Consider the following 288,358-nt stretch of genomic DNA (forward strand, 5'->3'; position numbering starts at 1 on the left):
GAAAGAAATTGTCATGCTTGAGTGATTTAAGAAAGGCCCTAGGCATTACAAATGTTTAGAAAGAAAGTCAAGGTAGAACTTTACGGGACCTAATTACTAGTACTTACTTACTAATTTCTAATTGTTAAAATGAATTAAAATGTTTTCATATTTTTTCAATTAAGGTATGCCAGTTAATGCTTAATTTTTAGTTAATTGGAAACTTACAACCATTGCATCTAGCAAAATAAGTTCAGAGTCCAAACTGTACAGCGCTATTTAACAGATTACCATAACATTTTAGAAGGATCACACAACACTTGAAAAATAAATTTTAAAAAGGCTGTAAAATTAATTCAGCCATAACTAGCCACCATACAAGCAGCTCTAAACCAGTAGCATCTTGGAGGCAGCGTCTGTGGATGTATTTGTAGAATAGCAAATCTAGAGCAATAACAGAAACAGCAAGTGGTCCCTGAGCAGTGATGCAGCTGCAGTAGTCATCAGAATGAACCTTGTGTAGTCCCCATTTAGACTTCTTTGGCCAGTGTAGAAAATTTACTGCTTCTTATGTTAATGTTGGCTCTGATGAACACAGCACAGAAACATCTGTCCCACCACTGACTGAGCTCCTGCAACCTCATGCCATGAAAAATCCTCAAAGAATATAACTGATTAAATGAATTGTCGTATTTAAAGTAGTAAGCACAGACAGCACCACACTGAAACAGCTATTCTACTTCCAGATCCTGAATCATCATCATTACTAGTGTGGGACCTGCACAGGGTTTTGCTGACATGTGTGGTCTTCACTCTTTTGAGATGCCAGCTTTCAGTTTTATTCATGCTTCTCCTCATTCTCTGGTCATTTTGGCCTCCTCTCTGAAGGAGCATGTGTCTTTTCTCTTTGGTGTTACCGTATGCCACTTGGTGACACGAGATCATCCTGGATACTGAGCATACACCATCACTTGACAATGAGAGTGGTCTATTTTTTTTCCCTTTGAGTGTATCTAGTGTCGCTTCTCCGTTTGGCATCAGAGTTTTTCTGCAAACTTTTCAGAGCTCAAGGAGGGGTAATCAAGGATGCTAAACCATTATTGAGATTCCATATAAAGGGCAAGAGGAGTTTTACTGAGCCTGTCCTGTTGAACCATCACCTGATACTTCCACTTCAAACAGCCTTTGGCCCGGTGCTGAGAAGTAGGACCCGGAATTATGATTATACAGACCAGAGAATTACACTACAAGACGGAATTTCTTTTCAGAGTAATTATTAGGCTCACATCCCACACACTAAGGGCAAATAGAAAGCTTTTTATTAACATAGCTGCTCGAGAGACATGGAAATTGTTTTTGCTACAGACGAACACTGTAATATAGCAGGTTGGTTTAGTGATGAGGACAATATTACACAGACAGGAAGCAATTTTTCCTTGCTGTCAAATAATGCAGTAACATATTTTTCTTATGCCAAGGGTCAAACTTCATGTAATCCTTCATTTACCTTTTCACAAAATTTGAAAAGGTATAGAGAAGAATACAGAAATGGGTCCATCTTTGAAGCACATTCCTGAGGGCTAATATTTTTTTTTTTGTTCTACCTCTGGTATAAAAAATGGAAGGGTTTTCTGGTTGGTGTTTTGTTTTGTTTTGTTTTGTTTTGTTTTCCTTCATTTGTCAAAGGCTGTGTGTTAGTTCACAGAGGAGATTGAGAAAAGATGTCATTAGGTACCTTTTATTTTTTTAGATCAGCCCAGTGACAGTGATGTTAGCTGAGTGCTCAGAGAAGCTCAAAACCATGTTTTACATCTGATGCTAAATTCAGGCCTTGTTCTGGACTTTCTCTGAGTGTTCTCACTGATCCAGAAAAAACTGAGGAGCTGCTCATTTGGGCTGCAAAAGCAAAGGTGACTAGATGCAAACACTGTCCCATCCCTCCCTGCTCTCTTTTTTTTGCTCTGCATAGCACCCTGTCTTATCAACATAGCCTGTGAGGAGCTACCCAGGTTCAGCAGGACAGGACTACCTGGTCCTGCTGCAGCAGTGCCTCCTCAGTAAGATCTTGTTCTTTTAAACCAGTATCATGCTAGGAAGGGTCTTCACATTTGTCTTTCTAGATAAACGGCAATACAAATGCCTAAGTCATTTCCCCTTCTCATTCTTAGATGATGGTATATATACAGAGGTCCCATCCAGTACACATTTACTCATGAGTGTCATGCTGCTGGGACACTGAAAGCCACTTACTTTAGTGGGAAGTGCCTGTAGCCACCACTTGAACTGTAGACTACACTTTTAGGGCTTAAGGAGGACTTAGTGGTTTCTTGGCCTTTATCCCGATTCTCCTCTAGTGCATGACTTTGTGGAATTCATGGTTACAAGCACTTCACCCTGCATTGTTTCTAGGCAGTTAGTGTGTGAGTGATGAATAAATTAAACAGATACTTAAGTGATAAGAAAGAAGTAAGCAGTCCTGTTTACAACCCTCATTTCTTCTATAAACTGTCAGGAAGTAAGTTAATCAGTCATTTAAGAAGTTCAAGGCAAAGTTGAAAGTTAACCTGTTAATGGCATTTTCCATTATATCAAAACTTCTTTTTTCTGTTACTGAACAGACAAAAGTTGGGAAACAGCTGGGAGCTTAAGGAGTGTTTAAATACAGAGTTTGAAAAGGCAAAACATTGCTACAGGTCTTTGCTGAACCATATTTCCCAAAACTCCGCAAATATACTAGTTGATCATGTGACGTATTGCTGGCTCTGTTTAATTGAACACTGTGTCAGTAACATGTAATATTTTATTACTACTGATGTTCTCTTTTAAAATCAGTCCAATGCCAGTTTTTAAACACAGCTGATGCCTTTGCAGCAGGGCAAGAATTTTATACATGTAAGTTGCAGCCTCCAGTATGAGATTTCTACTTCAGCCTGTGTTAATTATTGTAATCTACTAGCTGGAAGAATTCCCAAGGCTGATATGTTAGCTGGTACAGATCTGACTGCTGACAATATACATTTCCCTTGTGAAGACATACGCACTTAGCTAAACTGAATTCATTATGAGGAAAGTTATGGTGAAATGATAAAAAAATAACTAAGTGCAAATCAATCCTGATGGCACCTGGATAAGAAAAGGAGAGCTCTGCAAAGGAGGTAGCTAAGGTAGACAATGTGCCAGTAAGGAGGTAGCTAAGGTAGACAATGTGCCAGATAAATAACTAGTAATGCCAAAGATATCCCTCTGCAGAGTGGGTGGACAATGCACATTGATCCTGAGCACTGTGGAGAAAGTTATGAGAGGTCTAAACAACCATGAAGAAGTTGGACGAGCAGTGAAACTAGAAGTTACAGAGACTGAATAAGTGACCTAAGTCTTCTGGAGAAGTTAAAGAAGTAAAAGCATTGTGTAAAGTGGTGAAGAAATCAAAAAGCCTGGATACATCGCTAAACACAGTCAAAAGCTAAGCTGTATGACAGTATGGCTGGGCAAATAACACAAACTCAGAGGGGTTCTTAAGAACTGGCAGTGATGAGATGATGTTGAAAGGAGGAAGGGTGCTGAATCCTGCTCTCTCTTCCAGATCCATGCACTCTAGAAACTGAGTAAACATGGTAGCAGGAAAAGGCTGAAGGGTCACCACCTAGAGATGAATTTCAAGAAGCAATGAAATCACTGGAAATGGGAAAGCTGAGGGAAAAGAGAACTTCACACTTTTCTATAGCAAAAGGAAAACATCAGGTTATAGTGGTATGAAGAAGTTATGGTTTGAGACGTTTGCTGCTCACCTTGTTACTCACAAAGAGCTGGATGACATACACAGTTAGTAAAGATACTGTCAGAGTCTTACGCTCCTTCCAAATGTGTTGCTTTTTATTGAGTGCTGCAGTCACAATACAATAATATAATTATAATATTAATGTCACATATTATATTATAATCCTATTATTAATAGCATAGTTGTTATATTGTGTAGAACAGAAAGAAAAAATTCATATACTGATCACTAGGAGAATTGCTATGAGAATATATGGATAGAGCAGGTAATCCAGTTCAGGATTTACACTAACTTCATACAAGCTAGGTATGTGGCTGTTTATACATATATGTATCTATTTCACATCTATATAGCTATAAGCTATACTTTATTACATTTTTAAGCATTTATGCTAGTCACTTAATGGGCAAACTTCTTATTCATATACATTATTTACATGAGCACTTTTTGATTATTTGTCTAAGAATTGGTGGGATTTTGAACAATTGGTTCAAATCAGTGTTTGGTGGGAGAACAAAAATACACAGGTTAACCTTGTTTTCTTCATCATGTTCCTTTGGACATTAAGGATAAAAGATGGATTTGAAATTGATACTTCTGAGTGATCTAGCATTAGACTCCTTAGTTTATGCTGTTGACACTGGACACTAGCAAACATATTTGGATTAAAGATATTTTTTATCATTAATTATACCATTATTGTAGGCACATTCTGCCTAGACTTGCAATAAGTGGCAGGAAGCCAGAATGGTTATATCTACATAAAGCTACAGAATACACTAAAATGCAGCAAAGTTGAAATAGTAGGACAAGTCATACCTTTGATCAGTGCTGAAAGCCAGGGTGAAATTGAAGGTCATTGTAGTTTGCTGAGAACTTCTGAACAGACACTGATAAAGTGATGGGCTCAATAAAGGCATCATGTTTTTATAGAACAAACTCATCAAACCCAGCCGCTATTACTACGTATACTGATAGCATTACTGGAAGCAGTAATATTAGACATGAACAAGCCCCAGGGTGCCGTAGAGAGAAGAGTTCAATGCTTTGAAATTACTGCAACACAGATGAAGAAGGAATGAGGCTGGGAAACAGGGAAAGAGGGTAGTACCAAATATTGTGATGTAAGTGCTATAGATAAACGCTGAAGAAAAACATCACAATACTGAAAAAAAGCATTAGTCTGCCATCCAAGTGAAGTCAACCTTGAGAAAACCCATGTATGGGCCTTGAGTGTATCCTCCCCTCCTGGAGGTTTGGCTGCGGGGACTTGTGGCCAGCTTACAAACAGTGCAGCTGAGGGCAGCCCCCTTCCTGCTGGAGACATGGGGAGAGGCTCCCAGCCAGCGTGGTGCTGCGGGAGGCTGTGACAGGCGTCCCTCTCTGCCCTGTGGGATTTGCTTTTAAGCTGAAGCTCCAGAGCTTTTCCCTTGCTAGAGCTACAGCGCCCGCTGCCTGGCAGCACGGCTTCCGCCGGGCCATGGGCCACTGATCCGGAGCCGGACCCTGTCCCTCACCTGCCGACTTGACTTCCCAGCTTGACCTTGGACCTGCCTCATCGCCACGGACCTGCCTGGCGATCACTGGGCTGTGTCTGACCCTGGTTGCTGCCACCATGGACTGCCGCTCCCCGGGCTGCCCCACTCCCCGGTTGGGGCAGTGGGACAGGCCCAGGCCGGTGAGGCTCTGCCCTGCCGCCCCCGTGAGGAGCCCCCTCTGCCCCACAGCCACAGCTCGGGTCACCCTGAGCTCTGTGCTGAGCGCCATGAGGCCTGGAATCCTCCCCCCGGCTGAGAGCTTCAGGCGTGCCCCGAGGCTTCTCACAGCAACCACTCTCAACACAGCCCCAAGGCCTCTGCGACCCCTGGCTCAGCCCTGGGTCTGAAACCATCCACCCAGCAGTAAATTCTCCTGGGGCAACCCCAAGTCCCCCCATGCCCCCAGAGCTCTTCAGGGATGGCCTGACTCTCCTGCCCCCCTGACTGCTCTGGGCCCTGCAATGACTCCCCAGCAATATCAGCCCAGGCCCACTGGCCGCTGGGGCTAGATCTATCACCCACCCACCCGGGGCCAGGGACCTGCACGGCCCAGGAAATAGCTCCATGGTGACTCCTGACATGGCTTGGGGTCCATCAGACGTCTCCCAGGCCAGCCCATAGCCAGAGCGTCTCACACTCATAACCCCAGGGCTATGCAAGAGGTGAGGACACCCATTGTTGAGGGGGCGGCCATAGCCAGGGCCCACCCTGTCCCATGGGAGCTGCCTTGAAGCCAAGATGTTGGTGCTGGATCCCTAGCAGAGCCACAGACCCTGCTGAGGTGCTGCCCAGTCTGCCCCTGGCTGTGGACCCCGCTGATCCTGACCCACACTCCCCACAACCATGGGCCAACACCTGAGCCTGGCCTAAGTCCATCCCCATCCCCAGGGAGGTGCCTGATGCCCAGGGCTGGGGCTGCTTCGGTGCCCCTGACTGCCCTGTTCCTGGCTGGGGTGGGATGGGCCCTGCCTGCAAGGTCCTGCCCCAACATCCCCCAGGGAGCCATGCCCTCAGAAGCCATTGTCCAGATGTCTGGGCAGCAGAAACCAAGGCAGAACTGAGGAATCAGAAATCCTGTCTATGCATAGTTCACGCTATCTGGTTGTGTTAGCAGCTTTGAATGAGTATATTTACATGTACATGCAAATAATCCTTCCTGAGTATTGCACCATGTTATTATGGACACAGGGATAAAAAACTTAACATGAAGAATATACCTGAAATAATATTGTAAATTTTGAAGATAATGTCCAACTGTGCCAAAGTAATCAAAATTGCATAGCATATTTTGACATAAAATAATGATGTTATAAAAATTAATAATGAAAATGAGCTACTGCATGACTTTCCTAATACTACGCTTTGCAGATCAGAAAAGGTTTTCATGCCTTCACAATATTCCACATCATAACACACCTCTTTAAAATTGCAACACATAATCAGACTGCAAAACTCTCTCCACACCTCTTTAGCCTGTTTCATTAGGAGTGTGTCAAACACATGTTTTTGCCTCTATCAGTCTTCCATGGTACACCCCTCTAGGATGCTATCGCTTCATGTGGGAATTAGACAAGAATGAAAAAAGTGTTGTTGCCTTCCTGCACCAATTCACCTCCCCAACTCCTTCAAGAAGGTGCCTCCACTCAGCTCACTTCCCATTCTGATGTGGTGGGGAACCAAAATCTCCTCTGAACTGCTACATTTCTTGGGTATCTGCCAGTGTGCAGCTCTAATGACTTTTGCTGTGCTGCTAATCATTCTTTCCCTAAAGGCAGAAGAAACATATCTGCTCATAAGCATGCATATGTACTCGACTTAAATAACTGAGATCCTGAAGATGATATGCAAATTCCTTTGAGTAATGCCAACCTCTCATGCTCACATAGGCCCTTTAGCACCGCCTTGTCTACTGATAAAGACTAGGTGATTGCCCCTAAAGGTGATGCACAAAACACAGAACTATGCCTACACATCCAGGCATCAATTCCTGCAACCTGCTCATAAGATCCTGAAAGCAAAATTTGGTAGAGTTTATTAGTTTTATGTCACTGAGAAATCATCTTCAATAGTCCATTAACACATTTGCTTGTCACCACTGACATACCAAATCCATGACATGCCAGATACACCTCTTCATCACTTCAACCAAGGTCTAATGCCATTATCTGGATAGGTTCTTGCAAATTCTTTGGATTTCTTCTGGGAACTGCCCAAAGTGTTCCATTCTTGCTCCAGCTGTGTTTGCCTCAGATCATTTCCTCTAGACCAGGAAAGGAATTTGGGGTTATATAGTCTAGTTTTCCTTCTTGAACCTTAGCAGTACTGCTTACCCTGCCAGAAAGACCCAAGCTAGTGTTTCATACAACACATATGAATTAGCTTTCAGGTCTGGTTGGTCTCCAGTCTTCCCCTCAAAGGGAAGCTTATTTCAGTGTTCAAAAAATACTCCACATCTTCAGTTTTTAGGTAGAAATGCATTAGACCAAGACATGATTGAGAGTGGCTGACACTGCCCAGAGCCCAAGTTTGTAAAATGAACAAAGCCAATATTGTCCTGATAGCCTTTCTGAATGTCTCAGCGCACTGAGCCAACAGCATCAAGCTTGCCAGGAGCAGTGAGATGACTACATAGATTTGTCTCACACCTCCAAATGGACCAGGTGGAGACCATATGTGAGGACCTAAAGGTGTGGCACAGCTCTTTGTTTGCTCGTTTACCACCTAACTGGATTTAAGCCTAGCAGCTACAGCCCTTTTCTTAAATCCAGCCTTGCTGCTAATTAAAATCATACCCAAGCAGTCCATCACCCATGACTCACACATCTGACTGAAAACTGCTAACCACATTAATGTCTTCCAAAATTGTCAGGAGCCAGTAAAGCATGATCACAGCCCTCCATGGGCTGAGCCCAGTTTCACCTATCTTGTAACAACCAGCAGATGAATGCAGGCACTACTGAGAGTAGTTAGGAAGTTTGGTTCAGTGGGATTTGGGCTCTTCTCAGCTCTCTGTTCATAGCAGGGCAAGCATTGAAGAGGAGGGGAAATGCAATGCTGCAGCTTGCTCATCGCTCATTAGCTGCCTCTGGTACAAATTACTGGTTCTTGATATTGCAGCACCCTAAGGCAAGAGGAACTCTTAAAATCTTTTAATTTTTCTGTATGTCACAACATGGATTAGATTTCAACAATTTCCCCTTTAATGGATGGGCAGTTTGTTCAATATTATAAATGCATCTTCCTCATTCAGTGTCTCTTCTTTTGCTTTATTAAACAGACTTTTAATATTGGCTATTCTGGAAATGGACCAGGTTGGACGAGATTATTTTCTGAGTTCCCTTCCAACCTGGGGTGTTCTATGGCATAATATTATACTGGAGTCAGTGTATAATTGACCCTCAATTATGGCTTTCATAAACTAAACACATTAAGCTCTTTCAGTCTCTTCAATTAAGTCTTTTCCTGAGATTCCAGATACTTTCTGGGGCTTTTTTCTGCATCTTTTCCAATTTTTCAGTGTTCTTGTCAAATTATGGGCACCAAAAAGGAAAGTTATAGTCTGGTATTGCCTGTTTCAGTGCCAACTCTGTTTTTCTATCCAAAATAATCTGATTAATTTTATTTTCTACAGTACTGCATTGAAAACGCATATTCAGTTATGGCTGTTGCGCACTTTCTAAAAGCATTATTTTCCAGAACTGGAAATTGAGTAATCTCCATGTGCTATTTTACAAATGACTCTGTTAAAAGAAAATAGCATCTGATGCCACCTATGTCAAAGAAAGGCTTACTCATTTACTGTCCTAAATGAAAGATAGTAATACAATTATTTAAAATAAATTTTTTTTTAAAAAAAAGTCTTGATAAAAGTAGTAGTCCTTGGAAATTAAGAAGTGAGGCCATGTTAGATGAATAGCTCTTACACACGAACAGCTGCTTTAGCAGAGTAAAAGCAGTCCAGCTGGGAAACAAGTAGTTCAATGACCTTGCAACATTAAAATGTATTCCTCCTAAATATTTTAAACCCTGGGATCATGCTAGAAGTACCTTTTTAAATATACTGACCATACTTTCCCATTCTGTGCTTTGCTTAATTACACATAAGTAGACAAATGTGTTGCACGGTGCTTGGTGCTTGGAAAGCAAATCATCGTCATGTTGTTAAAGTTTATGATGGGAAATACCTGACTGACCTACTTCAATTTTGTGGTGCTATCTATTTTGGCAACCAGAGCAAAATAAATGTTATCTTGTAAACAGTGGTTTTTTTATACCTCTGTATCTGTACTTGATCATGTCCCAGCAATGTTTGCATATTTGCCTGAGAAGTTCTCAGGCAGACTGAAAAGCCAAACTCCAGAATTCAGGACAAGAATTACTTCAACTACTCCTGCAATCTCATGACAGAAGTGGTGATGTCTAAGGAAAATCTTTGTCATTTCTTATAGCAGTGTCTGCAGGCTCAGAGACTAAAGGAATTTCATTAGCAGGATGACAATACTTATACATGATGATGATACATTGTGCTAATGTTTAGAGTTTATTGTTATTATTTCATTTAGCTTGGGAATGAAAGGATGAGGGTAGGAATGGGGACCTATATCACTGGGAGATATTTACTGGAATGTTTGAGAACTGATAGTTATGTTGTTCAGAGGCTGAGCTTTGGCAGGAATGAACACTGTATTCCTGTGTGGAGATGGCTTCTCAGAGATCCAGGAGCAGAGTGCAAGTGAGAAGAGTTGTGCCTTCTCCCATCTGGTCCTTGGCCCTGGGCTGAGGGAATTCTCCTTTTCCTTTCCCTCTCACCACCTTCTCCCTCTTGAAACACAAGTTGATGGCAGGGCAAGAAACAGGGCAGAGGGGAGGGAAAAGAAAAGCAGGTCAGGGAAGGAGAAGGGAAGATAGCGTAGGGGTGGGGAGGACTCTGCAACCAGTCACAGTCGCTGGCTAGTGCTGATGCATTCCTGACTACGTATGTGCATTGGTATGCTCACTAGGACAACATCTAGGGCTGAAGTCCATGCTTCCCATATAGTGGGAATAACGGCTTCTCTGTTCTGTTCCAAAAACCTATTGCCTGCAATGATATTTCCTGGACATCCTGAACCAAACCTTGATCCTCACCCTGGGTGACTGAGCTGATTGGCACTACAATTTTAAGTCTGATGAAGCAGCATCATGAGCAATAGCTTTGAAAACATTCATATTGTCCCAGTCAGTATCATCTCCTTCTCTCAATCACCTTTCATCTTGCATGCATAAATTGTCTTTTTGTCTTTCTTTAATTCAGTTCTTTACTCACAGCCAAGAGATAATTCAGTCTGGAAGCTTTCTTCATTTTTGAGGAAGGACTCTAAAAAAGAAACTGTGTACAGATGTAAGGCAAAATAAGACTGTTGACATGACTTTAATGAGCATAGAACAAACCCCAGTTTTTCATTTGGGATGGCAACCACAATCTTTCTGAAAGTTCTGTTTCTCCTTGGCACTACCAAACTTATAAGCTATCATTTACTTTTCAGAATTGGTCAAATTCCAAAAATCAAACGGTTCTGAGAGATTTGGAAGGGACTGAGTGGAAACACCTTCTGCGGCAGGTATTTTACAGCTCTCTGAGTGATGCCATGCCAAAGCCTCTATCATGTTACACACGCATTCCAAATGTTCCACTGTTTCTCCCTGTGCCTTTCAACGGATTTGCAGTGGACTCAGAAAGTAGAGGACGTAGGTTTAGACAACTGTAATCAGATGTCTGTATGATCTCGTTTCCTATCAAACGCATGCACATTTCAGTAGTGGTGAAAAACAGGCTTTTTGCAAAAAAAAAAATATTGCTTGATTTACCATTCTTTCCTGGTATACATTATTGTTCCAATGCAATACAATTAATCATGCTAATTCTTACCAAGTATATACAAGTATATACCCATTGTCTGATTCCTGGTTAATGATTTATAATCTTCTTAAATCACTGATCTATTTGGGATTTGATGAAAGCAAGAGTTATATGTTTACTGAGAAGGGCAATCGTGAGAGAAGAGTATCTACCGAATTACCACCTCCTCAGCTCTGGAAACTTACAAAATCTTATTCAGACAAAAGAGGCAAAACACATTTTAAAGTGTAGAATTCTTTGTCTACCCACCACTCTTAGCTGCATTACACACATACTTCACAGATCTCCATCCAAAGTACAGCTCCAAGAGCAGAGCCTCATTTGTCCATAGCTCCAATGAGATTAGTGGAACTGCTCTTGATGTTGACACCTTACACAAAGCTGACATTACTCACCTGTTTTATTTTTCTTTCATATTTTCTACCCACTTCAGGTGATTGAATACTAACACTGCTTCTTGAACATAAGTGGACAGATAATGTTTTGAAAGTCGTGCTTACAAAATATATCTTTTATCTTATTTAAATGGAAGCATAGGATTTGAATCTTTGCCATTGAGTATTTCCCTCTGATAAAACTAATATAGGGATGTGACTACACATACAAACAATGAAATAGAAATTAAGAGTGAAATACTCATTTGAGGGGATATATACCGCTCTAGAAAAAGAAAATATGAATGCAGTCCATATCACTAATGTGATACGCACTTCACTAATGTGGTAAGATTGCAGAAAAATAGGGAAGGAAAATGAGGCTAGACAAGAAAACATCTAGGTCAAAGTTCCTTAAAAGGTGACAAGCTTGGGTAACACTGGTGAAGACCACCTAATCCAATTTTGCAGAGGAACACAAACATTGGCAATTGTATCTAAAAGACAAGTAGCTCTGATAATTTGGAATCACTGTGGTGGAATGTAACTTTTGGGAATCCAAAGGGGACGTGATGCTTTGGCAACAAATTCCTCTGTGGTTTCTGTCTGTTCTTGACTAGCTTCTTTTGCTCCATATCTCTGTTCTTCGTTGATCCTCTTGTGCCAGCTCTCTCTGTTCCTTGACCAGTCCTATACTACATGTTCATTCTGTAATGTGAAACCTTGGCAGACATAAAGGGATGGAATCTCAAAATGTTAGCTACCTGAGCTGCTTTACTCCTCTTTGTGCTCACAAACTTTCTAGATATACATTCCTAGACATGTATTTCTATTACATTTCTAGATATGCATTTCTTGTTTCCTTTGTAGCAGTGGAGCATATTATTTCTGACTGTGAGAGACAACTGGTTCTTCTCCAAAGAGTAATTTAAACATGAGGAATTGATGTAATTTTAAACTTGGTTTTGAAATATGTGCTTTATGGAAGATCTGGCTCTGGGGTAATGAGGTGTGATCACTTAATCAATTCAATCAATTTAACCAATTCCAGATAAAGGGAGAAATTAAGGTAGTTTTGCAACTAAGCTCCCTGATTTTGAAACCAGAAGTGGTGATGAATTCATAGGACTTATCAGTAAAATCAGCTGCCTTAAGTTTAGGGACCTGAATGTAAAGGAAGTCTGTAACCTGCAGCTATACAAAAGGGAAAAAACAGCTTCAAACCTACTGAATGAATAGGAAAAAGTGACTACCAGAGACCATTTTAGCCTGCCAAGCTACTTATCTGTAATTCAGATAACATTAGGAATGCCAAAAATCAAACTGACTCAAAGCTCACAGAGAACTTCAAAGTAAACAACAAAAGGTTTTGAGATGTACAAAGTAAGAGAGGACAAAGAAAGAAAATGTGGATCAACTGTATGGAAAGAAGGAGATAAATATTAATGCTATGCTGATATGAACCCCAAATGAAGCGATCCTATAAGGATGTGGGCTGTGTGATAGCACCCAGCCAGGAGTGTCCGTGCAGGAGCCCATGCAGTTGTTTGTTATGCACTGACTGAGGAGAGGTCACTACAAATGGGATTTGTAGCACCAGAAGGCTGTAGCATTAAGACATATGTGAGACTTAATAGAGAGTACCAAAGAGTGGTCTAAAATGCTGCCTGTCTCCTGGATTTAAGTGTCCTATTAAGAGCTACAGGAAGTGCCTCAGTGAGTCCTGGATCAGTTCTGTGCTTAGTACATACATCATACATTGGGATATAGATGACTGGCTCCTGGCTGCCTTAGCAAAGATGGGGAAGAGGAATAAATTGGAAAAGAATCAGTTCTGAAGAGTAATATACTAATTAAAGCAGTTGTCAAAGAAGTGGAAGTCCCATTTTTTTGACTTGTTTAAATCCAAACCTCCATCTCCTAGGTAAATCCTGCAGACTATGTGACCAGTGGATTTGGAGCAAGTGAGATGAAGACACACTTCAGCCTCTGCCCTAGGCAGCCACATGTCTGCCAGTACAAGATTCATGATTTCAGAAAAGACATCAGACCTGACCCTGCGTCCTAGCAAGTAAGGAACATAGTCAGATAGGAAGACACTTATCATCTCATCTTTCAGTTCTTGTGTATTTTACGTTATCCAGTGTAACAGGATAAAAAAGCTGAAATAATTTTGATGTGAGAAACCATCTAAACACAGGCTGATGTAGAGTCTAGGCTTGTGTTATCTTTATCCCTTCAAAATCAGGGAAGCAGAAAAGCTTCCATCTGGTTTGTTCTTCCCTCATAATTGACATCAGCACTTAGCAGGACACAAACTCCTTCTGCAGTGTACAAAACTTTTTGAGATTCTTCAGGGTGATACTAAAGCAAAAATGACACATCTTTATAATTTCCACATGAGTGAAGAAATCAATACCTCCTGCCATACAGTGCAGAAGCAATCTGTGCAGGGTTCACTTTCTGGATGCAGATTTGTGTTCTTTCTCCTGTGGCAATGCTTCACTGCCTCTGTATCCTTCAGCTTCCAAAAGGTGCCTGCAGCATGACCATGCTGCTGGAACTGCTTCTTTCTACCAAGGTCTTGAGGGAGTCATTGTCACTGGGCCAGTTTTACAAATTAAAAATTCTTGCATCTCTAATGACTGGATCATCTGTGGAATCTTTTAATCTAATTTCCAAATGTTTCAAAGTAACAGAAGTGCCATTCTTTGCTGCAAAAAAAGGAACAGCAGGTCTACCAGTTCCCCTGTTTCTTGAATAGTTTGAACAGGAGCACAGCTTTTACCTTCCTCACGAGACAGTCTTAAATCTTTTGATTACCTCAGGGTTCAGATGGAGCAATGCCAACACATTTGCTAAGATGTTTGACCTGACCTGTATTTGGAAACTCATGCTTGGGGTTCATGCAGAGGATGTCTACTTTAAAATACCCCTCTCATGCTTTCCATGCAGTTTCAAATGGTTGGAGTGCTTTAAATTGATAGGCAGTAGCACTACTCTTTATTTAAAATGCAAACAAAACAATGCCCAGTTCTTCTTTAAAACTCTGTTATGGTGATTTTGTTGAAAAATCTCTAATGGACTCAATTCAGCTGTGCTACAAATGTACCACAGACTGAGCCTGTGGGGGATAACATAATAGTATTTAGGAAGCATAAGGAAGTCGAGTGTCCTGTCGTCATTCACGAGGATATGTACTAAGATCCTAATCCTGCAAGAACAAATTGATTCTTTTTTTCAATTGTTTTGCAGTGATATCAAGTGGATTGCCTTAATGTGCAAGTGCCATCAATCATCATTGCTCATGTTTGCAAAGCCCACAGACTTAGTCATACAGATACTTAACATTACATCATCTAAGTTAATGTAGGGCCCAGGCACCTGCATACCCCTGCCAATCTCAAATCCAGGGGCTGCTGTCCTATCACAGCACTCCTGGGAACACCTGCAAGGCCAAGGTCCTGTACAATCAAATGTAATAGGAAGAGTTAAGCTTATTATGAATATATTGATGTCACAAGCAATATCAGATAAAATAGAAAACAAAATTATCTAGCTCATGAAACAGAGCTAGGCAATGATCTCATGCAGCTCACCACCTAGTTGTGTGTGTTAGCTGCTGCTCTTGGGCTGATGCCACTTTTAACTCAACAACTACATCACATTCTCAGGACTTGTGTCTGCCTGGACATGGTCCCTCATCTCTTATTTCTTCAGCCAGTAGCAAGTGGCTTGTTGTAGGCACCATAGTAGGCAACAGAACTGTCCAAAACTGGTACATAGAATCAGATGAGAGAAAAGTCAAACGTTCCCCATACTTTACAGTCTTTGCTTTCTCTTCCCATCCACTTCTAACCAGCCTGCATTTCAGAGACCTCAAAGCTTGGGTCTGCCCTCCTGTCCTCCAAAAACTGCAGCAATAACACACTTCAGAAAGACAAGATGGCATAAGATGGGGTCATGTGCCACTCACTCAGTGTCTTACTCCTACCTAGTTTCTGGCTAGACTGGATGCACTAGAAGGAAACACCATTCAGTGTACTTTGCATCACCTAGATAGCCTAAAATTGTGTCCTAATAAACTGCTTAGATTACCGGTACAGAAGTGGTGTTGCTTTGTCAAAGGCATCCCCAGCATAACAGCATTAGCAAACAAGGCTTTCAGTGTCGGCTGGACATCCTGCCATTCCTCTGCAGAGATGCAGCCACCCCCTCAATCTAGCCCACTTGCTCTGGAGGAGGGAAAAATACTTTCCAGGACTCTTAGAAATGCATGCAGCCTGCCAGGGCTGGTGATGTGGAAAGGCACCATCTCTAACAGAAAACAAACTTTGGTCTGCCATGTCTGAGGAAAAAATCTTCATGGGTTTGTCCTGGAAGAATACCAGAGCCTGGTTTTGGCAGGGGGCTCTGCCTTTGACAGACTGCGAGCTCCTTCTGCTTTGAGGGTGAAAACCAGGAACAGGCCTTGAGGTGCTGAAGGGAGCTTAGATATCTCATTTTATCCTTGGGGCTTTTTCATTAGACAGTTGTGTGTTGTTCTAACCACATTAGCTGGCTGAGTTGTCTGGGCTGAGTTGTCTGTAGCTAAAAGTTACAGGCAAAATGAACATTTAATTCATGAATCTTCTGTGAAAGGTGTAGCCAGGAAAGTTTCATCTGATGTTGTGGACACTTCCAGACCCCTGGCAGTCAAGGCCCACAATGCCAAATTTCTCAGTTTTCTGTGGTGGTCTGAGAGTGAGGGTCCCCATGTTACACTGCCTCAAGAGGCCCGCAGGGAGCACAGGATTACTATTCTTTGGGTGCCAGTTGTAAGCATCCACATTTACCCATGGCCTTTGTGAGCGGAATGAAAATGATCTATCCTGGATATCAGCAAAGGTAACAGGCTTTCGTTGGCTTGCAAACATGTTGTGTTGCAAATGGGCCTTACCGCCTGAAGTACTTCCTTCTCCTGGCTTCACCTATGTGCTGATGTCACATAGGATCCACCCTCTGACCTCCTGTAGCCTGAGGTCTTCTGAATCCGGAGCACTCAAAAAAGGGGGGCATCCAGGCCTCCTGCCACAAGCCAGAGATAGAGGGAAGCAAACGGCTCACTATGGGACAGGGTGGGCAGGCAGAAAGGTCCTGCTCCACACCAGCATTTGGGCAGGCTGGTCCTGCAGGAAAGGGTTCAGAGCAGTGACCCCAGCAGGGCTGCCAGGTATACCCTAGGAAAACCCTTGGACAATATGGAAAGCTGTTAGCCTGGAGGGCTGGTTCTTGATTTTTACCTCCTATTTTGCTATTAGATTCGGATGGCATGAGGCAGCTGTGTGACATGGTCAGTGGGTGTATATGGAGCACAAGGGGAGTGTGTGGTACAGGCACTGTGTGGGAAAGGTGGGGACCACGGTACAGGTATGATGCTCCACCTTTGGGCTCCACCACTGTGAGAGCTCTGCAGCATACACCATGCTCTCATAGGGAAAAATGCCTAATTGAGTAGCACTTCCTTTTTTAAAATAGTTGTTGGAGATGTTACTGCTGCTGTTCATCTTTCATACTATGGTCAGAGCACTTGTGCATGAAGTGTACATTTAATGTTCAAGACGGTATAGCAAGGGAGAAACTGTTATTTTAAAGCATGTCTCCACAGATGTTGTGGTACCCATTAAAATCGGGCAGTTGGTAATAACGTTCTACATGTGGGCATAGCTGGGATAAGTGGTTTCTTATTTCTTTGTAATTTTCAAAAAAATACATTCACATTTAAATATTTAAGATTTTTTTTTTTTTTCTGTCTTCTGTGATCTTTCATATCTGTGATCTGTTTCTGGGCAGGAGAGGAGACCAACTGGATAGAGACAGTTGTGTGTAGCTGTTTAGGGAAGCGGCTGTGTCTATGTCTGTGTAAGAATATGTGCACTGCATTCTTTCGATCTTGATTGCATCCTCTGACTAATATAGAAGTGCGTCTATGTAATCATAAAAATCTGCTTATAGTAAAAATGAAAAGGTTAATTATTTCAGTGCCTGTGCAGATGTTATTGATAATGCATTTTATATGAAAGAACATGAACAAAGCAGACCTCTGACTTTCAAAGAGAACAAAGAAATAAAAAATCCCAATACTGTGCCAAATTTTAAAAAGAGAACCCCTTAAGGGAAAGAAAAATAGAAAGTTTGAGAGTCCAGAGTATTAAAAACTGAGAAAAATCTTACCATGACCACATTCATTAGAAAAATTCTATTCTGAGTTACCCTTTGTAAAAATATCAAAGATTTATATCCCAGCAAAAAATAAGAAACATAAATGAAAACAGGAGGGTTGAGTTACATTATATATTGCTTCAGTTAAGTCTTCAGTTACTTGCATCCTCAGCCGATAAATGCACTGATTCTAAGAAGATAAAAATTCTCTGTTACAGGATTAGAAGAGTAGAAACTTTTAAACCAGATACTGCCTAAATCCAGTAATAACACACTTGGTTTGAAAAGCCATCATCCTGTTCAACATTTTACCTTCTGTTTTCTCCATGGTTGCTCAGAGTCTGTCTGTTTTGCTTGTGGTTCTACTCAGGGCAGCAATTCACAGAAGGTTTCATGCGAGAAGAGGCATGAGCCTGGTGAGAGCTAGCGGACCCTGGAGCTGGGGAGCAGGATCGCTGTGTTGAAGACCCATCAGGGTAAGTTAGGGATGTTTGCCACGTGCCGTTCAATTTAAATCAGAAAAAAAGCACGTGCCCCATGTACCACAAGTTTTAGAGATACTGGTTTGGAGTCAGTTTAAAAAGAACACATGAATCTGTAGTCCTAGAGGAGCCGAGAAACGATGTCTGCTAGTCATGGAAAGGGGATGTTGGTAAAAAGACAGCTGGTGATAAATTTAAATATGGTCCCAGAGAAATAAAATGCGGTGAGAGATTGCTTCAGGCCTAATAACATCTAAATTTAAAGTTTTGGGTCTAACAAATTCTAAACTTACCTTTTTAGAGGGGCTAGGTAGAAGAGCACTATCTCTATTGCTGAGTCAGCATGAAAAGAAAGACAGGGAAGGGGATATGCAGGGATTAAGATGTGCCAAATAGAAAATTGAAAAAATAAAATAAAATTTAAAAAATTCTGAAGTTTCCTCAGATCATAGTTTTCTCGAAATACGTTGCAAAATATTCAGTAGTCTTTTATGGAAAAAAAGTAATTCTGGCTAGACAATTTGTTCTGGATTCACATAATTGTGTCAAAAAAACCCAAATTGAGAATAACAGCAAAAATTAAGAGAAATATTTTTGATGTTAAATAAAATGTTTTCATTCTTCTATTTGAAATTACTTGTTCAGTCTGGAATTTCTTTTGAGTTTATAAATGTAAAGTGGTCAGATTCACAGGCTGAATAAAAAACTTTTCTACCCTATATTAAGCTTTTCTGTGAAATTATCATTAAATATTTTTTTAAAAGTATCATTCACATAGGTGCATCCATCCATCTAACCATCAAAAGAGCATCCTTTTTCCACTTCCCTTACTGCTTTAACTCTCTATCTTCTGTCATTTATTATTACTTAATCGTGCTGCCATCCATCCAAGCCAGGGCTGAACTGTGCGAGCTGCTGCATGATTACATTTCAAAATCTTTAAATTAACTGTTTCACTAAAGAAACCTTTTAGATTAGAGACATAAATAAAAAGGGTTTAATTGAATATTTGTCCAGTGCAGCCAATCAGAAAAAGAATGGTTGCCATGGCATCTAAAATTTCCCTGTACGAGTGTTGGTAGCTGTGATAGTTCACTGGTCAAGCCACAAACTTGGGAGCCCTTGCTACTACAGATTTCTTCTTCAGCTGTAGGAATGTAGCATAGGTCTCTGCTTTCTTCTCTACTTGTTCAGCGCCGCTAAATATAGGTGTATTTTTTATAAAGTTGCAATATGCTAAAGAACATTTACTTTCTGTCCTCTGTATTGGTCCCTTGTTGTCATTCATACAAATTATGTCACCCTAAACACACTTTGCAAATGATGCTTTTAGCATCAAGTCCCATTAGGAAGATGAGGATGTGCCTAGCCTAAGCATTTTGCTTTAGGACCTGTAATAGTTCTCAGCTTGAAGTAAAACTCTAAACTTTTTTACTGGCTACTGTAAGGCAGCACAAACTGAAATGCAGGCTTATATTAGCTAGGCGTTTATGGAATTAGGCCATACTATATCACCACTGTGTTGATGTATGATTTTTTCCCTTTGTGGCAAAGACAATGAGAACTGTATCTCCATATTTCTTCTGTAATGTTGTCACACCTTTAGAGAAAAGTGTGTTATCTGAAATGTCATTTAGTTCACATAGCAGTGACAACAAGTGGCACTTTGTTCTGGACTCACAGCAGCTTAAATCTTTCTGAATAAGTAAGAGCTGCAGGGATGCTTAGTGATGTATTTCCTATTTGGACTTACCTGAGGGGTTGCACAAAGAATAGGAGTAGGCTGTAGCTTTGGAGCCTCCTGGGAGCTCAATAGGATGCTAGTTTTGTTTTAATTTCCAAAAGTGCTGTTTATTCCTATTTACCTATTTGGGTGCTCTCACTCTAATTTATGTGCAGATATGTCCAACAAAACAGCTGGGTGTACTGAGTCACTCCTGCTGTACAGAAACTCTGCAGGAGGAAGCGGAAAGCATTTACCAGTTCACCTACTCACAAATGTTCCAATGCAGAAATTACTAATGCCATGTCTTATTCTGGGCGGGCCTTCTTCCTTCAAAGAATGACCTTCCTATAAGGAAATATCATTCTTACAAAATTACTAAAGGGAAATATTTTTAAAAACTTTGCAGGTTAAATGAGTCATTCAAAGGGTCATTATTTAATGTGTAGAACAAAAGTTGGCAAGATTATTCTTATTATTTTTCTGTGATAAAGTAGCTCCTGGGAATCCTGCTCCCGAAGTAGAAGCACTATGCCAGTACTGGACAATTAAAGAATGAAAAGGATAGTCAATCCCCAAAGGAGCTCAACATCAAAGTATGAAGACAATGATTTATGCAATCCTCTTGAACACTCTGTGTTATAAAGGTTACCTGGTAGGAAAATTATTGTTAAGAGTTCACTAAGGTGTTTTACTCTCTGTTTTCCTCTGTCAAGAATAGCAGGAAGGAAGAGCCATCAGCACAGGTGCCATGTTAGAGGAGGGATTCAAAAAGATCATCTACATTGTTAGCAGCATGGCAGGTTTGTGGAAAAATCATTCCATCAGAGACTCCTGTCGGGAAAGGATAACCATGGTGCTTCCTGCACTTAGAAGGTGGGAAGCTTTTGTGTCTCCTTTTAGTTACTGCCAGAGAGTGGCATGCTACTTTCGTGCAACCCTCTGATGGCTGGTCATCTCCTTTGAAGATGATCTGGAGAAGAAAGGAGCACACATGGTGGCACTGACTTTCTCTGTCAGGAGGGATGATAGTATAACAGTTTGCTGCTGTGAAGTGTATTTTGAAGGGTATAAAATGCATTTAGTTACAGAAACAGAACTACAGCTATGATTACTGATATAGCCTAAAGCTATCCCATGCAGAGATAGGAGCCTATATATACACACACAAATTTATCCCACCTATTCCTGCCTGTTCCTGGTCACTGAGGGGGCTTGTAAAAGAGTTTTCTCTCTCTCAGCCTGGTCTTGAATTTCAGTTGTTGTCAGGACCTGATGCATACACGGCAGCTACTCCACACTTCACCATCTGCTGGTCATCTTAGTACCTGACACAACCATCCTCCTCTCTCACTTTCATGGTTAACCTCACCTCTCTTTTATTTTTATCGAGCTCGGTCTTCTACCTCATTTTCCTTGCTTCTGTCTCTGCCACCACATCCACACCCATGCCTTGCTCCCAGCCCTCCTTCTGTTCTTATTCTCTGTGGCTCACCTAGCAGTTCTTACTGCCACAGATGTTCTTATGCTGACATTTCTAACTTTATGGTTCCTTCTCCTCCTTTTGCTGTGCCTGGAACTATCACTCCTCCTCTGAAAACATCCACAGCCTTTTTATATCTTTCTATATAGGTATAAAGGTTAAAAGGCAGAAGACTTGATCACAGAAGTAAGAATCATTAGGAAAGGACGAGGAGACTAACAAAAAAAAAGTTTAAAATGTAATGAATGCAAACATGGCCACAGGATTCCCAGGAAAGCTCTGCAGCTTACAAGCACGAGCAAAAGTTGCATATGTGTAAGTTTACATCTGGCCAGTTCAAGTCACGGCATGGGAACACTCCCAGGTTTCTCACCAACACTAGTCTTTTGCATATTAGCAAACACAAGTACCTCTTTCTCTTATCTCCCATAGAATAGGAGACTGTGACTTAGTTTGCTGCCATTCATCTGAAGCCATGGCATTCTTCTATCTTTTTTACATTTACATACCTGTCTGTTCCCTCTGGACTACGCCCGCTTTGTGCACTTGAACATGAAACCCTCAGCCCATAGGAAATACCACAAAGTGCAGAATACAAAGTGCACATCCCCAGGGTAACACAGAGTACTATAAACACATATCTGAGGCCTGTTCTCTGATTTGTCTTCCATAAACTATTGTTAAATGCAAGATCTCAGTTCTTGCACTCCAAATGCACTGTTGCTTGTTCTCAGCGGTCTAAATAAATGCCTAAACGACCAAGGTTAACATCTTCCCACCACAGCAGAAGTAGAACGTCCCTCTGTAAGAGCAAGCCTCCCTGTGTAGGTGACAAAACTTTCCATCTTGGTTTGTCTGAGGCTGAGAAACAAACAGTCATGGCATGGGAGCACTAAGGAAGATCTTACTGCCTTCTGCTCTACCAGCAATAAGTATTGCTTCAACCTTTTTTCTCTAACCTAAACACAGCTGTGGGTGTATTAGCCTGAAGCTGCACTAAATCAAAACAGATAGAAAGCAAGAATAAACAACACTTGAGGTGCGTTAGTCATGGTAGTTAACATGCTGCTATAAGTTACCCAGGTGCAACAGCGATTAAGATGTTGTAAGAATCTATCCACAGAAAAACACTGGGTATGCAAATATCCTTGGTGCCTGTGAGTCAGTATTTATAAGCAATTGAATCATAGAATCATTTAGATTGGAAAAGGCCCTTAAGATCGAGTCCAACCGTAAGGCTAACACTGCCAAGTCCACCACTAAACCATGTCCCTAAGTGCCACATCTATACATCTTTTAAATCCCTCCAGGGATGGTGACTCAACCACTCCCCTGGGCAGCCTGTTCTAATGCTTGATAACCCTTTCAGTGAAGACATTTTTCCTGATATCCAGTCTAAACCTCCCCTGGTGCAACTTGAGGCCATTTCCTCTTGTCCTACCACTTGTTACTTGGAAAAAGAGACCGACACCCACCTCCTTTCAGGTAGTTGTAGAGAGAGATAAGGTCTCCCCTCAGCCTCCTTTTCTCCAGGCTAAACAATCTGTAATATTTTGACTTAAATTTACCATTTTAAAGTAAACCAAATAAAGAATTTAACACAAATATAGTACAAGACTTACATTACAAACCTTATAAAATTCTGACTCACAAAATGCATATGGTTCAGAAAAAACTTGGTATATAGTCCACCCTTACTGGCAATACCCCAGATGGGTGTCAGGCTCCAAGAAAGAAATAAGGAAGAAGAATCTTGCCCAGTGGTTAGGTGAGGAGGATATGGAGACCAAGGATATGTGGACAAAAAAAATTGCCTTTTGGGAGCTCTGTGTTGGCAGGTAATTGGTGCCCTGCTGAGAGCTGTGCCCAGAAGTGTCAGAGAAACTTCTGCTTCTTCTCAAACTGTGGGTGCCCCAGAAAAGGTAGAAATTCTGTGTGACTCAGCCAAAAAGTCAGTCCATGGACCTACATGTACTAGACCCTGGTGAAGCAGCCAAGAGCTAAGGAAGGCCAAGTGATAACAGTGTTGACTGTGTTGGCCAAGGCTGAGAGTAACTATGCAGTCATTTGACACTGTGTTGTGATTTGACTGTCTATACTTGAAGGTGAGTGCCTCATATCCAGGTCAGATGCGACATATTTTGAAAATGGCTCTGCTGGCCTTAGCTTATTTCTGTTAGGACTGAATTGCCTTTTCCCTCTTTCCATTTGTCACTAGCTTTCTATTAAAGTATTGAAAACCAAGTAAACCATCCTCTCTCAGAAGAAAAATGAAGAATAATTGTACATTTCTTTTATTTATTTTTTTTTTTTAAATTTTCCTGACCTTAGCATCTTGCTAGAATACCTGGTCACCTTTCATGCCTTCTGTTATCTAAAGCTATATACACACACAGTTATATTTGACTTTGCATTGTGAGATTCTTGTTCCAGTTCTCCGTGTGCAGTGTGAGTGTGTTTCATTTGTTATTAAAAATTATGTGAGTGCTAAACTTTGCGACCTCTAAATATCATTGAACCTAGCAGTATTCTAGTTTTTTTCTGTCTTCATCCAGGATGCTGGATGACATTAGGCTTTTGCTTAGTCCATTGATGGCAGCAAATACTATCAAGGCATCTCAGAAGAAGTGAAAAAAACATTTTTTTTTTAGGTTAATTGCTATTTGAAGAAAGTGTATAGACTGAAGATCTCTGCTGGCACCATCTGCAGCTTCTACTTTGAGGTCAGAAGTACAAACAAGACAAGACAGAAGTACAAAACAAGATAAATTCTTTTAATTATGGCCAATGTCCCATCATAGTTGGTAACCCCCAGCAGGGCAAAAGACACACTGTGCCACTTAATTTAAGCAAGCTTTTCTGTGGCTTTATGTCACAGAAGGAAAAACTCAGATCTATGTAGCAACTTAAGAATTTGTCTGTGTTGTCTTCTGTCCTCTTGCTATTGCCAAAAATAACTTTCTTAAGCTGAAGTTTGGCAATGCCAAATGAAATACGATCAGGATCCAAGGATCTTGATGGTGACATTTCATTCTGAAAAGTGACTTATGTGCCTTTTCTTCTGGACCTTGTTGATTATTTGTGTTACTACTAGAGGGAAAGAAATTCTTCTGGGAAGAAAGGCAGGTCTGTTTGATCATCTATGTCTATTTCTCTGATTTTAGCATGGAAGCAGAGTTACTTCAAGAACAACCAGAAATGCCTGGGCCATAATGGCTGATTGATTTGCTGTGTGCCTTATGAATGCATGAGTACTCAACATCTGCTTTTTCCTTCCTTCTTTACTCCTTAGGCAAGGGAGAACTTACATGCTTCCACTTTTGATGTCTCTCCTCTCGCTTCTGACTGTTTAGGCTGACACCAAATGAAAGAGATCATGCAATGGAAACCATGTTCATGTAAATAAATGTGGAAAATGAAAGAGAATGCTGTAATCAAGAAAAGTTTTGAAAGAAGAACAGGCTTTACTAACTCAAGTGAAAGAATATTGTTTGTTAGTCATTTGTTACATGTCTTCTTAGTCACTTTTGAAAACAGAGCTTTCTCAGCAAAGCCACTTGAATTCTGAGTTTTTCAGTGTTGTGTGTCCTAAATGTTGCTTTAGAAAATCAAGACAAAAATCTTATGCCTAAAATCCTCATCTGTACAGCAAGAGCAGAGTATCACTGGAATCGGACCTACATGAACTGAAGTAGAGATCTGTCATTCACCTCCAGGCTCTGAGAAGAGATTTTAAAAAATAATTTTCCCCTTTGTTGTGCGGAAGTCATGACAACACCCTGGCAATCTTGCCTAGTCAAACAAGTCCCTGGACACTGTCACTCACAGAAAATGTGGATGTCAGGAGGTCAGCTAATCCACTTCCTACCTTGGACTAGGTTGCCTTTGTTGAGCAAACATCATGACAGAGATGAATCTAATCTGTTTTTTAAATGTCAGGGGTGGGAAGTCTTTATTTCCCTAGGCCATCAGTCACAGTCTGCACAACACAAAAGTTTGTTTTCTGTTTGCTGACTCACTCTTGCCATGAAACTGGTTCAAATTAATTTTTCTGTTACTGTAATTCACCGTTGCTTGGAGAGTATTTTGGGCTGTGCGGGCTAGTATTAAGCTAGAAAAGCAAGAGATCAGGATAGGAAGAAGGCAAATGTGCAAGATTTTCCACAACATGTTGATAGAGAATGTACAGAAAGGCTTTGCTCTTCAGAAGCCTTATTATCAATATTGGAAATGTGGATTAAAAAATGGAAGACTTGAAACTGTAATGATAGAAGCAGGAAGTTTAATGTCTACTACCCAGTAAGATAGAAGAGTGAAGTTAGCTCTTAGCTGCTTAGGAATGGAGAAGAGAGGGCTACGTAGCTCAGGACAGCACTATTGTAAATACATGTGAACCAGTGTTTTAACTAATAGTACAGGGAGCTGCTGCTGAAGGCCTGCTGCAAGCTCATCCAAATCATCCCACAGAAATATCAGTCCCTAAGTATCTGTGCATGAAGTACAGAGATGAAAATGTTAGGGGCAACTGAACAGGTAGTAGGTGAGTAAATTTTGAGTTTTAGTACAATCTTTTCTGATACTTTTCTATGGCATCAAATATTTAATTTAACAGAAAGTAACCAGTTTGAATCTTACATTAGCAGGTAATCAATACAAACTATCCACTATGGATAAATGATTTTAACGTAGTTTTGCGTAAAGCAAATGAGTGGACATCCAAACATTAAAAGAACAGAACTACGCAAGTTAACAGAAATATTGTGTGTGCATGTATGCATGTGTGGGACATTTAGATAGAAAAATGAGAATGGAAATTAAAAGTCTTGAGGAAGAATCATATCGGCCAAAATAACCTTAACATGATAGTTGAAGATGGAGATGACTCTTGCTTAAAACCCAGACTGATTCAGTAGTGAAGATGGTAAGGGTGAGATTCAATTGTTTAAACATAGGTGCCTACTGTCATTTATAAGGCACCAAAGACATCAGCATAAGACGGGAAAATATGACAAAATTAATGGAAGACCTGAAATCTTCTGGAGTGGTAACTTGCGGCCAAGTGGAATACCCTAGCATGTCTAAAATGGAAGGAGGCACCTATTGTAGGCAACTGAATTGCACTGTAATTTAAGAAGAATGGGTAAGTCACTTAGTATAAATATGGATATTATAGTATATTTATTAGTATAAATATACTTATTATTAGTATAAATATTGATATGGGGAAAACAGAGATGGCTAGCGGGGTAACAAGAAGAAATAAGAGCATCTGAGGAAGACTGTTGGTATTACATACCGATGACCAGATCAAAATAGCAAAATTCCTTACAGTTTGGTTCTGCAGCATTGATATTTCTGTTCTGCAGCTGAACAAGAACAGGCTGATGCAGAAGGATGAGCAACTATTCTCCAGTGGTACGTCAGCAAGATGATGAGTCAGGCCACCGGATAGTGACAAGCTGGGCTCACAGCCAGCAGGACAGCTTGCTTTCTTGCCTGTGGCACTGCGGGAAACAAGGCTGCCTGTTTGGTTTGTCAGGCCCGCATACAATCTGCCTTTCTGCCTGGCTTCTATCAAAAACATTAAACTCAAACAAGGTATTGTTGTAAAGCCTTCACGTTCTGCTATCATAGCTTGTCTTTGGGAAACTACTCCCTCTGATGTGTGTCAAGCAGCTTTGAATCTGATTCTGTCCCTAGTACTGTCTCAGAGATACCACACAGTGCTCAGCAAATCTTTTATCTAGACTCCTCAGATACATTCATGCACGTCTTCTTGGTTTTCTAGGTATTCATCTCAAGGCCCTGGGGTATGATATGGAGAAACCGTTCAGCCCTGAAGTCAATGCCTGAAGGGGTAAGGTTATAGTGCTACATCCTCTGAAAGACTAAGTGTCAGGTTCCTATTGCATAATTGGGATCGGTGGCTGTATTTCACCTCAAGATCCACATGCTTTTATTCACCATTTGGAAATCAGTTGAAACTGCCCAATTATCTTCTAAGTGTTTTGAAAAAAGCAGATGTTTGTGAACTTCTCGCACTCTACTGATAAGTGCCATGGAAAATGCACATGAAGAAACTTGCCAGTCTGACTGTATTCAGAATGAGAGGAAAGTAGAGCAAAGAAGGCTTAAGACCACACATCATACTGATGCTTATTTAGTGACTATTTTCCTTCTTGTGCACTGGGAATCTTGTGTGTTTGCATGTTTGTGACATCCTCTGTGATCATCGAATTGATTTCCCTAGCACAACATATATGCATAACAGGTTTAATTAAGATGCCACTGGCTTAATTTGGCCATTACCCTATTTGAGTCGTTGCCTTTGCTAGACTGCTATCCACGTTACAGATTTACTAAGCTGCACTTTGATTAGATTGTTACATATCCTGCTCTTTCCATGTTGTGACTATACCATTGCCATAGCAAAACATTCAACGGATAAATTGGCAGTTGCTTTTATTTTCTCCTAAAACAGTAAGAAGTTTATTAATTTCATTACTGTGCTACTTTCCCTTCCTCTCCATGTGCTGTCTCAGATTCTCCTGAGCATCTCTGTTGCTAATAGCTTCACACTTCTCTATTACTGCATCAGTTTCTAATGGTTACTTGGACACTTGACAGAGTTACAGGTTAATTTGGCTTGCAGGATATTTTTTTTTTGGTTGAATTTTATTTTGCCCTTCCCTTTTAGTTTTCCCTTCTCCAAAACTTTGTAGAGTGTTTTGTTTTGGACTTAGAAGTAAACACTAGTTTGGTTTGGTTTTTTTTTTTTTTAAATAAGTAGTGTCAACATTTGTCACTGATAATGATGCAAAGGGAAAATATACTTAAGATTTGTTCTTTGTCCTTTTCCTACCATTACAATAATACTGGAAAAAAAAAAATTACTTTAATACTTTTAACTGTATTTTAAAAATAAATTACTTGTTCGTGACCAGTATTCTATTCCCTTGTCCAAACTAAGAAATATTTGTATAATCTGTCATTGCATATCTACTTCACAAAGGTAATGCTTTATGAATAGAAGTCAATTTTAAAGTTTATGTCTTCGTTTCTCCCACTGCTAGACCCAAACTTTATTGACATTTTGGGACTTGCATTGTATCATCATACCTTTTAATTCTGAGTATCTAGTTAGACAAATTTACTTCACAGAAATCTAAACCTGCCAGATTTTGCTGATGAGCAGAGCTTTTCTTCATATGTTTTGGGAGATGATTTAAATTAATTATTCAGGTTCTGGAATGCATAAGCACTATTTGTTAAAGCCTGTCCTTTCAAACCACTGCACCATTTCCATAAATTTATTTCCTTGTTTTAATCTGGAAAGATCTACAGACAGTTGTTGACATGTGTACTGCTTATTGCTTGCAAAATTCTGTGGCACATTGTCTACACTCACACAGTGCATGCTGTTGCCAGCCCTGTCATTGTTCACTGACAGCAAGCTTAAGCTTGATTTGTCTGACTTATGGTTATTATGACATACTTGCAAGCTCAAACTGATGCTGTTCCTCCAGTAATACAGTGTAGCCCAGACCCTACTCCTCTTTTAGCTCAACAACATGGCAACTCTGATGCCTCTAATGAAGGCCGAGTGCCAGTCCTGTTAATTGTTTCACCGGTAAAGCATTTTAGTGGGAAGAGATAGAGCTGTTTGCTACTGGGGGCCTGAGATGAATGAACAGAATGCAAGAATGGTGCCTGTCTTGCAGCTGGCTCAGCTGGAGTGGGAAGGAGTCTAGATCAGGGTCATGATTAGTTGTAGGAGGTCAGTAACTAGCAGTGTACATCAGGGGTTGACACTGGGTTCAAAACTATCCAATATCTTCATAAATCATCTGGATAATGGGGCAGAGGGCACCCTCAGCAAGCTCCTCGATGATACAGAACTGGAAGGAGAGGCTGATACACCAGAGAGTTGTGCTGTCATCCAGAGGGACCTCAGTGGGGTGGAGAAATGGGCTGACAGTAACCTCATGAAGTCTGAAAAAGAGAAGCTCAAAGTCCTGCACCTGAAACAACCCCAAGCACCAGTACAGGCTGGGGGCTGCCCAACCAGTTTTCAGCTGGAGGTCCTGCTGGACACCACGTAACATGGGCCAGTGATGTGTCCCTGTGGCAAAGAAGCTAATGGTATCCTGGACTGCATTAGGAGTGTTGCCAGCAGGTTGAGGGAGGTTATCCTTCCCCTCAGCACTGTGAGGCCACATGTGGAGTCCTGTGTCCAGTTCTGGGCTCCCTGGTACAAGAGAGACATGGAGAGTCCAGTGAAGAGCCATGAAAATAATGAAGGGACTGGAGCATCTCTCCTAGGAGGAAAGGCTGAGAGAGCTGAGTCTGTTCAGCCTGGAGAAGATAAGGCTCAGGGGAAGCTCATCAGTGTGTATGGTGGGTGCAAAGAGGACACAGCCAGGCTCTGCTCAGTGGTGCCCAGTGACAGGACCAGAGGCAACAGGCACAAACTGAGACACAGGAGGTGCCCTCTGAACATCAGGAAACACATTTATATTGTGAAGGTGATTGAGCACTGGCACAGGTTGCCCAGAGAGGCTGTGGAGACCTTGGAGAACTTCCAAGATCTTCCTTGGAGATCTTTTCGGAGAACTGCCTCTAGGTTGTCCTGCTTCAGAAGGGGTGTTGGACCAGCTGACCTCTAGAGGATCCTTCCAACCTCAAACCATCCTGTAATTCTGAGACTGCTGAGAAGTATCAGCATGGCAGGGTCTCATTCTGCCAACTATTTTTTTCATGGAGATTAATTGTTCTTTGCTTACTTCAGATACAAGTCCTGCATTCCTATTTGCTTTGGTCTTTTGCAGTTTCCTCTACTCCCTTGGGTCACACTCCCTGTGGCAGGCCACGGTGAAAGTGGTGGGGTGGAGCATGGTGATTAACTTTCAGAGAATTGCTTAAAGGATTTCTGCGATACACCACCTTCTGGAATTAGATAGCTACTTTACTTTGTACCACCAAACGCTCCTAAACATTGTGAAACGACGAGTCGTCTTTTTTTTTTTTTTTTTTTTTTTTTTTTTAAATTTTCTTTTTAATAGAAGCATCTGCAACATCGGGGAAGGAGAGGTCACAGCAAGCGTTTCTGGTGGGAGTTTCGTCCCCTTCAGCTGGACTCGCCCCTGACTCGCGACGTGTTTTTCTGTCCAAAAAGGCGCGGGGCCGCCTCGCCTGGCGCTGCGCGCACCGAGGAAACGCTTTTCCTCAGCAAGGGGCACACGCCGCCGAGAATCCAGGGAGAGGAGAGCAGAGCCCCCCGCGGCGGCGCCAGCCCGGCCCGGCCAGGCCCGCGCCGAGGTGACCAAGGGCCGCCCGTGCCCCCTCACAGCGGGGCGGCCCCGCTTCCCTCCCGCGGGGAACTCGGCAGCGCCGCGGGGCGGCCCCTGCTCCTCCCGGGGGGGAGGCGCGGCCTCCGGGGCCGCCCGGCGCCTCTGCCTCCGCCTCAGTCTCCGCGCCGGGACGGGCAACGCGGGGGAGCCGGGCCGGCAGGAGGCGTCCTGCGGCGGGAGGGAGGAGAAGGAGGAGGAGGCGGCGGCGGCGGCGGCGGCGGCGGCGGGGGGCGCCGGCGATCCCGGAAACAGCGCCAGCCGGCGGCGGCAAAGCAGCGGCAAAGCGGTGGGAAGTCGCCTCTGGTCCTGCGCCCTCGCCGCCGCCGGGCGGGCTGGTTGGCGCGGCGGGCGGCATGGAAGCGGTGCCCCGCGAGGAGAAGCCCAACCCGCTGCGGGATGCCAACCTCTGCTCCCGGCTCTTCTTCTGGTGAGCGCCCGGCCGAGGGCAGGGGGGGAGGCGCCACGCCGGGGCTTAGCGCCGCTCGCCTCGCCTGGCCGGTGGGCTGCGGGGCCCAGCCGGCGGAGGGGGGATGCTGAGTCCCGGCGAAGGACTTCACGCGGCTCCCCGGGAGGGGCCGGGTGCCGCGGCGGCCGGGGGGGGGTGGGAGGCGGCGGCCGGCGCTGCCGGCGCTCCCTCGTGGGCTGCGGGCAGCGACTCCGCGGCTCGGCCCCGACCTGCCGCCCGCTCCCGCGGGCCCGGCGGGGCAGCCCCGCCGCCACCTGCGGAGCGGGGTGAGGCGAGGCGAGGCGAGGTCTCCCGGGGTGAAGCCGGCAGCCCGCGCCGGGCGGCGAGCTCGGGCCGCGGTCTGGGGACAGCCCGGGCGCGGGGGGGCTGCCCGCCTCGAGCAGGGCACCCCTCGGGCGGTGCCGAGCACGGCCCCGTCCCCCCTTCGAGCACACGGTTGATTCCCTGGGTGGCCGCGGGGAGGGTGGGAGCGTTCTCTGCCTCCTGGGCCCGGGCCCGGGTCCCGGGCTGCTCCCTGCCATTGTGCTGCTTCCCCGCTTGCCTAACGGATCGCGGCCAGGTAGTGCTTAGCTCGGCAGGGTTTGCTGATCTCGCTTTCGGCGTGGGGCTTTCCCCCTCCGTGAAGGAGGTGGTCTCTGAACTGCGTAGCTGCGTGGGAGTTTGCCGGTGTGAGCGGCTGCTCCCATCCACGCAGTCGGCTGCCTGGGCTCTAGGGGGGCTCAGGGTGTCACAGAGCGAAGGCGGGGGCTGTTACCCTGTCACCACAAACCTTTATGGGACCAGATGACTACTAGTCCGAAGTTAGTGCTTGTTCTCTTATTAATGGGGACCTTGGCATGGGTATATATATAATTACTCAAAACTATATATATATATACCCACGCAGCAAGGGATTACAGCTCAACTTTGAAGTATAAGCTTTGAAATATATGGCCAGCTGAGGTTCATCCCATTCTGTCTGGATTTCCTAGCAAAGCTGTTTCCAACATGGGCACCCTTGCTTTGAAATACAATAGGAAAAGACGTGCAAAGTGAAATGGGAGCACATCAAGCCTGTCTGTTATAGCAGATCCCCTTTGGAAGAGAGCAGTTACAGAGGTAGCGCGTATTCTTCACCAGCTGTAGCCTTAGATGGGACACACAGGCTGTGTCATGATGTTATGTGGTGGAGGAGGGGGAATGGAGAGAGGGCATGGCACGTAAGGCTCGTTTTTTTTGAAAGTTTCTGAAACATAAATAAAAAACTCTGCGGTCCTATAAGCAACTGAGCAGGAGCAGAAATCCCTTTTGGAAGGTAGGGGGATTTTAAAAGCCCCAACAAAGTTTAGCTAAACAAGTTTTCAGTCAAGGGTATGTCCTCAGAGGCACTCTGTGCAAAAAAAAAAAAAGGAAGTTTTATGCCTGCGCAGAGCTCCCTGTGTTCAGTATTTTGACTTGTAATTTCTTTTTTGACACCAGGGGTGCCTATGTTGGAAACGGCTTTGGTAGGAAATCCAGACAGAATGGGATGAACCTCGGCTGGCCACGTAGCATTCCAGGGCTGCTTCTGGTTTGTTCCCTTTCCCTTGCTGGGATCTTGTGGTGTTACCGGTAGTTCTGCCAACAACAACCCATCTAGAAGTGAAAAAGGAAGTGTACAGCGCTCGTAGCTAGTTTTCTGACTGCTCCTATCATCCTTTTTCTAGGCCTTTTATATCAATCATATATTGTAGTGAAGCGTTCAACAGCAGCAATGAAGTACCTTAAATTTTCCAAGTTTTAGGCAAGCACCCAAAAGGTTCTTTTTACCTCAAACTTGTTTGTAGGCTCTCATTGTGCAGAGGGTAGAATCTGTGGAAGTCTGTGCTTGTGGGATGACAGACCAGTTGAAAGTCCAGAGATTGATTGGGACTTCATGCTTTGCAGTCAGATGGTAGTGTACAGCTGTAGGGTTTGTGCTTGAAAAAGGGTTTAATGTGGTATGAAAAGCTTTAGAAGTTGCCCTATGTACTATTTCAGGCTTTTGTAGCAGTATAATTCACAGCAGTGGAAATACCCTTTTAAAGTATTCTTCTCTCACCTGTGCTGCATGTGATCATGAAAAATACCGGTACATCCTCATTATTTCTAATCAGAAAGCATTAGAGTTTTCTTAGGGAAAATTTCAGCTGAAATCATGGCTACAGTGGCTTACCTTGAATAAGCAGCAACTGTCACTTTTCTGCAAGTTAATACTGTTTTACATAAAATCGAGGAAGTATTAAAACACCCTTCATTAGCTGTGAAGCTAATTTTAAGGGTAGCTAAGAGTTGTTCTTCCTTTCTACAAAGTGTATAGCATTTGACAGACAGCTGTGCGAGTAGTGCTTCAGCACTGCTTCATTTTAACTGCTGTTTCACACAGGATATTCTGAGATGGGTTCAGCTGGTGAACTGGAAAAACAGTGCTTGAGGAGGGCTGTCCTGGGAGTAGTGGCAACCACCAGTGTGTGGTGCTCCAGTGCGCTTGCTCTGCTCTCCAAATTCCAGGTGTTGGCTGCTTGCTGTCAATGAAGGTAGAAAGTAGGGCATTTCAGGTAGCTGGGCAAGGGTCCTTCTTAATTTTATTTTATTTATATTTTGCTTCAAAAGTGAAATTTCCCCATTGTAAGGAAACACCTTCTCATTTGTTGCCAGTGGTGTAAAAGAAAAGCTAAAATTACTGCCTGGCGGATGCAGGATCAAACTCCCAGGAGAAAAGAAGTCATGTTTTCATTGAATTATAAAACTAAGGTAATGAGTGTGTAGGCTGAAGACACATTCTTCTCCTGTTGTTCAAAGCTTGTCTTCTTGCTTTTGGGTTGTGACTTTGACAAGTATGAGCTTGATGAACATTAAACACTCTAGTCGTACATTCATGGGAAAGAGGAGCATCTGGATTATGCGTGATTATTATTATTTTTATAATGCATCCCTTGTGTAATGGTAGTCTGGATGTTACAAGAATAAAAAACTATTTATGTCTGAGGTATGAAGATCAGAGCAGTTGCAAAATATTCTTGTTTTCTGTATTTCTCACTGGATTAGGTATATTAATACAGGATTATCAAAGCCTACGTTGTTGTTTTGGATGTTGCAGATATTACTGTAACTGCTGATCTTCAGAGTCACAAGTTCCCATGCTCACCAAACTTCTTTAAGCTCTGGCTGGTAGTTCAGTTACAGAGTTAGCAGTCCTCAGGTATACTTCTGATGTATTTCATATATGGTGTTTGGGTTTTTTTAATTGCTTGCTGGTAAGAATGGGGGCTTTGAAGGATGGAGGATTTGCTTTCTTTTTTAGGTCTGTCCAAGAGAGAATTTAGTCCAGTGTTTTTCATGTTTAAACAGCTATTCTGTTGTAGAAAGTGTTTTGAGTTTAAAAAGCCTTATTCTCCAAACTTGATGCAGCTGAGACTAGCACTTTTCACATCTTTTTTCATGCTGGGGTGGGATTTTTAACTGTACATGGTAAGAATTTTTCTAACAATCTATTTTTGAGCTTGCATGTTCATTAAAAAGCAGGTGTATTTTTATTTGCTTAGAGCCTCTGCTCCATTTATCAAAGATGTTCTAGCTATACAGCAGTTGAATTTTTATGCGCTCTGTTGTTCAGGCATCAAACCCACTTTGGTGGCAAGTTACAAAACATGAGCTATGATTAAATTTTTAAAAGACTGTGTAACTTTTGGCCCATTAATAACATGAGAAGGAGGGCAAGCTGAAACACTCTGGAAAGGGTATACAGTGTTTTTGTTCAGAGAAGTAAGAGAAATTAAAGTATTTCTAAATTTCATATATTCATAATTTAGTTTTAGTAATAATAGTAATTACTCATCTGTCACAGACTTGCTGTGCCTGTGACAAGTTCCTGGCTCCTTTGGAGCATTGGACGCTGTCAGCATCCTAAGGCAGGATGCCTTTTTACGTCATCACTTGACATGTGGCAATTGCCATTACAATAACAGTGTTAAAACATGAACTGAAAACTTGCCCCAAGGCATCTGCATGGTTATGATTCCAAGGAATATGATTGGTTTATCATTACCTGTTGGCACCTGACACATTGTTCTTGGCTTACTAAGCATGTGCTTTAGGGAAAAGGACAAAACCACTAAGTCTTCTTCATGGTTTTGACTTGGAGTGTAGTTGGGAGGAGAGTAAAAAGGATCTTCACCTTTAGATTTAAGCATGAACTGAATGGGGTAAGCACAAACATGTAAGTCCCAAGATTTTCAGTGATGACTGCACAGCATGTAACTGTTTGTCTGATCAAATGCAGTCATGTCACACACCTCTCTTGTAGCAGTGTAAATAACTACACGCTTTCCTTAACTACTTCTTCCTCTCTCACCCTGTAGCTTAGAATTGGAAGTGCCACTGCCTGATTTATTTGACTTCTGAGTAAGGCTAAGTATCACCTGCATTTTAGTCCTGTAACTTACTCTCTTCAAAAGCGTATCTTGGCTTGCACTGGAAGAAGTTAGAGACATAATTCCTTTCCTTTCTTGGAAGTTCCAGCTGGAGTCCAGCAGTGCCACCATTTTAAAACTGATCCATGTTCCTTACTGTGTCAGTGAATAGATTTGCCTGTGAGGATTTTACGTTTACTTCAGGTAATGAATGAAAATACTAAGCTGCATCAGGCTTTGCAATTTGCCTGTGATCTTGCTTTGGTACCTAGTGAATTCCCACTGGCAATGCCTGAAATTGATGATGATTCCTAACAGATGCCACTTTATAAAGATCTTTGAGGTAGCTAATTTTTTAGTTAATTTATTGATTTATCAGTGCAGAATGATTGTGGTACTGTAAGAAACTGTAAAGAAATATGTGAGCATCTTCAGTATAGATAAACAGAAAACACATTTTCGATACCCAGAGAATGAAATCACACTTGCTTCTTTTTTTCTCCTGATTTGAAAGAAGACTGACCACCATACATAGAGCTTTTTTAAAGATAATGCCTTGTTTGCTTATTTATCAGATATTTAATATCCTGTAGTCAAATTTGAATCATTCAGTCTCTTGAACTACTGCATTCATTTGTAAGTTTTGCTTGTTTGTTGCATTGTATTATGCAGAAGAAATTATTGTTTGAAAATCATCGTTTATGAGCTAATGAAGTTAAAATATGTGGGTAAAGAGTGCTAAATAGATTATATGGACTACGGCGAGTGTGTATAAACTATTGGAATGTTAGCTTTTGCTATCTGCACTAAATATATGTGCTTGGGTATGCAATTAGATGAACTGTTTGAGTATAATGAAACACTGAGGCTATTTGTCTTTGGAATGCCCTATGTAAAGCACACTGTATGAGAGAAAGTGTCTCTTTTATAGTGCCTGCAAAACTTCAGATTAGGCATATGTTGTGCTGTTGTTTTTTTCTTTTTTTCCGAAAATAATTTTTTTCCCTCGCTTCTAGAAAATTCATCAAGACAGTAAGTAGAGTGCGGGAGGGAGATAACACCATTAGATTTTGGGAGTGGAAGGTTAAAAAGACCAATTTTTTTTTATCCCTGGCACCCAACCACGTGTAATACCAGTGTGAACTCACAGGTGGCTTTAACTCTTCCTATTTCCATTACTTCTCAGAAAGGAAATTAATATAGAAATTGCTACCATTAGGTTTCAACATTTGCATTTTCTTTCTAAAATTGAAATCAGAGACCATTATGCTCAACTAGACTTTCTGCATAACTTTGGTTTCAGGGTTTGAGCCTTTTTTTGTTGCTGTTGGTTGCCTTTTTTCCCATTAAACATGTATGTAAGCTGTAACACAGGTTTTAGATGCGTTTTTTCAAATGATGATGAAACTACCCGCTCCAACGAAGTTGTTTTCATAGTAACTAACCTGAGATTAGATACTTGTTTGGATAATCACTTCTTTTCTGTGAAATTGAGGAACTCTTTTCATTTTGCTCCATGTAACTACTTAGGCCTTATTTCAATAAATGGCTTGTACTAAAACTTACTGTTATGTGGCATAATCTTAAGACCCCTGTGTCAGATCTTTGGTATTTTGGATATTATTCTTGGCATGTGGATGCTGGGTTTGGAAACAATATTTTAATGATAGTCTTTGGAATGCCGCAGGTGCAGGTGTGCAGGTGATGCTGTTCATCCATGCCCTGCTTCCAGGCCTTGCAGAAAATGTTAGCAACGGTATGTTGTGGGGTTTTGTTTTGTTTTTTTTTTTCTCTCCCCCCCCCGTCCTCACCCTGTTTGTCCTTCTTGTCATCTGGAATATCAGGAAGTATGTTAGTGTAATCAGGTATTTCATACCTGGCTGATGCAGTGTAGATAAAGAGCATGGAAATAGCTTGCAATAAATGCAATCAAATACCAGTTGAGTTACCGTCAGCATCAGAAAGTGGATGTTCAGCAATTTAGCTGCTTACACTGTGCTGTGAAAAAGCAACAGCTTGGAAGATGAGATGAAAAGGTTAATATGGTCTGGCACTGGAAACCTGAAGGGTGTTTTTGAGTAAATATGGCTTTGAAGTAATTTCATTGTATTTCTGTTTTTTCCTACAGTAAGCAGTGAGAAAATGTACTGTTTAAGCCACAGTAAGCTGGGGAGGGAAGCTGCAACCAAAACACCAGTTGAAAAGAATCTGAAGAAACACCAGAACTTTGTTTACTTTATTAATTGTAGGTGACTGCCTTGGTTAAGGGGAACTGGGAAAAGGCAGCTTACTGAAGAGAGTGGGTGAACCTGGGAAATAGAGATAGGTTTAAAAAAACAGTAATTACATAATGACTGCAGACTGTTGCAGTGATATTTATGAATTCTTGCAAAATAACACTGGAAACTGTCAGTGTGTTGTCCTTCTGTCGGTACATCCCATGCATACATCCCATCTCTCTGGACTGAGAGCAAGCACACAGCAGTGTTGGATTTGTACTGCCGGTGTAGAACTTAAAGTCATGAAAGTGGGTAATGCACAGTACAACCAAGTAGGTAGACACCTGAGGTAAGCCATGGAGGATAAGCAACATGGGTTTATAATCAAAAGGTCCTGTGAGGAAACCCCATTTATTTTACAAAAAACCCAGCTCCAAAGTAGGTGGTTAAAGAGAAAGAAATATGTGTTATTTTGCAGCTTAGTAGCTGAAGTAGTGCTTCCAAGGAGATGAAATCCTGGTGTTATGGAGAAATTTGAGTAAACAAAGACTTTCCTGTGCAACTGTTGAAAAATAACTGAACATTGAGTGTAAACAAATGATGCTTGCAATGTAATGCACAAATAGGCTTAAGAGGAATGGGGAAAATGCCATTCGTAAACCACCTCCTTAAGGAATTAGTCGGTGAGAGTATACAGAATGTGGCTTTGACTGGGTGCTGTAAATTTACCCAGAAGTTAAACTTCTGTCTATAATTACAAATAAAGAAGGACAAAAAGAAAAGATTTTTCTACTTAGAAAAGTAGTCCATGTAGTCTGATTTTCTGGCTCAGGCAGCAATGAAGCAAGGGCTTTTGTGAAACTGGTGAGAGCAAATTTTGCACTTATGCAGAGAAAGGTACATTGTTAGTGGGCGACTGTGGTGTAACTGTTGTGGGACTGGTCAGGGCAACTAAAGCTTATGGGTGCGTCCAGGGCCCTGACAGGCACGTCCTTTGACCTTGGGACGTTTTTTATTTGCGTCAGCTTTGTAATATAATTGCAAACACTACTTGACTGTGTTTTTTAAACTTTCGCAGTTCATGAAGAATCTAAAATATATGCATGGGTTTCTGGAAGGCTCTTCAAGCCTGCTCAGCAGTGTGAGAATGGTACTTTTTTGAGCATTTGCAAGCAGGACACTGTATAAATCCAGACGTACAGCAGGTCCCATTCCTGGGTTAATGAACCAGTTGATCTGGACACTGCTGTTAGCTTAATGTACCGATCTGTAATGTGTTTCTTCCTTGGCTGAGAGGAAATTCTTCTGGAATGCTAGCAAAATTTAAAAGCTTTCTCATTTAGGAAATTTTATTTCATGTATGAAACAGAGTAGCATGACTATTCTAGTGTGTAATGACCCTGCCTTTCGGATAGCAGGGCCTGATTCTCTTACATGCTGTCTCTATGAAGAAGGGGATGGCTTGAGAACTCCCCTTGAGGTCTCACTTCTCTTACGAGGGTAAGAAAACACTGTCTGTCATAGCATTTTCTGCAGACCGACCTTAGAGGCTTTCCAGAATCTTGGTGGAGTTGCTCTGGTTACTTAAAACTGGTGAAAATTGCACTTTCCTGAACAACCAAGTAAATTGTGGCTGGTTGACTGTGTTGTAATGTTACAGGGTGTGTAATGTCAGGGCCCAGGAGTAAGGAAATGCAGGAAGTGAATGTTTATATTATGGTCTTTGTGTATCTGCTGGTCCAGAAATGAATGACTTTCTTTTTTTATCAGTGCCCAAGGTACTGCTGTAGAGGTGGAAGGTTTTTTGGGGTCAGAGCCGTGAGTTACAGTTTTGCAGTTGTCTAGCTCTTGGGTTTGCACCACCAGGTTGCAGAGTGTTTTTGTTTTTTTTTTTTAAATGTATTTTTTAACTTTTGTTCCTGGTGACATCAGTATTCTGGCAGTAACAGGGACTAATTCTGGGCTTCCTTCCAGACTGATGTCTTTGATCGGCTAATCGCCTTGATAGAACAGAAGCATTCTCAGCAGAACAGAAGGTACTCGGGTTTCTTCCAGATACTTGCATTTTTACATGTAGTTCATGCTACCAGAAATTTGGGCTAAGCTCTTTGAAAGACATCGTGTGAACCCTGTGTTGTGAAAGAGTGACTAAAATTAGGTGATGAGTAATTGGTTTTTACACAAAATTCTTTACCTGGGGAAGGTACCTGTAAGAATTTTTGAAGGTACCTGGGGAAAGAGAAGGCAAAGACTAAGTGGTCCTATTTTTATTTAAGTTGAACAGCTTCTTCAGAAGGAAATATAGAAATGTGGGACTGAGGTGCAAGTCTTTCCTCCCCACCCCACTGTTTCTTTCTTCAGGCAATAGATGGGTAGTGAGTCCATTTTATGTCCATCATAAGAGGATAAGAGGAGTAATTTGCATCTCTGTCTATATATTACCTCCATTTCTCTATGTCATCTTTTATTTTCTTTGCTATTTTAGCTGTTTTATTAAAGAATAATGAAGCTTGCACAGTTTCTGTGTTCATAACAAATTCCACTTTTCTGTGAGCTTTTTTTTAATCCCCCCTTGAAGAGCTCAGTGTTAGCTGATCTCTGGACAAAAGACATACCACTGTAGTGAGTAGTCTTCTCTTAAGGATAAGTTGAGGTTTCAGGGGTGTTCTTTATGTAGGCCACTGCCTTATTTGCCAGCTTCCTTTAAGAGCCCTCTTACAGCACTCTTTAATTTAACTGAGCCTTCAGGAAAGAGAAGGGCTTGGTTCGTTTGCTTGTTACAAGTGTGACTTGAGTAACAGAAGGCAGTGTGATACAGGTTGGTCTCATTTCTGCTTTAAGTTCGGAGAATTCCACAGGGTGTAACCTGCATGTTGGCATCCTGGTAGAAATTTTTACTTTAATGACTGAATGTGAACATCTGCTGAGTCTTCTGTCTGATAGTAGACCTTCCAGAGTGAAATTCAGGACACATCAGTGAAATGGTGAAACTTGAACTGTTCTTGCTGTACTGAGATTTGCAGTGGACAAATGGAAGACCTCACTCTTGGGCTAAAAGCTCTTCAATTACTAAGTGTAATTTAAAAATTTTAAACCTTCTTCTGAAGATTTTCAAGCGTAATCTACTGTAACACAACATACTGTTAACAGCTTTTGTGTACTCTTAAGACCTCCAGAGCAATGACTCTTGAAGACCAGTATTTTGGGGGAGAGTACTCAGAAAGCTCAACAATTGCTGTTTTTTAAATGTTTCAATGTTTGTTTCTCTTTTTGCCTTTTTTTTTCCCCCTAACCCTACAGAACTATGTGGACTTGTGCTGAGTCTTTGTCATGTTGTCCATTATAATAAATGAGTCACAGAATGAATTACCACAGTTTTCTGCATACTCTGGGTTTGTTTTCTTTGCCTTCTTTAATGTTAATGTAGAGGTTGTAGTGTAGTGTAATACTGTTTTCAAAATTCCGTTAGTTTTAACTAATGGAAAAATGTGAGAAGCCCTGAATTTGCACTAGGTCTCGCTGGAACTCATAGGCTGAAAACCTTGAGATTTCTGGCAGTTTTTACCCTGCACTATTATCTCCATCTACCTAATTTGGAAATTCAGTCTCATACTATCTACAGTACTTGATTAGTGTGGGGATGGCAGGACAGAAGGGATTTTCTACAAACCATAAGAACTCAGTGGAGGTAGGTGTATCATCAGTAAGGGGTTTTCTTGAGTGTTTAAGGCTAAAGGATAAGCTACATGACTGTAGCAATCTTGCAGACTTGAGACTGTTAATTTTCATCTGGTTACTTTGCAAGTGGATTACACTATAGCTGTGGTCAACAGTTCCTGCTGCTGTTGGCCGTAGTGCTGAATCAGACATCAGGATAGAGGAGTCGCCCTCAACAGAAGCATTGTTCTTCCTGTGGCCTGGTTGTGGTTTTTAGCTATGTTTTGAAAGGTACGAGTGAAGAAATGGGTGTTCTGCAGAGTAACATTAAAAGCATTGTTTTGTTTTTTAAAAGTGTATATTTAAGTATATTTTTAAAATGTCTTTTTATTTTCCTCTGTGCATTCTGCTATGTGCCAGTAATGGACAGCCCTATTCAACACTGGTGAGACCACACCTGTAGTCCTGAGTCCAGTTCTGGGCTCTCCAGTACAAGAGAGAGGTGGACATACTGGAGACAGTCCAGCAGTGGGCCACAAGGATGATGGACTGGAGCATCTCTCCTGTGAGGAAAGGCTGAGAAAGCTGTGACTGTTCAGCCTGGAAAAGAGAAGGCTCAGGGATATCTCATCAATATATGTATATATATGTGAAGTAAGGATGCAAGGAGGACAGACCAAGGCTCTTTTCAGTGGTGCCCAGTGACAGGACCAGAGGCAGTTGGCACAACCTGAAACACAGGAGGTTCCCTCTGAACATCAGGAAACACATTTTCACTGTGAGAGTGACTGAGTACTGGCACAGGTTTCCCAGAGAGGTTTTGAAGACCTTGGGAGATCTTCAGAAGCTGTCTGGACATGGTCCTGGGCAGCTGGCTGTAGTTGTCCTGCCTGAGCAGGAGTTTAGACCACATGACCTCCAGAGGTCCCTTCTAACCAACTTCAGTCATTCTGTGATTCTGTAATAAATATCCTATTTATGTTCCTTGTTAAAGGGTAGAATGAGTTTTGTTTTCACCACCTTGGCAGCAAGTAGCTATTGGAATTTCCTAACCATTTCCATAGATGTGAGAAGGATTTATCCCCATATTTTCCTGAAAGAGCTGCCTCGTCCTGCTTCTCATGCTAAAGGGGTTCGGAAGATAACTTGTTCTCTATCCTTCTCTGTCAGAAAGGAGACCTGTGACTTGTTTATGGAGTATGCTGTAGGCTAATACTGATGTTGCAAGTGGAGAGACACTTGGTATCGGCTGCATGAGTCAACTGAAGACTGCAGATCTTTCCCGTAACTGTCTGTCCTGGAGCAGATAGAGTCTCTCTCATCCAGCAGGCAGAAATTGTTTGAATGGCCTTAAGGTTATTTGCTGCGTGTCTGCTTTTTACCTGTGGTTGGCAGCAAGAACTGAATCTGAAAAAGAAGTGTTTCGATGGAGCAGATTCATTGTGTCAAACCAGGCAGAAGCTCTTCTGCTGGTTGGAGCAATTGATCTTTGGGACTTTTTTGTGAGGAGCTGTAGGGAACTTGTGGCAGTGATTGGGGCCCTGATGCTGTTTGACTATGCAGTTTAAGCAAAAGACTTGTCTGAGAAGTACTTTGTTTCTAATTGTACCTTTAACATACATTGAGGACTTATCAGCTCACATATACAGATCTTCAGTACTCACTCCAAGAGTTTAAAGAGGGCTGTTAAGCATCAAAGATGCTACTGTAAGGATAGAGACTTAGTCTTTGAGTGAGTCATACAAACACTGTGCTAACACACTAAGTAGTAAAGGAAGAGCACTATTAATCCAATTTGTTACATGCAGTTTGCCACTGAGCCTGTGAAGAAGGTTTTTGCAACGCTTCTATCTTTGAAGAAATTATCTGAGCCCCCCCGTTCTAGGTTCAACCTGCCCCTACACCCTCTCTAAAACTAATCAAGAAATTTTTTATAAGCCTGTGTATACAAAATATAATTGGAACATGCCTGAGCAAGAAATGCAAAGTTAGTTTATGAGTATTCATGATGATTGTTGTGGTTGTGAATGAATAAATAAATATCTTCATTATAAACCATCCCAGTTTTGGATTCTCACATGTAGGCCTTCCAGAAAATAATATGCTTCACCCAGTGCACCAGGTGATATTTTAAAGACTGTGTTGGTGAAGTCAGGGAATAATTAAGCATCAGAAACTAAACAGCAGTTAAGAACTTTCACAGGCAATTGACATCAAACACCTTGCCGTGAAAAGTATTTTTTCCGAAATGGGTCCATCCCTGACCTCTTGGTTCTGATTGTGTTGACCAACTGAGAAAGTACTATGGGAAACAAGCCTGAGAGCCAAAATCCACATTTCTCCTGGAAACCGAGTATCATGGATTCAGTAGAGAGACAAACTAAACAGCAAATTGCAAGTTTCCTAACTCCCTTGTCCCCACTAAGCCATGCCTGGTTCAGAGGTATCATTCTCTTGTGCTCCATCTCATGAACAACTTGGTCAGTTTTGTGCTTTCTGCCATGCATCTGTCTTCTCAGTGGAGCACAACTGAAACTGTTTGGTCCTCCTTTACCTGTATTTCAGGCTTGAAGAAAGGATCTAAGTCATAAAATCTAGCCTTACTGTTCCCTGACAGTGTAATTTGATGTGACGAAATAGTCCGTTTTCCAACAGACCTACAGCAGTGCTATTACAACTTATTTTTAGAGCACTCTCATAAAATACTGCTTTTTAAAAAATCTGTCCTCTAAGGAAACTGAACTGTTAAACAATATTTTCCTTTTTTGATCCTACACACTGTGACTTTGTTTATATTTTTTATATTGTGGTGCATTTTGCTCATATTTCCAAATATGCGTAGGATCAGTTCTAGTAATAATCCATTATTTACCCATTTTTACATTTGAGTGGTTGTCTTTAAATTACTGACCTTTAATATTTGTCAGGATGGCAGTTGAACGGCAGTTAGTTTTTTCCTCATTTAAACTAGTAGCCATACTAGTTACAAAAAATGTCTTTTGATATGTATTACAATTTTGTTTACAATTCAGTCAATATTTTAATAGTTGGATTAAGTGTAGGTTTTTTGGTTTTTTTTCCTAAATGTTTAAAGAATGCTAATTTTCCTTAAATATAAGGAAATACTGTAAGAAAACAATTGCCCTAAGGCCAAGAAGAGTTGTACTAGCTGTCTGGATGCCTGAGAGTAAGGTGCTATGGGGCATAAACAGCTTTAGGAAATGCTTTCTCATTTGTAAAATAGAGGTGACAGTTCTTAGGTAGCAGAAAAGTGCAGTAAAATGTGTGGATGTTGTGACACAGGAGAAGAGGAGGGAAGAAAGGGGTAAAGCAATTAAATTAATATGTAGAGAAATTACTCTTTTGGTCTGCTGATCAGTATTAATAATTTGTATTTAACTAGGTGGTTGAATCCCTTATTTATTATTGGCCATAAACGGAAGCTTGAAGAAGATGATATGTATAAAGTGCTGCCAGAAGATTCCTCAGAGAAGCTTGGAGAGGAATTGCAGTGGTAAGGAGAAAATAATTGTTCTCTTTCATTGTATTTCTGCTGTCAAAGGTGAAAGTCTTATTTCTGTTCTAAAGCTAAGAAAGGTTGTTGTAAAGTTTAACAAGGCCTACTGTTAAAAATGCTGAAAAATTAAGAGTAATATTTAGAACTTATTTACCATGGAAGCATTTTAATATTTTTAAGTTATACATAATGAATATACATTAGGGTATTTCTATTATGTTATTTATAATTCATTTGACACTTTGCAGAATGTTTGGAAAAGAAGGCTTTTCATCAACTGTTACTGCAGTATTCCTTAATAAATCAATGTGAGTCTTCTGGCCTGAGGTAGAATAGCTATGGAAACTTTAATTTTTCTGTGTAGAAGTAGAGAAGTTGTTTCAGGGTTTTTTTGTTGTTTTTGGTGTTGAGCACAAACTGAAATAAGTGACAGCTGTGTACCCTTTATATATGTGTGTATAGAAATATATGTATGTTGGAAATATGCTAAACTTTGATAAAGTGGATAAAATGCCATGGATATCTTGAAGCTTGCATTTAAGAGGTGTTTTTATTTTGTCATAAATCGTGTTCATGTACTGTGTACCAATTCATGTTGTCATGGACACAGGTGGATCTACCTTTTTCTTTTAATAGTGAAATATCTTCAAAGAATAACAGCTTATGGAAATTGTCTTGAACCTTAAACCCAGGGCAGGTTTTTGTTTTCAAATAATCTTTTGTTAAATATAATTGGAGCAAGAGGTGTTTCCTAGTCAGAGGTGCCCTCTATATTAAGTAAGTGTGGCCTAGCTGTTTCTTGCCTTCATGGTAAAGGTAGACCAGATCAACTTTCATAATAGTTTGGTTGGGATGAGAGATGACTCAAGAAATAAGAAGAATCCAGAAACAAAAGATTGTGACCAGGTCTTACATCATCCTGCTCCTGATGAGTTAACTGAAGAAAGAGTATCAGTGATGAACTCATAGGAGTGCTGCTTTTAACATCTTTGTAGCTGGAGAGCTTTGCCAAATTCCGTGGTTGAGTCTTGAAGCAGTTCAGGGAGTTTGCTGTGAAAGAAGATGGACTCACTCCAGTAATTCTTACAATAAAAGCACGCACTTTTCACAAGTTGGGAAATGGTAGAAGATACAGCCTGTGAAGAGTGGTTTTTAATTCTTTAGTGTACTTGGTCAAAAAGCAGAGAATAAAATTCATAAATAGCAACCTAAGGAAGTAGCCTTTTCTCTTGGGCCAACAAACCCCACAGAATCTACAGTTTCAATTTTGATGCCAAAGCATTTAGACAATAACTCTATAATCCTTGTAACAACAACAAAAAAGGGGTAAAAATATAAAACCAGTTTTCTTTTCCATACTGTGTGCTTCAAACTTGTGTGCTTTGTTGCAGAATAATTTGGCTTTTGTGCCTTAGACTCATTTCAGCCCTCAAACTAGCAAGGTCAGTGGGTCTGGCAGAACATTTTTAGCCTCCAGAAGTAAGGGGTAGTATCCTGTCTGACAACAGCGTGCCTTAAGAAGCCTGGTTAAGTTCTGATACTTTCCTGTTAAAATCATGCTTGCTATTACTGTCTTTGGTTCTGATGTGAACAGATTGTGTCCTACTTGTGGTCAGACATGTGGTAATGCAGAGGTCTTTGCCACTCTGCTGCTGTAATCCTTGCCTTTGGAGAGACATGTGGAGTGTTGAGTGACAGAACTGCTGCACACAGTTCCCTCTGCTTTTGTGCCATATCTGCTCATCCTCACTGAAGCATGTGGTGAAAAAAAAAAAAAAAAAGGGTCAGACCTGAGAAAGGGTTGTGCATCACATCCTTTCTGGGGAAGTGCAGAATTTATAGGAAGATAAAGACACTGTGCTGCTTCAGTTTAGTCCATAGTCAGGAGATCGTGATAATAGGCTCTTAACTAAGGTGAGTGGTTGTCTGAGCTGAGAGAAGAAAGAAAGAACAGATTCCTTGTTGGCAAATATGCCAAAGGATAGTAGTCAACAGTGGTGAATTGTTGTGATTATACAAGAGCAAATAGGCCTATAGTACTAAGTACTATGTGTTTATGTGAATGAGAAAACATGACTGTTAAATTCTTTTATATTTTTTTGTTTTGTTGTATAAAAGTGATCAAGGCAATCCTGCTCTAAGTCTGAAAGTGTTTTATTTCAGGTAACTGCTTTGTGATTTTACTTCTGTCCTACAGCATGTTTGTGTTTTGTTTGTCAGGTACTGGGATAAAGAGGTGCAAAAAGCAAAAAAGAGAGGAACAACGCCACATTTAACAAAAGCCATTATTCTTTGTTACTGGAAATCCTATTTAGTTTTTGGAATTTTCACAATGATTGAGGTAAGTGGTGTAAAATGTCATACAATTCTTGGCTAACAGCAAAGTGAAACTTAGCCTCTTAGATTGTATGATACATACTGGTAAGTTTACACTGGGCTGTTCAGAGAACCTGTAACATTCATGTACTCTCTCAGAAGCTATCTCCCCATCGGGACTGAAAACTTGAGTCATAATTGTGGGATTATGGATGTGGAACAGATAGCTGATTTCAGTGCAGTGTTTTTGAGATTTTACAAGCTAATGACTTGCTTTGTAAGGCTTAGCTGTATTTTATGTATCTGAGTGGAGGGCTCAATAGAAAAAGGGATTTTTTGCTGTATGTGAATTGCTGTAAAGGACACACATCTTTAAAAAATGGAAGTGTAATACATGTGCATGCAATTTTTATAAGTTTTTATTGGTAATTGAGAGTTCTTTTTAAAGATTCAGCTAAATTTTAATGTGGATCATACTTCTTTTGGATTATATGTTGATAAAAATTGGCTTGACGTTTTAGAGCACAATAAAGACAAAATAATATGGGATGACTTGCAGCTGTACTTGGCTCTTGTTTGCCCCGTTACAAACTTGAGTAACATGGCATGATATGAAATTGTTAATACTGTCTTTCCATCTTTTTCTTTCAGGAAACCCTCAAAATAGTTCAGCCAATAATTTTGGGAAAAATTATTAAATATTTTGAACACTGTGAAAACTGTGATTTGAATGTTGCATATGGCTACGCAGCTGCTCTGTCTGTGTGCACGCTTATTCTAGCCATAATGCACCACTTATACTTCTATCATGTACAGCGGGCTGGCATGAAGCTGAGGGTAGCTATGTGTCATATGATTTATCGGAAGGTAAGCAAACCTGTTCACAGGTATATTTGGCATTTGACAGCTATTTCATTAGGGGAGTTTGAAAATACAGTTACTTGTTATGTTCATGCTTGCAATTTCATTGAAGGTACTCACTTGTAGAAAAGTAATGCATGCTAATATGTATCAGACCTTACATCTATACCCGTGCTTTTGCTTTCTTTTTTGGTAATACGGTGTCTGAATGACAGCTTTAGTCCTCCTAATGAAGGTGGTAAACTAAATAGCCCTAAAGCCTAGGGAGAGCCACTGATTTTTCACCTGCTCATGCTGTCGGAGAGGAACTCCCCCATTGGTGGTGGAAGGGTTGTGTGCTGGAGTGGTAAGAGGCCTCAGCGTACAGCAGGAGGGGGCACAGCTCCCAGGGGATGCTGGCAGTTACTCAGCCCTGCAGTTTCATCCCAGGGGAGGACATTATTCTTGGCTGTCAACATCTGCTTCAGCGCTCTCAGTTGCCTGGGAATTGCTCCACTGTGTTCTACCCTGCCCTGTCCCTGTTGTGGTTAATGATGGGTTTTATTTATATTTTATTCCAGCAGTGCTGTAGAACTAGTGTGTTGCCTCCTTTGTGGGCCAGAGAGGCTCCCTCCTCTCTCTGGGGCATCCATCAGGTTAGTTCAGGGAGAGGCAGCCATATTGTGGTACTGCTGCTGCCTGCTCCAGGCTGGGGAGGATGCTTGGCATCTTCACAGGAAGGTAGGTCCCTTTACTATCCCTCTTACTTGGGGGGCAAGAAAGAGAGGAGTGAACAGAGGAGACAAGGTTCAGAATCAAGCTGAATCCTAAAGGTAGGGTAGAGCTGGTTTTTAGTATCAATTACTGGTTTTACTGGGGGAGCACTGGAGTCCCTCATTAAAGCCAACAAAGTGTGAGAAGGGATATACGTTCAGCAAGCTGTGTCTGTGTGTCCTGATCAAGAAATATCTGTCCTCGACTACAGATGGAGCCAAGGCTGCTGTCACATGGACAGTGGAACAAGAGGAGTTATGGGTATTACCTACAGGAAGGAGTTGAGCGACATCCAGGATGAAATGCTGGCCTTGGTGTGCTCTGGGGAGCATGTAACCCAACTGTAAATGTCTGCTTCCCTGTTTGTAAGCTGTTGGCAATACCCAAACCACTGAGCTCATCTCTGCTTTGAAGCAGGAAGTCCATGCTGGAGATGCTGGAAGGGAAAATGCCCTGTCTTTCTAGCTTTAGTGCTGCTAGAATAGTGAGTGACCTGCCAGTTCTCACCTCAGCAAAGAAGTTTACAGTCCTGATTCTTCAATTAAAGTTTCTTTTGAATATAAAGAAATTCATGTTATTTTAATCATTAAACATAGGTACCACCCACTTAAGGCAAACACTTGTACTACTGGTATAGGTCATGTGAAGGTTTTGGACAGAGCAGTAAAGTGAAGAGTAAAAATGTCCCTACTGTAAGTAGTGAGTGCTTTTCATGCACATATTTATTCTCCTCCCTCTTCTGATACCTTGGAAATTATCCTCTGGGAAGTGAGCTCTAACATGGCACACTGTTCTTGTACATAAACATCTCTCTAAGGTATTAATTTACTAAACTGATTATCATAACACAGCTTGAAATTCATGAAATATGTATATAGTGATGTTGTTTGTTGCTGTGTTGATATTAGCTTAGAAGCTTGGAAAAGAAATGTTCATAATGTGCACCCTTTTTTCTAGAGATGTGATTAAGTGGAAAATTAATCTCCCCTCATCTCATAAATGTTTACTCCTGAGGGTGAAGGCTGAGGTCACAGCAGAACATTGATAAACCTTTCTAATCATTTGTCTTCATTATCTGAGGCTTATACATAGGTCATACTTTCTCTTTATCCTTATACAGGCTTTTGAAAGAATCTCTATGCTAATTTGCAAGTGCTTTTACGGTGTTCATTAATTGCTGTAGTAAGTAAAAACTTGGATATGCAAGGATGAATGGGTTGGATGAGAGAACATCCTTAATGGAGAACTTCAGATGCTCAAGTTTTAGACCATTTTTCGTTTACCGGAAAGTTAAAATATCATTAGCAGAAACCATGTATTCAAACTCCTAAGAATTTTTGTGATCAGTAAGAAGTATTAGTGATGCACGCAGGAAGCTTATAACAAAAATGAAAATGGAATCTGTCTTATGACTCACAATCTCATGTTTTAAAGCCAAACACTACTTATGGGAGGCTGATTAGTTGTGGCAGTATTTTTTTGAAGACTTAACTTTTAGAAGTTCTTTGAGGTTCAGAATAAACACTAAAGCAGTTTAAGCTGTGGAGTAGTTGGTTGGGACATAAAGCAGCCAGAAAAGTGTCAAGTTATTTTACTGGACAGTTGTATTATTCCTTTCTATGGTCAGTTCTCCCTTTTTAATGTGCTTTTGAATTGGGGCAGGAAGATATTAAGACAGTAAGATGGGAGTATGGAAGGCAGAGAATGGTTAAAGAATTGAAACTGGGCCTGCACAGTTACATCTGGGGAGAAAAAAAGTTTAACTTAAGACATCAAGTACACAAACTGCTTTCATTAGTTCATATAATTAAGACCTATTTTCCTTGAGAAAGGGTGCTTGCTGGTAAATACATCTGTATGGAAAAATTATAGATGGAAAATCAAGCAGATCTTTGTGCTGAAAACGAATAATTGGTAAATGTAAAATAAAATGTAAATTTAAACTACAGTTGCTTTTTAAAAAGGTGTGTGGCCCTAGATAATATTCAGTAGTATTTCTTACTGTTGGAGAGAATTTATAAATACTATTGTCAGAGCAGTATTTAAAGCCACAGTGCACTGACTTTGGTTGGGATAGAGTTAATTTACTTCATAGCAGCTTATATGATGCTGTGTTTTGGATGTAGTAGAAAGGGCAATTACCAAAATTACAAATCTGAGTCATTTTTTTCCCTTGTCTGAGTGGGAGTGGGACATGACACCAGTGCAGTGTTCTCCCAGCTGGCTTAGGTGGATCTCAAATAGCAGATGTGTCTGTATCATAAAGGAGTGTCAGTAGCAGTAGGTGCTGTAAACACACCCTGGTGGGCAACTTCTTCAAACACACATCACTTGACTTCCTATTATTATGGCCTATGGATATCTAACAGCTTTTCTAGGAACTTGCCAACCTTGATCTGTCATGTAGAGTAAACATGTTAAAAATGTGGATGCACTGTGACCACATTACCTGCAGGCAGCTTTGTGGGGGATTTCAGATGTATGCGACAAATGGTTTAAGACAGGCAATGAAGCAATGATTTTTCTCAAATAATTAAATCTTGTTTCTCATATACCCAGTATCCTAGATTTATTAATGGAATGTCAGAGGAATTTCTTAGTGGAGTCTTAAATGTTTCTGCCTGCTGGTATAAATGAAGTTGGGTTGGGATTCTTTCTGTGATTACTATCTTTGTAACCCAACAGTGAGGTGCAAGAAATGTAAGGCACTTCAATTGAAATGGTGCGTTGAATAGTACTTTAATGTCTGATGTTGTACCTGATTTTAAATACTGGCACAACATTTTGAAACAACACTTCTCAGGTTAGGTTATTGATCAAAAAGGAATCCTAATAATAACTGTTTAGAGGAAGAAGTAGCTGTGCACCACTTAAAAATGAGAAGTGTTTTTGAGGAGTGAACTATTGCTGCTACAGGAAAAAGCGTAACGTGTTTTGTATATCATTTTACTTGTGCTGCAAAACTTTTCTTTCTAGTGGGTATAGAAGGAAGCAGGGCCTGTTACCTGCGTCTTTGAACAATTTCAGTTTGGATCTTTGCAGTAATGTTCAGACTGCATATTTCCAGATATGATTTTTTTAGGGGGTATTTTACAATTGCATAGTGTTTTCTGCTGATTAACTTATTAACCTGTGAAAATACTTGATATTTACTCTTGCTGCTTTTCATATCATGTGTTTAAACTTAATATAATTCAGAAATCTTATAATTTTGCAAGACTTATTAAGAAGGGAAATATTAATTTTAAAAGGGATATTAACTCTGATTTACAAAGACAGAAAGCACAGTTTGCAGCATTAGAAAGAACTGGTAGTGTAAAATAAATAACTTGGTTCTTTTGTCTTCTGTCAGGAATCTCATTCAAAACAGTATTCTTTCAATTGGCCAAACATTGTCCTTATTTTAATTTGGTCTTCAGGTGGAGTTTTCTGTTCCTGTTTTGAACAGATGCTCATAATGTGGGGGAGAGCAATGCAAATGAAAAGTTATAGGCTCTTTAGTTTTAATAACTTGCTATATTGTATTTTCCCATTTTTGATCACTTCAGACATGAAGATAGTTATGGCACGCTTGTTCTCACAGTTGTTCCTTTTATACTTTTTTTAAACTCTCTTCAGGACTTTCTTCAGAACATTTAACCTAACCCACATTATCTAAGATTCTTGAACCACTCACAGATATTCTCAGGCAAAAGCTGAGATGTACATTTAGCTTTTGTCTCAGTATTGTATTTGTCTATTGAGACTTTTGTGTATAGGTGTACTGTAGTCTGTAAGCTGTGAAAATTTAAGATTGTTCTGACTTTTTTAGGCTCTTCGTCTCAGTAACGTAGCAATGGCAAAAACTACCACTGGTCAAATAGTAAATCTTCTGTCAAATGATGTGAACAAATTTGATCAGGTAAGAAGTATTAGAGATCTTTCCAAGGGGCTGAAGAAACTGTGGGGTTTGGGTTAAGAAGTTTTTGTGTACAGCTAGTCACAGAATCACAGAATCATCTAGGTTGGAAAAGACCTTGAAGATCATCGAGTCCAACCATTAACCTAACAATGACGGTTCCCAACTACACCATAACCCTCAGCGCCAAGTTGACCCGACTCTTCAGCACCTGCAGGGATGGGGACTCCACCACCTCCCTGGGCAGCCTGTTCCAACACCTAACAACCCATTCTGTAAAGAAATGCTTCCTAATATCCAGTCTAAATGCTCCCTGGCACAACTTGAGGCCATTCCCTCTTGTCCTATCTCTTGTTACTTGGTTAAAGAGGCTCATCCCCATCTCTCTGCACCCTCCTTTCAGGGAGCTGTAGAGGGCGATGAGGTCTCCTCTCAGCCTCCTCTTCTCCAGACTAAACACCCCCAGTTCCCTCAGCCACTCCTCATATGACCTGTGCTTCAGACCCTTCACCAGCTTCGTTGCCCTTCTCTGGACACGCTCGAGTCATTCAATGTCCTTTTTGTAGTGAGGGGCCCAAAACTGAACTCAGGAATCGAGGTGCGGCCTCACCAGTGCCGAGGACAGGGGTAAGATCCCTTCCCTGTCCCTGCTGGCCACGCTATTGCTGACACAAGCCAGGATGCCATTGGCCTTCTTGGTCATCCGGGGAATTAGTGATTATGTGTTTCTTAACATTTCTTCTAGTTGTCTCTCAAACATCATAGGAAGAGAAATACCTTAAAATATGGAAGGAAAACATACTTCCCCCCCAATATTTTCCTACTGATTTCCTAAGCTCAGAGAAATGCTGGTGCATGAAGATAAAACAAAATCAGTGTGGTAATTTGCTTACTTTCTGGAGGTCAGGCACCTCTGTGTACATTTAGGTCTCTGAATCTGGTGCAGAGTTCTCACTGGATGCCTTGGTACCTGCCACAGGCAAAGGTGCTTCCATAACTTTGTGTTATTAGAGTTTAATTTTTTATCTCAGACCAAAAGCTAATTTTTGTTTCTTAACTGTTTGCCTAGGTAACGATTTTCTTGCATTTCTTGTGGGCTGGACCAATTCAAGCTGTAGCAGTAACAGTACTTCTCTGGATGGAGATAGGCCCGCCATGTCTTGCAGGAATGGCAGTTCTGATTATTCTTCTTCCTGTCCAGACCTGCATTGGGAGGCTTTTTTCTTCCCTAAGGTAAGATTGCACGTCTTAGGTTGTAGGTTTTTTTCTCTCCTGGGTTTTAAAATGTGCACGCTGGATGGAGGTGGAGTACTGCTCTGAGATCAGCATCTGTCTGGTGATGCTTAGGGAATGGTTACTACAAAGACAATACTGTCAGTCCTGACATAAGTTTGGCTTGCTGGGGTGATACAGGAGTTGCAGCAGAAAGCTATGAAGGTTTCATGTTCAAAGATCTTACTTTCTCTCCTCCAATACAGAGATGCAGAAAGGAAAAAGAGGAAGGAACTGAGAGAGAAAGGAAAAAAAAAGGGTGGTGGTTTTGATGCCAGCTATGAGGTTTCTAACTGTAAGGTTTTAGGCTGTGGACATATTATAAAATGAGTTTGCAGTAATTTTCCATTATCAGACTTTCTATCAGTTTTTCTGTGACTTCCTCCTAAAAAACTACTTGCCTCAAGTGGGAATATTGAATTATCTTCTGTGTTTTTGCTTCATAACTTTCTTGTGTAATTAAACATATACCACTTACATCATGAGTTTATAAATGGCTTTTGAATCTAAATGGGAGTATTTTTGTGTTCCTTTACTGCGTATACATATGCTTACTAGTGTTATGCATCTCTGTTGCATTTGTATTCAGGGTGAATGGGTTCCTTCTAGCTCTTTGGGTAAGTAAAACTTTTTAGTGAGTTAGTGTTGTTTTCAAGTTGTATTTTAAGACAAGTTTTCCAGAGAATTAGACTGGTATTGCCATTGCATGGCTAGGTATGCAGAGAGAGCTGAGAATTACAAAATGAGACCAACTTGTAGACTTCCTTCTATTTGTAACCACTTAATAGTCTTCAGTTATGCTAACATGCTGTTTCTCAAATAATGAGCCATTCAGTGTTCTCTGTCAAATTCTTAGGGGTTTTTTTATGATAAAATCCGTGTATAGAACACTTCCAATATATTCTTATATGTGCATTTTCACCGCATGTGTGATATGCATGCGTAAGTATCAAGCTACTTTACTGTTGGGTTTTTTGAGTTTCAGGTTTTTGAGGTTTTGAGCTTTGACTCAGCAGTTAAAATACTTAGCACTTAATTAGTGCTTTATCCATGGTGATAAGCATTATTATCCCCATTTTACAGTTGGGAAACTGAGGCACAAAGAGATTAAGGGACTTGTCCAGGGTCAGACAACAAGGTGACAAAAATGTCTTTTTGAAGGTATGTATTTTAGAAGTTAATCAGTGGCAGCATAATGTTGTTTGGGTTTTTTCCCCATTCATTAACAGCCACTTGTTTGGATGGAGAGCAAGGGAAATAATTTGTTAACCAGAAAAACTTTTGTTTGTCTAGGTGTGCACAGATCTTTGTAAATAGAAATGTGCAGTGAACAGACGGAGTTCTGGTTAATAGAAAAACTGAAATGCATTCCAGCTCCATAACGATGAATGTGTTCAGATGGCAATTGCTGGGAATCTGCATGCATTTAAGGAAATCAGCCTATGAAGAAGTAATTTAAGGATTAAAGCTTTTGCTAAAAACTAGGCACGCTTGGTGTGGCAGCTAATTTGTGCTATTATTTGGCATTGTACTTGTGACCCAATCTTGTAAACACATATATGTGCATCAGTGTATGATGCTGGCATTTGCTTCAGTGCTGTAGGAGTTTGTTGAAACAGACTCAGTATCCTATGGAATGGTATATGCTGTATTACGCGGTACTGCTTTTTCCTGCATGAGTACTAGAAGTTTTACAAAATACACATGACTTAATACATTATTTGAGAAATAGTTCAGTTATGGGACTGAAGACCATTTTATATATATTTATTTGCAAGAGCTCAACCTTTTCACTGCTTAGCCATGCAACTGTAATATTTTCATTTAAAGCCCTTTTAATTTTTTTTGAGAGAAAAGCTATGTGGAACTGTTATGTCAGACATGATTAAAAGCCACCAAATATGCCTCATGAAAGCAAAATGGAATTCTGCAGCTTGCTTAATTTAGAATGGTTATTAGTATCATAGAGGGGACTTCTCAGACACTTGGAAGATTTTTCAGTTCCTTTCTTATTGCACTCTTAAGCATGCTATGTGTGTTTCCCAGTCATCCTGACCTGCATGTACTCAGAACGTAATATTTTTAAAACTGGGAACACGTCTTTCTCTGGTGTAAATTGCCATCACTGCTCTGGAAGTCTGTGTACTTTAAACCATTCTATAATATCTGTAGACTGTGGCTTCTGGTATGTATATACAAAATACGCTTTTTGCAATGTAGAGTGTAGCTTAAAAAACCAAGAACGAACCCCAAAAAACCCCAAACCAAAGAAAGATACCCCCTCAACCTCTTGAACATTGAGGATGATACTATGATAACATTTCAGTGGAAAAAGTGAAAAATTAGTTTATAAGAACTACAGCCTCTTTGATTCACACCATTTAAAAAAGAAACCTCCATTAACTTCATTATTTTTGAATAATTTTCAACCTTCTGTTATCTGGAGCCACGCGTGGAAGTTAGGCCTGAAAGGTGACTGTTTCAGAAGATTGCACGTGAGAATTGTTGTTCGTTGCTGAACATGAACATACATATGAATGAACATATGTATGTTCATGTACATACATATGAATAACACATGCTAAATTTTGACTTTTGCAGTGGTGTTGTGAGTAGGAGGAAGAAGGGGTGAGCTCTCTCACATTCTTCGAGGAATTGTTTTTGTTTTACTGGTTTGGGGTTTTTTGAGAAAGGAAAAGAGGATTTAGCTTAGCCTAAACCAACCATACTGACATGGAACAAGATTATCTTTGCTATCTTCCTCAGTCTTACTAAGAAGCCTTGACTGTATTAGGGCCAAGTTCCTACATTTCTTTCATCAGTTTTCTTTTATAAATATTTCTTAATAACCTGCTTCAGCAGGAATGTTGATGCTGAGCAGTTTTTTTAAAATGATGAGCAGACACCTGAAATTCTTTCTACTCAAGTTCTTTAAACATGGCGATTTCTTCCAGAGCATCAGAGAAATCTTACAGGGGACAGATTAAGATGACAAAACATAGCTACACCTTCTAAAGAGCGCTTTTTTTTTTTTTTAAATTAAAAAAAAAAATTATCTCTGAATCGTTAGTTTCATTAAAATATGCAAAAATAAGTAATTTGGCAAGAAAAGGTATGTTTTATCAGAATATGGCCTACGATAGCTCACTATGTGCAATATATGTTTGTCTACATGAATTAATTCAGAATTGTAATAGGCTTTAGTAGCATGGTTTATGCATTCATTACATGGCTTCTAACTTTCAATGCTTTTTTCCTAATTAAAATTGTGACTTTATTATTTAATTACATATATTTTCCAGTTTGTTCATCAGTGCAAATAATGTGGGACTAAAATAGATATATTTAGTTTTAATTACAATTAATGCTTAAAGAATATTTATTAAACCAACCCATATCTAGATTAGCTCTCCTAAATTATAGCTTGTGTAACATTACTAAGTACTCTGTGCTTCAACTAGAGCTAATCTTCAAAAGACACAGAGGCCTATTACCTTAACAACATCAAAAGAGTCTTACATCTCATAGGAGCTGTTATTTTGCCATTGCAAAACCATTTTTAAAAATAATTTTCTGATTTTTGTTTAGTTCGAAATTTAATATTTGTAAATTTCTTTATTGGAGGTTGTTTATACATAATATGTTGTTTAAGAAATACTATGTATTTGTGGAAGCTGACATATTCTGAACATTGATTCAACTCTCAGTTCCCTCAGAATAGGGAATACCAGGAATACAGATGTACCAAATCTGTCTGCTGTGTCAGCTTTGGGATACTATTTTAGGAAGACTCTTTAATGCAATTACAAGTATATGTGTTCCCCTTACAGGTAAAAGAAAAAACTTAATATGAGTATGTTACACGATCAAAAATAGTCTCTCGTAAGAATCAGAGAATTTTTACTTCTTTTTACAGAAGCAAGACAGCTGCCTTAACAGATGTCAGGATTAGGACCATGAATGAAGTTATAAGTGGTATGAAGATAATAAAGATGTATGCTTGGGAAAAGTCATTTGCAGAACTTGTGAATGGTTTAAGAAGGTAATCCTGGAAAGATACAGCTTGGTATATGACCTGTACTTGTTTCTGTGTATTCACATGTCAATAAGTGCAGTTTACTTCTTTGTCTTTTTGTTTTTTAAAAACTTTCTGTAGCAAGGGTGAAGGAATGAAAATATATCATAAAGGTTCTAAGAAAAGAACCTTTAATCTTTATGAATTCTGGGGGGTTTTTATGCTTCCTTTTATGGTTGTGTTTAAAAACAGCAACTATTATGCTGTAGTAATTATAATTGAACAGTTTCATCCTCACAGTTCTGTAAACTGATAGCAAGGAATCAATAAGCAGACATTGCCCTTCTCATAAACATATGGAATCTGACTTTCTGTGCTAAATGATAGTATCCTCAGGTAGTACTTTTGCTTCCTTTTCCCTCAAGCTATTTGGGAAGGGTGGAGGGGAGAAAGGTAGCAGCTCAGAAATTCCCTAGTTGATGAGAGTGAGTTTTATTCCTCAAGGCCATCTGAGTTTGGTATGCCAAGACATTTAATTTTGGAGGTCTGTTAGCATGTGATTAAAACTTCCTCATAAATTTGATTTTCAATCAATATTTGCAGTTTTACTTGACAGTATAAGAGCATTCAGTGCTAAAAGACAACTGTAGGAGTTCAGGTGCATATTTCTCATCATTTAATTTTCATGTTATGTCTCTTTCCAGCACATGAGTAGAAGGTGATTATCCTGCTTTAGATTCTCTGATTTTTATTTTTTAAAAAAATTTGTTTTATTTGGTATTCCTATTTTTTAAAGGATTTTTTTTCCTTTACATCCATGTGTAGGCTTGCAAACTTGCTAATGTTCCAGAGACATTTCTTCCCATGCACATAATCCTTTCCTCCATCAGATTATAGGATCCTGTGTTGATTGAACATCCTTGATTGAGAGTTTTGCTCTCTTGCGTGGAGCCAGAGAGGATGGTTCTTTATTGAAAGCTTCCTCAATGGGTGTATTCACATCACTAAATTATAGATTTCCAAGTTCAACACCTCATTAGGGTTAGAGGCTTCCTTTTTAATGGTGGGGAGAAATAAGCTCTTCCAAAACACAACTTGAGCCCTCTTTCTTTTCTTTAACTGCTGTGGAAAACTGTAGTTAAAAGTTTTAAATTCACCCAGGTGATTTATTGCCCAGTATTTCCACAGTGACCCTTGGCAATTGCTAAAATGACATCTGAGCCCCTCCATTGCTCTCTTTTCCTGTGGTTGTCTGTATTAGTTTCCTTTTATATAACTCTGTGCCTTAAGACAGTGTAGTGTATTATATGCAGCCTGTGGGTAGGCTGTAATTTCTGATATTTATGGAGAGTAGCACAAAGATCTTGTTGATTATCCACAGATAGTAAGAGGATTATTAAGGATTATTAGAGGGTGGGAAAAGAGCTTCAATCAAGATTGTAGAAGTAATTGAATTAGACCCAATTGAAATAGTTTACATACAAATGTTCTTTCACTGTACTCTGGAGGAGATCAGAGATTGTGAGCTCTTAAGCTGAAAAAATAAGTCTTTGAAACTCTTTGAAAGTCTGTCAATTCAGCCAATTTGGCAAGTACAGTGGGAAAGTTGCTTAACTAGTTTTCCAGTAGCGCATCCTTCTGTCTGTTAAGTGAGGATTTAATTTACTTCAAATTGTATAATTGTAACTTGAGTCTCTAATCTTAGTATATAGTTCCAAGTGGAAGGTAATCAAAATGATTAAGATTTTCCCAGAGAATTGCCAGAATATTTGAGAAATCAGGAATTGTTCCATGATTTTATATTCTATATTTTTTCAAGCAGGTTAAATTAGAATATAAGGGGAGGGAGTAAGTTGTTATGACTCACTTGATAAAGAAAAACTATTATTTTAGTAAGAAGTTAAACCTGATGGCATCCACATTGTAGACAGTGCAGTAACATTTTAAGGGTTGGATTTGATGAGTCATTTAGAAGTAGAAACTGAATTAACTGAAGTGGAAATTGGGAACATACGCAGCAGCGTTTCAGTTGCTGGAGGGAGACTTATTTGTCTGTACTGTACTTCAGTCACGATTTAGTTTGGGTAATGGCTGGCAGAATTGGCCTCACAGATTAGTATTTCCTGAATTATGAACCAGAATTCCTAGAGCAAAAGAAGCCAGGGTCCGAATCAGGAAGAATTAGACAGAGATCAAAGAGAATACCGCACATCTTGCGATCCAGTTTGAGGAGCAGCAGCTGAATAATGTCAGATACTTGGGCAGTGGGTGAATTCTTGGAGTTTTGGAAGTTGCCCTCTTTTTTCAGCTGCAGAGTATGGTCGGTCTTATCAGGAGTTTTGTGACTGAACTCTACTGGATTTTGATATTGGAAGGATAAGGAGTTTGTGGGTGTTTGGCCTTTCTACAGAGGGTTTTTTCCTCTTTGCTCTGGTATGCAACCCAGAAAGATTGGAAGCAGATTAGAATCTGAATTGAAATACTAGTTTGATCAAAGCAGAAAAGAAAAATTATTTTGGTTTTCTGTTGCTGAAAAGTAATAATTTTCTGTAGCTACTAAGATATTAAATAGAATAATTTTCTCCACTCAACTTCTAAGCCTTTAAAATTCTCTTTTGTTATTTACCGTATAACATACTTTCTTCACAGTTCTTTACATAAGAGTTGGGGTGGTGCAGGGGGAGAATGTAAAAGTGAAGTCCTAAGAGTGGGCTTCCCTCACCCTATTTTTGAAGACAACTGTAATGAGAGAGATTGATGTGATTGTTTATATTTTGCATTTTTAGGAAGGAGATTGCCATGGTTATGAAAAGCTCCTACCTTCGAGGACTGAACTTAGCCTCTTTCTTTGTGGCAAGCAAAATAACAGTGTTCATGACTTTCATGGCATATGTACTCCTTGGCAATGTTATCTCTGCAAGTCGGGTGTTTGTTGCAGTGTCCCTGTATGGTGCAGTAAGACTGACAGTAACTCTGTTCTTCCCTGCGGCTGTTGAGAGAGTATCCGAAGCAGTGGTTAGCATACGACGAATCAAGGTATGGTTATTGATTTGAATGGTATGTGGATTTCTTCTGTTATTCTGACACTGGTTTAATGTCACTGACAAAAGCAGCCTTGTTTTAATTTTGCAGTTTAGGATTTTTAGTGAAATAACCTGTTTTGAAAACTGAACATGTTGCTGTCTATGCGCGTGCAAACACGTGATGTACACTGGTAGGGCAGGCTGAAATGTAGGAGAAAAGTGTACGTGCAAAGAGGTGTTGTATGCCTTTTTGGAGAAGAACATGTGGACAAATATGCAGATATGTTGGGATTGGGAGTTGGAGGACAAAGCAGGCAAATAGGATCTGTAGGATTCATACTCATATTCCATGTATGAGCCCTAGCTGGTGTCTTGTGCACACCTTCAATACTGGAATGAAGACTCAAATTCAGTAAGGATGAACATAAGTAATGCTGCTGGTTTTGGCAGATGGACTTTATTTTGTTTGGTTTGCTGCGATTAGTATGTGTTGAGAAAAAAATAGTCAAGTTTGCTGCATGTACTTTAGCATAAACTGCAAGAGCAAAAGACTTAAATGCAAAATGCATTTAGAATTTAAAACATAAAAAATCACAAATTGTCAGGTTATTGAAATACAGAATTAAAGCATGCCATCCACTTTAGAACTTAATTTTGCAAAAAAACCCACAGGTTAGTCTAGAATAGGGGAAACAAACACTCTAGATGTCATCATATGGCTTTGCGTAGTGTCACTATGCCATGTGTTGATGAAAGTAGCTAAAAATCTCCCATTTTGTTTTCTTCATGTGCTTGAATACTATGAATCAGGTTTTTTGTTGTTAAATTTTCTAGCTGTATTAAGCCTTCACAAAAAATATATATTAAAGAGGTAATCTTTGCACTTCAAAGCAGCATTTTGTAAACGTTGATGCAAATGGAGTTAGAAAAGGTTAATGTGTGAAAATCATGACCACAGCAATATTGTAGGCATTAACATTTATTATTACTGTTTAAACTAAACTGTGGGAGGGGAGAAAAGTGCTTGGGATACTGGATGTTGCACACTGTCTTTTCTGTACTCTCATATACCTGTGTTCAGCTGCAGAGCAGTGTTCTTTCAAGGGGTCTTTCAAGCTGCACAGGTTGAGAGACGTGAGTGGCCAAAAGAGATGTTTTAGGAATGGCAGAATAGCACTTGAGCAAAGGCAGTGACAATCTGTTCCTTTTATTCTTCCCTTCTTTGTTTCTGAAGTATCCTAGTGGTCACATGATTTTGCTTCTCACAGCTGGCTCCAGTTCCCTTGCATTTACAGTTCCTTAAGGATGGTTCTTGGACACCAAATCCAGAATCAAGGTTCATTGGAAAAGAATTATCCTAATAAATCTGTAGCATCCTTGTTACTGTCACCAACTTTTTAGCTTTAATTTCCCAAACTATTTCAGGGTTGGACATTTTGCTACTGAATGACAAGATGCAGCCTGACCAAAGATGTGTTACTGAAATGTAAATAAATGGAAAGGAATTAAAAGAAGAGAGTGAAAAGTACAGAAAAAAAATTATGAATATGTTGGCTAGGTATATTTGGGCAAAACTGAAAATGCATTTTTTTTTTAAGAAGGTGCTGCTTCCTCTTAGGTTTTGTAGAACAAGTGAGGTTTCTGAACTGGTCATAAAGTACACACAGATGGAGAAAACGAAGCAAGAGATACTATGCTTCAGGTGGCAATGAAGAACTATAGTCAAATGGGAAGTAGTAGCCTTTACTCTAAATGCATTTATAGATGCATAAGCACTGTGTGGCAAGCAGAATAGTGGTCTCCTTACTGTATGTGTCACCTGAGCTCTTTTCCCCTCACCCTAGCTACACATCTGAGAGCTGGTCTGCATCTCTTGAAGCTTATTCATTCTTTTGTGATGGTGCAGTAGGCTCAAGGTCCCCTCATGAAACAAAGTGAGAGTGACTGTTTTCCAGAGGGTTATTTTGGCAGTCATGCGGAAAAGACACTAAGTTTCAGCTTCAAAAAAATCACAAATTGTCAAAAAGATAGAGGTTTCTCTTTTAAGGACACAGTCACATATCAAGTAATATTTGCTCCTCAGCATCCTGTGGATGGTAGCAACTTTATTTTTATCTGTGTGAAAGATTATTAACTAGAAAAAGAATGGAAGAATGTTTTAAGAGAACTTAGAGTCTCTAAGGCTTAAGTTACTTACTGCATTGGAGAGTTTTATTCCTAGTGTTGATTTTTTTTCTCCCAGTGTTTAAAATTCATCATGTTAACTGTACTACTATTTCTTCATTTGTAGTAGTTTTATTTGACATCTGCCATATGTGATAGTATAACATTTTTGATTTAAATGGGTAACTACCAATTATACCTGGGATGAATGCTACTGCTAGAAGATAAATTCCTGGTAAATGCAGAACCGATGAGAGACAGATTTCTTGCTCATAAGTGCTTTGGTATTTCAGCCATCATCTAAATCCAAATCACACTCCTGAGGCCTCTTCTCAAGTCACACACCCCAGTACTGATTTAGGCTGTGTCTGGAGTTTCTTTCTCTGCCTACCACTCTCTTATCCCAAGTTCTCTCTTACACACCCATTTGGGCCTTCCTGTCTAAAACAGCCCTCAGCGATACTCATTTGGCCAGAGAGCTCAGGCACGTGTGGCTTGGCTTTTTTGCCTTTTGATGGAGATAAATGTTTATGTGCATTGAATCCGCAGACTGCTGCGTAAAAATACTTGATTTCTCACTGCGATCTGAAACGATACCTGCCAGCTGAAGTTTGAGCAGTACCTCTATGCCTGTTAACACTTAGCAGTGCTCTTCCTGCCCTCCCATGACTCTTGGGATTCTCCTTCTGCTTGCCCTTAGTTACTGACTTCTGTTGGGCTTCAGCAGCTATCTCACATCTGCAAACTGTTAGCTCAGTACTTGTTAACTAGTTCTGACTTCTAAGATCGAGACCTTCCTTCTTTTCTCAATGTATCGTCTGCTAGAGCCTATTTAAGGTCTTTATACTCTGATTCAAAGCATGATAATTTTTTGTGGTTTTGTCTTAAAATTGTGGTAGCTGTTATCCTTGAAAGTTTTCTCTAGAATTTGCCCCTTGCCTTTCTAAATGTATTTGAGCTATTTATAACCTAGCGTCAGGCAAGGTGTGCTAGAAGTGTGGCTGTGGTACAAAAGTGCATGTTTATGCAACTTGAGGGAAAGGTTCTCTGACTGGGATATAATGTAGAAGTACAGTAGTGAAAGTGCAATGGACCAGTTAGGCAGGCGCAAGCAATTTATTTTGTTAATGCTGTGGACTTTGAAAGGAGGAGAGGTTCAGATAGTGTTCTCCAACCTTTTTGTCACTTGAAGAATGCTTAATAGGAACAGTGGACAGCTTCTTACTGCATCGTCATCATTCTTCCAAGTGAAACAACATAAGCCTTTACCAGCAAAGCAGTGGAATGATAAGGGTGAGGATTTTACCTCTTCTGCATGAGAGGAGGGAGTCAAACAATTACAAGACATGTCAGTGTTTCAGGAAAAAGACAGCGTGGGTTCTTAAGGTCCATTTGCTTCAGGAATTCTGTTTATTGAGCAGGTGGCATCCTCTAGTACTTTTATGCTATTAAATCTGCAATTTGGGTTTTTTTTTGGGGGGAGGGGGGAGTTAGTTTCTTAGAGGTACACTGTTGGAGTTGAGCATTTCTTTGGAAATGTAATTCCTTAATCAGTTTGTGGTTGTTTATCCCCCTTCCCCCCATAATTATTGTTCTATATGCTGCTTCCAAAAACAAGTGCTTGGGTTCCTTTCCCATTCTCAGTCTCACATTAGGCAATATCCTGTGCTTTTCTTTTATTGCAGAACTTTCTGATACTTGATGAGGTCTCACACTTCAAGCCACAACTGCATGGTAATAGTGAGAATGTCATTCTTCATGTTCAAGATTTGACTTGCTATTGGGATAAGGTAAATTTGCTTCTACTAAATGTAATGTGTATTGGTGCTGCAGGCATTTTTAAGTCTAGAAAGCAGCATGGCTATGTATAGTGTGGTGATGTTTTATATTCCATCTTTTGTGTATGAGAATCCTTTTAGTATGTTAAGCTAACTCTGTAGAACAGTACTGAAAACACTTATCAACTGTATCTTAAAAGTAGCTATTCCTGAATATTACACTCAATGAAAATATGTGCGTTTCTATGTGAAAATATCTCTTGTTAAACAGCACTGTATTGTAGCCGAGATACTTAAATCGGAATTAAGGACAGACAGCACAGTAAAGTGGCGTTAGCGTGTGGGTTGGGTTTATTTTGAACTGAATGCTGATCAGTCCATTAGTCTAGAAACAGTACAATATTACACTTATCATAACAGATTTGAAAGCTTTAGAGACTAGTCTGCATGTATGTATTACTCTGTGTATTTTAATTGAGACTGTTCAGCTACGAATTGTTCTCTGCTTAAAATGCACCCAACCCATGAAAACGACTAGAAAATGGGACAATACATGGGTGATAAATCTATTATGCATCCTTTTCTGTAAGTAAGACAAAGATTGATTGTTGTTTCGGCTTTAAAACTGCAATTACTATGGTAAGCAGCAATTTGTGATTAATTGTTTGGGCTATTACGAGCTGCCGGTATCCTTGCACAAGGGAAGCCTCAGTCTCCACAAGAAATGCTGGAAGCTCTAAAAATGAATTTTGCATATAAATATAATGCAACTAAAACATGTCACACATTTTCCTTTATATACCCTCTTCCCCTACATGTGCTGTGTCCTAAGGAAGTTAAATTGTGAAAACATATGTGAAGATCTACCTACTACTACTACTCAGCTACAAAAGAAAATTGCTGTTATTGTACTTGACTTTCTCAGAATTGTCTCTGTGACATAAATCTTTGAGACAATGAACAAATTTTTTAAAATTAATTGATATGAAAAACTTGATGGTGAATGCATTATAAATGCAAAATGGAATGTAGTTCTTAATCTTTGTTTTCTTCCCAAACCAACATTGGTATCGGTTAACAATTTATAGGAAATGGTTGCGTAATATGCCCATAAAATGGCTTTTGTGTTTTTCATTAGTTGTTTATATTGCATAAAGCAGGACAGCATGACTGGAATTACTGGTTTCCTTTTGATTTTAAAAAACCCAAACCAAGAAACTACCCACCAAACTCTTAATGTAACTTTCATTTTGATACTTAATTGCAGTGTGCATGGGAGAAGAATAGTTCTCCCAGAACTACTAAGAGCTGCTCAGAACATTTCTGTTATATACTCTTAAAATGATGCAAAATAATTCTGTAGAGTTGCTCACTGAAAAGGTGATGAGTTCTGAGAGAGGAGTTATGAAAGGAATAATGAAAATATGCTATCCTTTGTCAAGTAACTGACTTAGCTTGCTAACCTCTCTAGGTTTCTCAAGACTCTTTGGATCTCTATACAGACGCTGTACAGCTGGATGATAATTTTTTTATTTCTAAAGATCATGAGCCAAAAGAGATACTAAAAAAACCCAGCAACCCACAAATCCAAAATCACTGAAAGTAAAAAAGAGATTACTAGCTAGACTTTTGGGAAAACAACATAGTGTATTGTATTACAGTTTATCAATTATAAAGATAAAACCAATTAATTTATGGTCACACTCTTGTTTTGCTAAGGCAAGTATTATCTTGAGTACCGCACGCTAGTCCGATAACCCACATGGAAGTAGGGTTTCACTGGAGGTTTTTAATGATGCGCCTTGAGTTTACAGAACAGTCTGTCTGCTCAACTGAACAACTTCAGATTTGAAATTCAAGCATTTGAACAGAGGCCAAATTTGTCCCTTGTAATCTTAGTCACTTAAATGAGGAGCATAACTAGTATAGTACTTCCGTGCAATATATGATCTCTGCATCCCTCAGATGGGATGAATTGCTTCTTTTAACTGTAGGGTGTGTAAGGTCTGCTCAAGCATACCTAAGGAGTTGCTGTCCCTGGAGGATCATTCTTCTTATGTCCTCCTGTCCTCGCACTCTGTGTCTCTGTTCCCTCCCTTGTGGTGTCAATGCTTGTATGTATGACCCTGTGATGAACCAGTTCAGAGGGATAAAACAATAGAAAATGAATCACTGCTAATGTGATTTGTTTTCTCATAGCTGAGTCCCATGACCATACTGTTTGCAAGGTTAAGCAAGAGCAAGTGGCAGAAGAAGGGAAATGAAACACATGGATAGTTGACAGGGCACAGAAGAGCTGGGACATTTGTGGTAATGAGCTGTCAGATGAACTTAACTGTAATATTAGTCTGTGCTCTGATTTAAGTGGCTCAGTTTAGTGCCTAAAAATAAGTGTGATGAGTTCAGGACAAATTGTATTTAATGAATGCTGTTTCGCTAAAATGCCATGTCCCTTAGGTGTTTGTGGCCATGCTGTTTGTTTGCATTACTACTTTGTATCTATTCTTACAATACTGCTTTAATATACAATACTTGGGAAATAGTTTAAAAACTTTTTAAAAATTTTCTATAATGTTTTTAGGCTCTTATGATATACTTTTTTAAATACCTGAGTGTGGGAGGAAATATCTTTGCACATTTGTGAATACAGAAGCACAGCCTCAGTAAGTCTAAAGAAGGGCCTGCGTGTCTGAAAGCTTATTTACTTTTTCTATATAGATTAATTGATTTAATAAAAGATACAAACTTTGCATTAAAAAAAATCCAACCTTGGCTGCCATACCATAAGTTGGTAGAGTTCTGCTGACCTTAGCACTAGCTGAACACCTGAACTGTGTACTCTGGACGGAGAAATTAAATTCATGCTAAAATGCTGATTGAGAGCAGAGGGTGGAGAAAAAAAAAGCCGCATTGATGCCACCTTGTGGAAATTAATAATAGCAACAAAAGTAGTTTTGTGGAGTTGCACAATATAAACAAGTTTGGGTTCTCACAGTGTGACTCTGATACTGTGTGAACCCTGTGGTGCTTCTGCGATATTCAGTGGGAGCTGTGATGGGGGACGTGCAGCTCTGAGCTCTAGGTACAGTGCTGCTTAACCAAGTATTTCTCCTGGTGTGACTGGACATGTGCATGCTAGCCCAGCAATCCCAGCTGTCTTTGGTGTGGATGGATGCTATACCTGTGTTTCTCCCTAATAATTTGAAACGAGTTGCAAGCTTCCCCTTTTTGCAGTCCCAGAACTTGGTTATGTGGCATCTTCTGTGTGGGGTTATGTGGTGACCTCTTCAGTCTCTTGAGCTTCAAACTGTGGCTGGAGATTTTAAATAGTTGGCAAGCTGTCAGGAGGCACAGTAGGTATTCTTCACCTTGCTCTTCCTTCTTGAAGCTTAAGGCTGGGTTTTTGTTTGGTCCTTTAATAGAAATACTTTTTTCTTCTTAAGTGCATATACTTTCCTCTTTGCAAATATTTTAGTGTCAGTCATACTTAGTGCGATCTAAGATGCATGTAAGGGCGGATCCTGTTACAAGGGTGTTTTGCTTTAATGAGAGGGAGCTGCACCAGGCCCTTAGGAATTGTGGTTTAGCACAGCTATTAAAGACATGAGCATCCTTTTGTTTCACAAGAAATGGGTGTTTTTGCAGCCTTGATAGGAGAGGTGAAAAGTATGTTGGGAAACAAGTTCTTATCAGTAGCGTACTAAAAAGAAATATTAAACAAACAGTCCTGTGGTATTGTATTATCACACAAATAGCCCATTATGTTGTATGTGAAAAGTCTCTGAGAATCCACGATATACAAGGTAAAGTTGTATAGAATCAGATGGTGTTTTTCTCTTTTCACTTTGGATAGAGGGTTGACTAGAGCAAACACAGACCTGGCTTTCCTGGGGCTCTGAGAGCACTTCATCTGCCCCCTTTTTCTAGCATTTGTCCGGCTACTTGGAGTCACTGGGCGTGCTGTGCTGGCACCATGAGTGCCAGTGTGATGGCCAGCAGAGAGCTCCTGTTCCCTAGGCTGCCACCCCAGCCTCGTGTTGAGCTGCAGTGAGAATGTGTGGGCTTTGAGGAAGCACTGCTGCTGCTGCCCTTGGGTTCCTTACTCCTTGAACGCTGTTTTATCTGTGTTACTTGTTTGTGGTGAAGGATCAGGGCCTTTCAAAAGTGTTTGTGAATTACTGAAGTGTCAAACTGTATGCATGAAAATATGGTGGGCATATGGGTTGCTAGTTTATAGTGGTTTCTGTGCGTTGTTTTCTGTTTCTAAAGAGTTGTTTTGATGGTGTGTATTTCATTACTGAGGAAGCCTGACTTTTTCTCAAATCCACAGAGTTTAGAAAGCCCAGCACTTCAACAAGTATCATTTACTGTCAGACGAGGAGAATTATTGGCTGTGGTTGGTCCTGTAGGAGCTGGAAAAGTAAGTCAATGTTTGCTCAGTTCTGTGGGGTTTTTATGAATCTGTTGAATGTGACTTGAAACTTTCTGTGGTATAATAACGTTTCACATCAAGATACTGGCATTCAGGAAAAGCAGATGTCCTTCTGGAGGTGGGGAGGAGGTGGTTCAGTGTTAAACAGCACTTTGTATGTTGCTTCTAGAATGCATGTGAAGAGTACTAGTGCTCTTCTGCTGTTAGCATTAATTTGAATGACGGGATGAAGTAGGCCATAGTGCCAGTAAACACTGCTCAGTCTCTGTGATGTCTTTAATGCAATTAAACTTTTCAATTTTTATTTTATTTATTTAATCTTTTCCAGTCTTCACTCTTAAGTGCTGTGCTTGGTGAGCTTCCTAAAGACAAAGGTTTGATAAACGTTACTGGAAGAATTGCCTATGTTTCCCAGCAGCCTTGGGTGTTTTCTGGTACAGTAAGAAGTAATATACTGTTTGACAAGGAATATGAGAAAGAAAAATATGAAAAAGTTTTAAAAGTCTGTGCTCTTAAAAAGGTATGGTTTTCTCTTTGTGTATTTTATTTTCATGATCTTTATTTTTATTTAATATTCTTTCAGACTTGGGGTACATGTTGCAATCTATAATATATAGAATTGATTATTATTAGTAGCGTGCGAAATCCTATTGCTTAATAATATGTGCAATTAATCTGACATTTGTGTGTAAGCATATTCTTGTAATTCTTAAATATTTCACTAGAGGGAGATGTAGTTTATACGAAGCACAGACAAATTTGGAAAAAGCTATTCCCAATTATTTAATTTCATAATAACGTTTAGCCTTTTTCCGTGGCATTGTGGTAGATCTGTGTGTAAATGCAATAAAAGGTGGCAAATAAATGATCAAGCTAGCGCTATTTTGAGACTTCCATTTTGTAAATATTTTATACGCTTTAAAAAAAAATGTCATGTGTGTCATGTATTGTGCGTTGCTAACGGCTATCAAAAGAACCTTAGTGCTATATGTGGGAGAACTTGCTGAGCCCAAGTAGTTTTATAAAAAAATATTTCTGAAAGGTCTATGCGCAAAGGAGTTTGACATGAGATACGGAAGAGGATTAAGCCAGATTTGTCAAGAAACAGACATTTTGCTTGGCAGCTAAAAAGGTTTTATGCAGCATGTTATGATATTCCTGTCAGCAGCGACACAGGTGAAAAGCAGATGGTTACTGTGATGAAAATTTTTTGCAAGGTTTTTTACACATGGTAGATAGAGTTTTAATATCTCCTGCTGATATTTAGTCATATGCTGTTGTCTAAACTTAAGGTTTTAGTGACTTTAAAAGACAGCAAACTGCATTTAAAAAAACCCCACTTCATATTTGATGGTAGATTTGCTTTCATAGTTTTCTTTCAAATTTATGTATCTTATAAAAGCTGTGAATAAACTTTCAGAATATGTTATATAGCTTAATATAAAATTTCTGTTAAGAATAGTATTCTTCCTGAATAAGAATTACAATATTATGACATAATAATACAATTTTGTTCTCTTACTTGTAGTCCCAAGCCCTGTAAATTAACCAAATTTGTCTGATGAATGTTGTGGTTATTTTTCTTGGATATATCGCAGTAAGAATAAAAGTAATGCAATTTTTAGGGACATTTGCAAATTAAAGATAATTTACTGATAATAGTTCAGGCTTTTTTATTGTGACAGCTCATTTTGCCTAGTAAATAATAATTAATTTACTGCTATACTTCATAAGTTTGATTTTCTGAATTGACAGCAAATATTCCTTGTAAGCACTAAGAATAGTAGTCCACTTCCCTCTGGCAAAGCTGTAGAAAGAGTGAACTTTAAGATCTCGCCTATTTTTCCTCCTTTCTTGATTATCTTTTGCTGAAGGTACAAAGTCATAAAATACCTGTAGATATTTAATTTAGTATGAATCCTTGTATTTTAATGTGAGATAATATATTTCAAATAAGGAAATACTTTTTTTTTTTAAATCTTGCCATCTGTTCTTTGACGTTCACAGGACTTGGAATTATTAGAAAATGGTGACCTAACAGTAATAGGAGATCGTGGAGCTACACTGAGTGGAGGACAGAAGGCCCGTGTAAACCTGGCCAGGCTAGTGTTTTTGCTGTTTCTAAAATTTACAAATTGTCAGACATTAGTGGCTGAAGTAAACAGATGTAAAACTTTGATACTGACTTTTCTTTAACCCTTTTAGAGCTGTGTATCAGGATGCAGACATCTATCTTTTGGATGATCCACTGAGTGCAGTAGATGCTGAAGTTGGAAGACATTTGTTTGAAAAGTATGTTACTGCTTTATTTTAATTTAAAATATAATTGTTATCTTCTAACTCCTTACAGAAAAACTTGAGAAAGCATTTTTGGGGAAGTGTATCTCTTCACAAAACTTAATGCATTCACTTTCTGCATTTATTTTTCCTCTATTTTATGTATTTGGAAGAGGTATAGTTTTTTTCCTCTGTCTTTCATTTTGTTCTTTATTTTTAAAAGACCCGGAAAAGTCTATTTTGAAGATACTATAATTAGAATTATTCTTAGGGAATATATGGCATTTTCTTGAGGAAAATGTCCAATTTTATACATGAGTATGGGGGTTTATGAATACTAATACTGCGTGAAGAATAACATAGGATGGTATTTTCAATCACTTCTTAGTTTGCTGCAGCTTTATTTATGTAGTAATAAACACTTCAATTAAGTGGCTAAAGAAAAGGACAGAACTCTCTTAGATTCTTGAGTGATTTTTCATTTTGGTTCTGGAATGGTTGAAATTTCTCTCAGGTAGGTGAAACAGGGAACTGTGGCCCTGTTTCTGTGGAGAGCAGAAGTAGAGGAAAAAAGAATGTATAAACTTACCATGAAAGAGAGAGATACTGGACCTTCCTCTATTCCTGAAGAAATAGGAGGGTGTTCATTAAAAATCAGGTTCCTATCTCCGTAATTTTCCTCTTCTCTGTCTGCTTTCAAACTGCCTAATATACGGCATGTAGCGCGTATGAGAATAATCCAGTTATTCCCAGGTTGTGTTTTGTCCTTGCTTCTTCATAGCTTGTGGCTCTTGGTATCAAAAGGTATAATCTATAATTTATTAGAAGTAGAACAAATTCAGTGGACTTTGGTTGAAACCTTAATTGAGAGTATTTTCTTGAGCGTACTTACATCCTTTGAATTCCATGCTTCAAATACATGAATTAATTTGGTTTTACTGTTATTCCCTCCTCTCCATCCCTAGACAATCATAAAAACTTGTCTTGCAGAAATGGTCGTAGAATTTGCATTGACTAGCATTGCATACATGTTCTTTTTCCCCAGGTTGGGAAGCTTTTAGTATCTAAATTTGAAAATTGTACATCCCATTGATGCTTGCAGTTTCAAATCTGGAGATCCTTATGAAACCCCATCAACATTTTGTTTTTTTTTCTTGATTTCTTCAAATGGCTACTATTTATTTCCATTAGCCAGTATGGAGTAAGAGTTTTATGATATGTAGACTTCATTTTCATTATTTTGTGCAGGATCATTTTCACTTGCCACAACTGATAGAGTTCCTTACTTCTGTAGTTCACATAGTCTAGCAAATTCCTGTTTCAGCTATCTAGGCTTTAGCTGCTGCTTTTCTGTTTCTGCACAAGACTGCTCTCTACAGGTCCAGCATCTGAGTTCTGAAAGTGCACCTGCCTGAGCTGTTAGCCTGTCTCTCCCTTAAGTCTTAAGGCCTCGTCACAAAGAGGAAAACAGGGGAGTACAGTAGTGCCTTGTAAAGGAGAGTTGACTCTTCAATTTATTCTAGGTTTTATGTGAGCTGTGACATTGGGAGCATCTATATCCTACTGCAAAACTAGAAGTCTGGATTTCTGTATGCATGGAACTGTAAAGGAGCTAGAAACCATTGCTCTGCAAGCACAGTGTATGTTTTGCTGTTAAATGTATGGGGATGAGGAGGAATAAGGAGATTATCTCAGAGAATTTGAAACTCGGAAAACTAGTCAGAGTTCTTGCTTTACTTTTGTTTACTTTTTCTGACCAACTCTAGATCAGTTTGAGCAAAAAGGAAAAAAAAGTAGGATGAAGGCATTTTGTGGAAAAAGTGGACTGGGTGGAATAGTAGTAGCAAGGAACACTGAGCAATGCCTCCTGGTTCAAGATCTTAAGGGAGGGCTTTTTTACAAACAGAAGTTGTTTTCTGAGGCCTTCATGACAGCTATAGAAGGTGCTGGGAATAGTGGGGAGAGTGTTATGTTCAGTAGCTCACTTTGAAAAACAAGGCAGGGCATGTATCTTTAATGCTTCCTGAATAGCGCTAGAAATGTGGAGAAGAGAGAGCACTCGGGCAAGAATGATTTCTTAGAACATGGTGCTGAGGAATGTCCGAGAACCACTTCATACAAGCTGCCCCCAGGAGTCCAAACCGCGAGGCATAAAACAATGGATGAGATGGAAGAAACAGGGAATTATTTAATGAAAATCTGAAGTGGGTATTGTTTGGTTCACTCGCGCCTTTTTTTTTTGTAATTTTATATTAATGTTTAATTTCTTAGAAGTGTCTAGTCTTTGTGTTTACATCAAAGATAGGTATGTTCCTAGTTGTTCCCCAAGGCTACTGTCTGTGGATGGCTGGTTCATTACATTTGCTGCTTCTCCCTGTTCTGTTCAGCTACTGCAGTAAACAGTTTAAAATACATAAATACTTTTTAAATGAGAAAGAATACAAGTAGCACAGCTCCAGTGGGAAAACAGTCCATGGTATTATTAATAAGGGATTGTGTCTCTTAAAAATTTCTCCATAATACAGACAAGTTGTTCTGTAAATGATGGAGCAGATAAAGCCAGTTTTCCAATGAATTCCTCTCTCCTGGTCAGATTCCTTGGGGCCTAGTAAGGTATAAACTGGAGATTGCTTATTTTTGTGTTATTTGTAGCTTCTTTTTCCTTTGAACTCTCTTGATAGTTAACAGAAGGCATGCTTCAGCCTTTTCTCAATTGGGAGCAGCAGTATAGTTCTCTGGTTTTGTATATGTGTATGTATATGAAAATATGCATATATTATATATAGATTTTAAAAAATAGCTTTTCATTAACTTTTAAGGAATGTGTTGTTTTGAAATGAGGGACAGCCATACAGATACAGTGGCATGTTTCCTTGTGTGATGAAATTTGGAATAGCCTGTGTTGTTCTGAGAAAATCATTCAGTTGTGGTTAGATCCCAAGAAATTTCCTGCTCTCCCTGTACATCTTTGTAAACATATTTCTGTAGATTATATGGTTTGAGATCTTTCTTTGGATAGAAATTAAATTGTGTCATGTCAGTGATACTCACTCAAAAATGGTGTTCTAAAGAGTGAAATTTATATTCCGTCAGTCTATTGAGACAGATGCTCTTCTGTAGGTATTGTTCTTCCCTTGTATCTTTTCCATTTACAGAAGCTGTTGATAATCAGCCTGATTTCTTTCTGTTCCTCTTCCGTGCTTGTGAGAGTAGACAGAGTTGCATGACGGTTTGGGAATCTTTTAAAATCAGACCTAAAGTTGTGATGATGCCTGGGAGTGGTATGCTAGTGTATCATTCCTACTATCAAACAGAATTCTGCAAATCTTTTTTTGTTTTAACAGGAAGCTGTTTTGAATGTATGGTCATTTGTCTTCTCTCTCTCAGTTTTGCCTCTGGAGCTAGATAAAAGCTGCAGAAGAATCCACTGCATTTATCACAGCACAATAATGAACTTCAGCATTTATTCAGATGGAGCACCTCTGTACTAGGCAATGACCTCCCACAGGAATCAAGGGACATGTAACTGGGCAAGGGGTCATACGGCAACCATATGTTGAGGCTGATCAGAGAGTCACCTGGCAAGTTGACCAGGTGTCCTGAAAGCTGAAGGAAGCTCTCTCCATTGCCATCTGAGGTGACTGAGCGTTCCTCTGCAAGAGAGGGAAGGGAGCAGGCATGGGTTTGTAGCAAAGGTGTCCTTTGTAATTACAGAAAAAGGTGAGGAAGAATTGAACTGATGGCGAAGGAGAGCAGGAAATTCCATCATGCAAAGGGTATGGATTAAGAGGCCCTGAATTTCTCAGTGTGTTCTTACCTAAGCCCCAGAAGTGTTTGAAGGGAGAAGCAAAATGAAGTGGGGAAAATGAGGAAAAGAGGTTGTGGGGTTTTTTTAATTAGATATACAGATCTGAATATTTACTTTGTCTGTTTAAAGTAATTTGATTTTTTTAAACCCATAGGAGTCCATGAATGCTTCCATCTCGTATGTCTCAAAGTTTGTAGATCTCCTGTAACGTTGGAACTTTGAGGAAAAAGTGCTGTTATGGTGGTGTAGGTAATTAAAAACAAGTGGAGCTCATCAGTCTTGTAAAACTAGCAGATAAAAGCTAGCATGTCTCGTTTCTGTAGAGGGATTACGGACACAATCAGTGTGTCAGAGGAACCAAGCAAAGATAACCTTGGCATGTACTTTCCAATGCTGTGTTTAAAGACGTATACATATTACATGCTTTGTCCAGTGGTGACAAGTGTACAAGGGAGTTGGTGTGTAAATTAAAGGATTTCACTTTGCTCCCTTGCTGGTGGGATCTCTCTAAATCAAGGATAGCTCTAAGATTTCCCACTTTGTGTTTCATACCTGGACCATACCCATGATGTCTCTGATACCACTGCAGTCATTATAGCCCTAATGAGAAGTACTGTGCAAACTTGAATGGCCTGTACATCTTTTTTGTATTACAGGTGTTGATCTTAAAAACATATTAGTTATACCTTTACATTTAGATGATACAATTGAAATTTGTTGAACTTCGTTGTGTTTATCGTAGGGAATATATTTAAGAGGTATGAATACATGATAGTAATGTTGCTTGAGATTTTGGGGTTTGGGTTTTTCTGTTTGGTTTTTTTTTTTTTTTTCCAGAAAGTGAAAAGCATAAGTGTGGTTGCTGTACATTGTGTTTTCAAAAACTGTAAAATTTTACAGTTTTTGCTTTGCAGAAATGCATGTGGGGTTGGTTTTGTTGTTTTTTTTGTTTTAAATCACACAATATAAAAGCAAAAAAACCCACTTGCAGAACCCCAGTGTAGTTGTGTGCTTTAGAGTGTAGTTGTGTGCTTTAGAGTGTAGTTGTGTGCTTTAGAGTGTAGTTGTGTGCTTTAGAGTGTAGTTGTGTGCTTTAGAGTGTAGTTGTGTGCTTTAGAGTGTAGTTGTGTGCTTTAGAGTGTAGTTGTGTGCTTTAGAGTGTAGTTGTGTGCTTTAGAGTGTAGTTGTGTGCTTTAGAGTGTAGTTGTGTGCTTTAGTGGTCTGTGGGTGCAGTTGCAAAACAGTATTATGAATACTAAACCAGAAATGGGCTTCGGAAGGAGGTATGCAAATTCATGTAGGAGAAGTTAATGAGAGCTACTTAAACAGTAAGATTTCTGGCTCAAAAAGTCCCTGGTAAATGGACTCTGGAAGCTGGAAATGTGTATCAAAGGAAGCATCACTGTATATTTGCTTATATACTTTTTTTCAGTCATCCACTGCTGACTGGTGCCTGGGACAGGGCAGTGGATTTTGTGGAGCAGTTGTCCTTATGCATTAGTCCAGTGGAGACTGAAACTTGTCATGAGATGGAGAGAAATAGTTAGCAAGATAAGCACAGAAATAGAAACAGCATAGCAGTGTCTGTGTTCTTTTTGTCTCTGGCAAACATACCACACCTTTTTTTTTTTTAATTTGTTCTGAAATTTTGTAATCTTTGAAATGTGCAAAAACAACTGGGGAGTTGTCTTCTCTAAACCACTTAAATTTAAAGGGAAAGGAGAGGAAAGCAAATGTAGTAAGTAAATTAATATAACAAAGGCATTATGCCTGTGAGCACTTAGGCATGTGCTTTAATTTTAATGGTTATTTCCATTGAAACAAATATACGTATTAACTAGAATAAAGTTAAACTTGCATGCGAACTTTCAAAAAGGAGAGACAAAAAGAATAGTAAGGAGGAAAGTGGAATCATTAAAGAAGAGACACTTTGCAGAGGTGAAAGAAAGCTGGTTCTTGGAGATAAAAACTTAAAAAAGATTAAAGAACAACTTGTCTCAAAGAAAATAAAACCTGATAGGGAAGAAAGAACAAATGAAGATTCATATTCATGAAAGTGTCAAGACACTGCCTGTGCACAGAGGAGCACTGTTTTGTTGTAGGCTCCCTTCTAAGTGTCTTCTGCTGCATGTTCTGCAGCATCAAAGCTCAAGCTAATTTATTTTTTTTAATTTTATAGAAGTTTGCTGTCAAAGTGCAGTGAGTTTTTTAAATGGATGATAGTATACTGTTACTGAGGTTTGTTAAAGCATTGGTTGATTGGTTGGTTATTTTTGTTGAATTGGAAAAGTGTAATTTCTGAAGAGATCTATCCTGAGTCTGGTATTCCTGATGATGGATGAAGGTCATTCATTGATGCTACATTTTCAGGTGATAGAAAACAGGTAATACTTCAGGCAGTTTGGAGACAGACAGGGATTTGGAAAGTCTTGGTTAAGCATGTGAATTAATGGATGTGTGCAGCAGGGATAAGTGCAAAGTTTTGACTTCATGAACACACAATGAGCAGGGATCAGTAGTGTGGCAGTTTAATGGAAAAGGAGGTGCAGATTGAGGTAGATCACAAATCCAGTATGTCAGCAACGCCATGCTCTTGTTAAGCAAACAGTGCCCTGGGATTTATGACCAGTACTGCATCTGGCAGTACAGGTAAAGTAACCCTCCTACTATGTTTTGTACCTGTAAGGTCTCAATTGGAAAAATGTTTCAATTTTGTGCACTTCCAAAAAATGTAGACCAGCTTCAGACTCCAGTGTAGCCATCAAGAACATTCAGGTGTCAAGGGTGGGGAAGAAAGAAAAAAAAAAAAAAAAAAAAAGACAAAACTATTGTCACTTAGAAGAAAAAAGTAGTCTGTTTGGGGGACTTTTTGGGTTTTCTTCCTTGTCTGGAGAAGAAGGACTTAATGTATGAAGGGACTTTGTACACAGAAATAAACTGGTCTATTGACCTTTGGGAAGTAGTGGATTGAAATTCCACCAAAAGATGTAAGCTTGGACTTCAGAGAAAAATTTTGTAATGGTGAAGGTAGCTTGCCCTGGAATACATTTTCAGGGGTGCTGAAGTTTCTATTGCCAAGTTTAAACAACCCATTCAATATCTGTCAGGAATGCTTTTAAGTTTAAATTGATACTTGGGGAAGAGGATGCAACTTTCATAGTCCCTTCATCCCCCTCTTCCTTGTACTGAAGAAGCTGAAGAACCTTTGGGTCTTCTCTGTTTGAGTCTCATCTGGCTGAGTGCACATGTGCATGTGTGTGTGCACGCTTGTGTATTTAATGAATGTGCACTGGCAACTGCAGTTTGTGCAGTAATTTGTCCTGTTGTCATGCATTAAATGTGCTCACAGTCTAACTAACAGTAGGCCTCTCAAGACTAAGAGAAGCACAAGAAAGGTGAACTTAGTGTGGTTTTTAACAATGTATAAGAAGGTGGTGGTAGTTCGGGGCATATTCCTGCAGACATCTCAGCCTTTGGACTGGGTATGGCCACTGTTGAGGCATGCTTTCTCTGAAATCTCTGTATCATCAGTGAGAAAGGGAGACACTTGCAGATGGTGGTTCACCTAGACTTAGGTGTTTCACTAGAACTGATGGTTGCTTTTCTTCAGCTCCAGAGAGCGGTATTTCTAAAAATAGATGCATGATGAAACTAGGCCTTAGTGAACCAGTTAAAAACATAAACACTTACAGACTATTTTGGGTTTGTTTTTTTTTTTCTTTTTCAGTTCTAAGTCAATACCAAGTTTTCACTAAATTCAGTGAGTTCTCCGAGTTTTGTGCCAGCCCTTTTATCATATTCAGTTTTGCCGAGCCTCTCTTTGAACTCTGGCTTCAGTCTTCTGTGTCAGCCAAGGCCCCATACAAACATAATGCTCACTGTAAACTGCAGAATGGATGTTGTCAAATGGGAGAGAGAATATTTAAAAAAAAAAAAAAAAAAAAGGTTTTGAACCTAAACCTCAAGTAGTTTGGTATTTTGAAACAGACATTAGGTATATACTTAGTATTTGACTAGTTTTGCAACTTCTGTGCTTGATGATGATACAGTATTTTAAATGGCAAAATTTTCTACTGAGCTGTCTGAGCAGTGAGTTGTTTAACTCAGTAATAGATCTAAGTATATGCTCTTTGTTGAGATTTTTTCCTCCGTGTGCTTGTGCCAGTGAATTGTGACAACAATTTTTCTACTCACCTGTTATCAACAAACTATTCAGCTAGCTTCTTTCTACCCAGATAGACATGAAATCGAGAATTGTTGGGTTTTTAAAAAATTCTCAATTGAATGACCTGATACATCAGTGGAAATCTATATTTCCACAGAGGTCATTTTTGCTTTCCGTCCCAAGATCAAGATCACGCAGGATGCTGTGCTGACAGCTCTGATGGTTCTAATTGGCTTGGTCTGATGCTGTGATAACCCACTTTTTTTTCCCCCTCTTCTTTTTTTTTTTTTTGCCTCCAAATGCAAACTTGAAGTGCAGTAGTCTCACCATGACTCAGGATCAAAATTTAAAGGTTTTCAGCCATTGGATTTTCTAGTAGCTAGTTTGTCCCAATAAGCTATTAGACATACATCTGGCACACAGAAAATCCAGTGATCAAAGTGGTATATAGGATGTGGGACTATGTAAGGGAATTCCATGGTGAATACTTGATATATTCTGTTTTGGCCATAATAATTTGTCCTGCTAGGCAAGTAAATAACCTGTAGCCTCTCTGATCTTTGTCTCGTTCTCTGCACAGGTTTTGTTGAAGATTATGTTTTGTTGCATGTCTTCAGCTGGTGCTTTAGTTGTCATGTGGCTTGTTTCAGTGACTGCTCAGAGGGTGGACAGTAACCACACCAGAATAATACTCCCATGAAGAGCTTGGTGTATAGATAGTTGCAGCTGCTCAAATAGTTATGCAGCTGCAAATACCTTGATTAATTGTTACCTTGGCTACCTAAGAATGACATCATGGGTTTATAGGTACTTTTTGAATGCTGCATAGCAAGCATGTAACTTTGTCAGGCAGAATGTTGCTTTTAACTTTTCTGCACAGTTTATTTGGAACACTATAATATACTTTCTGCATGTAATTATGCTGACTAGTACTGCTATTAACCATTTTATAGTACTCTACTTTCTACAGTCTTTGTAGGAGTGCTAAAATAGATGTTAAAAGCTGTGTAGGGAGCTAATTGAATATACAACATGAAAGCATGAAACACAGTAAGCATTATGATGATATTGCTATTAAGATAATGGTTTTTTTTCTGCCTTACTCCTCTTACTGCTTATTTGCATTTCTGCTTTGAATTTGTACTACTGGATTGCTGTGGTTTTGCTTGTGTCTTTTGGAGACTGGAGAGAGAGAATTTGGGAGGGGGCGTGGGGTGGTGTTTGTTTTGTGGTGAGTGCTACCCTTCTTTGTCATGTTAGCAAATGGGAATTAGCATGTTAGTGAAAATCAGCCAACAGGGGCAGATCTGTGAAGAAAAATGTGCGATGCTTAGGTCCCAGTGCAGTTCAGAAGGTTACGCTTTGAGCTGGCTGCAGCCTGGCCCTTCAGGCTTCATTCCTCATCAGCTGAATACAGATGAGGGGTGCTACTGAAATGTGTGTTCCCACTTTGTTTTGTCTAGAAGTCCACTTCATGGGCCCCAGTATTACTCAACAGTACAAGCAACAGCAGATTGAGTTGAGACAACTAGGAGATCTTCAAAAAGGCACTCCTGATACAAATGGAAAATGCAAATGTATACACCTTCACTGAACACTTCAGTTCTAGACAATATCAGTTTTCCTTGTTTTCTTAAGATAATGAATAGTTGAGAAAGGGACGTCCTCTCGAAGGGTTTGTCTCCTTGCTGTTGTACTGTGTGGATGAAGGCAAATAAGAGTGTTAGTAGTGTTGGGTGTTGGATTACAGTTGTGTCTCTGCTGTCCCTGTTGTACATGAAGAGCATGCATGCAGGCCTCTTTCCTTGTAAACCGTTGCTCCACTGCTATATTTTTGGTTGTTTGTTTGTTGGTTTTGTTGTTGTTTTTTTTTCTCTGGCAACCTTTCAAGGCTCTATTAAAAAGATACCAGATATCTTTTCTGCTAAAATTGTATGGGATTGAACTGCGCTTGCCAACTGGTTCTGGTGTGCCCAGTTCCTTCTTCATTTCTCTCTTCAAATCGCAAACTTCTGGGGAAGCCTCTAGGGTAAGCAGGCAAGGTACTTGGAGAGGAAGGTAAGCCCTGCTTCCATGGGAAAAGGTCAGAGGTGGTTGAAAGATCTTGCTCCTCTACCTCAATGCATACCTGGATGTAGGTCAAATCAATAGTACTGTTTACTTCTCCAGAGCTCTCACTGGCTCACTGTTACAGCTGCTGTGAAAGCTCATCTCAGAGAAATTTTATTTACTGTATTTTTCCATAATTGTCCACAGTATGTTGCTCTGCTTTCTCTTTCTGTTAATTTAATTTTTGTTAAATACCTTCTTTGCAATTCAGCTTATGACATGTGCATTTATTAGGAGGATGCTTAAGGCAATTTTAATGAAGTGTCCTTATGATATTTCCTTCTCTTTCACCCCAGACCAGAAATATGAAATTTCTCTTCCGTACCTTGAAAACTTAAAAAGTTAAATAAGGAAAACGTTTGTTAAGTGTAATTTTTATAAATCTAATAAGCATGAACATATTTTTTTATTTTAAACATTGTAGAATTGAATAGAAGATGTTTTTCAGAAATAGTCAAAATGCTTTAGGATCCTTTATTTTTTGATTAATTTTTCCATCTCTTTGCAGATGTATTTGTCAGGCCTTACATCAGAAGATCTCTGTTTTGGTCACTCACCAATTGCAATATCTCCGTGCTGCAAATCAGATTTTAATTTTAAAAGATGTAAGTGATTTTAGTGTTTATATCTCATGTATTTCTAATTATCCTTTTTGATCTAGGAATGGAAACCAAACAGTTAAATACTCTTATTTTTAGTTTGTAAATATATTTTGTGTCTACTAATGACCATGTATGTTTTTTTTAAAGATTAATAATTATTAACGAAGTTGATTTTTCTTAGAATACCTTACCTGAAAAATCTGTTTCTGAATTTTGTCATGCATATATGTAATATTACATACTGTGTTTTTCTTGCATATATATAAAATATATGGTGAGAATTACTTAGTTTGATACTATGTTAATGCTTGGCTTTTATTCTTGTTTCTTACACTTTTGTGTGAGTTAAGAACTGCATTGATTTTGCAACCAGTCCATTTTTTAAATTAAGGCTGAGAAATGGTCACAGATAGCTTTGAGAATGAGCAGGCCTTCAGCAAAACTGGTTCCTTCCAAACTTTATTGTACCAGATATTCATGGGTAGAGGGGAGATGCAAGATCTTCAGCTGGTTTGGGGGATTTTTTTAAGGTTGGGTAGTGAAGTACTTCAAATTACTTTTCATGCATCACAAAGTTGCAAAAAGGACATTAGCCGTCTTTTTCCTCCCATTCAGATCTCTTTAAAAGTTACGGTAGCTTTCTAGAAATTAGTTTGTGATAGAGCTGTAAGAAGTGGAGAAATGGTTTAGCTTGCTCCTTGCAGATCTGTGAGGACCAGAAAATTAAGCTAGTATTTACCCCTAGCATGGTGTAGTATAAAAACACTGATGTGTATGCATGTAGTTCAATAGCTTATCCTAAAGCTGCATGGCTGTCTCCCACAGCTTCTTCAAGGAGGTAATTCTTTGTAACTAGGACTTTTATCATCCCATTTGTATGCTCCTTGGACTTGTTAGCTGCCGGGAAGAGACTGGTTAGAGGGTGAAGAGACTGTTTCTGCTCTTCTAAACGAGGAGCTGATAGTTGGAGCCGTCAGCTCAGTTACTGCAGTGGGATGAGTGCTCAGCAGCTGCAGAACCTCAGAGGCAGCAAGGGTAGATAGGAAAAATTGTCCTTTACAGAAAGTGTATAATGAAGATAATCAAAGCTTATATTAATTGTAGGGTAAAATGGTGGGGAAAGCTACCTATGCAGAGTTCCTGAGATCTGGCATCGACTTTGCTTCCCTTTTGAAAAAAGATGAGGAGGTAGAGCAGCTGTCGGTTCCAGGAACCCCCAACCTGAAGTCTGCCCGCAGCCGAACCTTCTCCGAGTCCTCAGTCTGGTCCCAGGATTCTTCTGTCCACTCACAGAAAGATGGAGCAGTGGAACAACCACCTGTGAGTGCTCAAAGGATACATGTGTCTCGATTCTTGTCTGGCTGGTTTTTAACTTAATCTTCAACAAGAGCTTTCACTGCTGCATTGAATTTCAGGGTTGGATGGGTTGCCTTAGCAGGTGAGAGCTCGCATACAGTGGATCTGCCCAGCGCTGTGCTTGACTGGCAGTCCTGCCACCTGTGCTGCAGAGGGCAGGCATCCCACAGCTCTGTGCTGTTCTGTTCAAACCCAACAGAGTGAGTTTGTTCAGGTTCAGCATCAGTTCTGCTGGATGCAGAAAGGATCGCTGTAGCTGTCCAGAGATACCGCACTGTGCTTCCTTCATCTCTTCCTCTGATAGTGCTGCTTTAAAGGGCCAGCACCACTGTATTGGGTGGGTTCTGTCTGTTTGTGTAGTGCTGAGCTCAGATGAATACTTTCCCTGAATCCTGAGCTCTGGAAAATGCATGCAGAAGTGGTGGCTTTAGACAAGGTCTACATTTGCATGACTGGTGTTAAAATACCCACGTGATCTTGAGCTGGCCCTGAGGGCATAACCTTGGGACACCACTGTGTTGCTCTCCCCAACCCTTCTGTTGGTGAAAACGAAACACATGGTATGGTGCCAGCTTGACTTCCAGGTGCCTTGTTATCTCTTGATCTGTACAGTGCAAAAGTAGCCGTAAGGTTTCTCTACCAGAGGTGGCCTTCTGCTGGTGTCCTTGCATTCACACAGAACAACGCAGGAGCCCTGTAGCACTGCTAGGCTTGTGCTAGCACTGCATCCATGGAACAAATGGAACAAGTAATCCCTGCGAGTCCCTGATGATTGTCACTGTTATGATATGGGTATATATTATTTCTTTTTCTTTTCTATAATGAAAAGCAGTGAGATTAAGAAAATAAAAAAGAATACTACAGACTTTTTCATACCTTTTTAGAGCAATGGTTTTATGCCCCAAAGCAGTAAACTTATCTGATACTATTAATGTCCCAGCCGCAACTGCGCTATTAAATCCACAAAAGTGTGCCAAACGTTTTAGCAGCATTAGAGCTGTTGGATGGGGACAGGGGTGGAGGGATGGGGGATGGGACTGAAGAAACAAAAAAACAAGATAGGTTTCTCTTCTTTAATGGGTAAGTGGAATTTCTCCTTTCACATCTGAGTCATGTCTGTTGATTCCCCTGCTCTTGTACAGCCATGTCTGCTGACAACAGAATCAACTGTTATGTGCCCACTGACCTGGCACTAGTTTTCCTATCACATATACTGCTAAAAAAAAATAAATTATGGCATTTTGTTTATTTGAGTAGTTCTTTTACCTTCTTTATGTCTGTCTCATTTCTTTCCTTTTCTGTCTTTCAGTGTCCCCCATCCATTGTTTGCTTAACTTGACTTCTCGTTTGTCATTTTACTTGTTTCTCCTATTAACAGATGCTTTGTTGGTACTTAAAAGGGGACGATTAGAACTTTATGGGGAATTTGTTACTCTGGGCATATGTTGATTGTTTTTGGTTCATACTTGCAGAATAGTATTTGTTTTAAACACTTTTCTGAAAGAAAAGGTTACACACGCTTGCATTCTGAAAAAAGAATCTTTTCCAAGTCAAGGCCTTAGTTTCCAGAGCTGTTATGACTGAAGGTAGTATGAAAAAACCGTGGTTTATCAGTCAGAGTAAACATTTCTGGCTGTAAATGAAGTCATGTTACATTCTGTGATGCAGTGCAAAATAAAATTCCCACAGTGTCATTTTGCAGAATAGGTTTTTCAGTATTACTGCAGTGAGACTAATTTTTTTTTTGTCAAAGCTATAGTTTCAATAATTAAAGTTTTTATATGTGTAATCACTTTATCTCCTTATTTAATTGTTTGCCAATTCTGAACCATGACTTTCAAGTGGCTTAGTCTCAATCTGTAACTGCAAGGTTGATGTTTTTTATTCTGTGTTCTTTTTTTTTTTCAGGCTGAAAATGCACTGGCTGCAATGCCAGAGGAGAGTCGCTCTGAGGGAAAAATAAACTTTAAGGTTTACAGAAAATACTTCACTGCAGGAGCAAACTACTTTGTGATTTTCATACTTTTAGTATTCAATATTTTGGCACAGGTAAGTTGTTCGGAGCCACAAATAATACTGAATGTATTTTGGGTTTGCCTTTTTTCTTTCTTGTTAACATAGTGTATACTTGTTACTGTGAATTTTCATCTGAAATGTTTGGGAGCATGGTGTTTCTTAATAATTGTCATATTTGCAATCAAAGTTTTTCTATCGGCATGGAATTTTGGTACAGCATTGAGAGGTCTTGCACTGATACTTATTTCAACAGTTTTAATACTTCAATAAAGTAATTATTTTTCTGGCAGCATGCCACGGAAGTTATAAGCCAGTCTGATTTTTGGAGACAGAGAACAAAATCATAAAATGTATAAAGTAGTGTTTAACAAACCTGAACAGTCAATATGTCTTGAGTTGAGGGGAGGGTAAAGAGATTTACTGGGTATGGGAAGACAGAGTCTGACAGAGGTGTTAAAAGAAAATCTCATCTGCTGATAAGTGCAGGTAATATGAAGGGCTAGAGGGAGGCTCACTGTTTAGTAGAATAAGAAAGTGAGGAAGAGGATAGGCAAATATTGTGTGTAATGCAGCCTGTAGCAGGTATGTAAAAGAATTTTTAAACATGGAAAATTATTTTGAAACTTACTGAAAGAAATGGTGGGCTGAGGAAGCTGCGTGAAGATAGCTTATTGCCTTTTTCTCTGTTTCCTGCAGAGAAAGCTTAAATTCATTTCATGGAAATGATTGGTCTTGGCTGTAAAAAATAGTCTATATATTTAGACATGTTACTTCCTTTTTCCTTGTTCTTGAATTGAGTCTATTGGGAAGATAGCTGAGCAAGATCAAATCTCTGCAGTAGACCGCCCAGAACTTCAAATTCACGTGAACAGAGGTGTATTTTGAGATAAATAACCCTGTTACAAGTTTGTAGTCACAGAAGGAAGGTGGCAGTAGGAGTTTTTCTCTTCCTATCTTCTCTCATCCTCCTTCAACCCTGTTTCTGGTAATTATCTCCTGTAAACACAAATTTCTGGACTGGTAACATCAGAAAGTTTGTTAATCAAAAAGCATTTTGGAATATCTCTAGTAGCAAATTTAGGAACTGAAAAAATGAGTTCTTTAATGTGCAATTAACATACATTAGGAAGAGCTGCTATATTTTGTTTGCTTGAGTGTATTGCTTTCCTTTAGTTTGCTATCATGTAAGGTAATTTAAGGTAACTTCTTTCTTTGTAGATGGTTCTTATGCATCTTCTAATGTGCTTTGCAAATTGCTGCTGGTCTTGAAAGACTGGATGGCATACTTTCCTGAATATGTGATGTTTTCCCAGAGAACATGAAAGAATAGCAAGGAAATTTAACTTTACAATGTTCTTTTTCATTTTGTAAGATGATTCTTATATTTGCCTCTTTTGCTTAAGGTGGCATATGTGCTCCAGGACTGGTGGCTTTCTTACTGGTAAGTTGAAGATAACTGGTCAGTCATTTCTGCCTTTTCAGTCAAGTGTTGTTTGCCTAATAGAAGTCAGTATTGTATAGGTGGTGGTGGTAAACCTGTTCTAGAAAACTTCAGAATATCATAGAATCATATCATAGAATGGTTTGGGTTGAAAGTGTCCCTGAAGATCATTTAGTTCCACCCCCCCTGCCATGGGCAGGGACACCTTCCACTAGCCCAGGTTGCTCCAAGCCCCGTCCAGCCTGGCCTTGAACACTGCCAGGGAGGGGGCAGCCACAGCTTCTATGGATAACCTGTTCCTGTGTCTCACCACCTTCACACTAAAGAATTTCTTCCTTATATCTAATCTACCCTCTTTCAGTTTAAAACTGTTATCCCTTGTCCTATCCACTACACTCCCTGATAAAGAGTCCCTCCCCATCTTTCCTGTAGCCCCCATTAAGTACTGGAAGGCCGCTATAAGGTCTCCCTGGAGCCTTCTCTTCTCCAGGCTGGACAACCCCAATTCTCAGCCTGTCCTCATGAGGAAGGTGCTCCAGCCCCCTTATCATCTTTGTGGCCTCCTCTGGACCCACTCAAGCAGGTTTATGTCCTTCTTATGTTGGGGGCTCCAGAATTGAGCATAGTACTCAAGGTGGGGTCTCACAGGAGAGGAGTAGAGGAGGAGAATATGCTTGATCTTTTTCTGATCTCCGCTCATTTTGTGTGGGGGAAAAAAAATTAACTTTATGCTGAAGTGTAGCCTGTGATTGCTTCTACTCATGGTGTGATTCGTGATAACATCAGTACACGTGATCTTTTGAACTAAAGATTTCAACAGAGTTGAATCCAGAAACGATTGAACGTAGTGCAAATGAATATTTGCAGAATGTGATTTGATGATAGTTATCTTCTGTATGCATTTCCACAGGGCAAATCATCAAGAAAAGTTGAATGTCACAACAAATGGAAATAATGGAGCAAATGAGACTGAACACCTAGACCTTAATTTTTATTTGGGAATTTATGCAGGTAATTACACATGCATGTGTATATGTCTGAAGAACTGTTCATTATCTGACCTATCATAATAAACAGTTTTGAAAGGTGCAAAGCAATGGCAATGTGGGGAAATGTGATTTCCAGCAGTAACTGAATAATGTTTTAACAGATTAGGAGCCTGAGTCTTGCTTCCTGACTAAATTAATTGGAATAAATAACATCTAAAAATCTAACAGAAGAAACAGGTTGAATGCAGACTCTTAATATGCTTTGCCTGGATTTTGGAAAGTAAACTAGGAATTAAGTATTCAAAAAGCCAGTCACTGTAAGGTTGTGGTTATTGTCTATACTAATAGGTCATCGAGCTAAATCCTTCAGTCATTATATGGATGGGCAAGAGGGATTAGAAATGGATCTTCATTCTGTGCTGTTCTAAAACTTGGCATGGCTACATTCCTTCTGAAGTTCCATAGCAAAAGAACCAGCTTTTAAAAAGCATCCTAGATGGGTATGCAAAGCAGGATATTAAAAACATTTCAATATATTTCAATAGGTAGCCATATGCTTCTATTCAACCATATGGTTCTATCCAGAAAGGTGCATTTATCCTTGTATTCAGGCATCCAAACATCTTAAAATATTGCTCTGAAAGGTAGTAAAAATTGGCATAGAAAAATCGTGTGGGGAAATATGCTCTCAGACTCTGCTATTTAGCAGTTCTTGTAGTGTATGGTTTTGTGTGACATGGTAATGTCTTGACAGAGATGTAAACGATAGGTCTGAGAAAACAGGTGGAATACCAGAAGAATATGCTTTGAATGTATTCAGAAACATCTCTCATGAGTGAGGATAGGTGGAGGATTTTTTGGGGGAATCCACGTGATCTAAGTGCTTGACCTAAAACATTGTGCTTATCCTGGGAAGCAACAATTTAGGAGCCAGATATACTTGGCTCTTATTTTCTCTGTGTAATGTCTTATTTCATGAACCGTTCCAGTGGATTGCACAGTATGATTAAATGTGGCAAACTCGGTTTTCTCTGACCATATAACCTAAATCATGTTACAGAAAATTTTATCCTTTAAGGAAATTTCTTTTTCTAGATAGCAGAACAGCAAAAGTTACCTTTATATTGAAATGTTCAGATAGTTTAGTGAGATATTTGCAATAGTTGAACAGACAGCACTGACTTACAAAATTGTAAGTGCAGTTGGAAAAGTTATAAAAAGATGGCACATTTCATGTGAAGTGCATGATAATCTAACAACTTTTTCTACAACCTCTGAAGCTGTATAAAATAATTTAACATTTTAATTTTCTCAATAGAAAAAGAAAAAAAATTGCCATGGTAGCTCCTTCCTAGTGCTTGTTGTTTGAGACATGACAGATTTAGAAGAGTAAAATTTCTGTTAATGGGAAACCCCACTGGCTAGAACTGAGGCACCAATTCCACACCTTTTCTGTAAAGTGAGTGTGCAAAGAGTCCTTGCCTCTCATACTGAGATGGTAAGCTTGTAAATGGGGAAAGCTAAAACCTTTGGTGTGAGACACTCACTCCACATAAAGGACTGGAAAGTCTCATTCCTCCTACTTCTCCCTGGCCATTAGGGTCTTTTCAGGTGATTTGTTTGGTGAGGGTCATGCCAGCAGCTTCCAGTAGCTTCCAAGCCTGAGTGAAGTTGTACAGAAATGTGGGGATCCCTGGGTGTGCTCACTCTCCTTCCACCACTCCCGCAGACTGCTGTTAGGCATGGGCTCTGCCACAGCCTTCTGCTTAGTACCTCTTCTGTTCCCTTTTTGCGTGACGCACTTTTCTGTCTGGGTATGTGCAGTGGAAAAGTTGTTTTCTTTTACCTGGCCTGGAATACAGCAGTCAGGGTAAGTCAAACAAGCTCTCATCCCAGCCACACGCTTTTTTCTTAAAAACAGCACCACATGGAACATGGGTAATAAACTGCGAGCAGACAAATGAAGTAGCGGTACCTTTTCTTGCATCCTGGGAGGGTACAGCAGTAAGCAGGATGGAATAACTGATTGACTTAACCACGTCGTATTAACTTAAAACCTCACTATTTTCCACTGTTACTATAGCTGTATCTGAATGGCGTCCATTTTTAACCTGTCCTTAGTATAGGCAATGTTTTATGTTGATAGGGTCTAACTTAAGGGTGTCCTCAAGGCCTGAGCATCTGGGCTTGTGGTGGCTATGCTTAGTTTCCACAGCAGATTACCTGGAGCCTGGAAGCACCTTCACTGTTCACCTTCATTGACTAGGAATTTGGGCAGCCACATTGAAGATTACACACAGCAAACAGAGAAGCACCAATCTCATTCTTTGTTTCCACCTTTTGCCCTGTAGCACCCCTGTCTTGTAACTGGAGATGTGCCCAGAAGAAAGACAAACAGTCTGCAGACCAACTCCCTAGAAGGGTTCTATTTCACATGGCATAAGGGATGAATCTTATACTGTGTTAAAGAAATACACATAATTTAAATGATTTGATGTGGTTTACAAGGGGAAGAATGGCATGAGTGGTTTGGGCTGATTGAGAATAACACGAGGTTGTCTCTAAATAGCCGTGTATATATTACTTGGTTAATACCTGCTGGCAAATGTTGAATCTTCACAGTGACCTCTGCAAGCCACAATTATACACGGCACTGTGAAATGAATTTCTTTGCAAAGCTGTTATGCAGGAGGTTTTAATACAGATTTATTTCATGGGTTAACAGACATTTCCTACATTTCTATAAAGTACCAATTCTTTAAAACCGAAAAAGAGAAATTGTTTAAATTGATGTTATGATAGTAACTGAAGCTAGTGACAAATAGAAGATACCTGTTCTATACTCAGTCTGAGTCCCTGGGCTTATGTTTGGATTCCTGCTATATACAGAAGTCAACAAAATTTGGTTTTAGTTCAGTTTTATTTTTAAGGTCTTTTCCTTTTGAAAGATCCATATGTGTATGCATGCTCCGTCCATGTTTGGTTTTTTGTTTTGTTTTTTTTTTTAATTTCAGGTTTAACAGTGGCTACAATACTGTTTGGCATAATAAGAAGTCTTCTGGTGTTTCAAGTTCTTGTTAATTCTGGTCAGACTTTGCACAACAAAATGTTTCAATCCATTTTGAAAGCTCCTGTCTTGTTTTTTGACAGAAATCCTATAGGTAAGTTTAATAGTAAAAAAGCCCTTAACATTTAATGTACCTCATTGATTATGTTAACTGTTGTATTTGTGGGCAATTATGATTTGATAGTATTTTTGCACACTTGTGTGGCATTTTGCTTCTTTTACTTAAAATCTTTAACAGTGTGGTCTTTTTAAATTCAAAAGCCTTACTGCTGGTTGATAATTTTGGCTTCCTGGTGGTTGATCTTACTCTCTTCAGATGCAGTCTACAGAAAGATTAATTATCTGTTGCTTTGGTGTTGTACACTGACCTGCTACTTGCATTGCCATTCTGGTTCAGTTACACAGGGGTCTCTTCCACATGCTGCATGTATATGCATGCATTTTGTGGGTATGCCTTTCTTGTGCTTTTCTGTGGAAGCTTAACCCCAACAGTCATTTTCCCTTTTAAAACGTAATTCTAAGCATGTGTGGCAATTCACAGTTTCGAGAAACTGTGTATCTTCCAGAATGCACAAAAGCATAAAGCTTACAATTTAAAACTCTAATCCAGACCCTTATGTTCTTCCAAAAAAAAAAAAAAAAGGAGAGAAGCTGGAGCAGAGTGAACAGAGTGGGGAAGTGGGGTAGTACTGATTAACTAGCCAGTCTTGCATGAGGAGCAGAAACCTCATGGTCTTCACTCCCTTGAAAAGGAATATAGGCTTGTTCTCATAGTTCCAGAAGCTGTTTAATGATTGTAAGGGTGTATAAGGATAGCTTTATTGTTTCAAATAAACTAGTAATATTTTCAGGAAAAAAATATGTGGAGAAAAGGTTTATGTCCATAATATGATGAATGAAATGTGTACAGTTTCCCCTTTATTTTTTTTAAAGGGGGCTCTAAAACTGCAAAAGTTTAAGGCTCTGTTACATGGTCTATTTGTACTGTGAGTTTGTGGTAGTGTAAATTCAAGGCCACTGCAAAGGATTAGAAGTGAAGCCATAAGCTCAGGAGACAGGTTAGCGGAGAGCTAGTGAGAGCACATACATCAGAAGGAATTGTAGTACTGATGGGGTTAGTTGTTAGATAGACAAGGATTTTCCTCTTTGCTTGCTTGCTCTGTGTGTGTGTGTGTGTACAGCATATGAAGTAACTGGTTCATCATAACAAACTAAGAACTACAGAGTAAACATCAGGGACAATGTAGAGTAATAAATAACAGTTTGCTTTGTAACATACTGTGAAGCTCAAATTAGCAGTGCTTTGTAAAAGTGACATCCATAAAACCTGCCTATCACTGGTATTCACACACTGTCGTGACTTACAGATGTGTGTTTCTATTTATCAGGACATACTTCTTAATAGAAGATTAACTTCAGTGTGCATATATTTCTTTCCCTTGATCTTTCTTTTGGTCATGGCAGCATGCAAAGGTACTGCTGTCCTGATCTATACATCTTTTGAAAAAGGAAAAAAGAATGACATGTGAGATGATGCTCTTGTTCAGAACTGCAGCATGTAGCAGTTCTGAAATTCTTTTTAGCGTCTGTATCTCATTGTCTGATTTATGTGGGTTTTTTTACCATGTATTTATCTTCTAGAACTTCAGATGCTATTTTTTTTTCATTGGGGTGAGATTTTTTTAAGTAGAAGTCTCTTTTTTTTCATTTTCCTTTTTTTAGTATGCCTTATTATGAAAACACACACTAAAAAGAAATTGAAATTATTAAAGGCTTCTTTTTCTATGGTTGTGATTGTAACAGCCAGGCCAAACTATTAGTTAGCAAAGCTATTATATTAGCAAAACTATTATATTAGAAAAGCTGATATTGCAGTGTCAGATATGTCATTAAGCATCCAGCATGTTCTCAGTATTTGCATGAGGTCTCATCATAACAGAAGCAACTGCTGAACTGACTGTTGCTGTTTTATTTATCCAAAAATGATCAGCAATTAAAAAATGCCACGGTCAGTATTTTGAACAGATGGTGATCCATGTTCCAAAGTCAAGGAAGGAAACTTAAATAAATAGATATCCCAAGATCTCAGTCATTCTTATTGGAGAAACAGACTAATGAGCAGCATCAGGGAGTCGACATTAGGAAATGGAAATATGTAGTGAATCATGACATGTCTGTCAGCTCCCAACAGTGTAGATCCAATCAGTCGTGGTGAATAAATGAGATGACTTATTCCTAAAAAAATTATGCTTTGTGAATCACTTTAGGCATGAGCCCAAGATCTCTCTTTACAGATTGCATTAGCATTATATAGGGAGGGAAGGTTTTAAAGGGAATAGTAACGAGTATCTTACCCACATGATATAAGAATTTGAATGCATTTTTGGAACCTGGCTTATATAGCAGAGACAGAAGAGGAATAGGAGGACCCCCTCTCCTTGATCCCTCCACACCCAGAAATATTTTTACATACACAGATTTCACCTTTCTGTTATTTGGTATAGATCTAAAAACAGTTAGACATCACTGCTATGTTTTCCATTGGAAGAAGCTTATTAATAAATGACTGTCCCTTTCTTAAGCACTTAACCTAACCGTGTTGAGCTGATAATCCTGACTAAAGTTTATTGTGTTATCCAGCATTCAGAAAGAATGATCAGCTATTTATGACTGAAATTCAAATTTATCAGCAGATATGTATAGAGCATCACTTAAACAGCTATAGTGAAAGCTTGATGGGAAGTTAGAGGGTAAGTGATTGTATTTTGGGCTTTACTATATCTGACGAGTGTTTGTTTATTTTTTGTTTATTTTTTGGAGTGTAGAATTTGACTCTCTTGAAATGTCCTTTGCTCTTCTATCTATGTCCCAGTAAGGTAGTTGCATACTTGTCAAGGTATCTGTAAGGAGGAAAAGGTGGATGTTTTCTACATCATACTGAATGCTTTATATATTCCTCTTCATGTGTCACTTGCAGGAATAAAGGGGTTGATTTCTGTGCACATCTAGCACAAGAGGGCAGCATGATCTGTTTTATCCCAGTCCAGCATTACAACAGCTCGTCAGAAGGATAACAAAATTTACCTGCTATGTTTTTAGAGGTGATATTTGAGGAGTGAATTTTCAACCTCTCCACTGAGCAGTAGTAAAGTGGTTCCGTTCAGTTCTCCTCATTATCTGCAAATATAATACTTTCTCTTAATCTTTTACGTGGTAAGATTTTCAGCTTCGTGTATGGCTGAGTTCAGGAACTTTGTTGGCTTTGTAGTTAGTGGCCAAAAGTCAGATAACCCTATTGAGTCTGATGCTTTAGTCCTGTCAAGGAGACCTTCTTCAGCCATTATTCATTCCTTTAAATTTCTTTTTTCAAGATGTTTGTAACATTTCAATACAAATTTGATAGAAAGCTAGGTAAAAGGCACCAGGACTTCAGCAGCAGTGACTTGAATTGGGGGTTCACTCTTTTGAAATTAGTTTCTTATTGATAATTTAGGACACCCTAGTTTTGACAAGCTTCAGGATTTGATTCAAGATTACTTGCTTAGCTTGTAAATGAATTGTTCTTTTCTGGGATTTGGGGACAGAGATTACTTTAGAGAAGGGATGCTAATGTGTAACTGCATCACTTTCAGTAATGGTAGTTTTAGTAGAGATTGTGTGCAATTTTGAATTGCATTGAGTTTAGGAAACTGAAACTTACTGCTGCTGTGCTGATGGGTGCTATAAGAATGAATGAATGATATACATGAATTTGTTCAGATAAAATAGGAATATCTTCCCCCTCCAGAGATATGTCTGAAATTCAAAATTGAACCAGAACCACTACAGAAATGCATATGAAAATCTAGTGCTTTTTTTTAAAAAAAAAAAAAAAAAAAAAAAAAAAGTAGTATCTCTTCAAACTCTTGGTCCTGAGAGTTCATAGGAAGAGAAGAAATACTTTGGCAGATAAGATGGCATTTCTAGCCTTCCTAGAAACAGAAAGCATGGAATTTTATGGTGGTTGTCCTCTACCTGTTAAATTAGCAGAATTTTTTTTCCCATAAATGCTTTGTGGAAGCATTAAATAAGTATTGATCCTTTTGGGTGCTTATCCAGACTTTGAGACTTGACCAGGTTGTAAAGAGAAATATTCTCCTGTTTTGGCAGTCAGAAATGACATGCTGAACTGATACCTAATAGCAGCACATAAAAGCAATATCCAAATATTAAAAGATAAAAATGTGAAAGAAAGTTGTTGTTATAATGAAGAGTTTTTCTTTAAGGCATAAGGATTTTAATTAGGGTGTTCATAAATCAAGTGTTGAAGCATCTATAATTCGACAGAGAAAGTTTCTTCATAGGATTAAAAGCGTGTTCATCAATGCACAAGTACCTGTCTGCATCTTATCTGACAGAAACGTCAAACGGGCAATGTTGTTAAAGTGTTTAAACTGTATAATTTTTGCAACAAATATGACATTTCAGCAGTCTGAAAATTACAATGCTGATAATGAGGTTGTTAAATTATACTCTATCAGTTGGATAGTGAAACTGCTCTACTTAGTGTACATTAATGTATGCTTGTTCACACAAGTGATTCTGCTGAACAAGTAGCATGTTTAAACAAGAAATACTGGTCTTAAACCCTGTGATTTACAGTAGGTGGTGTTTTGGCATATCATGCAGTTAACAAGGCAAAGCTTCATGTTAAAATATTTCATTTGTAGTCTCATTCATCATTGATATAAATATTCAGTAGCGATGCCAGAAAATGTATTGTATTCCTATTTGACTCAATGACTCAATTGCTTTCTTTTTTTTTAGAAACAAGATCTATGCTATCTTTCTGATGCAGTTTTCAGATATTTCCTTGTGGTCAAGATGAATTCTGCGGGGTTGTGAAAAACTATACCAGCTCTTTTGACAGCTTTCATGTTCTCTTAAGCTAATAAAAAAACCCCCACGTTGTCCTTAAAGCAGCAGAGGCTTTGTTTTTGACTTTCTGTGCCAAGCTCTAAAGCATGTTCACGTGTGCGCAGGTTTGTTAGTTTATGTTGAAAAGAAGTCCCTATAGGACAGCCTTTTGTTGTAATATAAAAACACAGATTCTCTCTTCCGTGTTGGTAATCACTTGCATTTGTTGTTATTAAGATGGCAACACAATAGGTTCCATCAATCATCAAGATCCTTAACAACCACACAATGTTGTAAATATTATGTTTGGGTGTTTGAGTGGAACAGCTCGTCACTGAAGAAGGTGTGGTAATTAAAACCTGTTAGGTTGCTACATGTGTTAAAAAAAAAAAACCCACACTTTAATGTTTTTTCATAGAACAATGGCAATGTGTACTTTAGACCTTATCAGGGCGTGATTATTAAATGATATTTTGTGGGAGTTGCTCATTTACTGTTAGTATTATCATGGCTTTTGTTAAGAGTTTAAATAGTCTTACACTTCCATGTGTTTTATCACCATTACGATTCTGTCAGGAACCTTATAAAGTTGATTGCTATAGGAGTAGTCTTTAAAGTTAGTAAATAGTACTTTGGAGTTAGGTTTACATTTATTATCGATTAGCATAACTCACTTCAACTCTATCCTATTTTTCTTTGCAATAATAATTAAATGAAACTTGGCCGCAAATTGATGAGACAAGCCTATTACATTTTCACTTCACCAAGTCAATGCTCACTGCATTTACACTTAATATGGGAGATAAAATTAAAAGGTTTATGGAAAAGCTGTTTGTAGGAGGGGACAGGACATTATTTGATAGGGGAATAGCACGGAGCTTGTACTGACAACCAGTTCCAAGTGCAGTCTCCTGCTTTGCTGGCACAAGATTTCACACCGATTCACAGGGATTTTCTATCTTCTTCACATTAAGATCCCCTGGTGGGGAAAACGGCCTGCTGCGAAACTCATTTCTGACCATATGCTGACCTGACCAGATACTGCAAAGTCTAGGTTTTTTCATTTGCTAAAGCAACTGCAGAGAGAGCTCTCTTGCCCCACCTTGGCCAAACAAAAAGGAGACATGGAGGAGTCAACCAGGACAGAGAAACCTAATTAAAAGTATTGGATTTAGAAGACTGCACAGAAGCTGTTCAGACATATCTTTCCTGCAAGTGTAGCTGGAAAGTAAAATCAGAGTTATGTTTTAGTCTCACATAGATGGCAGGCTATTTTGATGAGATTTGTGGCAAGGAGGAAAGAAACGTTGGTTGGAGACACTTGAAAACAGAGGGAGAAACTGCAATAATATCGATGGAAAAACTACAGGGTGCTTAAAAAGAGGGCCTAGCTGAGGTGATGCAGCTGCAAATAAGCTTTTAGAGATTATCTGAAGGATGGAAGGATTTTTTGATTTTGATAATATTTTAAATACTTTTTTTTTTTTTTGCTATTTTTAATCTGCTTTCAAATTGCTGGATGCTGCTGTGACTGTTGTGGATAGTGGGGATTGGAGGTGCCACATGGATAGGACTTCTCTTGCTGTTCATGGATGCCTGTTCTGGGTGGCATTTTTGAGAAATGAGGAAAATCTTATCAAAAACCCACTTTCATTCCACCTTGGAACAAGGCAGAAGCATTTCCAAAAGAATTATTTTTAGGAGGAGCAGGGCAGGGATAATGTAGCAGCCAGGTGGTGAAAGCATGTATATGAAACGTGAGGAAGGCAGCTCAGATCTTCTCCCTCTCTGATTTAATATGGGTCTTGAACATGTGGCTCCCCCATCCCAGCTGAAACCCTTACACATCAGACTCTTGACTCTTCTGGGCTCTTTTATGTCCATAACCTTTCACTGCTGTCTCTTACAGACACACAGACACGTACCACTGTGGTGTCTGCAGAGAAGACAAACCATTTTGGTGTTTCGGTTTTGTTATTTTTTTATTATCTGAATGACTGTAAATTAAAACAAAATTAATGCTATCACAGTGCAAACTCATTAGCACTGTTTTGCTTTATACTGCACAGAAATCTTTTTCCCAGATGATCCTAGGTAATCTGCACTGCAGCATCTGGGTGAATTAATCAGCTTTTTGGTTGGTTTTTTTTTTCAGATTGCCAACATCTTGCAGATTATGCAACAAGTGAAGATTACTTTGTGCCTGTGGTGATCTTGAAGTGTTTGGAAACAAAAGGCACTTCTCAATCCAAAATTAAAATTTCAGTGTAGAAGAGAATGGATGTTGTATGTGATATGCCTATTCTGTCAGTCCAGAATAAAAACCAAAGGATAGAAATCAACAGTTAGGGCAGTGGAAGTACTGACTCAGGCTCGACTTTAGTGTGCTGTTCAGTTTAAAAAATATAAACTTCAGAGAGTTAATATATATAAGCTATTTGCAAATAGTACAAGACAACATTACTTGATTGCTTTCCACCCTGTCTGCCCCAGGTGTTCTTTTTTTCTGTCAGAATTAGTAGGTACTTTATCAGAGGCTTTTTGTTATGTATTCAGGTGAATACACACCTGCAGGACCTCCTTCAGGTTTTGGTTTCTGATGTCATTTTATGCAAGATAATGTTATATTTGGAGGAGGCTGCATATGTTGAAAGCTACCAGTCTTAAGTGAGCTTTACAAAGTGTTTTAAAATAGCATCAAGCATATGAAGAACATTTTTGGTTTATTAGTTACTGGACAATAGTCCTGTAATTAGAATAGTAGTATGTAATGGACATTAATTATTGCTTGTGGCAATACCAGCCTTGAGGGTGTAGGTAGCTTGAAACTGGAAACTGCAAGTTCTTGGAGGTTTGTTTTTAATGCCCATTTAAATTGGTGCTCTTGTTGAACATTCTGCTAGGTGATTCTCATTTGTGTATTTTGTTGCTGTAGCTTTTGATTTCGGCTTGAGCAAAATATTTAGTTGTGGTGGTCCCTAACGAGAGGTTGTGGAGTGAGGAGATTGCTGACACATCTAGAGACGCTGAGGCTGCTTTAGCTGTTACTCACCTAATTCTGGGTAGGAAATTGTATTCACAGAGCCAGTATGTAAAGCAAGCTGACTGGTGTATGGGAGAAAGGTGTCAAAAATCTTCATTCTCAAATGTTTGATTCAGAATAGAAGTGCGTTGTATACTAAGGAGGTGGTTTTGTTTTCATGTTGGGCTTTTCACTGCTGTAGAAGACACAAATGACTATGGACCTGCCTGTCTACTAGTTGTAACATCCTATCATTCTTCTCATTTGCCAGTTAAAAAAATAATATAGAGGTCACTAATCTCCTTAAACCTGATCTTTTATCATGTGCTACTTGTTCAACATTTATGACATTCATAAACTCAAAAGTTTATAAAGTTAAACTCCTCATAAGTTCATGGGTTTTCTGTCCACCAGCATGGTCCTTGTCAGTTTTCACCCACTGTGTATTTTCACACTGTGAATTTATCCTCTGCTTTCTGTGTCTGGGAATGCTAATTAATCTACCTCTCCCAACACCTTTACACTGTCTTCTGCATATGTCCTGCCCTCTTTGAAGCATAAATCTTCCCTAGTCTGTGTTAATGTTGGGGCACAGAGTGCAGAATAATCTGAAGGTGCATGGAAAACTGAGGTGGTGACATGGACATTATTACTGGCAATTATAAGGTACAATGCATGAAGGATAGATGCCCTAACTTCTCTTTCTCAGTTTTCTTTTTATCAGATGTGATGAGATTTCTCTGTGTGTGTGGTAAACCTGTTTTTTCTCAATGAAGTTATTGTCTGTTTAATATGCAAATGATGCAATGCAGAATATTGCTAATTCGTGCGTAGGCAAGAAAAAACCCTCTGCTTTGTGGTAAGCTTCCCTTCATTGGGAATACATGTTCCTTTGTCCCTGCATGTATTCATTTCTCAGCATAATTTCATGTTCATCAGTCTGAATGTTCACAACCTAAAATAGATACAGTTCACTCTAAATTTTCAGACAAAGTTCCCACATCTGTTTTTAAGATGTCATAAGTAATGTCTCATACAGGAATACTGTTCTTGCCCCATCCTTTCTCGGACTGCCTAGAGGACAGCAAGTGATTAGATGCCAGCAGCATTTGCTCAGTGTTGGGTTTTTTTCCTCTCTCCTTTTTAATAGGAACATTTAAAACTGTAAATAATAAACTTTACACTGTCTCATTCATTTCTTCTTCCACTGCACTTATTTTATGCTTATAATCTGTCATGCTGGTCTTTAGAGAGAAGGTGGTGAGTGTCTGTCTTCACTTACATAGATTCGGTTTAGAATGTTCAATGTTTTATATGCAGCGATCTTCTCATTACATGGGATAATGAACAGTTTCAGAAGTACTGTTGATGTCCATCACTCCTTTTTGATTCTTGTTCCCTCTCACTAAAGTAGGGGAATATCCTTAATGCTGGGCAACCTAGTGAAGAACGTATATTTGTTATGACCTGTAACCATGAATAAATCTGTGCATTGCCTAATGAAATAGAAGCCTAACTTACTTTCAGTTTCCAGAAGGAGAAACTAAAAGCAAACTGAAGCACTGGGGTTCCTGTGCCTGTTCATACCAGATTTACTATATGACTCTTGCTTGATTAAGTTATCGTTAAGTATAAAGTACAAACAGCATCTTTGTTAGAGTAAGATTATCCTTTCAGTAATAGGGGTTAGGGGTTCAATTAGTAAAATACACAATTTTCTGGTATAAATTAATAGAACTTTTTCAAGTCCATGCTTATTTCTATTTTCTAGTCATTTAGGATTCCAGTTTGAAGAGTATGGATAATGAGGAATGACCAGGCAAAGAAGGATATTCACAAAGGTTAACATTAGCCTAGGTTTACCAGGTACGTGATAGAGAGGCAGGCTCTTCCAGGGCATTATCAAGAGCACCAATGTTAGGCTTTTGCTCTGAATCTTGCTGGAGAAGAGCCGTCTTTCCTGCCCACTACAGTGTGGGGGTTCAGGGTACCTTGCTGTCTGTGTGCTTAAGAATAGATATCTTAAAGTCTTCAGTATTCTGAATTTTCCACTAAATTTAAGAGAAAGGAATGAACCATAATTGTAATGTTTTATATATATATATATATATATATATACACACACATATATATTAAATATATATATCCCCCATATGCTTTACCTGATGTTGGCATAATGCTTCTTTCTCTTCTCCCGTCCTTCATTCCCTAGTCTCCTCTTAGAAGAACAATCCTCCCTCCCCGCTAGTCTCAACAGCCAGCCAAAAGTAAACAATTACTGTTAGCCTTCCAGAATATTTCTGGTATTTCCTGACTAAAAAATGGTAAAATGGTTTGAAGAAGAGTTGGTAGTAGTTACCTTTAGTCAGCTAATGTTTCCTTACTGTTGGAGAAAAAAAAATATTTGATGCTCATCTAGGACAAAAGATGTCTGCAGAAACCTCTGCAAATTGAAAGCATCAGAATTGTGAAATACAGGTTTTAGCTTTAAAAGAGTCATTTTTTTGTATTGAACTAACAGTATAGAGGGAACATTCTTTTTTCCCAATATTTTCAACAGAAAACTAGTTATACTAGCCTTGCTCTAATATTAAGAAATCTTATCTAGCGAGTGCTTTCAAAATAAAACCAAATTTGAGAGGAAGAAGTGCCTTGAGGTTTTTCTAAAGCTGACAAGTTTTAATATTCCAAATATGTAGTGACAATGATCTTTTTTTCATAATTAAGCTGCAAGTATGGTTTAATACTGAATTCAAAGCCATTCACTAAATGCTGCTTATATTTAAACCCCCAAAAAACCCCAAGAGAAAAAATAAAAAAATCAGTCCCAACATATTTTTTAAAAAAAATTGAGATAAGAAAAAATAAACTCTGCTGCACCTCAGTTTAATAACAGTGTTGCTCAGCTACTACCGAAGGCTTAAGGAACAGTGTTTAGAAGTGATTGTTCAGAAATAAGTGTTTCTCAAAGATTATGAGGGCTTATACAGATGATTTTGTTCACCTGCTGAGTGTTTGAGAGTAGAAATGTCCAATCTGACACTTTGCAGAAGTGTGTGTTTGCTTAAAAAAAATGGAAACACTCCTGTGGAAAAACAGGATTTCATTAATTATTTTCCTGTCTTAGCCATGCAATAAAGTAATATTAATGTACTTTTAATAGAGACATTAACATCCTGTGAAATGAAAAATCCCAAGTTTCTGAAATGATCTGAGATGTTTTCAGCTTAAAATATAGTGCTGTGACCACTGCTTAATTTCCTCATGCTTTTGCACCCTGTTTCTGTTGTTTGTACTTCTCATGAGATGCAAGACATTCACATGCTTATTGACTGCTTTCTATTAATTGTGGAGTAGGCATGGAGGTGCTTTGAACAGGAATCTTACATATTTTTCTATTAAATAGGCAGGAAAACAAGTTAGTTTTATGGTTCTTGGAAAAACAGAAGAATATATTAATTCTTTGACTCCATGAGAAGGAGATGCAAGAATATTATCCCAGCTAGTGACCTCCAGTACTAGAATAGAATAGAATAGAATTTGCACACTTCTTTGGATTGTATCTGAATTACTACAGAGTAAATGTGATGGCTTTCATCATGGAAGAAAAAGGCTTAAAAGGCCTTTCACACCCCTTAGGTTTGGTGCACAGCAGTGATTTGTATTTGTCTGTATTTGCCATCTTTGAAGGCATGGTGGTTCTTCATAATGGAGCTTGACCAGCAGGATAGACAAAGTGTGTTGTTGGTGTAAGAGGAAGTGTGATGGGTATAACTCTTGCTCCTTAGACCAGATTTGACTCTTGCTATATGCCTTTCTGCTCTAATGCCAAAGCAGTGCAGAGAGGAAACAGAATAAGGAAGGCAGTTATTTTAATTAGTGAATTCTAGACTATCTTCAAAGGCTCTGATACTTCGATCTAATTCAGTCTTCTGATTTTCTGTTGATTCTTCCAAATGCTTCAGACTTACTCAGACAAAAGCCTCTTTCTTCACAATTGTCACATTTCATTGAATCTCAAGTCTTGGTGATAGAGCTTAATTGTCAGCAAAATAAGTCTTGGTTTCTGTAAATTGTTTGATCCTCAATTGGTTTAGAAGTGACAATATACTTTCTTTTACAGGGTTTAGATATTGTTTCCATGTGGCATATGGAGCAAAGTTGGACCAACTAAAGAAATTATTTCAATTGTTTTCTGTCAGGAAAGCTTAGACAAAGAGCTTAGTCTCAGATCCTTTAAAGTTCAAGCATCTGCCACTAGGGGCAAAAATAATTTTCCTGTAGGCATTCATTTTTTATTGTGGATTTACTGTGCTGCTTCACTTGGTTGATAATCTAATTTAAACCTCAGAGATGAGTCATACCTCCTCAATGGGATTCACAGCTAGTTTAAATTCTCTGATGTCAGAACCTTTCAGTTCTTCTAGGATCTCTTTTCTGAACTTAATGGCCCTTTGCATGTTTGAATGTACTGAGGAGGAAAGAATATGACCCATACAAGCTGTAACCCTTTAGTGATATTGTTTTACAACATAGCTCAGGTTTTGTTTTCAATATTTATTTGCGTTTCTAGTTTAGGTAATTTGTGGTGTCTTGACTTAATTTAGGTCCTAGTCATGCCAAATGGTCCGTTGTGGACAAACATTTGCAGGTATGAGAGTGGTACCCCTTCTGGAAGGTGGAGTAGACAGCACCACATGGATTGTGTGCTGTACTAGAGGCTTTCGTTTCATAGGACCAGCATTTTCTCTACCAACTACGATATGACAGTTTTCCAGAAAAACACTGGATTTTGAAAGGGTATAAAACCTTGATGTCAAGAGACATTTCAGTCTCATTTCTTCGGAAAAACAAAAAACAAAACCCTAATTGGCCAGAAGGTCCTAAAAGTGTTTTAGAGTGATCCAAATGCTTAAACTGGTTCATGGCCTCTTTCCTGAAAGCATGACCACTGTATAGTTGACCACTAAGAACTTTAGGAATTGAATGTTTGTCTTTGGAATGTGAATTGCTATTTAAGGACTTCCTCTCCGGAGTCAGTCAGGGACAAAATAAACATTCAGAAAGTTAAGAGGCATTGTAAATACCATTCAGCTGTGATGAAAAGTTTATTGGATGCTTTTCATATGCATTCTGAATTTAAGCTACATTTTGAAAACCATCAGAGCCAACATTTGTTCTCTAAATACTATAATTAAATATCTACAATGCTAAGTTGTTACTAATTAATACTCTGTAATATTAATAGTGGTTAAGTTATTGACACAATTTTGCATTCTGTGGGTTTTTTGTTTGAACTTATACTTTTGTTTCGTATGTTTTAATGATGTATCCACAAATTGATCCAGAATCAGGTTCTGTGCTCATGCTGTTTCGTGAGGAAGGAAGGAAAAACACAAGCTACTTTTATGTCATTTAATTTTGTTATTATATGTGTATTTCTCTATTTTAATCCTGCCTTTTGGTTAATGCCTTTTTAAATGCAGAATAACAGCAGAACTGTTTTAAAACAGCTTTTCCCAAAACATCTGGGATCAGATTATAATCAGTAATTATTTTTTAAAATTGTAGTGTTTATTCCACAATATAACTTGTGCTTTAGGTCTAGAAGAGGATGTTATAGTGTTCTGTATATTGGATATGGATACCTGAAAGGAAGGTACTTTTGTCATAGTCTTTGCATTGCTGCTCTGGTTCGTCCAATTCCTTACAGTCCTGAAACTTCTTTCATTCTAGTATGTCTGATCCAGTTTCAGCAGAGAAGCTGCTGTCTTGGAAAAAAAAAAACAAACAACAAAAACCATTGTGATGAAAATGCATGTCATATAAATTAAATGAATGCATAAATAAATGAACTGTTAAGACCCAAAGGCAGACATGTTTATTTTGAAGGAAGAAATAAAACTTTTATTGAGAATTCCTCTACCTGAAATTTTAATTGGTGTTGTGAAATCTTGAGACCCCATGTGAATGAAATTAAGCAAACTAATTAGAGTGTACTCTAAAGACTAACTTGAAACACAGCTGACTTGCCCCTGCAGTTCTGTAGTTAGCAGAGTGAAATATGCTCCCGTAAGAGCAGTTTAAACCAAGAAGTAAGTAAAATCCTCTGAATTCTTCTCTAAAGGCATCTTTCTCAATAGATAGTGGGTTTTACCTCATCTGTCTAAGTATAACCTTGTGAATAGTCTGTGTGTATCAGAAGCTTATGGCTATGCAGTATGCCCTGGATGCATTTTGCCATCTCTCTTCTGATGACAGTGGCCTTTTGGCTTCCACTATTTTAATTGGGGAACTATTGCAGAACCTGATGTCTCACTTGCTGTAAGGTTTTCCCATGTTTTTCAGTGTAAAACACCCCTCCTGTTGCCTTTACAGCTCGTGTAGTTATTGTAGTTCCCCTATCTGGCTCTTCTTGTCACTCTGCATTTCCAAAACATTAATTCAGGCACTCTTCTAGTTTAAGTGTTGCAGCCACCTTCTGTTCACCTTCTGTTCTCACTTGCTTTGTCCCAAACTCTTCCACGCTTCCTAGCCTATGCTTTACCACGTTAAGCTTCACGCCGTGGTTGTGTGGGATGACATTCTCTTTTTCAAGTGTACTTATTTGCATCCAGAACTTGTGCCATTCCATGGTGAAGGGGAATGGAAGAAGCAGTGTTGAAGGAAGAGGGAGGAGAGGAAATGGGGAGTGGATATGCAGTGACTGAAGCAGGGGGTGAAGGATAGGGCACATGCAAGCAGCCAGTCTGCACAGGGCAAAAATTCAAGTCAATATGTACTAAGCTCTCTCGATATCCAAACATCCCAAGTTCGGCAACTTCTGTGACTGTTACTGCCAGCTAGTCTTTTGACAGTTCTGTCTTGCAGCTCTTCCCCAGGGCCAGATGGAGAGAAGGCTTTTTCTTGATCTTATGGCCCTGGTGTACTTTGAGGAGTCTATCAGGAGGTGTAGAAAGGAGTGTGGTTTCATTTGGGCATTCCTGGTAGCTGGAGCTGTTGGCACATTCATGGGTTTTTTCCTCCCTCCATCATCATTTTGTCTGCTTATCTTTCATGCTTACATTGTTTTAACTTCCTGCTCTCTGTGCAGTAAAGTTCATCCACAAGCTGGCTGCTCTTCATCTTAAAATCATCTACACCAGTATCATTGTAACCACAGCGTAACTATACACTGACAGTAGTTAAACGTATGGGTGGAGAAGCTCGTTAATTCCCTGACCCCTTTGTTTTCCCTTACTTAAAAAAAAAAAAAAAAAAAAAGGCAAAAAGACATGCATCTTGTCCTGCAACTTTTTGTTCCAACTTACTGTTACATCTTCCCTTTGCTTGTTGTTCCTTTTATAGTCAATTGTGTTGGTTTCTCTTAACTGACACAACAAACTCTTCAGGGCAGAGCATGTTGCTGACTACGTGATGGTCCACTGTGCATCCTAGTGAGCTTCTGCCTCCCACTTCAGATATATTAATCCTCTTTTGGGTGTTTCTGTCATGCAAATAACAAATGACAGTGTTCTCAGGAGTCCCTTGTTACAGGCAGCACTCTTCTATTTTTGCCTGTTTATTTATTTAGGAGTTCATAGTGCTGGACAGCTGTAAATCAGAGCTTCACAGTGAAGTCTGTCTTTGAATGGAAGAAAGACAAAATAGATTATAAATTGTATTCACTTTTGCTTGAATGACTGCTCAGTGAAGCCATTTTTTTTTTCTCTGATGTGTGTGAATTTTTTCTCTGTTTATAGAAAAGTGAAGAAATGTTGCTGTTAACATATTTATGTTTATAATTCTGAGTTTTTTATTTAAAAGCCATGAAAAATAGAAAATTATAGGACTATGTTGGATTTTTCTTTAATTGATGTGTATGTAAGCATATTTTTAAAAATAATTTAACTTCTAGCATTCAGCTGTCAAAATCTAGGGGGATGAATTTAAGGTATGTTTCTACATGAGCATTAAAAGTTCTCTGGTTTTGATTTATATACTAATAGATTTAGTATGGTCAGCAGCTACTTATTCCTCACTTGCAGCTACTTACTCCTGGTATGTTTTTCTTTTTTGTTTTTGAGGTGAAGCTTTCTAATAGTTGCCCAGTAGAGGGGGTCCAGTAAAGTCATATGCAGTACAGTGTAACTTTTCACAATGCTTAGCATTTAATAATTATTAAAATTTCTTTTTTTTAATATGAATATAACTTACAGTAGAGAAGAGGTCATATCTTGGTTTTTTTGTTATTTGAATGTATACTATATCCCACATTTCCATTTTAGTGTTGTTGATTATAGCTTAGACTTTGAAGAAGTTTATATTCTAGAGATATTTTTTTCCCCAGAAGCTGATCACCCGAAGAAGTGCATTGTCAGACTATATCTAGATTCCTTTGGACAGCACTCCTTTCTAGAAGAAAATGCTTGGGATGTGGTTGCCTTCAGCTTTTCTGAGACAAAAGATGTTGGTTGTTTCTCAGGCAAGATTTGCAAGTGGAATTTGGTGCCAATCACAAAACCAAAGAGGAGGTGAAGTCATCCCTCCTTATACCCTACAGCCTGCTGCACAGGAAAGCATCCACTACATGCCTTAAATTAGGCCAAACAAAAAAAAAAAAAAAAAAAAAAAAAAAAAAAAAGGGATTTGAATCCATCTATAGTCCCTCCCATGCTGATTGCTGTAGCCTTCAGGCACGCACTCATTTGCCTTCTTCCGGTGCCATGCTTATTTACTGATTCATCCAAAGGGCGAGCAGCTTCAAGAGAAGAGTCTGAAGGAGGCCTACCGCAGAATTGCCTCTAGTAGAGCAATTAACATGCTTGCTGGAGAGGTGGGCAACCCCACATTCAGTGCATGCTCAGTGACTGGTAAAAACAACACATTTTCTTGCATCTCTGCTGAACCTTCACCTCTCATGTAAGTGTCCTGACCCCTGGGCTTGACTGTATTTTTATAAACAGGACAACAGGTTTCTCAGTATCTTCTTCCTTTGTGGTTTTGTGAATGATACATAAGTTGGGAATCTAGTTGTTTCCAAATTTTCTGTGACTTTTCTCTAACATGTGGTTTAAAATGTCCTAAATTGAAGAAAAAATTTTAATTTCATAGGGGGTGTGTCTTTGTTAAAACACAGCAAATTTTTCAAGCAAATGCTTCGATTATGTGCACAGCAAACTAGAAGACACATACTTCTAATTTTCTGATAGTTATACCAGAATTTCTCTTGAGTTCAGTAGTAATGACATTTCATGTGAAACAGGAAATAAACCCACTGAAAATTATCCAGTGTCATACGTCACAAATTCTGGATGGCCAAACCATGTTGTTGCAGTGGCTTTTCTATTGTATGAGTAGTTAAAAAGGAAAAGGTATTTCAGGAATCATTATGTGGGTACATAATGAATGAACTTTAGAGAGAATCTCACCTTGCAAAACCATTCACATTTTTGTGAAGAGGAGAGAAAGAAAAAAGAAACTGAAGCTAAAGAAAAATGAATGATCAAACCAAAGGAACCTGCCAAGCAGAAGACAAGGGTTTATAAAGTCAGATGAAGACATGAAATGCCTCTGCTGTTCAAGCTGCCTGAAGGCTTTATTCTCAAAATAGGTGGGCCAGGTAGAGGCCAGAAGTCTTGGCGTGGTTTTCACAGCAACAGTCCATGTAGAATTCCCTTCTGTGGTTTCAAAAAAGGAAGAAAGTGAACGGGCTACCTCAGAATCATTATCTTTTGTGTATGGGAGGGGATCTGAATATATATGATTGGTAGCATTAGAATAATATTTGTCTTCTGAACAATAGCTGTATCAGCCAGAAGCAGTCTCAGCTGAAGATTTCAGGACGAAAAAAGCTTTGTATTCATTACTATCCTACTTGGTTACTGTCATCTTTGAGTGGAGTGATGACCGAGCCCTTCCAACTTCAATACCTAAAAAAAAAAAAAAAAAAGGGGGAAGAAAAAAAAAAGAAGCAAATTAAGTTTCTTATTCAGTGAATTATCTTTAGGATATTGAATGGTAAGAGAATCAACAAGTATGAGCAGATTTGCAAGAGCTATATATTTATGACATACAGTATTTAAAGCCTATTCTGAATCTAGTCTTGATAGTACAAATAGTAGAGGAAAACTCCTTTCTGTTGTTGGAAGAACCTTACCAGAAAGGTGACATGTATTTCCATTTGTGTTTTAATCCTTTATTGATGTATATTTATATATAACCCCCAAATCTTAAAGTAGATCTAAAAGTTGTTTTTTCTTCTCATGTAAAAATTCCAGCAACAGAATGCTCTTCAGATGTTTCAGTCCATCCTGACTTGCAGCATTCAGTTTGATTCATTGTAAGCCCCCGCCCCTCCAGCAAAACAGTATTTGGGACATATTTTCAATCCAGGTTGGATTTATAGCAGAAAGAAGAACTAGGCTACACAAATGTTCTTTCATAGAAGTGGGTATTTTTGTGTTTATATAGTTTAGCAAATAATTAAATTAATAATCTTTCTAGTAAAAAGCCAATATAGGACTATATTTCATATCTACTATACCAGGTTTCTATTCTAGTAATGCTTTGTAGTGTGGTGAGAAGTTAAATTAGGTAACTTTACATCTGGACTAGAAGAAGAAGGTGGTGTAAATGAAAATTTGTAGGTAGTGTACAATTTGACATCTTTTTAAAGGCCAGTTGTTATGAAGTTGCAAGTGGTTACCATTTTAATTACTTTTTTTTCCTCCCTTCAGGAAGAGGAGGGAGGCCAGTGTCACGTCTTCCAGTACCCCTTCCTCTGTATACTGTTGTTGTTGTTCAGTTGGACTGCGTGCCTTTAAAATATCTTGTTGCTTATGTTGTAGTATACAGCAGAAATTAAGTTGTGCTGTATTTTGCCAGTACATTAGAGTTGGTGGCTTGGGTTTAGTTTTCTATGTCTTTCAGTATGTTTAAATGTAGATTTTATTCATTAAACTCAGGATAATTTACATAGCTGCAGTGAATAAAAATGAGCTTAAAAAGATGCAGAAAGGTTATACAGAGCTTAATTTTTGGAATTGTTAGAACTTTGTTCTAGCAATCTTCATCACAGAATTACATATGAAAGGTTTACTATTACTCCAGGGGTTGGGGGGGAGAGGGTGGACAGGTGTTACTCTAATTATGAAGCAGATATGTAGCTTTGTATGCAGGTTATGGGATAAAACACAGACAGAAGTTTGCTCTTTTGAATGATTCCGATACTTTCTTTCACAATAATTACAAAAGAAAAAATCTGTAAATGTTAGTTATTGCGATAGAGGGTATCATTGCAGGGATCAAAAATTTGAAAGTTGCTAATGAATGCATTATCCCAGACCTATCATGCTTTTTTTCAAAGAGACCATTTCATTAGCATGTATAATACAGCATCAGAGTTAAATTCTGTTTTGCAGATTTTGTTAAAGCTGAAATTGTAGTCAACTTGGTTAATTGTTAATGATATATAATATGAAAGGCAGTTACAAGTTAGGAGCAGTATATTCGTACTAGGTAATGTAGGCATCTCTATCAGCAGTAAAAATAGAAATTCATTTCCAAAGCAGCTTGTTTGCCATTCTTATATTTGTCATAGTTATCCTTCTTTCTCTAAATTCTACACTTAAAAACACGATCAAACACAGTGTTCACGTTTTCTTCTCGTTTCCTAACTGTTTTCCTGTTTGACAGCATTTGTATAAAAAGTCCTTTTCAAGTAGTAAATTAATTTGGATAGAAGGCATCCCACCTGAATTCATTACATGCTGGCAGTTTAGATAAATGGGTATTATGATCTCAGCATATTTTGGCCCAGCACCACTGTGCCCATTTGCAAATGTCTAAGAAAGTGATAATATTCCTGTCAGTTTCAGGCTGCTAAAGAAAAAAAATGGGGTAGAATTTCTTATTTATATTTATAGGATGCCTGTGGGGAAGACAGTAATGCTGTATATGGCAGTTTGTGTGGACATGTGGTGCTAAACATATATTAAAAAAAGATAACAGACCTATTGACGTTTCTTTGTAGAAATATGGAAGAAAAGCCAGAGTAGATCAGTAATTGACAGCTAAGCAGGAGATGTATTTCCAGATTTCTTTCTGAAGAAATATTTCACAAACTTACAATTCCTTTCAAAGTCGGTAATCCATCTTTAATTATTTTGTTGATTTCATAGTTGTATTTTACAAGGTTGATGTAATGTCTGCTTCCTGCCAACATTTGATATGGACAATCCACTTTGTCACTGCTTTGAAGAAAAGGAAGGCTGCTTGTAGTTGCCGTACTTTTTTTTTTTTTTCTTTTTTTCTTTTTTTGGTGTATGTGTGTGAACTGAGCACGGGTGAAGACTTATCAGTCATGAATGCCATAGCTAAACAGCAAGATACGTGGGGAGCTGTCAATTTATACCACTGACAGAATGGGAAACATGTTCAGTGTGGTTAAATTGATGGGCGTTTAAATGTACCCAGTTCTGTGCAGCTATTTCTTTTATTCCTAACTTTGAGTATGCTTTTATTACCACATACACACTTCTGAGCATTATTTTACTACCATGCGTACGTTTGAAATTACTTTGGTTTTATAAGCTGTAGTTCATCCTCTTAAAGCACATGATTTCTCTCTTTAGGCTAAGTTAACACCTCTACACATCCACAAGCCGAGACGTGGTCTGTTGTAGCGCATCTCCCCGGGGCCGAGCGCGGTGACGACAGCCTGCCGCGGCGGCCACCCTCGCACTGCCTTCTTCATGCAGTGGTGCCGGCAGGGCGCGATGAGCAGGGGCCTCCTCCTCCTCGGCGAGTCACGGAGGTGGCGGTGAGGCATGCGCTTTCGACTGTCTGACATGGGTCGCTCTGAATTACAGTTGTCTTAGACCAGAAGAGCATCTCTCTGGCGTGACTGCCTTCAAGCAAAGTGCAATCCCAGTCCGGGGTGCTTACATTTAGTTACCCGTGTATAATGAAGTACCTTCTTGAATCCATTCCTAGCGGTACAAGTTGCTTTCAGACAGGTTTCTGCGCGTTTGCAGCAAGGAGTGGGAGATAATAGTGTTTAATTTGTTACTTTTTCTTTGTGGAGGCTGGTCAGTGGGGGAGTGTTCCTGGCTTCACTGTTGTGGAGTAGATAGAGAGATTCTGAGTATTTTTTCCTCTGGTAAATGCAGTGTACTTGTATGTGAAAATTGGTATTTAGGCCAGTTGCCATGAAGGAGGTTAGGTTACTAAGCAAAGCAGTATTTATTAATAACATTTGCGTATTGAACTAAAGTGTGATGCAATTAAAATTCCCTGGATTGAGGATCGGCCTGATCTCAGGGGAAAAAAATTCCAAGAGTGTGCACCTGTGCACACACACAGATACACACACAAGTGGCAAAAGCTTTCTATCCCTAGAAGTACCTTCTCTTAAAATCTTTCTTTTCCAAAGAGGCTAGTCAGTGGACTAGAGAAGTAGCAACAAAGTATTTCAGCAATGTGTAATGAAGCAAGTGGGTACAAAGGCTTTGTAAACTCTTTGCGAGATACATAAAATCAATCTGCCCACTCAGTTCTGTTATACAGGAGTATTTCAGTGAATGCACTGGCCAACAAAGTGTATTAGAAAGGCCAAATACATTTAGAAATAATGTACTGCTGCTTTTAGGGTCCTTGATGTATTTGGAATTTAGGTTGCACAACACTGAATGTTACTGCTGGCATTTGACTTGTCCCAGTGGAGGATCCTAGTTTCTGGTTTAAAAAAAAAAAAATCCTTTTTTTTCTGGTGTTTACATCCTAAGTGTTGACTCAGTTTGCATTATATTTCTTTCATGGTGAAGTATGTATAAACATTTTAAATAGGTGTGGCACACTGTCAAGTGTTTTCATTATTTGGATGATAGGTTTGAACATCTATTCCAAATTATCAGTAGGCACCTGCAGAAGTAAAGTAGGTATGTAGCACCTGAACACATTCTGATTCATACAGTTAAAGCAGTTTACAGAGCGAGACAGAAAAGAATATCACAAACTGAGGTTTGATGTCTTTTTCATGGAGAACAAAAGAGTTTTGATTCTTTCACTTCAAGTTTAGCCTAACTATTGTGTAGTGGAGGAGGTTTAATGAATCATTGTTTAACTTTGATACTGCCAAGTATTTGACCATTAAATAGTCTGAAATGTGTACATAGCACTTTGGTGACAGACTCTTATTTAACTGTGATTAATTGGCATTAAATAGTTATTTAATTACTTCGGAAGAAATCTAGCAACAGTGCATGTTCTGATTAAGTTATTTGATGTAAAAACAAACATAGGACTGCTGAAGAGAGCACGTTCCTTTTTGCAGCTTGCTACTGACACTGCACACCACGTGGGAGCCTGAGAATGATTAAACCAGCAGATACTATTCACAAATTCGGATGCTGTTGTAACGCTGGCATACGTAGTTCTTGATTTCTTAAAAGACTGTTTTGTTGCCTTACAAGTTATAGATTTATTATTTTCTTTAAGCTTTTGAAGCCCTGACCAAAACTTGCTGGGTTAGTAAAGGGTACAGGTATTAGTGAACTTGAAAATTTTTGTAAACTGAAAATACTAGACTAGATCTAAGAATTATTGTCTCATGGCATCTATCTGTATCACAGAAATGCTCACTTAATAAATTCAGGGGTTTTGGAAGTATGAAGTATTGTGGGAAGGTGATGTAGATAGTCTAAGTTTGGGAGAGAAGGATATTAGACATCTTGGAGAGAAAAATAATAAGTTTTTGGGAGGGTGCATTGTGTAGGTGCTGCCCTTCTTGAATAGTGGGTGCAACAGTTTCTTTAATCTGCAGAACCATCCCCAGAAGTTAGGTTTGGATATGCTAGTAGAAACGGTAGTCATAACTGTAAGCATTCTGAATCCTGACTCAAAATGGCTGCTTTAACTTTCATATCTGGAATGTTTTCTCTTGCATGGTTAATAATGCATAAGCAAGCCACTGATTTACTGTGCTTCCAGTAAGTGGAAACAGTTGTTTCTTCATACCTTGCGAAATAGACCTCATTTACTCGTAGACATCCTTACAAATGTAGCAATCACTCTGGATGCAATATCATGATGGCTATGGGGCATTTTGCAGCTATTTCCAAGGCACAGCACTGCTGCTTGGAGGTGCATTGCTCTCTTTGGTATATGGTGAGGGAACTTACTTTAGTGGAGGAATGTAGTCTGCTTCTGCATAGGACATGCTGAATAAAATGCCTGTTCAGTTATATCTGTATGAACAGGGTCTGAAATACATCTACAGGCCTCTGTTTTCTCTTATATAATCACTGGGGTAATATCATTGAAAACCAGGAACAGCAAAAATAGGGCTAAGGCTTGTGGCTTTGTCACTTGCTTTTAGCAGTAAAAAAGCATTAATGGTCACTGGATTAACATTACAAGAGGGAGATGTGGACCCCTTATCAAGAAGCGAGGTATTTTCCTAGGCTTAATGACTTCAGGTGTCATTTTCCAGAATTACTATGTGTAAAAACTAAATAGGCCATTAATGACTTTTTTCAGTAACTTGAAAATTAAAAAAAAATTACATTCTGTTACCAGAGATTCACCTGAATGCTATTTTGGCAAATGGCTGATTCACATCACCACTTTTAAATTGTCTTAATTGTATCAGGTGGACTGTAAAAGGTTCCAGTTTTCAAAGTTTGTCTTTTTGATATACCATTTCTTTTGCTCACTCATATTTTAGTTCATGTCATTTTACAGAATTACTGTATTTACATTTTAAAGAGGATTAGGCAGATTAAAAGATGTATTCATGTTTTATTGATAATGTCAGATTAATTTCCACTTTTGTAGTGGCAGCTCACAGCTCTGTCAAAACACAGTCTGTAGAAACACCATTATACTTCACAATTTCATAAGGCAGTTGCCAAAAGTACATTTTTGGCAATTAATTAGCAGCGTGATTACCAATGGGAACTGGAGCAGTTGGTAGTTACTGGATATACGAAATAGACAAGTAAGACCAGAGCACTACCAAGGCCAGCTCAAGTGGGATAAGTTTTCCTTCATGACGATGTTCCTCAAAGAACTTCACTGGAAGAGGTGTTACTGTTGCTCTTGGTGTGCAGGATAAAGGCAGGTATTCTGCAGCTTTCATTTAGTATCTGTGCCAGCTTTTTATTCCTGATAGTGCTGGGACAGATACGTATCATGTTTTCAGCCTAAAGCTCTCCTTGTTGCAACACAAACTTTCTTAAGGAATGGTTGGAGGTTGTCACAGCCTCCTGTTGATCTTTTCTCCCTGGTATCCCGTGATAAGACTTGTGGAAATGGTTCAAAGTTGCAGCAGGGGAGGTTTAGACTGGACATTAGGAAGCATTTATTTACTGAGAAGAGTGGTCAAACACTGGAATAGGCTTCCTAGAGAGGCGGTCGATGCCCCAAGCCTGTCAGTGTTAGAGGCATTTGGACAATGCCCTTAACAACGTGTTTTAACTTTTGGTCAGCCCTGAATTGGTCAGGCAGTTGGACTAGATGATCGCTGTAGGTCGCTTCCAACTGAAATTATTCTATTCTATTCAAAAAAAACCCAAAACCCAGACTCAAAATCTGCAAAATTCCTCCTTGAGCAACTTTTATTGGGTGAGTCTTCAATAGAAATCTCAAGGAAGGGAGATGAAAGCTGAACTCCAAGATACTGCTGGAACTGAAATGACCCAAGAGATAAATTCCTTTCGACAGCAGGCATTTTGTAATAGCTTCTCTCTTGTAGCCCTTAAGGCCTTGTCCATACTGTACAAAGTGAGAGTGAGCACAGTGCATGAACAAGTTCAGATCTGTTTCTCTGCTTGTGGGGTGAGGGAGATCATGAAGGCGTTGCTTGATTCCTGGAGGTGCTGTCGTTGACCTGACCTGCACTATGGCCATGGATAGTAGCCAGCCTGAGTGACCTTGCTGCCTCCTGGTAGTGTCACGTGGGATGGCATTTACGCAATAGCTTCTTATATCAGTCTGAAACCACTACAAATAAAACTTATTTGAGGTTAAGAGGCAAAGGGCAGTTCTGAGGCTGAATGAAGGTGAGATTTCCTTGCTATGGGAATAATCTTTTGCCCTTGTGTACTGCTTGTAATTGGTGGGTCTCACAGTGTTTCATGGAGGGACTGAGCACTGTCACTTCTGCTTGTTCTGCTCTTCACTCTGTAAAATAAAGTCATGTCACTCAGGAGGCAAGTCGCAGAGCTGTGAAGAGATTGCTAACATCCTGAGCCCAATCCATTATGCTATCTTGTTTCCCCTCATCTGCCCCTTCTAGACAGGCCACTAAGGAAACCCCTGGAAGCATTTAACCACTTTAAGTGATTCTCTTTTGGCCAGTCAAATAACATGGAATGTCTTAGCTACAGCATGCATGCAGTATGTGATAGATCACTCTTTTCATGGCCAGTTTGCATGTAAGAAAATGACAGAAAAAGGAACTTTAAAAGTTGCCTTGAAGTTCCTCCTGATGTATCTACCCCAACATGAAATAAGTGAAAAGGAACGTTCCCAGCTGCCATTCTCAGTAGACACAGATGAAAGAGATTTTGCAGAGTCTTGTGCTGCTATATACCCTTCCTCTCTTTGTGCAAAGCCAAAAAATAGGATGAACTCTACTGTTGATCTGCCTTAAAGTAACTGGTAGTAAAGTACTGCAGAATAAGCTGTTTGCCACCAGTATCTCTATTTGCAGTCATGTTCCAGGCTTGAGGAGAGGATGTTTTGCATGTGGATGTGGAACAGAAATTCCCTTGAAAAAAAAAAAATTGGTGTTAATGCAATGAAATTCGTAATTCTGAGACGGCTGTGAACAGAAAACTAGAATGATGGTTGCTGCAGAAGTTACTTCAGAAGCTCTTATCTCTGAATTATGTCTCCAATGCACTCCATGGAAACTTTAAACTTAACTACTTTCAGTTTAATGAGCTCCTTTGAAAACGAAAAAAACCCCATAGTCTTTTGTTGCCAATGCAGTGAATGTGTTTGTACCAGTTAGAAGTAATAAGTGAATCAAGATATATGTAGATAAAAAAGCAATGTGAATGCATGTACAGGCATTACACACCTTAGAAAAGGACACATTTCTATCCTTAGCTTAGTTTCTTTCCTGATGAGTAGAGATATTGATTAACAGAGAGAGATACTAATCCACTTATGGGTGGCAGTGTTGTGACTTTAATTATTAAAGAACTCTTGCTATAACTGATTTTTTCACTCAAGTAGAACTTGAGAAAATAGAGAAGTGTAAATGCTTCACTGACCGCAGATTAAAAATTGTTTTATTAGCTTTAATAAAGATCAGTATTGTCAAGGTTTTGAATAAGTATAAATGTAAGGCTGCATGAACGTGAATCTTTCTCAGATTTTATTTCAGAAATGCCTGCACTTTGAATCCACGTATAATAGTGGAGGAGTGGGAACATAAATACTAAAAAGGATCGCTTAGATCAACTATGATCTATCTGGGACATGAATGCACTAGTGAGTTTCAGTCAAGGATAGGAGCAGAATCTGGTTGATGTTACTTGATGAAACTTGCATTAAGTTGTCTGAACTGTAAACCTTTACCTACACATGTTGAGCATCTCAAGCATGTTTGTTTCACCTGTTAAATTCTATTGAACTATTATCTTCAAAGCCCCTTTTAATTTTTTTCCTAGCAGTTTAGGTAAAGGTTTTATATTTGGGTGAAAAGCATCTATAAAAAAGTATTCTTCTTCAAAATATATTGCAGTGGTTATAAAAGATTTCCTTCATGGTGATTTCAAAAACTGTTTTTTTTTTTTTTTTATCTTTAGATTCCAGCTGTTTCCTTTTAACTGTTACTAAAATGGTAAAACATGGTGTGTTTAAGATATTTTGATCTTTTCAGGAATTATATTTACTTTCTTTTTCTTCTCCAACCCTTCTTCTGTAGGAAGAATCTTAAATCGTTTCTCCAAAGATATTGGCCACCTGGATGACTTGCTTCCATTGACCTTTTTGGACTTCGTGCAGGTAATACGGTTGCTATTGTCAAAGACTTCTGCACTGCATTCTGAATTTAGATTCCTGTACGCTTTGGTGAAGATCAGCTATTTGTCACAGATACAGCTGAGTTGAATGAAACTACTTGTTTGTGTAAGAAAGGTGCGGTTGAAATTTAATGTGTCAGTAAAAAGCTAACATGAGTAATAACTGGCAGGTAGGAGTGGTTATACACAGCTTGCTATTATGTCAAGATTTCAGTTCATAGTAGCTACATGCTTGGTAAATTGCTCCTGATTTGCCTTTAAGCAATCTGGCAAGCTTATTGCTGTTACAAGAAATATGTCCATAGTAAAGAAACAATCAACTCACATGAAAAGATAGCAGAGATTAACCTAATTATGTGTCTACTTCCACAAAGAATCAAATGCTTACCACACCATTTTGGATTAAAATAGGTGTGGCTATTTACAAAGAAAAGATTAGTAGTAATAGGGTGAATATAATAACCTTAATAGGAACAAGTGAAATAAGTTTCTGCAGACAAGAAAGATGGACAAAGCACTGAGATTTTGATTATGATGAGAGGATAAAGGATTATATATGACATCAAGGTAATTCTTCTGTTGCAGTTGCTATTAATCCCCCTTGTAAAAAATTGCAGAAGGATAAAGCTGCAAGAAATTGATCGTACTGTATGAAAATAACATGAATCACAGAATACACAGAATCATGAAGACTAGAGAAAGAAAAGGCGTAGTGTATCAGACCTGTAATGCTTGAGTCAGAAATGTTAAGTTACTATTGCTAACTCTGCTTCATCTCTTAGCGATAACTTACTCAGGATCTAAAACTTGTTTTGACTTCTTTAAAAATAAACCAAAGACATTTTGGGTTGAGCAGTTTAATCATGTTGTTTATGCTGGACTCTTGAAAATAGGAAGAAAAAAAATTATTCCAAGGAGTTAGTACACTTTTTAAGATAGTCTTTTTCTTAGTTTTGTGAAGTTGTTGAAGTTGAGGTATGTGGGGTTTTTTTTCAAAGCATTACAGTGTCACATGTCGTTTTGGGGAAAAAAGGAAGGTGCTGTATTTTACCTATGAATTAAAGCAGTTGGGGTTTTTTGTGAGTTATAGAGTTGCTTATAGTGAATATTAAGATTTTGAATTTGTGGGCTTTTAAGGCCCTGACAAATTCTTTCCTGAAAGTGCAATATAAACATACTTCTGTAATACACTACTCATTTTCTACTGTTTATACAGATTCAAAATTTTCTTCTGTCTCATTAACTGGGACAGTACATGTGTGCCTTTTTTTTTTTTTTTTTCTTTTTTTTTTTTTCCCTGGAAGTTCAGGCTGTCCTGAAATCCTTATCCTCTTCTTTTAGCATAGGATTTACATCCACAAAGTCAAAACCATCTCTTTGGTATAGTGGTTCTTGGCCATTAGACCAAGCAATGCAGAGTGGTTTGTATTTGTCCTCTTTACAGCAGACTGTGCTGTGTATGTTCATTCTATATACTGCTCATGGCCAGAGCATCCTCTGGGTCCAGTGGTCTTCAGATGAAATGATTAACCATTCTCCTTATTCCATGCATTTACAATAATGTGGGAGTTGTGTTGCAGCCCACTTGCGTGGGTTGTTTTTTTTTTACAGTAAGAAACTGAGTGAGTTTCTTACTAGCATGTGATTTAAAGGCATGTGGGTTTGTCTGAGGATTCGAAATCTGCTAGGAAAATGTTAGAGAAGTCTGTGTAAGCAGAGGGAGCCAAAACTGGTGTGGTCTCGTCCATACTTTCTTTTGGGAGCAGACCCTGAAGCAAACAGTCTTGAGAATTATACTCTCTTTTTCTTCTGAGGGAACCAACTGGTTTGTTCCTAAAGAAGACTAAGGAAGAAGGTAACCTGTATGCATGGTACATACAGAAGACCAAATCATCTAGTAGCAAATTGGAAAACCTGGTTATTTGACCATCATGTAGATACTTTGGGTAGTATATGCTTACATAAACTTAACTGATCTAGGTTGAAAGAATTAAGTCTGTTGCTCTAGATGCAATTGTTCTTTCAAGCTCCTACTGTAAAGTGCATTTTGTAAATGTGTCCCCTCATGGTGATTACTTGGTGATTTTCTTTTAAATTGGCTATTGAATAATTTGTCAAATTCTGAAGTTTGTATTCTAAGTAAAAAATTTTCCTTTTCAGAAAAGTAAAGTAGATGTTACAGGTCTAGTACACTGTTAAAAAGATGCTGTTTCAAAGCTTGCCTGTTCTATTTGGCATCAGAAAAGAAAATTTAGGAACTTACTGTTGATTAACAGTGCAGTGCTATCCATAAGACAAAAGCACTTCCTTCTTGGCAGGTTTTGTAAAACTTAATATTCTTGATCAGCAGGCTTGTTGGTTAGTGGATGCCTTTTGAAATTCAATAGCAAAGATACGATATTTATTTCTGAAGAAGCACAGATTTTTACAAAGGATAACTGTTATCAATTATGATAGAGACCTTTTGTCACTTGTTTTGTTTGCAGGTGTCTTTTATAAGACTTCCTATAATCTCTTCAGGAAGAAATATTTTCTCCTTTCTAAAAACAGTATTAGCTAAATATAAAAGCTCTGATCCCAGCCATTGTTGCTGATTCTTTGAGAGACATTTCCCAACATTCATTGTTTAAATGGTTGTCAGGAGGAATCAAGTGAAACTTAATAAACAATGCAGTAACTGGTTCATTTTACTTTGTGTGCAGAAGCTTTTCTTGAGCGGATTTGCATTGAAGAAGTGGTCCTTTTTCTGAGTTATTGCTAGGATCGTTGTGAAGCATTCCACCCTTTTACTATATTGGCAAGTGAGCGTATGATTTCTGCACAAATATACACAATGTGATTGGACACTCAAAAACTACAATATGAACCCATTTACCTATAAATAAATTATTAAAATCTACTTTTGAGAATTTTGTAGTTACACTGAGTACAGATTTTACAGCAATGCTAAAAATTTGTAATGTTCTTTATAGAGTGTCTAATAAGATTTATACACTGCACTACAGTCATAATGAGCATGATTAGTTTAGACAGCTATACTGGATGAAAATTAATTCCTTGAACTAAAAGAGTTGAATTTTTTACATCTTCTATCAACTCAATAAAGAAGAAAGAGTCAGTTCTCTTCAAGACAGTGGCTAGTTACTGTACACTTATTTGTTAAAGCAAAAATAAAAAGTATGTGGCAGGCACAAAAATGCATCATAGACCTTGTGTATTCTTCTGGAAACCTGGCTAGATTTTGCAAAACTGTTGCTTTGCAATAGCTCCCAAAGTAGCAGCTCTCACTTCATTTAAAGTTTCCTGCCATCCTTTCTTTCTCTGGCTTGCTTTGGCACCAAAATGTAGCACACCTGTCTTTGAAGAGATTGGGGGCAGGAGGGGGCAGTCCTCACTAGGAGGGGGCAGTCCTCACTAGGAGGGGGCAGTCATTTTTTTCTTCTTATGAATTTTAACAACGTATGAGACGTGTCATGTTAGTGGAGCTGACTATCTTTTTGTAGAAATTACTGCTGTATCTGCAAGAAATGTAAATAAAATAAGTCTTTCTTATGAGAACACATTTATGGCTATGTTTGACTACATGGCTGTTGAACAGAACTTTGTAGGTAGATGTGAAAGTATAGAAACTGAAAAGAAACTAAAGATTAAGTTAGGCACTTCAACTGAGATATTTTTAATTGTATGTTTACAGTACAGTTCAAAGCTCATTAAAGTAAAAAATAAACTTTACAGTCTGCAGTCCAAGCCTGGGCCTTATCTTCTGTAATGGATTCTAGCTGACCATAAGGTTCCATACCAGCTCTCCTAAAACAAACAAACAAACAAAAACAAATGGGAAAAAAAAAAAACAAACAAGCAAACAAAACCCACCAAAAACCCACCAAAAAGACCAACTCAGTGCTATGTTAACAATGACACCTGTTATTTCTACTAAATACAGCACTAAATATGTTTGTAAAATCAGGTGGTAATTAACATTTGTAAGTTGATTCAGATAGTCGAAAAGCTGAATGAATTTGGTGAAGGTGGTGTATTTTTTTTTTTTGTGAGCTCATATATTTTTAATTACCTGCCTTAGTACTGTTAGCCTTCTTAGCCTCAGTTCTGCATCTTGCTTTGTTTTTTCAGTCCTGAGTTACATATTTTTGGCAGGTGTTTTCCAACTAAGTTACAGTCTCCTCAGGTAAAGGACTACTTTTGTGAAGACGATTACAGTGCTTTAAAACTTTCTAAGAGGATTTAAACATCTACTTCATTTAGATACGCGTGCTTTATTTATGTATTTGTTGGTTTAATCAAAGGGCAGACCTGACAGCAGCCTTAAAGGGCTACCCAAACGCAAATAATTGCAGAAATTCTTTCTTTAGTTGATAGGTACTTGATCATCCTGTAAATAAGTCCAAAGGGACTTGAGGAAGTCAGGTGCTGTTTAAGATGACAGGGATTTTGTTACTGAATTTTCTTAGATACCTCTGAAAATATTAGCTGATGTACTCAGTGTTATAACAGACTGTTGTTCCTCCTCCTGCCTTAAGCTCTGTGGGAGTACAAAGTTCTGTTGGTGTGGAATTGACTGATAGGTGCAGGGCTTGTAGTTTAAAATGTTGTGGTTAAAATGCATAGCAATGTCTAGCTCAATGCAGTGCTAAGAAAACACAATCTACTAATCTGCGAAAAGGTCATCCAAGGAATACAATAAAAGAATTAAACGGGGAAGTATTTGGAATTAAGAATCCAATAAATTTAATAGAATTTTGTGTACATTAGCACCAGATATTCCTAAGTAGACAGTGTTTTGGATGCTGTATTTTTTGACAGCTTGTCAAAGGCTTGTTTTTCATACCTGAATCTCACTTTAACATGAGATTGATCTGCAGAATGGGTACCCAAACTGATAAAACTACTGGGTGAAAATTATATCTATAAACTGATTGAATACATAGGACAGTGAAAGATATTTCAGACTTTCTTTTGGGTTTGTTAATTATTATAAATTTTAAAGGGATGGTTTTCTCTGTAGTTTCTTGCCCTTTTAATTCTTCAGTGATCTTATTACCTATTAACAGAGTTGATTTTCTGCTTTAGTTTCTAGTGAATCTGAGTAACTTAATGTGATGGCCCCTTCATTTTGATTTCTTACCCTGTGTTGGATTGAGGGGAAAAAAAAAAAATCATGATCTGTTTTGTTTCTAGAGAACACTGTGAACATGTGAACTATCTGCAGCTGCCCTTGGAGAAGGGCAGTGATTTATTGAGGAAAACTGAATTGCAAAACCTTTTTCCTCCCCAAAATCAACAGCTTGACTGAGTTTAAATAACTGACTTTTCATATCCTTTCATCACACACAAAGACCTAATCCTGAGACTACTTGAACCACCAATGTAGGCTGTGGCTGAGACCACCACTGAATGTGCCATTCCCTTCTCACCACACACAAAACACATTGACTGCAGCTTTATGAAGTGAAAATGCTGAAGAAAAGGAAAATGTGAAGGAGGTGTCCACAGTAATTTCTTTTTTTTTAAAAAAAATAAAGTAAAAAAAAAAGGCAAAAAAAAAGCCGCTGCATCTGGATATTGGGAACAAAAAGTGCCTCAGACTGGAATAATAGCTTGGGTCACTTGCTTTCATATGTGCACAAGAGTGGAACTGCCGTTCCTTGTTTCAGTACCACTGACCCCTGCATTTTATTGTGTGAAGATGTCAGGGAAAGTGTGTAGAAGGAATTCCAGGATCTTTTAGTTTAACAATGACGTTGTTATTTTGTGATTTCTGTGAGAGGTGGCATTCCAGGGGGTTTGTTGTGTTGTCTTTTCCAGTTTAGCCAGGTTTTGTATGTATGCATGTGTGAGTTTCAAGAAATATTTTTACTCATTAAATAACAGTTCTTTCTGTGTGTTTGTATGTGTGCATTTGCATGTGTGTGTTTAAAATACGATCATAAATATGCAGTGAGAAAATAACCAGTGGTAGGATCTATGTCAGCATATTCTCTTTAGCCTGTTACATAGAGCAGGCCTCTGTCTTGGGCACACCTTTTGGTTTCTCTTCTGCTGAATCCTGGTGTTTTTGCTTGATGGTTAGATCACAAGGTTCTGCAGCTGTGATGATTTTTAGATGAAAAATAAGTAAATAAAAAAACCCAGTTGCCTCATGGCACTTGATGGCTGAAATCTCATGGAACCTTTTCTCTGTGGAACTCTAACTGTACATTGCCAAGATGCATGCTACAGTGCATCTTGCTAGTGCGTGATGAAAGACTAATTAAAACTTAGAGAAAAATAATATGGTTTTTGTATTGGTTACTTTTGAGCTCTAATTTCAGAAATGGTTAAAATTATCATTATGATAAAAACCTAATTTTTGGTATTGTCATTTGTATGTGCTTTCAGTTTTGTTATTTTCTTTGAAATAAAAAGAGGTTATACACTTGTGTTAAAAACAAACAAACACTGCTTATTCTGTCTTTCTGGTCATCATCATACCATTTCCCACCCCCCAAAAATAAAATTAAAAAAAAAAAAAAGAAAAGAAAAAGAGGTGGGAGGTTGAGGAGGAAGAGAGAGAAGGCTTGGATTGCACTTGTGTATCCAAGACCAACATGCAGGAGCTGTGAGTTTAGCAGACACTTGTCTAAATAATGCAGTTCTTTATTGACCTTTCATTCCTCTGTCCTTGAATGCCTTGATTGTTAAGTCCCAGTAGCCAATTAGTCTTGTTGATGGTGACCAGCAGTGGAGATAATCTATGCCAAAGCTATCGCTGGTCTTTACTCTGTACCTGTCATCGCATTCCTTTAAATGTGAGGATGAGTGTCTTGCATCATATGGACTGCCTGTTTACTCAGATTGATGGTATGTGCATAGGATAAAATGTGTAAAGTTTAGAGTCACAGATAATCGGTGGATTCCTGCTTATACAAGGACCATGGTTTTCTACAGAAGGCTAAAAGTCTGTTCTCACTATAGCAGTCATATGCAATCCTGCCCAACCTCACTCCATTATTTTTTTTCCTATTTGCGTTAGCGTGTATAATTTTTATAAGAATAGATATGTGTGTCATTCTCCACATATGAGTGTCAAGGCAACAGGTATCATTGCAGCAACAAAACTTAATTTGTACGGGAACATAATGTAACTTAATATTTTGGGGTTTGTTTTACTTCGTATTAATAAAATTTGAAGGTGTAACCCCTTATCTAACATGGGAAGGAAGATTAAATAATACTGAAAAATGTGCTTTACCTTTTTGTCATCTTGCTTCCTTGTCTTTACCACTTTTTTGGCTTTTCTTGTTTTTCTTAACTCTCTTCTTTTTAGTTTTTATACGTCTCCTTTTATATGGTAAATGTAGAAATACCTTGGTTACTGGGCTGTTCTTTCCATTTTCTCAATGAAACATGGAATACCGGTGTTTTGAATATAGTACTCAGAAAAATAAATCTAGCTTTCACTTAGTGGAATTCTGTCTTCTCTGTTTCTTTTTCTAAAGCATGTGAGCTTTGTAAGATGCAGTCTCCCTCTTAATTTTGCAAAGGTTTTGGGTGGATTGTGGCTTAGTGGTAGGAAGACAAAAATGTAGTTGCTCTTACAGTATTTTTGTATATCGGACTGAAACCTATAAATACAAAATTTCCGTTGGCTCTTCTCCAAATTGGTTTCTCTGTTTTCTTTATCAGATTACTCTCAACACATTTTCAGCTACTAGAAAGCAGGATAGTTATATGGCAGTCCAGTAATGTGACCCCATTCTGTGTGGTTTGGAAATTTCCCCCCTTTTGGTTAAGATGGAATTTGTAAAAGTCCCAGAAAGAGATTCCGTTCATCTGGGGGGCTCTTCATATCTGTTGGACAGTATTTTCTTGTTTACTTTTCTTGCTGTGAAAGAGATCAAAGAAACACTCTGATGTAAATGAACTTAAGTTCTACAGTTTTCTCCTTTTTGCTCCATCTTTTTATATACACTACTTCTGCTTTTGGTGCCAAAGTGGGAATTATTATTATTATTTATAGGTATCTACCTTAGTTTCTAAGCATTATTGCAACCTTTCACATCTGTAGCTCAAACTGATGATTAAGACTTCCTAAGATCATTAACATTTCTAACACTTCACAGTAGCTAGAAATCTCTTAATTCTGCTGTCAGTCATAGAGTGTAACAATCCCGTTCCAAATGGTGATAAGTACAAATCTTCTAGATTGCCTTAAACTACTGATATATTATAGATAGGATAGTGTGTGCTTACAAACAAATTAGGATTTCACTGTTCGGCAAAAGAACTGGAGATTTCACTTTTGATTCAAGAGGAAGGAGAAACTTGGAGATAGTCTGAATTACTAAGCCATATAGCTGGTGCTTGTGTTAAATCATTATGCATGTTTATGCCCAAAACAAACATGTGGGACAAGGAATTATCTTCAGCAAAAGAAGACTGCATCTCATAGAAATGTGCTGCCAGGGTTATATGTGCATTTCATGCAGAACATAAGAACTTTCTTCTTATTGAAGCTGATACCGTGGCTGCCTGGTGAACTCTGCAGCTGATCTGAAAATCCAGATGAGTTTTTTCTTCAAAAAGTAGAGGCTACAGTGCGGGCAGTTCTATACAGCAAAAGATGAGAATTCAGCTGGGAACTGAATGTCACATGTCTTTGGGAAGCTTGTACCTCTTTGTGTTGCATCAACGTTACAGGATAGTTTTGTATCATTTAAAAAAATAGATTCATTTGGATTGCACTCTTGAACTAGTAAAAATTTGTGTGTTAAGAAAGGATCTTTCAAGGGCTCGATAATAGCTCTTCCTGCATAGTGGAAGAGTAGGATGTTGAGTGATTGCAATTTCTTCCTCAATCACATCCCTAAATCATATTTCTTTCTGTTTTTCTTACTGGGTTTTGGAATCAGTCTAATGGTAAAATAAACAGATCTCTCTTACCATGAAAGTCACTTGTGTGCTAAAATAGTGGTTTTAGATCTTTCCTTCTAAAACTGAAAACATGCTGGCTTTGGTACCTGATACAGTTTTCCATTGTTCTGTTAGGCATAACATAATACTGAGAAAGATAATTTTTTTTGTTTTTCTCACTGATGGAAAGTCTGGATTTTGGGGTTGCACCTGGTATCAGTTACTTGGTAAGTGTGTCTTTGTTGATGGTTTGTGATAAATACAATTCTGAAAGGTTTTCCTGGTGGTCTTGGAGCATATTTGTAACGAATTATGAATGAACATATGCTTACTACAGTAAATAATGTTTGTTCGCTGCCAAGGAAGTTTCTTTTTACTCCTTTAGATGCCATGGGGTTCTGTACCTGCAGAGAATGGCTGAACTGGGTGAAACCTGATGGTGGTGGTAAGAGGCTGATGCGTCTAACCGTATTTAGTTGAAATACGGTTGCTGAAAGCATCAGGCTACTGTTAAGCTTCCTGGAGCTGAATAGTCACTGAACAGAATGTAGTAATGAAGAATTATGAGTCAAGAGTTTATTTTGAATGGGAAAGCAGTATTTTATAGCCCTATCAGAGTAGCAGAGCTCTGAGGAAGTCAGGAAAAAACCCAGAGACCAGCTAAAAAGCATTTTTTGCATATCTCCTATGAAAGAGTATGCACAGAAAAGAACAGAAGGTAGTTTTGTTTCTTAGGATAGCTGATGCTGTAGTCCTTAATATTTTTCATAGTTTTCATTTAACTGGGGCAGAGGGGCTGCTGTGGAACTTACAGAAATATGAGTAGTACTTCATTCCACCTAAAAATAAATATATTAATAGTGTATTTTAAATAGCAAGAACAAACAGTAAAATGCTTAAAAGCTTGTAATTGGTGTAAGGCTGAAGAGCTGTTACTGAAGAGCTGATACTCTTTTTAACAGAAGAGCCCACAGTTCAAATGTAGCACAAAGCTTTTAAAGTTGCTGAAAGACCCAGAATTGACTTCTGGCAAAACAATTAGACTTGACTGAGTAGAAAAGGTCATGCAGTTGAAAATGAGGTATTCTTGGGTAGGGTGCAGGGCTGCTGTGGCATTATGGCCATGAAGGACAAGAGGCCGGAGGTGGGAAAGTCCATATAGTTCAAAGACAGAGTTTGTAGAACTGCAGCATACGGGGCAGCAGTAGCTGTGGTAAGCAAAAGTTTGCCAGACGTTTGGAAGAACTGGGAAGAAATGCATACGGTGTGGATGAAAAGGTTATGATAGCATCATCATTAGCTCAGAGGAATTCCTCACATGAACAGTGGACAGTATCTTAGCAAGTAAGTTAATGGACTAGACCATAACAACCCTAAATAATGCCCTATAGGATTACATCGGTACTCAGCCTAGCCCGTGGTCTTTCTCCAGCAGTAACAACAGGAGATGCTATTTGGGGAGATCATGAAAACCTGGCTGCTTTCTGTGGTCCATTCCTGTGTAGTACCCAAGCATTCACAGTTTTGTACTGGGAGTGTCAAAAGGCCTATCCCTTCCCAGTTCTCTCACTGTCCATTTTTGACATAATTTTTTATCAGCTCTTAAGATCTGCCTCCTGCAATCTAATAGCCTGAAAGCAGTGAGATATTTGTTGATCTTTTTATTTTGTTCCATGTATATGTGCCTGTTCTATGGAAAGAAAACAGTAATTATCACTGAAAGAAAAACTACCTTTATAAGGGTTGTAAGTAGGATAAGATTGAGGACAAATATTGGTGAATCAGCCTCTGCTGATAAAGCGCTAAACATAGGAGTGAAGAATAAAGTAGGAAATACACCATTTGTAGTAGTACTAAAGAGAAAAGTAGCCATTGTTGAATCAAAAGTTTTGGTTTTGTCAGGGTCTGTGATCAGTGGGGTTGTCTTGGGCTTACATAGCTGGGGAAAAGTTTTGGAAATGGTTTCTAAGAGATAGAAATGGAGCTGAAATTATCAATTTGTCTTTAAAAATATCAGTTATTTGGCAGCAGGGTCTGAGAGAGGAGATATAAAAATGCATTGCTCTGGGAATCTTAAAGCAAGTGGAACAGCCAACAAAGTGACTGCGTTTGGTGATGATTGCTTTGGTATTGGAATCACAAAACCCCTAAATTAATATAATGGAAAGGGGTGCTTTCCACTACCTGAGAAGAAGAGTAACTCTAGGAGGGTTGGGTGATGCCAGACATTTTTCTGCATTGTTTCAGGCAGGTTCTGGCAAGAGCTATTGAGAAAGCAAAGCATGTGTGAGTGCATGTTCTGCACTCCCTGATTAATGCTGTTTCCTCAAGCAAACATGTAAGATTGTGCTTGGCATCTGAGGTATTCCCAGGAAGATATAACATATTTGTCATGGTACAAAAAGCAATATAGTTTATGTGACTAGTTTTTGTGTGTGTGTATCCTTTTTTTTCCTTGGGAAAAGAACAGTGTAAGAATATAGCCAGGGACTGTGGACATTTACAGAAGACAACAAACGTAGCACTACTGAACCACAAAAACTATTAACTTTTAATATCATTTTTACAGGCAGATCAGAATAAAGTTATAACTAACTCCCTATAACTTCAAAAAGTGGACCTCTCATTTTTATTTAGATCCTCATTGCAAAGGTGTGCCTTGCTGTTCAAATCACTCAGAACACGTGTGCAAAAGTGTGTAGTGGGCACAAGGTGCAATTGAAAAACAACACTTGAGAATCAAATTAAAGGTCCTCCTCAAGTTTTTACTGCTTATAAATATAAAAATACATTGACCACAGACATCTACAGGTGTGGGTGTTGGCACTGTCCTTTTCTGTGTGGCAGTATTGGTTTCCATGTCCAGTGGGCATGAACAGGAGCTGCATGTAGAGATGCTAAGTAGAGGCCATGGCTTTGGCTCTAATAAAAGCTTGTTTTTTTCATGGAAAATCTGTATTAGCTGAAAGTAACATATATGTGGCTTAAGGGTCATGACAACTAACTTTGTACATGAGTGAAGATTATGAAAAGGAGAATAGCCTCCATGTGATGTAGGATTGTAATGCAAAGTTTTTAAAGGATGAGTATTTTGAGTGTCTGGAGGAATCACAAGGTCCAGACCTTGATTATGCATCTGTTTCGAAAGCATCAATATCTGGAAGTCTAAGACAATATATGGACTGCGATTTTTTGGGAACTGCTATTGGAATCAAGACCTGCGTTAAGATAGTTAAGCGCCTTGGCCCAGGATGTCCAGAAAGCCTATTTCTACTGCTTGTTGTAGTGTAAGAGATTATTGATGGTAGAATGCTGTTTAAATACAACAGAATGGTGGCAGTGCCAATGTATTAAAGAAAACACCCTTTTTATTATAAGGTCACTTGTTAAAAAACAATTGGACACAGTTCACCATGATCTCAAACAAAGACAAAGGCTTCTCACTTAATGGCAAAATGCATGCCAAGTCAAATGAATGAACGTGTTGGTGGCACAGAAAACAAGTGCCCTAAGGAGCTAAGTATATGCTTGTTCAGTTAGAAAAACAATGATCCAGAAACACTATCTTATAGAGACAAGAACAAGTAGAAGGTACTAGCATTAAGGATGTGGTTGGGAATTTTGACTGCGTTTCTGTGCCATATCTGACAGATGTATTCAGCCCATTTGCAGTGACATACGGATTTAGTTAGGTAACCTCTTGTCGACTAATTGCAAATAGCAGGATTCAGAGGAGGAGAGGGTGTCTCGCAGAAGATAAGACAAGCTTGCTGTTTTTGAAGCTTTTAATGCTGACAGTATTTAGTTCCTACTTTTTTCTTTCACTCAGTTTATCTGAAATTACAATTTTCATTTCTTTCCCAGCTGTGCCTTTTTCCCCCCTTTCAGTGCATTGGTTGTCTTGTCTTTATATTCCCAATTTTCTTGTGGATGCACATTTTCCTAAAGCTGAATTAACACCGACTGAGAGCTGTCATTCCTGTCAAAGATTGCTGTCACTGGTTGCTTCAGAAAAGGACGACGTCTGAGATGTCTTTTAAATATTGGAGTTATGTGCAACACTTTTTCTTCTGTAGTCATAAGTCTTCATTGCTTTTTCTCTCAAGACAAATCTGTTCCTGACAGTTTGATGCAAGCAATAGTATAAACAGCCATATGTACTTATTTTAACCAGTTCTGAAAGAAAACCCATGCATTTTATTAAAAAGGTAGTTTAAAGACAAGACTATACGCCTCAACTCAGCCATTTTAAATGAGTAAATTTGAGTAGAGCTGTTTATGTACTAGGATTACAGTACAAAGGTAAAAGGTTTCTATTTGGATGTTTCCTGGGTTTTTTGTAATCAAGGAAAATAACACACAAAATATCTACGATGTGGTTTGATATGCTGCTCTGGATGCAGCTGGTCCGAGTGAAGTGTTTATCGCTCTGATCTGCTCATTACAATGTCTTGTCCCCAGGGAAGCTTGTCCTCTGGGGTACCAGTGTAACCAGCCACCTGTGCAGTTGTGCTTTAACAGTAAGTCCATACAGTCTGGTTTGAAAAAGCGTGGGTTTTTTTAAATAAAAAGGTATTCAAGGAAAAAGGAAACATCTGAATTGGACTAGGGATTGAATGTACGTGCAGTTATTTGGCAGAGACAATGAGGAAGTAATTTTAGTTAGGGGGAGGGGAGTAGGAGGAAGGATGATGCCAAGCAAGTACAAACAGACGGGGGTTTTGTAATTTCTTGACTTTCTAGCTTTCTAGCTTTACTTCAGACAGCCCAGCCTGACTGAGAGTGTCCTAAATTACTGCAGTTAAGGTTACAAACTTGAGATCCATGATACGCACTGCTGCTGTAATGGAATTAGTATGGCTTTGTGGCAGTGACCATGGGCTAATAGAATCCTTGGCAGTGCATATAGGGGTCCAGCGAGTAGGAGTTGGGGGTGGGGGCAGAGTAAGTCTGTTTGACTTCTGCTTAAATATTAGTAAAACTGGTCCTGGAACACTGCAGTTCTTGGGTGGGATTTGACTGCAGATTCAGTCATTGAAATTTAGGTGTCTGCATGTTGGGCTTTAGATGCTTACCTTGCTGTAGTCAGAGGGCATCTAGTCCATACAGTTAGTGGACTCTAGAGAAATATTCAACCATAGGGTCACTAAGTATCCACTTAAATGTTAGACCAATCATTTTCTAAACTTCTAAACTAGGACAGGAGTTTCACAATATAGGTCGCATGTAGATTCCCACATTCAAGTTACTGAGTCTCAGATCCCATCCCTTGGGCTTCACTCATTCATTAGAGATCCTACCAAATCAATAGCTGCAAGTCCCAAATGGTGTGGTTCCTGTGGTAGTAGGTCCTATATCACAGCTGTCATACCCATGTGGATGACTTGGCATCACAAATCACACTAGGAACTTGTGCAGACCCCTTATGCATGTATTTTACAAGAGATGCTGAAATATATTGTAAGGTCCATTTAAAAACAATAAAAGCACAAAACTTTTATTTTTGAATTACAGAAGAAAATGGAAGACCTCAAAGATCTGATTATGTTGAGCTCATTAGAGAAAAGACAGAGAGGTGTTTTATAGGTACTGCACGAGGAGATAAAGGACTCTTGAAGGAGTTAGCTGGAGCAAAGTGCGAGCAGACCTGAGAGGTTTAAAATGGGGTTCTACATGAAGACCAGGTGCCTTTTTCAAATAAGTGCTTAAGCCAAACATGAAATATTGACCTCAGGGTATAACTGATATGAAAGAGTAGTAGTGATCTATAGGATGGAGGGGTAGACATTCTTACGAGACATCTTGAACTCTAAATGTTGCTTTTGCATCTTTTTCCTGTCAACTTTATTAAATGATTTCAAATGGCTTACAATTTGTCGTAAGGTTTCTAATATTACGTAAATGGTATAGTTTCTGCAACAAAGGGAAAGGCTTATAGCTTGTGATATTTGTATGGCTTACAGATTGTAATTCCCATATTTTTCTAGATTTTTATTGTTTTTTTCTTATTGTTTCTTTACCTCACATTAAATATTTTTCTATTGTGTGGTTGTGGTACAGAAATACCTTGTTCTTCCTAGAGCAAGACCTGTTTGAGATAGAACTTCAAGGATATCACTCCCAGCACCTATAAGAATTACAAATATGTAGAAGCATGTGTTTCGCAAATGAATGTGCTGATCAGAGCATTCACTTTCCCAGAGGGTTATAATAAGGTCTGCTTGCTCCAGTAGAACAGGAGATTTCTTGAGGAAAAATAAGCCACAGTGAACGGAGTGACTGACCAAAACATGAGGGAAATCTCTCAGGACTCTCACAAGCAAGGATATGAGTCCAAGAGAACCAGCACGTGCTTTTTTATACTCCTAGAGTATGTGCGATTTCTGAGTGGGAGATTCTTATTTCTCCAGGGAAACTGAAACAAATTTGAAGGTAGACATTGGACAATATGTCTCCATTTGGAAGCACATTAGATTTCCCTGTCCAGGTCTTTTCAGTCTCAGTAGCCTGTGCATCTGTTGTCTTTTGTATAAGGTGGCCTTGCTTCCAATACTGTTCAGATAGCTGTAAAATCAGCTCCTGTTTTGTCTTAATTTGGCTATTGTTTTCTGCACAGTCATTACAGAAGACTAAAATTAAGAAATACAGTAAAAGATGCTGTTTTTATCGGCCGTGTTTCTTTTATGTAGGGAAATCTTGCCTGCTTAGCATTTTGGTGCAGTTTTCAATTGTAAGCTGATTCTGCTAGACAAGGTCAAGATCTTGCTGTGCAAAATGAATACCTAGCTCACTGCTTGTCTCCAGAGAGGAGAGCAGTCAGACTACTCATATTAGCGTTATCGTCAGTCTGCTGATTATCTCGGGTCTTCCAGCTTGCATGCAGTGAATCTACTAGAAGTTGGAGCAGTTTCCAGCTTTGGAGGTTAGTTGTCTCTTGTGAAACTTGGGAGCTAGAACCTTTGCCTTACCTCACGCAGTAGCTGCATGATTACAGTCTGCAAATGGTTGTGTCTGGCTTCCAGACTACTTCATTAAGAGTTAATTTATATGCAAGTTTGGTTTTCCAAAAAAACAACACACATGACTGATCCACCCTATCATAAATTTTTATAATGATAAGGTGGTGCAGGCTCATCTAAAATTCCTTCCAAAGGCGGTGTCAGATTTTTACTTTAGTCATCCTAACCATCTTTTCCTTCCCTGTATTTCTGCCATACCAAGGCTTTGTTTACATGAGCTGGATCCTAATAGTTCTACTCCCACTCCCACCCCCACCGGCACTTTGCAACATATTGTAGATTATCATCACTAAAATTTGAGTTTGGCTTTTTAATTTTTTATTAAGAAGCATTTATTTTCCTCAGAATTTTTTTCCTTGAAAGAGTTGTTCTTAATTCTTCATATCAGGTTTGAGGCTGATGGTGAGAAGACAAGAAGTACTTCAGAAACTACTCTTTTGTGACTGTCTAGGAGGTGATGGAGGGAGAAGGGGAAGGCAGCAGGCCTATAAAGCAGTTGTGAGAAGGATGGAATGGACTTCCATTTTCTGTTTGCCAATGAGAATGGAGGTGAAGGAACCTTTAGAAAGTATTAGCTAGTCTGTGGATGGCTGACAGGCCTGGCAGAGACAATGAGCGGTACTGGGAAAAACAGATCTAGGCAGGAGAAAATTTGGAGGAGGTCACGAATCTTTATCTCCTTTCTCCTCATTCAGTGATAAAAACGAAGTACGCTTACAGGGTTTTAAAGAATGCTGGGGAAGTAGAAGGTAGAGCAGCACTGGTGAGGAGTCTGGGTGCTTTGTTTTGCTTTGTGCTGACATACCATGGGCATAATTGATCCAAGTGAAATACCATAAACTCTCGCTGCCACCTTACCTCCTCGTGATGAAATCTAGGTAAAATGTCTGCAATCTACTCTATGTATCTAGAAGGTCAAAACCATAATGTTGTAAGTACCTAAACCCACAGATGTGCAGTGTAGTGGTAATGCAGCTTCCTTCAGAGCTCCTACCCCATACCTACCCTATAGCTCTTTTCCATAATAGATTTCTGAGACCCTATAATGTGCTTTCAGGATCTATGAGATGCAAGGCTGTTACACTGATAAATCTTCTATCATGAGCTAAGATCTTGCCTAGAGCCGAAGACTAAATTGTGCTGACTCATGCAGTTGTAATGCATAAGGTGTGTGGGTTTGCTGTTTGGTCAGGTGAAATTAGGGTAAAGTCAGAGAAACCTCAAGAAAAAAACAGATGTAGGGGGAAAGGGAGTGCTTAGTTTTGGCTTTAAAGTGTGTTGAGTATGGGCTACCAGAAGTGCAACAGGAAATGCAGTGTTTCATAGGCACTTCCACTGAAAGTGTTTGAAAATCCAGGTAGCTCTCTGGTATCCAACCTTAGCTGATATGTTGCTTAGCTTTTCCAACTCAGTGCACAGATACAGGGATAGAAGCCTTTTTGCTATAAGATGCATTCTTAGGACCCAATGGTCACTAATGCACAACCATGAAGTTCAGCTGGAATCTACTTGTATGTCATATGTGATAATGAAAGTGGTTCCTCTACAGTCCATAAAATGGAGACCTTTCAGAAAATATTTTCCTTGCTAAGGAATTTGTTAAAGAAAATAATACAAGAATTTAGTGTTGAGCTAGAATTTCAGTTGTCCGGGTTTTGTCTTTTTGTATGTTTTACCCCCACCCCCTTTTTTAAGGAGCAAAGGGGCACAGCCTGGTTTCAGTAGGTGACTGGACTCCTGCCTTACATACATACGTACACCACTGGTGTTGTGAAAGAAATTTGTGTGCAGATAATGCTTTTCATAGTGTATTTAAACTGAAAGTTTGACATAAAGGATGTGAAGTGGTCTGCAGAAAATGAGAGTTTTAATTCAGAAAGTTAGTCCTAATTCATTACATATTATATCTAATTTTCTAAGAGTAAATTCAGGTTTAGTCTAACCTTTCATCTGGTACTCTGAAGTAAACCTGGTAAAACTAGCCTCTTATGACACTTCTTGTAGTGTTTAACATTTCCTTATTTGTAACATTTCCCAATGCAATCCTTTGGAAAGAGAAAGCTCACTTTCTCTGATACTGGGTTTTCTTTGTAAATGGGACAAAGTTGTTTTTAGGAAAATTTAAAAGCCTATTTTGAAAGTTACTCTTCCAACTGTTAAGTCTTTGAAGTGAAAGACAGTCTTTTAACAGTTTCTTTTACCTGGAGTGAAAAAACATACCCCTCATTCACTAGGTAGCTTTGGTCCATTAAAGATTAGTTGTCTTTTTAATTAATGATCTGTTACTTTGTTAAAGCAGTCACAGAATAGTCCGCAAAGAAAGATATTAAAGTTCAGTCAGCCAATTTGTAAAGACATTTCTTAAAGAACAAATGTTGCAGAAAACCATAAACTGAAAGTCAAATTAGGTATTACTGTAAATTCTTCAAGTTGCTTAAAAATAGATGTCGCTCCTATGTTATACAATGCGTTCGCCTCTAAATTTGGTAGTTATGTTTAAATATTTAAGTGTTTCAATAGTGTTAAATAGTTTTATACTTGTTCTAAATTAAATTCTTCTGGCAAAGAGTTTTTTATTTTGTTTCTATTGTGTTGCAGACTCTCCTACAGATTTTTGGTGTGGTGGCTGTGGCTGTGGCAGTGATTCCTTGGATACTCATCCCCTTAATTCCACTATTTATTCTTTTCATTTTTCTTCGACGATATTTCTTAGACACTTCAAGAGATATTAAACGTCTAGAATCCACAAGTATGTGGTTTGGGGGATTTAATGTTAGTTTGAACCCTGCTTATTATTATGTGAAATGCTAGTATTTTATAGACAATCCATCAAAGATTTTTTTTTTGCTATGCAAATAACTTCCTTATTGCCTTGGTTCTCAACTAGTGAATTACATGCTTAACTCCCATTTTGCATAATTATAAACCTTAGGTATGTCAGTTTAACTATCTGTAAGTAAAGCTAGTTAGGAACCCAGCTAACTTTCTGGGTTTTGGGACCTTGTATGCACATACTAATGGTGTTTCTGACCTAATCTGACTCTTGGGCCTGACTTTAGCATGACTATGATATGAAATACTAAGGATTTTGAATAACAAACATGGGTGCCTCATGTCATTAATAAAGCTCAAAGAATTTCTTCAGTGGCAGCTATTGTTAGAAAGTAAGACATTTTTGTATAAATTAATCTGCCTGGCTGTCTGACTGATTCTAATTGAGTAAGAGGACTTTGGTTAAAGAGATTGCATATTTATTCTGAAAGAATGCAGTATGATAACTTGTATGGTTAAATATAAAATAGCAGGATTAAAGATTAGTGTGGTAAAAAAGGAATTAAATGTTGTCCTTCAGCTATTGCTAAGTTACTCTCATTTCCCTTTGTAGCTCGAAGTCCAGTGTTCTCCCACTTGTCGTCATCCCTCCAGGGACTTTGGACTATTCGAGCTTTGAAAGCAGAGGAGAGATTTCAAAAACTATTTGATGCACACCAAGATCTCCACTCAGGTTTGTGATGAATTGACATGAAAAATCAAATACTTTGCTCTGTAGGAGGGAAATATCTTATGCCCTCAGCAACATGTATATATTGTACATTAAAATCAGTAGGAGCTTGTCTCTTTAGGGTAGAATTTCTCTATTAGAACAAAAATGTTACTATCTGTCTAGATTTTGAGAGTTTACTTTGGGCTGTAATATAATTTGAGATACCCGTGCATATGTTTTAACAGTGTCCTAAGATAAACATAAAGTATGCCTGATAAGAATATTTAAAGATTCATTTTTGGCTTTTTCCTGGATTCCATCTTTTAAAGGGTGTGTGTGTGAAAACAAGCTATATTATGAAGCATTTCATATTAAGTAGTGTGGTAAGAGTGGGCAGAGATGATTAATAAAAATCATCTTGGAAAAGTTTCATAAGTCTCACTTCTTTTTTACTTTGAGCAGCTTTCAGGGCTTAAATCTAATATACAGTATTAACATGACCAGAAGGTGTAAAATATTAGTATTCTGCAAACGTAAGTAATATAATTCAGGTTTGCGCTGTGATTCTTTACATTCTGTCAATTAAATGTTCTCTATTACAATGTTTTACAAGATGCAGCAGAATGCAAGTTTTCAATTTTGTGTTTGTTAGGTAAGATCTTGAATTTCTTCTGTCATAAGATGTACAAGTATATGCTATGACATTTTTGTAATTTACAGACTTCTGAGATATCAGACCAGACCAGCTGATCTTTTCTGAAGTACAGTTTATCACAGGCTGTAGAATGGTGCACTGATCTCTGTGTTAAGCCCAGTAACTTGTGACCAAGGAAACATGTTTTCCAGGGAGGCATCTCTAGCTTTGAATTCTCCATTTCCTAATATTATCAAGTTGCTAGTTACCTGACCAAATCAGTTTTACAGTAGCTGATAGCAAGGGATCACAAAGTTGTTTTTTAAGCTTTGTATTAAAAGACATCTTTAGTCGATAAACTGCATATAAAAGTTTCACTATACAAAGAGGACCGTGACCTTTATAGCAAGTATTTTCTTGTACATTAAGGTCAGATCTAAGGAACACGAACACACTATTTTCCTGTCAATTTTATGCATCTAACAAAACTGTCAGTAACACACCTCTTGGGCAGTTCAGGAACCTGCTTTTGAGATCAGGCTTCAGTGCTTATAGTCGGACTCCTTTGTGCACCTACACATTTTGCCATGGTGTCCATCCCACCAGAGTATTTGGGGTATACCAGCTTGCTTAGTGTGTGTGTGTGTGTGTGTGTGCGCGCGCGCTTTTTGGTCCTCAGAGGGAATATGAGCCAACAGTGTGCCTGGGCAGCAAAGACCAGCAACATCTGGACTGTATTAACAGGAGCATAGCTAGTGGAAAGAGGAAAGTGGTTATCTCCCTCAGCACTTGTTAGCTCACGTCTGGAATACTGCATCCAGTTTTGGACCCCCAGATACAGGAAGCATTCTTAACAAACTGGAGTGAGTCCAGTGGAGGAGCCACTAAGATGGTCAGGGGACTGACAGGAGAGATCTCCCTGTGAGGAGAGGCTGAGGAAACTGGGCTTGTTCAACTCACGGAAAAGAAGTCTTATAGAGGATTTAATAGCTGCCTTCCAGTACCTGCAAGGTTGTTACCAAAAAGATAGTCAGGCTCTTCACAGTGGTACATGGTTGGAGAAGCAAGAAAATAAATTCTAACAAGAGAGAGAGAACCTGGATACCAGGAAAAACGTTTTCACCGTTAAGGACAGTCAGGCAGAAGAAAAGGTTGCCCAGAGATGTTGTGCAGGCTCTATCCATGCCAATTTTCAAGACTCAAACTTCATAAAGCATGGAGCAACATGGTCTGACCTCAGAGATGACTGTGTTTTCAGCAGGAGGTTGAACTAAAAGCCTCCTGAGGTTGCTTCCATCCTGAATGATTCTTTGATACTAAATGTGTGCAAGCAATAGCCAAAAGAAGAGGGTGCCTTTCATACTAGCTCACAAAGTTGGAGTCCTGGGTTCTTAAGTCTCCTAAAGAGTTTTAAATTCTTTCCTGCATCACAGAAGGCTCTCCCTACCAGCAATCATTTTGTTTAGCACTTTTGGCTGGAGTGGTATCCTCTCTATTTAAGGCCAAGCCTGGGAAACAGGACACTTACTTCGAACCCTCTTTCAGGGATGCCTTTGAATTTGATATTAATAATCTTGAGATAAAAACATCTAAAAGGCATGCTGAGGATTGACCAAATCTAGGTTTCCTTCCTGCCAGTGGAACATCTCTATAAGCAAGCTGAGTGGAGTTACACCACAGTGAATCTTTGTTAGTACCTCAAGATTGCTATATTCCTTCCTGCATGCACAGTGACCCCAGTTACATAGGGAGGTTGCAGAATGACCCATCTCAAGCTGGCAGTTTAATGCACCTTCCTGGACAATGGGATCAATGAAGCAAAACGTTGGAGCTGAAAAATCTACAACCTAACTACCCTATTTCCTGGTCTTACAAGTATACTGTTGCACCAAAAATGACTTTTCATGTCATCAGAGAGCTTCCATAGGCTGTTTCCAGAGACACTTAGCCCTTGTGTTTCAGATAGGTACCTAAATTATCATGGTGAATTCAATTTCTGGAACTAGTTTTGTGACTTGATACAGCACTCTCTTCTGCATATGTCATTCCATGTGCCTAGGTGTATGATTGTCCATTAGACCATATCAAACATCATGTTTAATGAAACCTGCTGCTAAATGTGTGGTCAGACCTACGTAGTTAAGAGTTGATGTAAACGGGACTAAGAGGTTACCAGCTCTGGGCTGCCTCTTGTCATCCTTGCTCTTTCCCTTTGCTGCCTACCAGAAGTTTTATGGAGTTCTGTTGGCTGAACTTTTGATTTGATGACTCTGTAATCTAGCTATCCAAAATGATCTGGCTTAAAACCAGACTTACCTCCTCTCTTTTTTTACAAAAAGGGAGGATTTTTATTGTTTTTTAGTTTGAAGATTTCCTAGCACTGGGCTAAGGAACAGTGAAACAGTTGAAACAGCACTGATCTTTAGCATCGAGTAATGAATGACAAGCAATGAGAAAGGGTTGGAATGGTAACCTTCTGCTGTGACTTGGTAGCAGCTGAAACAGTTCATCTGACTGCAGCCTAAGCAATAAATAATGCCATACTTTGTTATGGCTACTTGACTTCTGGTTTTGGCTCTGAATTCAAACGCTTTGCCTTCTGTATTGCAGTGTCTTTTCCTGCTGTCTCCTCTATCTTGTACTGTAGCATATCTGTCTGGGATGGAATTTAGCACCAAGTTGTGAATACCTAAATGTGAGTGCCCAGTGGAGATGTCCACCTGTGAGCTTTCCTGAAAGTAGTTATGTGTATTTACTCAATTGAATAGCTCTGTAGCTCCCCTGGCTGTATTGAGTAGCTTTTATGGGAGCTTAACCAGCTGCAGCTGCCTTCTGAAGACTTGGCTCTGACAGTTGTGTTGTGATACGTTCTAGCTAAAAGCCTGTAGGCTGTAGTCCAACTACAGCAAATGTAGTTGTACTTCTGCTTTTTGTGTAAGACTCGTGAGTCCACTAGAGTTAAAAAAAGGCTTCCATTTTAAATAAATGGACCATGCTTCAGGCCTTGACTGTTTTTCTTCCTATTACTGTGTGTACTAGCTGTGGTTGTTATTAGTGTGAAAGTGAGGTTAGACCATTTCAGGAAAACTGAACAATATTCTTATTATCATCAGTCCATACAGATGTGCACTTGACGATGTCAGCGGGATTGTTCTAGCAACTTAGAATATTAACATGAATTAATAATAATTATGCAGCTTAGTTTTCTAATAATCCACTGTTCTTATGTCTTTATAAAATGTACTTTAGAGGCCTGGTTTCTATTTTTGACGACCTCGAGATGGTTTGCTGTGCGTCTGGATGCCATCTGTGCCATTTTTGTTATAGTGGTTGCTTTTGGTTCCCTGCTTCTTGCCAAGAGTAAGTACAAATGTTAGAAAAAGTTCACCCCAGTAATTACCATGTATAGTAATGTCTAATTCTTTTTCATAGATTGCTGTTTCTAATTGTTTAAGGACTGTAATTAAGTTAAATGTTTCTTTCTAGATCATGATCTCTTCCTCAGTCTGGGGCATTGGGGCTGTATCTGCTTTCCTGCAAATACTGGAGGCAGTTCAGACATCTTCCAGGCTTAGGCATGCATCTGCCACCATCCCCATATGTGCAAACAAGCTTACAGATCTGCACTCTTCACTTTTGAGATTCTGGCTTTCAGAGCAATAACAACAAATAAATCTTTTTCTTTTTCCCCACCTTTGCCTTTCGTTTTTGGGCCTACAGGGCTTTGCTTTTCATACTGAAACACCCACAGAGCTGCTTCTTAACAACTTTTTTCCTTTCTAAACATGGCACAGTAGGCCAGAAGGCAAGCTAAAATTCCTAGGGATACTCTTCTAATATCTTGGATCAGCAGGATAGGCCAGTTCCAGAAAGAAAATCGCCTTGTAATGATACATTTTATGTTCACTGTCACTCATGAACTGTCATTAGTGTATGCATCATCCAGGATGTAATTGGGTTAGATGTACTAGAATGAGATAGTCATCTAAAATATGAAGGAAGGAGTAATTATCTTGGACATGAAAATTAGTGCTAATTTGCTGGTTTTGTTTCTTTTCTTTTTCTTTTGGATAAGTTCTGTATGTGCATGCATGTTTTAAGATTTGAACACTCTGTTCTGCTCAACACTGAAAATTTTGAGCTAGGTTTGGTGTTACTAGAATGCAAAAAGACAAGTCAAAACAATGGTCCTGAATCTTTCTTTGCCTCTGGATAAGGAGTAGCTCACTTGAAGTCAATAGAGCTATGCTAGGATAAAGTTCAAGTAAGTTAGAGGAAAATCATGTTTAATGCTGGGACAAACAGAATTAATTTAATTTATGAGAGTAGACCCACTGAACAAATAAATGCTTATATACACAGGGGAAGAAGTATTCTAACCTGTTACTTTATCTGATCACTTAAAAGAGTACAGAGTTGATGTAAATGTTTGCAACTTATTTTGAAATCGTTTTACGCTCACTTTCTGCTTAAGTTTAGGGACTGATCTAATTCCCTTACTAAAAAGTGAAAAGTTACTAATGTTCAGCCAGAGAGGGATGACCCTAGCAAGCTACCTAAGTAAGGTAAATGCAGCAAGTAGCTATCTGCCTGGAGCTACTCATTGCACAGATGGCAAGTATAGTGTAACCAAACAAAATTCTGGCTGTGATGCTTCCATCATGTAAGTAACCTCATGAAAGTGAAGTTAAGTAGGATTTTGGGTAATTACCAGTGTACCTATTTGATTCTCTTTTTCCTTTGTTCTGCAGCTTTGAATGCAGGGCAGGTTGGTTTGGCGCTATCCTATGCAATCACACTCATGGGAACATTCCAGTGGGGTGTTAGACAAAGTGCTGAAGTTGAAAACCTGGTAATGTTTATTTCTTCCTTTTCACTTCTTGGTTCCTTTTTGTGGTTGTGACATGAGGCCTTAAGGATGAGATTCTTCTTAATTAACTTAAGACATTAATACCTTAGCAAGCGATTGAGGCACCACTTACAGTCCATAAAGAAAAACAGCCTCTTCTAGTGTGTAATTTTTCTGACTGATTTTGAATGTTTGTTAAGACGCATTTTGTCCCTATTGACTGTGCCTCTGCATTCACAGTAAGGGAGGCTTTATAATCTCCCTTTACAGCAGAAAGGAGACTGTCTAGTTAGAGTATAGACAATGGCATTGCAACTTACTAAAATTATAAGAAATGAATCCCTCTTTAAAAGATTCTAATTTTTTTTTAATTTGGGGTTTTGAATTTATTATTATTTATTATTGCATTTTAACATTTGATTTATATTACTCATGGCATTTTTAGGGTCCTTTTAATTCATTGTAAAAACTTATATCTTCTTAGTCTGTTGTAAGTTAACAAATATTTGAAAGTATTTATATTCATCTCAGAGAATTGTGTGCTTTCCAAAATACATAATGTAAAGAGCCTTCCATGAATCTGCAATATTTACTAGCATGTTCTAGTTTGCCTATTTACTTTAAGTTAAGATATAAGAAAAAAGACTATAAAGAGAGCATACTGCGCATAAACCTCAGGGTCCTTTCTGTTGTGTGGACAACTAAAGGTTACTTGTAATTATGGTTTGCTGACCATATTCTAGAAAATACTTGTAGTCATTTTGTAGAAGTTAAAAAGCCACATTTAATAACAGATAAAATAAATAGTAATGTTAGATTTGTATTTTTTTTGTCTAGCACACGGCTTCTTCAGAGCATTTTTCAGACATGAATAAACTAGTGGTGACAGACTTCGGTGAGAAATAGGAAGAAAGCTTTCAGGTGTTTTTGTACCAGTTGGGAAGTTTTGGAAGTGTCAGTCTGTGGGACTGTCTTGTGTAGTGAGTTACTCTCTTGGAGGCTGTGATTCAGAAATACTTTGAAGGAGAAAGCCTTGCCATTCACTAAGCTGGCTTGGATGTGGAACACTGATTATTTTATGGAGCTATGGTTAGCATCAACTTCTTTGGCAGGTGGACATCCACCAAAAATCCCATGTTATTAAAGACTGACTGCATTTAGAGGAGGCAAGAACATTTCCTCTCTATTCTACTCTGTCATTCCTTCCCTATATGCTTTTCCTTGGGGCTTATTTTATAATGTGGAAAGGGTAGGTGGCAGTGAGTTCAGAGATCTTGCTGCCTGATGACCTCTGCCCTTAAAGCCACTCCAGGCAAGGTAAGCCTACTGGATGTCTTTATGATTTTTTTTTTCCAGAATCCATCTGTGAGTGGATACCATTAAATACAATTAATTGTATTGAGATGATATATGGGTAAGGATGCACACCAAGCCTAAACAGAACTTGTATTATTTGCCCAGTAAAGGGAAAGGAGTGTCTAGATGGCTCAACTTCCGTTTCTCTTCCTTCCCTTAAGAGCAGATGCATCAGCAAGTATTTCAGTTTCTTTCATATCTGGAATAAAATACATAGGAAAACAAGTTTTATTGCATATAAGTCACTAATAGTATGGTGACAGCTATCTTGGATTGTGGGGTTGCTTGTGACAAACATACTTAAAAGATTTGCTGGGGGTGGGAACAGTGGCAATAATGAAGGCAAGAAAAGGGATGAAGCCAGTAACTGGGTGCTAGCAGCTGTCATGTGTCTGCTTGTAGCTCATGGCAGTTTCATTTCTACCTTTTTCTTCCCAACACACAGTGAAATGGTGTCATCTTAGCCAAGACTGACAGGCAATTCTCATAGCTTAGATTTCTTAATATTTGTGCACATACTTAGATTTGTAATTAATCCCACTGATTAGAAATGAATGCTTATGTATGGATTTATGTATCATGATAGATTTACATCGTAGTAGGACATGAAATGCATTCTTTCCATTTTTTCGGTTGTATGTAAGCATAGGATGGTACCAAATACTCTTACCTGTGCTTAACAAAAAAACTCTGGAATAATTTGCCTTGAATCTTTATAGTAAAAATACACACACACACATATATATGCATGCAATATTTGCAATATATGCGGTAAGCTGAAATTTATGTGTGTATGTCTTCTTCCCCTTAGATGATATCAGTAGAAAGAGTAATGGAATACACAGAACTTGAAAAAGAAGCTCCTTGGGAGACCAACAAGCATCCACCACCTGAATGGCCAAGCCAAGGAATGATAGCATTTGAAAATGTTAACTTCACTTACAGTCTAGATGGACCTTTGGTGTTAAGACATCTGTCTGTTTTAATTAAACCAAAAGAAAAGGTATGTATATGGCTGTCTTTGGCCATACACAGAAATTAAGCAGATAAGTTGGCAAACTTTGTGATAAAAGTACGTTATAAAATATATGGATGTTAGGAAATTAGTGGGTTTTTAAAAGATAAGCCTTAGTCATATTTAATAACAAAAGTTGCAGCCTCTTTTTCTATAAGTATAGCATAAATGTGTCTGGGAACATGACATTTCAGTCTGTCAGAAGATTAAACAGATCGTTTTCTGACAAAATTTGGGTTTCATCAGAAAGCAGAGACATACAAAATACCAACTAAGCCAAAGATGTTGGTTCAAATCTGAAGGAAATGGAGCTGCATTAGGAAATTGGGGATTCAATGGAGGGGACATAAATGGAACTAAGGATGTCAGCAGACAAGGTGAGCAGAGACAATTGAAAATAATGAATGTACATGCTCTTGCACAGAGCCCTGCATGGAAAAGAGAAGAAAAAAACACAAATCGGTTGCATAACTTTAAAATTAACGATTTTATTTCAGTTCCTTTCGGCTACCAATCCAATTAATTGTTGCCATTAATTAGATTGGTAGCCAAAAGAAACGTAGAAATAAAAAACTCTTCCTCCTCTGCAAATTTGACTCTTCCTCCCCAGTTTTGACACTATCCCAACTGAAAGAGTGCTGCAGGGAAGTTCTCCCCCACAGACAAAATTAAATTAGAGCCCTGCAGTGTTAATTCGTGCTTTGCTACATTTCAAGCCCACATGTACTTTTTTGATTAGGATATCTTCCCTAGAAGGCTGGTTCAACTCTCCACAATCATTGCCCTGGCTTCATTTGTAACATGCATTTCTATTCAGTCCCAAACCTGTTTCATTCCTCAAGTGGACCTTTTTAATAACATGCTTGTTACAACAGTTCAGCCCAACTTTGCTTCATGGAGATGATCTCATGGAATTAGGTATGGGTGAGTTAAAAATGGTGTTTGGGAAGAGCAAAAGGAATGTTTATCTACTCTTTTGCATATGGGACATCTCTCTAGCTGTTATATATCACTCCAATGTAATAGCAAACAAGAAGATTTACATTTCTTAGTGAGAGACAGAAATAAAAAACGGAACCAAGAGATATTAGCAATGTATGACTCAATCCTTGGTGGGGTCAGGAGGCGGAGGGATGACTGGGGGTATTTATGTTTGCTGAGTGGTTATGCTGCGGTTTTGTCATCCTGAAGTGAATTTGCCAGGCTTGAAACTGTTGCCAAGAACTTCGTGTTTGTCTTCTGTGATGTTTTGCACAATACTGCAGTAGACTGCCACTGTGTAAAATAAATCTCCCAAGCATCTGTGCTCCTTATATTGGTTTTAATTATGGAGAAGTGTCTCTTCAGAAACAGGTTTCCGGATCCACTAGGGATTCTGCCCATGCGGATGTCAGTGAGAGCTCTTATGCCTTATCAGGCCCCTGGCTCATACAGACTTCTGGTGACTACAGTGCCACTGGCAGAATGCATGGGTTTAAACTTCTGCTGTGCTTGTAGTTTTTGTTGTAGCCACCCCAGCGCCCAGTTTGGTAAGCTTTGTATGTACAGTAAGAATGGAGGAGGTGAGTACTAGCACTAGTAACTCGTGGGTTAGGGTCTCTTTTGATCTGTTTGTCTCAGCCTGCAGTATCTCCCTACAGTCAAAGCAGGCTAGGAAGGACACTCTGTTTTAACCATCTTTGCTAACATAGCATAGTCTGCCAGATACAGACCAGGGAGTGCTCACGTAAGGAGTTCCAGCAGCTGACTGTGATTAACCTCTTCAGCTACTGTAGCTGCAGCAGGAGAAGGTTAGCATGTGCAGCCTTGGGTTTTAAACACCACTCTCTTTGTTTTAGGCTGCTTATGAATGCTTATTGACTAATACACTGTTAAATGCACCTTGTTCTGACAGATCCTAAAACTGAGGGTATGACTACATGAAAAAGTTGGGAGAGTGAGGGTCTAGATTTACGACACGGCAGCTGTTCACATACATACTCTTACATTGTAGCCCGAAAGAGAGGTTGCCTGAGGGATAACAAAGAGAGGGGCAGTTTCAGTGAAGTAGCTGACATGCTGTAAATCTTACTCTCATTTTTTGTGCAGTTCTACTTTGAAGTACGAATGACACTTGAGTAATGATGAGCCCAGCATAGCAGGTGTACCCTGTATATGCATGTGGCTTATATCGGGCAACAAAATCCTGGCCATGTGATTCCTGTTAGGTGACCGGGACTTCCATTTGCAGCGATGGAGCTGTATTTGCACTGGCTGTGAACAGTGGCCTCTGAAGAACAGAATGTATTTTAGAAAAAAAAAAAAAAAAAAAAGTGTATACTTAGAGCTGTTTCAAATTCATGTCAATTTTCAGCAGCCTGTAGTCAATTGGACCAAAAACACAAATAGATTCCTCTAAATACTGAAGAGCATAGTCCTTTCATTTGATGCCAAACTGAAAGTGGGATTTTGACAATATGCAGAGCAGCTGCATTTTTATTTTAAGTATCAATGTATTTTTTTATGTTTCTTCTTTATATCCTTAATACAATACTTTATATCACTGACATTTACAGAGAAACAATTGAACTTTTGTTTTCACAACTCTGGGTGTCTGTGTTCTCCATTCAGCATTTTCTTTCTGAGCTGTAGTGTTACTGTTCAGAACTATTTTTCCTTTGTTTCACTGATATAATTTAGTGTACTAGACGTTTTATCATTTATTGTAACAGATTTGCTTAAATTAGGCTGTATCTTTAATAATAAGCACTGTATAAATGTTAATTAGTTTATATACAATAGTACAATAATGAATTGTTGGATGAAATTGTTGAATCAGAAAATTGAAGTAGAAAATACCTTTTAGATTATGCAGTATAAATTGCTTCTTGCAGTATACTTTTTTAGTGTTTTGTGTATTTTTGATCAAATGTGGGCACTGCTGCTTTGTCTGAGCTTAGTGTGTCTGACTGTTAGAAAGTTTCTTCTTGCTCTTCAATATAATGTTTCCTGTGCTTAATTTAATTCCAGCAGTCATTACTGCATACGAGTCTCAGGCAGTGGGTAATTGCCTTCTGGTGTCAGTACGTATACTCATGAAGGTTTTCATCTTTTTTCCCTTCTGCACCCCAATCACTTTGCCAGACTATATTGTACAAGTTTAATCCTTGTAAATCTTTCCTCATCAAATCAGTATCTCCAACCCATATTAATTTTGTATTGCACTTCTCTGAACTCTTTCCAGTGTGCTGATTTCTTCCTAGAAATGTAACGATTAGAACGGAGTGCAGGAAATAACGAATCCTGCCAGATCAGATCTGTGTAGAGGGTTACACCCATCACCTTCTCTGATACAATTGATTACTATACATTGTTTTCTTTAAGAATCCTTTACCTGAAAACAACATTTTTTAAAAAAAGAGTTTGCAGTTCCAATAGTATTTAATCACCACTGATTACTTGTCTCCTCTCACTTATTCATGGGCCTGCTTTCTCACAAGTGTTGGTTTCATACAAAATATTTGTAGGTCTTAACCCCTTGTCATTAAAGTTAGCAATCCCATGTTTTGTGTTGTCTCTACCTCTTTTCTGAAAGCATTATTTTATCACATTGCATACAGCTTCTGATTTTTGTTTGGGAACATATAAAAGCCTGGATCAATGTGATTTTATTTCTGTTTGGAAAGGAATTGCAGCTTGCATCCATGGCCTTGTAGTTTCAACACTTGTGTCCTCTCTGTCAAAGCTGTCTGAAGCATGAATACAGTTAAAAATCCTGCTAGTTTTGGCTTTAGAGTTTGCCTACTTTTAAAGTACTTCACCTTAACCATCTAACAAAATCAGTCTCAGTTGCTTAAATTGGGAATACTACTCATTTCTTGTTCCCAAAGTGCTTTGTGGGAGTCCTTTTTTGGGTTGAGTAGTAGATGCATACCTGAAATGATGTGCTTAACATCACCCAGCAAACCAGGTTTAGTATAGAAATTAACAGCCTTGAATCACGTTACTTTATACACTGAGCCACTTTATCTTGTTTCCACAATAAAACACCACACATCAAGGGAAAAATCTTTCACCTCTGAATATGATCCAAAAAATTGTTGGCTATCCAAATGTCACCTGAATCCAAACTGATTTGGGGGGAGGTTTTTTTAGTCTCGAAAAAATGTTAATTATAAAAAAGGTTTTTTTGGTGCTTGTTCCACTATAAACGCTGTGATGTTGTAAAACTGTTGCTTGACATACTAATTTATCCTGAAAAGCTCATGGTTTAATTGTACAAGTTTGGCTTCCTCTGTAGGTTGGAATAGTGGGAAGAACCGGAGCTGGGAAAAGCTCTCTGATAGCAGCCCTCTTTCGCTTGGCGGAACCCGAAGGAAGGATTTGGATTGATAAGTACTTGACATCAGAGCTAGGACTCCATGACTTGAGGAAGAAAATTTCAATTATACCTCAGGTAAGAGTGTGGCTTGGTCTGCTGTAAACATTTTCAGTATAATGCTGTAGTATTTTAAAATGCTCTGCTGGGATATGTTCCCCCTTCACCCCTGTGTGCAGAAGACATAGGAACCTTAGTGAGGCGTTACTCTTAGTTGAGTAAGGTCTTGATTATTTTAAGATAAAAAGAGCCAGCTTTGGGAACTGGAGCATTTTCTTCCTAGTTTTGTACCCTGTCTATTCCTCTGGAATACTTGTGAGTAGGTGTTAGCAGTATACTGTCCTCCTATAGTCTGGATAAGAGTAGAGAAAATCTGACAGTCTTCAGCAGTCCTCCGAAGTTACTTGCTCCTTTGGCAACAATTCCTGTCTAATGTGTTGCTTGAAGCTTCCTTAGTAAGGGACTTTAATGGATCACTTTCCATCCCAAAGTGTCCAAAGTTGGGTGCAAAGTCCCAGTCTAGTCACCCCTGTACAAACTGACTGAGGCTAGACCTAGAAAGAGAAAATGTGCCAACTAGAAGTGAGCTAACAGCCTTTCCATTATTTGGAGAAGGTTGGACAGGAGGAGGCAAGGGGAACAGACAGAAGTGTGGGTCATTATCACCCATAAACAAAAACTGGGTGAGTTTTAGAAGCTGAATGTGGGGAAGGCTGAAATACAGGAAAAAAGCTAAGACAGTGTTGGGAATAGTCTCTTCTCTGGTCCTGGACCAGAAGAAAGGATATTGCAAAAAGTCCAGTAGGTCACATCTCTTCTTTGGTCTTACTTTCAAATGAGACATTGAATCAGAGAAAGGTAATAACCTCAGAACTTCCTGAAGGCAGAGCCTGTGCAAGTGCCATGTTTCATGAGAGCTCTGATCTCTTCCATGATCATTTGCTTTGCACTGGAGAGGGAGGAAGAGAGAAAACCTCATATTCTGAGAATGCAAAGGCATGGTTTTGGCAAATAATTCATCTGGGATGTTCTAGCAAATAGAACAGTAGGCTGGAAAACAGGAATTCGTTTGCTGTGTTTAGCTTTAAGTCTTAGATCTCTGTATTTTATTACAGAAGCTGTATTTATGGTCCTTGCACCATCTGTGTAACTGAATGTTTCCTAGTCTGTTGGCAGGATGGCATTCATAGTGTATTACTTTCCTTAAATTGAGAATCTGATAAAAATGATAATGAACATGATTCCAAGTCACTCTTGATTATCTGGTTTGGTTTTTTTTTTCCTTTCCCAAGAGTAGGAGTCAGAGAAAAGAAGCAGATATACTATTACCAAAAAAAAACCAACCTCCCCCAACAGTTGGATTGTTCCTAATGCAGGATGTCTTTTGTTTCAGCATGCTGAAGGCTTTGTTATTGCACAGTGGAGGTACTTACTGGAAGTAGTCATCTTTTGTATGTAAAGAGGACTTTGTGTGGATTTAACATCTATTTTTTCGTTTGTGTGCAGCAATCTTTTCTCCTGAAAGCAGATGATCATCAGTTCATTTAAGGCCTACAGCTTTTTGAAAGCCTTGCCCATAGCTATTGCAGGTGATTTCAATGGTTGGAAAAATTCGACCCAGTTGAATAAAATAGAGTACTGAGACAGGAAAACTTCTGGTCAAATACAGTTTCTGTATGTTGAGTGATGCAGATGCTCAAGGGTCACTGCATTTAATTATACATGGGTTTTTTTCATACACTATCTATTGAAATGGTTGTAAAACTATTTTAATCCAGTTGAATTCTGTGACTTTTATCAAGTTTATATGATAGCATTTTCATCATGGTCCCAGAGGGTTTTAAGTGTCCAAAGACTATCAGGTAGCATTCTTTTTCCACATAAAGAAGACTTGTTTCCACTAAAAAAATAAGCAAAACTGTGAAGTGGTGGTAGTAAGAAGAGGAGGGTTTGGAATCAGGCTTATACTATAGTAAACTGAGTGATGAGCATTGTCTTGTACTGCATTAATAGCGTCAATAGTAGAAATAGTTATGTAACATCAGGTAGTTATTTTGCAGAAAATATCTTCCTAATTATATGGGAGGCTAAGAAACCAGAGGGAGAGATGGTTATTAAAATTATAACATAAAATATGCTAAATAGAACCATTCCTAGAGAGTGATGAGGCAAGACTGAAGTTTTCTTATATGTAAGTTTAAATACCTACCTGGAGAAATAAAAATGTGCTTAGGCCTCTTAATTGCTTGCTTGGATGGAGCTGCGTGAAGGTTGTGTTTGTAAATCTTTTCTATGCAAATGTTGTCTGCCTCCCTGACTGCAAGCATTTTTACAACAATTATTTACAGGTTTGTCTTATTACTTTCCTCTCATAAACCAGACTAATTTAAATAATAATCTGTGTCAGAAATGGTAATTAAAAAATATCCTTATCTTCTGTTGCAGTACATGTCTGTTGTTAGGACTTTTATAATAGTTATGAACACTTTATAAATTCTGCCTCTTATTTTGCCAACCTATAAAAATGGATTGAAAAGGAAAATAAACGTAACAATACCTTCAAAACACACCAAATGGTGTATTAAAATATGTATTGTTAAACAAATTACTTTCTAGGTGTTTTTGAAGAAAACTGTTCTTTAACCTGGTAATGTTTTTTTTAAATCCTTTTGTTCATTCAACAGGTTTTTAGTGACATGTTGCTAGTGCAGCAGATAACTTTCAAATAATTGGCATGTTACTTCAAGAAATGCATATGCTCTTTTACATTGCTTGTGGTATGTTCTGTCTTTGTTAATCCTTTTATACCATTCAGAAATGTGGCACAGTATACCAACCTTAGAAATGAAGGCACGGTAAAAAGGTTAAGGTCTAAATTCTGTTCTGATGTGCTGCAGCCCTTTGGAGCTGGGAATCACTAGGGTTAGGTGGGGCATTAAGTCACAACAGAGGTTAATCTAAGAGTAAGATGAAGTTATGCAATTTAAGTTAGACTTTATTTCCTAAGGGAGAAAAAAGGAAAGCATTTTGCATAAGTTTTCTCCAATTTAAAGACTGACAACATGATGAATGGTCTTCATTTATGATTAGCACTATTAGGGCTTTTGACTTGTTGTCTTTGTGTGGTATTAAGAGGAGTTTAGCCCCAAAAGTCGTGTCACTGCATGACTCTTGGGTCTGGCAACTCACATTAGTGAGTACTGATCTGTTGCTTAAGAAGTTCTGGATCAAAAGTCATCTTCCCACTTCTCAAACACTACATTTTCCAGTGTGAATTGAATAATACCAGATTGATTAATGATCTGTTACTGCTCTGACCAGGAGCTGAAGTAGAACAAAACTTACTTCGACCACAGGTAAACCCACATTGGTACCTGAATGGGAGAAGGTACTGATTTGACTCCCTGGTGTATTTTGAGTTAGAGCTTTGCCCAGAAGTACTCCAGTTCTAAGTAAGTTTGCTTTGATGCTGTGGCAGTATAGATTAACTTCTATGTGTATGGTTTTAAACGTTGTGTTGAGATGGTGAAAGCTGTTCCTCTTAGGCTCTGGTGGTAAATTGATGGGCTTTTATGGTATGAAATGAAAAAAAACCCCACAACCAAACAGAGAAGGAAAACTAGAAAAGCATTGTGAGCTCTTTGATTCCTCTCTGGCTTATGTACTTCAAAAACAAATTTTCAAAACTGCCCAAATATAATTTAGGACTGTGAGCTCATTGACAGTGGTGGTTGCAGGTTTTCATTAACAATACCAGGAGGATAGCAGTGATTTCATGTAAGTATATATATATAGCTTGTGGCATCAAAACAGTGGCATGTAAATGCCCGTTTGAGTACTGACATAACTGTGTACAGCAATTTGCAAACAGACCTGTCCTGTTTGGTAAATTATCTTCATACAGACTGCTTAAACACTTGCCTTCCCACTAGTCATGTCGTGTCTCCCCCGCCCCCCCCGCCCCCTTTAAACATGCTATTGTGAAACACACCTTTGCATTTCCTAAAAGATAGCTTGTTGTTGGATATTTCTGTGCTGTTGTTAGTTCTAATTATTATTAGATTACCTATTGCAGTATAAAACCTGTGTTTATAATGGAATGCTAATTTTACTGGGTTTTAGGAGCCTGTTTTATTCACTGGAACTATGAGGAAAAACTTGGATCCTTTCAATGAATACACCGATGAAGAGCTGTGGAATGCATTGGAAGAGGTGACTTATTAAATCTAGTAATGTACATCTGATATTTACAAACCAAATAACACTACAGTGCTTGTGTGTGTTAGGTTTTAGATGTTTTCATCAGGTCTGATAAGGGCATAGCTGTTGATGGAAAAAGGTGGATCATTGTGTGTGCATTTGTATATGTGTGTGTGCATGTGTGTGTAGACATGTATATTGTTATATAAGTCTCTTATGAAAAAATTACCCTTTGGAATGATGCTTTGGTTACATTTTGATTCATATCTTAATTTTAATGAACATTAATAGATTCTTAACAATGTGCTTTAATGTTTTTAAAATTCTAATAACTGACACACTGTGTAATCCAACTTGGCACTTACTCATTTTGTGTCAGAATAAAGGTAAACCTTGCATACTTATTGTTGTGTCATCAGACACACAATAGCTGATTTAAAAGAGAGTTACTCATCCTACAGTATGTTGACATGTCAACAGGTGCAGCTGAAGGAGGTTGTGGAAGATCTACCAAATAAAATGGACATGCAGCTGGCAGAATCTGGGTCTAATTTTAGTGTTGGTCAGAGACAGCTGGTGTGTCTTGCCAGAGCAGTTCTAAAAAAAAATCGGATTCTTATCATTGATGAAGCAACAGCAAATGTGGACCCAAGGTAAAAACAAAATCTGTCATATTAAGATGAGCTGTTTTTTCTTCTAATATGATCATCTGCACTGCAGAGATGAACTTAAATGCTTTGTATTTCTTGCAGTTTGTATTGCTATTTTATGTTTTTAATGATAGCATCATAACTATCTATTCAAAATGGGGCGGTTTAGCTTTGGCTACAGAGATTATATAAACTAAGCGCTCAAAATATCCCAAATTTCAGTGCATTCCATAGAGTTTGGGAAGTTAATGTTCAAAGTTTATTTGTCCTTCAGTCATAGACAAGACAAGAACCTCCTTGGAAATGCGCATCAGTGACATCAGAATAGCCATGAAACAATTTGAGTTCTGTTGATTTCTGGAAGATATGTCTCTTGGAAATAAATAAAGAAAATTTAATTAATCTTCCCCCCCAAAAAAAACAAAACAAGAAAGGTAAAAATGACTATTAGCAAAACCAGATACTTCTGGTTATGAGATGCTGTCCTTTCAGATGGCTCAGATGCCACTGTGTAATAAGTTACAGATAAAATAGGGGCAGGGGGGAAGGTAAGCTGTCCTAAACACCACAGGAATTGCAAAACAGATTTGGAGATGTTTAAAGCTACAGGACGGACTCATTTATCATTCGTTATTTTGTCTTGTATAACTCAGGCCATCAGAACTTTGCTGAATTCATTCCTGTTTGAACTAGAGTGTACTTCTAGAAAAACATCCAACCTCAATAGAAGAAAAATTCAATGACAACCCTTGTTAAATTGTTCCAATAGCTAAGTACCCCCACTGTTAATTTTTGAAACATTTGAAACGCTGGTGGAAATACTTTGGAAACAATACTGCAAACGTACTGCATCAATTAGTCTGAGCTGAATATATAGTTCCAACAAACTATGGCTTGAGGGAGAACTTGAAGTCCAAAGAGGACAATAACACAGCAAGTCCCTCAAACAGATGCATTAAGGATTTTGTATGTCATCTGGGCGTGACTCATTTTTATAACATCTTCTTGGGAGAGAAGTGGTGCCACTAGGGTAGCTTTGCAGTTCAGCTGACAGTGTATTTCTAAAACCTTTAGAGAAGTGCATTCCCTTCCCAGAGGTTGTATCTTTTTTTTTTTTTTTTCTTTTCCCCTTTTTTGGGTATTAGTTTGTTTTTGTCTGAGCTCTGGTAGATTAACTGTGATTAATCATAGCTGTGGAAATTTAATACTGTCTTACTCATCCTCCCTATTTTGGCATCTCACATGTGTGTGTTCTCAACTTGCACTATCCATTGAATTGATCTTGATTAATGTGTGCTGCAATATATATTATAATAAGGTAAATGTTTGTTTGTATCAACTCTATGCATAACAATACAAATAATAACTTGGAACTTCTTTGAATTCAGTTTGCATTAGAGTCATTATAACCTTTTCCTTAATGTGTTGCTATAACTAGAGCCAAGTATTTCCAGCTGTGCAATCTGATAGGATGCTCATCAGGAAATGCTGATGTGCGTTGCTTAACTGAGCAGTTAGGGAGGCATTTTTGGCATGTAAGGAAAACCTCCTTTTCTGATGCACAGCCCCCATACCTGGCACCCCTGTTTCAAGCCTGGCGGCAAGCACACATCGTATCAAGCACCTGGGTAGGAAACCATGGGGAGCTGCCGCTGGCGCTGGAGATACTATTTCTTTTTTTTCTTGTTTTTCTGGTGCTCAGTCTCTTTGCCTCAACCGCTGCTGCAACCATGTCCCTTCTCCAACCTGGAAGCACATGTGAGAAGGCAGGGTTTTTGGGGTGGGAGGAGGAGAAGGAAGGGTGAAGTGGCGTGAGGCAGTGGATGGACAGCAGGGTGAGAGGTGTGCAGTATGCACCTTTCCCAGGGATGAGGTACTCTCCACCATGTTTTTCCAGCTCAGCTAGGCTATTCTTGTCTGCTGCTGAGTGAAGCTGAGCAAAGGAGTGAAGGAAAGGAATTTGGAGTTCATCCTTCTCCCTTCCTCTTACATCTTAGAGCTCCCATACGTACCCTTATTTTCCCCTTTGCTCCTGGTAGCCACCAGGTCCTCTGAATGCTGCAGGGGTGTCAGCACTGTCGTGAGGGAAAGGAGGAGCTTGCCATAAGGAAGGTTGCCCTAAGTCAGACTACTTGCATGTTTTATGTGATGACTGGCAGACATTTCACTTGATCTTATCTTCTTCGTTCTGAAGCCAGCATTCTCACCCTGAAGAATGGATTAATTTTAAAGTACTTGAAACATTCTGGAAAGTTGTATGAAATCTGGAGCAGAAGAGCTGAAAATCTTTCTGTAGTCACTTTGGTGATATACTGGAAAAAGATCCTTAGTAGCTGAGACTTTTTTTTAAGTACTAAGTTGAACTTACTAAGCTTTCTGTGCACTGACTACAGTATTATGCATACTTTATAGAGGACAAAACTTACTGGGATCAGTTCACTGCCACGTTTCTACATTGGTTGTTCATTAAGTTTGGTAAAAACAGCCATTGCACGTAGTTCAGTTCATTAGCCAGCTTAAACTTGTAAGGTTTAACCTTTCGTTACATCTAACTGCTATCTGTAACTGTTTCTCTTTTGGAGAAATTATCTAAAGCCACTCAGGAATTTTGTAGTGTGAGATATGCTTCCAGGACAATCCCAGGAGGACATTAGACTGAAGATAATGACTTATCCAGTGGTGCTTTCAGCAGCTTGGTTGCTTCTCATTCAGGTTGTATTTATTCTTGCTCTTTAGATAGTTTTCTTTTTACACAGTCAACTAATTCAGGTTATACCAGATCTCGGGTTGCTGTGAAACTTGGTGTTAGATTCTCAACCTGTAGTGCCAGTGGGACAGCTATACCACCATTTTGTGCTTTGTTATTGTGCTGTTCCTTGCTATGGGGAGTATCCTGGTTTCCATTTTCATATCAGATTAGTGTTGAGCTTTTGTCATCTAGCAGCCCTGATTTTGGTATTCAGGTTGCATCTTTGGTTTCTAATGTGCCTGAAAGATCATGAGGTTTGATCCACTGAGTTGGGTGATGGCACTTGCCTGGTACTTGGCCACTTTCTTGATGTGGGTAGGTGCCACAAAGGGTTCATTTATGCCCTGAAAAAGGACAGAAATGCTGCTTCCTTTGGTTCTTTTCTAGAGGATAGGTGACTCTAGTTGACATGTGATACAGTCTCCATACTCTGTCAGCATGTAATTCTGTATACAGATCCTTTTCTTAGTCTTCTAGATTTTCTTGCCTTTTCTGCCTTCGTCCTGAGATTCCCCTGGAGGTTATTGATGGTGCTTCTGCCTGACACCCCAAAAACTATAGTCCAAGATCTACCATGAACCTTAGAGAGGATCTGGTCGAGTCCCTATCAGCGGACATATATGCATGAGATTTCATACTGTGATACTTGAAGATGGAACTGTTAGGTCTGTTTCTGATTACTTTGTAGTCTCATTTTAGAACCTCCACAATATGGCCAGCAGTTTCTTTACTAGGGATAAGCTTATATTCAAGAAATACCTGTTTAAGATAATAGTTTGATAGTATCTATCTAAGAATGATAAATGGCTTCTGTTGTAAATGTAGGAAGAGGTGGTGCTATAAGGAATGCACTTAATAAAGGAAGATATAATAAATGAATGCAGAGGACAGGGATGTTCAAGGATGAGGCATTCTCCTCAGTTAACAGTAGAAATAACCTGAGAATTACAAATCATTATGAGCCCTGTAAAAAGTTGTTTTCAAAATTCCTGAGCAAGCTACAATTCTCTGTGCTTTGTAGTAGCTCTGCAGGAAACCTCACCTTGAGCTTGACTATAAGGAAAGAAAAAGACTTTCTTTACATAATTCCAGGGAGTATTGAACCTTTTGTTTCTGTTTCACTATTCTAACCACTGCAGAGAACACATCCCGCTGTCTATATAAGCCTCTTCCCTACTGAGTGCTTTCATGTATAGTCCTGTTATTTTTCATTTGAAAGTAAGAGTAGTGAGGTCATTGAGCCATTGCTGAGAAGATAGCAAAAAAAGATACATGCATTAACACTGGGGTGAAAGCACTGATATTGCTGTGATGTGGGGCATTAACGAACAACTTTGTTTTCTCAAGGGGGCTGTTAACACACAGGGCTGAAGAGTCTGGCTCGGTCCTGACTTCTCCTCCTGACTCTTTCCCTGATTGCATACTGTCCTTGGTTCAAAAGGAGGAGTTGAAGAACACCTGCTTCCCAACGTGCTCTTTAGCTTCTTTTAGAAAGTAGGAGCAGAAGGCCAAGCCTTCTGAAACTGCTGCCCGGAACCCAGTTCTCTTAAGCTTATGACAGAGCTTAAACGTTTCTGTCCCCAGATGAAGATGACAGTGAGCATGCATGGGAACACTTACTTAACTGTTTATGTCTTCCTTCTTTCTGATGATTTGTGCTGTCATCAGCAGGGATCTGTCTATTCGTTTGTCATGCTGATTGCTTAAACTTAGTTTGTAACAGAAGTTATGTTTGGTCCTTCAGAGTATGAGCTTTTGCTTCCTATTATGGAAACTTAATGGTTACTCTATTCCTCTTAAGTCATCCTGTTCTTCCACAGTTGTCTTTATCCACTTTTTAATGTTAGCGCCTCCTGACATGTGGCATCAGAGCAATTATTTTTGCTTAATTTATGAAGTGATACCAAATATTTATCATGTGCAGACAGATTCAATGTAAAGTACTACTTCTGTCTAAAAAATGATAATTTGTTAGAGGAAGATGTGTTGCATGAATCTTTGCTGTATTTTATTTGATTTTCTGCTTACTTTTAACAATTTGAAGAATTAAGTCTTTGCAAGCAACTGGCTGGAAAAAACATGACTGCCTAAATATACCAGTTTATGCAGATATCCCCTTTGTCTTGCTTTAACCCTGTCTACAACATTTATTATTCTTCAGTCATTATATATAAAACTACAATTTCATATTTTTAATAGAAATCCTGGAAACAAGACCCATGCCTTCAAGTTGACTGACTTCTAGGCTGAAGTTTCCTTGCTCTAACTAACCCCAGTATCTTTTGAGTTCTTTGTGTCTTCCTTCTTATCTTGGATGAGAATTCCAGTTTCAGTACCTTTTTCTGCATTGTCACCACTCATGGGGTTTTTTTGAAGGCTGATGGACACCATGTGAGTATTCACATGGCCTGGCTTTGTGCCCAGGTTGAGAGCAGAGGCTTCCTGTGCAATGTGGGCTGTCAGTTACCTCTAGAGGGCATTCATCACCTGATGGCTGCCTAATTCTGGTTCTCTGATTCCCCTTCTAGCCATGCCTTTCCTCTTTCATTGACTAAAGAGAGGGCTGTATAGATGTGCACATTTAAGCCTGACTGGTATGCTATAAGTTAGGTGGTGGCAATGCTTCTCTTGTACAGTTAGTTACTTGAATAATCTCTGGTTTTATGAGTATTGCACCTCTTTTGCCTTGATGCTTGTTTATATAGCTAAAGAACCTTTAGCTTTATGTGTTTTCTGTATATTTCAGTATAATTTTATTTCCTTTTCACAATTCTCAGCTTTGTTTGTGACAGTTAACTCTTTAACCCTGTACTTCAGTGTCTGTGCTCTAGCTTAATTTTCATTCTTTACAAATCTTATGTTTCCTCCTGATATCCTTTCCTTAGGTGGCCATTTCATATAGTAAGTTGAGGCTCTTGAAAGCTTTTATCCCTTTCCTTGGATTGTTCATTCCAGTTAACACTTTTGACTTCGGAATATGCCAGGTTGTTTTTTTTCTGTATTCAGGTTCTTGAGCTACTCCATTCATAGTTTAGTATGCCAACCACCTCCTTTATTTAATCTCCTTTTGCAGTTGAAATCCAGAACCTTAGTTATAGGCTTTCTTGTCCTTCAGTTGATCTGCAGTTAAGGATATTTACTTTCACCGACTTTTTTTTTCTGCTTGCAGAAACTAAAGCTTGAAAGAAAATAACACTCTTTTTTTGGTTTAGAAATCTGTAGGAATATCTGACTCTACAGAGTTTTCCTCTCTCTGTAATCAAAGCCTGGGAAGCCAGTCTCCTGAAATGAAACCTATTGCTCTACTTGCAAGAAGAAACTCTTTCCTCCTGAAGTATTAGAGAATGGATTTTGGAGTATGTTTCATGATATGCCTCAAAGTCATTTAATATAACGAGAGGAAGAAGCACTTTATTGACTTCCTAAGCATATATTCTGCTATAGTCATGTTTGATGAAGACATAAAACCTGCCTGCCATTCAGTTATCCATGCAAGCATCTTAATTTTGTCTGCATTGCTTTTGCTGTGTTTCAGAACAGATGAGTTCATTCAAAAGACCATCCGTGAAAAGTTTGCTCACTGCACAGTGCTGACCATTGCACACCGCTTGAACACCATTATTGACAGTGACAGGATTATGGTAAGACAGTTAACTGTTTAATTTTTTTTTTTTCCTCTGAAGAAGAGTAATGCTATTGACTCTTTCTTATTAATTTTGATCCAAAAGTGGACAGTGGTTTAGGCCATACCTTAGACTTACCCTAGTTAACCTAGTTATCCTAGGTACTGTGATTGATAACTCATAAAACTGGAGAAGTAATGACCTGACAAGACTTCTGACATTATCTGGCCCTGTGGTTTCCAACCTGCAAGGCGTGAACCCATCGCAGGTGAGACGCAGCAACAGACCTGAGCAAATAAACTCTGCTAGCACTAGGAGCCTGTGAAGACACACCCAAGAGGCTCTGAACAGAGTCAGCTGGATTCGGTCAGGTTTATTAATTCAGTCTCGGTGGGCTGAGGGAGGCAGTGACAATAGTTAGTGGTATGGGATGTGTGAGGAGGAAGTGGTAGAGGTTCCGGGGTAGGAGACATGGAGGCAGCAGCTGCCCTGGGGCGAGGGTGGTGGTGGTGGGAGAAGTGGAACTAGACTGGTGAGGTAGTAACATAGCCAGCTTTCTAAAGTGAGGTTCAAACAGAAAAGATGAAGCACTACCAATCCAGCAGCCTCTGCCATCTTTGTTCCCAACAGAGCAGTGATATACTCTGCCACTCTGAAATACCCTCTCTGCCATCTTGTCTGCCCCATGGTAGAGTGCACCTGCATAGAAATTAGGAAATACTTGCTGATTATTTTCATAAAGGCAATGGTCTTTCCTAGGCTCTCAGGAAATCAGACTGGTTTGTGTCCTTGAAACAATGTGCAGCCTGCAGTTTTCTGCAGTAGGAACAGGAGCCCTTTGCAAGCATTAACTTCACAGTCAGTTAATGAAGTAACTGACATAGTGGGCAAACCATGTTTGCGAGTGGAACTCAAATTTTACCAGGCTTCAAGCAGAAATTACCCTTCGTGTCTCAGTGGTAACCTTAAAAAAAAATACTTTCTGCAACTTTTGTTTTGTGAAAATGAAGCATGTTAATTCTTTCCATTTTTCTTTACTGGATGCTCAAAACATTTTAAAATCTGTGGTTGAGTTACAATGGTTGCCTGAAGTACACAAAATTAAACAGTTGGATCTACTGAGGTGAGTGGTGTTTTGAGGAGTAGAATAGATTGTGAACTGAGTGATTATAGTTTACTTACAAAGACAGAAACCAGCAGAACTGCCATAAGTAGTCATGTAATTGCAAGCATTTAACGTATAATAAATAAATATTTTCTTCACTGGTGAATACCTCCCCACAGGTCTAATGGATATGTTGGTGTTTTCTACAACTAAAGTGAACAAAAGATTTGTGAGGAAACAACTGTGACCTAATTAATAGCTCTGTGTGTATGTTAGCTGTCCAAAGGTATTTCTGTGGGTTTTGGTTCATTAACTACCATTAGCAAGTTATGCACAGAATGCTCTTTCCATGAAGATGTTTCCATAGTTTTACCTTTAATATCATGCAGTTGTAATGAAAACTAAAACATGTTATTTTTTTACCAAAAATCATTGGAACAAAGTATAGAAATCGCTGTTCTTCCCAAAGTGCTTATTAGCAACTATATAGCTACTCTTACTGCATTTTTAGAGTCTGTACATTATTCTTAACCTGCTGTTGTTTCAGTTTAGCCACTATTAAGATTTCTAGTTTCGTAAAAGGAAAGGTTGTTTATGTACATACATTGTTTAATACAGTCTCTTTTGAATGCCTTTGAACTCTTTAGAGTATTAAGAAACAAATTGCAAGATGTGCCTTCGAGTCCGCAGTCATTAGTAACTCTTAAATATTTTTCATCTTTTTACATTGCTTCATTTTCATCTTCTTACTGATTGCTGTAATATTTTGGAGAGAGAGTAGTGTGAGAAGCATAGGACAGAAAAAAGGAAGAAAGTTGACATGTGACTCCCTTAACAAACCTGTTTTCTTGACATCCTTATTCAGTTATTGATTCTGTTTCCAGACAAATCATAAATATGATCACATATTTTAAATGATCAGAATTATGGCAGCTGTGTTTTAGTTATGCTTTTAATTACTTGGTTTACTCAGGCATGTAACTCCTAGTGGGAATATAACAGAATTTTGTAAGAATAAGAAAAATGTGTGTTAAAAATGCAAGGAAAAATAATATCCCTCTAGAAGACTAACTATTAATGAGTGCTGTTAACAATAAAAACAGCATTCATGGAAAATTAATCGTTTACTTAAATATCACAAAGATTGAGAAGACCGCACTAAAGAAAACTTTCAGTGTATTTTAAAATTTGGTTAGTCAATAATGTATTTTAGTAATTCTCAAATTTAACTTGATGCAGCTTCTTTTTTAAGAGTAAGAATGCACAGGCTGCAGTGTATTGTTCTTCCATTACCCACTATTAAAACCCCTGGTTTTGTTTCTCTTGTTAACTGAGGCCTCTGGGTGCAATAGGTGCAATAATGCCTTCATTTATAAGCCATCCCAAATGGGGATGCTATCACAGTAAATTTGTTAGAAAATGAGGGAAGAACAACAAAGTTGGAACCTAACAATTGTCTTTTGACAAATAATAAGTGAAGTTATTTTTCAAACAAATTTTGCTCAAACTTGTTCAACTCTCTTAATTCAGTTGCAAAAGTCCAAGTCTGTTCCTGAACAACTATACATAACCTTGAACACAAACTAGGGTTTCCCTGCCTTCCCACTGAATCAGATTGAAAAGAACCTCAGGAGGTCTTTAGTCTAACCTCCTGCTCAAAGCAGGGTTAGCCCTAATTTCAGATCAGATTGCTCGGGGCTTTTTCCAATTGGGTCTTGAAAACCTTGAAATATGGAGATTCCACAACCTCTCTGTAAAACCTGCTCCAGTGCTTAATTATCTGCTGTGAAACATTTTTTTTCTAAATATCCAGTTGAAGCTTCGCTTGGGTTTATGGCAGTTGTTTCTTGTTTTCCCATAGTGTATCTCACTGAAGAGCCTGCTTCTTTCTTCTCAGTAACTTCCTTGTAGGTATGGGAAGATTGCTGTTAAGTCCCCTGAAGCAATCTGCTCTCCAGGGTGAGCAAGCCCTTCTGTGTAAGATCCTCATAGGTTAAGTGCTCCAGTCCACTGACCACCCTGATGACCCTATTTAGAACTAGCTCCAATTTACCCTCATCTTCCATGTACTAAGGGGTCAAAATTGGTCACCGTATTCCAGATCTGATATGATGAGCACTGACTAAAGCAATTCACTTGATCTGCACGCGTGTTGACGCTGCCTGACTTCTGTTTAGCTTACTGAATGCCAGGACCCCACCTCCTTTTCAGCACAGCTGATGCCCAGGCAGTTACTTCCAAACTGGTACTGATGCAGGGGGTCAGTCCATTCCAGATTCAGTACTTTGCATCTGTCATTGTTGAGTGTCATGAAGTTCATGCTGACGTATTCCTTTAGCCTGTCTAGATCTAAATATCTTTGAATGTCAACCTTGTCTTAAGCATATTGACTGTAATCTCCAGTTTGGTGTTGTCCACAAGCTTTTGACGTAACTCAATTTAATTGCTGGTTAAAGCAGAGCTTTCCCCAAAAAAGTTCACTTTTAAGGTTAATCCGAACATTTAAAAAAAAAATATTTGAACAGAAAATAATTTTGAGAAAGTCATGAGAAAATGTCAAGTTGGATGAGTATGGAAATAGGAACTGAACGTGAACTGTTGCATGTCTGCTCACACCCATCGTAATAACCGGTTCTATTTTAGAAGAGAAGAAAAGCCTACTGGAAGAGGGGAAAAAGGAAGAACAGAATAGATTTTATACAACTGTAGACAAATCTGGCCTCAGGAGTTGTTTTAATTCTCGTTTGTTCCATTCCCAAAACCATACCTCTGGTTTCATAATCCAGGTCACGCCTTAAGGGTATTTCCATTATATCTATCTTAGTGATAAACATATTTTATCAGAACTTCAAACACTTAAAATCATTGAGGGAAGAGCTGTATTGTGTAACGTGATACTCTCTAACCCAATCACCTCAATGAGTAATACTACATTGCTCTTGCATAGGACCTTTCATCTGGAAATTGTAACGCTCTTTACAAACATTAATTAATTAAACTTCAAACACCTGGGTGAGATAGGGAAGTATCCATACAATCTTTGGAACCAAAGTTCGAAAGACTTGCTAAGTCAGACCATCAAATAATACTGCCATAAAATTATAATCCAGTGGTTTTCAAACTCTTTTATTTTTTTCTTTTCTTCCCTCTGAGTTTCTCTAGAGTCTCATAGGAGATCTTCTCATTCCTTCTTCTTCATTAGTTTGAGAACGCAAGTTGTAACTCCTCCCATCAGGTGCTAGCAGTACCCGTTTTGCTCTTTGGCACAGACAGCCACCCTGCTCCCTGGCAGAAGAGTGGGATAAATGCTGCAGCTGCCTCTTCTGTGATGGCAAATCCTGGCAGAAGCTCAGCTTAGGCTTGCTTCTCTGGCCCCTCATTCCACATAGCTTCCCTCCACCACAACAGCTGCTTCCCTGCCCTGTCCTCACTTTAGAGGGAGAGAGCCTTTTACATGAACTGCATCTGCAGCTCACTGAACTCAGGCAGGAGCAGCCCAGGGTAGCCAAGAGGCACCACTCCCAAGACTTCCAGTCAGATCTCATTAAAATCCTCATCACCCACTCCTCCCCCTCCTCTTTGCTTCTTCTCCAGGTTGAGAAATACTCTTTAGAAACTGTGTTTTTACAGAGGGGACAACAGAAGCGTACAGAAATTGAGGCTCACCGGGGGACATAGTGGATCAGTAGCAAGTTAAGCGTATGCGTATGACAAGAGTGTGATGCGGTTGTTTGCTCTATATATTATGCTGTAGTCTCTCTATAAGAAAGCCACAGAGTAGTCAAAACTTGTGCATTTTCCAGTGACATGGATGTTTCTCCACAGAGACTTTTCATATCAGTGCAATACTTCTTTGAACTGGAAAAACTTCATGCAAGCAGAACTTGATCTAGTAATTAAAAACTGTCATTCAAATAGGAAGTTTTTGATGAAGAGAATCATGGGAAGAGATTTGTTTTATTTATGGGAAAACCTGTTGTGGTTGCATTCTGAAATGACTGATACTCAGGGTAACAATACAATGTGCTTCACAGCCAGACTTGAGTTGTTTTTTTGGTCATTAGAAAATTACTTCCCACATCTTTCCGGTAAGCCTCCCTTGTTCAGTTGTTCTCATTTTTCTGACGTTATGTTTATGGTGCTAGAAGATTTGGACCTCATAAATCAGGTACCGTGTTTCATGCACTGTAGACCTCTAACCTCAGTGGGGCAGTCAGTCCACCAAGAGTAGGTGTAAACATCTTGAAGGCAAAGGGGAAACTGGAGAAACAGTTTGCATGATGAAGGGGTCACCTACAGCTAGACAGAAAATGCTATGCCGTAGACAGGGTCTGAGCACTTGTCTCTCTGGAGTGCTGGTATCTGACCCAGTATTGCACATCAGTATCCTTCTTCCATCCAGTTGGAGATGAGGCAGTGGTGTTAATGAGACATCCTAAGCAAACATGATAGTAATGGCAATGCTGCCCTTCCTTAGCATGAGGATGTCAGCATTCTTCCAGGAAGTGAAGAAATCTGTGCTTTACATTGTCTTCTGTCTGAGGAGGTCTGGATGCAATGTTCCCCATTCCCAGAAAGATGCCATACCCATCAGTGTACCCAGGGTAGTCAGGTTAAGGCCAGTCTCCACCCTTCCTTTTGAAGTGTGGTGCTGCCAGAAATGCAAGAGTCATGGAGCTAGAAGGAGAAGTAGTGTGAAGGAATCTGAATTTGCAGCCCAGTGAGAAGCAGAGCTCTTGAAAGATATGGGGAGCTCCAGCTGCCGTATTGATGCCTTCATGTGAGCTTTCGTTGCAGTGGCCCAACTTCATATGGAGATGTGGAGAATGTAGGAAGGTGGTGCTGTGTTCTGTTGCCTCTTTTTTTTCTGGCTTTTTTGCTACTTACATGTTTTACAATAAATTCTAGACATTCTGTTTAGGGGGGATTATATAGGTTGCAAGATATAGAAATGTGCAGTCTTAGCTACAGAATAGTTCTTTGTGAAAACTCTGCACGTTGCCGTTAAGTGTTCGAGTCCTTCCTCTTAAGTACGTACATGTAGGACTGTTTCTTTGGTGGAGAGCTACCTGCTGTCAGATACAGGCCCTCAAGTACATAAGATGTCTTAAGAGAGGTCAACTGGCAAGACTGTAAATTTTCCTGGAGCCTGGGATGGTAAAACATGAAACTTTATGGATAGTGGAAGTAATTGGGGCTATATTCAGAGCTGTTGTTCAGTCCTTCAAAATTTGAAAGTAGGAGAACTGCAAGTGTATAAAATGTTTTGGGTTTTTTTTCGTTCTGTAACAGAGCTGAAGAGGGGGTTGACCTTACATTAGCCCAGTATCTGGAGTGTAGTGAAATAATATTGCATATTATGCTTGTGCTATTGTAATCGTTTATTCTGTTAAAAGAGTATAAAGGGAGTTTAGTGGATTATAGTGGATTGAATGAAAGCCAAATTTTTGAAACTAGCGATCAGGTCTCCAAAGATACTTAAGCACCTAATTCTTCCTAGAAACCTTAAAGTACCTTGTGGATCTGAATCCAGTAATCCACAATAAAGTTGCTACATTCATATTTGTGCACCTGCTGACATTATTCAAAAGGAAAAAACACTACTAAAACTCCTATTTTTGTCTAAGCCTCTGTCTTGAAAATATGGATCAGGGAATATTAGAATTTTAGAATATTAAAATTTATTCTTTTTTATTCAACCTAAGAAAAATCCCAACTGTGCTGTAGGACCAAAGTCTCTTGAGTAAAGAAATGTGAAAGTAAGAATATGAAGGATAGTCATAGAGGGGGACCTGCATGGAGCAGAAGACAAAAATTAATGGTGGAGATGCCTTGCAGAGGGGAGGTGAAAGAACACTGGGTGTCGGCATACCTGAATATCGGTATGTACACGGTAAAAACATTGCTTGTTTACATGTGTTCTGTAAGGTGAGTGGTAAACTGTGTGGATGTCCAGATTTTCAGGACAAGGTGAAAACTTAGGAAAGAGCAGTTAGCTATAAGGGCTGATGAAATATTTCAGGGAGACTCTGGAGTTTTTAAGCAATTCCACCAGATGTTGTGTGTGATTAATGCCAGCCTACCTACTTGGCTCTTGGCTGTGTTGGAGCCCATCTGGCCAACTGATGGAAGGCAAAGGGCCTGGGAACCGTTAGGTTTCTCCTTTCATTTGGTAACTCAAGACTTGCAGAGTTTCTGGAAGAGCTGAGCATTTAGCAAGTGATTTTTCAGAAATGATCAGGGCTTTTTTGAATCTGAACAAAGGCAACTTCTACCATTCCCAGATCTTCTGAAATTGGGTTGATGTTTAGCAAACCACAAGGAAAAACCAGATCCTTCCATGTTCTTTCTTGGAATTTACTAATTGAGTTCAACAAATATCAACAGTGAACACATTGTTTTCAAAGCTGAGTAATTTATGCATCTTTGCTATTAAGAGAAGATAGTGATGTTTAGGTCAGATTTTGCATAAAATACTGAGCTGTGTGCTATGTACTGAGCTATGGTCATGTATCAGAGCAAGTGTTGGCAGCTGAAATAAAGTGTCTATGACAGTTGTAAATAGCACACCTGGCCCAGCTGTCTCTAAAATGTGTCAAAATCCCTGTGTGCTTGAAAAGATACTAGGACTGTTGATTCTGTTTGCCAGTTTTAAGTCACATCTCTCCAAAACATAGTCATCTTTGAGTTCTTAAAAGCTGCTCCCATTTCAGGAGGGCTGCCCAACAAGATATTTTCTTTTGCCCGAATAAAACAACTAATTATTGAGGCAGTACTTTAGCTGGGAGCATTCAAATGAAGAGCTGGATTTAAATTACTACAGGAAGTGAAGCCAATGTTTTATGCACCCTGATCTCTTTTTGTCAGGCATTAGCGTGTAAATGTGTTTCCATCAGTATAAGGGCAGGATGGTTGGATGATGTTTCTTTAAAGACAGTGGTATGGCATCCATAGGCATACTAAAACATCTTTAGAGAATTTTTTATTTTTTTTTCCTCAGAAATACTATATTACTGTTTAAAAGCAAATTAGCACAGGACATGCGGGTGGCTGATGCTTTGAGCAGACAGTTTCTGATAAGGTAAAAGTGTGTACATGGCAGCTGAGCCACAAGTTCATTGTCATCAGAAACTGATAAAACCAAGAGACATGCCCAGTCATCTGCAATATTGCTTAATGTCTTGAAAAGTATGATATCCTTGTAGCTTATCTAACCTTTTAAGACCCTCAAAAGCCTTATTAAAGAGTGTGATTTCTTAAGCTGAAGTGTATCTTCTATCACTTCAAGGCCACATTTGAGCCATTCTGCAATCCCAATTGAGAAATGTGGTTTTACAGTTATGGAAACAGTCATTACTGATTGACCAAGGGAGAGTTTTGTCAGCAAGTTGGTAAGAACTGGCATGAGGTCCCTTCGTACCCTGTAAGGGAAAGGTTGAAGTTGCACTGGTATATCAGATGTTTTGAGGTGAGGAAACTGAACAATACAAGAAGCATCTGCAGTGACTCCTTAACAGGCTGCTTTCCTCCAGCAAGATACACAAGGAGTTAATATCAAATGATTATCAGTAGAATAAGACTCATTACTACATGCATAATTGATATTTTTCCCCACAACATTCCAGACAGCTTACAGTGGGGTGTCATCAGACAGAGAAAAAGAAGGTAGATTTTTAAGCCTCTGCAAGAAAAGTAAAGATAACTCATATGTGGAACAATTTACCAGGCAGTGTTGCATGCTCAATTTTCCCTGAATTATAGCTCAGGAATAATTTCAGTTTAATGAAATCCACTATTTATGGTTACAGAACAAAATGTCTGAAGTTGCCTTTTCTGTGAAATGGGAAGGTGGACAGGAGGTACATGTCAAATCCCAGTGACTGGCGGCATATTTGGCATTGTAACAGCAAATTTAAGCTCTGCTGAGGTGAAATATTTGGAAAATCTGAAAATAATAATTCAGATTATAAGAAGGTAAATGCTCAACTGTGCTCTGCTTTGTTTGTACACATGATATATGTAATGTACATTATTTGACACCAAATTTGTCTGGAGTTACTGGTAACTTGTATAGCAAACCTGAAGAAGCTTGGGGAATGCTTAGATTAAACCTGGAGACTGAAAAACAAAACAAAACAAAACCCACAAAGAAACAAAAGAACAAAAGACAAAGCTCCACCACCAAAACTTTTAAAAAGGGGGAAAGGAGAAAAACCCCTTAAAAAACCAAAACAAAACAAAAAAAACAAACACCAAAACCCCCCAAACAAACCCACTTTAAAATGGCTCCTGAGTTATATTTGTGGCCTTCTCAATGTTCTTCAATGTTCACAAACCTGTTTAGATAGGTTGGTATTTATAAATGATTATTCAGAGAAGTATGTACATGTTTCTGATCTGTTTTGACAAACCATGATGAGACGGAAGAGACAGAACATGCTTGCATCTGAACTTAATGCCAACTGGAGCACAGGCTGTTGACTCTTTCCCACAAAGCTATGTATTGTCTTGGGTAAATATATTTCTTATAATATGATGTAACCAGAAGCATCTCCTGAATATTCTTCTCTTCCCAGGACTTTATTGAAGCTCATCTTGATGTATGCTCTCTGAGGAAAACATTGTTCAAAGTTGTACTCCTAGTGGAGTTTTGAACTTTAATAATAATTTTGTTGTTTGGTGATGTCTTCTCCAAGTCTAAATTAAATCAGATGTATTCCCTAGGAGATAATTTGCTTGAATTATTTTCCTTTTGAATAGGAAATAAAAACATTTATGATCAACTCTTAAATGTCCCATTCTCCCTCTGGCTTTATGGTGAAGATGAACGTGAATAAGAATACTAGTCATTCCTCAATAGTAATTGAAATAAATTCCCATGCCCCCCTCCTCTGTTGCTGAACACTTCCAACCTTGGACTGTTTTTTTTCTCAGAATGTTTTATAACTATTGTTCTCTTGGTTTGTCTGCTTTTGTTGCTGAAAGTTAGAAAGATTTAGAACTTTCTTTTTTGTGTCTATGGATAGCCATAAGTACATGGTATTTGTTACAGCATTTTTAAGGGTTCATGTTCTTTCTCCTTCTGTGGCTAATGATATTTCTTTTATTTATATTAATCCACAAAGAAGATTTTAAACTCACTTAAAAAACGAACGTTTGATTTTCCAAAGTCCTGTATAACAGAACAATATAGATTAGGTGCAGGAAGCATCGAGGAGAAAAGGTGCAGTCCTGGTTCTGCTGTCTAGGTCTCCACTGGAAACTGGACAAATGATGTAGTATTCTTGTCATTCATTGTTTCATTTCTCTCTTTGTGAAATGGATCTCTGATTTCTTTTTCTCTCCCATCACCTGCCCTTTTGTCATGGCTAATACATTAAACTGTGAGGCTACGAAATGGAAATACTGCAAAGTTTGGGGTTTTCTGGGGGGACCTAGGCAAAGTCGAGATAGATAACCCTGGTAGGTTACAGATGAGGCAAAATGGACAACTATTTTGTACCTGCCAATTTTTATACAAATTCAGTTCAGCAACATTTTTATGGCATAGGCAAATAGTCTAACTGCTAGCTAGAGTTAACATAACACATTTAATTGGCTAATACTCTGTTTTCATGTTTGCCTTTGCAGGTCAGTCAAATTCAAATACTTTTCTGTTTCTTTGTCCTTCCCTGCCAAGTTTTTAATGTCACTCTTTCTATGTTATTCTGTTCCTCTATGTCAAACAAAGTGCTGTTCAGAACTATGTTGCCTTCTACCCAACATGGTGCTTATCCTTTGGAAAAAATCACAGCTGAGGTGAGCAGTCACTGCCCCAGACTATTCAACCAGGATGAAACACTAGATGGAGTGGAATTAGGTGGCATGAGAGGATTTTACTGAAGACAAATACAGCATTTGAGCCCTGTTTGAACTTAAGATGTCTGAATAGTGCTGTTTGAGAAGGATAATTTGGATAGCTATAAGTAAAGAGCAGTTTCACCTTATGCAAGGACGTGTGCAGATTTCATTGAAAAGAATTTTCGTGCGTGCTTTCTTTTGCATGATCACCAGCAGCCAATTTTTAAAATTTTGTGCTGTTGGAGTTAACTCTTCCACTTGAGAAAATCTTGCTGAAGTCATAAGAACGTGACTACAAAGGCAAGAACAGTGACATAAGAATGTGACTACAAAGGCAGGCGAGGTAAAAGAAACTACCGGTGCAAGACAGTGGAGGATCTGGCCCTGATTTATGCAGGACTACTTGGGGTTTATATAGCTTTTTTGTGTTTGTTTTTATTTTACTCTGGGCTAAGTATGTTACAGGCAGTTAACTCCCACAGAATGATTATGAGTCTTTATTTGGTGTATTTTACAGAGTCAGCCCAAGGAGCTGAAAAGTTGAATGATTTGTCCACAAAATCTACCTCTCTCAATATCTGCATTAAAAGTCTATAATGAAATCCCAGTCTGAATCAGAGTTCTGTGCTCCTGTGTGTGTCCTCCATAATGACACTGCCAATCTGATTTCTCCAGCTACAAGCTTCTCTGGCTTTTCCGTATCAAGTTCCACTGGTACAACTGCCTCGGAACGCATCTGGGTTCAATTCAGTCGTATTGTGCAGTGATAAGCATTGAATGCAAGTTGATCAGAAAATATGTGGCTGGTAAACACCAGATTCCACCTTTCCTGAATGATTAGCTGGCTTTTTGAAGTCCTAATGATTTAAATTTGGCTTGGAGCCAGTGGGTAAGAGTATGCAAAGCCTTAGCCAAAGTACCTGTTTGTTTATTTAAATTTTATCAGCACATATTTCTTCAAAGAAGAGTGTCTATCTCTTTGTCTAAGCACTTTTAAATAAATGTATAAGTATATAAATGTATAACTACGAAGTAAATCAGCTTAAATTTTCTCCATTGTCTCATAGATGACAGCAGTTAGTAGAAACAGTGTTTTTCCTTGGTGAATAAGGTTTACAGACTTCCTGACTTGTAGGAATGATACTGTCTGTTCAGTTTCATTATTTCATTTCAGATTTTTAAAAAAGTAACGCGGCTTGTTTTCTCTGTGTTTGTTCCGTCTATTTTCATAACACAAGTTTGGTGTTATTCCCCAAGAAAGGATATGAATAGATTAATGATTTGTTTAAAATGTGAATGGAATTCTTTTCTTTTAGACATAAATCGCTCACTGTATCTGTTAATCTTCTGGACTTGGCTGTTTAAAATGTGTCAGGGAGGAATGAATTTTTCCTTTTTCCCTCCCAGGTTCTCTGGAGGAGAAAGATTATCCATGTTTGTGGTTGTTTCAGATATTTGCAAAATTAATGTTCAAATTCAAATACCGCAGCAATGTAAATTTTAAAAAACCCTCTACTTTTCTATTGTAGCTCTTTTACTTGAGAGACGCATTTAATAAAGATGCTTTTTGTTTTCTTTATTAAGGCATGATTACATAATCTAGTGCCATGCTGAAAAAAACTTTACTTATTGAAGGCACCAGAGATGCCCTATGCTGCGGCACCCCAATTTAATTATGTTGAACGCTATATGATAAATTAATTTTTTTTATTGCATTTTTAAGGAAGCTGTCCTTAACCGTGACATACTGTAGTATATAAAATTTCGTATAAAATTGCAATTTAAAATTATATTTGTAATTAATCCTTAAATGTTCAGTTAAATGGGATAGGACTAAGTACACTGAAAAATCAACACATGTACCATTGCAGGTGAAAAACTTTACCTATTAAATTACTGTATATTGTGCTATGCAATATTACTAATATTTTTAAATTTTTCCATGAGTACATTCTTCAGCTATATACCAAACAGTATTGGAAGTCACTTGCAAAGGAAGATCATAGCTGGGTGCTCGAAGACACAAGCTTTTGAAAATAGTAAATAACTTCTTGTAGGTTTCTGTGCATACGGTTTATAAAACTAAATGTAATTATGCTGCTGTTGTTGACTGAGTTATTTTCCATTCAAATGCCATGTACTTATTTGAACTGGAAGCAAAGGAGTGGAGGCTTTTCCCCTGGTGCTGAGTCCCTGGTGGCAAAGAAGTCGACAGCAATCTCGTCAGCATGTAATTTTCATGCCAGTGCAGGCAAAGGGATCTGCTCAGCTGTCCTGCTTCACTGAGGGTTTTGTCATGAACAGGGGTCCTAGCCACTTGCTGATCTGTCCAAGCTCTTGGCTATCAGGATGTTTTGCTGTAAGGAGTTACACAGGCAAAGTGCATGTTTTGAAGATTCTTCACAAGACTTTGAATTCATCTCCAAGCTTATTGGAGTTTCTTCTTTCAAACAGAAGGTTTCAAACTATTTTTGTTGGTTTGGAAGTTGTCCTCATGATACCTTTTATTAATTTCTTTCCTGAAATCAACAGCTCCAGTTTTTTAGATTTTATTTTTTTTTCTTTTTTTCCTTTCAAGTATGTACACCACAATTACGGCTTGGATTAGGGGTCTTTGAAGTCCCTCTGTTGTGGCAATATCTTTTTCAGTAGTGTGCCATGTGTATTCAGTTTTTTATTTATATAAGAACAAAAATATTTTCTGAATTACTTGTACTTTCTCACATAATTTTTTTTTTTAACTTCACTGCTCCTACACATGGACTAAAGTACTGAACTTGTAGACTGATGCCCATATCTCTCTCCTGAGTCAATACCATTAATTTATAAACCAGTTAAGTATTTGAGTGCATTGCATTTGTCAATATTGACTTTTTCCTACTATTGTGTTTCTCATTCTCTTGGGTTAGTTAGGTGTATCTGAATCTCCTCTGGTCTGTACTTACCTGCACATTTTTGTGTCATTGTCATTTTTCTGATGACTAACATATACGTAGCTGCCACATAGGCCAGAACGATGTGCTTTTCACCAGTTCCAACCTGTTCAGATTTCCACAAAGAAAAACGTGCTGTTTATTTCTCTGTTTTCTGTCCAGGTTCTTGAAAAACATTTGTCCCTTGTAGCGCTATTATTTAGTTACACCAGATACCTTTCTGGAAATCCATATAAACCGGTTCTTTGGTTGTCTTCTGGTGCATTAAGAATTGTATCAGATTTGTGAGGTACAGTTTACTTTTGCTAAAACTGTGGAGAACAAATTCTACCTGTGATCTGTGTGTCTTCTATTTGTGTTTTAATGGTTGTTTGTCTTATCTCAAAATATATATGCTAGTCTAAAACCTCCCTGAATTAATCCCGTAAGGCTTTTGAAAATGTAAGTGCAACATTTGCTACCATGCAACTACCTCAGAGTCACTAGTATGAGAATATTTTCTTAGAGGTTCAATTAGCTTATTCTTAAATTTTTCTGATACTTTTGACTGTACATATCCTCTGTGGCTTACTGACTTAATGCCTTTTTCATTTCTCTGTTGTTTTTTCCTTCTCCCTCTCTTTTGGGTACCTATGTCTCTGGTGGCATCTCATCTTTTTTTATGTAGAAAGAATAGGTTCAGGGTAAGTATCTTTCTAATATGTAGTTGGCAAAAACTGATGCAAGAAACTGTTTATCTTTTCAGCAACACCCTCATTTTCTTTAATTACATATTCACCTTCTCTAATCCAAAAGATCTACTTATTCTTCCTTAACCATCTTGGTGGTTATTGCGTGGTTTTTACCCACAGCTGTTTACTTCAGAGCCCATTTTAGGCCTCTTTGTTTCTTTCTTACACAATGAATCGTATAATCTGCTTTGTTGGCTTCACAAACATTGTATTTCCATATTCTGCATAACTTTGCATTGGATTCCTATAGGTGGAATGGCTGTAGGGCACTCTAAACAGGTCTATAAACTCAAAAAGTGCTATGCTAATTTGAAAAGGACATATTTCATTTTCAGGATACAAAATTCATCTTAGCACTTAAAGTGCATACATTTCCCCCTTTGCTTGTAAGTCTCTAACATTCGTTTTTTAATTTCATATGCTAATACGTTGGTTTCTGCTGATTTAACAGGTTTTAGATGCAGGAAGACTGAAAGAATATGGTGAACCTTATATTTTGCTGCAAGAACAAGATGGCTTGTTTTACAAAATGGTGCAACAAGTGGGCAAGACTGAAGCGGCTTCTCTGATTGAAACAGCCAAACGGGTAATTTTAGAAGAAGGGATAATTAAATTTGTCCCTGCAGTTTGTTTATCTTAAGTTAGCATATTCAGTGTTACAGTAAGCCTTCTACTAAAGAATCTGTCAGCTTTGCAAGGCAAAGCCATCATTTTCAGTGCTTCTTTTAGTGAGATATACACAGACTTCCAAATGATGTGTATTTATATACCCCACTTTGAAAGACTGTTTGGATAGCTTACATCCTTCTCTATGTACACAAAACGGTAAGTGTAATAATATGTGACATACTCACCTGTGCTGGACATTGATCTTAGAAAAACTTGCTGTAAAAAACATGTTAGGGCTGCAGAGTCCAGCATTTACCTGCTTTTTCTGTATTTTCAAAATCAAATTTTAGTTTGAAGTTCTGTACCTGTGCATTGTAATATGGTCACTGGGGGTATAATCACATTCTTATTTTTGTGTGTTCTCTTACTTCATTCTTGTAGCCTTACTCTGTCCTGCACATAGGATGGGCAGGGCTCAATTAAGAAACAGCTGTTGAATGTTTTGTTGCTTCCTTGTTCACTACAAGGCTCTGTGCCTGATTTACTGCTTACTATTCAAATACTACTCTGAGTACCGAATTATTAATGTAATTGTGAGCATTCCTCTGGCAATCAAAGTGTTTAAGAAAGATCAATGGATTAATTTTCATAATACGCCTCTAAGGTGAGGCTACAGCATCTCTGCTTCTCAGATGGAAAGCTGAAGCAGAGATAAGAAGATTAAAAAACTGACCTGTGTTTGAGGAACTCATTTTGACTAGCTTTTGTCTTGATTTCTCTTTTTTTGATGATTTACCACACAGGATGTCCAGAGCAAGGTCTTATTTCTTAGTGCCAATGAAGTTTCAGCTCTGACAGTGCTCAGTTTGACAACAACTTGCTTCATAGTCATGTAACTTTACTTCAGCCTGCAAGTAAGGCACTGGTATTAGGCGTGTAGTGACCTAAGAGAGCCTTCTCAAGATGAGGCAGAGGTCTTATCTCTAGCCTTTATGCTTTCTTCTCCTCAAGTTGCTGGATGTGTGGAGCAGAGCTAGGGGAAGGCAAACTCCAAGCTGTTTCCTGGGGAAACAGGAGACCAATGGGCAGGAAGCAATACATAGAGACAGGGAACAAAATGGCAGGTGCCTGGCTATTTTCTAGTAAAAATAGATGCATTAACAGCAAATTGGAAAAAAATTTAATACTGTGCTCTCATGGAGGCTGTGTGCTCATGTCTGGAGGCTATTTTACTGGACTTTTTGAAGATTAGGGATGAGACTTCAGTGTCTGTTTATATTCTTAGATTTTTTTTAGAGCTGCTGAAACCTCTTTCTTTTAAGAGTTTTTCAAGTGAAGCTTTGTAGCTAAGAGTGTACACTATAAATTCATATGTGGCATTAATTGCAGAACTGAGGAAAGAGCTTTGTCCTTAACTAGACTATGCAATGAGTCCTGCTGTCCTTCTTAATTGATGCAATGTACCTTTTTGTATTTTATAACTAGAAAGGAATGGGTTAGCCGTGGTTTTTATGCTATGTGTATGACAATCTGGAGGTTATATGAATTATGTTTAAAAGGATAGCTTCAAATTCATGTGACCAGTATTTGTCTGTAAAGTGAAGGCCAGCTTCCTTGGAATGGCAAGAGGTGAAGCTGTCCAGCTGTCATCTGTAGAGATTTAGCCATGTCATGCTGTCTCTCCTTCCTTCCCTGCAGCCCTCCTCAATTGCACAATTGCATTCAAAGATAATTCAAAATACATAAAAATAATTGCCTGATGTTACTTGCCCATATAGTCATCTGCAGTTACCACATCAATGTTATGTGATTTTGTACAGGAAGGGAAGAGATCCAGGAACCAGTCTCTGCTGAAATGTGGTTTGATGAAAAAGTTTGCTAACTCCCAGGCTAGAAGGCAGATACAAGCTTTAGCATCTGCCAAGAATGCAAAGCATGGTGCTTATCCACACTCAGCCCAAAAATATGGGAATCGAGAGACTATATCTCCAGTCAGCAGCTACCCAGAAACACAGTTAAAGTTCTTCCTGTTTGAAGGACTTGGACATGAATTCAGGGTTTTTGTTATTACTGTCCCTTGTGTTTCATGCATACTTTCAGAGAAGTTGCTTAGTCAGAAGAGCTGATTCCAATGGCTTTTCTTTTTACACTAGTAAGTCTGTTACATGTATTGCTGTTGGTCTCATACATTCCTACTGTGGTTACTAAGAACTGTTTTTATGAAGAACAGCTTTTTTTCTGTTGTTGAAAAACAGCATGCTGCACATAAAAAGAAATAGTAATATGACATATATACATACTTTTCAGAAGGCATTACAGTAAAATGGTTTGGAGTGTGGCCATGCTTTGGCAATGACTGTTTGATTTATTGCATTTTGGACCTGAATCTGGTGTAGAACAAACTTGTACCAAGAGCTTCTTTCAGTAAGGTGAGAATGTAAATGCATTTTCTGGAGCAGTATTGATTCTGCATGTATCCTTTAAGTGTAAATGAAGAGGGACTACACATCTTAAATTGGAAGAGTACCTTGGATGCCTTTGAAGAAACCTAATTTAAAAAAAAAATCTCACAGTCATTTTAGCTAAATATTGCAAGATCAAGCTATTGCTGGAACATTAGTTCAGGCTTCTAAATTGATCCAATGTTACTATTTATGTGTGTCTCTGGATCATTTGGTATCCCCAGTTTTTGTGCAAATGTCTAAAATAAAGCAAGCATGGCTCAAACTGGAGACTGCTGGATATATATTAACTAGCCCATAAGCCTCACTGCAGTAGAGTTGTGCTTGGCATCATGAGTCTGTGTTTTTATCTTTGCTCAGTTTACAAGAAGCTATTAGGAGAAAATTCTACTGGGAAAGTGAGAAATAGTCATCAAACAGTTAAAAAAGCAAAACCAAAAAGGTCTCATTTATTCAGATAAACAAAAGTTGGTGTGTACTCCATGCTCCTGGCAGCATTGAGAGAGGCTTTTCCACAAGCTTTGGTGGCATCGGGATATAGGGCTGGTTTTCCATCAATCAGTTTTGAGTACTTTGAGGGGAAAAAGGTTTATTTTATTTTAAAGCTATGACAGATGTGTAAATATTAAAATACTAGGTGTTATCTCACCTCAGTGATTACTTTTAAAAGGGTTGCAGCTCTGTTGGCAGTGGAAGAGACTTGTATAAAGACTTGGGCATTTAATATCCTGAGGGACTGGACTCTGGAAGAATTGCGATGAGACAATTGAAAAGCAGCTGCCATTTCATTACGTCTCTAGTAATGTGCCAAGGTTTTCTATTAACTTTACATTTTTTAAAAAAAATCACATTCAAAAGCTGCATTAAATGTACTCCAAAGTTTTATGTTTTAAACCAGGAATGGGATGGAAATATACAACTGGGGCTGCCACCTTTGCAGCGTGTGTGCAGGCAGGTGCCTGATTAACTTTCCTCTCTTGCATCCGATCATGGCTGGTTACTGAGGAATGCCTCTTAACAGGACTTCCAGTTCTTTTATTGATTCAAATCAGACCTTAATGTTCTTTAAAACTTGCATATATCCTGCGCTAGCATGTGTGCACAAAAAACGACAGTGGTGCTTACAGGAATGTTTTTATAGAATGACTATTTCTTTTTTATCCCGCGTGTTTTATACATGCATTCATATATGAGAAGAACATTATTATCAAACAAACTGAATTTTGTTGACAACGCTCTCAAATATAAATTGGAGAAATGTTTCATAAGCTGTAGTCAAAGCAGTCTGACTATGAGGCCTAACTCGTGACACATGTCAGCTTTACGAAGATAGTGTATTTTCTGTTTTTAAAGACTCAAACAAAACTTTTCACATTCTTCTTTGAAAAAATTGTATTTGAAGTCCTTTTTCACCCAAACACATTTTTAGATAAGAGCACACAAGTCTTGACATTATTTCATTTTGTTATGCGCATCTGTCAAGGAACAGAGATATGATACAGCTACTAAAAACTGATGATTGTGGAACAGTGAAACTTGACAGCATTTCATTTCCTTTATGTTCTGATTATACATTTATCAGGAAACCTGTATCTCTTCTAGTTGAGCTAGAAATTGGTAGAATTCAGGAACTCAAAGGCTTGGCAAAGAACTGTCCTATTATTTGGTATCATCTTACATTTTAGAGAAGTTGCTTGGTTGAGTCATTGTTAAAGCTTTTGCTTCTTCTTTCATTATTGTGGTTCACTATCCAGAGATCACATTTCTATAGGCCCTATAACTGCTCTGCAGCACAAATTAAACGCTGGGATATTTCATACATATACCTCGAAGTTTCAATGGTTGTCAATCATAGTTTGTAAAATATAGGGATTACAACCTGATATTAACATCCAAATCCATTGTGTTCATTTTATGTGTGAAAATGAGAAACCCTTGTGCAGACGCAAGATTTCACAGCTTCTTTGTCATCCTGTTTTTAATTTATCTCCATGTTTTGAGCTAGTAAAATGATTTTACTTACCAGTTTAATATAAAGTGATAAAACATATCTATTTATCTGAATTACCAGAATTTGAGTCGATCTACAGGTTGTGTGGGATTTTTCCTCACACTTTGTTATAATGTAAGATCATATAGTAATTTTACTAATTTTTCAGTGACATACAGTTACTGAATGCCATTAACCAGAAGTTCCTGTTGGGATTCCTTAAGGACATGTATTTATCTCTACTGTATTTACCTCCTGAAATTTTATGTGAAACTAAAATGTGTTTGATGCATAATTACTCACAGAATCTGATATTTTTCCTAGGTGTACTTCAGCAAGAATTACCCAGAAGTTGTTCAGAATGGTCAGCTTACTACAGACTCCTCCTTGGATCCTTCCTCAGGCTTATGCATAACCGAAACTGCACTGTGATTTCGAATAACCTTAATTGTTTTCCACAGAATGTAAACCTGAGATCATCTAAACTCAGTGACAATGTTGGCAAGTGTCAACGGGAGAGGAAAGGGGGGGGGCGATTCTTTGCACTGGACATCTTTCCTATTTAATACTGAGAAGAAAATTTTTACTGTCCCTCTTTCTTTAATTTCAGTGCAATATGTTTTTCTTTCCAACTAATTATGTTTGTATTGCTAAGGAAATTAGGCAGACTCGGTTTTTATTTGAAAATTATGTGGTAGAGATCTCTTATTTAAACAGGTGCGGGACACCTAACAGGTCTACGGCGCATATTTGGAGCTTATTAAAAAAATTGGAATGTGTCCTTTTTTCTTTTGGAAAAGCAAACCCAAATTTTTTTCAGTGTCACTTTAGCACAACAGCTGTGTCTAAACAGCAGATTTGTTAGTGTACAGCTTAGTTGTCTAATGTAGCTGTCTTTCTACCTGTCATAAGTAGCTGTGCAGTTTGGTAGAAAACAGAATTGAACAAGCCAAAAATACTTCTTTTTGATAGCAAAAAGTACTATATACTTTTTTTCTTATAAATAATTCAAATAATGCTGTTCATGATGAATGTAAATATTAGTTTTTATTTTGCTAAAATCCAAATGCTGAAAAATCAATCTCAGTCTTCTATACTTTAGAAGAAAATTACCACATTTTGCACTGAAGAAATATTTAAATAATTTAACACACATTCCTCTCTTTATCCAGGTTATCAAAGAAAAAAAGGTATTAAAATAACTTGAGGAAATGTTTGAATGACATGTCATTATACCTAAATACTGTGTAGTACAAAGTTATCTTCAACACAACACATTGAAATGTATACATTATTTGCATTTATTGTGCCTTAATATTTGTGCCTTCAAGCCAAAGCTGTAACTGCAGGGTACACAACAAATTCATTAAATTTATGTTAAAAATATGTAACCTTAGTATATTTAAAGTTTTGCATCAGGGATTCTGTTGAACTCAAGCTGTTTGAAGTTACCATCCTACCAGAATAGGTAGGAAAGTGCAACCTGTAGTTTTGAATGGCTGTTGCTGATAGTGAGAGGAATGCAGTGAGAGAGAGAGGTTCTGTATTCGTAGGTTATGTCCTGATTCAGCAAAGCACTTTAACACAAAGGCACTATTCCCATTTTTATTTTTTTTTTTTAAAATCAAGCAAGTGCTGTGCTGCTTCAGATTTTTTTCATATTTAGTGAGATATATACTCTTTGAGGTCCGGTAGAAAAGAAATCTATTCATTTTACTGTTTAAAGGGCACAGAAGAGACTAGAAGGCAATGGATCTCTTCAGGACATGGAAAATACTGTGCTTTTTTAAAAATACTGAAGATGTTTGCTATTACCTTTGTAAGACAAATGTTATTTACCCAGTGTTCACCCAGTGGTCTAAAAGTAAGGCAAACACAAATGTTTCTCATTTCAAGCTGTTCTACCAGCAAATAATTGATTCAAATACAGAATTACTTTCCTTGTTGAGAAGTAAATTGAGGCCAAAGCCTCATACTACCTGCAGTGCCACCAGCCAGCTTCCCTGGCAGGACTGGGGGGAAGCAAACATCAGGCGTCTGGTTTTGCTGGTATCATCCTCTTCTATCATTAGAAGGAAGTTAGAAAATTAAATGCTTTTGTCCCTAGTGTTATTTTGCCAGGTTCTGACACATCTTCTGTGGTGTGTAGCACCTTACGCTACAAGAAATCCCACTGAGATCAGTGGAACTGAACTTCATGGAGTGCTGCGCAGGATGAGGCTTGTGCTACATCTGGTGCTGAACAGCAGACAGTCAGGCACAGCTGCCTGTCCCCAGAGCCACATGGCACCAGTTGGCTCATGTAAGCAGTGCTTATGGCTGATCCTTCTTAGAGCACACCAGCCACATCCACTTTTCTGTATCACTTGGCCCTTGTCTTCTCCAGACTCATGCAGTCCACTTATGGACCTAGCTCACAATTATTTAGTGTGTTTTGTTGTGGTTTCCTTTTCAATTCAATTGTCTGAAATAAGGATAGGGCTATTCTGCAGCTTAGTAGGGTGGTGTTTGTATGGCAGAGGTATGTGAAGACATAAAGAAGTATTTGAGTGCATAGAGTCACACGGGATAATGCTGGGGGACTGTGTAGCATGAAGAAAGCTCAACCTTGCATGGTTTTGTCTGTAATTGCCTTTTGGAAGGGATCTGTGGTGTGAACCATGTCCAGACTGCTCAGGATTTGTCATGGGAAGACCTGGCTGGAGTGGTCCAAAACAGAGCTGGGGTGAGCTGACCGGTAAGGCAGTGTAGACACTTAATGGACTCTGGTTCTTGAGCTCATTTGTTTACCTTTTTTATTGAGCAGTGTGGACATATCCAGAGCCTAACTGTGTTTTACAATAGTGAATTCTTTTTATTTCTAAGTAGTTCTTACAAGAGAGTAAGTATGATACATAATAATACACTGAGACTTTTAAATACTCTTAAGAGAACAGTACATTCTCCTGGCCATATACCTGGAGTTTACTTTTTTTTTATCAGAACCAAGGAGATATGCATGCGTAAACCAAGGGTATAATTACAGTTTTAGTTCATTTCAGCTCTGAAATGAATCTATGGTAAGTTATATTTCAGAGCAGAGCTCCAAAACGCTGGCTGCTGCAGACTCACTGGTATGAGACCCTGACAGATCTAGCTATCAGTCTATAAGCTAGAATTAATTTGATCCTGTAGCTTTTTGAATGTGCACAAAAATGTTAGGTATCTCTGAAAATGCTGATTCTGCTTCTTCACATGTTTTGGCAGGACATTACTAGCTGTAGGTATCAAATGTCAATATAAGAGAAAACAAATTTTTTACAAAATCACACTTGAAACCCATAAATTGCTGAGTAGAACAACTGATAGCCAGTCATTTGTGTCTGTCACTGGCCTTGTATCATCTGTTTAGTTTAAAGTAACAAAAATATTTTAATTGGGAAATTTTTTTTAAGTTCTTTTGTTGGTTTTGTTGTTGATAGTTCTTTTTAGACAAGTGTTGGTTAAGATTGACCCACTTAATTTCAGTTAACTGAAGTGCAGTGTACCTGAATAGCAAAACTCAGATCAGGCATGAGAAAGGCCTTCCTCTGGTGAAGGTCTTAGTCTGTTAAATGGACAAATTATGTTTCTGGCAAGGCATTTTATGTTTCCTTTTAAAGAAATGTTCAAGCCGTTCTAAACTTCCACTTTGAAAATTTTCATGCTTTATTTGGAAATAGCAAAGCTGGTTACCCTAAGCTACATTCCTTCTTGGAGATCTTGGAAAAAGAACTCAATCTTCTGAGTTATTCAAGCCTTTAAAATATTTCTTCGTCATGAGGTGCCTTAAAGTATTCCAGAGTCTTATTTCTAATAAATACAATTTTATAAAGTAATACTGAAAATCATCAGTTACAGAGCTGCTGTTTGTTTGGTGTAAAAGACTAGGGATAGCCTCTACTTCTGATCTCAAGAATTGTTCAGACATTCGTTTTTGTGTATCTTTGCTCCTCCCCTCCTTAAAAGACCACTGGGAGAGTCAAAACTAACAGTTCTTAAGGACTGGTTATCTCATGTTTTGTTTATTTTAAGGGCAAAATTCTTTTTAGTGACGTGAACCAGAGCTTATTCGCCATATAGGCATAGTCTTCTGCAGTACCATTTGTACTGCCCTTTGGAATTGGGAGGGCCTTCTGAGCAACATCAGTAATGCCGGTTGCTTAAGTTGTGTTGATGGCTTCTTTTAACCTTCCCAATACATGTTTAAAATAAGATTACAGGAAGAATTAGAAGGGGGCAAAAGATCCAAATGTTATAGAAACTTTCCTAGAAATGCTGCTTTTTGTATTATTCTGACCCTTTGAAATATCTCACTTTAAAATTTGCCTATTTTTTTTGGGGGGGGAGAGAAAAGAAAGATTTGAAATAACTTATTTCCTGTGATGTCGATGAGCATCTGACATTTTAGCAGAAGAATGTGGCTTTCTGTGTATGTTTTGCATTGTGTAACAGCGCATTGCTTTTTCATCATCTTAACTCTGGTTTTGCTTTGGGCTTTTGCATTTGTGTAATAATTTGATTTTTGTATTGCTATGGAATGATATCTTTGGTTGACGTTCACGTGACAACTCCTGTCATACAATAAAAGGTGTTTCTTAGAAGCGTGCGGAAGCCTGTGGTTATTGCGAATGTGTGGTTGAAGGCAGAAATGCTGGGCTGAGCCAAGTCAGATCATGCCTGAAATCTCCGAACACCTCTTGGTGGTATCATTAACTCCAAGAGCTGAAAATTTTCCATTTGGAGGTATAACACAGAATAATAATTCCTAGTTTGGTTTTACCAGTCGTCTGCAGCCTAAGATCTCTCAGATCATGTTATCAAGCTTTTTGATTCAATGTCAATGGCTAAAAAGTAATCCAGACAGATTTTCAAAAATTGGGACAGAAGAACCACAGCAGTTGCACAAGTGCAGATCAGGTACAGTCTGCCTCAGGCAGCAGTAAGCTCAATGGACTGGGCAGCCAAAAGGTGGAAGGTTAACGGACACAGAAGCAAATAGGGTTAACAGCACAAATCCAGTATCTGGTGTCATCTTTGAATCCTGTACTTATGTCTGCTGAGTTTGTTGCTTAATTTACAAGACACTAAAACTGCTCATTTCTGAAAACTGCTCAAAGTTTCTTCCTATGTCTACCAACTGTCTCAAGCACTTAAATATGATGCAAGTTTTTAGAACAAGATGGATTGTGTATTTGTCAATAATCCCCCAGTGCAACGAGTTCCAGGACTTGATGCAACGTGAATTGTCATCTGTCCTTTTATAACATGATGCTGGAATATGTGTTCAAAATTTCTCATGTTTCTATTAAAAGTCTACCTTGTGACCGCTATGCAGCTATCTTCCTTGCCTGTAAGTGGATTTGGCTTAGGCTGTATGTGCAGCATCCTCCTGGAGCATGCACTTGCCGAATTCGTGTGCTCCCATGTTAATACAATTCTCTCTTAGAAATGGTTGAGGTAGATTTGTCTGCTTACCTCAAAGAGAGCTGGTGGTAAATAGCAAAGCTAAGGATGTCTTTTATGAATCTGCCCACAAAGCAAGCATGAATTTCATAAACACGAGTATAAAGCTGGATCATGGATTTGAAGCAATATTAATGTATAAAAAGAAATAGGTCCATACTCTGATCTCTGAAACTGGGTTACAGAATCACAGAATCGTCTAGGTTGGAAAAGACCTTGAAGATCATCCAGTCCACCCATTGACCTAACACTGACAGTTCCCAACTACACCGTGTCCCTCAGCTCTATGTCAGCCCGACTCTTGAACACCCCCAGGGATGGGGAGTCCACCACCTCCCAGGGCAGCCCACTGTCTGCAGCTTGGCACCACCTCACTCCCAAAATTGCCTGGAATCAATAGCCGAGTCCGTTTTGAGATACAAAAAATTCCCTGTGGATCTTAGCCACAGATCCAGCACATGCTCAAATGTACAGTAACCGTGAGAAGAAACTGGCAGCAGTCCCACTGCCATTCAGGAGCCAGGGCACATGTTACACTAAGTTACTGGAGGGGCTTAGTGCAGGGTACTTGGATCATCCCTGCTTTCTTCAAACATGGCTGAGTTAAATGCTGCAGTGGAGCTCTTGTCCCTCTCCTGCATGGGATACCCTGGTTTTTTAGAGCATGCATTTGGGAAGCAAGAGGCAGAGGGTTGCAGGCTTTCCTTACCATGAGCCACTTGGGTCTTTCCGGCGATCTTCTGCATTGCCGAAGCATAATATTCAGAGATGGGTTTGATGGGAATATTCGCCATGAGTGAATGACATGGGGGATTGTTTCCTCCAGGATGAAGCAAATCTCAGGTTCCAGTTCCAGGGAATATTTATACATTTTATTCAGTGATTGTCAGGAGAAACACTAGGTGCCGGGGATTCAACTCCAGGGCTTTTGCATCAGCATAGCTGCAGTCTTGCTGGGCAGCAGGATCCCTTTGCTTATGTCCACTCCTGCTTTCCTGAGCCAGCTGGGCAGTGGTGGCCAACACTGCAGCTCCCCCAGCGCACAGGCCTGCTGTTTGCAGTCAGTGCTTTAGCTGTTCAGCAGCTCTACAAAAGCAAATATGCTTCTCCTGCCTCCCCAAGGACGCTGTTGCCCTCAGTGCTGTCACTACCATGTGAACATCTGCTCTGGATGGGATGCTCTCTGTACCTGGCTATTCCTACTGCAGCTGCTCCTTGTGCAACATATGGGCAGTGAGTCTCCCTATAGACCAAGGCTTTCCTTAAAATGAATAAAGCTCCTAACAGAAGAGTGCTGAAATACTAGCTGAAACCTCTGCATTGACTATAACCAGAGAATAAGCTCCCAGTTTATGCTGTTTAAATTACTGTGTTGAAACGAAGGGGATGTGCATCACCTGGTCACTCTGACATCTGAATTTGTTGTTTGAAGTGTGGCTGGTGGATCATGTCAGGCACATGAGACTTACAAAGAAGCTATGGCTTTTTTTGTTCTCTTTTTTCACCTTTTTTTTTTTTTTTTTTTTTTTTCTTAGATTTGGAGACTTGCTATGGGAAATTAAAGTGGGATGGGACAGTGAAAAAGAATTCCCTGTGTTTAGTTCCAGTAAGCTTTGTACCTCACAATTCAAGCACAGAGAGAAAATAAAGGAGTTATTTATCCTGAGAGTAGCCTGGAGAAAGCAAATATTACTACTGTTCATGCCAGTTGACATTCTTCATGGAGCTCTGTATTTTGCAGCAAAGGACCATAATTACCTTACAGCATTAAATTGAGTGGGAAATGCAGCCTCAGATATATTAGTCAAAGTTTCATCATCAACAAGAGCTTGGTCTTGAATATTACAGGCCCAGGTTTTCTTTTCAACATAAATATCAGGCAAGAATAGGACAAGCGGGTGCTGCTGAACTGTCTGTTGAAAACATTGCCAGGATACCAAAAACAGAGGACACCCCCTTCCCCCCCCCCCCCCAGCCACCCAGCTGAGAGGATATTTGTTCATTCTGTACTGTCAAGAAGACGGCTTTGTACCAAGAATATGGACCACTCTGCGTTTTGGTTGATTTAACATGTATGCACTTTTGCAGAGTAGTGATTTCCATGAGTGGAGTTATGCAAGTAATTCACCATGAGTCATTCATGCAGTGAATTAAGTGCCTCTTCCCACAACCAGGCCATCTCCTGACAATCTTTTTTTTTTTTTTTTTGAATTACTCAACAAATCCTTTTGCAATTACTTTTAAGCATTCTGTGTAAATCACACATTTATTTATATGGTTAATGTTTACTGATTTTTTGAGTCATATTCATAATAGATCAGAGAAACTACATAGCATTGTCTCTGTATAGGTGTATAGGTGTAAATGTGTGTACCTGTGAATTTAAAATTTTGTTTTCATCTAGTTTGGGGCACATATGCGTGTATTCATTTCTGTGAGGAGTATTCATGTCAGTAAAGCTCGATTTACTTGAATGGCGTGTCACGTCATGCATACACATCAACACAGAAGGGAAGAGTATCTGCATTTTTCAAATAGTTTTATGGAAAAGTCTGTGCTGCCATTTCTAGCAGCAAATGTTAGAGACCATCATAGCCTTGGGAGAATAGGAAGGTGCCTCTGCACATGCCAAGAGAACATAGAGAGCAACAAGTTGCCCACAGTCTGCTGCGATGAAGCAGGGCTGTAAGAAGTCTCCCTGCACTGGTTTTACTTGCCTAGGTTCTTTGTGCATTTCTGTGCTCATAAGAAATTGCAACAGATGCTGTGCAGAACCAGTTCTTGTTGCTGAAAGCCGAAAGTGAAAGGCCAAGTGCTGCTGGTAAGCAAGAGCAGATGTTTATCCTGTGCCAAGCATGGCTGAAGCCTGTTCCCATCAGGTGTTGTCCTTAGGACCGTGCTGGCTGACTGTGCCTCTGTCCATTTTGAGTAATCGGGTTTATTTTGGAGGAGGAGGAGCCCTCCAAAGAGGAGAAATTTCTAGGGAGACCTAGAGTGTAAAGGAAGCAACAGCAACGTTTCCCTCAGAGGTCTCTATCTCACAGACAAAAATTTGCTCTTTTCTCCTCTTTTCAGGGCACATGCTGGAGTGATGGCCCACGGAGCTCCTGGGTGCTCTGCAAGGAAGATATAACAGCCCACAGTGCTTACGAGGACCTCCTAATGGGATAGTTAATTGGCTAATGGGCATGCCTTTGCTACAGCCTAATGAATGTGAGTGCAACGATTACTTAACAGAGAGAGTGTAGATCTCTGGGAGATGACTTTGCTGGTCTGCCAAAAGGAATGGGCAACAAACCAGTCAGAGCTGCTGATGCTGTTGTCACAGATTTACCAGAAAGGCTGCTTTTCCTTCCAGCTTTTTTTTCTTTTTTTTTTTTTTTTTCTCAAGAAGCGATTATCAGTTTATCCTTTCCCTGGATCTGATATTGTGGCAAACGTCTGTCAGATATTGCTGCATGTAATGTGCCTTTTCGTGACTTCTCCTTGGTGGATGAGAGCTGCTAAACTCACATGATATTTAAGCCCTGTTACTGTAACTGTGGCTACTGTTGGTAGCTGTTCAGGGCTTTCATTTGCCCATCCTGAGGGGACTGTAATAAAGACTGGCCCCTGCTGTTAAATTGTTTGCATAATTCCTTTTTCTTTCTTTTTTCTTTCTCTCTCTTTTTTTTTTTTTTTTTTTTGACTGGGAAAATTGACCTTACACTGGGAGAAATATCAGCCGTGCTAGAGTTTTAACACCTAATCGTATCATAACTGAGATAATCAGGCTGAGTGTGTCCCTCTTCTCTAATCCATTGCCTTGAAGTTGAGGAAAAAGCTTGATTCCCACTTTGATTTATCTGGACAGCCCTTAATCCCAAATTTTATTGAGGAGCTGATTTATTGTCTAACATCAGAGAGGGGACATTAATTCCCCGTCAGCCACCCAGTGTGCCCGCTTGGAAAGAAAGAAACCTCCTCTGCTGTAGGTAGGATCAAAACCAAAGGGTCTAAACTGAACTGAAGTCTATGTGTTTGGTCAACTTGTCTGGAAAACTCTACTGCCATTTAACCCTGTAATCACCTGGAAACCCTAGAAACACCTGATTCTTTACCTTGGAGCCTAGCCAGGTGTCCAGAGTCACGCTCTGTGGGGTCTTCAGAGCTACCAAGACCAGGCAGCCTCGTGCCTCGCACTCACCTAAACTTCCATGGCATGAAGAACGTAAGTACTTTACTTGCTTAGGGGCTTGGCATGCCCTGATCTTGGGAACTCAGAGAGTGAGTGGGAGAGGGGCAAAGGAGGATCCTGCCGGCTGCCTCCTGGGAAAGTGCCCTCAGGGGCAAGGATGCCCAGGGGGGCCTGGAGGAAAGACCCTCTCCACCTGTCACAGTGGCACCTTGCTGGAAGTGTTTCCTAGAGTCATGGTGCCAAGGAGAGAGGAGGAAGTTGGATGCCATAACCTGCAGTCAGTGTGCAAACCTCCCCAGATAAGAAACGTCAGGGGAGTGAGGAGGAAGCCCAGGGCTCCCCACTTCCTGGTGACGCGGCCTCCTCGCTCTCCCCTGCCCCTCCCCGGCCTCCTGAGTCCGAAATTCTTTGCTGTGGAGCAGTGCAGTTTCAAAGCAGGGGTGGAGGAGAATCCTCCGCCCAAGGTAGCCTCCAGCCTGGTTGTTGGGGCACTCTCATGGGATGTGGGAGACTGTGGGTTTGGGCCCCTCAGGCTGAGGCGGGAGAGGAACCCAGGCCTCCCACTTCCTCAGCATATACTTTGAATACTGAGGCATTATATAACAAAAGCTATCACCACCTTTTCTTCTTCCTGCTTTGTTTTTAAAAGACTGATCTGTGTGGAGTCTTTTGAAAGAAAGGGCGTAGGTACCAATCTCCAGGAGAAGATTTCAGACAATGGATCCCAAGCAGACAGGATTGCCTCACTCCAGCCTCAAGGGGCTTTTAGAGCAAGAGAGGATTGCAGATACACCCTTGTCCTCCACTTTTCCTATTGCTTGAATGCAAGCAGCTGCGTGCTCCCTTCAAGAAGATCCCACTGTATCCTGTCAGCTCTGTTGGGTTCAACTCTGAAGCACCCAACCTTCGCCATCAACCACGTAGGGAATCTGAAAGCAGCTCATAAGCTGCTGGAGGTCAGATCACCTAAAATACAGAGATTTCAGTGCCCAAACCCCTCCTGGATCTAACCTTAATATCTCTAGTTAAATCACGTTGTCAAATCCAGATGAAATTACTTGCCTCTTTGAAAAAATACTGAGGATAGAGGCTAGATCAAGCAGGATGTACTTGTATAATTGCATAAGCAGGTAAGAGAATTTTTATTGCTTTGAAAACTTTAGAAGACTTTAGACTAGAAATAAACCTCCACAAGTACTCTTAATCGTTGCGCTCTGTGAAGACTCATTTCAAATTGTCTGGGCAATGAATTCTGATGTAGTTCTTTGGCTGGAAAAGCCCAGACAGTCCCAGATGTCTCTTTGATGCAGAATCACACAAAGATTCAAGTTTCCATTGCTCTGATCAAGCAAAATGTCCCCTGCCCTAACTGAGGGGGAAGAAGTCTCTGCTTCCCAAAGCATAAATATGTTGCACATGGTACCTATTAATCAATGGAGTCAAGTCTGGATCAGCATCAACTCTTATAACTTGTACTCAGTGGTGAGATTATACAAATAAAGCTTATGCAAATGCGATATTGCAACCTTGAAAATTTTGTGTGTAACCTGTTTTTAAAACATTCCATCTATGTACATCTATTCTTTCCCCCTCATTTTCTAGGAAGAAACCTCACTCCAGAGGGTAGGAGGCCAGCTCAGCAGTAGGGTCTTCATGAAAGATTAAAGTCTTTGGCTTACTGCAGCAGATACTGCAAATCAAAGGAGATCAGACAACCAAAATGAAGAAAGGATGTCAGTGTCCTTGCCACTCTTTTGTCAAGAGAAGTCCCCAAAGGATGGCAAGGACCCCCTGGAGCCCCTTCATTCACATCTTCATTATCATAAATTGCCAGTGGAGTGATCATCAGCATCTGATTAGTTTTGTTTTCAGCCTTGTTCTTCTCTGTAAGCATTTTTCAGTGTTGACCACTACTACATGAGGGACACAAGCTCTGGTAGAGAGGACTGAGGCTTTCTCCACTCTTGGAGACAGTCAAGAAAGCTGAAAGATATTAAATAGAAACCTTTCCCAGGATGTCCTGAAAGGCTAGTGTACATTCAAGGTAGTCCAACTGCAGTAGCAATGGCTGCTCACCCTAGGCCTGGACTGACTGCCCGGATATGATGCTTTGTGAATCCTCAGGTAGTTTTTGCCAGGTGCTGTGATGAGATGCTGCTCTGATACCATCAGGAGATGCTCATTGCAGTGAAATAAAAGAAAGAAGGTATTATAGAGGATCATTTCAGTACCTGACACTCTTACACTTAGCTAATTGTATTTGTTCATTAAGATAAGGATCAGCATTCAGCTTCTCCTACATTTAGGTCAGCCTTCCAGTACATTTGCACTTGCAAGGGAGAGCTGCTTTAATGAGGGATAATGAAACTAGCTATGCAGCATTGCGTCATGACTTCTGTGTTAATACATTTACACATGATAAAATGCAAACAATATTGACTGTCAATGCACAATCATGCTTAATCCTCTAAACCCACACACATACATGTGCTAAAACTAATCTCCCTAACAGTAAACAAAATATACATCTGTGCCTCTCTCCATCCTCATGAGAACATTCATTCGCCTAAACTATGAGGTGCATCAGCTCTACCCACACAGCCAGGCAAATAGGTTGCCCCTGGCTCAAAAGGACTCTGACTCCTGCAACTTCCCTCATTCCCTGTTTGCAGTTCACAGAAATATGACAGTGCCATGAGACCTTACTGTAAACAACCTTATGTTAAACAGACCCACGCTCTGTATTATAGGCATTCGGATGGCATTTCTAATGCGTAACTCTAGTTCACTCTCCCAATGCACCTTGGGTGTCCAAGGCCTACTTCTTCATCTTCTGTAGGACTCTCAATTTTGAAATGGACATATCAGTTAAATGGTAGCCAGTAGAGATGCTCAAACTCTTCTTCATTTAGTATTTGTGCTGGTAGAAGGGTACCAGCCTACTCTTTTTTACATCTGGGTTTTGGAGCTGGAATGAAATACAAAAGGCAAGATATTAAGCTGAAGTGGGATCAGCTAGTGACTAGCCATCTTCAGTGAATAGATGTTCCCTAGAGGTTAAATGGGCTCACCTCTTTTAAGAAATGCAAATTAAGAACTCAGTGAAAGTGAAATGTATTTAATTGTAATTTTGTTGTGGGAAGTTCAGCTCACAATGTCAGAATAACTGAACCACTTTCAGGTATCTTAATACCACATGGGTGTCCATATTTCTGAGAAAATCATCTTCAGGTTGCACTGCTATTTGACAGTGTTATCTCTGAACTGTTAAGGACTTTCTGCATCTCTGATTCCCTGAGAGGTGTGATACCTTTTTTATCAACTTTTCCTACTCTTTGAATGTAAACAAACTTCCATTAGTTCAGGACTAATGAAAAAATCTCTTTGGAAATTTCTTCCCAGACTTATGAAATACCAGGCTGCAACAACTATTTCCTATTTCTCAGCACTATTGGCAAAACACTGCCTTGGGTTTTCATGATCCAGAAAAATGCAACAGGCAGCGGTTGTCTGGAGAAACGATAGAGTTGTGTAGGACATGATCCTTGGGGAGGCGTCCCACTGGCGAGGAAGCCCTGAGGAGCAGCTGAACGAGCTCAGTGTCTCTCAAAGGCGCTTTTCTCCTTTGATTAACTAGGCTCTTATTTCAAGAAGGCTGCTTCATGAAGCTAGTAAAAGTTAGCTTCACAATGCCTACCAGCCGAGTCTCACCATGGACAATCAAAGACTTAGCAAACAAAGTTTGCTCTCCAGAGAAGGGAAGTGCCCCAGCCTTTGTCACTAGCTAAGCCTGATGTTCACAAATTTGATCAGAGAGTACTCAGGGTTGAATACAGATGTGCTCTTTACACACTTCTTTGCCCATATGAGGCTTGGGAATATATTCCTGTGCATACCTGTAATCACATTATATTCCCACAGCAGCCATAAAGTGAAAACTTTTTTTTTACTTAATATCTGTGAAAGCAGATATTATTCAGCATTCATTGTGTTTTCCGTATCTTTGCAGCTGGAATGAGGAGTGTGTGCCGACAGCACGTGTTAGAAAGCAGAGGCTGTACACCCAAGGTACAAAAGAGCACAAGCACAGGGGCAGCATCTCCCAGAAGACTGGACAGCCCACTGCCAGCGTTTGAGTCAAGGACCTGAAGAAACATGGCCTCATAGCAGCTGAACGTGGACTCCTCCCTGCTGGACACTGTACTCAATTTGAGGATTATGCATGTTAGATCCTTGCTCTGATACCTTCACTTGGGCAAAGCCTTGGCTCCATTCACTCCAGCGATGTCAAACTTGAGTGAATCAGCTTCCTTCAGACCATGCAGCCTGATTCACATGCTAGGAATCCAGCCTGTCCTTACTGAAGAATAACCAACGTAAACTCCAGCAGTGGAGTCACCTTTAGTATCAGCTCTGCAAGCATTTTCATACAAGAGCCACACGGGTGAAATTATGGACCTTTTGAACCCTGGCTGGCAGGACTGTGCCCTGGATTACCCCCACTGATGGGAATTGTAAGAATGAGGCTGCAGATGCAAAGGGTGAGCCTGTGCTCCTAAAGAAAGGGCACAAAGTTTTGTCTATAACAGTAAATTAGAGGGTTTGAGCTCTGTGCTGCAACTGGGTACATTTTGAAGTGGGTGCACATCCTGGCATGGCTTTGGCCCGTGAGGGCTAACACCCTCCTAGGTAGCACAAGGGTGAAGCAGGTATCAGGCTTTGCTCTTCTTCAGGGGCTGTATGGATGAGGCCAAGTGCTTTGGAAGGGAAAGACTGTTTACCCATGCATCTGCAAGTCATGATGACATTAAAAGGATTTGCCATCCTGCTGCCAGAAACTTCTTTCACAGCTGGTAGTGTGTGTGCGTACATTCACTAGACTGTGATGTGTGGACATGTGATACTTACATGCACGTACATACATAGATACATAGATGTATGTATATACATACACACATGCGTGCATACATACATACACATACATGTGTATATACATACACACATGCATGCATACACTACACTTTTACGCAGTTCCCAATTTTAGTGCTATAATTACCTATACTGCAGACTAAGAACCATGGCCTGTTGTTCTGTTTCTTTTGTTGGAGAAGGCAGGCCAACCCATGGTAATTTTAACAGGTCTCCCTTTCTGAGCATCGGTGGGCTTCAATATCTTTGGCACAACACTGTCATGCGGTGGTTTTTCTCCCTCAAGAATGATGGGGCTGGGGTGAATAATCACAGTGCTACAGCACCTCTGCATTTTGTTTCTGACCAGAGCAGGGTTGCTAAAGCCTAGCTCCGGCTTCCCTCCTGTCATCATACCATCATGTCCCAGGCACCCAATTTTGTTACCTGCATTTTGTGTAATTGTCTAGACTCCTCTCCAGCAAAGACTCACTTACAGACAAAGAACACTAACATGCTATTTGCCAAAATTCTCATGGACAAGAAAATTAACACCCCCCCTCCATTTTTGTTGTTGCCATGGTCACAGGAAAGGAATTAAAGCATCAAAGCCTTCCATTTCTTGATGATGGATTAAGGAAATTATTAATTTGTCTTATAAAAAGGCAGGTTGTGTCTTTGCAATTAATGTTAGAGGGCCCTTCATGAGGGGAATTTCAGCCTCCTGGGCGGAGAAGGCTAAAGCATCTGCTTATTCAATAGCTTAGATAGATGGGGCTGCTATGGGGGTCTGTGCTGTACCTCCTGCCTTCATTAGTCACTGCAGATAGGATTTGGCTGCCTAGGCAGTGGTTTCTTTGGGGCACAGGATTAAAAATTCAAGCTCCCCTATAAATTAAGCCCTCTCCTTTATCCATTTTTTTATGCTCCATCCATGATCTCTCAGGATTTTTCCATTGCAGGATGAGAAAGAGAAAACTTAGGGAAAAAAACTACTTACACATAATTGTCTTTGATATGTTCCTACTCATCCCTTACCCTGCTTTTCTGGCTCCTTAGCACCAGTGCCTACCTACTGATGAGACAGCTGTTTATATGGGAGCTCTTTATAAAGGTTGGCTTTGCAGTGGGATGCCTTCCCCCAGGGAGCTGTGGGTTTGGTCATGGCCACCACACCTGCCCCAGCATCAGCCATAAAGACTCGGTCCGTAAAGACTGTCTGATGGATCTAGGCCTGTTTTCCCAGCCGCATCTCACACGTTTCCTTGTGAGCTGCCCTGGCTGGAGCCCTTTCAGGTAGCAGCTGCAATTTCCCTCACTTTTGGGGCGGCCCATGCTTGCAGGACACAACTGGGAGGAAAATATATTACTCTGTCTGCTTTTGTTATAGAAAATTCTTTCTTTTGCTTCACCTTTTCTTTACCATTTCCATTTTTTTCTAAACAATTGCAGAAAATATGGTTTTGAATCCCAGTGTTTGCTTTCAAAATTAGGAGAGGAAAAAAAAGCAGGACCAAAGCATGGAGATTTCAGTCTTGAAACTGGTCATAAGTCACTTGGCTCCATAGTGAGTCTCATTGTCCCAGGCTTCATTTCATCAGACTCCCTGAGCAGAAAGGTGCTGCTCCAACTTTCCACCGCCGGCAACAGTGTCGTCTGATGACAGAACCCAGCACGCCATGCAGGCTCTTTTAAATTCATCCTTTCATATTTCTTCTTGGTGCATTCAGGTAATTTGGACCTTTTATTTACCCAAGCCATTTTTCTTCTTCCTGAAAGGGAGTATCTTAATGCTTCCCATTGAAACCCATGAAAGTAAATTGTTGCAAGATAATACCTGGTGAACTAGTGCCAGCTGGGTAAAGGGAGGTTGAGCAGAGCTTGTGACATGGAGCAGTGCCTCATGCTAACCTCGTGGCTTGTCCCTTTGATATGGTGTCTCTCAGGCACTGTGTTTTGCCTACTTTGCCGCGGGAAATGCGGAAACTTGTTTGTCACTTTTCCCTACGCTCAAAGGGCACAAAGGAGGAAAGGATCTTTTCTCTGAGTGGTAATCAACCCTTTCCTTTTGATCTGCTTTATGGGAATCCCTTTCCTCTCCAAATGAAAAAAATGCCAGGACTACTTCTTGGAAAAGCTGAATGTAATTTGGAAACTTAAGAGGAGTTTGCATACTCGCCATATTTCTATGAGTAATACAGTGCTGCTCTCCCAGTGACCACATCCAGACCACACACAGCTGTCATATCTTTCCTGAAGATACTGCAGCAGTCAGGAAGGCTCCTGTAGTTGATTGAAAGATAAGAAACCCTTGTTCCTGGGCTTGATGGGTCTGTAATTAAGAGCTTTACAATCAGTGTTGTAACTCCATGAAGGACATTGCTTTAGCATAAAACATGCCAAATGACCTATTACTCTCGGATGCTGAGCTATAGTCCTTAAATTCTCAGTTGCTGGGGACAAAAACCATACTTATCTCTGTATTTGTGCTATGGTTGCGGGTCCTGGTTTGTGGTGTTATAATAGCACTTTTGCATGCAAACACACTAGAAACCTGTGAAGTCTAAAAAAGTAAAATCTTTCACCATGTGTACCCTGGGTATATTTATACATTAATTAAGCCCACCTGAAAGTGGTGGTTGTTGGTTGGGTTTTGTTTGTTTGTTTGTTTGTTTGTTTTGTTTTTTTTTCCTCTGGCCAGCAATGGATACACACTGTGCAAGGTTTTAAAAAGGCCCCAAAAGAGCTTACCTTCACAGATAGCCTTTGAGGACTCAGAAACACTGATGCCATCTTCTCTGCCATGCCTTTTCTCTCCAGCTGTGTTGAGTAATTTAGTTGGTAGTCCAGGTGGCACCTCAACCCCTCCGCAGACCTTGATACAAGTTCTTTTTGGCCAGCCTGCAGCAAGTATGGATTGTGCTATCCTGTTGATCTTTATTTTCTCCATATTTGATACCAGAAGGTTAGAATGCTTGCTCTAATCTCTCCTTATGCTGTAGTGAGTGTCCAAATGCCAGTGGCCACACACAGATATATCTTGGTGTTCAGCATCAGGAGAGTGGGGAGAGAAATGTTTATCTACCAAAGGAGAGGGAAGAAGGAGAAGCAGACATCGTGTAAAAACCCTTTACCCAGGCCGCAGTTTACCTTCTATCAAGAGAAAGAACCAAATTTGCCTGTAAATCCCTTTAAATTGAAATGTCCGCCTTCTAATTCAGAGAAAGCTGAAAGAAAAACATTATAAATCTCATCTGTCTTCCTATTTCCTTTCTCCCAGACTTTACAGAGACCAAACACATGTCACCAGAGGAAGACTGTAAATGTCTCTGCTCCATGGCAGTCCTCCTGTGAGGGCCACGTTCTTTCTAGGGAATATGGAGTATGCTTTGCACCGTTTAAACTTTTGCTTCTGGTTCTTTGGCTTTCTTTCATGGACTCCCATGTGAAGATTTCCAGGCCTGCTCCACAAGATAGAGGAAGCTGGGATTGGAAACTTCAGTCATGGAGTGATTCCACTTGTCTTTGGCTCCATAGATGCTGCCGGTGGAGGCATACAGGCATGCAGGTCCATATAGACCTGGTAATCCACTTCCAGAGGGATATACATCATCTTTTGTAGATCTGTGGAAAACCAGAAGGAGAGTTAATGTCACTAAACTCATGCTGTGGAAAACTCATTAAGAGATGGGTTTCTTCCTCAAGTGGTATGAAAGAAAGGCCTCAGGATAGAAATCCTGACAAGACAGCCTTATTTCTAGATAGTCGAAGGAGGAAATCAGTCCTGGGAGCTGAATATGTGCACACTCTTTGCCTTGGAGATTGTTGACTGGCTCACTTGGACAGGTGAGGACTCATTCCATCTAGAGACACAGTTGGGGTAAATTCCTCTGGAGCTTTCCAGCGCCTTTTCTTCTGCAACAGCCCAAGCCTTTCCAGGTGGGTGGTCAGCTGCTGCCAGTGTCACAGCTTCCCCTCCTTTTCCTGTGCAAGGTTCTTAGCTCATTTTGTGTCTGCTGATACACTAGAATAAAGATCCTAACCCCTCCAAAGTAACTCCAGTCTCATTTGCCAGATTTTTACCTCATAATGCACCTATCAGGAGAGCATCTGAAACCTGTGCTGCCAATCTCGTTATTCCACAGCATCAAAAGCCTTCACGTTAATCAGACAAATAACATCCCCTTCTGTGTGCCACTAGACAAAACGCTGAAAGTTTAGCCAGGATCACTGCCACAAAGTGTGAGAGATATCACTGCTTCAGTCATCGGTTATGTGGAACCTGCTGATGGGAATGGTGTACAGCATTTGTGTTCATTTTGTGATAGAAAGTATTTTCTCTTACAAAATGTGTGTGCACATTTAAATAGCTACATATTACCCAATAAAGGCACCAGGGTTGTCACACATGGGAGTATCACATGGGGCTGGCTGGTAGGGCACATGGCTGCAGGAGGCTCGAGCAACAGCTGGGGATGAGTGATCAGCCCTGGTGTGTTTGAAGTAGGACTATATGCACAGACTTAGGGACACAAATTGCCCTGGAGAGCTGGTGGCAGGGGATTTCTTACTTGGCAGAGGAAGGAAGGAAGGAAGGAAGGAAGGAAGGAAGGAAGGAAGGAAGGAAGGAAGGAAGGAAGGAAGGAAGGAAGGAAGGAAGGAAGGAAGGAAGGAAGGAAGGAAGGAAGGAAGGAAGGAAGGAAGGAAGGAAGGAAGGAAGGAAGGAAGGAAGGAAGGAAGGAAGGAAGGAAGGAAAATGTAGCTGTATGAGTTTTCATCATACGTACCAAAAATTATTTGGTTACATAGAGGAAAGCAGGTTACATGGGAAAAAAACAACTGGTATATTGAGAAAGGATGATTTTTTATCTGGTAGAGACAACCAATGGAAAAAAATTTGTAAAGCCCGCAGAAAATACTAAAAAAGAGTTGTAGCCTGATTAAATGGATTAATGATATTGCAGGGGAAAAACTGCAATTTCCTGCTGAATTTACTACTAAGAAGTCAGCTGGCAAAATAATGGCAAAAACTATAAAACTGTGCAAGAAGACTTACCATGACACATGGGATGCCACTAATGAGGCACACTGGGCTTTCAGCAGCAAAACCAACAGGGGGGCAAAGCTGGTTTCTCTCCTGTGCCACAGCAGAATGAAGGACATTATCAGAAAGCTGCCAGTTTTGTGGTCTTGAACAGGAGGTGGGGTTGCTCCTGGAGGTACCCAGGTGAGGACCATGATGGAGGCAGATCTCACACTTTGTCATGCCACTGATGTTGCCGTGCCTGTGGAAGGGCTGATGGGACAGTTTCGGCACCGTGCTAAGACAGGAGTGGCGTAAAATAATTGTGGCACTGAGTGGTACATGGAGGAGCCCAAAGCAGACAGAAGCATGTCACCATCTGAGAGGAGCTCCCCCTCACCCTCCTGAACATAGACTTAAAGGTAAATGTTCGAGAAAGTGTAATAGGAAAGGGCACCTCCGGAGAGGCTGCTGCTTAGGGAAGGGTAAAGAAAAATAACTTCTGAAGGATGGGAAACTAAATAAAAATATGCATGCTGTGGACACAGATAGTGCTGCAGACTGTGAGACTGGGATAGCCAGTTTAGAAATATTCATCTTGCACAAGATGGATAGAAATATAATCTGGTTAACACCCTGGGTAGTGGGGAGAGACTAAGATGAAGCTGGATATAGGATCATCACACAGTGGCTGTCATCCTGCTTTGGCAGTATTAAAAAATCCCTCAGTGGCATTGCACTAATGCAGACACGGTGTCGCTGAAGATTTAAAACTCCAGAAAGATAGAAAAAGCCAGGACAAGGGCTGGGTATCTGTACAGTACCAGTAGGGGCATATCCAGCACTGCAAGAACATAAAAAGCCAGTGAAATTTAGCTAGACCAAAGCTGAAGTAGCACTGCCCTGCCTCTGCCCAGCACCTGAATATATGGCCCAGTTCAGGCCAGGTGCCTCCCTATGCTGGGATGCCTCTCGGAGGAGTTTTGCCACCCCACGTGCCATCAGTGGGACAAGGGATTGCGCCTGCACCTCTCCACGGATCTCAGCCAGACGCCTCAAGTTAGGCAGGATGACTAGGGATCCAGCTATGTAAAATATTCACGGAGAGGATCACTGGATCCCGGGAAACGTGAGTCATCATTTCATATTTGGCACTCTGGGTCCCACCACAAGAGCATGCTTCAGCACATAGCAGAGAAGCTTTCATGTCTCAGGTTGTGGCAGAGCATTGCAAAAGACTGTCATGGATATTATCTCAATAGCAATTTCTGGCCACACCAAAGTGGTTGGGTTTTTTAAAATGGTTATGGTAATAATTTACCAGGTTACTAATTAGTCTATTAATTTTGAAATGGTTCAGAACAAGGTTGAAAAATGATGATTCATATGTATTGTTTATCAAGAAAGATTTCAGAGAGGACAACTACTTATTACAAGTATATCACATTATGAAATCAATGGAAGAAGAAAAAATAAAAAACCACAGAAAATAAAAAGAACCTGAGAAACACTACTCATCTACCAGGATAAGAAAAAACAGACCACATTATATGTTCAGGAAATTAATATGAATTATATAAAATAAAATATATCTGTAGCATTCATTAAATGTTGTAAGAAGAAATAAACAGGCCTCTCATCTTCTGCTCTTACCATCAATTATGTTGCTTTTGTTTCCTGGTGCATGATTATACACAATTGCCTTTAAAAAAAGGGTCTTCTCCCTTGTCTCTAATCCCAGTCCTACTCTCAGATGTAATGTAATTTCTCAGTCGGATTCCTCAGTGATTAGAATCCTCCATCAGAGATAAATTCACTGACAAACTCCAGGAATTAGGGCAATGGGAAGAATTCTGCTTTGGTCCCAATAAAGTGTAGCAGTGTTGATGCTGGGAAGTTGAACATGGGGCTCTTTTAGCACCTCCTGTTGTACTTTTATAACAATAAGGGCTCCTTTTTGTGATCACTAGAAAATATGCCATTATTTAATATAAATATTATTTATTATAGTATAATACCAAATGCACTATATTAAAAATATAGAATACAATATAATACTAAATATTTTTTATGAACAACCTCTCAAATGCAGAGGAAAGCCATGAAAACATAGGTTATCAGGCCTGGTAAACACAAGTCTTTTATGTCTTCAGAAAATTTTGAGAATAAGAGGACAGTTTGTTCCTGGTTTCCAAAGGGCTTCCATCCAGGCAGCAATATGAATAGATGGAGAAAAGGGAAAAGTACCTGCCTGAAGTTTTGTGGGTCAGCCACTCACTGGCCACCATTACAGCCTCTCTGAGGGGAGCTGAGCAGCACTTTTTGAGTCTGCCACAGGCATGTATGTAGTCTGGCCCTTCTCCTTCCCTGGGAAACATGCTCAGCAGCCACAAACCCCATGGCACTTACCCAGGTTCTTCCTCGAGGTACCCGTAAGGCTGCCTTTTAACTGCCACCAGGCTCTGGCTTCACTATGCTGAACGTTACTGACTGCACCTCCCGCTCATATTGCCCCTGTTGCTAGAAAATGTCTGCTTTGCCTGCCGTGCAGAGCTGCAAGGGTGGACACCCTCCCTGGCTGGATAACCTGACTCCCATCCCAGGTTTCCCTGCCTGGTAAGTACACGCTAATTTACATTCCTCCTGAATTAGTAAGCTCAAGCTTAGCCTTGAATCCTTCTTGAAAATCCTGGACTGATTCATTTTCCCCCTGAAGAAGCTCCTCATAAACTCTGGCTCACCCCACATACATACATTTCATTTTAATTAAAAAATACCTTGCTGGCATGACAAGCTATACAAGTTTTGCTAAAATATTAAATAATAATAATAAAAAAAAAGACCTCAGAACCCTCAGGTCTCTGTCACAGAGAGATACAATACATCAAACATCTGTCCAGAACAGAACTGAGGATAGTCATAGCATTTGGAGGTTTAACTTCTTTCCATTTATCATCATGACGCGTTTTGGATTTGGAGGCAAGTTCTTTTGCAGCATAATCATAGGCCACCTTTTTCTTTTCTCCCATAGCTGTGTGAAGGTTTTCCTAGATATTTTTTTAATGGGAAGTCTTTTACTACTTTTAAATATTTATTTTTTTTAAATAAAATCTCCTCCTCACATATCCACCTGTTTTGGGCACAGAAATAGGATGCGTTTCCCCATTTCAATTCCTCTGCTATCACATTAGTTGCTCAGTGATTTCTTTTCAGTTCTGCACTGTGCTTTTCCTCTTCCAATTTCCACTCCTAGTTTACAGTCATTGATTCTTTATATGCTGAGGATCTACTCCAGGCTGGCACATTTCACCCTGTGAAGCTATCCATTAGTCTCAAAGCACTATTTAAAACTCTTCAGCAAGTCCATCTTTGGGGCTTTAATATATCTGTGACAGTGACCTGTATATAGTTTTGAAGTAGGGTTGGGCTTGGGGATGGAGACATGTGTTTGCTCCACATACTCCGGAGCCCCAAGCTCCCTGTCCCAATGCTGGAGGAGGAGATACAATTCACAGAAACTTGTGTGAAGTGTTGAGAGCTGTGTAAGCAAGCCCATAGAAATGCAGAGCAATGAGGTGGAGTGTAGGTATGTAGTTAGGCAGCTCCAGCTGCTGGGGTTCTTAGCCAGCATATTTTTGGGGTGTTAGGAGAGACGGAGTGAGAGCAAGCAAACAGGGAAATGTAAACCAGCACAGGCACACTGCTGAACAGGTGCTACAGAGGTGTGTTAAAATGGTGCTTCACCTGGAGTTGATATTATAATCCCTCTCTGAAGTTGTTACCGGGGCATCGTGGCGTTGTGCTGTGCAAGAACATCAGCTGCAGCCCACAGCTCACAGCCTGAGGGTTCGGACACCCAACAGAGGCAAAAGGGACCTGAGTGGGAATTGCTACTCAGCTATTTCTGCTGCCAAGAGAGTACTTTAATCACAAAGTGCTGGGTGCAGCTTGAAGGGAAGTATCTTCCCAACTTCTCAGTTAAGGTGAGTTACTGTGCAGAAAAAACATCAAATTATGTGAGACTGGGGAGATAGAGGGCAAATGCTAAAGGGAGTACATGCAATGCCACTGTGCAAGTCATTGATTTTTTCAGGTGATGGAGTCCTTGTTTTGTTATGTGTTGGATCATCAGTTGTGGTGGCTTTCCTCTGCTGATCCCAGGGCTCGGCTTGACTGTCCACATATTGCAGCTGCTGGTGGGCTGGAGATTCAAGGACAAAACCACGAGCAGCACAGTGAGGACAATGCAATGCTGTGCTTGAGCAACTCAGTTGCCCCTCTCAGCCCAGCTCAAGACCTGTGCCTTGCTGACAGAGCTATACAGCTCTCAACGCCACCACTACCTTATCTGCTGCTCACATAAGGATCTCCCCACTGTGCTTCAGCTCAAGGCTTAGACATTCCTGGAGGCGTCCCCAGGGAATTTCTTTTGGTACCAGGGTGCATGTTGATATAACTTCTTATCACCCAAACTAATGTTTTAATCTGTTTTGGCAGGTCTTTTGCAGTGACAGTCTTCTGGAGTGCATTTCTTGGCCATATAAATTCCTTTCCTCTTCATCCATGCACTTAATTTCAAGAGCAAGCATGGCAGAGGCGTTCCACCTCCAAGCCATTTTGCTGAGGTTTCCAGAAGTGTGGTCTAGTAGATTTAATATTTATTGCTATTTGTACAGCGTTTAATACTTATTTATTGCCTGTATAGCAATAAACATGTTTGAGGCATGCAGTAGCTCAGCAAAACAAAGTCCAGCTAGACAGCATTAACAGACTGAGTACAAGAAGAGGAAAGGAGCAAAGAAATGTCACGAAGCCGTGACATTTCTCATATGTCTTTGTAGTGAAAAATACATAAACAGTGGCTGCAGGTAGTCTTGTGCACTGTCTGAAATCATGGACAACACTGTATATGGTGGAGAATTACAATGTTAATTGTTCTTAACAGAATTTTGCTCTTAACTCTCATTATTGAGTTAGAAAAATGGGATGGACTGTATGTGACTGACTATTGTTATGGTCATGACCTTCATGGCTTCCCTCTTCCGTCCCAAGACTTCAGTTCAGCATCCCACAGTCCTTCAGTCCCCTCCAATGCCCTCGGCCATAAGTGCTCATCCAGGGCCTTTCGGGTGCCTAGAGAGGAGGTGGGAGGGTAGGTCTCAGCAAGTTCAGGGCCTTACAGCAGAGCAGGTAACTCCAATGAGCCAGCCAGAGGCACAAGCCCGGGTGGATGTGCTCAGTCCGTGCTGTTGAGGAGAGCCTCTGTACCAACCTGTCCAGCCATAGTATTGCTGTTGGAGGCAGTGGCCTCCAGCTCTTCCTCAGAGGCCTCTGCAACCGCTAGACATGGACATAATGCAAAGTAAATTTTTAGGCAGTTTCCTTGTATGACACGTCTCCTTGTGTTGGAATGTAACCTGGTTTTTATTCTAGCTAATGTACCACGACTCTCAATATTCATGTCACCCATATAAATACTAGCCTATTTTAAAATCCTCTTTTTCTAGCCTCAGTGGTATCTGTGGCTTAAGGTCCCACACATTAATTATATGTTGTGTAATAAAGTATTTCCTTTAGAAGCTTCTTAATGTATACAGCAGAAAATGTCTACTAGGTAGCATTTAATTTAACTTGCCCGTGTTTCCTATTATTCATTTCTTCTCAAAACTGGCATCCCAATATTTTCAGACAATCATTTGTCCTCTCCTTTCTTGTCTGTTTTGAAGCCAAGGATCAGCCCGGAGCACAACATCCATTTCAGTGTGTGCTCCTCTAAGTTATAGTTTCCATATTACTTCCTAATTAGTTTTGAAACCAGCTAACCCTAACTTGCTTCTAAGTACCCCTGGCTCCTTGCATTCCTCCTCTCTGTTCCCTTCTCCTCTGCCATGGACCTTTCCCTCCACCTCGTTCGAGTTTCCCATGCCCAACACCATGCGGAAAGTCTTGTATTTTTTTCTCTTCTGAGACTGTGCCAATTCCGTCACAAGCGACAATGTTCTCAAGACCCAAAGACTTGGTAGTTATTGGAGAAACTACCAGTAAAACTGGGGTCTTTCAGGAAACAGGGATGAAGCAAGTGCACCCTTGTCAAAAATTTGGAGGGGTACTGAAGAGTGGTTTCCCCTCTCTTTCCAGTCTTTGGGGTTTAGGTAATGACAGAAAGTTTCACAGCTTCTGTTTCTTTGAGTGATTGGACAAAGCTTTTCAAAAAGATGGGGAAACACATCCTCACTGTTTTTTTTTCTAAGGGAGGTGCAAAGAATTTGCCCTGTTTCCCACTTTACACGACTGTTCTGAGAAGGAAAACATTACACTATTGTCAATGAAGTGGCAATAATGAGAGGTACTGACTGATTTTTTTAGCCCCAGAATAGTTTCGGTGCTGTACTCATGGTAACATGCTCCACAGCGCTGCATGGGCTTGGCTGGAAAAAGGCAATGTGGTAGACCTGGGAGTATATAAACCCTTGCAAAAATACAGTCTGACGCTGTTTTCTTCTATGGTGTGATTTTTCTTCTTTTACCTTTAAATTTCTGTAGGTGTTTCCGATTGAATCAATTTTGCAGAGACTTAGGATAGCCATAAAAATGTGCTAACTCTGCAGATATTTAAGCTGTGAGGTTCTCATCCAGATGGGATTTTTAAAAATGAAATTTTGTGCAACTGTAAGTACAGGAATTTTTTCTGGGTTTTCTTAGTGTTGAGAAGTTTGAGTGTGTGACTCTGTGTGTGTGTGTGTGTGTGTACGTGTGCATTTGTGGTCTCTGCTAATTCAAAACTACGGTATTGAGGATGCCTTATCTTCTCATAGATAAAAAAAGTTCATGGAGAGTTTTTTGGGAAAAAAAAATTAACAATGTTTTGTCTCTATCTCTCTCGCAGAATTTCATTTTATTTATATGGACAGTTTTAAAAGCTTCTCTGCCGCCTGTAAATAAATATATACATAACCAAGCAAATGCTGGGGTTTAGCATGCTGGGAGGTGTGTGCTGAATTTGGATTTGTCTGGCTAAGGCTCCACGCACTGAGATGAACATAATTGCCTCTAGTTCCTGTGCACAACATCTAATTTGTGTTTTTAAAAGTCCATAAGTGCTCATTGTCATGATGGATCATAACAGCTTTTGAGGCAGTTTTCAGCACCAACTTGGTAAAAGATATTAATTTAAAATTACTCTGCATACATACATTTTTCTCCAACTGTGACAGACCATCAGTACTGACCACTGTAATGAAGGGGATCCATTACGGACTCTCTCGTGCTCCCAGGGGAGAAATTTCGTGGTACAAATAAAGGGAACTATGTGCACACACACATATATTTTTCCTGTTACAATGATAGTATTGAGCTGAAATAAGACAAGAACAAGAGAGAGCCTGGTACCACTTCTAAGCTAAGAGGTTACAGCGTGGGAGCTTCAACCTAAACTGCTGCTGTCTGTCATCTCACTGCATGAGGCAGAGGCACTGAGGGTTTTCACAAACCTGCTCTTATTCACTACATCTACCTCTAGGTATTGCAGATAGTGGAAACTTCCATCAGGGGTCTCTGGCTAGCAGATGATCATGCTCACATCATGTGAGCAATATATGGGAATTCAGAGAGGTCTGAGAAAGGAGTTTGAGCTTTTTCACTCTATTTCTGTAAGGGGCAAATCTGCCACATGGGGACATGGACCTTTGACCGTGGCACACATGCATCTATACAGGGAGCCCCTGCATGGGCATCCCAACTGCGCTGTACTGCCAAGCCCCCCTGAGTGATCCCACCTGTGCGTACAGAGCATAAAAGCACTACCTAGGGAGAAAAAAAAAAAAATTACAAGCCGATGGCTAGGTCTACACTTTTGACCAAGCTGCTGAAAGTCATGGCTGCTGGATGCTGTAAAAATCACAGGAATGGGTTTGGAAGAGGTGTGTGAGAGGTAGCAGACAGTTGTCTTCCTTGTGTTTCATTTCACAGCAAGTGTGTCTATCAGATTAGGGGGGTTGCATGTTGGGGGGGGTGAGGGGGGTTGGAGACCTAAAAAGAACATGCAAAACCACAGGCTGCTGCGGACGGTGAGCACTCCCTGTTTGCAAGAGGCTTTGCTCAGAGGATCTCAGCTGCCTCTTGCCTAGACAAGCTTTGGTTAAGTCAGATAAGGAACAGATACACCTGGAAAGCACAAATCTAATCACTTTTTTTTTTTTTTTTTTTTTTTTTTTTTTTGGAGGCTCTCAAACACAGCAGCAGGAGAGGTGAGGAAAGTGCTGCTGAGCAGGCATGAAATCCAAGTGACAAAAAGCCAAGCCCTGCTCTGAGGAGGATCTGCCTTCTGCCCCGCACAGGCACAAAAAGTCCTGAGGAGAGGGAGTAACTCGAGGGGACAGTTTAGCAACGTGCTTCTTTCTGCCAGAAAAACAGGTCTTCTCCTAGTCTGGCAAAAGCTGCACACAGCCCTCTCCTTGTTTGCGTGGGGATCCTTTCTGTAGAACATGAAACGAGGGGGAGGGTGGACCCCATTTGCCATTCACAGCAATTATTTCAGCTTTTAATAAATACCCAGGGTATGTGTACAAAGTATATTCAACATATGTGGCGCATGTTTAATGTGTAATCATATGTTCCTGACACCCATGACAGAAAGTAGGCACATACAGCATATATATAGTATATGTTGCACAGTTCAACATTTCTCTCACAGATGCATATGATATATTATCAATATGCTTATCACATGTATGTATGATTACATACTTACATATCTGTCTTTTTCTATAGAAAAAAGACTTTTTTTAAAATTCGGTATCATGGGTGTATTGTATAGTACACACAGGTCAGAGGATTGTTTTGATAATGTTACAGTTTTTCGGACTAAATGAGAAAAATGTAAATTGTCTAGAGCCTGAGCAGCCTAAGTCTCATATTCAGAAGTGATTCAGGAAAAGAGTCCCCCTCATGTGAATTAATTTTGTGCTGGCTTTTCTGAACTGAACTCAATTTATATATATATATATATAAAAAATTAAAGTGTTTAAGTATTTCAAAATGCTTATTTATGGTCTCTTTCTGTTTGAATGTAATGAACTGAATTGAACTGAATTTTTGAGACGCACGGATAACAGCTCTAGTGGGACCTTAGACATCAGTCCCATTGCTAGAAGAAAGAAAAAAACATGCTTGGCAACCGTGGTACAGAACTGCTCGAAATTCAGCTTAAATCTTAAGTGTCGGATGCCTATGATTTTGTGGAAGTGTTTGTGATGGGAGAATAAGGCTGTTTAAGGGCTGTGTATCATCAGACAGGCTTGCAGTGCATGCAGGTTTCCAGTATGGCTGTGTTTCTGTGAAATACTTTCTGTGTGGTATAATTTTTTTCAATCATGCTTTGGGTCATAAGACATCGGTTAATGCATCCTTTCCCAAACAAGTGCCAGCAAAACCTTTATACTCTGCCCCAACACGGGCTATTCTTTTATTAAAGAAATATTTTGGAACAATTGCAGAGAGTTTTTAATAACGTTATTGGCACTCCAGCCTTCTGCCTCTAAAGCCAGATGACTTGGGGCTCTGTAAACACCGGCAACACTTTCTTCATGTCGGTAGCCTTATTGACTTCAACTCTGTACAGTACCTGTAGCAAAACCAAGAGTGCAACTCAACCACATGAATAGGGTTCTTCTTTTTTCCACTTTAAAATCTTTCACCGTACATCATACTGTCATAATTTTATGTTATATGAAAGCTCAGGAATTTCCAGGATGACAGGCAAGCATCCCACAGGAAAACTGAAATTCCCCCCCCACTCAGTGGAAACCTCTCCACCCTTCATTTACCTCATGGAAAATCTTCGAGCTGGATCCAAGCAAGTCTCATGTTGAACCTTGGCTATTGCAGTCCTGGACAAGTCAGACGGCCTGACATGAGGATTTAACCCAACAGCCTTGCACAATAAGTTTTCTGTACAGGATTCCCAGTCTGATGCCTGCTGCAGTCAGGATCTGGATGTCAGCTGGTGGCAGGAGACATGGTAGTGGTGGTAGTAGTGGTTGCCTCTTGGCCTAGCTGAGAACATAAAGTACCATAGACCTTTACCTGCAGAATCAGAGATTTGGTAGTAAAGGAGGGAGTTTTTACTTGGCAGGTCAAATTTAAAAAGAAAAAAAAATTAAATGGCAGCTGCTGTTAGCTGTTTTGTGCTTGGGAGTAGGGAGAGCAAAGCCAACACAAAAGGGTATGAGATGGGACAGAAAACGCAGGTGACTATGTCTGGAAGGCATAAAAATGTAATTTAGTATGCAGCTTTGCAATTTATCACATACCGATCACCCTGCATGTGTTGTGGATGAGTGTGTGCAAACAGACAGGAGGATGCTGAGGGCATGCGGATACATGCGGACCTGCGTGCACATGGCGGGGCCACGGGGAACCCTCTGTGGTACCTTGAGGACTGCCACTGTGACCACCACCACTGCCTTTTGGGGGCTGGAGGCAGCCAGCTGCTCCCGGGAGGTTTTATGCCAGCACGGTGACGGGAGCAACGTGCCCTCCTGAGCGCCTGCCAGCCAGATTTTCTCTCCTGAGTGAGGGAGTGCAGCGGGTGCTGGCTTTTCCCCCTCACTGGGGTGCAGGCAGTGCAAGAACGAACCACCCCCAGATGCTGCCTCGCTGCCTCTGGGCTCCCTCCATGCAGCACTGGGGAGGCAGACCCCATCCTTCCCATTACTCAACATGCTGCTGCTGTAGAGAAAACAGATGTTGCCGACCCCTCCAACCTGGCAGAGCTCCCTTGGCAGCTGTGTGGCTCCATCTGAAAGCTGTGGGGCCAGGCAGATTTGGGGGTGTTTGCAGAGGGAGGGCAGGGCAACCATCATCTTCTGGTGGATGCCATGCAAAAAGCCCCCAGTCCCCACATGCTTTAGCCTGATCCATTTTGGAGAGGGAGGGCCGAGACCAGGACTGGGAACAGGGGCTGCCTTCAGGCTTGTTGTTGCGGCTGTGCACAATGCTATGTGTTAGCAGGGAATGCATTTTGGGTTTGCTGCTTTGCCCCTCTTCTTGCTGCACTATGAGGGAGAGAGCATCCTGCTTTCTACATCCTGCATTCTGCATCCTGCATCCCACATCTCGCACCCCACACCCCTTGTCCTGCACCTTGCATCCTGCATCCCAGTGGGACCCAGCAGAGGGAGGAGCGGGAGCCCTGCCTGGTGGCACGCAGTGTGTTCTCTTGGTGCTGGGACAATTAGAGGGGTCCCGGGCTGCTTTATAACAGGCTGCCCCGTGTGCTCAGCTCAGTCACAACAACAGGCATGGTCACTGCTCTCAAGGGAAGGATGTCGCGACAGTGCTGGCCATAACCAAGCTCCTGGCTTTGTGCCGGCTCTGAGAAAACCTTGAGAGTGTGGACGGGACAGCAGCCCCAGGGTGCAGCCTGCCCAGCCCAGCGAGCCCAGGACAGGGACACAACGCCTTTGCCAGCCGGGCTGTAAACAAGAACCTGGCCGTGCGTCCGGCCTGAGTCAGCGCCCGGTTTCCCTCCCTGCCGCCAAGGCTGGAGGAAATTTGGGAGGCAAAGTCGCTCCCCAGACTGCCAGTCCCTTTGTTGGGAGCTGGGCGGAAAACCCATGGAAGTTGAGGAGGAGGAAAGGTGTGCCAAAAACTGAATTGCAAAGTAGAAAGGCAATTTTGTCTTAGCCAAAGTGTCCTGAATTTCTTACTTGGGAAAATAAAAATCATGGTGTGAATCTGCAGCTTAAGAGCCTTCCTAAAAGTGTCAATAATTTCCATATACAAAGAATTTATTTTAGCCTGGGATTTCAATGGAAAGTGATTCGACTACAGTAAGTAGGACCACTTTATTGCTGTTCACAAATTCACATGCATTTATTCTGCTGAAAATTTGATATAGGGCATTTTTTGTATTCCCATTTATCGCTTGCCAAGAAATAATTAAGAATAGGAGCTAGAAGATTAATTTTAAATAAAAAATCTTCTCAAATGAAAATGTCAGGTCATAAAAATTCCTTTTAAATCATAACAGCATATAAATCTTTGAAATTAACCATGTAATTACAATGTCTATCAACTTTTACCTTGAGCTTTGAGCCTCTCTTTTTAATCTCCCATTCTTTTTTAATGAATAGCTATTTTGAAATTAAAAAGTACTGTTCATTACACATGCCCCACTATAATAGGGTTTTTATCATATTTGCTCTATTTAAAAATACTTGCTACTTTGTAATTATTCACACGCCGATCCCTTCCTATATTGAGTAGAAAATAAAAAATGAAATAGAAGTCAAAGGTGCTTTAGAGCTGAATGATTTACACAATTCATTAAGGACGGTGATTTTTCAGTTAGCATCAGATTAAATGGTTACTTACTCTCAAATAGCCCTTGGGGAGTTGAATTGCTGGGTAGCAAACAGATTAAAGTTTGCATTGAAAGAAAAATTGAATTCAGAGGTAATCAATAGCATAATAGGGGCAGTGAGTGGTGCCTGCTGCCTGAAATGAAATTACCATATTTTTAATCTTAATTTTCCACTCTGTTTATCTGACAGTGTGGATGTGCAATCCAAACAGATAATGAGAGAGTGGGATATTGACACTGCTGTCCTCTGGAGTGCTTGTTTTCAGTGATTAAATGCTGTGATCTGTGATTACTTTGTGCAGGGATGTCAGAGCTGCTGGCCAGGACTATGGGAGGGACACTAGCTCAGCAGCTGTAGCTCTCTGGTCTCTCAGGTCCTAATGTCTGAAATTCATTTTCTGCTGGCTATACAGGGGGAAAAAATTGCCTATTTATGTATATACTTCTGCTGCACAAATTACAATAATTAATCCCATTACTATTGTTGTCCTGATTCAAAAACATTTAATTAGATCAATATGTAGTGCACCCTCTCTGTAAGCTCTATATTAATGAGCCACCGAACTTGCGAGGGATAGTAAGACATGAGTTATTATACAAAGCATGACTAGCAAAGTTTGGAGGTAAAGTGAATTATCTTTGTGGCAGAAGACGACGGATAATGGAAAGCGTGATTGTATCAGAGATCCAGCAAAGCCAGTTGGTGCAGATATATGGAAATCTGAAATGTAAATAATACCCATTGTAAGTATAACATCCGCAGTCTTTTAAAATGCAAATGTAATGATAGAGATGTTTTTGTAAAAAACATAGAAGGATTTGGGAACAAAACATGATTTTAAAATTAACATAGCTAACACAACTGGAAGGCAGAAAAATATAATGACGCAACCTCCTCTTGACAAACATCCTCAAAGATTTCTTAATTCCATGGAATATGAAATCTCAAAATACTCCTGGTGTTTGTTGCTTAACCCAAACGTGGCGTGAGCCATTTGCATTTTGATTAGAACCGTCGAGATGGTATGTTCGGTATCAGGGCCAGATCCTGCCTGATAATGGGATTACTGGCATGAAGCAAGGTTATTTGTGTCCCTCAGCCTTGCAGGGATCAGGCCCTGGAAACAGAATTCAGGAAGCTTTTAAGTGTCTGCATATGTGCCTGTGTGATGGATGGGTGGGTTACTTGAACCAGAGTATGTCAGGTCTTGGCAGTGTATTTATCGGTGATAACTATCCTATTCTCTGGAGAATTAGCATCTCTCTATAATACGATTTCCACATTTGATTACAGTCTGAATTGGACTTCTTGCTGTTCTATTACCAGCACCAGTAGGTTCTCCTTGTGCACTTTCCCAAACCTTCGTATCGAGGATTACTTTGGTCTAACAAGAGAGGTTAGTATTTTAACCAGTCATTAGCTGTTTAGCTATTTTTAGGTATTTTTAGGTTTTGAGTTTGTTTGTTTGGGGTTTTTTTAATCTTTTACTACAATACAACATAGAAGGCAAGGCTTTATTTGCACAAGTGCTGGGTTCTCACAGCTACTGTTGCAGTCATTAATGTCTGCAAGATTTTACTCTTCCTGAGAATTAGGTGCAGTATAAAGAGCTGAAGGACCCCTGAGCACAGCTCTGAGCTGTAAGCACAGGACCCTAGCTCTCTGTGAGTATCTGCATCTTCAGGGGTGTCACGTTTCTGGATCTCTAGCTTGACAGAGGGCAAGGAGGGTACACCTCACAGCAGACAGTTCAAAAATGCCCAAAAGTCAGATCCTTCTTTCCTTGCATATATAGATGCATGCATGCATGCACTAGATGAACAGCAGATTGATTTACAGGGCTGAAAGATGCAGTGTACAAGCATCCTCAAACTTTGCCCCTCCATAGTAATTTCTACAAGTTGGAGCAGGGATATAATGCATGAGCTGATGTACATCTGTTTTCTGATCAGGTGTTCTTCACCAGGCACGACTCTCTTTGCCCTTCCCCTTAGAACTAATTCAAACAGATCTAATGATATGCTGATTCACTCTTAGTATTACCTTCCCCTCTCTTTGAACACAGTTTGGATGCTCAGGTGAAAACAACACAAAAGTTCTTCTTTACCTAGAGAAACCAAATCTTGGGACCTCTGTAAGATCTTCCCTGAAGGCTCAGAGAAAGCCCACGGTTACTTATAGAGAGCAAAAATAGTAAAACTGCTACTCCAAAAGAAAGCAGAAATTGCCACAGAAATACCACCCCACATATCAAAAACTTACACATGGCAAACAAAAGGAGTATCTGTAGTATAAAATATATTTAAGATATCAAACTGAAATTGATGTAATTAGATTTCCTCCATTGCCTTCCTTAAAGAAGTACTTTTTCTGTAGGAGTACTTTTTGGGGGACATATTCCTATCCCAGAGAAACTGAGACTAAAAGGGACTTCAGAGAGAAATTTAAAAAAGACTTTGGCGTTTGTGTGTGTGTGTCTCAGTATGGGGGTTAGATTACACACTGTGTAATGCCCAAAGGTGCAGATCCAGAATAACCTATTTTAGTTGCTACATATGGCAAGAATTTAGAATCTGATACAAAGAAATATAATAGAGCAGAATGTAGCTCAATGCATGCTAACAGAGATATCTGCAACTGGTTGTTAATCCCTATGAATATTTTTTTCCAAGTAAATCATGATTGGTCATGTATCTTGAATGATACTATTCTTCTTCCCTTACTTAATGCTTATGCGTTCTGATGCAGCACTACTGAAACTAATGGAAGTTATATCACTTCTGTGGGAGCAAAACAGGGATCAAAATGCATGTGGACATTTCCTCAGTCTTAATTCTGTATTAGTGACTGACCCAGTGAGAGGCTGGCTAAGACTAGGACAGTACCATGAAAGCAGTTGATTTTTTAAGGGCACTCTTTTTTTTTTTTTTTTTTTTTCCTGATTTCAAACCTTGCTGTTGGCTCAAATGAGATAATTATACAAGTATTTCTAGCATGAATAGTCATGCATGCTAAATTATAATGCCTTTTCCAATGAATACTTAAATATATGACCTTGAAATTTGCTTTTTTTTGCAAATGCTTATGTCAGTAAAATTAAAATACACTACAGTGCTTGGAAAAGGTGTAAAAGAGGTGTGAGTATGGCAGAAGCAAGTCCAGTTAAATGTCTGATCAAACATTCATGACAGTATTCACCCACCTTTAGTAAGAAGACAGTATCCAAAATATTCACATAATTATAACCCATGCTTTCAGCAGACATTTAAGATGACATTATTCTCATATTAATCTTTGAACAGTGCATTGAGGTGATACTTTGTCACCTCCATATGGTCAATGACGTGAGTTCCCCTCAGAATTGCCAATATCTCACTGAGTCACTTGCTTTACCATATTTCTTTGAAACTGTTTTCTCCTGAAATTACTATATCTGCTGTGTTTGTCACATCCATTAATATAAAATACAATGAATTAATATTAGCAATATTTTTAAAAATTTCTAAAAAGTCTTGACATGAGAAACTCCTTTGATTCATGATGTGGGGTGCAGATTTGCTCTTCTTATTCTGCAAACTATTTTAGATAAAGATGACATAGAAAGATAGGTGTTTTGCACAGTTATGTAGAGTTTACAAACCTGCTGAAGTTGAGGAGCTTTTTTGAGGCTAGTAAGAAACTATGTAGAAGAGATGTCAGTAGGAGAAGAAATACGCTTGCAGTTATTTCCTATATATTAACACCCAGATACCATTCATGGAAAATTATAAACTCAGATGTGAGTAACACTTAGTCCTTCAGCTTTCTTTAAAACACGGGCATCTATAGTCATTATTGCTCTTTGCATTGTGTTATCTGTACACGCATCAAACTCCTTATCAGCACTTTCAAATGCTGAGCTCTGAGACTCGGCAATATTGCTAATAAACACCCATTGAAATGGAAAGTGGCTAAAAAACTGTTTGAACTTCTTTCCTGCCTTCTGACTATAGAGCTATAGTCCAAGCAAACGCTGGGGTTTATAAGAGCACAAAAGCTTTCTTCTGCCCATGTACCTGCAGTCACCATTTTAAGTATATTGAGCTTCAGAGCACACAAAGGAGAGGCAGAAAATCCAAACCAATCTCTTCCCTTTCACTCCTTAAATCCTGACATGCTCCATCACCTCTTCAAAATAGTGAGCTGCCCTGCCCCAAAATGGAGAAAAGAAACAAAATCAAATGCAAAACAATGAAGAAGGGATAATCTGATCTTTAAATAAGGAGACATGTTGCTTGGGGCTTAAGCGGGGTAAAGTTTCACAATGATGTCACCTTTTTCTGAGAACGTGACCCCCATGAGAGGTGAAGGGTGAAATATAAATACCGCTAATCCATTGTGTTTGTATATCTCTTAAATATGTGCCAAGTTTGGCATGGCTGACTCCACCAACTGTCTGGCAAACTAGGAAGTCTTCACTACAGGCTTTGAATGGGCGGTATTCATGGAAATTAAATGGCTGATCTTTTTTTCTGACTGAAATACAGCTCATTAATGTATTTTTTCTTTAAAAATAGACCCTTTTTTTTTTGTTTCATTTCTGACAAATCTAAGTTTGATTTTCACAGACAAAACCAGAGAAGTTATTGCTTTTCATTCAGACAGCAACATCCTCTAGTTGTAGTGGTTTCCACAAAGCTAATTTAAAAGTCATGTATGTGAAGTTCATTGTTTCTTTCTTTGTTTTAAATATCTGCTCCAATCAGATTGACTTTCAGGAAGGTCATGATGTCCATGCATTAGAGGGTGTCAGAGTGGATGACACAGTGGTCTCTCCTTGCCTGGTTGTCTATGTGTTGGTAAGGTGGAAGAGAACTACAACAGTACAGTTTTCTATTTTTAGGAGACATTAAAGAAATTTATTGATAATAGAAAAGTTTTAAGATTTTTTTTAAGGATATCAGTGGGTAACATTTGTTTGTTATTGGAATATCCTTGGAGAGAGCTTTGTGTTAGTGTAGTAGGAGCAGAAAAAGAAACTGATTGAGAAACCGCTGTCCAAGCTCTTCCTATTGTCCACAGGATGCCTGTTTGCTTTTAAGATCAGCGACATATGAAGCACAAATATAGGTTGCATTTTAATAATTTTTTATTTAAAAACACAAATGCTTCTATGCATAACAGCTGGTAAGAAGACCAGAAGCTGTTGCCCTGTATCACAGAATAGGAGCAAAATCAGTGCTCTGACACTTGAACCGGGGAATTTGTTTAATCCAGCATTCCTCTGCAGAGAACTTTACTGAGCGGGACACAGAGAGAAGGAGTATGAAGGAGAAAGAAGAAATACTTACTTATTTTTAAGAGGAAAGACAACCTTTGGCAAAATATTGTTCCCCAGGATGCACGACTTTTCCATGCAAGGGCAGATCCTGCAAAATCCTTTTCCGTACACTTAAATGCTTTTTTGCCCTGCTCTCACCTAAACAGGTCTTCTCTGCCACTCGTTCTCTCTTTTTTACTACATGAAAAAAAGTTTCTTGTTTTCATTGGTAAGGGCTTTCAAAACCTGTTGTCATCCAACCTGTCATCTCTATTTTAAGTAGGTCCCCACTAGTTTTGACTGGGCAAAATGTTGCTCTATTCCTTGTTAAATTTTTCCACAAGTACTCTTGGACTTTTTCCAGTGCCTGGAAAGAGTTTCCTGTGATGATCTCAAGATTATCAGTCATAATTCTTTTTATTTTTCAGGTTCTGCCTTTTCCTTGGAGCAAAAACGTTTCTAGTTTATGTAGTCTGTGCAGTACTCATCAAAACCAAGACCTAACCCAAGGCTGAGGCTCCTGGTTGGTCTGATAGTACCAATCCAGTAATATCTAAATCAGGAAAGACTAAATATTTGTACATTACATTGATCCAGTTCCCACAGTCATGCACATACCAGTCTTCACTGCTGAGACTGCAGTCTCTGAAGAGCAGGAACTATTTTTTATTCTCCCCACATGCAAGGAGGTGGATAAAAGTTATGTAGCAACTCACTCAGGTGCCTGAACATGTGTCTAAAGTGATTTTAGATATCTTAAAGCATTGAAGACATCCATGTGGCCACTGTTGAGAGGCCATGAAGGCCAGGTAATGTACCCTAAAGCAGCTGACATGACCCTGTGCTCCTCTCATTCATACATTAGACCGTTGTGTCAGGCTGGAGTGCGTCAGTGCACGGGTACTCCTCCAAACAGGCCAGAAAGTCCGCCAGCAAACAGGAATATTAAAGTTTCAGCCTAACTTTTATTTAGCTTTTAATTAAGCCACTGGCTGTGTCTAGACTACAGGACCTGGGACTGCTGCCAAATGCCTGTGCGTGGCGTGTACCCACCCTGCTGCATCCTGGCTCCTGCCTGGGGCATGATGCCCATGTTCACCACCCACAATGCCCGGCCCTGTCGGGAGACCCAGCACACACTCATCAGTGCCAAATTTGGGCAACCATGACCACCACTCCAGGAGTCTCACAATGCACAGACAAAGGCTGGTGAGGACACAGCCTCTGTCATCAAAATAGAACATGACTTTATTTTTCAAATGGTTTTATAGCCCCCTCAAACACTAGGTTGAAAACGCTGAAAACCAGTCTTCTAGACATGCTAATGAAATGCTAATAAAATAATACAGCCAAGTCCCACTAGCTTTGAGAAATTAAGCAGACAGCTGAACTCAGCCTTATGGTAAAGTTACGTGACATTTAGTGACTCTGGACAGACATCAATTATCTGCTTTAGCAGAAGGTAAAGCCAAATGTACCCTGTGTGATGAACCAAAGATATGGATGAAGCTATCAAATGCAAGAGCTTCTCATTAGGCAAAATGAAGAAGCTGTGTCACTACTTAAAAGTCAACAATTTTCATTTGTTGACTCAAGTCGTAGATCTAACTTGCTACAAAAATTGTATTTTCAGTCTCATTTTGCATTAATATACATTTAAGCATATCTTCTGGGATGGACTCAGCATCTGGGGTACAATTCAGATAACTTCATGGTGTGGTTCACTCTGTACATGGTCTAATACAAGAGAACTGTGAGGAGGAGAAAGGAAACCTTGCCTGGGAAGCAATGGGAAATAGAAGAACTGGGAGCAGGATTCAATGGCAGTCTAAGGACAAGGACAGAGGAAGCAGCAAAAATCAAGAAACTCGTATTGCCTGAGTAAATCAACTCCTATGTACCTCATATCAGCACTTTTGCAAGGGTGGTGTATAGTTCTCAATTTAGAAGTGGATTGCAAAAAAAGTGCAGGTTCATGATGTCAGAGTCCCTTTTCCCCCTGAAATGTATGTGCCAGCTAGAGATGGTATTTACCCAGACATGAATGAGAGACAGAGAGAATCAGTTCGAGACGAGATTCATCTCATCACAAAAGGTGCATCTAAATGAACTTTTGCCTAAAAAGTGCTCATTTTTCTCCCTTGTCTGAGATGAAACTTCAGAGCAGTTGGCTTATGTGCAGCCATCTAAGGATCAGGAAAGAGGAAGCTGGTGCAGATGTTCCCTGCCAAGCAGAAGGAAGCTGCCCATAAGCCTCTGCAGCTTCTCCTCATGGTCAGGTCTACACACTGAGCAGAAGCCATGTACTACACCAAGCTCCCTGCTTCCTGCAGACATGCAAACAGGGACACTCCACCTGACACCTTCATTTTAGTGGCAGGTCCAAACCCTGTGTTTGTTCTGAGGAACAGATACTGCCATGTGGTCAGAAAGCCACTGAGATAGATAGCATGGACAAAAGAACGTCCAGTCATCTCTTTGTGGTTATTGGTGTGAAAATATCAGCCTGGGGCTATACAGGGCATCCTCCAGAGGATACCGAACCAGCAACATCATCTGAAGACACTCCAAGAACAACCCATCTGCCCCTGTTTTGGGGTAGGCAAGAAAGTGTCTGCCTCTAAGGATTCCCACCTAATTTCCAGCCCTGAAGAGTAGCTATACGTCAGAGATGGACCCATTTTAGAGATCGAAGGAGGAAGCAAATTGCCTTGTTGTTCGTACAGCTGTTCTACCTAAAACCTTGTATAATAAAGAATTACTGGCAAGACAGACTTTTTTCCTTGCTATCAATCTAAGAAAAACAATTGAGAACTGAGACACCTGCCACAATACTATTTTCATTTGATACTGTATTTCATTTGAGCTTGACTTTAAAAGGACGTGTGTGCCTGTGTGAGTTAGAAAAACGGTAGATTTAACTGTGGAAAGTGGAGTCAGCAGTCATGAAAACTTTTACCATGTGGCAAGTATATAATCTCCCTGTAACACCAGACCATAATATGTAATATATAGCTGGGAACCAAGCAGAAAGGAGAAAATCAGTCATTTACAAGTAGTCCCTTGTGTTGTACCTTTATTACAGAAAGGCTTTGCATACAGTCTGTCTTGCCAGCGTTAGTGTGCCACTCTGCAAATGAAAGGGAGGAGGACTGCACAGGCAGAGGGCTTCCCAGACACAGGTTATAATTTCTCTCCCTGTTAATGGTGAGGCCCATGAAAAATAATTCACAGTGTGGGGCACGTAACCTATTACATATATAGGTTATCAGTGATATAGAGCTCTGATGATGCTGGCAAATGAGAAGTTATAGCAACTAACCGGGATGGCTGCAGGTCTTACAGGTATCACTCACATTTGGATCAATACGTAACAGCAATTCACATGCATTTCCTGGACCAGGATCTTTAAAATTTTACTGCCTACAATTGTACAGCTATTCGGGATAATTCTTCCTAGGTGCTAGCAGTGGTAGTAAATGTTTATATTTATATTATGGTAGTGTCCAAAGGAACCAGTAGGGGAGCATTATGCATAGAACTGTATAAAAAAGAAAAGATATAATCCCTTCCCTGTGGAGTTAACCGTCTAGAGGACACAAATAAAGGGTAGAAGAATGGGAATAAAATGTACATGCAAATCAGTATAGGAATGAATTGGGACAGCTTTGTGAGTTGTAAGATTATTTTTTTTATTATTCCTTTAAGGAAGAGATAAAGATACATAATGGTTGTTATCAAGTCACTGGGAAATTCTAGGGGACTGGAATTCATTTTTGTTTCAGAAAAGTGGGTTTATTTAAACTTTCTGCTATCATTGGGGAGGATATTTTTGTTTGGTTTGGGTTTCTTTTAAACAGAGGAAGGGGAAAAACCATAAATCATAGCAATTTCTGCTTCTTTGGATGTGTAAGCACTGGACCAGGAATTTATTATCTATAATATGCCAAAGAATGAGCCATAATTTGAAAGTCGTGTCTATATACGTTCAAGCCACATAAGAGATCCAACTGCTGGTCACTGTCACACCTGGCTTTAGCACAGGGTTTATACGGATAGCACATCAGCTGCATCCCCTGGGAGGAACATCCATTCCTCTCCTCATGGGGCTGCATAGAAAGCAAACCTCCCACAAGCACACATACATACCTGATGAACAATTCCTCCTCCCTTAAAAAAAAAAAAAAGAAAAAAAAAAAAGAAAAAAATCAGGGTTAAATTATGCATCTACCTTTTCCAAGCCCTGGTGGAAGAAGGGGAGGAGAGGGTCACCCTGCCTTTGGGGAGGTTGTAGGGTTGATTGCCATTGCTCCTGGCTTGCCACCTCTGTGGCATTACTCTGCAGCTGAGGGGCACAAGTGGGGATGGGGGCTGCCCCTGTCCCAAATCCATCCCTGCTAGCTGCAGGAGCAGCTCTGGTGGCAGGCGAGCTCCAGCGGGAAAATAGAGCATTAAGATTTGGTATTTAGCTCCTGAGTTTAGCTCCCTCAATTGTTGATTGTTTACCCGTTAAAGTGGAGTTCTTGGGGTGGATATTAGCAAAGAAGGAATTAATTAGGCAATTTCTGTAATCCTGTCAACACTGCTCTGGCTTGCTAGCACAAGCTGAGGAATTTTCTCATTTTATTCTTCTTTATTCTGAGCATTTCCCAGGTAACAGGGAAGGCAAAGAAGATGACAGCCTTTTAAAACTGTCTCCCTATAACTTACCTTGACAGTGAGATGAAACTGCTTTTTCTCATGTTTTCTTGGCCTAATCCCTACTCTCTTTTTTTTCTTCATTTCATAGCAACCTGTAATCCTGGAGCTGATCTAAAGTGTCCTTGCTTTGCACATATCTGTGTCTTATAAAATGTATTCTTCATCACTCTTCAGGAAAAAAGATGTCCTAAAACACTGGAGCAAAGCAAAGCTTCAAGCAACACAGTAACAATTTCATTGTTTAACTTAAATAATGAAGGCTTTGGGGTTCTGGTTTTTATTTTTAAATGTTGGAAGTGAAATATGGTAGTGATGTTTGAGTTATGAACAATGTCACATTCTTTTTCTGCTTAGGACTCAATATAGTGATGTTCTGGGCTACAGTGCTCTTAGCTGTGGGTATTACTGATTAACTAGATTTGGGGCATAAATAGGTACAAAGAAGGATGTCAGGGAACACTGATGTTTTTTTGTGTGCTACTTTATGGAAAATTTGACTCTTGTTTATTGTAGTTTGTCCTTTTCCTACATCACAGGAGTAAGAGTTGATTAAAGAAACAAAGAGCATGCACAACATAATATAAAGTTGCCAACTTAAATTTACATAACTTAAATTCTTAGTTTAAGAGACATAAATAAGGAAAAAAAACCCTAAGGAATTCAAACAAAAGTTCTTTGGATTTTGTCTTTTCAACCTTATAAACAAAATCCTCATTGCCCAAAAGCAGAAGAAAACTTGAGACTATAGCTGCAGGAAGGGGAAGAAGAAGGTTTAAGTTTCTGAGACATATTAGAAATTCATTCTAAAATTAGAAGGACAGACATCATTATTTTTTCTGACCCTAAATGACTTTGTCTGTTTGTTTGTTTCTTTTGAGAGGCTGCAGAGAGCTGCTCTCTTGGAGAAGGCTGTTTGGTAACTACCAGTGGCTCTTGCTAAATAACCAGCAAGGACAGTCTCCTCCTGGTTGAGTCAGGTGAGAAGTGGATCTCTTCATCATTCCCACTCTGGGTGTTCTTTTTGTTTCTCTGCTTTTACTGCTTATGGTATAAACCCCATCTCCCTCTCTGCAATAGATTTTCATGATATCCGGGTTTAGTATATATTTTAAAATTTCCTTTTCTACTCACAGTTTCTTGTTTAGTCTGTGCACACAAATACTAACACCTCCTCACAGCTGAAAGTATTACAATTCCCCAAAGAGCTTTCTGTTTTCTAGCTCAGAAATAAAGCACTACAGGTGTGTCTGCAAGTGTCAAGTGAAAAACAAAACAAAACAAAACAAAACAACATGGAAATGGCAAAAACAATAGCAGCATTAGAAAGGTTTGTTTATTCATATGATAATGGGCAGCTTTAATGTGAACTTTTTACATAGTCAAGCCAGTGAGATCAATTTAATCCGGGTGGGTTATTCTTCTCTTAGGGTAAAAGACCATTAATTCCTTCTATTGGCTCAGTGAGGGAGCTCTTCAGCACAGTGGCACACTGAGGAAACTAGTTGAAAGCCACTGAAATCAGCAGGAGCCTTTTAACTGATTCTGGATCAGGCCCCAACACTGTACATAACTGCTCTCCTTTCGCAAAGCTTTCTGTTTCTTGAAGACAATTCAATTACCTAACTAAAACTTTATTTTCCCATTTAAATATTCTGTGCAAATCGATTCTTTATGGAGAAATATTTTGCTTGCATTACATCTTCTGTGTGTTTAAATACAGCAAGTGTTGCCATTTATAAACACTTCATCATCCTTTGTTCAGGTGACTAATTATAATAAAATATATTTTATGCATAAAACAGTATGAGACTCCTTTTTATACATTTCATTTAATTACTTTTTACTGTGACAAATCACATTGTTAGAAATGTACTAACAGATGGGGTAGATTTTAAAGTTGGTATAAATTATGACTCCCTAATTTTTGCAAGTGTTGAAGAATTTAATTGTCTCCATTCAGATTTTTGGCTTAACTCCTGTGGTTTGACTTGTTAGGATTCCAGACATGCAACACAAGAAGCAGGGAATTTCTGGACTATGCAGTGTCTTTTGGGGAAAAAAAAAAAAAATCCTAAGGAGGAAAGGAAGTTAAGACAAAAGGAAGGTCTGAACAGAAGTGCTCAAAATGGCCTGTCCCAGAGCAAGGGTTAGGCTGTCAAAGTGCTCTCATTGAATAGACCTGCTTGTTAGGGGCAGCAGAAGCAGGAGTCTCTTGTGTTGCCCACATACCAGGTGCAATGAAATAAAGGCTCTGAGTGTGACCCCAGTCCAGGAGTGGGAGAAACTCTTATCCAAGTATAAAATCAGAGCTTGGGTAGTGGCAACTAGCTGTAAAACATAGTTAAGAGAGAAACACTGCTTCAGGGTGCCTTTTTCTTTTCTTTCTTTTCTTTTCTTTTCTTTTCTTTTCTTTTCTTTTCTTTTCTTTTCTTTTCTTTTCTTTTCTTTTCTTTTCTTTTCTTTTCTTTTCTTTTCTTTTCTTTTCTTTTCTCTCCTCTCCTCTCCTCTCCTCTCCTCTCCTCTCCTCTCCTCTCCTCTCCTCTCCTCTCCTCTCCTCTCCTCTCCTCTCCTCTCCTCTCCTCTCCTCTCCTCTCCTCTCCTCTCCTCTCCTCTCCTCTCCTCTCCTCTCCTCTCCTCTCCTCTTTCAGTGTGCTCAGCAGCTCTGTTACTCTTGATACTTCACCCTTCCTCCTTCACTCTTACAGAGCAGATCTTCATCCTGACACCTTAGCAGACGGGCCAACATGAGCAAAGCAATGTTTCTCACTCACTGCTCCAATCCTGTCACCATTCTTCTCAAATCCTCAGCACAGATCCTTTGATATTACTCCAAACCCCTCTCCTGGTGCTCCTGGAAAAGCCACCATGACCAAATCTCCATTTATGACCTTTTCACAATTGCCTTTCTCCATGCTTCATTTTACACCATAGTTGTTTTGCAAACTCTGCCTGTTTACGCTCCATGCTGTGTTTATGTAAGTTGTCTAAACATAGGTGTAGTGTCCCACCTAGCCTTAAACTACACTGTAAGGGTGTGGGTCATAGCAGCAAGCTCTACACAGCTGTCTTGGATACAGTTACACATCTACAATGACTCTGGGTGTTTGTGTTTTGTCAACTGCATACTACCCCATGTGAATGAACATAAGCTGCCTTTAGTGACTAAAAAACTGCATTGCATGGCCACCTCTCAGGCACCTGCAGCTTCTTGCAGTGCTCACAATGGTCTTCAGACTGCCCAAGCTTAAACTGCCTGAATAGCTCGTTTCATCAGGCAACATCAGAGCTCTTTGAGAAGGGTCTCCTTGATCATGTGATCACAAAAATATGTCAATGGGAAACAGAGAAATGGCTAGGTTTCCCAGAAGAACCAACTGAGCATGACTGACTCATGCCTCGATGTGTTCCATCAGCCCCTGAAGTGATGCCCTGCAGCAATGTTTGCTTTCCTGATAGGTCTGCATTTGGCACACCATTCACCTTTTGGATCCAAAATGCTCTTGTAGTACTCCCCAGATGTCTCCTCTCTTTGTCACCTGAAGAAAGGCTTGTGCCCATGTTTTCCAGTGGGTGGAGGACTTATGCCTGTGCTCAAAATGAAGTAGGGATATTATTTACATTGGTATTTGCTGTTTACAGTGCCACTTGTCTGCCAATGAGGCTTCATTTGTACATAGAGTACACACAATGAAGAGCAGCCATACAGGTGTGTGGAATAAATTCCACTACGTGTGCTATTCTACTTCTGAAGATAAAAACCATGTGGAATTAATGAGGCATGTCATCAAGTCCTAGCAAGTGATTAAGCTCATTGATCTGTGGCTATAAGGCCAGTGTTGACTAGCAGGCTGTGTTTTTTTCCATGCCTGCAGTTTTGAACTGGTATTAGAGAATTTGAAAACTCTGGATTTAGAGTTTGGTTTTAAAGTCCATCTGATTCAGAGATTAGGAAGAACTAGTCCAGCTTCTGCACCCATTATCTCATGATTTAAATGTTCTCTGTTTTACATTAGCTAATGATTTAAGTGTCATTAGATATCTTTGTATGACATCCAACATGAAATAATCAACTAGCTTAGTGTAACATTGGTCCCATCAATCAAACTCCCTATTCCTCCCACAGCATTGTTAATGAAATGTTGGTAAGAAAGCCCACAGACCCAAGTATAGCATTAGAATTAAGGGGGTGAAAGGTGACATTTCATTATTCAATTTTTTGTCTTGGAGTCCCATTTCATTTCAACAAATTGTCCAGAAGGCACATTTGCTCAGAAAATGTTTTGTAACTCTTATGATATCTGTCCTAACTATTATTTCTGTTTAAGCTGATTTGCTGATAATATAGCAACATTCAATGGACAAGAAAGGCACCATCTCTTTTAAAAATATACCTGATGTTGGAACTTGACACGGTTCCTTTGAGGAAGGATCCTGGTAGGTCTTTGGGTCCTTGTGTTCTTTGTGGTGAGATGGCTGCCAGCTCGAGCAAAAGTAGTTTTAATAATAAACTCTGTTGTTACAATGGAGCTAAACACATTGACCTCAGAGTTGCTCACAGCCCTTTCAGTGGAGTCCTCATTAAAAGATAACATACCAGCAAATTAAAAACAAAACTGGCATCATTGCACACTCATGTAACAGGGGGCTGAACAAGGGGGGAGTGAGCATCATTGCAGGGCTCTAGGCTATTTAGTCACCTTCCTCTCCAATGGTTGAAGCCTCCAGATATCTGGACAAGTGGAGATCTGCAGGAGTAGGAACTAATCAGTCAGTAAGGAAAGGCCTTTGGCGGAAGGCAGAAAGAGGAATCGGGATGGAGGAATGAGCATGGCAGTCCAAGGACCAGTCAGTCAAGAAGGGGTCGGTGTTTGTTTTGTGAAGTTAATAATAAAGGCAAACCCCAGGAAAGGCGTAAAGTTGGAAAGCAAGCCTGTCTGCATGTCTTCTGTTCAAAGCAGAGCAGGGACTCCAGCTGCTTGGAGAGACACCTTTCTTTGAAGCAATTTTGAGGTGAAAATTTCAGCCCTTTGTGCAACCAGTTAAAGCTTTTCTAATTCCCCTTTAATTTGGAGTACTCAGAAAGCTCTCAGCAATTTTGCAGGTAACTGGCAAGCTCTTTGCCATTCTTTAATGAGCTCTTTTCTTTCGCTGGGAGATCAGGATTGAATTATTGTTAATATACATGGAGGAGGGACATTAATTAATTCTGAGGAAAAGAGGATATTTAACCCATTCTTATAATTATCACCTAAAGTACATAAACCCTCAGCTGGGACTGGATTCTTTTAAGACTGTTTCAGGTTATCATGAAGTCTTTTTCAATCAAGCACAAGCTCCATTCAATGCTGTGCAAAAAGCCAAAGTCTCCATTCTACTGCATTGTCCCAATACTGTACTACGCCACAGGCAACTTCATCCAGCCAGCTGTAGTGGAAAGGCTTGAGATTGCTGGTTTTCTCCTCTCTGAAGATTTATGTGGTATTAAATAGGCAAAAAATGCGTCCTTCTGCTTGTGAAGAAAAGGGACACTATAATAGGTTCAGACTTTTTTGTGGAGGAGTCGAAATGTGGCACCAAATTCTGAAAAGGGTTTAATTAACAGCTTGGTTTTGCCAGACTTTTCTAGTGAAGAACTAACTTAGCTTATAGACTATAACTCCAAAAAAGAACTATTGATATGTTAATTGTATATGATTATGAATGGTTATTTATGGCATTGGATCTCTCTGCTAAACCAATTATGCTCTATTTGTGAGATTTGCATTATACTGCATCCATGGCATTTAATTAAACTTCTATTTCTCTTCTTTCTTTTTGTTTCTTTCTTTTTGTTTTCCTTTTCCAGCCTTAAATGGATGATAAACTACACTAGACACTCAGGGGTTAAAGCTGAAATCAGCTATTCATTCGATCACCCTCATGCACATCCTACTTGGTTTGTGCTGCCCAGAAAATCTTAGCTGTGCCCCCTTAAACGTTAACTCACCACCTTACCAGCTCAAGCTCAATGAATTTTTATAATCATATTTTACATATTTCTAGAACCAGATGGATCAGTCACTCTGTCTCAATTGGTGAAAACCATCTTCTCTATTTTAATGTATGTTTAAATATATTTATATAAACATAAAGGGGATGTTTAAAAACAGTGTAATGGCACAGCATGCTATAATTTGAGTGTTTCTTTTGGTCTCCTTCTGCCAGTTAATAAACAGCGTGTAAAGTCAACTGCATAACCAATGCTCTAATTCAGAACATATCAAAAGGTTTGCGTGGGCGAGGTAAATTGGGCTGATAGTGAGTCAGGAGCTAGCTGGATCCCTCATTTGTTCATTCAGAGAATTTTTAATGTAGAACTAATTTTCAAGTAGTTGAATTTTTGTAAAGGAAATGAAATCCTTAAGGGGGCAATTTAGCTGGAATCCTCTGAAACACAGTTCAACATGGATTGCCTTTTCACAGCTGTTTCATGTGGAAAAGGATCTTAGGTTTTCATTCCCTCGACACCTGCTTTCTCTTTTCTTTTCTATAGTGCATTACAGTGCACCTATTGAAAGAGCTGATGGGGTTAGTGGAGAAGGGGGTTAAATCATGATACGGGATATACTTCTTTGTTACTCAAAACTTGCTTTGTCTCCTGCTTACGGTGTCAGTGCCAAAAATGCTGGTTTGGGGTTTTCTGCGGTTGAAGTGTCCAAAAGTGGGAGTAAAGGGATATATATCCATCCTCTCCGCAGCCCCTCATGTGTACCAGTTGCCTTATTACTGGGGCAGGGTGCTGAGAAATCAAAAGTACAGGAGCTGATCTTCCATTCCACATGTACGTGTACATGTATATACATATATATATATATATATATATATATACACATATAACTCCACTCTCTGCTCAGGCAGTGTCAAACAGCACAGAGCCAGTTCTTCAGTTTCAGAACATAATAATATCCTCTTCCTGGCCACAATGCTATTCATCACAGCCTTTTGCCAAATAACAGGCCTAAGTGGCCTGGAGGTCTTTCTGTGGACACTATCCCAGATTCAGTTTCCCAAAGAACATTTTGAAACATGCCAGTCCTAAAATATTTTCAGTCTTACTCAGAAAAACTCTCACTAACAAAATTCGACTCTCAGACCTCTGTTCTCTAAGAACCCAAGTCCCTTCTGTCTCAGCTGAACCCTCGACAGAAAGGAGTTTTAGTATCTTGCTTGCATCTTAAGTGCACAGTTTAAAAGGTTAAAAACACAAGGCAGGAACAAATTGAAACTATTTTCTATGTGTGTTCATGGGGATGGGAGAACATAGATAGATTAACTGTATCAGAAGGGAATCTATTTAATTAGGTTCCTTCTCCTGGTACATATTAGCAAATAAAGTAGGACCACTGCAAGAGCATTCATTTAGTCCAGTTGCTGGGGCAAGTACAAAAGTGTTTATCATCATGACATTACTATGGAAGCCATTGCTAGAATTTAGTTTGAGATAGCTGAGGAAAAAAAAATGTAGCTCTTATTGCAACTGGGACAATTTGCAAATACCCAAATCCTCTATTATTTGAAGGGTTTATTTTATGACACAGAACCTATAGTTACTGCACCCCAAAAGTTCTTTTTTTTTTATGATTAGCTGAAGCACAGACAAATCATGAAAAGACAATTGTACACTTTCTTGTGTTGCTTTATGGGCTTTAAGTGCCTACAAAAAAGGATTCCTTATGCTTTAATTTCTCTTTATTTTTTTGACTGTAAAGACCCATGGGGTAAATGCCAGTCCCACAATCCTGCAGTTATATGGTTACTGTCAGCCTGCTCAAATGATGCTTCCTGTTCATTAGGCGTCCTTTCATCTGACAACAATGTACTGGCTTTGCTGCAATTCTTAGTCAACGCCCATCTCTTCAATAGCCTGTGAATAGTATTAAATAGTGTTTATGCTAGCTATTGTTGCCTTTTGTGTGGTTTGTCTAATTCACAGAGAAAAGTCTGCTTTTGTGGTCTAAGGCTGGCTACGTCATGGCACGCCATGTGCCTTCTGATGGGATCCATTCCTGCTGAGTGATAACATTACAGGCCTGAACTCCTTTGCAATACAATCCAGCATTCTTAACACAGTCAATACACTCACAGGCAATCTAGTTTACTCTTTATATTAAGAGGTTTAGGGAGACAAAGCTCATCTAAATACCTGCTCGTGAAACAAATAAGATGAATTCAACCGATTTGAGAATTACTCCCCAGCTCCCACACAACTACAGAATGAGCACCAGAAATCAAAAATTTTTAAAAAACACTGAAGCTATGCAAGGAATCCCCAAATATCCCAGGTAGAGTCGTTCTGTGTACACACACACACACAGAGCACATTTTAGCAAATAAGGTGGCATTATTGTTCCTAGTTATTGTTCAAGATGAGGCTTAATACTACTAGAGTCAAAGCGGCTGCTTTGCTTTGCTTAAACTACTCACAAAAGAGAAAGGATATTGTATGGATGATTACATTATCCCATAGCTCAGGAGCCTTTGCAGGGCAGGTATGTTGCTGTGCCTTGAAAGGGCTTTTGATGTAAGCAGATCATTAGAGGCTCAATGTGTAACTGATCCTTAGCTGTCTCTGGCTTTTGGTGTATATGGGTTATTCTTGTCTAACCATATGCTCCCTGTTCTAGGTATCTAAAATCTTATTGTTCTCCTTCCTTCCCTCCCTCCCTCAATCCCTCCCTCCATTCTCGTCACTGCACAGCTAAAGTTGGTTTCCAGCTTTGCCTTGGAAAGCGTACTAATACATACAAATGCAACTGGAAAGTGAGGCTTACACTGCTAAAGAGTGCCATTTGTTTGTCCCAGGAGTTGTTATCCTCTGTGTGTCACACTTTGAACAAGATCAAGAGAAGCTTCTGAAAAATCTGTCAATGAAAAGAATGCACACAAATAGTAATTATTACTCTGTACTGCTGAAGCTATAATACCTTCCATGGCCAGAAGCAAGCAGGGAGGCAGGGGACAGGGTGGGGCTGGGAGTAGGTGGAGGCTGAACTTTGTTCTCTGTGCATCATAGGACAGCGTTTGCAGATTGCCCTCCTGATCAGCATAACAAAGGAGGTCCATCATACCTGCTCTTCTCCGAGGTATTATGGGCCAGATCCACAAAGGCACTTAAGACTGTAAAGCTCCTGGCAAACGAGAGGTGCTGGGGTGAACACCCATAGGCAGCTTGAAGATAGACTTCTCCACCTGAAGTGGACACTCTTAAGAGTCAATTGCAAGAGACTACTTACTTCATCTTCGTGTTCACCTCTGACATCAGTCTGTTGAAGTACATCCTACAAATGTTTATTTCTTGCCGCTATTAGTAGAGAGTGGGATAACCAGCCTAGACATGGGCGCTGTAGACATCTATCTAAAGTTTGGAAAGATGAATCCCACCCACATGTACTTCAGTGCTTGTGTGGATCTAGAGCTCCAGGTTCTGATGCCCTCCTGGGCCTCATAGCTAAAAGCTTTTTTTTCCCAGCTAGATAGCATAGAAAAGGCATGAAGTCCTTACTAGGTTTTGTTTGGTTTGATTTTTGTTGTTGTTTTTTGTTGGTTTTTTTTTTTTTAAATAAAACTTCTGAGTGCCTCCAAGCTACACAGAAGGCAGTTGTTCTTTCCATCTTAGAGAGAAAAATGAATAAAAATATATGTCTGTCATAACAACATGAAAGCATTTCCTGAATTACAGCCCTGGCTTCTGAATGAGGGTGTTTGCCTGAAATGAGTCAGTGCAAGTGGAAAAGTGTGTTGCCAAAAGACAAGGAGGAACCTGAGAGTCTAGAGCAGTTGCCAGATAAGAGCTTTTCCCCCTATATTCAGATCACCTTCCTACAGAAACAAGTTGAGCAAATACTCACCCAGGCAGTCAATGAAGGAGAGCCTATGCCCTGCACAAATGCATTACCTTATTTTGCTCCTGAAAATGAATGAGGTGGGCTTTGACTAACGCTTTCAGCAGATGGCGTTGGAAATGAACTAGGGTTGTCAGGAAAGCTCATTGATTTTGCAGGACCCATCCAAGTTGTACATTATAGTTTGGAGGAAGAGCACTCCCTTTTCAAAAGATAATTTTTCAATGTACTGCCCATGTTTTTGCTTTTGTGCAAGCAAGAATGGTTTCATAAACGTTTTATGTGATCAGCATTTAGCAATACCTGGGAAGTTGGCAATTCTGACTAGATTTTACAGATACCAACTTTTTTTTTTGCCATTAATACTTTTTTTCCTTTCTGTTTATGTTCCCAGATTGATTTCCAATAGTTAAAATTTAAACAATAAAGGCAACCTTAGTTTTCAAGTCTGCAAATAGGACAGACAATGTATGCAACCTCCTCATTGACTGACTCTTCTGTTTTTATAGATTCACCCTCTTGAAAGAATCATTAAACACCAGAGAAAATGATTTGTTGCCATTGATTACATGACATACTGCTCTGACATACACAGTTTTTATATCTAAGTTATTAATTATGTTGTTAATGTAATTTGCAGAGCGTAAGATAAATCATTCATCTTCTGACTGGATATTACTGGATATGTTGCATATATAAATACATCTTTGGGTGGGAAGGGAACTGTTGCGAAGAATAACAGATTAGAAGGCTACTAGTTTGCTTTATAAATCATTATGAGCTAAGGAAAACTTCCTCTGCCTATTTATTTTATTATCTTGGACATACTGATTTTCTCAACATCTCTGTCATTTATGTGCTACAGTGATACTCATAATCATTTCATTTCATACAGGGGAAAGTCTTGCAGTTGTTGTGTTTATACTCTATCTTCGTTCTCTCAAGAATTTCACAGTTTAAGGTTAATAAGCTACAGGACATAGAAAGCCAAGCTTAATTTGGGTCTTCCCAAAGACTTCATAAACGTTTTTTCCCCTCTCCTGGTGGTGGATACTTTGTGCTAGCTTAATTCTCTGTAACTTTCTTTTCCCAGCAATGATTGCCAAGAAATTAATTATGACAGCCAGTGTCATGAATGCATGCTGCAGTAGTCTGCTGCCACCAGTGACAGACTCATGCGTTTCAGAGTGGAGGTCTCTGCATTTGTACCAACAAATTGTTTTTAAAAGTTCGTCCTGTTTTGTATTTCATTTCAACAGGTCCAGTTCTTTCCTTAGTTTCAGAAGGGTTTAGCAGCAACTATTCAGCAGTTACCCTGGGAGCACACTGCAGATTATGCATGCTTGCCTGACATTTGACAGATGCCCTTAAAAGGCTCAGTTTCCTTTTCATAGAGGCCAGGGGGTTGAGGAGGGTGGAGGGCTAGAAACATTTTTGAAGTGAGTGACATATGTTTAAATGTCAAGGTGGTCTTACTGAATCACTAAGCACAACCCTTGTACATTGAAACAGAGACTAGATAGGAAATGTCCTTTTTAGTTAGAGCTAAGAATTCACATCTTTTCATATTCTTGAACCCGGAGATGACATAGTACTTCATTTGGAGGGGGAACTGAATGCTGAAGATTAAATTTTGTTGCTAGTATATGCTAAGACTCCTTTGAAAGTCTCTCCACATGCGAATAGTGAATAAAACATGGTTTTTAACATGTACTGCCAAAAGTGTGAAACTCGAGGAGGTAAGCTTTCTCCCCTCCCTGCTCCCCTCTGTTCATGCAGAGGTTGACATTGAGTGTTGGCGCAGTAATGATGAGCAGAACCACAATTGCAGCTGGGATATGGTCTGAATGTAAGGAGGATGAGTATTTATCTTACCTCTTAAAAGAAAGGCAAATTCTGCAATCTGAGGTGAACCCAAATCCCTTCATTGTTTGCTTTAGCAGCTTTCTCTGTTTAGGAAGAGTTCATCATCTCAATTACAGGGCTTGATACAAAGGACTTGAATGTCATGGATGAAATCTTTTCAGAGCGTTAGTGCCACAGTCATTCCCAAATCAAAACAGCAAGGTGGCCTTGAAGAAGGGAAGTGCTCCTGGTTTCAGAGCTGGAGGAGTCCTGCCTGCAGAAGGACCCACTCACAAGCTCACCTCCTCCCTTTCCTTTGCCCCGGGGCCCACCAAAAGGAAAGTTGTGTGTTCAAACTACATGCAAGTCTGTGTTCAAATGTGTCTTCAAATCTCCAGTGCAGATGACTGGAGAACTGAGGTTAGGAGCATGCTCCTATGTGTTTCAGCAGGTAAAATGTGGAGACCCTAAAAGTTAGTATGTTGTTCTGGAAAATGGTTGGCTTTAGTATAACCATTAGTGGGTCTCCAGATCCCTTTTAAGACCAACAGAAGAATTCTTGTCATCAGTGAGGATGCAGGTTTGAAGCCCTCCAGCAGACATTATGTCTGTTTTTAATGAAACCATTATTTTGAGGTACTGTATATGAATTTCATGATCATATGGAATTAGCAGTACCAGTCAGAGTAAGGAATGGTGCAGGCAGCCCTGGTTCAAGGTTCAGTGCCCAGCAGTCCTTATCAATCTCAGACCTAATTTGTCCTGAGAAGATATTGCCAATTATGTCATGGTACTTGAAGGTAGATAGATATATCCTTGGGAGGAAAAAAAATGGCCGCCATCATTTTGACTTGTCATCTAAATTGAATTTGAACTCAACTCTCTAGAGAAACATGTCCACTGCATTAAACAACTGGGGGAATTAATGCTCTCATCGATCCTGCTCATCATTACAGATGTGTGTGCTCACATCTGCATCCGATTTCTCCGTCTTAGAGAGTCAAACCATAGCCCTGAAGAGGCAGAGCATGCTGGTCTCTCTAGCTGTCCAAAACAGTGCCAGCCCTGCCTGCTCCTGGTCTCACAGTGCCTTCCTTACTTGGATACTCTGAAAGAAAGGCCCTTAACTGATATATGTTGCATCTACTCCCAGATTATTTTTTTTTTCTGGAAAGTTTGGTTAAAGATCATTTGAAGATAGAGGATGAAACACACAAAATTTCAGGGAGATCACACTTTTATTCTTGATGCTTTTAAATTTTAGAAGATTTCTAAAAGGTTATTATGATTATCTGGCCAATCACATATATAGATATGTAAAAGATTTAGCTGCTAAAGACTACTTTTTTCTTTTTTTTTTTTTGGTTTGTTTTTTTTTTGTTCCCCTTATACAGAATAGCAGGTATTTCTTAAATGGATTAAAGTAGACATTGATTAAAATGTATGAAAAAATTTGTTCCAGAAAACTGAGAGCAACCTTTTTACTATATCAGTTTATACACACAAATTGACTTTCTGACTGATAAGGAGGGCAGGAGGTAGATGAGCAGGGAGGAAGGAACAGCATCCTAGGAGTGATGACAAAAGGTGCTAGAAGGATCCCAGATTATCAGACCAATGTAGGAAGGGGGTGGAGGACAGCATGCAAATGTCTTTTCCTGTGTGCAGTTTGTGTGAGCGCCCTGATGGATGTGGGGAATGAGGCTAAGCAAACATAATACTGACAAGCTGTAAAAGCTGGAGGTAAGTCATAAAAAAAGCAAAAAACCACAGGAGACTGAGGAAGAGAGACTATATCAGTTAAGTCCATCTTAAAACTGGCTGAATTGTTTATTCCTGTTTCTCCTTATTAGATGATTTCAGATCTTCACTCTGAGGCTGTAAAACTTACTTTGAATGTTCAGGGAAAATCTATTCACAGGCTATTTTCTAATCCACCTTGAAATACAGCTAAGAAATTAAATCAGCCTCCAAACCTTCTATGGCTTTCTGTCCTTCCCTCACCATGCAATTCTCACTGAGGAAGTGGCGAGGCAAACATAGTGTTGTCTGTTAATAAAATGCACATAGATAAAAGACATAAAATTAACATATCACAAGATTATAAAATCACAAATTCTATTCAGTCTTCTGTTCCAGTAGCCTCCCTGTCGGTTATTAATTTGACCTTTGCAAATACTCTTTGCAGTATGTCACATGTTTATAAATCAGCGATGCCTTCACAACTGCACACAAACCTCCAAAATATTAAACCAGCCTTATAGCATAAAGCATTCAACTGCTGATAATGCAATTTAAAGTGTATTGGTCTCCATAGGCTTAGAGAGTAGAGTTTTGCCTAAGGTTGCCTGGCAAGCGTGGAGTGCAGCTGGAGCAGGACCCAGTTTACACGACCCTTAAGTTCCCTAGCTCCAGAGACACCCTCTATCTTCTTGTCACTCGTTGCCGCATTCTCTTCCATTCCCGATTTATAATCTCAAGCTTGTTTGTCCATGATAACATTGGTCGGTCTTTAAAATTGCAAGCCAAAAAAGGGGATAACAAATATTTTTAAGAACTCTGTAGCTCACTGCTTCTAGATTTTTCTATCCACAAAAAAAAAGGCCATTAATATTTTAGCTAAGAGAGTAACTGGCAGAAGTGAGATTTGTTCTTCTTTATCACTCAGACATGCAGAAAGAGGAAAAAACCTCCTATTTTTTTCTGCTGCTCGTAGTTTATGCCATCTACGATATGCTAGGCCACAGGAGAACCTTGCAAATATGATCTGTGGGTGCTATTTGTAACTCTGAAAGTGTCTTTAGTCCAGGTAATACAGGCAAAAGTGATGTTCATTTGGCATGCCTGTGCTGAAAAGCAGTGATATGGCGCAGGTGACTCTTGGGTGTGCCAGAATAGAGACAAAATTTTACTTTCTGTTCCTTGTAATCTGATGTCAACAACTTAAGCGTTGTTCAACCATTTGCTGCCTCTCAAGTGAGCCACCAAAAATGACATGGGGTATACACAGTCTGCAGCAGGGACAAGGTAGGGTATTCCTGGGAAAACCTCAACCAAAGCAAACCAAGCAACTTGTTAAGCCCTGGTAAATCAATCCCATTCCAGCACATGCCCTTAGTGCTGCCCTCAAACAGCTATATATGGCACAAGGAAAGGGTCCGTCGAGACGCCAGGATCCATACAATGAGTGCAAAAGGCAGTTTCACTTTTCACCTTGCAAATTACTCCCGGCATATGCATTGTCCTCTTTTTGTGTTTCACCTAAATCCAAAGACCCAGGATATTTAGGCACCTAAAGCTGTAGATAGGCATTTGCAGGCCCCAATCCGTCCTCCAGATCTGCCCAGAGGCTTTCTGCCTAGATGCTGTTACCAGTTTTCTGAACCACATCCCTCTTTGCCAGCACATTAGCCCATTCATCTTCCTTTAAAAAATGTTGCAGAGCAGTTAACAGCTCCATGAGGAACTGTTGACATCGCTAATGTTTACGGATTAGAAAATGTTAGTTCCGTGCAAATTATACTTAATTACTATTGTAGGATAATAATTATTTTTCATTAATAGAGTCCTAAATCTTTGAAAGCCTTAAATACTGTATATCTCATTATGTTACACAGTACAAAACCAGTGAAACCCTTTCATTAATTCATTAATGATTAGTTGGAAAAGCAATGTGACATATTATTATACATGCTACTAAGTACTATTAGTACACTGATATACACAGCTTAATTTAGAACTTTAATATTAGAGTTTTAGTTCTTCAACCATGGAAATTGAGTAGAAAATGACTATGAAGATAAATTTTCATTTGATACTTTTGTCAACTGCATTTTTCTACCATGTGTGCCTTCTTCTTTACAATTCAAACAATAAGAAACAAAAATAAATATGACTTTAACATATTTAAATATCATTCAGTTAACGGACTTCCAGTCAGGTGAAAGGTCAAAATCAGCAGTTCTGAACCTTTGGGAAGTGGTGAACACTCTCTCAACCCAGTTGAGAGACCAGTCAGAACTGCTTAACTGACTAAATCAAGCCTTTAACCAACTAAATCAAGCCTTTACTTCTGGATTTCTACACTCTCTCAGTGCAAAAATGCCAGGAAGATTGGTTTAAAAGGTTTGTGAAAGGAAGTTAATGAACATCCTCTTATTAGAGAGAGAAAGAGATCAAGAGAGAGAGCATGAATCTTGTTCTCTACACACTTTTGTCTCAAGTGGAGACAAGGGGGTACACCTAGCATGCAACATGTGCTAATACAGCAGTCTGGGATGGGTCAGGCAAATAGCACCCTAAAAGCTCCTTTATCACTCCTGTGACTACCCAGCAGATCTACACTCCAGGCACGGATACCTGCTTGTTTGGGACCACATGCTGGGTGGTGAGCGTTCCCTGAGCCAGGCTCTGTTCTGTAACCCCTGTGCCCATGACCACACCATTTAGGTCATTGAGTCTAATTGAACTGGCATTATCACTATGTATGAATAGTGGATGACCAAAGGAAAAGGTGCAGGAATGTTTGCCTGAAAGCACTTTTGAAGCAAATTGAGCCAAGGTTAAATGCACATGCATTGTTGTTTCATTTTTGTGAATGTCACACAACATATGGAGTCTAGCCATATGAGAAAATGTCTTTAAATGAAGGCTATGTCAGTAGTCAAAGTAGATGTTTTGCAGGAGATTCTGCAGTAACTGCTGCTTGGTGAACTGGACTCTTTTTCTACTCTTAAAATGGAAAGATAAATTCACAGATCAACTCCTCTGCTTAGGTAGAATATTATGGGAAAATGCACTGGAACAATCCTTGGAGGATATCTGTCAGCCACCAGGCATTTTCTTTCTTTCCTGTCCCTGCATGGTGTTGGGTTGTCTTTGGTGGTTGCAGGGCTCTACTCAGTTGTACCTACACTAAATAGAAAACTCCAACTTTCCAGAAAAACTTTGTCAAAATACAGGCTTTCTGTTCCACATGAAAAGTCCAGCTTTTTGAAATGTGCTTTGATAACACTGCAATATCAAGTCACAGAACTATTATTACACCTGTGCCAATTTAAAAACAAAAAAAAAGACTTTTAAAAAATATTGTAACAGTTTCTCAGACCTTTTCTAATGTTCCGTTCAAATTTATAATGCCAAATTGTAATACAGGAAAGTGCTGTAAAAATGAAATCAAAACTTGGAGGCTTAAACAAGTTGAAGTCAAAGTTTCAACGCTTTCACATAGAAAATGCTGTTGATGTTGTGTACCTGCAAAAATTTTAAAATTAACTTGAGTCTACTGTCCAGTAGAAAGGTCTACCATCAGAAATGTTTTGTATTCATGACATTATTCAGAGCAAGCAGTTTCACATGCTCTAATGAGCTGTATGTGAAGACAGAAGACATGCACTTAACCAACAGTGCTTTTTCTCCACCCCATACTCAACAGGATGCAAATTAAATTCCATTATTTGCTTCATTTGCATCTTTTGGGGACAATAATATATGGTAAACATTATTAGTGCTTTACATTGACATCTGTCTGTGGAAGAAGGACTCAGAAGTTAGTCTTACCACAGGGTGTAAATTATCACTGACCTTCTGAAAAGAGAATCCCAGACTGTGGCTGGGAACACCAGGAGAGGGGATGTCCCTGCAGGCCAGCCAGTCTTTGAGAATCTTTTTTAATGCTCATTGTAAATTCTGAAGATGTACAGAAAACTTCAGTTTCTATGATGCTTTCTAAACCACAGGAATATATTTAACACATTAATAAATGAAAAAAAAGCCAAACAAACCCTAGGAACAATCCAGTTCCTGTCATCTCTCTTGATTTTTCACTTAGTAGACTTCTTTATGGATTAAAAAACTTTTTTTCTTATTCTTCTTGTAAAGAGTGTTCATTGAAGCTTGGCCAATAGATGGTATCACCCTTTCCAAAGTCTATGCTATGGGAGGCCTATGGAAGCATATCTGCTCAAGGCATTCATGCAAATTATTACTTACTGCCCTATATGCTCATAAATTAATAGCTTCTCTGTGGATGAAAAACAGAAATTAGACAACCATTAAGGTTGAACAATGTATAAAGAATATTAAATATTAATATATGAAATGAAAAAATATTGCAAGAGATATGAATAGATATGCCAGGAGCATAACAAGCCAAACCTAGGAATGTAAATAATAAAAACATGTTTTCAGCTAGATATTCTGGATGGTTTAGTATTCAAATTAAAGTTTGTTTTCCCATTCACTAAAAACAAAACAAAAAGTATTTACCGTTGTTGCCTTATTTGCATGAGAGTTCATTTTCCTTCTGTGAACAGAAACAGATCTTTAAGCAGAGGTGAATCAGGATGGAAAGGCCACCTTCTCATCAGTGTTTTTCAAGGAGCATTTCAGAGAGGTGTGGATGGCAGCTCTGCAAGTTCAAGAGCAAGAATACCCCTTACAATTTTAAGTGTTATTTGAATGAATAATTGCGAAGCTAGCTTGTGCATTTTAATGACTTGTGTCAGCAGCAACTATAAAATTGAAATGGAAATTGGATAAAGAGTTTACTTAATTGTAGGATAAGGTTGCCTGTTGCTAAAGTATTGCGGCTGACTGCATGTGTCACTTGTCTCCGGCAATGATGACTCTTGTTAGATCCCGTCTGAGCTACAGGATCTGTCATTTCACATGGTGCAGCAGCTGTAAACCATCATGTTAAAAAGACCTGATTTCTTTGTGGATCTAAGTTCATTTTTTAAATCCATTGTACTCTGGCCAGCTTCAGCTTATTTCTGCTAATTCTGAATTAAATACTATCATTCTGTGTCCCCATAAGAATTATTGCAAAGGTGCTCTGTAGGGATTTTGACCTTGACCGTAGATTGCTTCAGCCTGATCAGTCTTTGATTCAGCTTCCTGTTAGGTCTCTAGGAGTGACAAGTGCACCCATTACAAATATACATTTAGTGAAACGTTGGATGGATCATGCCCTTGTTTCCATAGACTGATTTTATACAATTTCATTTAGCTATGATGTTCATTTCCAAGATCCCAGGCTGGACTGTTTCCCAGAGTACCATCCAAGAACTGTAGAGCCACTTCTGCCTAAACCCTTGGTTCAAATCCTACCAAGATACAACAGCACCTCACTTTTAAATTGTGCACATATAGTTGTATGGGCTTTGCTTTAGTTAGGGTACTGAATCTGGGCTGTTCCAGTGCTGTAAGCTGTTCTGTGGGATTCATAGGGATGAGAAAACAGTAAGGAGGAATTTCGTATATCTGGAGTAGGCAGAAATTGTTTCTCACGATAGTCCTAAAACAGTTTAGTGAACATAGATATCTGAGGATTTCAGATCCAGATACTTGGTTTAATCAACACGTGCACACACACACACACACACAGAGACTCAGAGCACACCCTGCCTCAGAAAATGATTAATTGCTAAAGCTTTTGATTAATATCTACCATGGAAAAATCCCAACCTGCATCTTAGAAAGGAAATCTTAGTTCTGCCTGCAGTTTGAAAAAAATCTGAATCCTGACTACACTTCAATGCTGGTAGGAAAAATGTTTCAAAATGACTGCTGTATTTTTATAAACCACAATAAGCACACAAGGCAAGACACCAATCCTTCTAATGGCACATGAGAGTAAAGTCTAGCTGTCATAGTGCTTGGGGCTGTGTCCAACGTCGAGAAAATCCAAAATAACATTGCGCAACTGTACTATCAGACATAAGGTCAACCAGGTTCAGCTCCAAAGGAGGTGGCATCTGTTACCTACCTCATGTTTTAGTAAATAGTCTGTTTTTTATGTGACAAGTGCAAACACAGATACAAATTAATGGGAAAAGAAAAGCCCCAATTGTCCATTTGTGTCACATTGCAAACTGCTGGGTGAAAAACAGCCCAGCATCATTTAATCATCCTGTTTTCCCTATCCTTTTTCACTCATTACATTCATTACTGGTCACAAAAGACTGCTCACAAAACAGCTAGTGATTTTAATTTAATGCATCCTTTCTAAAACCTGCAGGGAAATTAAAGGAGGGAGCAACCTGGAGAGGGCTGGGGAGCAGGAGGGGGAAATGGGGCTTGGCACATCTGAAGCTTTAAATGCTAATAGTCAAACATTTCCCAAATAGATCTGAGCTGACCCTAAACACATTGGGAGGGCTTAACTCATTAGTTTGCAAATTGAGTCAAATTGACACAAGGAGTTTCCTAGCAGTGCCTTTAAATCTCTGATGGAGGCTGGTGAGTGACCTCTCAATCTGACAGGCCAACAGTTGCCAAGCCATCTCAATATCACAAAACCCAATAAAACAAACTACCCAGACAGATCACCAGGGGCTGGTGCTGGTTTTTTCCCTCTCATTATGCAAAAGGTTGTTGTCGCCACCTCCACCTAAATTTACAGGCATCATTGATTTACAAAGGAATAACTAAATAAGAGAGCAGTAACCAACAGATCTGTTAAGGACAGGTTGTAATATTGGGAAACCTGACAATATTTAGTTGGGGATGTAAAAGCCCCTGGAGCACAGCTCACCTGGGAGACATAGCTCTAGCAAACACCCTTCCAAATTGTTCCATGCTAACCAGTATGGGGGCTTTGCTGGCAGATTCGCTTTTTCAAGTCCTGTTTCCTCATCTGCTGAAATCAATAGAAAGGCTCCCGACAACACCAGCAGGGTGAGAAGAGAGAAATATGTACTGTGAGGAGGGCTGAAAGAGGCTGTGCTGGCATGAGCACAACCCGGGACAGGGCACAGCTCACTGCAGCCAGAAAAATGGGATTTATCTCCTGAACAAGGTGTTCACACTGGGGTGTCTGCCCAGGAGCTGGGTGCCTACGCTGGCAGAGCCTGGGGAGCTATTGCTCAACCCCGACAGAGGTGCCTTCCTCCTTCTGAGCTCCCCCAACCCCACTAACTGGATCGTCAGCAGCTGCCATGGGAGCCTCAGCACCCAGCTCACTCCATGCTCCTGTACGCTCATTTGCCTGAACCCAGATGTCCTGGGTGGCAGCATACAGCTTTCTGCTTTGCCAGTCCCTTCTGTGAGCTATTTGCCTCCTCTTGTAGAAGAAGATGCTTCAGTCACTTGCCACCTGCTTCTGGCTAGAAGTGATGTGGGAAAAAAATGATGCCCTGTTCCCACAGAAGAACTCCAAAGGACCTTGATGGCTCCACTGTCTACCACCAGGAAGAGGTCTTGGTGGCTGATTTTGATAGCAGATTGTCAAGGATGCATCACAACAAAACTGTAAGACTTCTACTTAGTTTTCAAAAATAGTATCACAGCGACCTGGGGGAATTAAAAAACCCCAACACAGATTACAAAAATGTGAAAGGGCTATTTATATATGAATTTAATAAGGCAGATTTGTCCAAAGCACGCAGAGTAAAAGTCCTCCAACACACCACAGTCCAAGTCTGTTGGTCTTGATTCAACTTCCAAGTCACTTAGCTTGGAAATCGGTCTCAGTGGGTTTTTTTCTCTTTTTCATATTCAAAGTGTGGTTCTGGTATTTTACTCAAGACTCTTCAGAAGCACCACCTTCTACTCCCATCTGTCAGAAAAGTGTCAGCTGTGATGCCCTAGTCAAGTAACTCACAAGTTACCAGTTAAAAGCTCACTTGTAACTGTAATCAAGGAATGAAGGCAAACAGCCTAGGGAGACCAATTAAGCCATGTGGTTCTTTTGACAGACCATGTCCTAAAGTACAACCTGTTGAACACAAAAGGGAAAAATATGTTCTTCAGAAATATTCCTCTGTGTCCTAGCACTAAGGATATGAATACGGGAAGTAATTACTGCTGGCTAGTTCAAGTGTGAATGTGCCTCAAAGCTGGCTCACTTTAATTGCGTCTCTCCTCACAGTACATTTGCCCTCTCAAGGCTGGCTGTTTACTCCTCATTTATTTGCTGAGGAGGGAACTCTCTCGCATGTACCTCATGCTAAGAACTAGCGTACTGGCAGTTATTGCAGGGCAGCTGACTTATGCAAGTTTACAACTTCTCCTCCCTCACAGTAACTTCTTTGTGTGACTATCCCATAAACCTAGAAAATTAATTTAGCAGCAAAAATAGGGGCAGTGAGCTAAGCCTAATAAAGGACTTCAGCACTTCCACACCTAACTGCCTGCCCAGTGTGGAGACCAGAGCCCAGGCTAGGAGTCCAAAATCTCAGCTCAGTGTCACCATTGCATCCAACAGTGAGTACCTTGGTTTGTCCTCTGGGTAGCTCAGTATTGCCAGTGAGTGACCACAAATCATTCCTTCGGTGCTGTAGCATGAACTGTGTTCCCTTTAGCCTGACTATTTACCCAACAGAATTATTCTGCAATGCAACCTCTTTTTGTTATCCTGGCTGGAGTTCCTGTTTTCTCCTAAAAATTAATTGTGATAAATAACTGGACACAATTTGCCTTTTGGGGGGTGGAGGGAGGGAAGGCCATAGGAAATGAGATGTTGAACACTTTAGTCTGCTCTGCCCCATCGCTCTCCTTTGCCTTTTACTAATAGGTGTTATACTTCCCTTTATTTTCTTTTTATTTCTGTTGTTTTGAAGAACATCTTTTGGTCACCTCTTATGTCCCCTGCTAATTGAAATGCATTTTGTGTCTTAGCTTTTTTGATTTTATCTCTGTCATATAACCCTCAGTTTGGTGGGAGAATTTTAACAAGGGGGTTTCCAAGAGGGTTTGCAGCTTCTCCTGCCAATGCAGTAAACCATTGTGTTGTAAACACATCCAGGGCTGCCTGATGATTGTGGGTTATTGTGCTCCTCATACTAATTACCCTCTATAGGGAGAGTGTGCAGAAACATTGTGAAAACCTTGTCTTCTCTTCCTCCAGCTTTTTGTTGGATTCTCACATCCTCGGCATCTAGTTTTTTGCCACTCCTCAGCATCTCAGGCATTACACAGTCCTTTTTGCCTGCCTCCTCTTTTGCAACAAACGTGGCATCTGTTTTCTTAACTTCCCTTTCCTGCTGAAACACCTGAGGCCTCTTCTCATACTCGTTGCCCTTTTATGCTCTGTTTCTACCTCTCCGATGCCTGTCTTGTAAAACAACACCTGGTATAAACACAACATTTCAGGTGTGGTCTTTCTTACACGTTTCTAGCTGCTGCCAGGCAAGAATTTTATTTCCAGGTTCAAAACTGCTCAGCTCTTGTCTTGGATTGTGTTCAGTGGTACAGCAGCTCTGTTGGAATCCTCATCCTGGTCATCCAAGGAAAAATCCTCTTGTCCGTGCAAACACACTCAGTCACCATTTGCTGCAACAAGGTACCCTTTGCACACAGTTACTTCTATTTGCCTTTTAGACTCTAGCCATGTTAGCTATTCACCCAGTTTTTCTGCTGTAGCATCCCTCACATTATGGTTCCTGCTGTAAAATACAATAACAACTGTTAATCTGCTGCGTGACTGAACTAGAAGAGCTGCTTTACTTGCGTAGCTGGGAGAAGCGCTCTCAATGTTTGAAAACCCACTTCTCCACATGGATAAAATTAAACCTGTGGGAAGAAGCTTTTGCACTAGCTTTTAAAATTTTAGACTTCTGAGATAAATCAAGAGCCCAGCCATGAACTTTCTTTTTGAGATAACCCCACTAATCTGACAAAAGAGTAGCCCATGCCAAAGGCACTAAATGAAACCCCGTCATGTTTTCAATGGCTCCTTCAGCCCCCAGAAACATTGCCCAGCCCCCAGGTACAGCAACGTGCCCGAGTCATGGCCTGGTGCCATCCCGGGAAAGATCTGGTCATTTGTCTCTATCCCACTCTCTGCCTTTCCCCATCTCCAGCTCTGGGGAAGGGCCTCCACAGCACCCACCACAGCAAAGAGCCAATGCAGTCAGGGTGAGCTGATGCCTGGAGCCTTTATTTAAAGGAGGATGAACACAAACACCCCCACTGCAGAGGACATTTTTGGCTCCCTAGCCTGGATTGTGGGGTCTGGGAGAATATGGGCTTGATTTCTGTCTCACTGGAGAGAGGTCAACTTCGTTGAGAATTTGAATGGTGGAGTTCGGAGGTAAAATACCCTGCTGAATGCTGACAGGGATGCTTGATTTTTAATTGTTTTTACATGCAGGAGAGTGGAAATTGCTAATATAACATGCAAGAACACCTTCTGTATTTCATTCTTTGTGGCAGGTATTTAAAAATCAACAAAACTTTTAAAAAATATGTACACATTTAACATCTGTTATCTCTTTTCTAATCCTTTAAATCCCTTAATTTACTCCAAAGTTGTTTAAACTGTTATCAACCTCTTTTGAGGGCTCTACATCTTAATCACAACTATATGACAAATATTTGATGATACAGTAGGCATTTGGCAAATACTTAGGACTCAAATGATAATACCAAAATAGAGGTTTCATATGATTACAGAGACTAAGGGATTAGAAATTAGATTTAAATGGGTCCAAGGGGCAGATTCAAAGACTTCAAACATCTTTTTAAAAACAACATGCCATGGTTTGAAAAAAAATTTTCTAAAATGAATTTGCCGATGATCTCTCCTCCAGAAAAATTCTATCACTTCATCAAGCTTATTTATTTATTTAAACTGTCTTTGAAGCTCTTTTATTTCAAGGAAAAAAAAAATAGTTCAACTGCATACATTACACAAGTGGAAAAATAACACCCATGTAAAACCTCAGTGGGAACTTTCTCTCTTTCTCTTTCATGAAGAGTAGTCATATCCTCAGAGCTGATTTTGTGTTTTGTGGTAAATTGATCCTCTAGGTAAATCTTTCTGAGAGGGACTGAAGCCCTGAGAAATGACACATAACGACAAGGTGGGGTTTTGATCTCCACATTGAGGCAGTGAGCTTGAGAAGCATCCAGTGGAGCATCCACAGGGTGACTGGCTCTCAGCAGTGACTAATCCCAGTGGAGGTCCAGTGCTCAGTGCGGTTGCCCACACACGGATGAGCAGTGCCATCCAAAGTGTCCAGCAAGTCCCCGCGGGGCTCGCAGGTACGTGGCACCTCAGGGAGACCTGTAACCTGGTGTAGCCCTGTCTGGCCAGCTGGTGCCTGTTAGAGAACGGCTTGCGGAGAGCAAGGCCATGGGTCTCTGCAGGAGCTGGTCACAGCCGCCTGAGGTAAACAGAGGAAAAAACCCTGGGTACAGTTATGCCTAACAAAGGACTGTTATGTTAACAAAGAGAGAAACCGAGGTACACAATGGCCTTGATGGTAAAAACAACCTTGAGGAAAAAAGGTAGGCCAGAAGAGGGAAGATGTTGTGACATATCTGAAATGCCACAAGGGGCTGGGATATTGTAATGTAGCCTTTTACATGTATCCAATAGATTTGTGAGTAGTATGCATGATTATTGTAGAGTGCTTATATAAGGTGTGATTTCTTTCAATAAAGTTGAAGCTTGCTCTATCATTCACATTGAATCGGCTGCTTGCTTCCTCCGCCCGTCGCAGGTGCCAAGTTAGAGTTACAGACTTGATCTCCCTCAACAGGGCTCACCAGGCTAAGGCACTGTGCTGTGACCATATCACTGCCATTTCTAGAGCTGCTCTTCCTGGAGCTGGCTTGAGCACCCCTGCACCATGCTGAAGGATGCACTGTGGACTCACTGAGTCAGGGAATCATTGTTCCAGTCTAGCACATCTCCTCATCTCCCTTTTTCCCAGGATGAGACAAGGTTGGGTCTGAACTTGTGGGATGCTCATTATCTCCAGGAGCTGCTGAGCACATTTAAGATCAGGTTCTGCAACAGTTTTAAGCTTCCATTCATTATTTTTTTCAATCCCGAGTTAGATTTTGGCTAGGTTTGTGCCTGGAGCTAACTCACTAGAGGTTGAAATGAACACTGGTGCCAGAAGAAGGGAGGGGAAAGGAATGCACAGCCCAGGGTGGGGAGGGAGGGTGAATCACCTCGTCCTGAGCCACCATGCAGCAGCACCCTCTGAGGATGAGGGGTGCAAAACATTGTCCAGAAAATCTTTAGCATTATGGATACTGGAGACTAAAGGCATTAAATTTTCTTACAGTGTTTCAGTTTATGACACTGATCATCAAAGCAAGCCCATAACCAAACACAGCAACCTGTGATGCAAGCTCCACTGTTCCTCTCCTACAAAAGATTCCAAATAGGGAGAAAGTGCCAGGAAAGCCTGCTGAGAGACGGGCAGAGAGCAACATTGCTTTATTCTTTTGGGAGGAGGGTTAGCGGCTGAACAGGAACAAAACCCATGTTGTCAGGGACCTGTGGACAGCATGCTATGAGAGGCAGGAGGCCAAGACAGGAGGACTAATGCTGGGGATGCTAAGCATGCAGGTGTTGTGCTAGGCTTCAGCACTGATGCCTACTCTTCCTCCTTGCTTCACTCCATTGCCATCAGCTCCAAAACAGTATCAGTGAGCAGCCCTCACGGACCCCAGACCCACCAGAAATCCTGCAGGGAATGTGCAGGGATCCAAGGTGCAGGGATCCAAGGAGAAGTATTAGCATGTTGAGCAGTAGAGCATGTTTCTAATTGGATTTCTGCTTGGACTAGCACTATAGGGGAGTATGGCCTGTGCCCTTGAGTCAACTCTTCCTACCATGCCTTTTTCCACCCCAAAAGTCTGGTAATGTAATCATCACTTGAAAGGATTTATGAACTGGGTGGCTACTACTCCCTAGGAGTTTTAGTGGGTTTTTTCCCATCTTTTTCTGCTTTGATCTCCCTGCACAAAACCTTGAAATGGAGAGTGATCACATAATACCAAGAACACAAGAAATACCACTGCCTGTAGATGAAATAGCACTTAATACAACAGTGATCTGAAAGAGTATATTTAAATTACGTTTTATCAGCATTGAAACTTCTGTCTTAGAAAAGGGGAAAACCAGTCTTTGCTGGGTGTGTGCTCTGAACAGGAAAGTCAGGAGTTTATGGATTCAAGAGGCTCTTTTGCTAATGCTTTGACTGATGCTTAGAACACTATAAAAAAGAAAAATCTTGTGAGCGAAAGACAGACTTTGGCTTTCGTTCCTGCTAACACATCTTCCATCATCTCCAAACAAACTCAGCTCAGGTGTCTTGGTCTACTATAAACTTCAGAGGCAAAGTTTAAGAAACAAGATGAATTCAAAAGAGTTTGTGTTGTCAGCTACAAGAGTAAAAAAATGTTATCGGCTGTTTAAGCACTGCTGACTAATGTATATTCAAAAGCAAATCAACACAGTCGCACCCACTCTTCAAGCATCAAGGAAACCAGATGAGACCAGTGTCTCAGAGATATGGTGTCAAAAGATTTTTTTTTTTTCAGTCGGTGGATGGAAGGGGAGAATCGCATTAAAATGTAATGTTTGTCAATGGCAGTGATAAAAAAAGAAAACTTCCCCGGCCATTGCTGGCTGCCGCATGCAGCAATCTGAATACATTGGTAATGTGAGGGACTGATTAGTCCTGTAAGGCTGCCTACAGGTTAGCAGGCCTCATTTCAAATCTCTGACAGCAATATGTGTCGTTTCATGCTTCATCCTCATTCCCCATGTTCAACACAAACCGGGGTCACTCTATATATGGAAATCACTGTCTTCAGGGCAAAAAAATTAAAAAAGGTGAGATTGCCGCTTTAACCTCACTGGCCTCGGAAAATATGTTTTAGTCTGATACATTATACTAGTAGGAATTATTTATCAAGAAGATACAAGCTCGATATTTCAGAAATAATGAGATGTTCTGGTTTTGCAGCTGAAATTTTATGGTCCAGAGAGCATCAGCTATGAATCCAGAGAATGAAGTAAACTCGCAATGAATGATACACAGCATGCAGCTGAAGTAAAATGGCTGTGCAAAGGGTAATATGAAAGTTATAACACAGTGCAAAGCTCACTATGTCTAAAGTGCCTTTGTTGCCAGAGACAGATGTTTCGAAGACAGTGCAGGCACAAAATGCTTGCAGCATTTATTGAGGGAAGTTTTGCCCGGGAACGGAATTGCCCGATGAGAAACTTTAGTTGTTAGTCCTCAAATCCTGCAGCTTAGAAAACCTACTGAAGGATTCACAGCAAGACAATTTGAGAGCAAAAATACAATGTTCAAGTACTTGTTGTGGCAGAGATTAGCGAGGCTGCAGCAAATGCTAGAGATTTACTCTTAGTATGGAGTGGATTTTCACTCGTACCTTCATTTTGCTAGGACAAAAGCAGGTGTGTAAATCTGTAAGTGTCATTTTATACCACTGTTTCCTAGAAAATGTCCGTGATTAGAATGAGATGGTGAGGGAGCTATGTCTGAGCTCAATATACTTTTATCTGATTTTCTTTAGTTTGTTTTCTTGTCTGATCGAACAAGCTGAGCAAAGAACTTCCATTTGGTCTTTTATTAGTCTTGGGTTAGGGTTCAGCAGAAGTATTTAAATGTCAGACACAGAATCAGTTACCACATACATACTGCCATCCAAAGTAATGAATTCATTTGGCATGGTTTGTGGGGATTATAAACTCCATGTGACCCAATGTGGACAGGAGCACAGCCACGAGGAGCCATAGTCAGCGCTTGCAGCTGACTGCATCCCTACAAGGCCAGCTGGCAGGTGTTCTGTAGCTACCACAGGTAGCAGGGCTCTGTCCAGGGACTCATCCTGGCAGTGCCATAGAGTCCTGTCCTTGCATCATCACCAAGCCCTCTCCCACGCCTGCTTCCCTTTCTGCTGGCACAGGCTGGGTAGCAGTTTATGATCTCCGTTCTAGTGTTTTATCATCTGTAAAATTAAAAAAAAAAAAAAAAGAAAGAACCATAAATTTTCATAGGATGATATCTAGCATTGTTCAAGTCAGTTTTTACCTGACAGTGCTGGGGAGCTAATCTGAAAAAAGAGAAGGGGTATCATACCAAAAACTAAGATCATTGCAATATGCAACCCAATGACCTGAGAAACACAGTTAGTGGCTTCTTTCTTTCATTTCAGGCTCTTCAGGATCATTTCCAAGCTCCTCTTGGCTACAGGAAAATACTGTTGCTTCCTCTGGAGGTGGGAGAATAAGTCAGTCTCTGAAAACCAGGGACCATCTCAGCCACCAGCAGTTTTGGGCTACACTGCACATGCTGGTGAACACCCAGGAGCAGCACTACCTGAGCAGCACATCCCCCTCCCAACAGTAGGGTTTGCCTCATGGACCTCAGGGTAAGATTCACCACAGGTATCTGGGGAGAGGGTGATGAGATGGTGGTGATACAGAGGATGGTGAGCATCAATGCTGCCTAAAATCCAGACTTCATCTAGATTTCTATCATCAGCCACTGAAAAGAGAGGCTGATGATAAGTAAGAGGGAAATAAGAGAGGAACAATAAACCAAATACTTTATTTTATTTGTGCTGCAAAATGTGTTCAGTCTGTCAATTTTAGCTAGTCTAACCCCCCAAGGAAGACTCCCTTTTGTTGACACAGGACAGGCCCATGATACAGCATTGACAAGGAGCTGGCACTCAGTTATGTAAAAGCAATAGTGTCACTTTGGGCACCACGAAATGTCCCAGATGGCCTCCAGCTGTGTCTCCAGAAGCACATGGGTCTCTAGTCCTGTGCTATCTCCTCCGGCCCATGCAGAAATGTGGGATACCTGGTGTATTTCACAGCCACTGAATCCTTCACCAGAGAAAACATGTGTGCTATGGTTAAACTTCTTACTTTTCAGGTCTTTTTATTCAACATAAATATTTAGCAGTTCTTAAGTCTGTGCAAAGATTGTAAGACTGCAACACAACAGACTCAGGACAATGTAAATATGATGTGGTATTTTAAATCATCTAGTTACAGTCCACATCCTACGCAGATCTGCACTGGTGCTACAGCTGCCCATATCCAGACCATTCCCACGTGTGTTCCCAGCCTCTGGAATCCATTTCTGTACTCCTGTCTTCGGACCCACTCAACATCCACAGTGCCTCCAAGCCAGATTCCTCTTCACAGAACCCTGGAAATCAGAGCAGTCAGGTCTGGATGCACAGGGACAGCTTTTCTAAGAATGCACAAGGTTTCAGGGCTGAGACCTTTCAAAAATTGCAGCATTTCTTAAGTTTAGTTGCAGTACATGTGTCACCAGAGGAACACAGCTCCTTAGAGATGTTCTGGAAGATCTTCTCATCGACACAGAGCTTGGACTGAGAGACACTAACGAATAATGAGAAAGAGCAGAGTTTAATCTAATGTCAAATTATTCTAAGTGTAATTCAACCCTGTTTCATGTGACTTAATCCAGGGTGAAACAGATCAAGAAGTGCATCTCCACTTTGTTTCCACTGTCAATACACTCATAGCAAGCAAAGTGTAAATCTTACGTGACTGCTAGAACTCTATGTCTATAAGGTGGGTTCAGGACATACTTTTGAATACCAGTTAAGAAGAACCTGCATCTCTTCCCACTCAATGGCTATGACAAGCTCTCTTTTATTGTGCAAAAATTAATGGGTTGAATAGCAGGCCAATATCATTCAACACAGGGTAGTTTATCACAGAGGGCAAGCCACTGTAGACCACCATGGCAATGCACAGAACCACCCACCAGTTGCTCCAGTTCTGGAAAAAAGTTCTGTTACCGCTCTGGCTTTCACAGCACTGACTTCTTTGAAGAACAAACATTCTTCTCAAAGAAGGGTTTCAGGTCTGTAGGTGACTTGGGCCTGAAAGACCTGGTAAAAAGTAGCATAACATGATGATAATAAGGCATCTATTGTCCTGGACCTGCTTCTGGATTTCTTATTTCTAAACGTGTATCCTCAGTGCAGAGGTTGAACCACTTCCTGAGTAAACTGAAGTAAATCAGGCACTCAGTCTCTGCATCACTTGTGATTGTATATACAGCTGGGATGCTGGGAGTGCAAGCAAGGACTGAGATTATGTATTTAAAATGGATAACTCTGTTTCAGATTTATCATCCTTTTAGGCACCCAACAGCTCACCCCAGTCAGGAATCCAAATGCAGTGTCTTTTTCGCTCTGTCAAAGTGGGGGAGGACAGAATTCCAGAGAGGAGATTCAACCTGTTTAGCATCCTAGCCTGGCTATCTCCACTTGGTGGGTGATCTTAGATGATGTGAGTGTGGGTCCCCTCCTCTCTGTGCAGCCTGCTTGTTTTACCCAAGTACTGTGTAGCTTGTTCAAACCCATCCAGTCAGCAACGCCAAGATGACACCACCTGTAAGTATGAACCACGTGGGCCTAAAAAGAAATGGCTTAATATTACTGTCACATGCTTGTCCAGCTACAGCTGATAGCAATATTCTTATTGCTGGTAAGTACATTGGGATTTGGCCCTAACAGCTGACACAGACAAGCACAAAGTTAATTTTGACACTGAAAGAAGAAGAAAAAAGAAAAAACATGTACAAAATCATGACAAGAGGAAGGGAAAAAGAAGAAGAGTTCATCTGAAGGTGACTGAATGCTGTTTCAGAGCTGTTGGTTGTTCTTTGGATCAGACTTGTGTATTTTCCTGTATTACATTTTCTTCTTATTTTGAGTCCGGATTCTGTGCAACATTTCTGCAGAAAAAAATGCATTTGTGAAATGCTGATTTTCTGCAATTAGTTTCTGATTTTTCAAATTTGTCCTTCACTCCAAGGCTTTTGAGCCTCCATCAAGCAGCATTTTTGAGAGACTATGGGAAAAAAAATCCTTACAAAACAAAAACAGTATTTTCAGAATTCCACTCTACTGCTTTCAGACTATTTCCATCAACCCTCTTATTCATTTTGATTTATTTCCATCCATAAGCAGACTAACGCTTTTCTATGCTTTTATTGTTCTTCAAGAATAGGCCTTCTATTGGAGAAAAATAATGTCTCTACGACCACCACTTTGCTCAATGCAGATCTTCATTAATCTGCAGCCACAGTACAGGCTTTTAGCAGCAAGCACTTTTGATGGGAATTGAATTTGATACTGCATTATGGTTGTAGGGCTTCTCACAATAGACTGTGTTCTTTTCTGTGTCTGTGCACAATCAGAGAGACCCAATTAAATAATTTGGTGCAATAATGGAGAACAAAAGAGTATGAGGGCTTAAAGTGAGGGCTTCAGCATTTGTATTCTCCCTTTTCTGTATCATGTTAATTAATTTGCCTGAAAACCAAAAGAAAGAACATAATGTGAAAAGCATAGCTCATCTACAACATGGAGGCACTTTAAATGCAGATACCATACCAAATCAACATGTAACAAAGGAACATTCTTTGCATTTCCATAAGAAAAAAATAAAATAAAGTTGCCAGATAATGTTGAGTGGTCCTGGTTGTGGCCACTGGAAATAACAGTAGCTATTCTGGGGGGAAAAAACCCAAGTATTAAGGGCAGGATAATACTTTGTGCCCCTGTGGTAACATCTACAAATAAATACGCAGTTTTGAAGCCTAATTGGTGGGTGGACAATGACTGGACTCAACAGAGACAGAGATCTCAATCTTTCTGGGCCTTTAACATTTTCTTTTATATTCTGGGCTCGATTCTAGTCTATTCTTCCCATAAAATAGCTCAAAGCAGACGCTTCCAGAGAAGTCCAGCCCCTGCTCCTCTGTTTGATTTAGAAACTCTTAACAGTATTTCCGTGGGCACTAGGGCAGTCTCTGCTCTGCTGTCATTCCAGTCTGCAACTGAGTTTATCCAGCAGAAAAGATCCATTTACCCCCTGCTGAAATAAATACTGTGGCCCAGCAGTCCTGCAGTCCTTATTTGCTCCTTGGAGCCTGGAAGTTGAGGTCAGTGAGCTGAGATTATTTGCAGCTTGGATGACAGGAGCTATGCTGCACTCTGCAGTGCTAACTCCTCTGTAGTCCCCCTCTAAAGGCTAACCACTAAGATCCGTAAAACCAGCAGTTACACATTTTTCCTGTAATATATCATTTAAGCTATTCATTGTTTGAAGCCCTAAAAGATGCAAACCTGAGGATTATTCTACTGTCATTTGTTCATATGTAAGTGAAAATTTACAGAGCTGTGATCCAATTGCATACATTATTATTAACTGTTAAATACTACTTTGGGGATATTAGGGGTAACAATATACCTAAAGATTATGGAACTTATTTCACTATTTATTAATGAAAACTATTGCATCTGGGTAAAAATACTATCAAAAAATGGGACTTCAAACTGGTTTATAATTTACACAATTAAGTATTTTAAAAACAGACAGATGTATGTTTTAGCTAGGTATAACTTGCATCTTTTTAGCTGGAAAAGCTAGAAAACTTCCCAGCATCAGCCTGTTGTATCCTCCCACCGCCACAGAACAGCTTAGTTTGGGGTCTGAGCTATACAGCAGCTTCGTAACTGCAGCTGTCAGTCTACCTGCATATCACACATCCTATTAAAAGTATTGAAAATGATCACCACACCACCTCTCATCAAGGTGTATTACATACCTTTGCTGCTACAGTGCCATACTTCCCAGTAGAGATGTCTTTTTTTATATCAACATTCCTCCTGAATATTACTTGTGTGGACAAGTTACTAAAATGAAACCTGGGTGGAAGGATCTGGAGGTATCACAAATGGCTAAGATATTTGTGGATTTTAACCATTGCAGTTATCTGTGCATTTCCAAACAACTATTTTTTTAGAAGATAGGGGTCTTATCTTCCTTCCTTCTCCTTAAATGTATTAAATATATCACAACAACAGCGTGAGGCATTGTTAATCACCATTTGTTCTCAAGATCAACTTTTCTGGGAAACACCACCACCAGCCATCCTGGATCAACGGGATCAACGGGAGGCTGCAGCCCTGCTTATCAGACTATTTGGTAATACGTATGAGTTATCATGACACGTGTTGTTCATTTCGGTAGGTCTTTCAGCCCATAATTAAAATATATGAGGCTTACAGTTGTTATGTTTCTACTCCCAGCATGGGGACATGAAAACAGAATGTGTCCTCCTTGGATCTTAGCAAGTTACTTCTGATACAACGTTAAAAAAAAAAAAAAAAAAAAGAAAAGAAAAAAAAAAAGAAAGCATTTCTTCATACTCTCAGTTAATTCAGTCTAAAAGTGTCACACTTATTCAGCAGCAGTTAAAATAGGCTGTGATGAGAGCATGACAATTTCCAGCTAAACTAGAGGATAATTAGAAATGCCCCGTAGCAGGCAAGTCAGTGCTTCAATTTATTTGCTGTTTATTACCAAGTCCCTGCCCCTTGGGTGTAATGACTGTAAAGCAGCACCTGCAGCTTCCCAGTGTTTGATTTAGTGCTGTAAATGGTGCTCAGAGAGTAGATTAAGCTGGAATGTGATCAAACCTTATTTGCAATCCGATTATACAAACTGCTCCTTGCACTGACCAGATTGAAGTAATTTCCCTATAGAAACGTTACACTCACTTTGGTGTAAAAATGATTAACATTTGCTGACTGTAGGTCAGCCTTTCACTTCCAGTGTAATTCTTTATCAGGCAGGATGCCCATCTTTTTCTTGTGTTTGCCACGTTTGTGTACCGCACGGTATTTAACCAATGGATATAATCAACCCCCTTTTTTTTCAGGTCTTGTTGATGAATGATTGTAATAAATAAGCACTCCAGCATAAGCAGATTAAACCATTTTTTTCCCCATTTGATTGTTCAGCAGTATTGACATGCTTAATGATCTAACAGAGAACGGCTACAGAATGAAGGAATTTCCATATTTTACTGAAAACGGCTATTGAGGTATTTATAAACAAACAGCCAGTACACACGGGGTGTTTAACTTCAGTATTGGATAGGATTGCTGGGCACCCACATCAATGCAAGAACTAACCTACATTTCTTTCAAAAAGTGCCTAAATACTCACTGCCACTACTAATCCTTTCACTCTTAAATAATCAGCAACATAAGGCTTCTTGGTTCCCAGTAGCTTTTTTTTTTTTTTTGCACCATATCAGGAATTCTGGATGTGAAAACTGTTTCTCAGACAATTAGCCTCTGGTAATGAAATGCAACCAAATATATTCTGCACACTGAAAGCAAACACTTGGCTCTCCACATAGTTCTGTGACAATCAAAGAAATATTTTAGCCTGAAATGCATTATCAAGCCTGACTCAAATACCAGCAATAACATGTTTTGTTGTATAACATTTTAAAGCTGATTTTCTACAGATGTTTTAGCTGTAACCCTTTAGAGACCACTGTCCTGAAGGTTTCACAGATCACTATATTCACTTCACACTGTCTCCTGAGCTGTGAGCTGGGAGAATATGGCTCCTGCCCCACTCAACAGACTTCAGAACGAGATTCCCAAAGTGCTTTGCAGTATGTACCGGGTACAGTCATGCAGGCACCTTCCAGGAATCCCCAAATACACCATGCAATCTTTTGCTGCCAGATAGCCCTGTTCACCTGGTTACAGCCAGCAATTTGCTCCCACTCAATTCCTGTGCCAAGGCTGCGCTAGGACAGTGCCACGTTTGTCCCAGCACAGCTCAGAGGGGCCACATGCAGGTTTCTCTGACATCCATATCTTCTGGCTGTTTTTTCTGATACCTGAAAGATTAGAATTAAGTCATGCCAAAAATATCCATTTAACTTCAGCATTTTTAAGCTTCCTGTACAACAAGCATTGAGGAAATTAACATCTGCAAGACAGTAGGCTGAGTTATGGGTTTATTTATATGCCTTTAATTTTACTCCCTGATTGAAAAGAAAGAAAATTGGGTCCTGATGGATCTCTTTGTCAAAGTCAATTTTATCCCAATCCCACTGGAAAGAAGTCAGATCCTTCCACCCATTGAGAGGGTGTCAGATCAGCCCATTACCTTATAAACGGGGGGCTTTTTTTCACTTCATTTTCTGAGGATTGCAGCAGTCACCTGTAACAGAATACAAGAGCTGAGTTTCATGAGAACAACTGGTCACAACAAAACAATTTGTAATAGAAGTTTTCTTTGGTTTTTTTTCAGCAGCAATTCACTTTTCTTTGAACAGAGCTGCGGATGTACCATGATAGGAGCATGTCACATAGGTGTATGAAGATGCTGCACTAAGAACTTCATTCATAAAGACAGCTCCTCATCATAAGGCTAAGTATTTTGATGGCCCTGATATGAAATTTCATTGCTTAGTGTTTCATAAATGAAGCTCCTTACCTTCTGGCTCTGTGCGATGTCAAAAAGAAAAAATGAATAGTTGTTCTGGAGCTCTTACAGGGGGAAAGCCAGAGACATAACGACACCCCGATTTCCCAAGTCTTACTGAGTGGGCCAGGCAATGTAAAGCTTGTCTGTATGGAAAGCAGGATTGAGGTGACAGGGCTCTTATGCAGAGCAGCACAATGGGACCAGTATCAGGGTAAGTAGGAAACGGCTCACTATTTAAATGTTTGTAGCAACGATGTGGAACTGTGTGATGTACAAGTTCTTCTAGCTCACATAGATTGCAAAAATGTATTTTAAGAGACTTCTGCAGACCATTTATAGGTTGAATGACTACCTAAACATAGGAGATACATGTTCTGGTTTTGCTGTTTCTTCATCTTAATTCTTTCTCTGACCTTTTATTTCAGTTAATCAAAAAATATTGTGTCTTTTTTTTTTTTTTTTTTTTTTTTTACCACGATGCACGTGCCTTTTTGAGTTCATTTCATTGGGAAGTATAGACAGACTTGAAAATTATCATGCTGGGACCTGTTTGATTTCAGTAGCAATCTGTATGTCTGTGTGGGGATGGGATGTAAGAGTCCAAGCATCTGGACCCAGCAGCCTTCACTGAGAGAAAATGGGACTTCTGTTTTGGTGGTCATAGGTCTGAAAAAGGATCTCAGAATTTGTCCCCAATTCTGGCAAACTATTCTTTTTCTAAGCTAGAATAGGGGAAGGTAGGCCATGTTTGGGAATGCTAGGTTTTTCTAAGTTTGACATTTATTGTAGGAAAAATCTTACGCTCAATAGCACGGCAATACAGACTGCCACGTTAAATATTCCTGCAGTGTTTTTTCCTATGTTGTGTCAGCTGTCTCGCAACATCCCGCTTCTGCAGCCTTTTCCTGTGTGTTTTGTCTTTATTTATTTAGGCCAGCAAATGAGATTTTGCAGTTCTAACAACAATCCCCAGGGCCTGGTTATGGCTGAGGAAAAGCTTGTCTTTAATTTGTACCTACCCTTCCAAGGGAGTTCGGGAAAGCCTCAGGAGGTTGTGTCAGGGGGAGGGAGCTGCTTTTCCCAGGGGACTGCCTCTTCCATTACCCTCTCACTCACTCCGGCAGCCAGCAAGGTTGGAAAGGAAAGTGACAGCCCAACAGCCCCTGCAATGATTTCAAACAAGGCGACGGTCTGTTGTGTCTTTGGCAGTGAGTGGAATACACCCAGTTATATGTTTAACAGAATGGTTATTTTTACACCATTACATCTGCAGTCATTATCTTGCCGCTGCCTCTTTTTTTTCCAAGCTAATTGGAGGTTGCCCTGTGTTTACAGTGGAGCATACGGTGAGTGCTGAGGTATTTAAATACTTCAGATAAATGAAGACAAATGTCCTGGAGAAGGTTTTCAGGTGTAGCTGGAGGCTAAGGAGACATAGGATCGGTCTGGGGATGTGCTAGTATTCTATCTTCCAAAAATTGGTCCTACCTGAAGCTATTCACATCAGGCACCTTGAAACTAATTTGGCAGACCAAATTAAATCGTACTTTGAGAAATTAAAAGTTCACATTAGTTAGGTTACCATGAGTACTACCAGGCTTTATTGTCCCTGATGGGGCCCCCATTCCCCCACCCATGGCTGGCTGTGGGGTCCCTGCAGCACCCCGCTCCTCATTCCCCCTCATGGGGCAGCTCTGCTCCTCCTGTGCCCTGGCAGTGAACTCAGGTGCCCATGGGCAGGGCAATGGGTGGGTCCCAGGTCTCCATCTCATGGGTGCTCTCAGAGCCCCAGCAAAAACACCACCTCACACAGCACTTCTGATGGGGGCCAACTGTGGTTTTACACCCTCTTCTGTTAGATTTTGGTTCTGAATCTGCTGCATGTAGATGATTGGGAAGTCCAGGTAAGGACAAAACCATATGGGCTCACATGTACAGACCTGCCTACAAAGCCTGTGCTGTTTCAGACTGGCCGTGCTTCCACAGGGTGGTCCTCAGTGTCTCCCAAACCATGCTGTACATTTCAGGATTCACAAAAAGCAGAGCAGTTCTCATGATGTGAATGCAGGAAGTGGGCATAGCGCAATTCATTTTTGATTCTCGCTTAAGCCAAGATTTGGACCCAGATGGCCAGAGTTTTAGAAATATAATCAAAATTAATATCACATACATTGGAAATATACTCTGCCTGTCTTACATGCATTGGGGTCAACATTATTTGATTGAGAAGTTCACTGCCTGTATTTTAACACTTGTCCTTCCTTCTCATGGCCAACATTTTGGATACTTACAGCTACAAATGGCCATGGTTTATGAGTAGTCACCTGATCCCATGACAAAAATTAAAACACTTTAATCCAGTGCCATGGCACAGCTGCTGAGAACTCAAATGCTGCAACCGCTCTGTGTCACTCAGCTCATATAAATGAACAGTTTTGTATCAGCCCCCTTCATTACTGCTACCCTTGGTTGAATCCAAAGGCTGGTTGAGAGGTAGTTATCAGTTGCTAATAAAGTATTTGGAGTTGCAGCCTGATACAGATTAATTGCAGAGGGATCTGCAGAGGTTCAGTCTCACTGTAAAATCCAACAGGAGCATCAAGAGAATGAAACGCCACCTTATAATTCACTGTTAAGCCAGAGAATCTGTCCCTCTGCATCTGCTCACAGCTTTATATATTAAAGCCTCTTCTACCCTCCTATGGAAAAAGCAGGAATGAAACAGTGGTGCTGTGAAGTTGTTTAGTTTTTCTTTCCTATAAATCCAGGACTGAGCTTCCCAGCTCTGTGAACACCAGGACCTAGAGGAAGAGGAAACACCTGCCCCATGGTGCAGATGGACCTTCAAGGAAGGCTGATGTACTTCTTCCTCACCTTCCTCCCTTCTTCCTAGGGTGGGCCCAGGCTACTACACCACCCAGCAGTGCAAAATACAGAAAAGATTAATCTTGAAGGAAATAAATTATTATAGAAATTATGTTAGCTCAGCACCATAAGAAGCTAATTGTTGGCCTCATTAGGCAACATCATTAATACTCAGGGATGATTGGGGTATCCTGCAAAACGAGTGGCTTGATGCAGAAGTCTGATGAAAAATGCAATAGAAAATGTAATGGCGAGAGCTGGGGGCATTACTCGCAGGAATTTCTACTGCCAGCTTGGAGATTCCCGTTTGGAAGAAAGTGAGGAGGGGAAAGACTTGGGTATGTCAGCTGGTCAGAGCTTCACAATGAGCTGCCAGTTGTGAAGCAGCCAAGAAAAAAGCAGGGGAAAAAAAGCCAAAAAAAAGCCAAGAAAAAAGCTCAAAAGCACCAGCCAAAGTATTGCCAGCAAATGCAGGGAAATACTAAAGCCAGAACAGTAAAAGAGCGAGGAAAAAGGTGCCAAAATGGGACAAATAAGTCCATGATGCTGCAGCTGCTGTCATCGCTGCCATGCAGGCAGTGAGACTGCTGTTTTCCTGGACTGTGGGCAGAGGGGCTAGGGAGAGGGGGGCACCAACAAGTACAGAGGAAGGCTCCTTGGATAACTGGGAAAACAGAGATCCTCTTTTAAAAAAAGATGTTACAAGTGCTTGTCTTGCTTAGCCCAGCAAAACAAAGCTGAGGTACAGCTGCTCTCTGTACATCAGGGGAGCAACGTGCAAGGTGGGAGAAGTGTGATTTGAAGGACAATGCTGGCACAAGAATAAATAGGGTTGAGCTGATCCTTGCTAAGTTTCAGCTGAAAGTCAGAGGATTTTGAGTCATGAAGTTCTGGAATAGCAATCAGATGTGGGAAAATGCGCCAGTTCTTAAGAAGGAGCGGAATAGTTTTATGAAACATGAAGTGATGCTTGTGGCAAAGGAAGTTCCTGTGTCCCTTGTTTTCCAGGATAACCCCATGGATTTCTGCTGCATAACTAAGGGACTCTGACACACAGAGTGGGGGGCTTTGCAGCCCATTCCTACCCCTCTTGAAATGTATTAGCCAAAACACATGTTGGCAAGTGCCTGAGGGTCCCTGCCCAAGCAGGGCAACAGTGGGTGCCCAGCAGAGGACAGGTGAGACGCAGTATTCCCCAAGTGCTATCCTCCAGCTAGAGACAAAGTCTCCAAGGGAGAGTGGAGTTTTTTAGGTTGCTTGGATTTCTTCATGGTTTTTTTTTCAGCAAGGTGGTCTCTGGGCAGTAACTGCAATGTAAAGGCTTGAATAAGCAGTGTGCAATAACGTGGACTTCTACACTGCAAGCTCAAGAGAATCAACCAACATTAGTTATGCTTCAGAGTACTAGAAAGCCTCTGTAACTGAGGCAGACACAAACTGAAGGCTTACGGATGCTTCCCCTACCTAACTATTCTCCTGTTCTGCCAAAGTCCTGTCCCAGCATGCGTGGCACATAACTGGGGAAGCACAGACTGGGAACAGCCTGTTCTTCTGATGTTCCCAAGCGGTAGTCAGCAATCTGGAGGCGCTTCCCAGCATGACACAGTGTTAACAAGCCCAGAGTGAAAGACAGGTGGTACTGTCATAAATAATAAAAATAAGAAAAGGTGGAGCACAAGATTCATTTGTAGTAGCTACAATGCTAAATTATTGCTTGCCCAGCCCATTTGAGCTTTTAAATGTAAGTTAAATCATTTTTCTCTAACACTTGAAAAAAAAATGCATCTTTTGGCCTCACCTAGGCAAGTTTATAGAGAGTAATGCAATCCCTGTCCTGATCAGTTTATAGACTAAGTAACTGATTCTAAAGCCAGGTAATTATTATGAATATAATTAACAAATTTCTCAATAGTATTAATGCACATTGTCTGACCTCTAACCTATTGCACCCAGAGATGTCACTGCAACCCTGTAAAGACTCCATGGCTTTAAATAGCATTTAATGTGATCTCAATATGGTTTCAATAACTGTCATTATATGTTTTCCCATCAGAATACTGAAATGGCTTCATGGCCGAAAAGGCATAGAGCATAATTCTCATCCCAAGAAGGGGGTGACCCCTGAGCACTGAGGTGTGTGGTAACAAGCCAATGCCAGGCCTTGTACTACCCAGTAAGACAATATCTTGCAGCAGATTTCAGAATCTGAAGCATTTCATGGGTTTCACCAAAAATTGTTGGAGTCATCCATGCTATTGCTCTACTTTCTCAATGTGAGCCTGCTTCTTATCGAAGCTCTCATTCCTAATGGCCACCCTAGTCTTATGCATGGCAAGTAGCTAATCTTGTCTGTCAACATCCAGGATGCAGCACGAGGACAGTGAACATTTTCAGTGTGGCATAATGTTTGTGGGTGTTTCATAAGAATGGATTTTCAGGTCACACTTGATGGAGGAAAGGGGTAGAAGGGAACTACAAACTCTATCTGGAAAGAGACACAGTGATGTGTGTGAAAGAAAACGGTAAAGGGACCAGCAAGGCTGACGCTTCTGGGATGAAGATCATGAAGAGGAATATGGCAGGGGTAAAAAAGCCCGAGATACAGGAAGGTCAGCATGAAGTTTCCATTCAGTTTTGTTAGAAGCTGCTGTTGAAGGAAAAGATTTGATGAAGAGCATGAAATGATCTGTCCAAGGAGAGGGTTTTTTTCTTTTGACAGCAGCAGTGCTCAGATAGAACTAGAGGGAGTAATATACATGTTGAAGCATAATGCAGAAATTATGAGGGATTTAAAGTCTGTAGATAAATACCTTGGCTATTGGAAGGAATCTTATGTGCATTGTTAAAAAGAGAAACAATTGAATATGGATACAGTACAGGTGTGGCAGGAGGCAGTAAGGGAAAATGAAGGATATCTCCATGGCTCTGTGTCTGAATAAAGAAACAGACAGCTGTATTTTCAACAAAAAGGGAGCAAGTGGTGTAGTGGGAAAAAAGATTACAAGTGTGAGTTGGTCATGTTAACTGTGAACTGCTGTGCAATATAGGATAGTGTTTCAGTGGAATGAGGAAGCACAGGGGACTGAAAAGAGAAAAGGTCCTTGAATCTTTAGCAGTGGCTGAATCCATGGAAATGGAAGGCATCTCTCAGCATGGTATCTTCAGGATGCAACGAGGAATCTTGTAGACACCACTGACTATACAGACTAGAGGTGGGATTGAGCTGTCTAAATTTAGGCAGTTAGAGTAGCCTTCATCCAGCTACCTCTCCCAATATCCAGTAATCCTGGTTGTATCTTCCAGCACTATGAAGATATCTCAGATACCTTATGACAGGCTCAAAGGACACTAGACATTTATGCCTCCGCAGTGACATCTCAGTCATGATCTCCTTTACCGCAGTGGAGACCTGAAACACCCAGCTTACATTAGACATCAACACTGTACACTTTTAAATTTAAATGCCCATGATCTGGAAATGAATTACACTTTAGATAGCTGTAGTTAGTTGAGATGAAGGTAGCAAGCAGGGCTACCTTCTACATGTAGAATTGTAAAGATTATTGCCTTCAAATCTCCTTCAAAAATGTGAAATTGGATGAAAAAGAACAAATACATTCAATTTTTTTTTTTTTGAGAAAAACAGAGACCAGTTTGGGATTGGATTGATGTTTGGCCAACCTGTTCCCTTTCATATTTAACTCATAATATTGTTATCTGAAACCAACTATAATGTATGCCTTTTCAAATCCTGATTTATGAATTTCATGGTCTGAAGCAAGTATGACAATGCTGGCATGTACACATAAATGAGATACTGGAAGATTTGCAGTCTCTGGGGCTATTAGACAATTGTTGATTTCAGCGCAATTACTATTTGACAGGTGTCTAGAGTATAAATTTTAAGTGGCAACTTGATTGTTTTATCTCTCCTGGTGGACTGGTTCAGGTGATGCCTCAGTTGTCTCCAGCTTTCACTGCCTGTGATAAAGACAGCTGACTGAATCTAGATAGGGACACATCTCCTTGCCCTCTCATGTCACGGACTTGCTCACAGGCATGCTCACAGACAAGTGACAGAAAAAAGGGGCACCCCAAGTACCTTTCACTGATCAAATACAGTGTCTAGATATTTGTAATACCATGTCTTACTGCAGAACATTGCTGGCTGCTTACTCTGATTCCCGGCATCACCAACACTATCAGCATTTCCTTGTTTTTTCTCTAAATCTCTTATCTTCTTACAAGAAGAGTGAGAAAAATCAAGAAGAAACTAAAACATGGAAAACAGGAAGAAGGAAGGTGATAAAAATACAGGAATATAGGACAGGTAGGGACCTGTCGTTCAGTTCAGTTCAGTCATATGCTATTGCAAGTACACGGGCCACATAATCTATTTAATAAGCTCACAGAGCAACATCTCAAGTGCTGTTAGCATTTTGCCCACCCTCTTCCAAACAAAAGGTTGATACAAACCCTCTGCCTTCTGACAGCAAAGCACCCTCTTTTTGAGGCAAAGTTTACCCATGGCCAGTTTATATCTGTTTGTTCTTTTGCCAACATTCTTTTAGGTGAAGCAACTCTGCTCTGTAAATATATCAGAGGGGTAAACATCAACAGTGGAGATCAATCACATCTTATTATAAGCAGCTAATGAAGCCAGTCTTTTCTAGATCCTTATGAGAACAGATTCACTTTTCCTACTAATGATTCTCTGACTGTGGGATTGAATTTTCCTGATCGCTATGCCTAAAACTGTACATTCAAAATGAGGTGTTACCAAAGTCCTGTAGAGTGGTACGGATACATTTTTTTCCCCACTGTTGGAAATACCTTGGCTTACTCGACACTTGGTGAGTGAGTTGGAATTGTAATCAGCAGCTAATCTAAAGATCTGGAAAACCTGTAGCTTAAATCATCTGCAAGTCTTTCTTGTACGGGGTTGTTCTACAAAAATGGGGTTTGTGAGTGTGGCTTTCTTTTTTTGTCTCATTTTGACTGTCTTCCTCCTGGATGTCCCTTCATTACCAGGTCCCATGAAGCACCCCTAATTTAGCTGAAGGGAGTTTGCATGCAGTCTAGAAAAGAGCCAGTTATGAAGGCAGACGAGACATGTTACAAAACATGTCATGCCTGCTGTATCATCAGTAGATGTTTCTGAAACTGAACAGTCATTTGCTTTACACCATGTGAAAGTCAGGATAACTTACAAGAACAGTGGGTGTCTTATGAAAGACCTATAAATGTTATAGATAAATATTCCGTCCTTATGGTGATTTCCTTACTCCACACTTGACTCAGCTTATTAATTATTTTAAAAATGTAGGCAGCCCTTCATATAAGTGGAAATTAGAATAGTGTCTCTTTTCTTAAGTGCAGTCCTGTCATTTCACACCTCCTCAGTGAGTGACCCTTAAAACTCTAATGAAATTCTAAATATATATAGAGAGAGGCCATGGACTTGAAGTACAGTCAAAACAAAGTTATAGAAATCTATTAGGCAAAGAGGCAAATTATGTGTCTTTCTGTTTCTCAGTAGCAGCATCTTGAACTAAAAGGGAAAGATAACCCAGATAAAAATACAGATAGCTCAGCAAAACAGAGAGTAACGCAACTACCCTTCATAATAAAACACATCTTACAGACATTGGTTGTTCAAAATTAAAAACTGGATGAAATATGCTTATAGGTTTTTTTCTATATCAAGACACATGTTCCTTCATTTACAGATGTATGGAATGGCAACAAGACATCTATCTTTCATTCTCTTTGATGGGCCTGTACTGGATAACACTGCATTTTCCTGAGCTCTGTAAGTAAAATTAAGGTGTTAGACTTTGCATAAATACATTTGGAAAAAAAGAGCTAGATTTTGTCAAGACACAGAAACATACAAGAAAGATTTTAATGCTCTTGAGGAAAATAAAATAGTAAAATAGAAACTTAGAGAATATCTGACTAAAAGACATTGTTTGGGCTAGCAAAACCTGTAACATGGCCATTCACAAAGCCAAAATAGGTATCTCACTACAATTATCTTGCCACCTGTCCTCCATAATACCAGAATTGTTTTCCCTTCATCTCAGATGATATCTTATCAAAGAGAAGTGGAGCAAATGGGCCAACCTATTTTCTTATAAAGATGGTGTGTATCAAATGAAATGGAATTTCCTCACTGAATAATGAGCATAAGGGAATGTGTTAGAGCATACTTACAAATAGCTGCAGGTCACCTTTAATTTGGGCATATGTGGACTTTTCACGCTCCTTTTTATAACTGTTAAATTTTCCTGACATAACTTATTTGTACTGAAAACACATGCAAGTACAATGGCACAAAGCTGGCCTGGCTCTTAGTGAAACACACATAGAAAGCAAAGTAAAATTCCCGTCACCGATCATATAACAGGTTGCGCACCTTGATCAGAAAAAAAAGGCTACCAAAAATCCATCTCAGCAGTGCAAACATCCTATCTGCATCATCACACACAGGAGTCCTTTGATTTCATGTAGCATTTGTATTAAAACAGCATGTAGGCTCCTGGGCCATGTCCCTGGACCTCCTGGTGTTCTCTCCTGTTGCGGTAGCATTTGTTACCTATGTCCCTAAAGGCATTTTAAAGGGAGTGAGCTGAGCCTCCCTACATGCTCATCAGCTGTAAAAGTTAATGACCCTTTTGTAAAGTCATTTCCACAGCCAGGCACGTGCTGGTAGATACAAAGGTGAGGGAAAAAGTCAGAAGTTATGACTTTGAGCAGCCCCTAACCCTCTCTGACCCATAAGGTACAACCTACTAATTGGCAATATTGTACTTCGTTTCCTCTGTTGGATCCAGCTTTCTCTTTTTAATTCCTTGTGGCTCAGAAAAAAATTGCTGTGAGTCCTGAGCTGGGGGACTATTGCTCTGACCTCCATGATTCCCAGGTATGGAAAATGCAGATCCGTAAAAAGAAGATAAATTATAATATAGTTTTGAGTGACAAACAATTCCACAGATCTTTTTTTTTTTTAAAAAAAAAAAAGTGGTCAGTCACAGACCAGGTGGAGGGACTAACATCTGCTTTTCACAAAAATAGAATGCTGCCTGGGAGACATATATTACCCAGCCTTGATAAATGTTCTCCACTCTTCTCAGCAGAGGAGGTGTTCATTTTCAATGGATAAAGACAAGTTTCATCTCCCTGTCTTTGGCTATATGCTATAATGAGAAGTGAATTATTTGGCTTCTCAGTGTATTTTTTTTTTAATGCTTAGCATATATATGTTTTCTGGTAAATTTGTATGAGATGGTACAGAAATGGATTCTACCTGGCACAAGATGTCAAAATGCAGTCCATGGACATTAAAAATACATTCTCCCAGGGGTATGCACTTTATGTTCCTAATTGTCAAAATGTTTGCCCTGTGACACTTTATTAGTAAATATCTGAACACCTCCATATACCATATGAAATCCCAGCTCCTTTGTGGTTTGCCTCCACAGTTAACCTTTAAAAAGGAATAATAGATTATGCTTCCTATAGGTTTAATTTAAACCAAAGGAATAATGATTTAGGGCAGAGGATAGAGGAAGAGGAATAGAGGAATTTAGCTGGACTACGGCTGACTATGGAGCAGTTTGACTTCCATGAAATGAATAGCCACCTTTCAGGCACATATTTCATGGTACAGTTGACTACATTAAGGTTAGATGACATCTCACCAGTTTTTCTGAGTGTTACAAACCTTTGACTTGGCATCCTAAAATATTAATATTTCCCCCTTTCCAAACACCAGTAACACCATCACTTAACACAGTAACAGGCAAACCAAAATTGTCACACTGGCTCCATCTCAAGCTTCACCCTCTCCAGCAGCACATCTCTGACAACAGCAGGCAGTCAAGACCCAAAGACATGTGTACAAATCCCCAGCTGGCAAATACAGAATAAGGTCCCTTGCATTAAGTCTCATTCCCTCCTTTAATAGTTAGAGATTTAGAGTTAGACCCAAAGCATGATATTTAAGTTAAGTATTAAAAAAAGGGGAAATGCAAGCTCTGGATATTCTTTGTGTTTCTTAGAGAACACCCAGCACACAGACACATGGAGTGGGCTGATCCCAGGGTCACTCAGATGAGGGAAGGTCTTTCCATTTGCCATCCATGGGCTCAGGATCAATTTTGACATTAATGTTTTGGATATATGGAGCAGGACCCAGGCCAGTGTGCAGGCAAGGGGGATAGACTGCCAACTGTGCTCTGCCTCTGTGTGCTTGCTTGTGAGAGTGACTCTATTTAGAGGTGTGTTGTAAGTGTTAATTAATGCAGCTGACCAATGATTTAAGGAGGCATAAGTGATGGAAAAGGGAAATTTATTAGTATGTACATATTCAAATCCATTCTCAGTTGGATTTTTAACCAGAAGTGTCTGGACAACTACTGTGGCTTCATTCATCTATGCAAGGTATTTACGGTATATTTACAGTAGCCATTTATAGTTCATGAGCTTTTTTTCTTTGCAAACTTTAATTTAATAACTCCTAATATCCTCAGTTGCTTTCACACACAGTGTGCTTACTGAACTAAAGCCTTCTATTTCCTTCTGAATAGAAACCACTCCTGCCCAGACCTTGTGCAGCTAGGGATTTGAGTGCAGTAGACAATTTCAAAGACTGCTCTTTCTATTTAACAATCAGTGCATTAGGCTAAAATATTCACACAGATGCACTAGCAATTGAAAGGGTGTGCGGTGTAGTGACAAGGTCCTTCTGTTACCTGGAACTGTAGAATGATGAATGAGCATTAGTGGAATATTCTTTTGGCCTTTAGGTTTACCTTGATCTTCTCACAGAATGCAAATTGACATTATACCCACATTTCTATAGTATTTATTACTGTGGTCATGATGTGAGGGCTTTTTTCAATATGAATAGTGTAAAAGGGGAAACATATTACTGCAAAGAAGCATTATTGTGCTGGGAATGTATAAACAGCTGAGAAGAATAGAGCGACATGCTCATAATGGAAACTGAAAGCTCTTCATTTTGTCCTGATTGTCTACCCTTCCTTTTTAAACAACCTTCCTTTTTCCTAGCTATCAATACAAAGTTCTTTTTGGTAAAATGAAGTGCATTCATGCTGCCTGAAAGAAGCTTTTAAAGTTGATCTGTGCCCACACAAAAGGGAGGCAGTGTTTGAGCACATCAAGTTGAGGAAGCAAACTTGGTCAATGTTCATTACTCATGGCTTGACACTCTGAGCCTCCATATCATTTTGTAAAGAATCAGATAAACTTTCCTCGTGATAAACAACTGAAATAATTTTTCTTAGCTGTCAAGTCCTTTTCTCCCATTTCCAGCCTGTTCTCACACTCTTCCCAGCTCGTAAAAGCAACTGAGCACAGCTCTTTAGACTGATAAATGGGCTCCTTTCAATTGGTGGCAGGCTTCAGGAAAAAGAGATAATCCTGGATAATGTGGACACAGTTTTCATTTCATGTCACCCAATTAAACTGCAATTATCCGGAGTGCAACAGCAGAAAAACTGGAAAGAATGGTTGGAGAATGAGGAGCCCTGGCTCCCTGGGACTCTTTATACTACACACATTAGCCTAGATTTGTTCTATTCTGATAATAAAGTGCCAGTCTAAGCACTTAGCAGCACACAGTGAGAGACAGACCAGCTGCAACCTGTGGCTCAGAATGAAATAGTATTGCAAGTACTCTGGGAAATATCAGTTCGATCCAGAGTAACTTTCTGGGAGATTATTTGCATCAGGAATCCAGTGCCATGGTTAATTACATCCAGAGCAATATGGTCAGGAGGTGTTCTGAACAATGCGGCAAGGTTCAGATTACAGGTAAAACAAGGACAAAAAAAGCTTTTTCTTAACATGACTCACAGTAGCACTGCAAGCCAAAATAAAGCAGATATCAACCACTTTATTATGAAGGCAAACTGTACTAATGTATCTTATCTCTTCAGCATTTTGGCTGAGATCTAGGGCAGGATGAATTTAATATGTTAATATGTCTTATTAAGTTACCGCTCTTGCACTAAAATAAACTGGATAATCTAACAGATCTGTTTTATCTCTAATTACCATGATCCCGGTAAACTGCAATTAAATAAACAGATGGAGTTTTTAAGCTTGTGGTTTGGTGCATGGGAACATTTAGTAATTGAAATGCATGTATTATTATTGCTTTATTTCATTTACCCAGTACTGTGAGTGCATGGCAGCTGTGCTGTAGGCATGAGCTGTAAGTATGAGGGTGACATCTAAAGTGCCTCCTACAACTAAAAATCTTTGTTCCTGGAAGTCCCTAAATTTTGCCCTTGAATTTTTTATTTAATTTACTCCTACATGAAGGACATGCTGGGCTATCCCAGGCTGTGAGACAAGTTAGGCAATTTGGCCTAGGTTCCCTTTCCTGAGGGGTAAGATGGGCTTTAGGGTGTTACATTACAATACATTATGAACATACAGCGAAACACTTTTGCTTGGGGTCCCTTGCACACTGGGAAGCAGCAGCAAAACTGAGAACCACCATCTTCAGTGGCAACACCCGAGGCTGTGTGCAAGTTCCCATGGCCAGTGGTGTGTCTTAATGAAGTCCCACACAGGGTCCACCAGCCTTAGTGCAGTTAATCAGGTGTATCTGTCCCATATAACAGTGCAAAGGGAGCAACAAGGGGACAGGATTTCCTAGTCAGACTCAGAGATCATCACCATGACCATTGGAGACTCTTAAGTGTCACTTAAGCCTTCATCAGGCACAAGTCTTCATGTTTTTGTGTAAGGTGATACCAAGTAATGAAATATTTTTGCAATAATTTTTGTTAGCAGGTCATGTAACAGAAAAGTATGTAATACTTTTGCAGGAAAAACAAAGCAAAATCTAAAACTGTGGTGATGAAGCACACAATTCCCAAATGGAGCTCAGCTATTTCATAAACAGGTAGTTTTTGGACTGGAAATATTCTGGTTTACCTGAATTTTTCAGTTTGACCGTATATCCATTTATTTATCAAATGGAAAAATGCATTTCCCCATCCCACCTGGGAAAACCCCAGGTGCAGAAAGATTTGGATTCTTCAGAGATGTTAATAAAATTGGGATTTCCCTGTTTCCAAAATAATACCATGCCTCCCACGCTCTTTATTCCATCCCTTCACATTCCTACCTGAAGCAGGTTCTGGGCTGCTTTGAAGATTGCTTTTCTGTTTAAAACTTGAAAGCTACCTTGTTCCTCGTGGAGCCTATTTAAATAGAAAAAAGCTGCACCTTGATGTGAGCAGGAACTGCAGACTGGAAAGAGGGGCTGCAGCAGGGGTATGGGCACTCACAGCCTCCGCTGATGTTAATGGAGTAGTTCTGTTCCTCTGTGAAAGGGAGGGATTGATACCAACAGAGATCCACATTTTAAAGCATGGCAACTTTCTTTTAACTGTTTTCTGGTCTCAAGGAGCCTTTAAGCAGCTGTCCTACAAAGAATGGCAGTCAAAAAAGCCCTAACTGGTATTTTACTGGCAGCAACAGAGGTAGCATGATTTTAAGGAACAAATGCACTTTCCTTTTGGAAGTTCCCTCTCAGGGACAAGATGGGTTCACCAGTGATTTGCTCCTCTGGGAAGCTGAAATAGAAGCTGACACCCTTTTCCAAAGCCAATCCTAACATTTCAAAGATAAGCAGGACTGAAGAAGTGAGGGGAGACTACAGAAAATGCCAAAGACTGATATGCATACGTAGGTAAAGAAAGGTGATGGCATTTGATTTAGGAAACAAAGGTTGGGCAACAAAGCAAAATAAATCAATCTCTGATGGTTTTAGGAAGAAGAAGGTCAAGTGCTTGAGCAATGTAAATCTCTTGTCATGCCTGAGATGTGTCCTCACAAGAATGTCGACACTGATCTTACTAAGTGACATTTATTTATGTAAAAACAGAAATTAGGTCCTGCGTATAACACAGTATAGTGCATTAGTCTGTCAGTGGAGTGCACTATGTATTAATGGCATATAGTGCAGTGTCATGGAAAATGACGTTGCATAGTCTTGTTACACTGATTACACCAGGCAGCATGCACATGTTAAGAGAAGGTCCCTTCCTGAGCAGATCTGCAGTCCAAGTAGGCAAGGGAGACAAATTCATGCACAACACCTTGGCTTGCCAGGCACAGAACCTGGGCTTTCCAGCTCTTAGCTCAGTTACCTCCCAGGAACTAGACAGTGTTGGGTAGGAGATCTGCATATCAGTCACATAACTGTTTTATCATCTATTTTCTTATCTTAGAAACACAACAACAATGTAGAAATATCCAGATGCTGACTTCATTTACAGCAAGGGAGAAAAGGGAGTCACACCTCCATAAATGTCTCTGTTTTCTCAATTCTTACTCCAAAGAGAAATGTTATCGTGTACTTATATTCAGGAGAGGTTACTAGATGAGGTTTGTAAATCCCTTTAAGAGTATATGCATATTCTACAAATATATATATAAAGGTATATTTATATGGTATTTTAAAACATCACTGTGAATGATTTTTCAAAAGGCAGTGTCGCACCTTGTAAGAGCATGGATTTTAAATTACTGTAATCTCCTTGTGATCCTTCTCTCCATTTCTATCTATCTGAACTTGCTAGGAAGAAACAGAAACACTGGGATGGCTGCAATTTACCTCATGGTCTGCTGTGTTTGTTCTAGGAGGAGAAATACTAGCTCCTGAGGATGTAGCTTTACCAAAATACGAACGTGTATTTTTCGTAAGAGCTTCGTTAGCTGATGGCATTTTACTTGACTACCAGCAGTCATTGTTTCCCTCAGAAAGGAGCAGTGTCAGATAATTTCACCCCCTGCTTTCTCTTTGGTTGCATAGTGGCCAGAAACAGGAATTAGAGACCCCCAAACCAAGAGGAGGCCAGGACTCTGAATGGAGCAGCTCTGTCTGAATCTCATGCTAATGAGATCAGGAAGGGAGGAAATGTTGAACTCCAACCCTGGGCTGCCAAGCAGCTTGCCCCTGCCTCTGCAGAGGGCAGAGCCAGCTGCGGGCAGGGAGGATCCCGAGGTACGGAGGGGATAAGGATGCTACTCAGCTGGCAGGAAAGGGAGCAAGAGTTTCGCTTATCTTAATAGCTCCTTTTGTTCAGGAATCACAGTAGCAGCCCTTATTTGCAAACTTGAATAAGTATAATGCACTCTGAGCTCTTGCACAGGTGCTAGGCGTGAGTGGTTTTTCTCCGTGCCTGTACAATGACTGCTTTTTTTTCTGGGGCTGCAGGAAGGAGCTGGAAAGACTCATTCAGACAAAAGTGCTGGCTGCACATTTGGGCGAAGTGCTGACTGGTTTTTGTTGCTGTGGACATGGTGCCATCCGTGAGCCCAGTGATGATGACCTAGAAGGTGATCTGACAATGAATGTTTCTTTTGGAGAATGTGTCAACTATTATAGAAGCTGGCACATTTGTAATGAGACTGGCTGGTTCCAACAGATAATTGCCTGGCAGTCTCTCTTGATAGCTGGATAGATAAACAGTGTATTTTCTTCCCTTCCTTCAAAAACTTAACAAGGGAGGCAAAAACAGGGCCTTGAGCATCTGCAGGGATGAAGTAAAACGAGTAAATCAGAGTATGATGAAGAACTTAAGAAAAGTAGACACAGTCTTGTTGAGCCATTTTTCTGAGAAGTTACACCCAGTGAGGAGTTGTCTTACTGAATTTAAATGTGTTTACACCACCTCGATGCAACTTTGCTGACCTGACTTCTTTGAGAATCTGGCATTGGACTGTTTCAGTGTTTCAGTCTTCAGTAAAGGTTGCCTGCCAAATACGATGTTTTCTTTCTTTTTTTTTTTTTTTTTTCTTCCCCTCCGGTCGTGGTTTACAGCTTGCCCAACCCAGAGGAGGTGATTGATATTCCCATATGGTGGCTATTGGATATAATAATGTCCAGTTTGCGAGTAACATCCTTTTCATCTTAAAGCTCTGCTGCCCTCCAAATTCACTAGATGCTGTGAGACTGTGAAACTTTAGTAGGCTGAATATCTGAGAATGAAGACAGACTTATGAAATGCCTGTAAAGTACTTACCTTTTCAAATGGGCTAAAATTCTTGTGGATTAACAGTTTGAGGAACCTTAGAGCATGTGACTTTGTAACATACTGCTGCTTCTACACAGGCTTTTTTCTATCTTTCTGTGTTAACCTCTGCTGCAATTTAGGAGATGGAGCAACCCGTCACATGTGATTCAGGATGAAGTTAATTAGCCCACCATTAAAATACGTGAAACTAAGTCTGTCTTCATACATGAATATATTTCCTCTTGTTAGGATTTCTAGAAAGCTAGAAAGATGCTTGGGGCAAAAGAAATCCTCACCGTTAATGAGCACATCTTTTTCCAATAAATAAGGCAGAAGGATCCAGTATAACCTTATGTCTTTTGCTGTCTGCTTTGTTGTGATTAGTAATCTTCTTTTGGTGTAAGATATTTCTCTCTTTGTGCATCAAGCTATCATCATAATAACAATTCTCAATCATTTCTATTTTGGTAAATGCAGATACATTTGATCAGTATTGAGCACCTGTTGTGCTACAAACATACATAAATGTATTTGCTGGTGTTACCCACTATGGATTATACATCTTTTACTTAATTATTTTAAGTTATAGCATTACTATGTGCTTGTAATATAGATTATTGAAAGACCTTTTTTTTTTTTTTTTCCTCTGGAACCATTAATGAAAACCTCACTTCCATTAAATTTTTTTTCCATCAGATTTTGCTCCAGGAAAAAATGTCAACAAACTAACAATATTCTTATTAGAGAAAACAGAAAGTCAAATATATTTCCTCATTCTTAATGTAAATATGGGAGGTAATATAGTGATTCATGACTTTTCCAAACCAAGTTATAATATTTAGTTACAAGAAAAATAACCAAAAAGTAACCCTGTTAAAGAAAAGGATTTGGGGAGGTTGGGAGATGTTTTTCCCATTTTCTTTGCAAGAAAGATGGGAATGTAAGGTACTCTACCAGATGATCCGTGGTGGCTTTAATCCATAGCTTATAATTTTTAACTCTTTCAGGATCTTTCAATTTTCTTTCCTGCTTAAAGAGTTGAGACAACACCTTTCACAAGGATACATCGGTACTTCAGTTTATGAAATACAGAGTAGGTTTCACCCATGGATCCCTTCTTCAAAACAATTTAAATAATTATATGAGAATTGTGGCAAGACATGGTGGCCTCTCTTCATGTGAGCTAAGAGGCACTCTGGGTGGGATCTCCCTTCCAACTCCCGCCACAGTTATTCAGCTGCAAAAAAGCTTAACCAGTCATTGAGCATGCGGTTAAGGAAGAACCTATGATGGGTGAATTAGTGGGGATCTGGGAATCAAAAAATAAGTAACTTTTACAGCCTTAATTAGGATCCTGATAGAGTGCTGGAATGTAGAGGACTGTCTACTAGTGGATTTTACGTTCATCTGGCCCTGCAAGCCCAGAGACCACAATGGTGCATTGTCCTGCTTTTAGGGTCAGACTGAATGGCAGCCCAGCAAAGCATCCATCCTGCCCTCTACCTGATTGCTGCCTGCACGGGCCGCCAGTGCCATAGGCAGCAGCAACTGCAGGACACTGCACATAGCAGTGGTATATATGGGAATATGGGAACGAATGGTGACTGGGGTTGCTGCTGCTGTTTTTATTTTGGCTACTTGGCAGACATTTCGCTATTCTTTAGCTTTTGAATTAGGATGATGTAAGAGGCCCAAGTGCTATGCTAAACACTTCACTACAAGGTTTATCAGAAAAGGTTGCCAGTCTTGAGAGAGTTACCCAGAATTGCATAGAATTAGGAACAAATTTTGTGGGTAGTCAACAAGTTCATGGACTGAAGAAGTGAGTTAGCTCCTAATCCTCCATGACTGAGTCACTCATTTTTTGTAGGCAGATCACACTATATCTGTGGGAAGGCAACTGGACATCTACTTTGTGTGTGTATCCACAAAGGCTGTCTAATGCACACCCGCAGCCATGCACAACCTTCCTCTCTGGGCTGACTGTCCCAGGAGTCTCTAGTACCCGTTGTTAAATCCATATGCTTGAGCTGTCAGGCAGATGCATCACCCCTGCATGACCCTGGCTTTTTGTAAAGCAGGAGGAGGAAGCTTGTTTGGGTGAGTATTGGAAACAGAGAAGCTCAAGTGCTGGTTGTTACTAACATAGCATGCTGAAAACATGCACTGCCTCAGCCTTAAGCCCTTCAAGATACCAGGTCTCTCACGGTGGTTGATAACTCCCTTTCTCTGAGGTCATTCCCTGGGATTTCCAGCATTAGTTCAGTTGCTGAATCTCTGTGTCATTTCCTGAAACAGTTTTGAGGGGCTTTTAAAAACATAAAACTTGGTAACTCATGCAGGGCCAAATTCAAAGCACCTTAAGATCAGTGAAAGTCTTCCTACCACCACTAGTCGCTGAGGCAGGAGTGGTCCCTCCCCCAGTTCAGAGCTCTCTCCTCTCAATCCCGAGGGTGGCTCTAATTAGCTTGGACCACATCACCTAGCCTCAAGCTGAATCCTGTTTCAGCCCAGCCTTGTCAGAGCACCGCTTAATTTTTTTTTGTCCCGGACTTTCAGTTGTCTCATGTACGAGCACTTGCCATCAGCTCTGCTCCCCTATTGTTTGCTGCCAGTGTGCGGGGCTGTGCACTGCAGATGGAGCTCCTTGGGAGATTAATGATGTGCTGAACAATGCGTTGTAGTTGATACCCTCTTGAACTCTGACACCTGACACTGGACACCTTCAGCTGTAACAGTCAAGGGTTGAGTGAGTAAGCAAATTCTAGATAGATACAGATTTCCCTTGAAATATCTGTGAATGCTTCCTTGACATTTGTCACAAATAGCTTTGCTTTTACTGGTTTTCATTTAAATACTGGAAAATATAGTATTTTTATGGTTATAAAATTCTTAGAAAAAGTATTTTGAGCACTGCCAGTCTGTGCCTCCGGTCCATCTCTCTTAGAGGTGGGAGGAGAAACAGGTAATTAAAGTATTTGTGTAACAGTTTGTCACAGCATAGTTGACAATACAGACAAAAGCACCAGTTCCCGTTTATCTTTTAGCAAGGGTTCCCAGTGTCAGCATGTCAACTGTCCTGCTTGAGGACATGCGTTAAAGTAGTTATCAATGCCCCAAGACAGAGGGACTCAAGACATTAGCCCCACTCAAGTGGGATCGTGTGTTTTTGCTCGCTCCCCCCGCCTGCAGCCCCTTCCCCGTTCGTCAGTCCACTGCCCTTTCGTGACACAAACCCCACGGTTGGGAAGGCGCTGGGTATTGTTAGCACTGCTCCCTACAGTAGATTGGCAGCCAGGAGTGCCAGGGAATGACAGGTCCCATAATGCACCCTCATCGCAAAGATGGAGAGTGTCACCTCTGTAACATTCCCAGCTTTCATTAGCCTGAATGCAATTGTGCTAGGTTTAATTTTTGGAGTGTTTGCAGTTTTTCCAGCAAATAGCTGTTTGAACACAGTGTCCCCATTATATCACCACAGTCAAAGAGAGGAAAGATAAAGGCATTGTGCAAAGTTTCTGTGGCTTTGCAGACAAGGATTTATGTACTGGAGAACTCTCATCTGGCAGTCAATTTGCCTTTGTCTTTCAAAGTAGTGGAAATATCAAGGGAGTATGCCCAAGAGTTTTATTTGCTATTTACCAGATTACTGAAGTATCAGGCATCTTTAGATCTGTTGTGAAGACAAATGCTTTCAAAATGATTTTGCAAACTTCTGCTGAGGCTGAGGGAGAGGCGAGTGAAACCCTTGAAATGCTGCCCTTTGAACTGCTAGAGGGATACATGATTGAGGAAAGGACTTGAAACTGTACAGTTTCATGAGTTTAAAATGTGGTCTGTTGTAAGGGTCTATCCAGCAGAGAGAAAAGGGAAAAATGCATCCGCCATTATCTGCTTTAGAGGGGTAACTATGTTAGTGAAAACAGTTTTCTGGAAAATTACAGTTCCTGGTTAGTGTATATAAGGATAAACTGAGTGTTTAAAAAGCAACATTTTCTAAACAGGCAAGGGTGAGATTCATTTATAGCTCCACTTAGCTAACAGCTCAGCTTACAACAAGCAAGAAGTATTGCAGTTAATGGGATCGGACCTGGCTAACATTTTCCCTCTCAGTCTTTCCCTAGTGTTTGATTCTGACTGACACAGCTAAAATTGTAGTGAAGGCAGAGCCTGTAAGACCAGGCTTTATTGTCTGAAAGCAGAACTGAATGGTATTCATCTAACACTCCTGAAAGTGGGTGAAAGCTGAGGGGAAAGCTGCTTACAAAAATGTATAATTTAGCATTAAAATCAACTACTGTACTGGAGAGCCTGCATTATAAATACCTTGGCCACTACAAATGATCCTGGGCTTTGTGGAACAGTTAGCTTCGCTAACATGATAATTAAATGAAATAAGTCATAAAACAATGTGATTCACATGATGTTGCAGAAAGAAATCAGAACAGAACCTGTCAAGGAAATAAAGGGCTTTATACCAAAATAAAATATGACCCACTGATTTAGGGTTATCAGTAGGGACCAGTAAATAGACTGGAATGTCTAACTAGCTTGAAACCCTACCAGTGCCTGAAGCCAACATTTACAAAGTTCCAAAAAAAATACCTACCTGAATGCCTGGCATCCATAAAGTTCTTGTAATTTCTGATTCCAGGTAAAATATTATGTGAAAGGCCATTTCTGTAGCTAGCCTTGATAAATCCAAGAGCTGTGAGGTATCTCCTTAAACAATGCTTATCTCCCATGGAAGATGTGAGACTAACCTTCTGCTGTCTTTTCATTATCTCATTTCAGGGGAAGTTTCCTGGCCTACTCTTTCACAGATGTAGGTGGTGTCTGTGTTCATTTCTGAAGAGCTGGTTTCTGTCCAGACTGCTTCGCTTGCCTCAGGCCACAATCCACAGTGCAGAATACAACCCCTTTTAAGATATAGTTTTAAAGATTTTTATTTGGCCAAGTGGGCCCTCCTTAATGTAACATGAACCTTTCTCGTCCTAGCGCCAGCAAGGAACAGTCCAAAGTCCTGCTCTAGAAAAAAGCAATGGTCCTGCTGGGAAGAGCACCTTTTTGATTCACCACAGGCTCCATTTCAGCCAGACATGAAGCAGTCACCATGAAGACATGCCAAAGGCCAGTACTGTGGCAGTGCCACCATTATTTCAGTCATACACATGGTGCTGATGGTTGTTTCTATTGTCATGTGAGGGATTCTTTCTCCTGGGAAAAGGATGAACAGGAGGACATTGACCCCATCTGCTGCCATATCATTTCCCTGTGTGTCTGGGGAAGCTCTGCTCTGGCACCTAGAGTGTTTCCAACTGGATCAGTACAGGAGTCACAATCTACAGGCATCTGCAAAACATGAGCAGAAGGGCTAAGAGAAACAAGGAAACAAATCAAGTCTTTTGTTTAAGGTACTGGTCTGAGGCTCAGGAGATGTGGGAGATCCATTCCTGCCTGGATGACAGATCTTTTTTTATTTATTACACCATTACACCATCTGTCTGTAGGTCCCCTGCTCATGTTGCCCCTTCTTTTTTTCTCTGTTGAGGGTCTATGTGCCATAGGGTGCTGATTGCATCTGCCTCTGTGGTTGTACGGGACTTGGTGCTGGGATAGATCATTCTGGATACTCCCAGTAACAGCAAATAATAAAACCAACTGTGATTGTGACATGTGATTTTGAGAAGAGGGACATGTAATAGATATTCTGAAAATACTTCATCTCCTTCTTTATGAACTCTGCAATATCACTTGTAACAACTCTTTTCCTCCAGACCACACCTTTGGATCTCTTCAGCACTGCACTCTCAGGACATTCTTGTAATAATGGTAATAACTTTTCACTACTATGAAAAAAGATGCAATTATTGTCCCATTTTTATGTATTTTGGACCAAAAATTTTAACTACCCATCATCAGGACTGAGCTGCCTCTATAATTAATACTATAGAATTGTCCTCTCATTGGGGACTTGGTTGCCCACATTTCTGACTGGAAAATGTGGTGCTTTGGCAAAATTAAACCAAGGATTTATAGTATAGACACATTTACAAAGATCTGTATATGATGCTAAACCCATATTTCTCATTCCAAAACTTCATAATAAAAATTATTAAATTAATCTACTATAAATAACTGGGTTGAAAACTACTTGACTTTGGCTACAACACACAGAAAGGTATTTCAGGGAACTCATATATATAGCCATACATACACGCATGCATGCATGAATGTATAAAAAGCACTTACTGTGATGGGTTCAAAATGCAAGGAATATTACACAGATGGAGAGGCTGATTTATTCTTTCTGGAGCAACTTTAAGGCAGTCTGGATTTCCTCCACTCTCCTGTTTAGAAACTGCCAAACAAGAGGTTCAAGAAGATCTATAATAAACTTCAGCTATTGATCTGTCTCCTCTCTGGACTTGACCCAGGTTGAACATATCTTACACAATTCCATCATTTTAAGACTTTACACCCTGGTGTATCCAAATGGATGTCCCCTATATCAGGCCCAGAAGTGAACAGAGTACAAGTCCTATGCTTAACTTTCAGCAGGTGTGTAAGTGCTTTGTTGAATAAAGCTTTGCCCGAGCATGTACATTTCTGAACCAAAGGTTCAATCCCATCTATTTAGTGGACCTTTAGACAAAAGGAAAGAAAACAACAGAGGCATCCCTTGCTCCTTCACCCAAGACCTCCAAAAAGCCCTGGTTATCTAGGGAAGAACAAGATTTGTTTCACCAGAGTCAAAAGCAAGGCTTGTGAGCATCTGTGTAATGCATGCCCTTGACACTAAGTATGCAGCAGTGTCAGTGCCCTGGGCACTTCACCCAGGTCTTAGACCCTCCCAAGATCAAATGTTGCATATGGAGCTGGCTAAGTATGGAACCAGAATATTTGTGACTTGCTCTCAATTTACTATGGTTCATGGTGTACAGCTGTGAATCCTCACAGTTTCTACGGTCTTTCCCTCAAAGCCTTTTTCTTTTCTTTTTTTTTTTTAAATTTGGTTGAGGTTTTTTTTGTTTTGTTTTGTTTTTTTTTTTTATGTTAGCATTTGTTATTTGTTTTATGTCTCAGCTCTAACACTTTGAGACATACCTACACTGTCCTCTTAACTATGCGGTTGGTGTACCAGAGCCCAAATCTGGGCTACGTTTCTCAACAGGAAGGTCTGGTGCTGCTACAACACAGACAGTGGGTACCAGCACTGTGCTATGAATTATTCATTACTGTTAGTGACTATCCCAGTGAGGAACAATGAAGGGTCTGACCTCCAAAGCCTAATGCATGAGCCCTTAGTCTGGAGGGGCCTGATGGAGCCAGGAGTGCAGCTGGAAGTGAAGTCCTTTTGGGGCTAATTTTGCAAGGGTGAGGCCAGAGAAATACAAGCCCAGCTGCAAAGCACATCTGGGGGGAGTCAGAAAGTGATGTTCCCTTTCCTGGTCCTCCATGGATCTGGAGAGAGAGCGTAAACCAGTTCCTCTGTTTCCCCAGAGTGGTTTTCTCATTCCACATAGCCAAAACGATGCTTGGCAAGGGCAGGGAACGAGCCAGACTTCTTTTCATTTGGAAAATCACCATCCTGCTCTCTGTGCACAGGAGGAAGTGAGGGGAAGTATCAATCTACTCCTCACGATTAGCTCACCCTGATAAACATGCAACATGGAGGTCTGACTGACAAACTTCTTGGGGTCTTTTGTAGTAGTCAGCAATCAGGAAAAGACAAATGTCCTGCTGCTGAGATCCTGAGGAGCTTTGCCTTGGGAGAGAAGGAGGATGAACACACTACCTCTCAGGCTTGCCCTCCTCAAAAGGAAAAATATGTGGTGCTAGCTGGGGGAGCAGCCAGATCTGGAAGGCCATATGCTGGTTTTGGCTCACTGACGAAAGCCAGCATCTGGTTTGGCTCTGTTTCAAAGTTAAAATTTCTTAAAGGGAGCCAAATATTTAAATAATATTAATAATTTTATTTCCTGAATATTAACTATGGTGTATGGTAAAATGACTGCTGTACCTGCAATAAAGGGCTTTTAGGGCTTGTGAGCTGCTCGGTCTCTCTGTCAGCATTTACACAGTCATGCAAGCCAACTATTCACTGCATGGCACACGATTTCAACTACACATTGACTGCTTAATTAAAAGTACTGCTTTTAAAAGAGCAATAGGTTTAGGTTTGGTTTTTTTTAGTAACTGCCATAGTAATCTCTGTACTAAAATGCTAAGTGCTAAGAAGTAATAAAAATTTATGAAACGCATGCAAACTCAATAAAATATTAGTTAAAAATTCATGACGTGGTATGTCATTTTGTGACAGGATGCACACAAACACTGTTCAGAGCTATTTGGAGGGGGGGGAGAAAAAAACTCTAATGTACTTTGTGGAGCCAATACTCAGTGCCAATTTTCACTAATTGTCTGGCATTCTCTTTTTTCAAGTGGGTGGGAGCTTTGTGAAACCTCTCTCACGTTGGTGAACACCCTAAGTTTCAAGCTACCTGAATTTCTCTGAAGGGTGTGGTACATGTGTAATGTTTGGAAGGTGAATAGAAGACCCAGTGGGATCCTGGTGTTTATCTCACAGAGGGCATCTCAGGCAATCATCTCCTCCAGAACATCTTCAAGATCCCTTTTCACTCTGCAGTGCCAGAATGGTGTGGTTAGCCTAAGTGATCCTGGTAATGAGAGCAGGTCTCAAAGCAGTTTATCCCAGAACAAGGAAGTTTTGTGATTTTGCCATTTACAAATGAGAAACTGAGATGTGCACAGGTCAGGGCATAGATGTTCAAATACAGATGTATTAAATACAAATACGGTGGTTAGGTTGATTACTTTCAGCCCTGTGGTGACAGTCTGATGGCAGGCTTTTCACCCCCCAGAGATCATCCTAAGCACAGGGCCGATGATGGCAGCAACAGGAGATGGAGGAGGGAAGTTCCTACCGGGTTTGCTTCCAGAGAGGATTGTCCCCCGTGAAGCCCCCAACTTCAGATTAACATCCCATGGCAGAAGCCCATAGGGAGGCAGGTGTCTCTCTCTCTGGCTGGGAAGAAGTGGCCTCGCAGAGCAGCAGCTCTGCCATACCTTCCTCCACAAAATTTGCCACTGACTAGCTCTGGCAATGCTCTTCTCAATTTTCTGGCTACTCTGACTCCCGTTCATAGGTTCCTCGTTCTCCTTACACAGTCAACTCCCAATTACCTGTGGGTGGTTTATCCAGGTGACTGATAAACCATAGACGTTGGGTGCAGAGCCAACTCAGATCTAGCCAAGCTTATTAACTCTTATGTGGTGTTGCTGTGCTGCTGCTGGGGCCAGCTGGGATTTGGGAGAGGAGCAATCACCTCTGTACCAGGAAGAGACCATCCTAAGGTACCTGGTTAGGCATGGAGACAGCCGGGATCACTCTGACTTGACTTTCCTGCTTTGGGGGCAGTGGGGATGCAAGTAGAGAGATGAACAGATCCTCCTTCATGGAGACAGCATCATGCCTGAGCCGAGCTGCTGAGGCTGGCTGGTCCAAGAGAATTCCTGAGGAATTCCTGACATGTCCTGGCACTGGGGCCCCAGTACTTTTTGGAGTGTTTGTACTGATTTTGTTCACCATGCCTCACTTTAGACACCTGCATTTGCAAATCCTGTGTGACCTGCTCAAGGTTGCAGAGCAAATCAGCGGCATAGTCCAAATTCAGGCTTTCTGCCCCATGGCCCAGGTAAAATGGGTGAGAATCTTCCACGCTACCTGGGAGCTCCATGGGGCTCCCCATAATGTACACTGGAGTGGGATTCAGCTGGAAGTGTTGCTGTTATTACTGCAATACTGTAAATGTGATTTGAAGATTTTAGAAAAAACCCTTATTTTTAGCCCTCATTTACTCTCAGTTTTTCCCATTTCCTGTATTTTATTTCTCTTTGAAGGACAGGAAACTTGCATCGATCCTAAAGCAAAATACCAATTTAAAATATCAGACTCAGACATGCAGGCCAAAGCAGATGCTGACTACTCATACAGCAATTGCATCTGGATACATTTAATATTATGTCCTCACATTTTTATGCTCAGTTTTTACGCTTGTCAGCAGATTACTTATTTCCCAAATGTGGTATTTCTGGATTGGACCTGACAGTCATGGCACAGTGCATGAAATCTACTTTGGGAGCATGGGATGCTCAAGCCATGTGACCCATAAGTTAGCCTCATGGGGTGATATAAGAAAAAAATATGCACAAAATGCAGATCTTTCATATTACATAGCTAAGGCAAGCATAGGTCTGTTTTTATCAATGACTCTCTGGGCTGCCTTCTGCCTGGATGGTTTAGAAATTTCCTATTTCATCTCAGTGCCCAACGGTGACCTCAGTGTTTTCAAGAAGAACAGAACAAATAGCTGATAGAAAAAGGAGTTAAAGTAGCCTTACTGAACAAATAAATTGGCAAGTGTATCTAATAATTGCATGGGTTCAGCATTTTTCTGCGATAAATGAGTAAACTTTAAATGTATCTCTGAGATGTACTATCACAGGCATTGCCATGGGCAAGTTTTATCCAATGATGAAACAGCAAGGCCTTGTGAGATAAAGATGATAGAAGGGGTACTATCAGGTGGCAGCTGGGTAATTACAACTCTCTATTTGGGCTCTGTAGTGATGCTGCATGTGATAAGTGGAGAATAATGAAGAAAAAGGAGTAGTGATAATACAGGAGCTAAATGGTAGAAAATAGCCTATCATAGCCCACAGCCCTCTGAGTGCCTATGGGGACTTTGAACTATCTTCTTCAGTTTTCAACCACAGAAAAAATACTCTCTCTTTCTTCTTCCTTTGCTAAATTTATGTCTGGTGGGACAAAAGGGAAAACTGAAAGGAAATCAAGGGTATGTGAAGAGAATATGACCTTTGCAAATAACACTGAAGGTCACTGTGTAATTATTCTAAAATAAAAGTATCCTGTAATCTTGTCTGTACCCACAAAAGACGTAAGACCATTTTTTAATGTGATTCCGAACAATTTTGTTGGGGATCATGGTTTATGAAAGGTCAGCTAAAGTATTTCTAATTATATCTTGTCCAGCTCTTTGCTCAGAAGAACACAAATGCCATTTGTTATGATAGAGTCAACCTTTGATTAAAGCGAAAGACTGTCAAAAGACAAACTCATCACACATAAACAAAAATACTGTTTCCTGAGTGAAAATTGGCTTTGTAGCTTTAAAAAAAAAACACGGGAGGGGAAAATACCCTGGAGCTCGTCACCAAAACTTTAACCCCAGTTTGTTCCTTTCTATTTTTTTCCCTACATATAGTAATACCTACCATAGCTCCTGGTGAACTTGTCACAGTTTGCCATCTATCTGGGTGACTCTTGGTAATTTTTTTGACTCCCCTGGGTGAGATAATAGTTCCACAGCACTTCTTTCATTTGGGAGTCTGATACCTAAATGCCAGTTACACTGGATGTGATATAGTGTGGATGCACATATGTATGTGTTCATACATGAGGGAACTGCACATAAAATATCCACTGCTTAAAGATGAGCCACAAATTGCTTTGCCTTTTTTTTTTTTTTTTTGATGCTTATTTAAACAGCTAGAGTAAGAAGTATACTGTGCATCATTCATGTATGTTCGTGTCTTTTTTCCTCTTAGGACACTGACGTTACCACAGATCTGATGTAATGGGGCATCTCACATCACAGAAGGTGAGGCTGTATCAGAACATTGCCGGGATGCAGAGTGAGTCTCTTAGGAACAGAAAGATTCAAAATGAGGCATTTCTTGGTATAGCAAATGGTAATGTTTATTGACTTAGACATTAGTGAAGCCAGCAGTGAATCCAAGGAAATTTTATATAGTGCCTGGATTAGGGAGGCTTGTAGCTTGTTGGTAAAACTGAGAAAATTCCACTCAGTTTTAGGGGAAAAAAATTAACTGAACTCTTGTTCTCATCGTGACAGAGTCTGACCGAAAATATGACAAAACCATTTATGCGTTACAGCAGTGAATGGCATGTAATAAAATATTTACAACTGAACAGAATGGTTGTTTATAGGCTGAAATGCTACAGATGAATAAACAAGGAAATTCACACACATGTAAAAAAAAAGCTTTTTAAAGTATATACCTGATTGTGATGATTTTTGTTGTATGATTAAATTATGTTCATTCTAAATTTTTAAAAATTCAAACCATTACTATGTTTGGTGAGGCACTGATAGGGCTCACACCAAGGCCAATCCTTCCTCTGATTTAAGATAAAGGTCTTGGTAAAAAATAGATAAATATCACAAATCAGAAGTTCATGGTGGAAAGAATTATTAGGCCATCTCAGTCAGCAAGTGTAGTTTCTCATTATTGACTGATTCCGACTCCCCTGGAGTAATGGAGTTTTGTCATTGACCCACGAGGCCTTATTTATGTACAGGTCACTTAGTGCTTTGGTCATGCAAGTGAAATACAACTCTGAGCATATGACTGCAGCAGTACCCAAATGGTGAGACTCCCTAGAACAGGATTCATCTCATCTACCTTTACTCACCTAAAAATTAGACATCTAAGTCTAAGTTAGCCATTTCACTTCTTCTTTCAGTCAATGGGGAGAAGCTGGCACCTTCAGAAAGAAAATTATGTGACCTGTGTCAGATATTCACCTTAAGGAGGGATCAATCACCCTCTGGAAATACCTATTTCTCCTGACTGAGTACAAAAGGAGCCTGGGGTGACTCGCTTAGACATTTAACTTTTAGATGACTCAAGACAGGTAAAATAAATTGCATCCTGACTTTAAAGGAGATTTGTGTCCAGT

General features: G+C 39.7%; 1 protein-coding gene across 3 annotated transcripts; it reads left to right on the forward strand.

The window, feature by feature from the left end:
* The first annotated feature begins 31,104 nt into the window (after positions 1 to 31,104).
* Positions 31,105 to 181,878, forward strand: ABCC4 (ATP binding cassette subfamily C member 4 (PEL blood group)). Of its 3 annotated transcripts, XM_074911542.1 has the most exons (32): positions 31,105 to 31,234; positions 44,962 to 45,072; positions 47,296 to 47,416; positions 48,043 to 48,258; positions 52,817 to 52,906; positions 53,973 to 54,136; positions 58,092 to 58,217; positions 60,977 to 61,226; positions 65,062 to 65,166; positions 69,485 to 69,574; positions 69,915 to 70,106; positions 71,594 to 71,688; positions 71,792 to 71,878; positions 82,454 to 82,550; positions 83,652 to 83,867; positions 85,812 to 85,952; positions 87,323 to 87,360; positions 88,271 to 88,371; positions 91,364 to 91,510; positions 118,254 to 118,333; positions 136,878 to 137,028; positions 137,665 to 137,784; positions 141,647 to 141,757; positions 143,149 to 143,249; positions 145,414 to 145,609; positions 148,627 to 148,679; positions 149,897 to 150,052; positions 154,097 to 154,186; positions 154,655 to 154,827; positions 161,109 to 161,214; positions 176,257 to 176,391; positions 181,191 to 181,878. In XM_074911542.1, the coding sequence occupies exons 1-32, from the start codon at positions 31,161 to 31,163 to the stop codon at positions 181,296 to 181,298; spliced, it is 4,041 nt and encodes a 1,346-aa protein (XP_074767643.1). In that variant the 5' UTR covers positions 31,105 to 31,160; the 3' UTR covers positions 181,299 to 181,878. The 3 variants fall into 3 exon arrangements, with proteins under 3 accessions (XP_074767643.1, XP_074767652.1, XP_074767661.1); XM_074911551.1 differs by lacking the exon at positions 148,627 to 148,679 and having other exon boundaries at positions 145,414 to 145,605; XM_074911560.1 differs by lacking the exons at positions 141,647 to 141,757; positions 143,149 to 143,249; positions 145,414 to 145,609; ... (5 more) ...; positions 176,257 to 176,391; positions 181,191 to 181,878 and adding an exon at positions 141,008 to 141,092.
* Positions 181,879 to 288,358: the final 106,480 nt, after the last annotated feature.

Source organism: Athene noctua, chromosome 1, assembly GCF_965140245.1.
Source record: "Athene noctua chromosome 1, bAthNoc1.hap1.1, whole genome shotgun sequence".
Classification (NCBI taxonomy): domain Eukaryota; kingdom Metazoa; phylum Chordata; class Aves; order Strigiformes; family Strigidae; genus Athene; species Athene noctua.

Excerpts from the sequence above, each read along its gene's own strand:
- ABCC4 (XM_074911542.1), top strand. The coding sequence starts at position 31,161 with ATGGAAGCGGTGCCCCGCGAGGAGAAGCCCAACCCGCTGCGGGATGCC. Across the intron at positions 45,073-47,295 it reads CTTGGAGAGGAATTGCAGTG|GTACTGGGATAAAGAGGTGC; the intron begins GTAAGGAGAAAA and ends TTTGTTTGTCAG. Across the intron at positions 148,680-149,896 it reads GTAATTGCCTTCTGGTGTCA|GTTGGAATAGTGGGAAGAAC; the intron begins GTACGTATACTC and ends CTTCCTCTGTAG.